Source organism: Esox lucius, chromosome 7 (assembly GCF_011004845.1).
Source record: "Esox lucius isolate fEsoLuc1 chromosome 7, fEsoLuc1.pri, whole genome shotgun sequence".
NCBI lineage: Eukaryota > Metazoa > Chordata > Actinopteri > Esociformes > Esocidae > Esox > Esox lucius.
In genome coordinates, this window is record NC_047575.1 from 23,948,897 (window position 1) to 24,205,816 (window position 256,920).

General features: G+C 42.5%; 4 protein-coding genes across 7 annotated transcripts; 1 reads left to right on the plus strand and 3 right to left on the minus strand.

Annotated features, from left to right (window-relative positions):
* Positions 1 to 60,507: 60,507 nt before the first annotated feature.
* ints2 (integrator complex subunit 2) lies at positions 60,508 to 81,902 on the minus strand. Its single transcript, XM_013134519.4, has 25 exons — positions 81,507 to 81,902; positions 79,870 to 80,193; positions 79,532 to 79,670; positions 79,237 to 79,339; positions 78,890 to 79,003; positions 75,589 to 75,719; positions 74,060 to 74,230; positions 73,715 to 73,935; positions 73,413 to 73,538; positions 73,037 to 73,108; positions 72,162 to 72,276; positions 71,585 to 71,653; positions 71,217 to 71,351; positions 70,344 to 70,520; positions 69,546 to 69,657; positions 69,277 to 69,381; positions 68,281 to 68,445; positions 65,844 to 66,045; positions 64,282 to 64,407; positions 63,593 to 63,800; positions 63,225 to 63,503; positions 62,681 to 62,788; positions 62,446 to 62,551; positions 61,343 to 61,519; positions 60,508 to 60,966 (listed from the first exon to the last, which is right to left on the minus strand). The coding sequence occupies exons 2-25, from the start codon at positions 80,160 to 80,162 to the stop codon at positions 60,785 to 60,787; spliced, it is 3,636 nt and encodes a 1,211-aa protein (XP_012989973.1). The 5' UTR covers positions 80,163 to 80,193; positions 81,507 to 81,902; the 3' UTR covers positions 60,508 to 60,784.
* Positions 81,903 to 88,166: 6,264 nt separating this feature from the next.
* Positions 88,167 to 182,603, minus strand: med13a (mediator complex subunit 13a). 3 transcript variants are annotated; one of them, XM_013134462.3, is made up of 30 exons: positions 182,009 to 182,603; positions 173,396 to 173,630; positions 146,989 to 147,157; positions 131,479 to 131,624; positions 127,421 to 127,630; positions 127,095 to 127,289; positions 126,782 to 126,941; positions 126,073 to 126,183; positions 123,062 to 123,808; positions 121,118 to 121,334; positions 118,260 to 118,290; positions 117,736 to 117,857; positions 117,083 to 117,173; positions 116,307 to 116,512; positions 115,879 to 116,087; positions 113,270 to 114,204; positions 111,864 to 112,031; positions 111,385 to 111,608; positions 111,038 to 111,227; positions 110,384 to 110,816; positions 109,555 to 109,765; positions 109,201 to 109,392; positions 105,971 to 106,194; positions 95,979 to 96,121; positions 95,718 to 95,876; positions 90,549 to 90,737; positions 90,190 to 90,341; positions 89,796 to 89,960; positions 89,454 to 89,557; positions 88,167 to 89,339 (listed from the first exon to the last, which is right to left on the minus strand). In XM_013134462.3, the coding sequence occupies exons 1-30, from the start codon at positions 182,072 to 182,074 to the stop codon at positions 89,207 to 89,209; spliced, it is 6,537 nt and encodes a 2,178-aa protein (XP_012989916.2). In that variant the 5' UTR covers positions 182,075 to 182,603; the 3' UTR covers positions 88,167 to 89,206. The 3 variants fall into 3 exon arrangements, 2 of the variants coding, with proteins under 2 accessions (XP_012989916.2, XP_010869019.2); XM_010870717.5 differs by having other exon boundaries at positions 126,782 to 126,944; XR_004575935.1 differs by lacking the exons at positions 88,167 to 89,339; positions 89,454 to 89,557; positions 89,796 to 89,960; ... (1 more) ...; positions 90,549 to 90,737; positions 95,718 to 95,876 and having other exon boundaries at positions 96,034 to 96,121; positions 105,846 to 106,194; positions 126,782 to 126,944.
* A 38,617-nt stretch (positions 182,604 to 221,220) lies between these two features.
* On the plus strand, positions 221,221 to 227,512 carry rnft1 (ring finger protein, transmembrane 1). Of its 2 annotated transcripts, none has more exons than XM_020047809.3 (9): positions 221,221 to 221,405; positions 221,926 to 222,392; positions 222,882 to 222,958; positions 223,037 to 223,137; positions 223,515 to 223,668; positions 224,256 to 224,414; positions 224,518 to 224,583; positions 224,715 to 224,858; positions 226,348 to 227,512. In XM_020047809.3, exons 1-9 carry the CDS (start codon positions 221,380 to 221,382, stop codon positions 226,480 to 226,482), a joined length of 1,329 nt encoding a protein of 442 aa, XP_019903368.1. In that variant the 5' UTR covers positions 221,221 to 221,379; the 3' UTR covers positions 226,483 to 227,512. The 2 variants fall into 2 exon arrangements, with proteins under 2 accessions (XP_019903368.1, XP_010869018.1); XM_010870716.5 differs by having other exon boundaries at positions 221,222 to 221,405; positions 224,757 to 224,858.
* Positions 227,513 to 228,291: 779 nt separating this feature from the next.
* On the minus strand, positions 228,292 to 244,296 carry rps6kb1a (ribosomal protein S6 kinase b, polypeptide 1a). The gene is made up of 14 exons (XM_010870714.5): positions 244,067 to 244,296; positions 242,168 to 242,211; positions 241,753 to 241,873; positions 241,584 to 241,652; positions 240,442 to 240,589; positions 239,522 to 239,579; positions 234,679 to 234,870; positions 233,528 to 233,618; positions 233,256 to 233,363; positions 233,046 to 233,108; positions 232,853 to 232,930; positions 232,623 to 232,730; positions 232,006 to 232,100; positions 228,292 to 231,807 (listed from the first exon to the last, which is right to left on the minus strand). The coding sequence occupies exons 1-14, from the start codon at positions 244,136 to 244,138 to the stop codon at positions 231,534 to 231,536; spliced, it is 1,521 nt and encodes a 506-aa protein (XP_010869016.1). The 5' UTR covers positions 244,139 to 244,296; the 3' UTR covers positions 228,292 to 231,533.
* Between the last annotated feature and the right edge of the window lie 12,624 nt (positions 244,297 to 256,920).

The window sequence follows — 256,920 nt, forward strand, 5'->3', positions numbered from 1 at the left end:
TTTCAACCCAGGTGTGGTGTGCACTTGTATATTTGTGCATATTCAATCACAGGTCGGGTGTAGTATAACAAAATTAAGTGTGAGAAGATCATCATCTGGTTCATCAAACCAGTGCAGTTATGTTTAGAACATCATAAACATAACGGAACCTTTTGCTTATGGGACTACTTGAAAAGAAAACGTACAAAATCAGCAGGAGATCAAATATTTTTTTTCCTCACTGTACTGAGAAGTGAATTCTATCAAGGCCTGATGAGTAAAATTCTGGTGGTTATAATTTTGAATATTACTGTACATAAATCTGAATATTTATGTACAGTATCTCACAAAAGTGAGTACACCCCTCACATTTTTGGAAATATTTGATTAAATCTTTTCATGTGACAACACTGAAGAAATGACACTTTGCTACAATGTAAAGTAGTGAGTGTACAGCTTGTATAACAGTGTACATTTGCTGTCCCCTCAAAATAACTCAACACACAGCCATTAATGTCTAAACCGCTGGCACCAAAAGTGAGTACACCCCTAAGTGAAAATGTCCAAATTGGGCCCAAAGTGTCAATATTTTGTGTGGCCACCATAATTTTCCAGCACTGCCTTAACCCTCTTAGGCATGGAGTTCACCAGAGCTTCACAGGTTGCCACTGGAGTCCTCTTCCACTCCTCCATGACGACATCACGGAGCTGGTGGAGGTTAGAGTTTTTGTGCTTCTTTTGAGGATGCCCTACAGATGCTCAATAGGGTTTAGGTCTGGAGACATGCTTAGTCTGCTTGTCTTCAGCAAACTGTTTGCAGGCTTTCTTGTGCATCATCTGTTATTTAACTGTTTATACATATGTCAAAATATATTTTCTCTTTAACATTATAGGGTATTCAACAGAATATAATAGGGTAAATCAATAGAATAAGGTTGTAACATAAAATGTGGAGAAAGGGAAGGGGTCTGAACACAGCAAATGCACTGTACACACACGAAATGTAAAGGCACATTTTTTATCAGAAACAATCAAAGTATGTATGTGCTTGACATCCCTGCATCAAATGTTGAGTTCATATCTAAATGATGGCATGGTCAGCCTTTTAGTTCATTTCCCATCATTGCATGTAGGCCTGGACCACGTGTATTATAACGCATGAATCATGACATCACGTACAGCTTGCTTTTGGTAGGCTGAATCAGAGGTTACGGTCCAGACATATTTATTAAACACCAGTCATGCAGTCAGATTTATACAGGTATACTTTTTGTTAATAATTCAGTCAAAAGACTGCACGTTGTCATCACTTTCTGTACCATCGTAGAGACTCTGACAGAGTTTAAACGCTACAATTAAAAGGCAGCTTTGCTAGAAACGCTCGATGACACTGATTTGACCTGTTTTACCACTGGGTTTGGAGACAAACACAAATGTCTTGGGAACAGCGAAGAAAGAACAAGGTCCGCAAACAACGCTTATTCACCACTGCATGTCCAACCTGCTATTCTTTCAGACAGAAGTGGTGGAAGCAGACATAAAGATGAGTCGATCGACTTCTCCTCAGAACACAACACCAAACATACTCCATTCTGCCCTCCCTCCCACCATGAAAAGCCATGGTGTAAAATGACATGCTGCCAAAGAAAGAATTAAAGGAAAGAGATCCTAATGGTAAACAAGATGGAACAAGAGCCTTAGGTCCTTTCTACTGGAGAAAAGCTGTAATCCTCTCTTCTTAGTCCCTGGAGGGGTACTAAGTCATTGGAACAGACTGGAGGGATGGAGGGCTGATGTGATGTGGGGGGGGGGGGGGGGGGTTGAGGAGGTGAGGAGGGTGAGGGGAACCTAAGCCCCAGGGTTATCTGATTGGGAGGCTTCAAGGTGGAAAAACACACTCCCCACACCTTGAGGTGGGAGGGACGGGGCTGGAGATGTCTTTAGTCTGCTGAAAACACTGGATCTTCTGAAATAATAGGCTTACAAAGACAGAGAGAAACAGAGAGAGACCAAGCAAATCACTGCATAGGAACAGGGGAGAAGCGAAACAGCTACATCGTAACATTTTACTGCTTGTTAACGTCGTGTTTCATTCAAGCACACAAGAATGCTGAAGGGATTGTGATTAAAAACAGACACAGTCCAGGACTCATTTGCATAGGCTCAATAAGAAGACCCAGATGCACACCTGCCCATAGTCACCGTTTCTGTGTGTATGTGTGTGTGTGTGTGTGTGTGTCAGTCCAACAGGATTGATGGCTCCATATCAACTGAGGAAAATGCAGTCATAGTAGCTCTTTTTTACATGAAGGTGTCTGTGGCTGGTAATCATAGGTTCTGGACTGCAGCACTATTGAACAATTGAACGGTTGTTATAGTGTTTTTACAAAGCAGATGGGCCAGTAATATTCTGCAGTTCAGGGTCAGCTGGTTTTTTCTTTCCTTGCTAATGGTTTAATTGAAGTGGATCTAGTGGCCAGGCATTAAGCGATCGAGTTGTGAAGAGGCAGAACTGTTCTCCACAGACATCATGGAATGGCTAAACGCGTTTACTGGAGCAAGTAGGGTAGTGGTGGATCAAGTAGTAGTTCAATAAAAAGCACATTTTTGGTCCAGACTTTGTGTTCCCCTAGATCAGAGGTCTCAAACCGGTTCCACGGAGGGCCGAGTGTCTGCAGGTTTTAGCTCTCACCTTGTACTTTATTGACTAATTAGGTCAATAATTGGTTCGTTTCTACTCTCACCTGGTTGTTTAGGTCTGAACTGGGAACCAATTTAAAGGAAAACCCAAAAACCTGCAGACACATGGCCCTGCGTGGAACCGGTTTGAGACCTCTGCTCTACATGATCAGGTCAATCTGGCTATTCATGGAGTGAACTCTTTTTGAAATATTTTTCAGTCCCAAGATGGCAACAGTCTACAAACACAACCCATACATCGGAATGCTTTGAGGATGTGAACGGTCAAATTCACTAATCTGTTTGAATAGATAAACACACTCATTCTGCTCAAAGATTACAGCAGAGGAAACTAAGACAAACCACAGTATATTGGGGAAAGGAAGATTGCCAATGAACCTTCATTGAACCAAGTATGTTTAATTGTCAGAGTTTAAAGAGAGGAAAAAAGCTGGGCGGTTGGATTACATGGCCTTTTGACCGGATAACAATCTCCATGTGTGTTTGTCTGCATGGGTTCTCCACATAGAGACTGCAGGAAATGGGATCCAGAAGTTACATTTCACCACAGGAATGTACTGTATCATCCCCAAGGAGAAGAATTAGAGGCTGGTGGGCCAGGAGACAAGAGGTGAGGAGGACCTGGGATGGGGCAACAACATGGTGACAGTTTGTCAACCACATCACTTCTGTCACACAGAACTTCTCATTCAGCTGTGTGTTTTTTCCTTTTGCCTCAAGGGCTCATACCGAAACAACACCTAAGGCAAACATAGTTAAACACACAAAAAAAACTACTTCTATGTGTATTTATGTGGTCATCAGTAATCAGATGAAATACATCCCCTAAGTGAGGCATTTTATCCTAATGTCTCCCTCTCTGTGAGACCAATTTGTTAAATACTACATAAAAACTATTTTATTTTTCAATCGCCAATGGAATTTTTTGGGTTTACTGCCGACATGCTGTAGATTGTGATGGCCTGTTCAGATTCAAATGACCAGATTTAAATGATATAAAACAACCACATTAGCTACACTTGCCATAGCTTTAGTAACACTAGCAAAGATACAAGCCATGGTAGACAGCATGAGAACACCTGCAGACAACGGCACACTGACACCACACATCCTCTGCATCAGGGCTTCTGATAACTGCTGTGTTCCCATGAACACCCCAAATCCTGGACATTTTACACTAGACAGTTTGGAGTAACGCTATAATAGCAGCTTGTCATCTAAGTCATTAGACAATTAAATTCAAGGAATACACCAATTCACAAGCATAATGTAGGCTTAATAGGGTTTATATTCCAATTTGCCAATAGAAATTACTAACATTTCTAAGCTGGCTAACATCATTATGGCAAGTCTCCTACCAAACTATATATAAAAATGATTAAATATAGCTCTTCAATACAGAAACGTGCATTAAAACGTTAAATATTGAATCTGTCTATCTCGGTGGTTTAAATAACTCAGCCGCATTTTCTTAAGGCCACGGCATCCATGCATCAGGTTATTGCTGTATTCTTTTGGTAAAAGATCAATAAATAATGGAGGAAGGCTTGCCAGTGACCTCCTAGCACATGGTGGAAAACTGTGGAAAATTGGCTTTTCGGTGAGACATGTTGTCCTGTTTAAATGAAAATAAATTCGGTCGGAATGAGAAATTGTGCCTCCATAAGCTAAGGCTGTTTCAAATTTCCTAGGAAATGTGTTTGTGAATTGATATCTGATCACGGTTTAGCCTCTGCTCATGCCAAGTTTGAAGCAGTGAAATGTCAGTTAAGAGGCCAAATGAGCTTGACTGATGCTATCTTAAGCACTTTGCTGCTGGTGGGGTCGTCTGTCTTAAAAACCGACAGAATACTTTCAAAGGAGCGTTTTGGTCCATGTTTCTCCTTTTGGGTATATCGAATAATATTTAGTCATGGATTCATGAATGTGCCACTGTGTTACATTTTCTTTAAAGTAAATCACTGTAAAACTGACTTGTGCCATGGACTATTTGCCTGAATAATTCAGATTGAAATAGAAATATGACAACATGTGTTGTTTACGAGGAATTTCACACCAATTGCAAATCGTTCCATTATATTTATTCCAGAACAGGTTAGATATCACCATATTATAACCAAGTCAGCCAGAGTCTACACTTGGTTACATATAGATTAAGACTATTTCCATAAGGGAATGGATGAGTGAAAGGTGAGCAGAGGAAGTTAAACTCTACCCTTCTCATGAAAAGGAGGGAGGGAGTCCATGTAGTTGATTAGGGAAGAGTGGGAGATTAGCGCACAGACTCTGTCATTCCACCACTGGGGTTGGGGGCCGTGTGGAGGCTCTGGGATCCTGTCATATTCACTGTGGCTGACTGTTACCGGAGGCAGCGTGTGGGCAGTGGTGGGGAGGAGGCTTCTCCGCTCTGCAGCAGGGTGGAAGAAGATCATGTCAGAGGAGGAGACGGCGGAGGGAGACAGAGGCAGAGGAGGGTGTTCAGCGTCAGGGTAACACTGCCCCCATGTGAAGAGGAGAGAGGAAGGGTAACACTGCCCCCACGTGAAGAGGAGAGAGGAAGGGTAACACTGCCCCCACGTGAAGAGGAGAGAGGAAGGGTAACACGGCCCCCATGTGAAGAGGAGAGAGGAAGGGTAACACTGCCCCCATGTGAAGAGGAGAGAGGAAGGGTAACACTGCCCCCATGTGAAGAGGAGAGAGGAAGGGTAACACTGCCCCCATGTGAAGAGGAGAGAGGAAGGGTAACACTGCCCCCATGTGAAGAGGAGAGAGGAAGGGTAACACTGCCCCCATGTGAAGAGGAGAGAGGAAGGGTAACACTGCCCCCATGTGAAGAGGAGAGAGGAGACATTGTTTTTCCCTTCCACCAACTCTCCCTTTTCCACCGAACTCATTATAGTTTCCATCTGTTGAAATATTTACAGTTTGGATGGAGGGAGATGGGGGGGGGGGGGTTTCTGTTTCAATGCAACAACTTAAGGAGAGAAGGGAAAGGTGAAGCAAGCGGAGCAAGGAGGCCGTGAGGAAGTGTTTTTCCATTCAGAGCCCTATGACCTTACCTTTGACACAAACTGCCTTTTTGAAAAGGCCAATGATGAACAGTGTGAGCGGGCATTTATACAGGCTAAAACCCAGACAGGAATAAACATGTAAGCAGTGTTTTGTCTATGTAAAGAGGTTAGCATCAGAGTGTTACAGGAGACCTGAGTGGTACACCGACAATGAACTTTCAGCAGCATCCTGCTGACACTGAGCAGGCTGGTAACTGAATAATCAGTTTAAGTTAAGAAAATTTGTCACGTGAGCAGGATTGTAGACGTAGTTGCATGTACAGTGAAAATCGTATGCCACGGCTCCAAATAATGAGATCAAAACGAAATACATTATTAAAGGTCATGGGAAGTGGGTTGGAGTTTATCTCTGTCCAGAAGTAACTCAGGGAAATAATCTTGAAGAAAAGGCATGTTTTATTAGAATGTATTACTATGAAAACTGAATACAGTATTAGAAAATTAGGAGAAAGGTAAAAAAAGGTTCCTTCGAAGAACCCTCTACATAAACCCCGTTGGAACCCTTTTCTAAATACAAGTGTATACATGGAACCCTTGCAAATGAAGTACAATGTTTTTTCCCCACACCTGGAACCAAAAACCTATGGGGGAAAAAACTATTCATTTTTTTCCTTTTCTAAAAGTGTTGGACAATGTCAATATCAGAATTCCTTTACAAAGACAACAACTACATTTTAGTTTGCAATCCATTTGTAACCATGGTGATATGCAAAACATAAAAAGTAGCCCACTCAAAACTCCTCAGGTCAGACTCAGGGAAATAGAGCTGAAGGGAAGAAAGAGAAACAGGAGAACAGGTGGACTGGTTAAGAAACAGGAAGACAGATATATACACAGGAGTGACAGTAGGACAGAAACAGAAAGGAGTGACAGGAGAACAGAAAAACAAACAGGAGAGTTATCAGGACAGATAAAAATAGGAGACAGGAGGACAGATAAATAAACACGATTGACAGGGGGACAGATAAACAAACAGGAAGACAGATAAACAGACAGGAGTGACAGGAGAAGAGAAACAAACAGGAGTGACATGAGAACAGATAAACAGACTAGAGTGACATGAGAACAGATAAACAGAAAGGAGAGACAGAAGGACAGATAAACAGAAAAGAGAGACAGGAGGACAGATAAACAAACAGGAAGACAGATAAATAGACAGAAGAGACATGAGAACAGATAAACAGACAGGAGTGACATGAGAACAGATAGACAGAAAGGAGAGACAGGACAGATAAACAGACAGGAGTGACAGGAGGACAGATAAACAGACAGGAGTGACAGGAGGACAGATAAACAGACAGGAGTGTCAGGAGGACAGATAAACAGACAAACAGACAGGAGTGACAGGAGAACAGACAAACAGACAGGAGTGACAGGAGGACAGATAAACAGACAGGAGTGACAGGAGAACAGATAAACAGAAAGGAGAGACAGGAGAACAGATAAACAAACAGGAGTGACAGGAGAACAGAAAAACAGACAGGAGTGACAGGAGAACAGATAAACAGACAGGAGTGACAGGAGGACAGATAAACAGACAGGAGTGACAGGAGGACAGATAAACAGACAGGAGAGACAGGAGGACAGATAAACAGACAGGAGTGACAGGAGGACAGATAAACAGACAGGAGTGACAGGAGGACAGATAAACAGACAGGAGTGACAGGAGGACAGATAAACAGACAAACAGACAGGAGTGACAGGAGAACAGACAAACAGACAGGAGTGACAGGAGGACAGATAAACAGACAGGAGTGACAGGAGAACAGATAAACAAACAGGAGTGACAGGAGAACAGAAAAACAGACAGGAGAAAGGGGCAGATAAACACATGCAAGGCAGGCAGGGAGAGAGGTGTCTAAGAAGAAACTATGCACCAATATTACATTTTAAAAGCCTGATTTAGTGCCCTTTAAATATTATTAATCAGATGTAATTTTATTTAAAAATAAAGACTTGAAAAACTTTAAATAAAGTGCAAAATATCTGCATTTCACCATGTCCCAATGCTTTTCTCAATTCTTGGAAGACCCAAACATGTCTTTCAAGATTACTGATTAATTTATTGTTATCCCAAATTCATAGGTCAATCATATTATGTGAACTGAACTTCCGCTGCAAGATGACTAAATTATTAATTACCTTTTACTTCAAAGAGATAGTTTGGCCCAGATTCATATTTGGGTAAAAGTCCACTTACCCGGAATTGTTCCTGAAGGAGTCATTTTTCTAAAAGTTTTTTCTCTGTCCCAGTCTGTAATTGGCATTATTAACATCGTCCAAATTCATGAATGGAAACGGTGCGTGTCGCTTTACAAAAGCTGCATTGCAAGCGGAAAACTACTCCAAAACACTTCAAACTACATTCAGTAACCTGTCACACTAGCATTGATTTTTATACTGTATACTGATGAAAAAGACGGCGGAATTTGGTGACTTCAAACTGGCTCTAGCAAACTATTTTCTGTAGCCACCACACACAGCTTGGAAGTTTCGCTAGCTGGCCCATTTTCATCAGCGGACATTTTTATCAGAGTAAAATGCCATGGTCATGTTTTGTTTGCAAAGATACAGGGGACATGGGAGAGATTTGAACTTTCACTCGTTATTATATTGTAATCAGATAACTGCCTGTCAGATTGGCTTTGTCCAGCAAAATAGCAATTTAGCTTGGTGCTTGAATCAAAGCAGAAATATTGCACTTTTTACAAAAAACAGATCGTCTCGTCACAAGACATTGGGTATAGACTCAATGTAAAAAAAACTTTAGTCGACATTTTAAAACTTCCTTTAATCAAATTAATTTGAACTAATAATAATGTGTTCAAATTAATAATAATAATCAAACAATATTACTGAATTGGAATTTATATGCCAGATTTTTTGTGAAGTACCTTAATACAATGTTTTTCCCCAAAGTGAAGTATAACATGCCACAGTAGACCCAAACGAAAATATAGTTTTCAACATATAAGTATATATGAGTTTATAAATATATAACATAGCCCATTTACATGAAGGATGTTTCTGTTGTTAAATGGGCAATAGGCTACACGTTCAACCCATCATTGTTTCATTAATACTTTCAGAGGTAAACAACGTTAGTAAATGATGAAGGACTTAAATATTTTGGATTGTCAAAAAAGTCAACAAGAGAAGGATCCTTTTTTATAAGGATTTTGACATATCTTTGACACTGTATATGAAAGCATAATTGATCAGCACCGGTGAGTCTCACCCAGGCCTTGTTTACGACTCCATAATGTGTAATATGTACACTCACCTAAAGGATTATTAGGAACACCTGTTCAATTTCTCATTAATGAAATTATCTAATCAACCAATCACATGGCAGTTGCTTCAATGCATTTAGGGGTGTGGTCCTGGTCAAGACAATCTTCTGAACTCCAAACTAAGTGTCAGAATGGGAAAGAAAGGTGATTTAAGCAATTTTGAGCGTGGCATGGTTGTTGGTGCCAGATGGGCCGGTCTGAGTATTTCACAATCTGCTCAGTTACTGGGATTTTCACGCACAACCATTTCTAGGGTTTACAAAGAATGGTGTGAAAAGGGAAAAACATCCAGTATGCGGCAGTCCTGTGGGCGAAAATGCCTTGTTGATGCTAGAGGTCAGAGGAGAATGGGCCGACTGATTCAAGCTGATAGAAGAGCAACTTTGACTGAAATAACCACTCGTTACAACCGAGGTATGCAGCAAAGCATTTGTGAAGCGACAACACGCACAACCTTGAGGCGGATGGGCTACAACAGCAGAAGACCCCAGCGGGTACCACTCATCTCCACTACAAATAGGAAAAAGAGGCTACAATTTGCACGTGCTCACCAAAATTGAACAGTTGAAGACTGGAAGAATGTTGCCTGGTCTGATGAGTCTCGATTTCTGTTGAGACATTCAGATGGTAGAGTCAGAATTTGGCGTAAACAGAATGAGAACATGGATCCATCATACTTCTTCCCAAAATAGTTCTTGCATAGTATGGAGCTATGCTTTGGGTCATTGTCCTATTGTAGGAGGAAATTGGCACCAATCAAGCATAGCCGATTGATATGATATGGCTTTGCAAAATGGAGTGATAGCCTTCCATCTTCAAAATCCCTTTTACCCTGTACAAAATCTCCCACTTTACCACCGCCAAAACACCTCCAGACCCTCACATTGCCTCCACCATGCTTGACAGATTGCGTCAAGCATTCCTTCAGCATCTTTTCATTTGGTCTGCATCTCACAAGTGTTTTTCTTCGTGATCCAAAAACCTCAAACTTAGATTAATCTGTCCATAACACTTTTTTCCAGTCTTCCTCGGTCCAGTGTCTGCATTATTTTGCCCATCTTAATCATTTTTATATTGGCCAGTCTGAGATATGGCTTTTTCTTTGCAACTCTGCCTAAAAGGCCAGCGTCCCGGAGTCACCTCTGCTGATGTTGAGACATTAGAGTGTATTTAATGAAGGTGCCAGTTGAGGACCTGTGAGGCATCCGTTTCTCAAACTAGACACTTCAATGTATTTCTACTCTTGCTCTGCTTTGCAACGGGGCCTCCCACTCCTCTTTCTATTCTGGTTAGAGGCAGTTTGCACTATTCTGTGAAGGGAGAACTACACATCGCCGTATGAGTTTCTTGGCAATGTCTCACATGGAATAGCCTTCATTTCTCAGTACAGGAATAGACTGAAGAGTTTCAGAAGAAAGTTACTAATTTCTGGCAATTTTGAGCCTGTATTCGAACCCACAAATGCTGATGCTGAAGATACCAAACTAGTCTGAAGAAGGCCATTTTTATTTCTTCTTTAATTAGCACAACAGTTTTCAGCATTGCTGGTGTAACCCCTACCTGCACCTGTCACTTGAAGACTTGTGCTAAATATCAAAAAGGAAAATGAGGGTTGACTTTAATTCTAGATTCAATGAGGAGACTGCTGAGCTTCACCTGCCTAATTGGTGATTTAGAACTGTGATATCTACCACAAATAACACACACAACAACAGACTGACAATTTTAAGGGAAGTCTGTAATCAGAAAATCATAAATCCTTCACAACGCAGTATCTCAACAAGGTAAGTAAACCAAAGTGATTTTAAAAAGCCTCTGAGATCTCAGGCATGCAATAAGAAATTTTCCCGAAAGTTCAAATGAATAAAATGAAATTTAAAAAAATAAAAGAGTGAGGGAAAATATGAGTGCGCTCAAAGTCCGACCACCCTCTTCCACAGTGAATGTCCAAGGTGAGTATTGCAATGGTAAAGATATGGAGATGTGGACGTGGATGATCCCTTTTCCGAATGTGAGTAGCAACCAGGATGGAGATGCAGATGGATGACAGCAGAAGATGGTGGAGGAACCAAGGACGGAGGACCCAATTGAAGGGCTCTAAAAAAACAGCCTAGACAGCCAGGCAAGATCATTATTAATGTAATCCACATAAGGTCCTTTTGGATATACATAAATGTACTGCTCTACATTGCCCATTTTACTTCGTTTTACATGAAATCTTAATAAGCATCATAACTCACAGTATACATAACATGAATTCACATAAACATTTCAAAAAAGTGTTTCCTTAATATACAGTTTATACTGTAACCTATTTACATCACCCAAAGAATTAAACACACTCATAAGTTTAGCTGCATGACATTTCTGCTGGCCTAACACTAGCTCAATACCTAATTAGCCTGCACCAAGCAGTTATCAAGCATTTCGCACACAGTAATAATAACAACACAAGATTCATAAAGCACATAAAAACAGGCTTCAGACAATAATGCTTATCCCGACTGGTTTTATTGAGAGTACTAGGCTTATCTTCACGTTTTAAACAGCGTGTAAAACTTTGCTAGCGAGTTAGCATGCTAATGTAGCATGGCGATCATTACTCACCGGGAAATCAATTGTTTATAACTCTAACCAGTTCTACGGCATCCTACTTGAAGTCGCAGCTCATCAATCGCCTCTTCTAAATCCGTGTTGAACTTATCTGTCAGTTTTCTGATTTCTGACTTACTTTTCTCATCTACACACACCACGCATCAGTTGAGGGGAATGTGCAGAGATTGGTACCCAGGTAAGATGAATACTACTATCGGTTTTTGCACACATATACAAGTTATAATTTAACTTAAGCTTTTGGTGCTTTTGGTACTTTTGGTGCTTTCTTCTCATGGAAAATATTAATACATTTTAAATTAGGGAGACATTTAGAACAAAAAACACATTATATGCAGCTAAATTCTTAGAACAAATTAGAAATAACCTGGGGTTTAACTAACCACGGTTACACTGGCATAATCGCAAAATTATTTTCAAATGATTCATTCATCTTTGGATTAGCAAACACTACATACCATTGGAACACAGGACAGATGGTTATTGATAATGGGCCTTTGTACTATATAGATATTCCATAAAAAATAGTCATATTGTAAAAAAGCTACAATAGTCATATACCACATTAACAATGTCTACACTGTATTCTTGATCAATTTGATGTTATTTTAATGGACAAAACATTTGCTTTTCTTTTGAAGACAAGAAAATTTCTAAGTGCCCCCAAACCTTTGAACAGTAATGAAGGCAGAAAGCATGGCATGTTGGGTTGACCTCTCCATTGTATTGTACATCTGTTCAAAGGGTCGATTATCTCAGTGATTCTCAAACCTCTTCTTGGGCCCTGCCAGCCGCTCCATTTGATCTCTTTTCAGAGCTAGCACACCTGATTCTACTTGAATAGTTGACATAGGTGAGCTAGTAAGAATATGTTAATAAATCTAGGGATCCCCAAAGAGAAGTTTGAGTTCTGGGATATGGACATTTCATTTCATCAACCTGTGGTTGAAAGATGGTGTTGCATCTTATTCAATCCTCATGGCTTCGGTGTGTTTTGAACATTTCACACTTTCAACAACAACTACGTGTCCTCTAGTCTGTCTCCTGAAGTCCATAATCAGCTTCTTTTTTAGAGATTTTTTTATTTCACCCTGTATTTTCTCCCCACAATTTTTTGATGTACAATTCCCGATTATGGCCTTGAGTTCACAGGCGCCCAACCTACACAAGGAGTCACAGGAGAGATATAAAACACTGTGAGAATGACTGATGAATTTAATGGGGCCTATAATTTGATAGTGAGGTATGCCAGGTCGGCAATGAGTTCCTGTACGTAATGTTATTCATCGCATGAATATACTATATACTGCCTTCCAGTATTATTGGACCCCTTAGTAAAGATCAGCAAAAAAGCCTATAAGAATTACACTGCTTGATCTTGATCTTACACACAATATATGAGCAAAATCAAACATTTATTTGAGGTACAATGAAAATAATATACACACGTGACACACTTGACATGAGAAGGTGAGGTGACATATGACTTAAGGTGAGGTTATACACATGACATGAGGAGTTATAGTGACACCAATGACATGAGAAGGTGAGGTGACACATAACATGAGGTGAGGTTATATACATGACATAAAGAGGTGAGGCGACACACATGACATGAGGTGGTAAAGTGACACACATGACATGAGGTGGTAAAGTGACACACATGACATGAGGTGGTAAAGCGACACACATGACATGAGGTGGTAAAGCGACACACATGACATGAGGTGGTAAAGCGACACACATGACATGAGGTGGTAAAGTGACACACATGACATGAGGTGGTAAAGTGACACACATGACATGAGGTGGTAAAGTGACACACATGACATGAGGTGGTAAAGTGACACACATGACATGAGGTGGTAAAGTGACACACATGACATGAGGTGGTAAAGCGACACACATGACATGAGGTGGTAAAGTGACACACATGACATGAGGTGGTAAAGTGACACACATGACATGAGGTGGTAAAGCGACACACATGACATGAGGTGGTAAAGCGACACACATGACATGAGATGGTAAAGTGACACACATGACATGACGAAGTGAGATGACACACATGACATGAGGACAGGACATTTTCTGCCATTCAAACCCTCGGGCTGGCCGCCTAAATGTTTTTCCGGCCTGCCCAAGAAAATAATTACAAAAATACATTGATATCCACCCATGGAACCCCTGGGACTGCTTTATACAATTCAAGTATGTTTTTACTTTTGGAAAATGAATTGTAAACTCATGAGCCAGTGACTGAAGGTGCTGGAGGAGCAGCAAGCTGAGGTACAGCCGACAGGAGTAGGAAGACAGAGTGGCCCAGAGAGTAGTGAGACATAGACTGAACCAACAGAGAGACAGAGTGACCCAGAGAGTAGTGAGACAGTGACTGAACCAACAGAGAGACAGAGTGACCCAGAGAGTAGTGAGACAGTGACTGAACCAACAGAGAGACAGAGGTGAACAGGGTTTTGATTTAGGGATCATAGGAATAAAATCCTGACCCAGGAGCATATAGATGATACATTCTTAATATAACACACATGACAAGAAGAGGTGAGATGACACATATGACATGAGAAGGTGAGGTGACACATATGACATGAGGAGGTGAGATGACAAACATGACATGAGGAGGTGAGGTGACACATATGACATGAGGAGGTGAGATGACACATATGACATGAGGAGGTGAGATGACAAACATGACATGAGAAGGTGAGGTGACACATATGACATGAGGAGGTGAGATGACAAACATGACATGAGGAGGTGAGGTGACACATATGACATGAGGAGGTGAGATGACACATATGACATGAGGAGGTGAGATGACAAACATGACATGAGGAAGGTCAAAGAAAAAACCAATGAAACATGACAAAAGGTTGTTTACTTCATAAAAGTCCATGGCAATAAACAAAAAAAGTAATCTCCACTATTGGCGCAATAATTAGGAAGTTTAAATCCTCTGAAGCATCTGAAGCTGGGAACGAGCCCACATCTATTTTACCCGAGGCTCAGTGATACAAGTGGTTTGAGCGGCAAAAGAAATCACCAAGGATCACAGTTGGAGATTTACATAAGTTGGTTGAATCTTAGTCTCGAAAACTACAATTAAGATAAGATGTCTGGATGTCTAGAAATGTTTCTGATCAAAGTTCAAATGACATTCAGAAAACTCCAGTAGCTGACCAATAATAGCCTGTTAATGAGGCATTGTTTTGGCAAGACTTCCACAGAGCTTGCTGACAAGGATGTGAGGTCTGATTGTAGTTTTGAAGTGTGTGTGTGTGTGTGTGTGTGTGTGTGTATAAATACAAATATATAATAGCACATTGGTCTATGGATTATCTTTACAGATTATCTTTAGATTATTTTAGACTAATAACACATTTAATGAATAAATGTATTAACACCAATGTATTAACACCAATCTACTGAGGAAGTCAAAAAGAAGAGCTAACATCTCATCCTTCACAAATAATCTTACTGTAGCTACAAATGTCAAACATGCATAAACACTCTCCAAAAGAACAATTCTATGTATAGAAATGTGTGACAATCCTCCAAAATCAAGATAATCTCTGGTCCTGATAACCACTGGAATAGTGAAGGACCTCCGTGTGCTTGAGGTGAATTTATCCTATGAGGTTTTTAATTCTACATTCTCCTGGGGGCTTACTCTGCAGAAACAGTTGCACAATAGCCTACTATTACAGCAATTTGAGAACAAAAGAGATTATGTGTCGTTGAGCAGGAGTAGACACTGGGGGTTCTATTTTCAGCTGGCATTAAAGATGTACAATGGAGTTTTTGTATCATTTCAACCTGTCTTTTTTTAAGTGGTAGTCATGAGCCAAAAGCAACCAGTTCTTTGTGTACCTGTGAGTACTGTCACCTGTTTTCTAGCTTTCTTTTTCTTCATATAATATGTTTCTTATTCTGAAAACAGTATACTACTTCTGTTCATCAACTAGCAGACAGGGTGATGCTGTGGATGAACACAAGCCTTATTTAGTGTAAAAGCAGAGAGCGCAGAAAAAAAATACAAGCAACACACATCTGGAGCGGTCAGTCAAGCTAGTCATGGCCAGCTAACACAGCGAACAGCAAGAAGGTGGCTACTATACAAATAAACAGCTGCCCTATTTTCAGGCTGGTTACTATAATATGACACGCAGATTACTAGTGGATGCATGTCTGTAAAAAAAATTGAAATGTTACTTTAAAACAACAGTCATCGCCACAGCTACTCAGCCAATCAGGAGCTGCCACTGTTGAACTGGTACTACTTGTGTAGTTAAGTAAACCTGTTGCAAACAATTTTGACTCCTACACAGCTTGCCTGCCTCTCAATGGGACTGAACCAGCTGCAGTGCCATGCATGTGATCGCCCTCCTTCACAGAGTACTAATCATCCGAGCTTTAGGTAACCAGTTCGATAGCCCCATTGGTGACTTCAAGCAAGGTGTGAGCTAACTGTAAATTTTCAACACTAAACATGTGAGTTTCTACACACACTCAATGCAGTATATCCAATCTGTCATGGAACACATCCTAAAGGCCATATGAATTCAAACCCCACTACTGCATAACCAACCTTATTTCACACTCAATAATGGTATAGAAAGAAACCAAAATGATTCTTTATCCTTGTTCAGCACGAACCAAGCTTTGTTCTTAAGAATAGTCGGGTATTTTGATTTAAATTCAGCCTGGAGGGTTGAAGAAATGAACCGAGATCAAAGGGGTCTCTTTAGACTCACTTTACTGCAGAGGAGAAGAGAGAAATAAAAGTCTCCTTGGATCACAGGAAGGGAATTGTACTCTGTACCACTTCTAGCAAATCTTATTAGAGAGAGACACCGTGGCACTGAACAAGAATCTGTAATGCACCCTTTAATGAGAGAGAAAATGTTTTCCTCTTGTGATTGAAGCCTCCTCTGCGTTCTAATTATACCAGAATCAGTTCACAGGTGCAGTCTTCACTGATGAAAAGTGGCTATGGGTTGCTTTCAATTAGCGTATTAGATTGACACAATTAGATCGTGTCACGGATTTCGAGGCTGCAGTGACACACTCATCAGTGACTTCGGAGCAAATGACTTAGAATCAGGCCTACCTAACATTAATTAATACTCTTTAGCTGTGTTGATCATGGATCATGGTCCTGCTTCTGCATATTCTAAGCAGCATACTAGACTAAGTCTCCAGCAGATAACCATCCATAAACACCTGTCTGGCAGGCTGACAGTTCCCCCCCTTGAGTAGACCTGAGCACTCCTCTGCTTAACACTAGCTCTAACATAATTATACCGCTTCTTCAAACAGCCTGATTTATGCTCTTCATCTGTTTGTCTTGTCCATTGTGTTCCATTTCAACATGCAAATTATGCTAATTCAGGCATATCTTGCAGAAAACAAACCCGCGCAAAGGACGGTACATTTGGAGGAGGAAAAGCCGGGGGAAAACGAAAGATGATCGTCGAGGCATGGAATGATTTCGCTGAGTAACGGAGCACAGGCTTATCACGGCGCTCAATTATCTAACTGAGGAACACTTATCAATCGTGTTTTCTGATAACTCAGCTAATGACACATAATGACATCAGCGATAGAATAAAGCGAGTGCCACACAGGTCACCTTAAATGGAGCCTTTTAAATGCCGTCTTTCATCATTGAATTACTGTACCTTGTGTGAGCAATCAGCCATTATGTCCAGATACCCATCCGTTTCCCTTCTGACCTCTGACATCAGCATTATCTACGGAGGGTCCCCCTGGCAACATCCTAACTGCAGCCATTAGGGGAGATAATGGGAAGCCCACCCAAAATCAGGTCTATAGGGCAACTAAACTAAAGGGAGTCCCATGGAGACCATCGGTTCTTCACACCGACCCAAGGCAGAACCAACCAAGCAACTGATTTACGTTATTAATCACCACAACGAGAAGCACATTCAACCCCCACTGTCAGCCATTCGAAGGCTTTAAATATTGATCCGGGCCTTTAATTGAATCTCCCCTTATACAGCCTAGCCTCAGGTGGCAGGTGAACCTTGCAATGCTAATAGGCTATGAAATCTGTTCCCTAAATCCCCCTGCCGCTTCACAAGATTAATGACAACTTATCAGCCAAATGTAAATAGAGATAAAAATCAATGCCACTCTCCCACGCCGTCTTTCCCTCTGTCTCACTCCCTCCCTGTCTTGCTGTCTCTTGCCTGTCTCTTTCCCTCTGTCTCACTCCCTCCCTGTCTTGCTGTCTCTTGCCTGTCTCTTTCCCTCTGTCTCACTCCCTCCCTGTCTTGCTGTCTCTTGCCTGTCTCTTTGTCCTCTGTCTCACTCCCTCCCTGCCTTGCTGTCTCTTGCCTGTCTCTTGCCGTCTGTCTCCCTTCATATTTCCTCTTGTTTCCACTGGAGACGTATGCAGACAAATGTGATGCAGGTTATGGGTATGTGGTCCCAGTCATTGGGACAAGAGTTCTGGTAAGGCTGTGAAGCAGGGGGAACATGTGTTGCACTATAATGTTGACTAGAAGCAGTTGTTCATATTAACCAAAGTCACTGTCAGAAGTTTACGTTGCTGCGTTTTAGATATATTTTTTTTATGTTGGGTAGGTAATCTGATTATTATAATGGGCAGGTTATCTGATTATTATAACGGGCAGGTTATCTGATTATTATTCATACTTGGTTGAAAATGTGACTGCCGAAACAGATGGAAAAAAACGACCCTTCATTTCATACTGAACCAAAGCCCGTCGTAATATGGACAGTCAAGATGAACTGACATTGAATCTTTGATTGCTCTACCAAAAGCAATCCAGTCAGCCGTTTCTTTCCATCCAGAAGAGCTGCGTAGGAGTGTGTGTGGTGGGTGAAAAGCTCCAGTTGGGCTGGTGAATAGGGCTCAGCTCAAGTCAAGTGTGGGAAACAGCTCCAAAGCTTCTTCAGACTGCAGTGTGTCTGAGGACGTGCTCACTGTTCATTCCCTTCATAGCTACACACCGTTGTGCTTCTTGGTCAAAGCTGCGGTGTGTGTCTGCCTGGGATGTGTCAGGGTGCCAGAGGTAAGATATGGGATGTGTCAGGGTGCCAGAGGTAAGATATGGGATGTGTCAGGGTGCCAGAGGTAAGATATGGGATGTGTCAGGGTGCCAGAGGTAAGATATGGGATGTGTCAGGGTGCCAGAGGTAAGATATGGGATGTGTCAGGGTGCCAGAGGTAAGATATGGGATGTGTCAGGGTGCCAGAGGTAAGATATGGGATGTGTCAGGGTGCCAGAGGTAAGATATGGGATGTGTCAGGGTGCCAGTGCCAGAGTTAAGATATGGGAGAGTAATGCACATGATTCCATCTGAGAAGTAATCACTAATTCAGCGTGCTGATATACTGTCTAGGATTAATTTGAACCATGAAATACTTATAACATTCCTTTCCAGGAATACGTATCATTTCTCCTGCCATTTCAGACATGCATTTTAAAAGATAATGTATGTTTTCCAATTGTATTTCTACCACCCTTTTCTAAGAACATTTTACATAGTTCCACATAAAATTAATAGAATGCACTCTTGCCTTGCTCTCACAATAGTCCATGGAGTCGAAGGGGGCAACCATTCTTGGGCAATAGGGCCTGAGCTGCTGGAAAAAACAGTGCTCAGTATGACATAAAATAACAATGTCTTTCATACAGCCTGGACAAATTTGCACATAAATGAATCTCATCATGCCACAGCTGTACCCATAACTATTAATAATATCCACTTTTCATGAAGCCACTGATTTCTCTTTTTATTTACGCTCAGATTTCAGCTCTGCTTGCTGGCTGCCAGGGACTAGCAGGGCCTGCATAATCATGGCTAATAAATTAAGCTCAATACAACTGTCACATCTCATTTGGACTCATTTGAGCGCATGATTGTGTTTGTTTATGTTCAATTTGGTTTAAGAAAAAGCTTTGAATGGCAAATCGGTTGAATTAATGAATTACTTTCCAGGTTCCAACCCCCCCCCCCCCCCCCCCGTAGTGAATGGGAAATCAAACAGGCTTCTCTCAGCTTCCTCTGACAGTGCAACGTGCTGGAATGTTCCGGGAGCCAAACGCAGCTGTCAGCCGTCAACAGCAGCGCTGTGTGTTACACGGGGCAGGCTCAGATCACTCAGCCTCTCTCATGCGTTATCAGGGCAGCACACGTCATGATGATAACAGCACGTCTGCAGCCAGAGGGAGATGATTAGCAACGTGGTACTGTAAGACACGTAGCGGAACGCCAACACTGCCGCAATCACTCGCAAGTCCCTGCCTCGCGTTTCTTTGTCATTAATGTCACACCAAAAACACAGCAGAACAACATTCCCCGAAAAATTCAACTTAGCCTACTTGTTTTTGGACAATTTCTTGAACAATTCCTGCAGTATAACAACACAGCTTTGAGGATCCAATTTGAAGCTCTTCCTGGCTCTCTGAAGGTGTTTCTAATTAAACAAAAGACAAACAGCATGACAATACAGCTACAATACTGAGAAGCATCAGGCGGCTGTAAATAAACAATGTAATGCTGTCGTGACACACTCACTAATCAACGCTTCTTTGATAGCTCACTCTGTCAACACCATCCTCTCGGCTGCCACACCCTACACACTCACTGCCTTGTGAAGCCCGGAGGGAGGGAGAGAAATGGAGGCAGGGAGGGAAGAAAAGAGGTAGAGAAATGGAGGCAGGGAGGTAAGAAAAGAGGTAGAGAAATGGAGGCATGGAGGGACGAAGAGAGGGTGGGAAATGGAGGCAGGGAAGGACGAAGAGAGGGTGGGAAATGGGGGGAAGGAGGGACTATGGGAAGGAAAGAAATAGAGGAAGGGAGGGAAAAGGGGAAGGATGAGAAATCGGGGTAGGGATGGCGAAAGGGAAGTAAAGACATGGGGTTAGAGATAGGAGATCCAGACAGTGGGGAGAGAAAATGTCTCCTGGAAGAGAAAGAAAACAATTATAAGCAGGACCAAAGACATTGTAATAAAAAAGGTCCAGTTATGAAGGTCTACATACCTCCTTTCCTACATATCTTTCTCTTTTCTTTTCCAGTGACTGAAGAAACGGCTTTTGGGCAAACCTGATGGGGCTCCAGCCTAGCCTGGGCATATGGAGGCCGAGTGTAGCCAGGCCTGCAGTCACATGGCTGGCCTATTGGCGCTGAAAAGCAGCGTCCCGCTGAGCTGGTTTTGCTGCTTAGCATCAGCCAGTACATTCCTACTCATTCAATCTCCCTGTCCAGGGAATTGATCTGGCTAGGATGATAGACAGTATGCAGAGGGCATCAGTAGATGGCTGATTCATGATTGTCAATCTCAGGCAGGCTACACAGCACTGCTATTGTTATCAGACCAATGTACAGTACGTCAATAGGAAAGACCCATGAGATGAATTGCCTGGACAAATAGTTAGATGAAGAAAGGGAGAGCCAGAGAGAATAATAAGACGGAGAGATTACAGTGTTCTCCAGGAACTGCTTGCAACATGTGTCTGATTGATGCCCTCATTGTACTAAAGTTGATGTGGTTGCTAACAAAGCATAGGTGGTTTTCTAAATGCTTTTTGCTCAGTACAGCAGTGTGAGAGGATAACAGAGCTATTTTGACTGGGTCCCTCCAATGGCTCTTTCTAAATCTGAATCTGACCAGACTCAGTTCTTTGCTCCACAAATCACTATACAAATATGTCTATTGGAGATACTAAATAGAAAGGACAAATAACAGGCTGTGAGACATATTAAAAAAATTTACTGACCAGTGCCACATGCTCAGTATGTGTGGTTGTGTGGTTTTCAAAGCGGTTCTCGATGAAAGCAGTTTGTAAGACAGGCTGATGTAGCCCATCTACTGTGAAATAAAGTAGTCCTCAGGACCAGTGAATGTGACTGCACTACCACTGCACAGGCTAAACAGAAAATGTGTCCAGACACTGTGATGAATAAAGATGTCTCCCTCCTCTCTCTTCCCCTCTAAAAACACTTATGCACTTACAGTGACTTTCATTGAACTTACATTTTCTGTACAGGTTTGTACAAAAATGTTGACACAATTCACAATTGTTTAATACAGTGACATTTTACAATGTCCATGTTAATATAGCATTTACTGGTACATATTAATTGCTAATTCGTGTACTGCAGTGAAGTGCAACTCAGATGAAAAAAACAACACTAATATCGGTTAAGTAGCTACGTCTCTGTTGGTTAACTATACTAGTTAAAATTCTCTCTGTTGTTAGAGGTGGTGACAGGAGGTTGAGAAAGTGCTTTGGCAAGCCCAAACCTGTCCCTAGTCCATCTGGCCTTGTCTCTGTTTTCTTTTCAGCTGCACCATGGGAAAAATCCACAGTGTTCATTGCCTGCCGGGAATTACGGTAAAAACACTTGCAAGAGCAAAGGTACAAATGTTAATGCTATACTATACCTACGATTTCAGATAAGTGAAGGACTGTTTTACTCGTCATAACACACAACGACCTGCCACAAATGGAAAAGCATGCCCGGGAAAAGCCAACCAAAGGATTTTGCAACATTGTTTGATAATGCTGGAGTGTGGGTTGTCTTTTTAAACACACACAAACGTCACAGAGAAATGGGTGCTCTATAAATGAATAAACAGTAATTATATAGAAACTCTAAAGTCTTATCCACCCTAGTGTCGATAAATAACTTTGACTTATTAGAGAGATTAAAATGGAGCTGAGTAGAAGCCCCATGAAGCCACTGTGATGGATGATAGCAAACTGAGAAACCCTGTGAAGCCACTGTGATGGATGATAGTAAACTGAGAAGCCCCATGAAGCCACTGTGATGGTTAGCATACTGAGAGTGGAGTAGAGGAACACAATGATGCTGATATGACTGAAGCTCATTCATTCAGCTGGATGTAATGTGGATTGGATGTGGATTTAGAGAGGCTTATCCACCTGTCTGTGTACATTCTGATTTCAGGCTGAGCAAGATTTAATGAGTTAGTGAAAGTTAAAGGAGAGTGTGTGCGAGACGAAGAAGTGGAATCAGTCAGACAAATGGGACAGGCATGGCAACTCTTAACTGCCGGTGTCCGGTTTGGAAACCTTTCTTGTCTTGACTCAATGAAATAACATGTTAAACCACCAAGAGAACTATGGAGGCAGAATGTTTGTAATGGTGGTGAATCTTATCTGCAGATGTGTGATCAAATGTGATCAGGTTCGCTTAATGAATAAAAAGTTCTCAAAAGATAGGTGGTAAGTGGCAAGCTAGTCACCAAGCTAGTAAGCTACCCATATATCTCTGACCGGCACCACAACCTTAGGACATACATACAAAAATAATTTGTTATGTTTGCTAGAATTACCAGCTAGGTGTTATGTAATTAGTTTGTAATGCTAAGCGATCTCAGTCCTGCCCACTAGCCTACGTCACGTATACAAAACACATTTGTTTTGCTTGGTTGTAGTTACAGCTACCACAGGCAGGATACACTATAAAAATGGGAATTCCAAGCTACACTTTTTTAGTTGAAAGATTTAAATGTTCTAAAGTTGTTTCCCTAGTAATTTTCCTAAGGCTACAGCAAAAAGAGAAGCTTTCATTGAAATACATTCATTTTAGTGCCGCTTTGCATTGCTTAACATATATTTTCATATATAGATGTATTCTATCTATAACTAAATAGATGCCTGACTTGAGATGTGCATGCAAATTAGTCCAGTTTTAAATAATACATACATTTTACCAAGGTAGTGCCACTAAACGCTCACTGATGTCCTGTTCACTACTGTCCAAAAAAGGCATGGAATTGGCTGCTGTGTACTACCATTCATAGCTAATATTGACAAAGCAAAATTACTTTTATTGATTGACATGGATAATTTAATAACACATTTATTTATCTTAAGGAAAGGCAAAATACTGCCACCAGCTTAAAATAAAAACAGTGATGAAAAAGGCATGAAAAAGACATTCCCACTGCATTTCAAAGAGCAAACAAACCAGTGATTTATTAGCAATAATCTGAACATGTTTCGGTCCAACCAGATTACACGGCTGAGAGTCTGTTACACGGCAGAGAGTCTGTTACACGGCAGAGAGTCTGTTACAAGGACGAGTTTGTTACTTAATTAAAGCAATTCACTCAAACTTTACGTTTTATTTTACTAAGTTATGAGAAATATATTTTGGCATTGACCATTTCTACTTGATCATAACCGTAACAGGAACGCCCAGCAGGCAGGCTGGCAGTGGTGACAGTGGTGTGCAGGCCGTGAGGGAATATTAATAGGCAAACAGCGCCTCCCGGTGCTTGGTCTTGGTTATTCCATAGACATGCACAGACCAGCTGCAACATTCAGATCAAAAATGCATCCTTATCCTAAGCCTCACTGCTCATCTTTTATTTAAAACCCACCTGCTCTGTTTTGGTGTTATACTCATGTCTGAGCTATTCCGACAAATCTTCAGTTGGGCCTGCAGTAAGTAAATCTAAATACTAAAATATTCACAACAACACAGCCAGAAATGAGCACAGATCAGACCAACTGTCACAAGAGGTAAACACATGATATCTGTCAGGGATAGGTCTCAACCTATATGTGTGTGAGTGTGTGTGTGTGTGTGTGTATTGAATAGCTTTTGAGCTCCAGGACATTTCTCCTAGGCCAGATCCCATATCCCAATGAGGTGTATACAACCTGGCATTATATAATACTGAAATTATATTAATCAACATTTAAGCTGTAAGCAAACCTCTGTAATATCGCAGTTCCTCTAAAGCTCATAGTTATTAATAAAGACTAACCATAAACAGCAGGCAGGCCACAGGGAGGACGTCTTCCCAACACATTGTGACAAATTCAAAGGTTGGCTTTTAGTCTGCGTTTGATGAGAAGGATTTACTGCAGTCTGTCTCTGCGGCAGTGGAGGGACAACACCGATCTCTTCACCTGAGGCCTATATTTCACGCTTTGATGCGCACAAACAAATTAAACACTCCATCTCTTCATTATGTCCTGCCCGTCTTTACCTGTCTTACACTCGTCACTATTAGAGCCCATTGACTCTAATGAGGTTCGAAATTGATAAGGTTAATAAAAAAATTCTGACAGCCTTTATTGATATGCCTGTGGAATGAAATGATTAACTGATCTCGTTAAAATTAATGACCTTGAAGTGCAATTACTTGTGAAATGAATTGACCTTCACGAATGGAATGATACACATTTTAACGGTCACCTAATTGTCGGCTGGAGTTAGGCTACGAGGTATGAAATGTTTCAATTTCATTGAAGATATACTGATTTACAAGACTTATTCTAGATCTATACACGCTAAAACTCATCTGAGGAATAGCTGACTACATACTGATATTGCTAAGTACTGAGCACTATGCAAGGACTACACTTATAGTTACAGGGCTTGCATGCTTTAAGCCAATCTATGTACACTATCAGAAAAATATAAAAAACATTTTGGTTCTTTGGTTAAAGAACACTACTACAATTAGTTACAAATATTTTTTTTCTTTGCCTCTAAATTCCAGCACTTTGGATTGTGCACACTGTCAGCTTTAAATGGAGAACATATCTGACAAAGCATTTTAAAATACCAAAATAAATTGGATATTATGATTGAAATTATCTATTACTATGTAATTAAACTTAGTTCATGACTGCCCATCCGTTGCATTCAAGGATGATGTCTGGGTGTCTTCCCTGGTGATGATCATGTCTTCACAGCAGCTATCTTCAGTTCTTGCTACTTTCTTGGCCTTAATGCCTTGAGTCTTGTCTTCAGCATATGAAAGCTATGTTCAGTTGGATTAAGATCAGCTGATTGACTTGGCCGTTTGGAAACCTTCCCTTTTGGCCCTGAAAGCTCCTTGGTAGCTATGGCAAGGTGATTGTCCAGCTGCATAATGAAGTGCCAACCCTTGGGTTTAGAGGCATTTAGGAGAAACACAAAACACTTTAGAATTCACCCTGATGCAGCCATCAGCAGTTACATAATTAATGAAGACATGTGAGCCAGTACCATTGGGAGCCATGTCCAAAACAAAACGTTTCAGTTGAGATGGTATGCCACTTCCTTTTTGTCCTGAAAACTTCCCTCTTGCCATCGATCTTTTGATCTTCTCTTATCTGTCTATATTACCTTTATCTAGAACTACAGGCCATTTAAGGTACATTTCTGGATCTGATTTTGAGTCTAACTAGTTGTTGCACCTTGCATTGCAGCCTCTGTAGTTTGGCTGGTATAGAGCTGAATGTAGTCTAGGCATCCAAGCCTAACTCTTGAAGAATGTTCCTGATCTGTCAAACATTTCTTTTTTCTTATTCATGATGGTTAGCATTGTGCAGTCATCTATTGTAGTGGTCTTTCTTGATCTATGAGATCATTTGCCTTTGATGTTCTCCCTAGTTCATTGATTCTAACTAATGCTCCAACAGTGGATTTAGCGGACCTAACATTTTGGCAACACTGCACATTTACAGCTCTCTTGTGCATGAAACTGCATAAGAAACACTGGTCTAATTCAAAGCAGATGTGATGCCGATTGTCCAAAAACCTCTCGCACCGTAAAATGGGGGACTATGTACAACAGGTGCTGTTTTCCTAATGGTTAATCTAGTATGGATGAAATTACTTTCCAATTAAACCAGCAAATCTCTGAACACAATGGAGACTGTCACCCACTAAGCAAACAACCACTTCAAGGTCTCAGAGCAAATTAAATAATCGATTGAAATGCTAAAAATGACCACCACAGAATTAACTGACTAGCCATTTCACACCCATTGCATTCACACCTTGTTTGACCCCATCCTCAGCAACCGGGCAGAGCCCAACTGAGTTACCTGGATCACGGCTAATTGGAGTGCCATCAGCGCTGACCATGGAGCTAACTTACTAGCCATTTCACAGCCGTTGCGCCTGCCCATCCTTCTTTTCTCCTAACCAGCGGTATAAGTCACACATATGGCAAAGCATAAGAGAACGATGCTGAAGTGTGAAATTGCGGTGTGTAAGATATGATGATGAGATTAACAAGAAGATTAGATAGCTGACTAGATCATATCTAGCAACGTTATTTTTGGTTTGGGGCCCCTCGGCTGCCACGGCCCCAGCTGCAACTCGTTGTCTGTGTGTGGGAAGCGGCGCCACTGCTAATGACGATCTGGCAGGCGTCGTTTAATGGCTATTGGAGACACACTATTAAAGAGGATTTAAAAGATGAGTCATGCTTCTGAGAGATCGTTCATCTGCCACCTTGAGTGGAATGTGCTCAACAACACTAATACATCCAGCTTGGGGATCTGAGGGATAAATTCAACCATTGATTTTTCTCTTTTCTTTTTTCTGCTGTTTAATCACAGGGCTGTGATGGCTGCTGGTGAATCTTTTCTAAGCCACCAGAAGCTTTGAGCAGAGAAGAGTGCCGAGTCTCATTTATCCACACACACAGACACTATTCTACATCGATACACCATATGTTAGAGATTATCTAAAACATCAGTCAATATTAGAGAACTGCAACAATATGAAATCAAAACGTGGAGCGCCTGTGGGGATAAAAAATATGTAATCCTGAATCTTTGAGAGAATTGGTTAGATGTTCTGGCTTGTGTAGAAGTAGACAAAATGTAGCCAATTTTGGGTTGTTAGAGCACAGCTTTTTTATGGCGGTGTTTAAAAAGGTAGCGCTTAATGAGGCGGATAACTACCACTTTGGCTTAATTGAAATAATATTTCAAGCTTTTGCCAGTTAGATTGAGGTAATGTGTTTGCCTATAAAAGGTGATGGCTACCCTGGGACTGGTTAATCACTTCTCCCTCCCTGGACCAGGTTGTGTGTGAACCAAGACTCTCTAGTCCTGTCCACAGCTGATGGCCCACAGGGCTGAGATCAGGCCCTTGCTGAGGGCTAAGGTCTCCTATGGTTGCCATAGACGTTTGGGTTGAAATTAGAGTTTCATTTCAGGTCCCTCTAGGCAAGTTGAAGCAGTACCTTCCCAAATCACTGCATTACAAACCATTGTTTTCCAACTAAGCATAAGCCTGATATCACACTTGCAGAGACACCATTCTACTCCAATGTTAAACAGTCCCCGGCCACAACCCCTTCAGGCCATTTGTCAAAATGATTTGTGATTAAAACCCCAGTCAGGCATTACGTTACACTACAGCTGACAAATGGAACTCCATTTATCTTATTCACCAACTTCACTACACCCCCCATGATAAAAATACATCCCCAAGACATCTATTAGGAACCTGTGTCAGTTGATAGAGACAGATAATGAATAGAGAGAGAGAGACAATTCATGTTGCAGTTGTGGACTTGTAAGTGGATGATGTGAGGTATGAATTGAATAATGATAGCTTTCAAATAGGCAACACATTAGCCCATTTCTAATCCCTCTGTTATGAAGTAATCTGAGTATCCATGATCTCTCCTAGGAATGACTGGAACCTGCAGTAAGTGACGAACTGTGACTTTTGAAAATGTTATGGCTTTCAAAGCACATCAACCTGAAGGACGACATGCACACACTCTTACACACCCACACAGCAAAACCCTGAAAAAGTCAGATGAAGGAAGACATGCACACACACACACACCTAAAGCCTCCAACTGTGGGATGAAGGTAGACACACACACACACACACACACAAACCAAAACCCTGAAACAGTAAGATGAAGGTAGACATGCACACACACAAACTCACTCACACACACACACACACACCAAAACCCTGACACAGTGAGATGAAGGAAGACACACACACACACACACCAAAACCCTGACACAGTAAGATGAAGGAAGACACACACACACACACACACCCACACCGAAACTTTCCAACAGTGGGATGAAGGAAGACACATACACACACACACACACACACACACCAAAAGTCTCCAACAGTGAGATGAAGGTAGACACACACACACACACACACACTTACACTTTCCAACAGTGGGATGAAGGAAGACACATACACACACACACACACACACACACACACCAAAAGTCTCCAACAGTGAGATGAAGGAAGACACACACACACACACACACACTGAAACTTTCCAACAGTGGGATGAAGGAAGACACATACACACACACACACACACACCAAAAGTCTCCAACAGTGGGATGAAGGAAGACACACACACACACTTACACTTACATATACACCAAAACCCTCCAACAGTGAGATGAAGACACACACACACACACATACACACACCAAAACCCTCCAACACTGAGATGAAGACACACACACACAGACACACACCAAAACTCTCCAACACTGAGATGAAGAAACACACACACAGACACACACCAAAACTCTCCAACACTGAGATGAAGAAACACACACACAGACACACACCAAAACTCTCCAACACTGAGAACCAGCTTCAGCAGCAGCCGGTAGACAGGCCCCCATCCCCGGTGTCAATTACCAGGAAAACAGACCCATGGTGTTGAGGTCTGGCCAGGTAGAAACAAACAGCCCTGGTCCTCCCAGCAGTGTGGCCAGGATGACATTTAGAAAGATGACAGCGCTGGCAGGGACTAACAGGCACACACAAACACACACCAGGCTGACGGAAGCTGACGGGCAAGGGAGGTTGGTGTGCTAATGAAGGGCTCTCTCCCCTCCTCCGGGCTATGTCCTGTCACTCTGTCCCCGTCGGATCTGCATCCCACGCTGGGTTACCCGCTCCACAGTCTCATACACAACACACGGCCCCTCAGGGAATTCCACTGATTGATGGATCCCTTCAAAAAAAGGATCTTTCAAGGTGAATTTGACAATGATCAGAACCTTGATTAAAGCGATAGGTGCATACATCACAGGGCCTCACCATGAACCAGATTAAGCATCACAGCATCTCAGATTAAACCAGGTTTTGCATCAGAGTCTCGGAGTAAAACTTATTTGACATTTTATGTCTCATGGTAAACCTGATTGTAAATTTTTTCAGCTTGGCCTGGACCATCAACATTTTACTGTCCCATTAATTCAGCCCATACTAGTTTTATGAGTTGATTTCTAATGTGTCATACCAGGCAAGGAAGTGATCGCTGCGTCCCAATTATACACAGTCAAGGAATGACAGATTTCCTGCATCCAGTGGAGAATGACACAGACTGACACAGTCACTCACAATGACAATAATGTCAGACTGGAAGGGTGAGAACAACAAGACAAGATTGGAATGCGTCAGAGCAGGAGATCAAAGTCACAACGACTAAACACATCTGTCTGTCCCCCCACATCACAGGACAGTCAAGACAGAAATAAATACCCTTGGAAAATCTGAATGAAATAGGATGATTTAAGCCTTCAGCAGAAGCACAACACACACACACAGACTTTTTTTATTCCATGAAAACCAGGCAATTGCCAAAAGAGCAGGGCCAATTTACTTGATCTGTGGCAACAGTAAAAGTATGCTCACACTAAATATCTCTCTCAATTTCTTTTGAATGTAAGCTGGCTTCCAGGTTAAGACAGCTGTCACCCTGATCTACAGCCCCGCGCTGGCTTCATAATGTCAGCCAAATTGTCTGAGTCGCTGGCAATGATGCAGTCATTGTGGAGGAAATTGGAAATCAATTCTTGTCATCACTGAACATAACTCTTTTATCAGAGCCAGGTTTTAGCAGACCCTCTGAAGGATACGGCAGCTCAACCACTGACAATCATAGGCTGCCAGAAAACAATAGGGATGAAGAGAGACAGAAAGGGAAAACGAAACGCTGAGGCAGAGAAGGGGAGTTGGTGAGAGAGAGAAGAGCCAGGGGAAGAAAGAGAGCGAGTGACAGAGAGTGTGGGGGACAGAGAATGAGTGTGAGAGTGTAGAGACAGGGAGGGGAGAGACAGCGTTAAAAGCAAGAGAGAGACAGGAGGATTTGAAATTAAAATGCAGAACCAATATTAATCATGTCTATCACATGCACATAACACACAAGCCCTAGAAATCTGTGATGAATGATGCTGCCATTCAACATAATTATCAACCTGATTTACCACAGAGGAAACACATTATAGAGCCCGTGGCTATGTTTGACCCCAGGAAAATTAATTTATAAATATAGAATCACACAAAAAAGATAATGATATCTTAATTTTGTCCTCGGGGTAGGTGCTTATTAATGAGTTTTCTTAACAGATTTATAAAGTACTCTCAGCTAGGATATGCTACGAGGACCTTCACTCTGTTTAGATACAAAAATGAATAATATATGTAAGATCACTAAACAGTTGAAGAGATGAGGGTCACAGCATCATTTTGCAAAATGGAACTCTGGAAGAAAATGTGTCAAGATAAATTAATATCATAGTTCCACAGTCTATATTAAGATCAAATGTGAGAAAAGACTTTAAGAGTTTTTACACTACAATCAGGAAAAAAAACATTATTTTGTTGTTGCAACTTTAGACATGGCACACTGGCACCTAAGAAATGATCCAATCACCAGCAACAGCAAAGAAATGATCCAATCACCACAACAGCAAAGAAATGATCCAATCACCAGCAACAGCACTTCACAATAGAGCACCACGTTAGTTACCAGCTGAGCATAATACCTTTACATGCCTTCCGGGTCAGCATGGTACTTGGTGATGGGGTCATGGTGGTGGTTATATCATGGTATTTGGTGATGGGGTCATGGTGGTGGTTATATCATGTTACTTGGTGATGGGGTCATGGTGGTGGTTATATCATGGTACTTGGTGATGGGGTCATGGTGGTGGTTATATCATGGTACTTGGTGATGGGCTCATGGTGGTGGTTATATCATGTTACTTGGTGATGGGGTCATGGTGGTGGTTATATCATGGTACTTGGTGATGGGCTCATGGTGGTGGTTATATCATGGTACTTGGTGATGGGCTCATGGTGGTGGTTATATCATGGTACTTGGTGATGGGGTCATGGTGGTGGTTATATCATGGTACTTGGTGATGGGGTCATGGTGGTGGTTATATCATGGTACTTGGTGATGGGCTCATGGTGGTGGTTATATCATGGTACTTGGTGATGGGCTCATGGTGGTGGTTATATCATGGTACTTGGTGATGGGCTCATGGTGGTGGTTATATCATGGTACTTGGTGATTGGGTCATGGTGGTGGTTATATCATGGTATTTGGTGATGGGGTCATGGTGGTGGTTATATCATGTTACTTGGTGATGGGGTCATGGTGGTGGTTATATCATGGTACTTGGTGATGGGGTCATGGTGGTGGTTATATCATGGTACTTGGTGATGGGCTCATGGTGGTGGTTATATCATGTTACTTGGTGATGGGGTCATGGTGGTGGTTATATCATGGTACTTGGTGATGGGCTCATGGTGGTGGTTATATCATGGTACTTGGTGATGGGCTCATGGTGGTGGTTATATCATGGTACTTGGTGATGGGGTCATGGTGGTGGTTATATCATGGTACTTGGTGATGGGGTCATGGTGGTGGTTATATCATGGTACTTGGTGATGGGCTCATGGTGGTGGTTATATCATGGTACTTGGTGATGGGCTCATGGTGGTGGTTATATCATGGTACTTGGTGATGGGCTCATGGTGGTGGTTATATCATGGTACTTGGTGATTGGGTCATGGTGGTGGTTATATCATGGTACTTGGCGATGGGGTCATGGTGGTGGTTATATCATGGTACTTGGCGATGGGGTCATGGTGGTGGTTATATCATGGTACTTGGCGATGGGGTCATGGTGGTGGTTATATCATGGTACTTGGTGATGGGGTCATGGTGGTGGTTATATCATGGTACTTGGCGATGGGGTCATGGTGGTGGTTATATCATGGTACTTGGTGATGGGCTCATGGTGGTGGTTATATCATGGTACTTGGCGATGGGGTCATGGTGGTGGTTATATCATGGTACTTGGCGATGGGCTCATGGTGGTGGTTATATCATGGTACTTGGTGATGGGCTCATGGTGGTGGTTATATCATGGTACTTGGCGATGGGGTCATGGTGGTGGTTATATCATGGTACTTGGTGATGGGCTCATGGTGGTGGTTATATCATGGTACTTGGCGATGGGGTCATGGTGGTGGTTATATCATGGTACTTGGTGATGGGCTCATGGTGGTGGTTATATCATGGTACTTGGTGATGGGGTCATGGTGGTGGTTATATCATGGTACTTGGCGATGGGGTCATGGTGGTGGTTATATCATGGTACTTGGCGATGGGGTCATGGTGGTGGTTATATCATGGTACTTGGCGATGGGCTCATGGTGGTGGTTATATCATGGTACTTGGTGATGGGGTCATGGTGGTGGTTATATCATGGTACTTGGTGATGGGCTCATGGTGGTGGTTATATCATGGTACTTGGTGATGGGCTCATGGTGGTGGTTATATCATGGTACTTGGCGATGGGGTCATGGTGGTGGTTATATCATGGTACTTGGCGATGGGCTCATGGTGGTGGTTATATCATGGTACTTGGCGATGGGGTCATGGTGGTGGTTATATCATGGTACTTGGCGATGGGCTCATGGTGGTGGTTATATCATGGTACTTGGTGATGGGGTCATGGTGGTGGTTATATCATGGTACTTGGCGATGGGCTCATGGTGGTGGTTATATCATGGTACTTGGTGATGGGCTCATGGTGGTGGTTATATCATGGTACTTGGCGATGGGGTCATGGTGGTGGTTATATCATGGTACTTGGTGATGGGGTCATGGTGGTGGTTATATCATGGTACTTGGTGATGGGGTCATGGTGGTGGTTATATCATGGTACTTGGTGATGGGCTCATGGTGGTGGTTATATCATGGTACTTGGTGATGGGCTCATGGTGGTGGTTATATCATGGTACTTGGCGATGGGGTCATGGTGGTGGTTATATCATGGTACTTGGCGATGGGGTCATGGTGGTGGTTATATCATGGTACTTGGTGATGGGGTCATGGTGGTGGTTATATCATGGTACTTGGTGATGGGGTCATGGTGGTGGTTATATCATGGTACTTGGCGATGGGGTCATGGTGGTGGTTATATCATGGTACTTGGTGATGGGGTCATGGTGGTGGTTATATCATGGTACTTGGCGATGGGGTCATGGTGGTGGTTATATCATGGTACTTGGTGATGGGGTCATGGTGGTGGTTATATCATGGTACTTGGCGATGGGGTCATGGTGGTGGTTATATCATGGTACTTGGTGATGGGGTCATGGTGGTGGTTATATCATGGTACTTGGTGATGGGGTCATGGTGGTGGTGATATCATGGTTCTTGGCGATGGGGTCATGGTTAGGCCCTGGGGGGTGGGGGCAGATGGGGCTTCTTGTCACTCCAGTCTAGTGGCAGCTGAGCTCAATAACAGGCAATCAGCAGCAACACTGGCATCGCCTTCTCTATCATCCTAAAAGACAATTTACAATCAGCAGTCAACCAGGAGATTTCAGCCCTGAATTCTCCCAGTTTTTTGTCAGTAGGTCTTTGTTTCTGTTTGTTTGTATTGTTATCCCAGTTGTAGATTCTTCCTCTCATGGGACGTTTGCCAAGGCACAAGTCATCCGTCATCCTAATTGACCTAATTTAAACAGCAGAGCTGAGACTGATAGAGATGTTTCCTGTTCCTTCTGGTCAAATCAGACAGTGTGTAGTGCCTCAGTGCCTTACACCAATGACGGATGGCTCTGTAAATGTAACCAGTCACAGATGTGATGATTATCCTGGTTGGTTTGTTTTTCCCAAGTTGGGAGTTGGTTTGTGTGTTCAAGTCTTATGATCTGGGATTCCTCGTCTTGATGTCTGCAGTGAACAGAAGGGTCTTTGTGGAAACTCAGCCTTTCTTTTGCATCTGGTTCTAATGGAAATAGCTGAGATGTTGTACATATGCTTCCATTTAATGACACAAAACCTGCCACTGGACTACATGTCATCTGACCCTAGCACTGCCTATAGTTTGATAAACAACTGACACAATGGTGAGCAAGCGGGGACCCAAATGCGGACACAGAGGTAGAGGAGGGCGTTCCAAAGTATTTATTGAACAACCAGGAAGTGGGCAGGCTCGCGGTGGGGGACAGGCAGTGTTCGTTGTCGGGCGGTCAGATGGTCGAAGGCACAAGGGAGGGCAGGCAGGCTCGCGGTGGGAGACAGGCAGTGTTCGTTGTCGGGTGGTCAGATGGTCGAAGGCACAAGGGAGGGCAGGCAGGCTCGTAATCCAGAAAACAGGCAAGGGACGCAACCGGGGAAGAGAATGACAGGTAGAGTGGATAATACAACACATAGAACGCTGGAAACGACTGTACAAGGCAAGACGATCTGGCAACTGCCAAACAGAGAACAGGGTCTAAGTACACAGGGCTAATAGGGAACCGGGAACACCTGGTGAGGGGCGGGGACAAGACAACAGGTGAAACACATCAGGGCGTGACAACAACACTGGAAGAGAACCTGGCTTTTGGTACAGAACCTGTGCGATGATATGGTGAGATGATATGATGATTGGTTTGATATTGTGCTTGACCTTAAAGCAAATGGCATGATGAACAACCAAGTACCAAGAACCTTTCGTCAAAAAACCTGGATTCCTCTGCCATGAGGCACACAATAACAACAAGCATTCATCAAAATCCACAAAGCTTTTGACCACCAAACAACAGTTTTGCAAAAGCCATACTTGAACCACATTGCAAACTTGTGATTTAATAAGAATAGGTCAACTCTTAAGAGCAAACTAAGGATATTAAGGATCTTAGACTATTTTAGGTATAATCTAAGATCACCCCTGTTAGATTCTGTATAAAGGTATAATCTAAGATCACCCCTGTTAGATTCTGTATAAAGGTATAATCTAAGATCACCCCTGTTAGATTCTGTATAAAGTTATAATCTAAGATCACCCCTGTTAGATTCTGTATAAAGGTATAATCTAAGATCACCCCTGTTAGATTCTGTATAAAGGTATAGTCTAAGATTCCACCTGTTAGATTCTGTATAAAGGTATAGTCTAAGATCACACCTGTTAGATTCTGTATAAAGGTATCGTCTAAGATCACACCCAACAAGTTCTCCAACAAAACAAATCTAAAATCAGAAAGACGCTCAATGCTATTACACTTAAAGTAATGATGCTTGGTTTTTGTCTAAAGGGGTGCCAATAATTTTGACACCTTTCTTTCAGATTATATCAATTCACTTACATGTACTTTTGTTGTCATCTCATCCACGCTGCCTCCTTATTAGACATTTGGCGTCGCAGGTCTACTGGCTACCACTGTCCATGCCCATAAACCATCACCAGGACATCACCAAACTACACACACCTGGATCCAGTCAGCAATCGTCATCTGTATATGGCCTCTGTTCCATCAGTCCTTGTCGTTTATTGTCTTATGTGTATGGTTTATTGTCTTATGTGTATGGTATATTGTCTTATGTGTATGGTTTATTGTCTTATGTCTAAGGTATATTGTCTTATGTGTATGGTCTATTGTCTTATGTGTATGGTTTATTGTCTAATTACACAATAAAGGTTAGGGTTAGGTTAGGGGTGTGTTCGAACACGTTGCATGACATGCTCCCTATTGCTTACATCTGGTTATCCTTGCAGTTTACGTACCGCTCATACTTTTTTTTGGTTTTGAGTTACAGAGTAAAATATTGTATTACTCACCTGCGACTGTGTCCAGGCTTGACACAGAGTGACTTACATTGTTGAGTGCAGACATTTTTAATACAGACCCGCTGTGGCAATCAAACCCACCACCAATTTGCCAGCAATATATCATTTCCAAATTATTATAAAACTCAGTATTTTTATGACTTACTAAACAGTATTTTTTCTCACCTTCATCAAGAGTGAGATTAATGCACATTTGAATGTACAGTTTGGCAACTGTTTGGAAACTATACATCAGCGTGGAAACGGAAAATCTTCATTCCAATGGCTGCTGCTTTCTGTAAAGAAGGGTGTGAATTGTGATAAAGGGACAATTACCAAAACAGCATATTTAAGCTTTCTAATGGAATTCTTTGCATGTGTTCTATTTTCACAATAACCACCCTGAGTAAAATAAAATAAGATTAGCTTATAATAGCATACTAACATGAAAACCCACCTGAGTGGAAACCTGAGTGGAAACCCATTCCTCTTTCTTCCACTTTCTTCTTTGGCAAAGCAGAGAGAAGACCCTGACCCAACAAACTGTAATGGCTGTAATCAAATCATGTTGATGAAAAAAGAGATCTTGTTACAGTCAGTGAAATAGGCCTCCACGAAAAGGTTTGGAGACTGAGGAGGCAGTTAATAAACAGAGAGAAAAACACCCAAGAAAACATGCAGCATTAATCACACAAATATAATTCCTCCTTTTCTTTGCCAGCTCACTGGAGTCTACAATAAAAAAGTTAAAGAAAGATAGAATATCCATCCGTTAACCCAACATTCTTTTGGGGGTAGATAATCTGCCCTAAACGCAGGTTTCACAGGTGAATGGAATAAAGACAGGGTCATGAAAAGAGTCATTCAATCCAAGAAAATTATATGGAAAAAGTATTTTCTCTGTCATCAGAATCAGAGTAGACACAGCTTTTGCAGATAAAAAGCATTTAAAAGAGCTGGAAAAACCCAAATTCCTTTCACAAATGTGTGTCCATTTCTTCTGGCAAATGGAGCATGACATACATTCCACTTTCATAACTCCACCCTGCCTGACTACCTGGGGCTCTGAACACCATTGGAAAAAACCAAGACAATACCACATCTTGATGGAAACACTGTTCCTAGAATAATATGAAAAATATTGGCCATCAAATATTCTTGACACTTTCCTAAACACATCTCACCCAGCAAACCAACAAAAACATAATTTGAAATCTCATTTGTACTACCAATAATACCTGTTCTCTCATAATAAAGTCCACGTTGTCAAGGACATCTTAATAAACAGCACTACCCTCTAGCAGTATTCAACAGCATTAGACTTAGAAACAAGAAATCAATCTCTGTCAACCTTCAGCAAACTCACAGTAGCATTCAGAGTATTCCTCCTTTGCCCACAATCCAATTCACATCTGGGTAATTTAGCGAAGTTATTTTAGTTTAGTGCCTCAGCTCAAGGGTACATTTTCATGTCATCAGCTCAGGAATTTGAACAATGGTTATTTTTTAGTTTGGTCATTCAGACTTCTCCTTATTACGTCTGAGCTGGACAACTCTATCATTCATAATCTGATGGAAGCAAATCGCTGCCCACTGTTTGACATCAAAAGCCTGTTTTTACTTTCATCCAGTCTTAATATTCCTTGTAACATGATGCTTTAGTCTTCGCTTTCGGAACTGTTTTCTACACGGATAGAATTCCGTCCACGGGGATCATCTACTGATAAACGTTCCACGGCGGTCCAGCTTTGCTTGGGTGGACTGGATGTTATGTAAGTAGGACCTGATTATAATGGAGGGATCGTTAAGCAGGACAACATCACCTTGGTCAAGCGGAAAGCAGATGTGAATATCAATGAGCAGTTATTCCAGCATAACAACTGGCCTGGAGAGAGAAGAGCACAGCACACCTCATTATAGTGTTACAGTTATGCTAAGCAGAACATCTGTCAAACCAGACCCTCGTCCATCCACGCAGCACAAAGCAGGTGTGTGTGAGTCTGTGAACCAGAGAAAAGAGAAGGAAAAAGAAACCGAAAGAAAGAGATGAGGGATTTTGAGTTGCATAGAACAACACTCAAAGCTCCCGCTACCCAGCCCTCTATACCCCACCTGCCACAGCCCCCCTACCCCCCCAGCCTGCTCTCCATCTGCCAGGCATCCTTCCCCTGTCTACTTCGAGGAGATCCGGCAGCATATGCCACTGTTTGGAGTAGGAGGCCAGCCTCCCCGGGTCAGGCTTTCATCTGGACAACTTTGATGGGCCTCTGCGGGCCACAGGGAGGGTGTGTGGGCTGCTTATAAGGTCACTGTGGGAAGGTGGGTTGAGGATTATTTTGACACAGTCTTTAAACCCAAGGGGATCTGCCGGGGCTTGTAGCATAGCATCCAGCAGGCTAAACAGGGTCAGTCCAGTTCACTCGCTGGGAGACTGGATGCTATCAATCAGCCGGTGAAATGGGTGCCCTGACTCTTCTTGATCAACTTTACTAAGGAGTCCAATCCTTTTGAGGGCACTGTACATGTAAATTAATATGGAGAATACCATTGTCTAAATTATTGAACTACAAGTGAATAAACAACTTCCCTGTCTGCTTTCACTGTGTTTCTGTTTTACTTTGTTCCCTGTCTGCTTTCACTGTGTTCCTTTTTAACTATCTTCCCTGTCGACTTTCACTGTGTTCCTGTTATACTATCTTCCCTGTCTGCTTTCACTGTGTTCCTGTTATACTATCTTCCCTGTCTGCTTTCACTGTGTTCCTGTTATACTATCTTCCCTGTCTGCTTTCACTGTGTTCCTGTTATACTATCTTCCCTGTCTGCTTTCACTGTGTTCCTGTTATACTATCTTCCCTGTCTGCTTTCACTGTGTTCCTGTTATACTATCTTCCCTGTCTGCTTTCACTGTGTTCCTGTTATACTATCTTCCCTGTCTGCTTTCACTGTGTTCCTGTTATACTATCTTCCCTGTCTGCTTTCACTGTGTTCCTTTTTTACTATCTTCCCTGTCTTGCTTTTTCTGTGTTCCTGTTTTACTTTGTTCCCTGTCTGCTTTCACTGTGTTCCTTTTTAACTATCTTCCCTGTCTTGCTTTTTTTGTGTTCCTGTTTTACTATGTTCCCTGTCAGCTTTAAATGTGTTCCATTTTCACCATATTCCTTGACTGCTTTCACTGTGTTCCTGTTTTACTATCTTAGTAAAACAAAGAAAATCATAAACTCTTAGATGTGTGTGTCTAAGCATATTTAAAAAGAAAGGCCAACAATAAGCAAAATCCAGTAATCGTTGTTTACTAGTATCATGGGTTGAATTATGATTAGTTCTTTCCTCTTAGTTGTTATTCACACCCCAATCGGCTTAAGGAAATGAACATTTGCAGAAAATTACTTTAAGTGCAGTCAAGGAGAAACTAGATTTTTTTAAAAGCTCACTGCAGTGAGGCCGGTTTTAAAATAGCAATTACACGCTGGCCTGATTCATGAAGACAAATGCAGAGTGTGATGATGCCGATTAACAGTTTCATTACATCAACGACCAGGAATTGAATTAGCTAGTCGACTTCCCTGGACCCTTATAAAGCCACTTAGCGATCTTACAATAGGTTTGGTTAGCTAACCACATCATATGCTACCTGTCAGACTACAACAAAGTTGATGACATGGCACACAGCCATTGGTTAGGAGGTTAGGATGTTCGCAAAAATGCATTCATGAGCCTGATGGAGTTCACCTGTGGGTTGGAGATCCTGGGTCATATTTCACAGTGTATGATTGTCAGTTATCCAAGTTGTTACGCTGCTATATTATTGTGCTGGGGGATATGAGGAATGCACTTTCTAACTTTTCTCAGTCTCCTCCAGTTTTACATTTTAGGAGGAGATGAGGTCCTGTTCCACACCTGCGGAGTACCTGGTTTGGTGGGCCCGTTGCTGTCCCTGTCCTTGTCCACCTGGTCATACTTTTGAACTAGTCTAAAATCAAATAGACTCTGGATTTAGCCCAGAGACATTTATAAATTATTCCAATTGGACTCTTAATATCTCACCCGGCACAGCCAGAAGAGGACTGGTCACCCCTCTGAGCCTGGGTCCTCTCTAGGTTTCATCCTAAAATTCGGCCTTCTTAACGCGTGCCATGATAAAAACGCGGGCCATGATTCATAGAAATGTACCTGACTCATTGAAAGGTGCCCTTAAACAAAACCACAGAAGACAGTGAAACTTTGATGAAAAACTGAAACTACTACAAGGCATCACTCAATATGTCTATAAGGTACTCCTGACACAGCTGCTCGCCTGTATTTTAACACAGACGTCCTGTAGATGCTGACATTGATTTGTGGCATTTAGACAGACATCGCATGAATGAGTTTTCTGCCTGAACTGGAACAGATGACTTCATGTGTTCATCCAAAGAGTTTGACACTTGTTTCTGGACTTTAGAGAGGATTGTCACATTATCACATAGTGTAAGTTTCACACTGCTCCAACATGTATGTTCAATCAATCAATCAAATTTATTTATAAAGCCCTTTTTACAACAGCAGTTGTCACAAAGTGCTTTTACTGAAACACCCGGCCTTAAACCCCATGGAGCAAACAACAGAAGTGTTGAATTTCAGTGGCTAGGAAAAACTCCTTAAGAAGGACGAATTTTAGGAAGAAACCTAGAGAGGACCCAGGCTCAGAGGAGTGACCAGTCCTCTTCTGGCTGTGCCGGGTGAAATATTAAGAGTCCAATTGGAATAATTAATAAATGCATGTGGGCTAAATCCAGAGTCTATTTAAATTTAGACTAGGTCAGAAGTATGACCAGATGGACAAGGACAGGACATGTTGCATCATATGTATATATATATATATTTTTTTTAACATTACCATACTTTATTTTACTATACGTTTTGAATACTGCGCTGATTGTTTCACATTTGGTGTGTATTTATGCTAATTATCTTGCCCCCTCGTCTTCTGGCTGGTTTACAATAGGGCTTGGTAATTATGATCCTATTTCGATTGGTGTTGTGATCATGTCCAGTGTCAGTCTAGAGAAATCCCTTTTTATAATAATAATAATTTTATTATAATAATCCCATTAATGCTAGCACAGCCTGTATCTGGAAGCAAATATTATGACCTTAAATTTATGACCTTAGACCAGTCTCTTTCCTGCCACCGATAACGAGAAACGTTTTGATTCCTGCTACTGATAGTGAGAAATGCCATTCTTTACCCCCTTTAACCTTGAGAATACCTTTGAATGATAGAGAGACCAGAGAGAAGTTGCATCTACTGATTAACTGAGGTAAACCTTCCCAGAAATATTTTTCAGATACATGTAGATTGATGACTGTTAGAGAACATCGCCCTACATGAGAAAATGCAACACAAAAGGTGCCTCACCTGTCATCAATGTGATGCATTTCAATCTGTCAACCACCCTCAACTGATGCAACCAAGGCCCAATGGAAGGGGGAATTAGGGGCTGAACTGTCTATAGCAGTTTGAGAGGATAACTTTGAATAGATATTTTCCTTCTTTTCTGTTTTGTATTTGCTTGTTTTTTCTTTTGGTCATGAATGTTTGTTACTTTCTCTTCTGTTAGTTTTTCCAACAATTCAAGAAATTCATTGTCCACAAAAGCAAATCAATACACAAATTGATCCATCCACACAACGTCCTTGAAGAAATACAAGTACATATCTCGCTTCTCGAGACATTGTATTTGATATGTACATTGGCTCTTGTCTGTGTGAAGCACAGGCTAAATCAATCACACTCAGGGTTGGCATAAAAACAGACTACCAGAAGAGTGCTGGTTATTTCCTCCTAGCAATCAACCAGTTGTTGAAATGTCTTTGCCAGTGTGACCCAGCCCATGGTCACCACAGACGGGGAATATTGGTGATGGACAGATCGCCTCCAGAGAGCAGTATGTTTTCAGAAATTCTCACAGCCTACTTATTGAAATGGTCTGGGCTAGAAGTTAAAGAAACAAAAGTGCTCTATGGAAGATGGAGTGGAGGCAACTGCCCTATAACTGATACCCCAAAATGTACTACAATGAAAGAAGTGCATACATCCAGAAATATTCAGCTATCCAGTACATTTGTTTAATGTTGCTAGCGAATGGGGATAACAAGTTAAGCAGTTAGGTTAGGATTTTTCAGCCAGGTTTAAGGCTAGGTTAGGATGACCATGGGCTTGGTCATGAAGCTAAAGGCTGTGATTCTACGTCTTTTTGCCAATTTGAGAATTCTGTCTTTTTAAAGTGAAAATAATTTCCTTTGATATTATATTTTTGAGGGGAAAATGGGGGGGGGGTGCGTATCCTGAATGTCATGGGGATTTCCACTACTACCAACTGCACTGGCCAAAAGTTGTCTGAATGTCATGGGGATTTCCACTACTACCAACTGCACTGGCCAAGAACCATTGTATTGTTTAAAATAAATAATATTAATTATGAAGTGTGTGTTCATATTCCCTTAACCAGGTGGGGGACGTTTCGTCAGTCCCCACAGGCAAAAATATTATTTAAATAAAATGTAGGGTTTAGGGTTAGAGGTGAGATTTAGGTTTCAGTTTAGGGGCAGGATTTATAATTAGGTTCAAGTTGTTGGGCTTGACATTAAGGGTTGGGGTAAGGTTCCAGTTAGAGTAAAGGAATATAGGATTTAGGGTTAAGTTAGGTGTCTGTATATGAGGATTTACTGTACAAAATGTTCCCGTGCTGTGGCTAAACCAGGAGCATTGAATAAATGTGGAGAGTGGGGCTTAAATTGAAAGTTTAGGGTAAAAGGTACAACTGGAGTTAGGTGTAAACACCATAATAAAGATGTTTTTTTCTTCCACATTGTGTAGCCTATGGAAGGCTGTAACTGTGTCATTTAAACGCTGCTATGAATAAAAATACTTTGGGGTGTCTGTCTGGGTGTCCTGACCTCGTCAGAATCAAAGCTGTTTGAAAATGTCAGGCTCTCTATCAGCAATTCAAAAAACATAAGAAGCAATTATGTCTTCTTCATGTCTCCCCTGTGCCCTGCCACATCAAAAGCTGACACTGCACCCAAACCTTAATATGAAGACATGGATTTAAACGTTTCAGAGCATATGAAATGGTAACTGCACCATATTAATGTGTCCCTTTCTGACCCCTCCGCTGCCGCCATCTTAGATACCATACCATGACCAAGTTGACATGCATATAGTATTGAAGGTAATAGCTCATCTTATTTTGGGAAATGCTGTATACGTGCATCTTTGATAGCTCATGACTATTCCCAAAACCTAGAGTGAGCATTAGTAAGCCTTTCACTGCTAGTCTACTACAACCTTCATTAATGAATGAGACCATACAATTTGATTCATTTGGCAAAAAAATGTAAGGAAATGTAAGGACCACAACGATTATTCAGAAGTGGACTGGGTCCGAAAGCCAAAACCCCCAAATATTCCATCTAAACATAAATTGAATCTCAATTGTGATACAGGAACAGCATGTTTCTGTCTGCTTGCTTCCTTAACACACAGGTGTTTGGAGGAGCACAGATAATTAGAACAGCTAATTAGTACAGGTGGTCGCCTCCCTCTTCCATCTGTCTACCATAAACAAGCGTAGTAACATAAAGAAACATTTCAAATTATTCCTTGGTTTCTAGCTGCAAAGATAAAAATATGGTAATAATTAGTGTAACTGACAAAAGGCACTCAGCTTTTAGCTGTGCAACAAAACATCAGTTTGTTGGCCAGGCATGACCATATAGGTTCCACCCCTGCACACACCCATTGTTACTATGGCAACAAGCATAGCCATGTCAGCTGTTAATGAAAGAATCATCTTATTTGGTTACTTTTAGCTAACTGTTAGGAAAGTTATAATGATGGCGAGGTGAGGCTTCGTGAAGCGATGAGGCATTCCAGCTTATTGTATTGCACATTGCTCGAGGCTTCATGCAACACAGTGCACACTAGTAACACCTGCTGGTAAAAATAATTTAGCGCACCCAACACCAAAAGTTATAGGTACCATTGGATCAGTGCGTTGATGTAATTATTTCCTAAGAAATAATACACCTATGTGGTCTAAAAATGTGGGAAACCAGGAAGATTTTAATAAAGAGATCCAAATCGGGAATATCTCTTCTCACTGTAACCTGAATAACTGTAGCCCGTCTTGAGAACTGATCTTTTCTCCCTGTCACCTAAATAACTGTAGCTCGGCTGAGAACGGATCTCTGCTCCCTGTCGCCTGTATAACTATAGCTCGGCATAAGGGGAAGATCTGAAGTGTATCATCACTCTCAGGTCCATAATATATTGTGTCAGTAATGTTGGTGTCGGAAGTAGAACAGTGGATTGTTATAGGGCCCTCTGGGATGTTGGTGGAGTGTTCTGTCTTGTCGCTATTGCTTGTCTCTCTGGCCCTGTTTACCTATTCTAGAAGCATCGCCCCTGGCCTCTCCCCATACAGCTGGCGAGGTGAGAACAGTAATCTGCTCTCGTAAATTGATTCTCTCTAAAGTATCCTTTTACGGTTTGATATGAAGAGATAAGACATTTGGAAAAAGAAAATCAATTGACACGTTTCATACTGATAGTAGACATTTTCCCAGTCTGACCATCATTAATCTGTCATGGTGATGTAACTATCCAGCTAAGTCAGAAACATTCACAGAACATAAGCTAATGTTGGTACACAAATAACTAAATGTGTCATGGTGCGGTGAGCAGCAGCGCCACCGTGCCATGTTTTCACAAGTTCCCATATCTCACGAACACATCCCGGACTGTCACATGTTTCCAATCTTCCACACCAGGTCCCTAGCTCGTTTGTATGTGTATATGTTTCCCCTCTGCTCCCCACATTGTGGCTCATTGTTCTTGTCATGTTTGGATGTCATGTGTGTTGCCGTTATTGTAAGTACTTGTGTCATTTCATATCGTCGTTTTTGCTGCTTTAGTCAGCCCTTTGCTTTGTGTGTTTTGTGCTCGGTGTTTTGTTTATTTCTTATAATTAAAGTATCAACACCGACTACCCCTGCCTGCACCTGGTTCCTTGTCCATGCAACACTGCACTACACCACCCTGTTTGTGACAGAATGAGCCACCTAATCTGGAACCCGCAGGCTATGACGGAGGAGGACCACCTATGGAATCGCCGCCTCCTCTCATGCATGCTCGGCAAGTTCCTCTACCGAGACATGGAGCGGGAAACTCCCTTTACGGTGGAGCGTGTCGAGCGTGTACTCGCGGAGGCGTGCAGACAACGGGCCATCACCAGCACGAAGGAGCTGCTGGCCCGGTACCCATTCCGTCTGCGGAGGGACATCTTCCCTTCGTCTGGGAAAGCACAGCCCAAAGCTCAGCCCGAGGTCCCCCCAGGAAAATTTTAGGGGGGGGCTGAGTGGGTGCCCGAGGGAAGCCCCGACGGCGCCCCCTCTATGTCCGGGGCCTCCTCGACCCCGTGCAGGCTGGCCAGGCTGTAGGCTGGCAATTAGGCGCACACCGCTTCCTGCTCCGCGGCCTTCCGCCGCCCCTGTCCCTGCGCCACGGCGCCGATTGCCCCCTGCTGCATTGGAGCAGCAGCCAGCGCCTCCTACCTGCCAGCAGCGGCAGTCAGCGCCCCCTGCTGCATTGGAGCAGCAGCCAGCGCCTCCTACCTGCCAGCAGCGGCAGTCAGCGCCCCCTGCTGCATTGGAGCAGCAGCCAGCGCCTCCTTCCTGCCAGTGGCAGCAGCCTGCACCGCCTGAGGCCGAGTGGCCTGCACCGCCTGAGGCCGAGGAGGAGTGGCCTGCACCGCCTGAGGCCGAGGAGGAGTGGCCTGCACCGCCTGAGGCCGAGGAGGAGTGGCCTGCACCGCCTGAGGCCGAGGAGGAGTGGCCTGCACCGCCTGAGGCCGAGGAGGAGTGGCCTGCACCGCCTGAGGCCGAGGAGGAGTGGCCTGCACCGCCTGAGCTTGCCGGGGTTTGGCTGCCACCGCCCCTTCCTGTCCCGGCCGCCCCGGCGCCCCTTCCTGTCCCGGCCGCCCCGGCGCCCTCTCCTGTCCCGGCAGCCCCGGCGCCCTCTCCTGTCCCGGCAGCCCCTTCCGGCTACCGACCCTCCGTCGGCTCTTCCGGCTACCGACCCTCCGTCGGCTCTTCCGGCTACCGACCCTCCGTCGGCTCTTCCGGCTACCGACCCTCCGTCGGCTCTTCCGGCTACCGACCCTCCGTCGGCTCTTCCGGCTACCGACCCTCCGTCGGCTCTTCCGGCTACCGACCCTCCGTCGGCTCTCCCGGCCTCTGACCCTCCGCCGGCTACCGACCCATCGTCGGCTCTCCCGGCCTCTGACCCTCCGCCGGCTACCGACCCTCCGTCGGCTCTCCCGGCCTCTGACCCTCCGCCGGCTACCGACCCTCCGTCGGCTCTCCCGGCCTCTGACCCTCCGCCGGCTACCGACCCTCCGTCGGCGCTCCCGGCCCCTGACCCTCTGCCGGCTCCTGAACTTCAGCCGGTTCTGCCTCCCCGGCCTGTCCCGACGGCTCCGCCACCCTGGTTAGTCGCGGCTGTTCCGCCCCCTCGGCGGGTTTGTGCCGATGGGGGTACTGCGCTGCCCCGCCCCCCCTCCCTTGGGCTGGGGTTTGTCTTGGCCCGTCCGGTGGCCGGGCCTTTGGGGGGGGGTACTGTCATGGTGCGGTGAGCAGCAGCGCCACCGTGCCATGTTTTCACAAGTTCCCATATCTCACGAACACATCCCGGACTGTCACATGTTTCCAATCTTCCACACCAGGTCCCAATCTAGCTCGTTTGTATGTGTATATATGTTTCCCCTCTGCTCCCCACATTGTGGCTCATTGTTCTTGTCATGTTTGGATGTCGTGTGTGTTGCCGTTATTGTAAGTACTTGTGTCATTTCATATCGTCGTTTTTGCTGCTTTAGTCAGCCCTTTGCTTTGTGTGTTTTGTGCTCGGTGTTTTGTTTATTTCTTATAATTAAAGTATCAACACCGACTACCCCTGCCTGCACCTGGTTCCTTGTCCATGCAACACTGCACTACACCACCCTGTTTGTGACAAAATGTTGAAACAACATTCTGTAACACCCACAACAGAACAGTTCTCATTAGGTTTATAGGTAACCTAATAATACATTATAACACTTAGAAAATAGTAACAAACAAACCTTGGGAGCAACATTCTGGAAACATTATTGCAACATTACAATTTTCTTGTACAACATTGTACACAGTAATCATTAGCAGAACTAGACAGTTTTTGAGTCGTGAGAACATTCCCTGCCACCAAACAAATGTCCTGGGAACTTTCACAGAACTCTTTTGGAATACATTCAGACTAGATATAATAGCTGGCCCACTGTTATGACAATATATGGAAAACCCCAAACCCACCTCACAATGTTCAGAAGCACACAACAACACTACTCTTCTCATATGTTCTCTTCATGTGCATTTCATTTGGTTTCAAGAAATAAACACTTGCTTTTGGGGGGAAAGCATAATGCTTATTTTTCTAATTTAATTCCAACTCTAATTTGATGAGCCTATAATTTCACTTACTTAATGTTAAGTGTAACAGAAAATGAAATCCTCTTTGCAGAAAAATACTCGCTTTCACTGTCATTTTAGATGTCTTAGCTATGGGCTATATAGGGACTGGAAAACATCTAGTGAATAAAACTAGAGAAAAACCTGTCTATCCTTGAAGGCATAACAAAATCTCATCAATATTGAATCACTAGAACACAAGCCTTCTGAAGCCAATGCCCACAGTTGTTTAGCCATAGATGAGGCTACACTATGCTGGCATGTCGTTGTTCACACTATACTGTTTATGAGCCAGAGTACTTCAGGCCAGACATACTGCCTATCTGTCCTACTGCCAGCAGGGTGTGAGCGATCTGCTGGCCTTCTGGGTAGATTACATAGAGAGAAAGATCTAGGACAAATGGCCTCCAGTACAAACATGATAGGCTCCACATTCATATCCACACACACACACATATATAGCCAGAAGGCATATAGTACTCTTATGATGTAAGAAAGAACACAATCATTTCATTACTGTTAATTAAAATGAATGGCTGGGTCAGTCAATTCACCCCATATGCTCAATGCTGCATAATTCTGCCTACTCAACACACACAATGACAGAACACATGCAAGATGAATCCCCATACATGGAAATGTCAATCTGTCTCCCATTGACTCTGTGTGTCAGATCAGTCACACCTTTGTGATGGGAGCTGCAGGGATGGAAACAGGGTGGGAGGAACTAGATTATTCAGCTGTGGAATGCAATAGCTTCGTCTCTCAGTGGGACATGCCATATATTTGACCGGGGTAGTGCCGTTTACCTCGCTGTCAGAGCAGAGTGGGATGGGGGAGGATGGGGGGTGAGGGGGAGCTAAAGGGAGGGAGGAATAGAGGGAGGTGGTGTAGAAAAGATACAATTTCACAGCTGAGGACGCCCGCCCGGTTTGACAGCGTTAGGAGGAGAGGATTTCACACCTGAGATAATAACCAACCACATCAAAGATGGGATCAGATTCCTACACACCGAGGAGCTGATTATCTTTATCAGGAAGTGGGCTTTGCCCCACAGCCAGGCTTTAAAACAACACCAAATCTAACACGGCAACAAAATGTCTTCCCTTCACTTACTTCTCATCCTGCACTCATCATTTTCTCCTCCTGTCCATGGATTTAGGGTGGCTGAAAGCTGCATTTCAACCATAATGCTGTTTTTGGGTCATTCTCTTTGTTTCCTGGAAAAGTGATATATAATATTGCAGGGACATAAAAGTGATAGCACTACCTTAGCACTTGTTTAATATGGAATTGCATTACTCAGGTTCAGCGAAGTTTTTAAGTTGGTCTTAACCTGGTTTTGATACCTTTGTTTTAGATTGACTGGATTGGAGCTTCAGAAAAGTGTGGCTGATTTATGTACCTGCGAATCCAAAGGTAGAGGTGGGTCTTGATCCAACACCACCATAGGGTCAGGCAGTGCAAGGGCCCTGGGGCTTAAAGCCAACATTTACATGAGACAGGACCCTGCATGATGGGCCCCCTAGATGAATGCAGGCAGGACCCTGCATGATGGGCCCCCTAGATGAATGCAGGCAGGACCCTGCATGATGGGCCCCCTAGATGAATGCAGGCAGGACCCTGCATGATGGGCTCCCTAGATGAATGCAGGCAGGACCCTGCATGATGGGCCCCCTAGATGAATGCAGGCAGGACCCTGCATGATGGGCCCCCTAGATGAATGCAGGCAGGACCCTGCATGATGGGCCCCCTAGATGAATGCAGGCAGAACTCTGCATGATGGGCCCCCTAGATGAATGCAGGCACGACCCTGCATGATGGGCCCCCTGGATGAATGCAGGCAGAGCCCTGCCTGATGGGCCCCGCAGATATTTGTAGACAGGTTCCTGCATGCTGGTGCTCACATGCACCCATCACCTCCATGTAGGACTCCAGCTCTATCTGTTATAACACTAAACATATTTGCCTATTTTTCCTAGGAGCCATTTGTCCTTGGAGCCATTTTCCCCTTTCAACGCTTCTACCCCCTAAAAATAATTATGCTAATACCATTTCCATTCATTAAGTGTCAATCCGTTCAGGAGAGCTAGTCAAAACACTGAGCGGCATCTTTACTGAAGAATAAGGAAATCAATCTGCCATTCTGATTTTCTAAAACCCCACCGGCAACAAAACACACACTATTACTGTGTGACTGACGATAACCAAAAGCCATAATTGCTTTTTAAATGACTGAGTTAATGACAAGATCTTGATGTAATGTATTGTAATCACGCTATTAATATGGATGTCTCTCCAGCACTGGGAGCCATCTGTCTGTTGGGCTAGGATAGGGAAACTAATGGGAAACAGTCCAAATGACGTGTTCATTTCAAGGACTGTGTTTTGGACGCTGTCCATGGTGAACATAATCAATGTGAATGCCACCGCAAACACTGTGGGTGTTGAGTCCCAAATGGAGCCATCAATCTCCTATTCATTCAATCAATATTTATTCAGCCGTGTCTCCGCTCCGTCTCTATCATTCAATTGTTGAGGTTCAAAAGATTATTTCTCCAGGTGATGGCAACAATTGGTGAATGGGTTCAAAGAGATTAACAGAACTTGCTCTGTACTTGAAAGAGGTAAGGGACTCTGAAACCTCTCTTGAACCCACTCATGAAACCTATGAGTGATGGAGTTACAGACTAAAATTCAATATACAATATTCATAACACACATTCATAATAATTAAAGAGGCACCGACATGCTTTCTTTACTTTATAAGTGATTGTAACTGTATTTGGTTACATCTGGTAACATCAACTTTACAAGTTTTTTTAAATAACTTCTTTAGTCCTCAACACAAAAATACAAGCAGAGAAAGAAGAATTCCCATAGGTACGGAAAAGTATTCCTTTTTATGTTCTCTTATCAAACTTTCTCTTTATTCTCCCAACTTTTCCACAGGCCATTCAAGTTGTTATTATTCCTAAACTTCAATCAGGCCCTTCTTCCTTTGCCTACTCTTATGACTAATGTATTTCCAGTACAAAGCAAGAGGCTACAGTTTCTTTTCAAAGTTTCACTACAGCAACTCCTAAGGCTGTATTTTAACCAACCTAAGTTGGTGCTAAATCTTGTCACTGTGGTAGCACTATGGCTGCAGGGGTGTGTCTGGAATACAGTATGTTTGCTATATTCACAGTAGTAACTATGGGCACAGTAGAAGGCAGTGGCATCTTGATTGACAGCTGGGTTTCTATTTCCTAATTACATGAACGTGCATGCAAGAGAAAGGAGCAATCCACTCCCGCAGCCGATCTGATGCAATTTTTACACACAGCGAACCATAATTTAATCAACAAAGACCCAGCTAAATGGAATGGCCACAACTCGGGTAAGAAACGTTAGCTATTTAAATGTATTGTGTTTCTTTAGAAAAATTCATGTTTTATGTAAATTGTTAGATTAGCCAGTTATACAACATAATGTAGCCGAGCCAACGTTAGCTTAGCGGCACTGGGAGCTACTTACAGTTGGCTATTTGAATACGAAGCCAAACAATCAGTAATTAACAATCAAATTTAGCATTTCTAGCAAGCCTAGCCTGCGTTACCTTAACGGCACTACTTTGAGTCTATTTACAGTTAGCTATTCAAATGAGAAGAAAAACAATTCATATTAGTATGTGTATATCATTGATCTGACAATAAATCAATATACCTGTCCAGAAGAAAAAGCTCTAAATCAGAGTCGAACCTCGTCCCTTTCAATGCCATTATTAGCTATTTCCACATTGGAAATGCAGCATGAGCTAATGTTTATTCTGGTTTTCGCCCTTGCTTTTGTCTCTCTTCGCTTCGCTGTTTTTGATACGGAGCAATTGGCATTTTGTTGTCATCTCTACCTGCCATTGTAGCTTCTGTCTGAAAAACTTTTCCTCGCTCCTAATGGCTAAAGATTGGCTGGAACAGGATTGGCTGCATAGTCGCTACCGGAGGCATATATTCAGATCGGGATTCCAGGGTCTGGGGTGCTAACCATCTCTCACAGGGCCTCATTTAACTGAGACAACAAGTTTAAATAGAGGAAGCATTTTATTTTCAATTAAAAAATCACACCTACTGAACTTTTAAGGTTTGACCTCTCAATGGCCATTTAGAACATGTGGCACACAGACCAGAAAAGAGGACAACCTAAGATGGGGAAGTAGAAGAAAAAAACAGTGGAAAACCAAACAATGCCCCCCATAATGAAGAAAAAAACAACAGTTAAACAGACCAGGTGTCTAAAGACTAACACACACAGAAATTCACAAGGTACACTACAAGATGCACATTAGTTAGCCTTAATTACACAACCGACAGATTAGTAAAAACAAATAAAATGAAAGAACCTGTGGAATTCTTATAGTCTAATGGACACATGAGGTGAAGGTGAACCTATACCAGAGTGGAGATAGTGAGGTTCAGGATCATGGAGAGAGCACACACCAAGAGAAAGTTTCAGACCAAGGGTGCTCGCACTTGGCGAACACAGAGTGGTACAGGAACTTTCCAGATGCAGCCAGGGGGCCGGACCCACCCCTCCACACCTGCCTCTTGTTCGGATCGATCGAATCAGTCATAGGAAGCCTAACCTCTTAAATCAGGTACTTAGGAAAGATAGGATAAGCTTGATCTTAAACACACCCACCAGCACTACCTTAAATGTTTGTGTTAAACGTTTTTCTGGACACACCTCAAATATTGCCATCAGTACCAACATTTCAGGTCTCATAGAAATAGTTTTAATTTGACGTATAGAGAGGCAACTCATTTGATGTTCACTGTGAGATTCAAACATTTCATTTAAGTTTACAGCACCACAGAAAAAAATATATTAACTAGTACTTTGCCTATGTGCTTGTTATGAAACATCTCTCATTTCATCCCTGGCAATTTAATTCTTAGGCCTTTCACTTGCTAAAATAGAGTAGCCCTGGATTTTTTGGAGGCTGTTGCTTTAAGCAGGTCTGAGTACACCCCCTCTGAGCAGCACTGGAGTGTTGAGGGAAGGGGGGGGAGGATGATGGGTGTACAACACGTTTCATCTCTCCACAGATATCTTAATCCGTTGTAATTAATCGCGTCTTTAAAAGAACAAAATGTAAATACACCGTTGACACATTGGCAATGCATTCTTGATAAGTTTGTTTTTCTCTTCAACTCAGGGGGTTTCAATTAAAAGTTTTGGAGGATGATATAAAAGCTATTTAATTGAGTCCCTTTGTTCCAGGCAACACGTTGTGAAAAATACATTGAAACTTCACAAAGTACTCACACTGCATGTTATCAATGCGCTAGCTTCTAGCAGCCAAGGTTCAAAAGACTGGTGTCTTCACAGGGGTCTGTAACAACATCTCCGTATATCTCAGTATTACCAGTGATATGATAACCAGGGAGGAAGAATCTTCCCCTTAGCCGTGACCATTGCAAGGGTTCCTCCTGACACAGACAGGCTATGACAATCCATCATTGGCAAACACGCTACTGCAGCCATGGAAATAATAAGTACCTGCCCACGTAGCTACAGGAAATACACAGATTTGTCTGTCACCTAATGGCCTACCTGCCACACGAGACGCCGTGTGACCTGTCTAAACATTGGCCAGTCCACACAGGCACATACTGAGACAGTGGCAGGCAGCGTATTACAACGACTAATGATGGAACTCATGACTGACACCTGTAGGACACTGGATTAATTCTGGTCCTTAAAGGTCAGGATAGCCTGCTATAGCGTTAACACAACTCACAATGAGTTATGTCATTTTTCTGATTAAAGTCTGGTGAAATATTTCAAGCGAAGAAGGAATTTTCATGAAACCAAGAAATGTTTTTAAATAAATGCAATTATATTAGTTTAAAAATGTTTTATAAATACCACATTATCACGTATTCTAAATATTTCTGGCAGATGATTTTTGCAGTATCTACCATGCCATGATGTATGCCTTGAATAAATATTTTGCAAGCAGTGAAAGAGGTGTGGTGAAAGAATGATTTGGACCACAATTACTCTTACAAACTAATCAGCTGTTTAGCCCTGCTTAGGGTGAAAAAAATTTCCCCTCTGTGTGAAGAGTTAATTGGACTTTAGGTATTGCGCTCGATAACTACTGTATCAAGTATACCTGCTGAAAGTAAGGTAACGAGCTCTTGCTTAGTGAGCACCACTTCAGCACATACCTAGCTTGAGCCGTGAGCCTCTACCTCACAAACACCAGACCGTCCTCCTTGAAGTACCTGCTGCTCATCACGCCTCTCAGAGGCGTTTTTAAATATGCATTCCGGGAGTTGTGGCGGCTGGTTATTGATGTTGATAGATGGTTGGGTTGCAACCCATAGATCGATAGATTACTGTATGCACAAAATCGTATTACACATCCAAATCAGAATGGGAGGATTTGACAACTAATTTGTTATTTGCAAGTTCCAGAATGCTAAATAAGGATGAGGGGTACATTTGCATGTGTTACATTTATTATAGCAAAAAAAAAAAGCCCATTGGGATTAAGACAGTGCTGGGGGGTCGGATTTCTTGTAGCATGTCAGGCAAGATCAATCGTGGTTATGGGCCAGAGAATTACTTCCCATTCAGGCTTAAAGTTGTTGGCACATATATTTTGGTTGGGCGAGCAGGAGAAGCAGAACAGCTTGAAGAAATGTGTGTCAGAGGACACGTCGGTTTGGAGTTCCTGCAATGAAATAAGGCCATATTCAAGAATTGAAAAAGTACTCTTTTGGGGAGCGGAAAAATACTTTGTAATTTGATACACTATCCACCTCCTGTACAGTTATAAAGCTTCTGTAAAACTCTCTGAATACAGCAATGTACAGTCATTTGAATTTTGTAACTATTGCCTCATAATAACATGCTCAATCTAAGATAATCAAGTCTGCAACATACGTTAGATTTTTTCTTAGCTAAAACTCAAAGGAAAAAGCAGTGCTGTGTAGAGCTGCAAGCTAACATTTCTCAAACCTACCTGAAGTTTGGATGTTATGCGGTGTGACTGGCTTTAAACTAACTGGGATCTAAATTACAACTAAAGTAGTATGTTATGATAATTGCTTTGTCAAAGTGCTGTAAATAGCTATGGTGCCGTGAGTTGAGCCAGTGGCTGCTTGATTTACCTAGCAGCTGGTTTTAATATGATACAAAATAAGGCGTAAAGCATGATCTCAAGCTGTGATCCTCTGTAAGTCAGAGCCTGCTTGTTCGAAAGTCATAAGGAGGCTTTTGTCAACATGAGACCAGAGGGCTTGATGTAATACTGTATGTCTGGCTAAGTCACAGACAGACTAAAGCTCTTTAGGGCTTTTGCCTGTTCTAACTAGCAGGCTTTTAGAGCCAGCTCTTTCAACAAGTCAGCTTGATCTAACACTACATAACAAAAACCCGGTCCTGCCTGCTGTCAAACGTCATATCTTGGCATCAACCATGCCGTGCCTCACATCAACCGATGGTTAAATGGTCCACGGCTATCAAATTCTCAACTGTAGAGCTTGATGCCAGTTCTACTCAGTTTTTTCATTGCAACTCTAAAATCAGGGACTTACTTACACCTAAGACACTAGTTGCTAGCGATCAGCGATGAGGCAGAACATAAAAAAAATCAGCATGCTGCAGATACCGTGGAGTAAAAGGCGAATACCCCATGGGGAATTCTCAGTGAATTTGTTGGAAAAGATCAATATCTAAAACAGGGCTCAACTCTAGTCCTGGAGGGAAACGTTTTTTGTTTTCTTTCTACTTGGTATTAAATTGCACTCACAGCAACAATTGTAAAATGGCAGAATATTACCATTAATGCTGCAATGCCAGGTAGCCTAGCACTTAGGGAGGATTGACACGTAGCTGGGAATAGATTGTACGATTGTGCAAGTCATTTAATCAACAATACACCCCAGTCGCCCAGTGTGGTACCTGTCCAGTTCCCACACCTCTTCATGTTTAAGAATATCTTTAGGAAAGTTTAAGTCAGTCTAGTTTGGGTTCGACAATAGCATCTGTTAGAAATAAGATTTCAGATATTCAAATATGTTTGTGTGCATGTGGATGTCATCAAAAGGCTGTTTCCTTGTAAACCAGGCGATTATTGTGGGGAACAGAGGAAGCAGCTGCACACTTCTGCATTAAAAGGTCATGGAGCTTTAGCTTGACATTTAGTGTTATTGAAGTATCCATTTCTAGTCACCTACTCAATCACTCATCAGGCACACATTTTACTGGCTAATTCAATCTGTCAGCACCATTACGACCAAATGATTTGCCCGAATACAGTATGGCACTGACAGACCAAATTGAGAGGTTGCTAATGTCTCAGGTTGAAGATGTCTCTTGTTGGTGGTTGTTCGTGGGGTAGAAAAGATTTGTTTGGTTTGAGTAAAAAGGTGTTGTCAGTGAAAACAAAACCACTCTGTCATTTCACCTTTGCTTAGCCTGAGGCATCTCCCTCAACATCAGTGAGTTACAACAACTAGAGATACCCTACCTTCTGTCGGTCTGCCGCACGAAAACGAACAACAGCCTCCACTACACACATGGCAAATAAGACTGCACATAGACTTTAGTTTCAAATTAAGATGGAGCTCAGTAATCCCTCCTTGGATTAAATAAAAGTTATTATTATTACATAACATCGCTGACATTGCTGTATGTTGGAATTAATAGGTATTCAGCCCTTATAATGTTACTGCATTATGAAATGGATTTGAAATGGATTTACCTAATGTTTTGCAATTTATTTACCCAAGAAATCGTGTCAAAGTGAAAATAAAAATGTAGATTTACAAATTCCCAAAATCTGTAACTGTAAAATATAGTAGAAATAAAAACTCTACACACCCCTGTGAAAATGCCAGGCTTTTGTGATGTAAAAGAATGAGACAAAGTTAAATAATGTCAGAACCTTTTCCACTTTTAATGTGACCTAGGAAAAACAAACTGAAATCTTCGTAGGGGAAAAATTTAAAATTAAAACAATAACAATAACCTGGTCGCATAAGTGTGCACACCCTCTTATAACTGGGGATGTGGCTGTGTTCAGAATTAATCCATCACATTCAAACTCATGTTAAATAGAAGTCATTACACACCTGCCATTATTTAAAGTGACTCTGATTAATCACAAATAAAGGTCAGCTTTTCTAGTAGGATTTTCCTGACATTCTCTTAGTTGCATCTCAGAGCAAAAGCCACGTTCCGCCAAGAGCTTCCAAAGCATCAGAGGGATCTCATTGTTGAAAGATATCAGTCAGGAGAAGGGTACAAAAGAATTTCCAAATTTCCAGCATATTCCATGGAACTCAGTGAAGACAGTCATCATCAAGTGGAGAAAATATATCACAACAGAGACATTGCCAAGAACTGGACGTCCCTCCAAAATTTATGAAAAGACGAGAAGAAAACAGGGAGTCAGGAAGTCAGGGAGGCTTCCAAGAGGCCTACAGCAGCATTAAAGGAACTGCAGGAATCTCTGGCAAGTACTGGCTGTGTGCTACATGTGGCTGAGATTGTAGCACACTGGCTGTGTGCTACAATCTCCCGTATTCTTCATATGAATGGGCTATGGGGTGGGCTGGCACGACGGAAGCCTTTTCTTACGAAGAAAAACATCCTAGCCCGGCTGAAGTTTGCAAAAACAAATATCATGTCAACTAAAGCACGTGGGAAAATGTGTTATGGTCTGATGAAACCAAGGTTGAACATTTTGGCCGTAACAGTTTGGCGCAAAAACACCCAAAGAACACCATACCCACAGTGAAGCATGGTGGTGGCAGCATCATGCTTTGGGCTATTTTACTTCAGCTGGAACCGGAACTGGAGCCTTAGTCAGGGTGGAGGGAATGAACAGTTCCAAATACCAGGCAAATTTGGCACAAAACCTTCAGGCGTCCATTAGAAAGCTGAAGATGAAGTTCACCTTTCAGCACGACAACGACCCAAAGCACACATCCAAATCCACAAAAGCATGGCTTCACCACAAGAAGATTAACGTTTTGGAATGGCCCAGCCCTGAATCCAATTGAACATCTGTGGGGTGATCTGAAGAGGGCTGTGCACAGGAGATGTCCTCGCAATCTGACATATTTGGAGCGCATTTGCAAAGAAGAGTGGGCAAATATTGCCACGTCAACATGTGCCATACTAATAGACTCTTACTCAAAAAGACTGAGTGCTGTAATAAAATCAAAAGGTGCTTCAACAAAGTATTAGTTTAAGGGTGTGCACACTTATGCAACCAGGTTATTGTGAGTTTAAAATGTTTCCCCCTTAAAGATTTCAGTTTGTTTTTCAATTTTTCAATCAATCTTTCACATTATAGGTCACATTTAAGGTGGAAAAAGTTCTGAAATGATTTATCTTTGTCTCATTCTTTTACATCACAAGAACCTAGCATTTTAACAGGGGTGTGTAGACTTTTTATATCCACTGTTGTAAGTAGTAGCCACATGTGGCTTAACAAGTTATATCTGATGTTACATGGATTATGTGAACAAAGTAATAAGGATTTACATTTTACATCTGTAAGGTCCCACTGTCAAGTACAGAATTTATAGCAGATACGACTGCAAAGACCTGGGCCCTTTTTTGAAAGCCTCATAAATAAAGGCAGTGTATTGTTCACAAATCTAAATCTAGAGTGGCCTTTTATTGCGGCCAATCTAAGGCACACCTTTGCAATAATCATGCTGTTTAATCAGCATCTTGATATGCCACACCTGTGATGTGGATGCATTATCTCGGCAAAGGAGAAGTGCTCATGATTTGTGAACAATGTTTGAGAGAAATAGGCCTTTTGTGTACATAGAGAAAGTCTTAGATCTTTGAGTTCAGCTCATGATAAATGGGGGCAAAAACCAGTGTTGCGTTTATGATTTTGTTCAGTGTATATGTAAAAATATTATTTTTTTTTAATTTATTGCTAAAAAAAATTATACCTGGAACAATTCAATTCATACAATTATCCTGAACTTGAGCATTATTGATAGCGTCGCCACATTACTGAAGTTGCCATCTGATTTTCTTTTGACATTTCACTCTGAGAAACATTGTTCTCTATTAATTTGAAAACCCAAGTACATTACGCCATTTGAATCTGAATTGGCTGAATGACAAGCACGCTTCTCAAAATTGGTTATTCCAGGGGAATAGATACAGCCATTTGGGATGTAGTCCTGGACTGACTCCAAATGAGTGTAGATCCTGCCTCTGAGGAACAGCCATGCGGTGGAGGATGCATCCTGCTTCTGGGTATCCGTCTGTCGTGTGGCAAGATTGCCCCCTGGTGAATCCTTGGAATACTAGGCCAATCAGCCAATGTATCTGACAGCTACTGACAATGGATTTCGGTTAAATACATTCAGATGAGTGAAAATATATTTTCATTAAGTACCCTCCTAATAAGTGTTTTTCAAAAAGTCAATTCTAAGTATTATTTTCTAGCAGCTCTAATGGAGTCCTTCACATTTTCGCAGAAAAAGATTAATCAGGAAGCACCACTCATTGTTTAAGACTAAGCGTTTAAGCACCTTGAGGAGATGGAGAACGCTGTTAATTTGCAGAAAAGGCAATCACTTAAATCTGGCAAGTGTCAACTGAAGAAAGCTTGATTAACATTGGTAAAGATGGAGAAGCCATTTAGCAGCAGCACTCGAGCCATTACAAGACATGGACAGCTGGGGTGCGTCTTGACACTCCATAAATAGCGAGTGTAACTGTTAACACTTGCTTCGATTTGACAGTCTAGCCAGTAGACAGCTCACTTGTGAGCTCCTGTGACCGGCCTTTGATAGCTGGCAAATACAGAGGTTAAACACGCAACCAATCATGCAGATCTGATCCTGCAGCACCGGAGGATTGGGGGTAGGTCTTTAAGCTCACAAACCAGCGTGATAGGCATCCCCGCGCTGTAAACCACTTAACAGTGGAGATCTTGGGGGAAATCCAGACAGAACAGTCTCTAGTTTAAAGGAGTTGTACCTAAAACTACTATATAACTTAACATCCACACAACCCTACATTTGACTGGAGCTACAGAAGACCATAAACAGAGGACTCCAACTGAAGAGCCTGATGTTGTACAGAGTGGACCCGTCAGAAAAGGTGAAGTGATAATAGGTCAGGTTAGTCTGTCTAATACACTTGTCCTGGTTGTGTATAATGGAACGCCTCAGGTTTTCAAAATCTATTTAAATCAGTCACTGGTTAAGACCTGGTACACTTGATGAGTGCAATTATCAACAAAATCACTACGGGATTCTAATGTCCCAGCGAAGAAAGAGTTAACGTTAACCAAAATAAACAGCCAAATGTAACAAAATAAATAACACTTGAAATCATGTAATTCTTGAGAAAAATTACAAAAAGAGTTAATGCACTGGTTTTGTGACATTGTCAATGTTTAATTTAAAAGTGAGGTTTGTGATCCCTAAAAACAGCGGTATAAGAAACTCCCCACAGCTAAACGTAACAGCCGTTTTGGCCCGGCAGCGTGCACAGATACGTGCACAAATACACCCTCTTGGTTTATTAAGCCGTCATATCTGTGTTTAATTCTGTTGCTGGCGACAAAGTCACATTGATGAGAGTTCATTTTTTTAATAAAACAAAGTATACAATGCAATACAAAATTAACATGTTATTAAGGTCACCCGATCAGTTGGAAATACCTTTTTGTATAGGGAAAGGTGAGACATTTCGCTTTGAAAAATGCTTACAGAGGTCAAGAAAACAGACCAGTAGCATATTGTATCTTTCATTACTTACAAAACACTGACACAGCATACAACACTGGAAAAGACATGGTTAACAGTCAGACTGAAAAGCCCAGAGCTCCCTCTTCCGTACATCTTTCGGGGTCTATAGTCCATAGAGGCTGGTGCCAATGATGTCCATGAAGGTGGCTTCTATCTGGTAGCACAGCTGGACATCTGGGTCAGCACCACCCAGTTCTTCTGCTGCCCTCTGGGCAAGGCTCAGCTTTGACTGGCCCCCTCCTGATACCAACACCTCCTTGGGCTTTTGCTTGAGATGCTGCAACCCTGAATGACAGGTCAGAGGGCAGGAGGGGATGAAGTGAGGAAGGGTGAGAGATGGTACTATAGAAACACAGGTTTAGGTCAGGAGTCTGCACACCAAGCAAAAGTCTGATACACCCGAATGAGCTACGGTAGATGGTTATTGTAGACTAAAAAAATGCATTGAATTTGACTACAGTCTTAAATACAACTATAAAAATGACTATATATGAATGGCTGTTTGAGTCAACTAATTGGATCCCTGGAAATAAAGTAATACATCGATGCAAGCATTCCAAAATATCAATTCAAGTCACAGTTTTAGTTCCAATACCAGCAACTAGAATGAGCTGTACAGTACATTATAAGCAAACACACACAAAAATTAAATCTCACGTACTGGCAATGAGCGGGTCGATATCCCTGGTCTTGGTGACCACGTCAGAGGCACAGACCTGTCCAACCTGCACGAGCAAGGCCGCCACGTCATCGTAGAGGGGAGGGAAGGCCTGGCAGAATGCCACCAGGCATGGCAGGGTGGGCATGAAGAAGGCAAAACGCTTGGTACGGGTCAGCACTGAGGGAGACAGAGAAACTTGATGAACTGCGACAGCTACAAGCCGTACCTAAACCTGTCAGAGGGACAGCTGGGATGAGAGATTACAAAGCAGCATTTACACAGACCCACCACATGGGGGCAGTGACATATCAATATACACGAGGAGGGCTCACACTGGCCCAGGGCTAGCTTAGCCTGTGTTCACACAAGAGTTTGTTAACCCTGGGCTAAAGTTTAACCCAAGGCTAATATTCCTAAGCCCTGGGCTAACAGACAATTCTGACAAGACTATTTCACTTTCTAAATCTGACAAGCTACAAATGTTACGTTCTCCCCTGCATGCAAATAATGTTACATGAACATCACTGACATGAGACCGATGTTACACTCCCTTGATTCAATGAACGGCTTTCTGACATCGGTTGATCAAGATGTCAACCCGCTCGGTATTGCGTTAAAACTACTCAAAGATAGAGAACATTTTCAGGGATGTGATTAGAATGTGATTAGTTTGACCTTTTGTCTTTCGACATGTTTCCTAGATTTACTTGGCATCTACTTTGCTCAGATAAAGCTGAGTGAAAGGACTGAAACAACAACACAGTGCAGCTGTTAGTGATGGCGTGTCTCCACCGTAAGTAGATTAAGTGAAAGTGCAGGTTTTGCGATTGGACAATGAACGTTCCGCGGTTTTGTCCTTGACCCCATTTCACACTGAAAAGTCAGCGCTCAACCTGCTACAAGCCCACTTCAAAATGTGCACATGAACACCCGCCTAGCCCTGGGGTTAAAATGCCCTTAGCCCAGGGCTAGGGAGGCTCGTAGCCCGGGCTAAGGGGTCGAGTGAACACACCAAGAGGCTGACGATTCAAGAGGGAAGGGAGGAGACCGATGGAGAACCATGACAGGGGAGAAAGAGAGGGATGTACAGAGGGAGAGCTGACCTGTAAGCAAGGTGGCCATGACACTGACCGCCAGGCGGGCCACGCCCAGAGACTTGGGCAGGGCGTACTGAGTACACAGATGGGACAGCAACTGGATGGCAAAGATCTACAGGAGAGGACAACAGGAAATCAGGCCATTAAAAATGCAGCACTAATGTACTTATGGACTGGAAGCTAATCTCTGCATGACAATGCCTGAGGCGCAGGACTAATGAACAGGCAGAGGATTTCTCACCTGTTTCTCCAGCTGGGGCTGGGCCAGCAGCTCTGGGATGAAGTCCAGGCAGATATGGATGGAGGGGATGCCCGCCACGGTCAGCGGGAGAAGAGCTCGGGGGTAACCCTGACACAGACGGAGGGAGAAGAAAGAAGACAGGACATAGGGGGGGGGGGGGGGGGGGGGGCAGAGAGTAAAGTGATAGATTTGAGCGTCTGTGGTGTGAAGTCAACACACATGGCTGGATCAGCAGGGCCCAGGCTACCAGGGTTACTGACAGAAGCACAATGCTGTTGATTAAAGTGAAACATATGGCAGCTTCCTACGACTGGGACTGTTGATGCTGCTACAGGAAACCCGTTCCACCCAGACCACTGATCACTGACAACAGCAACTCTGTGGCACACTTGTGGACCTTGTGGCAGACAGGACTAAGACCGTCTCAGCCTCTAAATCCCATGCTGCCACGATCTACATGATCGTTTCAGACAAGAATTATCGAGCGATCAAGGCAGACTGGAATTTGGCTAGACGACCTCTTTCATGTGGGGCCCCAGTTTACCTGGAAGTGCACCAGTTTGGCGATGTTGGGGTCGGCGATGAACATCTGGTGCAGCAGGCAGCAGATGAGACACTGTACCTCTCGGAGGTCACTCAGGAGCCCCCCCTCCGGCTGACCTTCCACCTCTGCCCTCCTAGCTCCATCCTCCTGTTTGATGGACGGTAGGGGGCCCCTCATGTTCCTCAGCAGACTCTCAGCACTGCCCCCAGCCTCCACAAGGCCCTGCTCCTCTGAGGTGGGAAGACACACCTCCAGGAGGATCTGGACTGCAGCACTGTCCTTGAGGCAGACAGAAGACCGTCATAAGGAGCCCAGCCCTGTGTTAAATGACTGACTTGCTATACTGTGTGTGTGTGTGTGTGTGTTACCTGTGCGGCCAGCAGTGCGTTCTTTAGCTCTTCTCTGGTGACCTCTGGTGTGTCTGGCTGTCCAGCTTGTCCCAAACCGAGGTTAGAGATGGTCTGGCTCTGCCGGTCAAAGTCTGCCGTCTCCTTCAGGTGGGAGTTGAGGTAGGCCTTGGAGGCCAGAAGGTAGCCGCTGAGCATGTGGAGGACTACGTCCATCAGTGGGGGGCACCTGGGACAGACCGTTCAGTCAACTGACATAATGTGCTCACATATTAAGTATACACATGACCCAAAATAATGTTATTTCTGCATTCTTTATAATGTTTTAATATAAAAAATATAGTAGCCAAAATATAACTTTTTTCTTATTGAAATAACACAAAACAAAATGATTAAGCTCTTATTATTGTATTGCTCGAGAACATACCTTTCATATTGTGCAAATGACTTCATTCACCTTTAACATTCAGCGTAATTATTTGTTTCAAATGGGCTTTATACAAGTAGGCAATAGCATTGTAAAGATATGTATACTATTTGCAGATTATTGAACAACTTAACTAATGTGTTAATATACTGGGTTTATTCCCACCAATTGACCCCTAGGTGTGCACAGCTCCTATGCCCCTTCTATGATTAGAACAGCTGATTACATGGTCTATGGAAGATGTTTGGCCACTCGTACGGTGTGTTAGTCCAGCCTTAACTACCTGTAGACTCTGTGGTCACAGCGCAGCACGATGAGGGGGTCCACCATCAGGTCATTCTGAGTGTACATCTGCTGCCTCAGAATCTTCACGGAGGGCTGCAGAGCATTCACAGTCATCACCCACAGCCTGGGGGAACAGGGACAGAGCATTCACAGTCATCACCCACAGCCTGGGGGAAGAGGGATAGAGCATTCACAGTCACCACCCACAGCCTGGGGGAAGAGGGACAGAGCATTCACAGTCACCACCCACAGCCTGGGGGAAGAGGGACAGAGCATTCACAGTCACCACCCACAGCCTGGGGGAAGAGGGACAGAGCATTCACAGTCACCACCCACAGCCTGGGGGAAGAGGGACAGAGCATTCACAGTCACCACCCACAGCCTGGGGGAAGAGGGACAGAGCATTCACAGTCACCACCCACAGCCTGGGGGAAGAGGGATAGAGCATTCACAGTCACCACCCACAGCCTGGGGGAAGAGGGATAGAGCATTCACAGTCACCACCCACAGCCTGGGGGAAGAGGGACAGAGCATTCACAGTCACCACCCACAGCCTGGGGGAAGAGGGACAGAGCATTCAGTCACCACCCACAGCCTGGGGGAACAGGGACAGAGCATTCACAGTCACCACCCACAGCCTGGGGGAAGAGGGACAGAGCATTCACAGTCACCACCCACAGCCTGGGGGAAGAGGGACAGAGCATTCACAGTCACCACCCACAGCCTGGGGGAAGAGGGACAGAGCATTCACAGTCACCACCCACAGCCTGGGGGAACAGGGACAGAGCATTCACAGTCACCACCCACAGCCTGGGGGAAGAGGGACAGAGCATTCACAGTCACCACCCACAGCCTGGGGGAAGAGGGACAGAGCATTCACAGTCACCACCCACAGCCTGGGGGAAGAGGGACAGAGCATTCACAGTCACCACCCACAGCCTGGGGGAAGAGGGACAGAGCATTCACAGTCAAACCTTCCACTCCATCACCACACTCACACAGGCACCAACAGGACCAGAAGAGAAGGAATCACTAGGCTGTTGCCTTTCTGGATCTAGCTAATATCTCTGAGAATACCTTCAATGCATCTTCTGCCATCATTTATTCTCTACCAGACATGTTGCGTATCACATCCATTAAACTGATAGCAATATCCCTTAACGTCCAAGCGAACGGGGAGCAAGGACTTGGCGGAGAGGGACTGATGCTACAGCCGCTTGTCTCAAAGGACCGTGTTCCCTACTGAGCAAGAGCTGACAGAGATAAATAGTTCCAGTGAGAGGCCAACACCAGCACTACTTCCATGTGACCCATGTGACCCCACCCCTGATCAGCACACAGCGGGGCGAGTGGGGAAACAATCCATCACGCTCTGAGCAGTCCCGTCCTATTCACAAAGCACAGAGCAGTTGTCACACACGCAGGGACAGATTGGGATCCCTCGTTACCCCTAGTGCATGCACAGGCCCGGGCCAGAAGACCAGACCTAGCACGAGCAGCGGCAGCCGTAAACCACTGATTTACCAGGACCACTGCACACACAGACCGGGGAGTGCTGACCTGCGGGGCATGACGGTGTTCAGGACCATCCAGAGCTTGTTGACGGTCTGGGGGATGCGACGGGGGACCCCAGGGCCCAGTAAGAGCCCCATGCTACCAGTCAGAGCCTCTGCATAGGGGATCAAGTCTCCTGCTGACAGCAGAGTTAAGTGGTCCAGTATCCTAATCAGCCTGGGACAGCTGGACGGCACCTTCTGGAAGGCTGTTGAGAGAGACAGAGGAGTCGGAACTGTATTCTTGGAGGCTGTTTACCCGACACAAATCAACCCTTTAACAGAAAGCAACGTGAGTGTAGCATTTAGAAATATATTTTGCAGTCCTAGACTAAGCTGTCTCTGGGTTATGGAAAATCTCAGACAGTATTATAGTCCTGATATAATCTAGTCCCCTTTCAATCCACAATTATAGATAATAGAGGCTAATGGAGAACAATGGTGAAGCTTGCTTTCATTTGTCCAGTTAATACAAAACAACATGGATGGAGGGAGAAGATGGGATGATTATAAAGGAAAGCACCGATGAAACCGAGACACAGAGAGAGGATGGAACTCAAATCCTCTCTTCTGACGTTTTGCAAAGGTCAATCACCCCAACAACAGAGGCAGTTTAAATCACCAGGACATAAAAGCCCTGCTTGCATCTCAGCCACCACTGAGCAGCAGTAAGCCTCTCTTCCCTTGCAGTGTAGGAGCTTTCCTCTCCTGTTCTCTCCCGACTCACTTTCCCGACTCACCCTTCCAAAAGGAGACGTCTTTTTGATAATCTAGTGAAATTACGTACATAGCCATTAAGTTCAGAATTTATGATTCAACTCATTTTACAAATAAACTTTTTGGTTCCAAAATATTTGACATTTGATACTGTTTTCAACCGTAGTGAGGTTAATTCCCTAACAAGAGAAACTGTTTAGTCAGTGGGTTCACGTATCAAATGGGACTATACACTATGGAATTAATAGGAGGGTCAAGGATTCAGATCCCCATTAGCTACTGCTAAAAGCTGTAGGTACTCTCCCTGGGGTCCACACCAACCAGAAAACATGAATTAAGAAAGAATATCAACAGATGAATACAATGCAAAGACTACATATCATGAAAATGACAAACAATCAGACAGCATATGTTTTAAAACACAATAAATGAATAGACAAGTTCAGAGCAGGTTTCCACATTTAAAGCTACTAAAACAATCCCATGCTCTACTTAGAATACACAGTTACCACTGATTTTGTAGACTAGTGTTTACACAGGGCTCCAAGGTGCCGATCAAGAAGAAACTGATGAATGGAGAGAACACGGTACCAGGTAAACCCTTTCCCCCCACAGTTTTACAGTCGGCAGCAGACCCATTGGCTGAGTGAACCAGTTTGGGTGCCTCACCATTCTTAGGTGGTGGAATATCCTCGGCTTACTTCCATGTTTCTAACAAACACTCAATCCCAAATTATAGAAGCACACTACATAGGGAGTAGGCTGCCATTTGGGATGCATCCTCAAAGATCTATCAGGGAGCTCCATCTCTCCATTAGTCTAACAGCAGCAGGGTAATCCTCCAGACACTGAGCCCTTATGGCTGGATTACAATACATCGTTCCTAAAGCTGTGTGAACCTCCTGTTTATAGAATGACCCTTGGTTTAACAGCAAAGCCTCACTCTGCACAATATTCACGCAGTGTAGTAAGAATAAATCAATGAATTATATTTGCAACCCCATTTCCAAAAAAGGCTGGGAGGCTGTGTAAAATGTAAAAAAAAACAGAATGCAATGATGTGCAAATCATTTAAACCCAACGTCTTTGGAAACCGGGTTGTATAATAAAACAAGAACAAAACCTCTGAGCCAGATTCAAAGCTCCATTCTTAAGCACCAATCCATCATTCTTGTATCGCATTTACAAGTCAGTAAATATTGGTCAACTGCATTAATGCTGCAGTTACTCAAACTATAAGCACATTAGCATTTTAGGATATTTGCAAATGAGGAAAACACTGGATATCACCATACAAAACATCAACTGACATCAAAATCAAGCAATTTAGCTCAGTACACAGGATTTTTCTTAACTGGAGAATATTCTGGAGGAACAGATTGTAATAGAATGGCATGTAAACTCCCCAAACTTAAAGTCTATTCTTTTCCCACTCACCCAACAGACTCTTAAACCCTCCACCCCATGGCCACCCTCCCACAGTACCCCTCCACCCCACCCCATGGCCACCCTCCCACAGTACCCCTCCACCCCATGGCCACCCTCCCACAGTACCCCTCCAACCCACCCCATGGCCACCCTCCCACAGTACCCCTCCACCCCATGGCCACCCTCCCACAGTACCCCTCCACCCCACCCCATGGCCACCCTCCCACAGTACCCCTCCACCCCATGGCCACCCTCTCACAGTACCCCTCCACCCCTTGGCCACCCTCCCCCACCCTCACCATGGTGGAGTTGCATCTGGGAGTATCTCCAGGTGTTTGATGTGAGCAGCATCCTCCGGAGCAGGGGCAGTGTCCCCGTCACCTCCTCCTCACATAACCAGTCCTCCACCATACACAGGTGCGGGTAGTTAGTGGCCAGGAGACGCAGCAGGGCTGAGTGGAGGCCTAGGAGGGCCCAAGGAGACATAACATACATTAAAAAAGGACCAGGGAATTGGGAGTTGGTAGGGAACAATGGCTACCTGACAGGGGTACCTAAAGAGAGAATGTGGTGAGGTTAGGTTAATTAGTAGAATGATTAGCTGCCTTCATAACAATTATCAATTCCAAAATATAATATATTCTTTATAAAAAAGTTGACTCTATAAATTATATAGGTCATTAATATTCATCTGGCAGTTTAGATCTGGCACCTTAATGCATTTATAACCGCCTTCAGAACATCAAAATAATCTGATGTTTAGTGCCAACATGCCTTCTTGTTGAATACTTCCCAATAGTTGTTTTTCATTGCAGTCCTGCACATTAAGTGCTGTCAGTCAACATCCTTCAATATACAAGAGAAAGTCAGCCAGAGTCGATGAAAGAGACAGGTCTGTTCTCCTGCCTATTAGCTCTTACACCACAGTTGAGATTCATTGCATTCAATGCAGTGATGCAGTCAGATAAGGCCATCACACACCGTATTCAATGGCTTTCTAGTCAGCTGAAAGTCTGCTGAGCAGCATGGTCTTTCATAAAACCATGTTCGGTGAATAGGGAAATGCACACAAAGTCATCGCATCAATAAACGCGGCGTGACCTTGGACAACGTTTTACATATTACAACCTGTCCCTAGTAAGAACATAGTGGACCAGCCCTGCTCTGTAGACCACTGGGTTTACACTGGAACTATGCTGATGAGCTGAATGGGGCTGTCAACGTGATAGACTGACATCTTAGTTAATTCCATGACCCCCCTCCCAACCCCTAGCTAACATACAGGATGCACTTACCCCCCAGCTCCTGCTGCAGACCCTGGGCTTGGGTGATGAGGTATTTGATGGGGATTTGGTCCATCAGCGCAGCGGAGTACGACTTAGGCTTCCTCTGCATTAGAGCTGAGAGGAATGGGGAGGTTAACACGGCCCTGATGTCTACTCAAACAACCCTTGATGGGAACCCCCACCCCGCTGACGGGCCTCCTTGAGCCTGGAGGGACCTTAAGAGGACTGAAAGGGTGGAACGCACCACGGAACACAGGCGGGGGGATGGTGGGACATACCCAGTTGTTTAGTGTTGGCCAGGAGCGCCTCCTCGTAGGACAGAATGTAGTAGAGGATGAGGAGCTGTGTGGTGATGCTGTACCTTGAGCGCACCCCTCCATTACCACCTCCCTGTCAGAGATGAAAAACACAAGGAAAGGTCAGGGGCTGGTCACCACTGTGTTCTACATTGCAGTGCCAGCAGGCGACTAGCAACAAATGGCTCTCGCCTTGAAGGGGCGACCATGGCGGAGTAAATAATGAAGTGGATGACAGGACGTCAATGCTGCTTGGCTGATGTATGACATCATTGAATATCTTAACAGTCAGCGGGCTGCAGACAGCCCAACAGACTGGGCTGTAATGACATAATGATACTAAAGACCATTGACTCCCAGTGGCCCCAAAACATACATGGATAGACTCATGGAAATGGACCAACTATCATTTGATGCAACGATTCCATTAACTTGGCATTTTCTCCACCAATATTTGAGTAGGCCCAATATCCCATACCAAAGCCCAGTCAGAGGTCAAGTTACACCCGTGTCGGCTAGCTGGGATGACTAAAGTTCCTTAAACATTGTTGTCATTGTTATCAAACCCTCCAAGCAGCAAGACACAACTAGATTAAAGCAGTCCACAACAGCGTTAATTTCTACAACATCAAATGTTTTCAGTGAGGTTGAGTGTTGTGGATGTGTGCAGCGACAGGTGGTTGTGCAAACGGTTCTGTGTGGTGCGGACCTGAGTAAAAGAAAACAGGCTAACACGTGGTCATGTCGTTGTACACGTCTGTGCACACAAACATCACTCACCCCAGCAGAGCCCTGGTAGATGTTGAGGATCTCCTGCTCGGTGATTGGTTGGTTTGTGGCCTCTGGGTTGGCCTTGGAGGCCGGGGTGAGGATGGAGTTGATGTAGACGTCGATGAGGGGCAGCAGCTGGGTGTGGAGCGGGGTGGATGTTTCACACAACTGCCTGTAGATCCAGTCCTATGGGGAAAACCTGGAATTAAAGCTGGAACGCTTCATTGCAGTAATGTTCACTGCCAAGGCGTTACAGCAAACAATAAACACAGTTTTTTTCTATATTGGACATGATCGCACACGTGACAGAAAAGCAGTATTATTTTGAACCCTCACTACAACTGTGGGGTGATGTGGTGTTTTCATCCTAAATGGGGTTCAGCAGACCACAAAAAAACACAATCACAATATAAATTAGGTGCACAGCAGCAAGTGCGTGTGGGGGGGTGTACTGCTTTGTCTTTCAATGGGCTGGAATAAGTTGTCCCTTATTTCAGCTTCTAAACCAATGAGGGACTTTTCAGACGGATGATCACATGACTCGTCTCCCTTTAATGTGTAACGACATGTTCTTGAAAAATAACATAATAAGAGTTCGCAGAAACAAGAACTCAGTGATCATAAAATCAGCAGCGATCATAGAGAATGATATAAAATTCCCATTGTGATATCCATCAACACACAGGGCGGTTACACTGAGGCCAATCTAAACTAGACAACCTTCTTCTACGAGAAGACCCAGAAGGACATGAATAACATGGTAATAAAGCCCAAACTGCATTTGGGGTCATTTCGCAGATGCTCTTATTCTCAGGGACTTAGCCACAACGGGCCATCACTCTCTATGGGTGAGAGTGCTCTAACCAATGTCCTCCACCCTACCTTGATGGAAACCTTGTGCTTGGTAAAGGCCCTGCTGCGGAGCAGCTGGTAGATACAGTGGATGGGCAGGAAACCAGTGATGTTGGCACTCAGGTTGTTGGTGACTGCCACCCGCACAGCATGGGCAGTGACCACCTGTAACGGGAAATACACGTCAACACACGCAACCGATCAACTCAGCCAATAAAACAATACGAATCTCAAGCAAACACTGAAATGGACTGATCATTAAACGATGAAACAGCACGGCCCGGAAGAGGTAACATGAAATACTGTGTGCCATTCTATAAGATGTATGTAAAAAAATACATATATTCTAGAGTTCCCGAAGCCAAGACGGGGTGTATGCGGTTGTGTGGATGATATACCTGCTCAGTGAAAATCTCCTGGGTAAAGATAGTCTTCATTTTGCTCAGAGAGCTGGGCTTTATGGCAATCTGCAGTGGAGATGGATAGCATTTACCAGGACTTTCATTTATACTAGTATAATATACAGACCTGTAGCATTAACAGAGATCGGTTGGACTGAAATCACTCAGACAGAGATCTGCTGACATAAGTAAGGCACTTTCACCACAGGCTCAGCTTTTCCTGCTGACAGTAGCTAATGAAAATATCTTGAGGGAAATAAATTAATCTGGCATTTAATAATCTCTCTCTTGCTCCATTTTACATGATAAAGGCAAAAACGATACAGCATTAGTAGCCTAGGGTGAGTATAAAATTCAATACAATCAAATTACATAGCACCCTCTGAGAAATGAAGTGACAGCAAAAATAAGTGAACACAGTGTGAGTGTATTGGCAGGCAGCTGTTTACGTTGGTATGTTTCCTGTCTGCCGTGGAGGAGGTACTATAACTGGCAGCTCTCTCCTTCTCTGACTGGACTATTGATTCCTGCACCTCGCTCCATTTCATCATCCCGCCCTCCACCTCCACCTTACCTTCATGCCCAAAGTAGAGCAGACCAGCTCGATGATAGCGCTGAGCTGGTTGCTATGGAAATACATGGCAACCAGTAGCAACATCTCTCCGAAAGAAGCGGCGACACCTGCAGCACTGAACACACAGGGTGGGGGTGGGGGTGGGGGGGGGGTCAGAGAGATTTAAAACAGCAGCTTACAATGTGTTTCAGAGGATGGCACTATAATAAAATGATTACGCCTGGCTAGATCAGCACCACCCGCCTCCTCCAGCACAGCATCCCCTCCATGGTCCCTGACAACACTCATTTACCACTGGAGGGAGAGCTGGGCTGTTGCTGTGATCACTCACGCTTCCAGGAAGGGCCTACTGGCTTGGCCCCTCCCTTCCAGCCCAAGCCCCACCCCCAACCATCCTGACCCACATCCCTCCACTGTGTAGGACCTGCCTGCCAGAGAACAAAACGGAACGGACCGCAACCGAGGCGGGAAAAATCAAGACTTTGATAAACACTAAGGATGTACTGATTCACTGACATGGATCGGTTCTCAATTCCTCAAACATTTTTGAGATTCGAGTTCAGTGACCCACGCATTAAACCAACCCTAGTGTACCACGTATTGCTGAGAAAATCTAATCAGTCTAATAATTTAGTTGCCATTCATTCAGTTAATAGCATTTGTTTTTAAAGGTAACTGATGTTAACTAGAGGGAGGTGACGACCTAAGAGTCAGATGTCCAGTCTACATGACCCCTAATCTAATAGTGGGGAGGCTGATGCCCAGTCGCCCTTGGCTCAGCTCAGACGCGCACACAGACGACACCTGCTGAAGCTTGTGACAAAACTGATCTTCCATGAAGTTCATCATCCCAATAAGACCAGGCATCTCCTCACCTCTCAAAGTACTCCTCCTCTTTGATCATCCAGCTGAGCCACATCACCATCAGCTGCTCCTGCTCCGGGGTGCTACAGGAGGAGGACCAAACACCACACTGAGTACAATGAGGACACCTGCTGAACCCAGGACAATGTGTCTGCTATCTGCTTGGTAGGTTCCCACGTCGGGCATGGTAGCAGACACAGTGACTCCAGGTAGCCTTCTAATGTCAGGTTAACACGTTGGGTCAGAGCACAGAAGGACTTGGGTGTTCACGGACTTGTCTTCTGAATTAGCGTTGACCTCCCCGACCTATTAACGGGTCGAAGGTTTCGGTGCCATTCTGTCTTAATGTGATTGGAAAAGTGGAAACATTTCCTGGCGTGGTCCTACCTGACTAGTGTGGGGAACGCCAGTAGTTTACAGAAGGACAGAGAGACAAAGCGAACCCCGGCTGGGGTGGCTGGAGGCCGGCTGGTCATCAGCTGAAGGAGCTGCTCCGCCTCTTCATCAGTGGGCCTGGCCAGGGTGGAGACAGCACCAGCACCACACCACCACATTAACGATAGTTCAAAAGTCACACGGTCAAATAACCAACTGAAACTCGGCACCTCTACAACTTGAAAATAAGTCACGCTACTTGAACAGAGCGCCAAACCGAATGATGTGCGTCTCCTCTAGGGTGTTTTGAGTACCTGAGTCCAGCGATACCCATCAGGGCACAGTAGAGGCGGAGCAGGGCGGAGGCCTTCACCACGTGCTCCTCCCTCAGACCGGAGTACCCGGAGCTGCTCTCTGCATCCTGCACGCTGTCGTTGGGCTCGTGCGTGCTGCGGGACCGCGGCAAGATGGCCACCAGCTCCAGCAGTAGCTGCCTGCGCATCTGCCACAGCACTGAGCTGCTCTCACGCTTCCTCTGGAGGAAGGAGGCACAGACAGTGTTGTGTGCGTGTTTAAGAGTGAAACGGTGTGTCTGGAGTTAATGTTTCTGTACTGCGGTAAGCATCCCAGCAGCAGGCAGCGACGTGTGTGTTCCCCACCTGTTGTCCGTTGCGTATGAACATGCTGAACCAGGTGCGGACCTTCCCGTTGGTGCCCAGCAGAAGACCACTGACGTAAGACACGAGGGGGCTGACCGCGTCGTCCGCCGTGTCAGGCTTGTAGTCCAGGGTCAGGGCCACACCCAGACCGGGGAGATGACACTCCTCCACCTAGGGAGACACACCCAGGGCCCAGAACACAGCTCCAGTCCAGCACATAACAGGCAAACAGTACACCAGGGTCAAACAGTACTGGTTTCTGTCAAACAGAGGTAATACTGCCTTTATAACCAGTGTCAAACAGTACTGGTTTCTGTCAAACAGAGGTAATACTGCCTTTACAACAGGGTCAAACAGTACTGGTTTCTGTCAAACAGAGGTAATACTGCCTTTACATCAGTGTCAAACAGTACTGGTTTCTGTCAAACAGAGGTAATACTGCCTTTACAACAGGGTCAAACAGTACTGGTTTCTGTCAAACAGAGGTAATACTGCCTTTACACCAGTGTCAAACAGTACTGGTTTCTGTCAAACAGAGGTAATACTGCCTTTACACCAGTGTCAAACAGTACTGGTTTCTGTCAAACAGAGGTAATACTGCCTTTACAACAGGGTCAAACAGTACTGGTTTCTGTCAAACAGAGGTAATACTGCCTTTACACCAGTGTCAAACAGTACTGGTTTCTGTCAAACAGAGGTAATACTGCCTTTACACCAGTGTCAAACAGTACTGGTTTCTGTCAAACAGAGGTAATACTGCCTTTACAACAGGGTCAAACAGTACTGGTTTCTGTCAAACAGAGGTAATACTGCCTTTACAACAGGGTCAAACAGTACTGGTTTCTGTCAAACAGAGGTAATACTGCCTTTACACCAGTGTCAAACAGTACTGGTTTCTGTCAAACAGAGGTAATACTGCCTTTACAACAGGGTCAAACAGTACTGGTTTCTGTCAAACAGAGGTAATACTGCCTTTACACCAGTGTCAAACAGTACTGGTTTCTGTCAAACAGAGGTAATACTGCCTTTACACCAGTGTCAAACAGTACTGGTTTCTGTCAAACAGAGGTAATACTGCCTTTACAACAGGGTCAAACAGTACTGGTTTCTGTCAAACAGAGGTAATACTGCCTTTACAACAGGGTCAAACAGTACTGGTTTCTGTCAAACAGAGGTAATACTGCCTTTACAACAGGGTCAAACAGTACTGGTTTCTGTCAAACAGAGGTAATACTGCCTTTACACCAGTGTCAAACAGTACTGGTTTCTGTCAAACAGAGGTAATACTGCCTTTACACCAGTGTCAAACAGTACTGGTTTCTGTCAAACAGAGGTAATACTGCCTTTACAACAGTGTCAAACAGTACTGGTTTCTGTCAAACAGAGGTAATACTGCCTTTACAACAGGGTCAAACAGTACTGGTTTCTGTCAAACAGAGGTAATACTGCCTTTACACCAGTGTCAAACAGTACTGGTTTCTGTCAAACAGGTAGCCGATGTGTATCTCAGGCCTCCCAGGGGGACTCACCACCATGGCTCTGATGTTGAGGGCCTGAGAGGGGTTCATCTGACAAAGCTGTCGCAGGGCCTCTGTCCGGCGTCTACCTCCCATGCTCTCCTCATCCTGACGCTCCCCGTTCTTTATCAGGCCCCTGCACACTGGACACACACCGCGGAGACCACTTACAACATGGAATAATGGCTAGTTTCTGATGACGAGACATCTAATCAACTTGCAGACAAGATATTATAATTATTGCATGATTTTCTGAAGTTAATCGCAATATATCCCAATTCTTGAATTTGTCAATAATTACTTATCATTGAAACGTCTTTTTACTGTGTCTGTCAGGCAAATGAATCCTATTTAAACCATACAATATATTGCAAGAATGCCGTGTTATGCAGAGTTTTGAAAGAAACAAAAATTACCCAACCTTCAGTGCTACAAATTAGTATGTTACACCATCTGAAAAGAAAAAGCCTGGGGAAGCCTGGTGACTAACTGCGAAAGAAACATTCAAATTAGTTCTGTCAGCGCCAGCTGTCTTCTAAATCAGGTTGTCATGAAAACCAATGACACAACCTAACAGCTGGAGCTAAATAAAAGATTTAATAGCTCTCGCAAGCCAATGCACTTTAACAGGCCTTCACTCTTTGGCCTACTCCTCACTTAGGCTGACAGTTTAAAAGGTTAAATGTTTATGGTCAACTGAGACTGTGACATGCACTGAAACAATATTAGCATCCATCTCTGCTACGTATAGAGAACTCCATATGCCATAAAATACTCAGGGCAACTAAAGGAGTTAGAGCTTCATGTTATTGGCTGGCTACACGATGCCTTGCGCTTGATGCCTTGCGACAGGGCCCATTTGTCGCCTGTTTCACCCCCTTAAATTGATTCATTTCCACACACTCCAATAAAATATGCCAATTCCAATAACAAGCCATGAGGATTCCCTAATGTTCAGCACTAAGTAATGTAACTGCCTGCGGACGGACTTGCCTCCTCTATGCTCGCCTTGGTAACAGAAACTACTGGCTCAGACATGACCCCCAGGGTGATAAGGAGGCACTAGAGGGGCAGCTAGCGGAGCTACAAATGAGTAGGTAAAACACAAAATAGCCCCCCTGTGTCAGTACATGGAGGCAATGTGGTCCATACAGTCTGGCTATAAAGAGAATGACAGGTCGCCGCCGCACCATTAGGTTAGCTAGAGTGTTTAGCCACGTAACAACCGGTTTATCAAGCTAGTAGGACGTAAAAACTAAATGTGTCTGATCTATGAAGTCAGATCATTTTAGCAAGTTGGCAAAATGTAGAGTAGAATGGCATAGGGTTTCTACCAAAAGAGTTATATGTCTCAGCCCTACAGATGTGTGTGTATAGGCTATGAATAACTGCTTATTAAGGTCATATAGATTTTCATCGTCAGTGATTTGGAGTCAATTGCTGATTTCTGACAATGTAAGGATCAAATAACTATCCACTCAGGTCAAACTGCCAATTATGAGGAAGTTGAACTAAACTGATCAGATTTAACCGGTTGGCCTAAAGAAGCTAAAGGACCTAGACAACCTGGTAGAATTTTGGAAAAAGATGTGGACAGGTGAGAAAAATGATTAACATACACTCACCTAAAGGATTATTAGGAACACCATACTAATACTGTGTTTGACCCCCTTTCGCCTTCAGAACTGCCTTAATTCTATGTGGCATTGATTCAACAAGGTGCTGAAAGCATTCTTTAGAAATGCTGGCCCATATTGATAGGATAGCATCTTGCAGTTGATGGAGATTTGTGAGATGCAAATCCAGGGCACGAAGCTCCCGTTCCACCACATCCCAAATATGCTCTATTGGGTTGAGATCTGGTGACTGTGGGGGCCATTTCAGTACAGTGAACTCATTGTCATGTTCAAGAAACCAATTTGAAATGATTCGAGCTTTGTGACATGGTGCATTATCTTGCTGGAAGTAGCCATCAGAGGATGGGTACATGGTGGTCATAAAGGGATGGACATGGTCAGAAACAATGCTCAGGTAGGCATTTAAACTATGCCCAATTGGCACTAAGAGGCCTAAAGTGTGCCAAGAAAACATCCCCCACACCATTACACCACCACCACCAGCCTGCACAGTGGTAACATGGCATGATGGATCCATGTTCTCATTCTGTTTACGCCAAATTCTGACTCTACCATCTGAATGTCTCAACAGGAATTGAGACTCATCAGAACAGGCAACATTCTTCCAGTCTTCAACTGTCCAATTTTGGTGAGCTTGTGCAAATTGTAGCCTCTTTTTCCTATTTGTAGTGGAGAGTGGTACCCGGTGGGGTCTTCTGCTGTTGTAGCCCATCCGCCTCAAGGTTGTGCGTGTTGTGGCTTCACAAATGCTTTGCTGCATACCTCGGTTGTAACAAGTGGTTATTTCAGTCAAAGTTGATCTTCTATCAGCTTGAATCAGTCGGCCCATTCTCCTCTGACCTCTAGCATCAACAATACATTTTCGCCCACAGGACTGCCGCATACTGGATGTTTTTCCCTTTTCACACCATTCTTTGTAAACCCTAGAAATGGTTGTGCGTGAAAATCCCAGTAACTGAGCAGATTATGAAATACTCAGACCGGCCTGTCTGGCACCAACAACCATGCCACGCTCAAAATTGCTTAAATCACCTTTCTTTCCCATTCTGACATTCAGTTTGGAGTTCAGGAGACTGTCTTGACCAGGACCACACCCCTAAATGCATTGAAGCAACTGCCATGTGATTGGTTGATTAGATAATTGCATTAATGAGAAATTGAACAGGTGTTCCTAATAATCCTTTAGGTGAGTGTACATGTACCATAGTGAATCAAGTGAATTCTTGTGAAAAATAGGAATTGACATGCTACCTCACCTGCAAAAATATGGTGGAGGAGATTGTATGTTTTGTACATGTATGAGGAATGGGGGACAGGTTTGAACACATCACAGATATTTCTGAAAACATAGTCCAGACTATTTTTCCTCCTAGTAGGCCGTAAACTTGTTGGATAATTCTGAACAACTTTCTAGCAGACAGACTCATTTTTGTATGACTGGCTACTCCATGTACTTAGGGATATACTGTACACTCCCTCTAAGATCTGCATGCCAAGCATATGTAGGATTCAGGGCTAAAAAAACCAAGTAGTCCACTAATCCTATGGTATCATTAGTATTCCTGGCTCCCGAAAGTAAAGCAATTTGGGCAGATTATATTAAAAACCCAAGCATGCAGAATGAAGTAGGATAATTACTTTCAATTTATCATTTAGATTTAGATATTTCAACTTACCTTCATTGAAGCTATCAGGGACATTGGCAACCAGCAGGCAGAGGAACCAGTCACCATTCCTCACATGCAGCAAAGCCTCAGCCACATCAATGATGGGAAGCAGAGAGGGCAACTCTGAGATAGATGGGAGACAAGAGGCTTAGCTAGGGGTCTGAAGACGTCAGAAGACGTCTTCTGACAGTGTTCTCATGAGTAAGATCTGACAGTGTTGTCATAGGGAAATCCTATAAATCATAAAGCAGGACATGTCTTTAGCACTGAATCGCCCAAACAGTCACAAAATAGAATTTTCAGATAAGACTCCAGCAACGGGTCAGATGTTACATTTTTGTCAGAGATGCATGTACCTGCTTGTAGTATACAGAGGACATCTGCAACTTCCTCCAGGTAAACAGGGCTCTCAAAGAGCTCAGAGGACTTCAGGAACCACTCCCCATTGGAATCAGCCACCTGGATGACAAAATATTGACTACAACATTAGCATGATGCTTACATACTGATGATGGATGAGATGTGTTTCCACTATTCTATGTAAAGTGCTTTAAGTGTCTGGAAAGGCACCATCCAATAAATCCAGCTGTTTCCGACATTCACTCATTGTCACAACAGCCAGGGAATAAGGGAAGCAGCGAGGTGAGTTACCTTGTTCATGATGGCCAACAGTTCACTAAGAGCCAGCCTGAGTCTCCTGAGGGGGTCACTGTGCTCAAACTCCAAGGTGAGGCCATGCTGCAGTTGAGACACCAGGATGCTCTCTCCATTCGCACCACCAGCCTTGTGCCTGTCAGGGAACACAGCCACGCCACAACTGTCAGCCTATCTACCACAGATACAAGATGGAAACTCACTGCTCTGCCAAATAAAACACACACGTTTCACTTCAGTCTAAGAATACATTTAACCAAGTATAGTTAACATTAATGTTGCTATGAGTTCAGCATCTCTGAGAATTATGTTAGCAGGTCATTCAAAAGTTTTACCTGAGTTGCTGCTCCTTCCTGGCATCCTGCTCCAGAGCATGAAAATCCACAGACAAAAGGGCCACAATGGAGTTGACAGCTTCCACTCCAGAGAGTAAACGCAGGATAAGCTTTTTATCCTGGGCCCAGGCCTGACTCTGGTCTGCTGGGGCACACAGAGCCATCCGAACCAAGCATGGCAGCAGCAGCCTGAGCTCTGGGTCACTCAAGGCAGCCAGCCGTACAACGTCCACCTTCTGCATGGCTTCAAAGGCATACGGGCTGACAAACTGCAGCCCCGCGCTTTCTGACATCTCTGCTTGTTGTTTGCGACTGGGTCCCCACCTGAGAAATAAGAGGATGTTTGGATTCTAGCTGACGCTGTCATGATGCTCATGCTCAACTTGAAGTTTAATTGCTGCTGCTATGATAACCCAGGCAGGCAGAGTTTATTGTCAGTGTTTTCCATGAAGTGACAGTACCACGCAAAAGTCTTTGGCCAGCTTAGAAAATTGTTGAAAGACATTCATGTGATTTTCTTTTAATTTGATTAAAAAAACACTGCATAACATTTTAGTATAGACAAGAAATGAAAAGCCACAAAAACATTTTGTTTTTAAAACAAGTCAATATCTTGGGTCGTATTCTTTACAAAGTTAACTAAAGCAATTGTCTGACTATCTCAATTCATAGTTAAATAAACAAGATCTGTGGTAAATTCTTCAAAGCATCTTGTAAGATTTGCCACAACTCTTCAATTGACTTAGGCTGCTTTTTCTTTTCCCTGCCCTAGTGATGCCACACCGCAACAATTATGTTGAGTTTGGGACACTGAGGTGGCCAACCTATTACTACCAGTGTTCCATCTGCAGACTGCTGTTTCAAGTAGGTCTTGGTCGTCATTGCAGAGTGTATGGGATGATTATCCTGCTAAAACATTATTTGCCAATAAGAAGCCGACCTTTAAGTAGTGTTTATCAGATTAATTCAGCTTTTTGAGTTGTTTTAGCGATCTCACCATATATCAATAACCTTTTGGACAACACTAGACATTCGTTGCATTATTGCTTTTGTATTTATTGTAATGTTATATACTGTTATTTACCAGCAAATAAACAATGCCTACATTCATAGCTTTAAACAATTTTCTCTGGGTACCTGCGACTTTTGAACTAGACTGTGTGTTGACTAGAAAGAGTTTATCTTTCTAGTTCATGCTTAGTTTATCAACGAGTTACTTGCTGTCTCCAGAAAGTTGAGGATATTATTATTGACCAACTGACTGGACATAAAGGCATTTCTAGGAATTATACTACTGTCGATGGCTAATTAGTTGGCGAGTGTAACTAGTTTAGCTTACTTCGCTGACTTCTAACACATATAGCAAGAAATACTTCCTGAAGAATGTGGTCCCATGTAGTGTAGGAGCACCTAGTTAGTTAAACTAGCAACATAAATATTCTCTAACATTACAACAATGAGATACTACTGCTGGGCGGATGTTTGCTACCTACTTGCTAATTAATGTTAGCTTGGTCTGCTACAACTGGTTAAGACGCTAACGCGGATAAACCTACCTAGCCTATTGTGTCATTAAAATATACATGTTATCAATCGATAATAAAACCTACGTAAAACGGAGTGAAAAATACCCTTACCTGGCTTTTAATGTTATTTCAAATGAACACTAGGTGCTAGGCCTTCAAACCTCGGTCTCGCGTAGATAAACAACACAGCAACTCCAATGCATTTGCAGTTTGTGCTCCTCCTGCTGCAGCTAACCGTAGAGAACGGTTGCTTGCTAACTGATTTAGCTAACTCGCAAGCTCTGACAGCCCATTCTTACAAATGTGTGTATCCATGTCTAGAAATTAATTAAACTTGTCTGATCAATATTTACAACGTAATCACAACTAAATGGTGTATATGATTGATTACGTCTACATTAAAATCAGACTAGTGTTGTAGTACAAGATGCACGAAACTTTGGTCACAGCTAAATTCGGGCGCTCCTGCTGTTCATCACAGGCATTTTGGTGTAACCGCTGCACTGCCGCTATGACAGGGTAACAAAGGCGTGTGGTAATTAATGCGAATAGATAATGTAACAATATAAATACGTTTTTATTCAGCAACACAGTGTTTCTCTCACTATGATTACATGGTGTGCATTATTTTTTATTTTGTTGATGGCAAGGCACACACTGTTGAATCAGGTGTTACTTAAGGCTATCCATATTTAAAACCCCCCAGGACCGGGATTGATTCAGTACGGTTATCATAATCATCATCCTCCATAGAGAATGTGAACTGTGGCCCTAAAATGGGTAAAAGTAAATAAATAAAATAAATGTATTGGTATATGCATAATTGTTCACATATACATTAGAGCAGTAAAACGTTATGTGATACCTGTGGTATACAGTTTCGTATACCACGACAATTAGAAAGCAATGTTTGGAATTAACAAAAAGGCCATGATTTAAAAGTGATTAATAAATTCAAAAAATTGGTCTGAATTAATTTCAAATACAAAACTGAAAAAAATTGCGGGAACCCATTTTATTACGTTATTCTACGCGATATTCCAGGTTTTTCAATACAAATGAATTCTACAACAAAACAACTTGTGGAGAAAGTGAAGGTTCTGAATACTTCCCGAAAGCGCAGTTGGTATACGTGTGCCCTCCAGAATTATTGGCAACCTAGATAAATATGAGGCAACCAACAAAAATTATTGTTGTTTTTCAGATGGATCTTACACTCAGAATATCATATAAATGTAAACTTTGCGTGAAGATTGTTCAGTGAAAATCATTAGGAAATAATTATTTTAGTCACAATTATTGGCACCCCTGCATTTACTATTTTGTGAACCCTCCTTTTGACTCATCTTCTATAATGATAACACAGGAGGGGATTTGAGACCATTCTCCTTACAGAAACTCTCCAGATACTTCAGTTGTTGTTCCTCACTTGTGGGCTTTTTGGCTTACCCCATATGTTTTCAATGGGATTTAAGTCAGGGGACTGTGATGGCCTTTGGTCAGTGAACAGGTTTTATGTGGATTTGAAAGTAAGTTTTGGAACATTGCCTAGCTGGAAAGCCAGCATCCTGGAAAAGCCTTTTTGCGGGATCCCAACAGATGCCGGATCCCACTTTTGACATTGAGACTGATGTTTTGCGGTTACTATTTAATGAAGCTGCCTGTTGAGGACATGTTAGGGGTCTGTTTCTCAAACTAGACACTCTAATGTATGTCTTTGTCCTCTTGGTCAGGTTTGCCCTGGGGCTTCCCGCTGCTCTTCTATTCCCTTCACAGAGCCAGTTTGTGCTGTTCTGTGAAGGGAACAGTACACATTGTTGTACAACATTTTCAGTTTCTTGGCAATTTCGTGCATGGAATAGCCTTAATTTCTCTGAACAAGAATTGACAGATAATTTCAGAAGAATGTTTTTTGTTTCTGGCCATTTTGAGCCTGTAATCGAACACACAAATGCTGATGCTGAACAAGCCTAAAGAAGGCCAGTTTTATTGCTTCTTTAATCAGCACAACAATTTTCAGCAGTGCTAAGAAAATCGCAGAAGGGTTTTCTAATATTAAATTTATATTTTAAAATGATAAACTTAAGATAGCAAATACAACGTGTCATTGGAACACAGAGATGGTTGCTGATAATGGGCCTCTGTACGCCTATGTAGATATTCCATTGAAAATCAGCTGGTTCCAGCAACAATAATCATTCACAACAATAACAATGTCTACACTGTATTTCTGATCATTTTGATATTATTTTCATGGACAACATTTTTTATTTTCTTTCAAAAACGAGGACATTTCTAAGCGACCCCAATGCATTTGAACGGTGGGATACACAGGATATACACTGATGAGCCAAAACATTATGACCACTCACAGGTGAAGCGAATAATATTGATCATCTCCTCCATAAGGGCACATGTCAAGGTCTGGTTAAATTAGATGGTAAGCGAACAATCAGTTCTTGTAGTCAACTTGTTGGATGCAGGAGAAATGGGCAGGAGTAAAGACCTAAACGACTTTGGGCCAAATTGTTATGGCCAGACAACTGGGTCAGAGCATCTCTGAAATGACAAGGCTTGTGGGTTGCTCCTGGTCAGTAATTGTGAGTACTGATAGTGGTCTGATCAGGGACAAACCACAAACCATCGACAGGGTGTTGGGCAGCCAAGGGTCTTCAATGCAACGAAGGGCAACAACATTCAGCTGGGTAATGCACCTTGCCACACTGCACACATTGTTCAGGAATGGTTTGAGGAACATGATGAATTGTTCAAGGTGTTGCCCTGGCCTCCAAATTCCCCAGATCTCAATCCGATTGAGCATCTGGGGGATGTGTGGATGTGTCCGATCCACGGCGGCTCCACCTCCACCAAATTATAGGACTTGAAGGATCTGCTGCTAATATCTTGGTGCCAGATACCACAGGACACCTTCAGGGGTCCTGTTGAGTCCATGCCTCTGCGGATCGGCTCTGTTTTGGCGGCATGCAGAGGACCAGCATATTAGGCAGGTTGTCAAAATATTTTGACTCACCAGTATATAAGTAAACACATGGTGAATACTTGGTGGAACCACTTTTTGCTTGAATTTCTGCCATGAATCTCCTTGAATATTTTTCTAATTTTCTACAAACTTTTGTGGTTGCAGGGGATTTCAACCATTCAAATCTGAAAACAGTTTTTCCCAAATTACAACATAATGTCTCCTGCCCCACCAGAGGAGACACTAAACCATGTGTACACAAACATTCTTAAGGCTTACAAAGCCATTCCCCTCCCCCACATGGGACAGCCTGATCATACTACTCCCAAAGTATTTACCCCTCATTAAACGTGTGAAACCATCAGTGAGGACAGGCGAAGTGTGGCCAGGGCGGTCAAACTCACTTCTACAGCACCAGTTTCAACACACAGACCGGAGTTTCTTTGCCCCTCAAGTCACCCTTGACTCCCATACAGACTTTGAAACCTATGCTTCCTCCATTCTGGATTACATCAACATCTGCATCAACAATGTCACCACCCATAAAATAATAAAGACCTTCTCCAACCAGAAGCCATGGATGAACAGAGAGATCTGACAACTGTTAAAGGCACACAACGCTGCTTTCTGATCTGGCGATGCGGAGGCCTACAGCTCATCCAGGGCCAACCTGAAAAGGGGCATGGAGATGAAAATGTACACAAACTACGGATTGAGGAGCACTTCAAAAACTCCAAACCTGCATGTGGCAGGGCATCAAAGCCATCACAGGCTACCGGCCAAAGAACCCTACTCCTTCACCGACGAGTTAAACAGGTTCTACACACGCTTCAACAAGGGCAACAAACAGCCAGTCATTAAAACTGAACTCCCTCAGACTATCCACCACAGACGTGTCGTCTACACTGAGCAGGGTGAAGGCACACAAGGCTGCTGGTCCTGATGGCGTCTCCGGGTGTCTACACTGAGCAGGGTGAAGGCACGCAAGGCTGCTGGTCCTGATGGCGTCTCCGGGTGTCTGCACTGAGCAGGGTGAAGGCACGCAAGGCTGCTGGTCCTGATGGCGTCTCCGGGTGTCTGCACTGAGCAGGGTGAAGGCACGCAAGGCTGCTGGTCCTGATGGCGTCTCCGGGTGTGTGCTCAGAGCATGACCAGAAGGCCCTGAAACGAGCGGTGAAAACCGCCCAGCACATTACTAGTGCCCAGCTCCCAGCCATCATAGATCTCCAGCAGAATCTGTGTTTGCGCAGGGCGTCATCAGGGACCCAACACATCCATGCCACAAACTCTTTTTCCCTCCTACAATCAGGCAGGTGGTACAGGTCTCTTCGTTCCTGCACCAGCAGGCTCAGGAACAGTTTCTTCCCATCTACTGTAACCCTGCTGAACTCCGCCCCCCCCCCCCCCCCCGGCCTGATCTATGCAAGGTGTGGGTAGTGCCATACACCTTCCACTCCTTAATAATTGTCTTACCTCTGCTCTGAGGAATTGACAAAGCCCTTGAATTGTTTTTTATATCCATCCTCTGACTAGATCTTCCCTACTAAACAGTGGAGTCTTCTATGACCAACTGATTTTGTTCTGAACTAGTCAGTCACAAGTGCAGTTGTTTAGAGACAGAAACCAATTAGCTTGCTTTATGATCTGGAAGGTACTTGGTTATAGCCTTGAAATTATAATGGGGGGTGTTTACATATACCAATAGGGTATTTCACTTTTTTTTTTACTGTGTAGAAAGTCTTATTTCATGTTTTCATTTTAGGCTGTAAGGCAAAGAAAGTGTAAGCATTTGAAAATGGTGGTGAATTTCTATACCCACAGTATACACTCACCTAAAGGATTATTAGGAACACCTGTTCAATTTCTCATTAATGCAATTATCTAATCAACCAATCACATGGCAGTTGCTTCAATGCATTTAGGAGTGTGGTCCTGGTCAAGACAGTCTCCTGAACTCCAAACTGAATGTCAGAATGGGAAAGAAAGGTGATTTAAGCAATTTTGAGCGTGGCATGGTTGTTGGTGCCAGACAGGCCGGTCTGAGTATTTCACAATCTGCTCAGTTACTGGGATTTTCACGCACAACCATTTCTAGGGTTTACAAAGAATGGTGTGAAAAGGGAAAAACATCCAGTATGCAGCAGTCCTGTGGGTCGAAAATGCCTTGTTGATGCTAGAGGTCAGAGGAGAATGGGACGACTGATTCAAGCTGATAGAAGAGCAACTTTGACTGAAATAACCACTTGTTACAACCGAGGTATGCAGCAAAGCATTTGTGAAGCGACAACACGCACAACCTGGAGGCGGATGGGCTACAACAGCAGAAGACCACACCGGGTACCACTCATCTCCACTACAAATAGGAAAAAGAGGCTACAATTTGCACGAGCTCACCAAAATTGGACAGTTGAAGCCTGGAAGAATGTTGCCTGGTCTGATGTGTCTCGATTTCTGTTGAGACATTCAGATAGTAGAGTCAGAATTTGGCATAAACAGAATGAGAACATGGATCCATCATGCCTTGTTACCACTGTGCAGGCTGGTGGTGGTGGTGTAATGGTGTGGGGGATGTTTTCTTGGCACACTTTAGGCCCCTTAGTGCCAATTGGGCATTGTTTAAATGCCACGGCCTACCTGAGCATTGTTTCTGACCATGTCCATCCCTTTATGACCACCATGTACCCATCCTCTGATGGCTACTTCCAGCAGGATAATGCACCATGTCACAAAGCTCGAATCATTTCAAATTGGTTTCTTGAACATGACAATGAGTTCACTGTACTGAAATGGCCCCCAGTCACCAGATCTCAACCCAATAGAGCATCTTTGGGATGTGGTGGAACGGGAGCTTCGTGCCCTGGATGTGCATCCCACAAATTTCCATCAACTGCAAGATGCTATCCTATCAATATGGGCCAACATTTCTAAGGAATGCTTTCAGCACCTTGTTGAATCAATGCCACGTAGAATTAAGGCAGTTCTGAAGGCGAAAGGGGGTCAAACACAGTATTAGTATGGTGTTCCTAATAATCCTTTAGGTGAGTGTATACAGTGATGGAAAAAATTAAGAGACCACTGCACCTTTTTCTTTCCTTTCCAAAAAGTTGAAAAGGAACATTTTCAGTGAGGAGCAGAAGCATTCAATTCGCAGTAGGCTCTTAATTTTAGACCTTCTGTTCCTCACTCAAAACCTTCCTTTTCGACTCTTTTAGAAAGTAAAGAAAAAGGTGCAGTGGTCTCTCAATTTTTTCCGAGCAGTATATCCTGCCATGCGGTGTCAGAACTAGTATGCGAGAAGTATGTAAGAGATGAGAAATAGCATTAGATTTGACTTAAAAGTACAGTTTTATTCTGAACAGGTGAAGATACAAGATCTAGATCTTCCTCTGTGCACAAACACTGCATATTCAATGGGCATCCATCCAATTCCAGTTAAAGTTGATTTACACCACACATTTACGAAGTAGTAAAATGTTACTGGTCAAAAAGGCTTCCATAACTACTTAATTGGTGCCAAAAACCCAGACCTCGAGCTAATGTGCATGAGAAGAGGTCGAGAAGGATGTGCTAAAAAGGACACTGCATATCTGAAAGGCCAGGGTAACAACTTTCCTTACGGTTCTTTTGTCTTTCTCCATAAAAATCTCATCAGACAAGTCAAACTTGAGGTAGGCCACATCCAAGAGAAGCAAATAGATTTCTTCCACTCCAATGTTGGTGTCCTTGTAAAATAACTGCACATCACAATCACCCCCCCCACAATAAGAACCACAACACAATCACAGGCAAAATTGAGTTGACGCACTTTATTCCTAAAACAGAAGCCGTACCACCCAACGCTGGCACGGCATTCATATTATTATATATATATATATATATATATATATGTATATATATATATATTGCCGTTTGGTTTTTGTGTCTAAATGTGTGGTATAAAATACTATATACGACAATGTACCTCTTTATTTAAACACAGTGAACTTCATTGCTGTACAAGTCCTCTGCTGCTACAGCTTAGCTGTAAATCCTGCACTCACAAAGGCATGGACATAATTATCCTTTCTACTTCTGTACATCGTGACAATACAAATACTCTGTCCCCAATACAAAAAATAATACTCTAAAAGCAACCTAATGCAACTTAATATCCTTTTTCTGGGTTTTCTGTTTTTTAATTAAGACAATTACATATCTTAGACAAGTTGCTTGAAAGCAGGAAGGCGATATAAACCTTCAAGATTTTTTAATATATAAAAGGTTAAGAAATAAGACAAATCATTCATTTAAAAACTGACAATAAATAAGATGGATGCAGGCATTTCATTTAGATAAAATTGTATCCCCCCAAAAAAAGGGCGTTTTTTGGGTCTTAAAACAAAGGATCCATTCTCGAGTTTGCAATCACTGAGATGTCCCTTTCTTCCAAAACATTACAGACATTTCCCACATGGACTGGCCAATTACCATGCTGCCAGAGTTACCACGGGATTTCCACATAAAATACCATGGCAACTCTGGATCTCTCTTTTTCTAGTTCCGGTTATTACCAATCAATGTTCCAGAAACCTCTCACTTTGTCCTCCTTGAGCTTCTCATTTGTGTGAGTGGCAGGAGCAAACTGAGCCGTTTCCATCACTTGATTCTTTGGGCCGTCGCTACGTCTGAGCCCCATCCGGCAGCCCTCCGTGATTTCCTCCAAGTCAGATCCAGATCCACACAACGCGTAATGAAGTCCAGCACCTCAGTCCAGAATCAGCCTGTCGGGTTGGAATTTCCTTCGGAGTGCCCCGTCCTCTTTTCCCTCTCACCACCCCTTTCAGGCCATTTGTTATAACATGTTCATAATGAAATTGTACATCTGGTTGAGCACCACAAAGTGGATGGGCAGACAGGAGCGCCGGTCCTGCGTTGCAGGGTCACACGTCAGCCAGGAGAGGGCGTTGTACTGCTCCAGCACAAATCTGACGGCAGGATGAGAAAGGGTTGGTGAGAGGGGGATACAAAACGCGCCTTACGCGAAATGAAGACATCTCTGTGAGACCAAGCATTTGTCCGTTGCATGTTTTTGTGTTTACCTGAGCACATCTGAGGTCTGATTGGAGTCAAGGGGGTGGGAGTGTTTGCTGTGCAACAGTTGATCATCTGATTGCACTGAAGACACGTGGAGGTGCAAAGAGGCCTGAGCAAAGAAAATACACACAGGAATTCAGTCATTCACACCGTAATAGTGCAAACACGTCTGGCAATCACTGACATCCAGAGCAAATGATTATGAATGTGGGACAAAATATTTCAATGGATTTTGATTGATATTCTAACTGCAAGCTTTAGTCAGTCTACTCCAGTCAATCAGTCCAAAAAAGAATAATCCTTTCAATAATTTACAATTGACAAGTACTTCAAGCTAGCTAATGTACCTTGAGGAAAAGAGGACACTGGTTCTGAGCTTGAGGGCAGGCTGACCAGAACCAGTCAGGCAGTGGGCCAGCTTTGGCGGTGGACACAAAGTAGCCCAGGGCCAGGGGCTGCTGCAGGATGTTAGGAGCCTCATCATGGGACTCCATACGGTCTGTACTCTGGCCCTGGAAGAGGTCAGGGAGGGGTTACTATCTGTCTCCAAATAATATACAGTGAACAAGGCCGGTGCACGCATTACAATCAACTAGCATTATCGATCCAGACATTAAGTTAGTTTTCTCCATGTTAATTAACCTCAGGGTATTTATTGGCTTCTATAAAGTCTGCACAAGGATCCCTCCGATACGGTCTAATCTAGCAGAAGTAACATGTGGTTTGATGTGGTGGGCCTACCTTGCTACCATCTCCCCCCTGATGGTAGTGGCCCCCAGGGGAGTGGACAGGCGAGGTGGTGGGCGAGGCCGGCAGGATGCTGATAATGTCAGGGTCCACCAGGTCATTCTCCTGGTCCAGCAGGTCAAAGATCCCGATGGCGTCTGACCCATCTGGACAGAAGAGGGGAGGATAACCTTTCCATGTTCCAAATACAAAAGGCAGAGACCCAACGCAAAGCAAACCTTTCTTTCCATAAAGACAAAACCCAGATGCAGTGGAATGGTACAGCTAGTGATGAACTGAACATAAGAAGGTGAATCTGGTGGAAGGTCAGAGTTGAAAGGTTAGGCGCAGGTCGGGTTGACCGGGTGACTTACCGGGAATAGGGTTGAAGGCGATGTCTATGTTGGTGTCAGTAGTGTAATTGGAGCTGGCCACCTGGACAAACGCTGAGGTGGGGAACACTAGGATGTGGGTACACGAGGTGTCCTGAGGTGTGCTCAGCTGGGACGTCTGCATGTTTAGAGTGGTGCTGCGGCCAAACACTGAGCCTGTCGACACTGAGTCTGGAGGGAGACGGGGGAGATCTTTATAATACACTCATTTTCATCAAATGTACATAGGGAAAACATACAATAGACCCAGCCAACAGAAACTGTTGACAGCTGCTATGGCTTTAACCCATTAATCTGGATGATTGTAATAGTAGCTGCTTCCTTGGCAACCGCTAATGAGGATCCTAATAAAATACTCATTCATCTGTGAGTTCATTAACTACACCATTCAATTGATGCAGCGAAAATAAAAACGGTGCCAAGTGAAGTGGTGCCAATAACAGCAACCCCACTCTTTCGATTGGCCACCATCATTTAGTGCAGCGCTCTATTCACAGATTATAGGTATTATCTGATCTGTTGAGTAGACCCACAATGCCTGGGTCAAAGCCAAGTCCCGGGTGAGGAGATAGCCATCTCATGTAATCCTTTACACTCATGGGAATTGGCCTGCATCAACTGGGTTAAATGCAAAGGTTTCTTACAAATGAAATAACGTAGCAATAGGGGCTAACACTGTCGTTGGTAGAGTACTGAAAAAGGTTGGGAACCACTGACCAGACAGAGTAACAGTTTTTTTAGCTTGTTTGAAAATGTGTTGGGCAATCAGAGTTCAGTAAAAACAAAATAACAAAAAAAAAAAAGAGACACCATACTGAGACAACATAAATACAAACCAGAAAAAAAAACAGTATTATCTACTGCAGTAAGAGTCATTTAATAAAAAGTGCAAGTAGCAAGTGCAAAATAAGCATTATTTCATGTCATGTGCAAGATTAAAAAGTTTATAACCGGTAGTACAGTTCCTATGTGGGTTAGTCTGAAAAGGCCACCTGAGGGAAGGATCTCCAAACGGGCAAGGATGGGGTCAGAACAAACGAGGATTCTACCAATGCTGCCCTTCTGAATGTCTCAGAGCTGTTTGATCCACCCCTCCTTATATCCTCTATGACCCTCTAACCTGTTTTTGTCGGCAACATGCAAATAGCCAAACCCAGGTCACCATCAAAATCAATAAAAGTTCCGTATAACAATATCATCAAGGGATTGCAGACCTTTCTTAGAAAGACATGTTGCTGCTTTCCAATTGTACAGATGACGCCTGTATCTCTGTGACGTGCTCTCTCTTCTAGGAGAAGAGAGAGCATGCAGACTTGTGGGGATCAATGAACTGCAGTCAGGTCAAGACACTGGTGAGGACGATGAGCATGTAGAAAAAGGTCTCTTGGAAGGTTTCTGACGATTTGTGCAGATATTCTTCTGCTGTGCAAAGCCCTAGTTTCATCAGTTGTTTAGGTAGCTGGTCTCAGATGCAGGTGCAAGAGCTGGATGTGGTGGTCCTACTTGGCTGGTGTGGTTATGTGTGGTTTGCGGCCGTGAGGCCGGTTGGACGTACTGCCAAATTCTCTGAACAATGTTTGAAGCGGCTTATGTTAGAGAAATAAACATGAAATTCTCTGGCAACAGCCACGGTGGACATTCCTGAGAAAACGTAAGACATCTGAAACATTGTGTTTTCAGAGGAAATGCTCACTTACAATATTTTAAAGGGAAATAAGGTGTTGTGCATATTTCTAGGATCTTTTATTTCAGCACATGAAAAAAGGGCCACTATATTTTGTGTTAACATTTTAGTTTCATTGCATTTGCTAAAGAGAAGCATGCTTTTCATTAATGATACAGAATAGATAATTTTATTGTGAAAGGATAACCTCCACCACTTACACAAATATTGGAATTATAATAAATGTTTATTTCTACAGAGTGCATGTTAAAAAAAAACGCTTTTAAAAGTAGTTAAGTGTTTCCGCTCCAATCATTTCAATGTGGCGCTGCCCCACAGCAAAATCATTGTTGCCATGGCAAAAGTATTAGATCACAGCAAATGTTTAGTTTTTTTATTTTGTTTATAAACAAATTCTCCAGTCCACTTAGGTTAGACTTGCTTTGAGACAGGGTTGGGCACTTTCACAGCTGGTTTTTGCTATGGCCATCAAGCCTCTCACTCAAGCAATAAAATCTGAGGTAGAAACAGAATTATATTCCCAAAGAATAAAATGTATCTTTATGCACATGACTTTCTCTGCCAGATAACTTGATCCAGAACTTCAGTCATTTGGGAACCCTTTTGATATCCTTAATGGGAAGAGTTATTTCTAACAAAATTACCTAAATAAACCCATCTAAACTTAAGTCCTTTTATAAGCAACTAGCCTCTATCAACCCATTCATCAAGGATTGTGAAATACAAAAAAAAAAGCACCTCTGTAAACAACGGGGGGGAACTGGCTCTCCAAAATGTTATATTATTCTATTAGGCTTGTAACATCTGAGCTATCGTGCTTCGGTATGGCTACGCTCTAGCAACATCCAGTTAGCTTATATTGGAGTGTGAGGCTTGCCACCCATGTTTTATTGCCCCTGTGAACATGTCCCTTGTCAGCCTGGAGAAAAATCTTTATAACCCCATTATACAGTGGATATAAAAAGTCTACAGACCCCTGTTAAAATGCCAGGTTCTTGTGATGTAAAAGAATGAGACAAAAATTAGTCATGTCAGAATGTTTTCCACCTATAATGTGACCTATAACGTGAACAATTCAATTGAAAAAACAAACTGAAATCTTTGAGGGGGAAAAATTTAAAATAAAAACCTTACAATAACCTGGATGCATAAGTGTGCACACCCTTGAACTAATACTTGGTTGAAGCACCTTTTGATTTTGTTACAGCACTCAGTCTTTTTGGGTAGGAGTCTATTAGCATGGCACACCTTGACGTGGCAATATTTGCCCACTCTTCTTTCCAAAAGAGTTCCAAATCTGTCAGATTGAGAGGACATCTCCTGTGCACAGCCCTCTTCAGATCACCCCAGAGATGTTCCATTGGATTCAGGTCTGGGCTCTGGATGGGCCATTCCAAAATGTTAATCTTCTTCTGGTGAAGCCATGCTTTTGTGGATTTAGATGTGTGCTATGGGTCGTTGTCGTGCTGAAAGGTGAACTTCATCTTCAGCTTTCTAACGGACGCATGAAGGTTTTGTTCCACATTTGCCTGGTTTTTGGAACTGTTCATAATTCCCTCCACCCTGACTAAGGCCACGGTTCCAGCTGAAGAAAAACAGCCCCAAAGCATGATGCTGCCACCACCATGCTTCACTGTGGGTATGGTGTTCTTTGGTTGATGTGCAATGTTGTTTTTGTGCTAAACATACCTTTTGGAATTATGGCCAAAAAGTTCAACCTTGGTTTCAACAGACCATAACACATTTTCCCACATGCTTTTGGGAACTTGATGTTTGTTTTTGCAAACTTCAGCCGGGCTTGGATGTTTTTCTTGGTAAGAAAAGGCTTCCGTCTTGCCACCCTACCCCATAGCCCATTCATGTGAAAAATACGGGAGATTGTTGTCACATGTAACACACAGCCAGTACTTGCCAAAAAATCCTGCAGTTCCTCTAGTGTTGCTGTAGGCCTCTTGGAAGTCTCCCTGACCAGTTTTCTTCTTGTCTTTTCATTAATTTTGGAGGGACGTACTTGATAATGTCTCTGTTGTGCCATATTTTCTCCACTTGATGATGACTGTCTTCACTGTGTTCCATGGTATATCAAATTTTTTGGAAATTCTTTTGTACCCTTCTCCTGAATGATATCTTTCAACAATGAGAGCCCTCTGATGCCTTGGAAGCTCTCTGCAGACTATGGCTTTTGCTCTTAAATGCAACTAAGAAAATGTCAGGAAAATCCTACAAGAATAGCTGAACTTGATTTGTGATTAATCAGAGTCACTTTAAATGACGGCAGGTGTTTAATGAATTCTATTTAACATGAGTTTGAATGTGATTGGTTAATTATGAACACAGCCACATCCCCAGTTATACAAGGGTGTGCACACTTATGCAACCAGGTTTATTCTTAATTTTTTCCTTAATCTTTCCCCCTCGAAGATTTCAGTTTGTTTTTCAATTGAATTGTTCACATTATAGATCACATTAAAAGTGGAAAAAGCTCTAACATGATTTATCTTTCACAAAAACCTGGCATTTTAACAAAAACCTGGGTGTGTAGACTTTTTATATCCACTGTACATAGTATCTGGACCAACATTAAGAGCAATTTGACCTTAGACCTTCACACTGAACCTTGATAGTACCTTTGGACTGGCAACCCCTCAGAGTCTGATTTTGTCCTAAGTTCCTACCTTGCTAGGGCGTTTTTCCTAGCCACTGTTCATCAACTGTTGTTGCTTGGTCTTTGGGTTTTTAAGTCACTTTGTGACAACTGCTAATGTAAAAAGGGCTTTATAGAATACATTTGATTGAGAAGGTTTTTTTCGATTGTTTTTGATTTTGTTCAAGAATCTGGACTGCTTTCTCCAGTCTTTGTTTACATTTTTTTTACTACCCATTAAATTTTTGACAAATGTCCTGCTTTGTTTTTTGCTTACTGTTGAAAAAAAAAAATTACATTATATAATGTACATTATGTTTAAAAAATAGTAAACTTCAATTGAATCTCTCCGCATATTAAACTTTGGCATGTGAAATGGAGAACCAGGATAGGCTTAGAAACTGGTAACCAAACTTAATGTATTAATGTGCAGCCATGGCATTACAATTCAGATGCATATCACTGTCCAAATCTGCCATTTCCCACCTGTTTACAGGTACTAGTGTGAAGTGTTAACCAAAACACTGATCTGGATTGACTGGCCCAGCCTCTTTCATATACAGCAGTACTTATTCTTTACAATGAAAGCATCAACGGTCTATGCCAGTTACTCTCCAAAATAAACCCACTGATCTAGCACTCCATCACATCAAAGAAATACATTTTTGTCAGTTATGTGTGAGAGAAGCAGTGTCCTCAGAGAAATCAATCAGATAACGACAAGAAGACCCATGTATTATGATAGGCTGCCGCAATCCATCCACCCAAAGCCCCCCAATCCATCCCTGCCACAACCACACACACACACACACACACACATTACCTGGCATGATGACAAAGGAGCCCTGAGGCTCCATTGCAACCAGGCAGGCGCTAAGGATGCTGGGAGTGTCTGAGGCGGAGATGCCACACATGCGACACATCTCCTTGAGACGGCGACTGAGAGACTGTAGGTTCCTCCTGCTCAGCAAAATACTCCAGTCTGGAGACGAGGGAGGACAGAGATGAGGAGAGACAGACAAGTGAATTAACAAGATGAGATAAACAGTAAAATAATAGTCCTGTTTACTGTTGTACTCCTCACCTCTCAACTCGCCATGTCCCATTCTGCCCAGTCGACCAATAACCACCCTCCATGGCACTGACGTCATCTGCACCAGACCCAAGCACCAATCCCACAGCTTCTGTAGGCCCAACCTACGGGCAGAGCCTTTTTTCCTACGCGCTCTGTTTCAGAACAAAAATAAAGGGAAACCTACTTTCACACACAGTAAAACATTACAGCCGAACATTACACTAACTGTTATGAATGGTTACACATTTTATAGGAAAGTCATAGACTGATGAACTTGCAATATCAGACCTGCCAACCTTGAATAGATTTTAGACAGTACTTCGCTATGGCGGCTCCTCCGGCTTGGACCCCAAAATGAAGTACGCGCCAAACTCACACACTGCTCAAATTATAGACAAAGGCCTTTTTCATCCTAACGATTATCTAATCGTCTAAATGGGAATTGTAGGCTGAAGAATGTTACAAGCAATTTATTCAATGCTCTTCAATAATTTGAAAACAAGGTTCTCTTTAGGGCCTAAGGTTTCCTGACCAGGTTCTGCTGTTCTAAACCTAAGGTTGGATAGGGGGAGATCCAGATGTCAAAGCCTCCTAAATTCTTGTCCTACATTTTACCAGACTGCCATTATAACTAACTAATCTTGTTAATCTAATGGGTGGTGAAATACATTTTGAGGTGGATTTAACAACCCTCCAGATTCATCTAAAATCTTTCTAAGGTTAATGATTGTAGGTGTCCAATGTGGAAGGCATACAGAAAATGTTAAGAATATACAGCTCCAGAAAGAATTTTGAGACCACTGCACCTTTTTCTTTCCTTTCCAAAAAAATTGCAGAGGACCAAAAGTGTTCAATTTGCAGTGGTCTCTCAATTTTAACCCTTCTGTTCTTCACTCAAAACCTTCCTTTTCAACGTTTTTGGAAAGGAAAGAAAAAGGTGCAGTGGTCTCTAAATTCTTTCCGGAGCTGTATATTTTTACCTAACAAAAATTGTTACACTTGCAATTGGAAATTAGTAAGATTAATGCAATGGATTGTATTTGGAAAATTAAACAACTGATAAAAGCCTACATGAGCTTGTTTCCATCCCTAAAATATTCCATTGTTCTTCTATATGAGCGTGTTTCAATCTCTAAAATAACCCATCATTCCTCTATATGAGCTTGTTTCCATCTGAACAATAATCCATCATTCTTCCATATGAGCTTGTTTCCATCTGTAAAATAATCCATCATTATTGTATATTAACTTGCATCCATCTATAAAATAATCTGTTATTCATCTGTAATTGTTTTTCATCTGCTGGAAAATTGTAATAACCTAACCAGGTGAACTATTGTGTAATGTAATTCATCTGTTGTAAAAACACATTAAACTGACCAGGTAAATCTTGTAAAGCATAATAGTATGACATGTTGCAATTTCTTTTAATATGGGTTATTAAGGAACCAGCTTTTTTCTAATAAAGTTTCTTGGCCTTGGGGTGGATTAAAACCGATCAAACTACACAAATCATACATGTTCATAGATAATACGTTCTAAAGACAAGTATACAGGCTAAGAGAGGGGTTACCTATACACAGACATTGAGAACGCAACATGTCTGATCAATAAAACGCACTGGGCCGAGCATGCCTAATGTAGGTTTGCGTTGTGTAGTCTTGCCATACGCAAGTCTTTCTATTTCAAATCTTCTCACAACCTGTCAGCTATTGTGTTTATTGATTTATTCAAGTTAGTCATTTTGTATTTAATAAGTCATGGTCGAGAAGATTGAATATAAGCCAATATTTACACAAACAAATAGTCTATAAATGTGCACTGCCACTTTATTTATGCTGGACAGAGAGGCACATATTAGACCACATACACTCACCTAAAGGATTATTAGGAACACCATACTAATACTGTGTTTGACCCCCTTTCGCCTTCAGAACTGCCTTAATTCTACGTGGCATTGATTCAACAAGGTGCTGAAAGCATTCTTTAGAAATGTTGGCCCATATTGATAGGATAGCATCTTGCAGTTGATGGAGATTTGTGGGATACACATCCAGGGCACGAAGCTCCCGTTCCACCACATCCCAAAGATGCTCTATTGGGTTGAGATCTGGTGACTGTGGGGGCCATTTCAGTACAGTGAACTTCCAGTCTTCAACTGTCCAATTTTGGTGAGCTCGTGCAAATTGTAGCCTCTTTTTCCTATTTGTAGTGGAGATGAGTGGTACCCAGTGGGGTCTTCTGCTGTTGTAGCCCATCCGCCTCAAGGTTGTGCGTGTTGTGGCTTCACAAATGCTTTGCTGCATACCTCGGTTGTATGTGGTATTTCAGGCAAAGTTGCTCTTCTATCAGCTTGAATCAGTCGGCCCATTCTCCTCTGACCTCTAGCATCAACAAGGCATTTTCGCCCACAGAACTGCCGCATACTGGATGTTTTTCCCTTTTCACACCATTCTTTGTAAACCCTAGAAATGGTTGTGCGTGAAAATCCCAGTAACTGAGCAGATTGTGAAATACTCAGACCGGCCCGTCTGGCATCAACAACCATGCCTCGCTCAAAATTGCTTAAATCACCTTTCTTTCCCATTCTGACATTCAGTTTGGAGTTCAGGAGATTGTCTTGACCAGGACCACACCCCTAAATGCATTGAAGCAACTGCCATGTGATTGGTTGATTAGATAATTGAATTAATGAGAAATTGAACAGGTGTTCCTAATAATCCTTTAGGTGAGTGTACAGCTACTGATGTTAATTTCAGACTGAAATACTGACTTGCTTCCATGCAATACAGTGAGTCAGATCATTAAAAAGGTTTACGTGGCTACAACATTTATTTGGTGTGGCTTGTGTTTGGCGGGAGTGATGTATTATCACACTTGCTAAATAAATACCAGAGAAGTGCACCTTGAGCTTTATGCCTGGCCATCAAAACAAAAGTGGAGAATCTAATTGATCAAAACAAGCACAGAGTCTGAAGCCGCAGCGCTAAGTTGAGAGAAACTGTGAGTAGAGTTGGTGGTGCAGCTATTTTACAGTAAACAAGACCCAAGGAATCTTGTATATATAAAGAAAAAGGAGCCAATACAACCAAGGCGGCAGCCTTCTAAAAATATTTTATACGCATAGCCCCATTCAAAGGTTTTGGCACAACGACTCATTTAAGAGTATTTCTTAATTTTTACTATTTTCCACATTGTATCATTAAAGTGAAGAGATCAAAACTATTAAACACACATGGAATCATATCCCAAAAAGTGTTAGACAGATAAAAACACATTCCATTTTTTAGATATTTCTAAGTAGCCACCCTAGGCATTGACGCCAACGTTGCATATTCTTGCCATTCTCTCAACCAATTTCATGGGGTAGTCACCTGGAATGTTTTTCAACAGTCTTGAAGCAGTTCCCACATATGCTGAGCACTTGTTGGCTGCTTTTCCTTCACTTGCAGTCCAACTCATCCCAAACTATCTCAATTAAGGTGAGGTCAGGTGATTGTGGAGGCCAGGTCATCTGATGCAGCACCATCACTCTCCCTCTTGGTCAAATAGCCCTTACACAGCCTGGAGGTGTGATTTGGGTCATTGTCCTGTTGAAAAACAAATGATAATCCCACTAAGCGCAAACCAGATGGGATGGCGTATTCACTGCGGAATGCTGCGGTAGCCATGCTGGTTGAGTGAGTCTTGAATTCTAAATAAAACACAGACAATGTCACTAGCAAAGTACCCCCACACCATCACACCTCCTCCAAGCTTCAAGGTGGGAACCACACATCCGGAGATCTGTTCACCCACTCAGCATCTCTCGGCGGTTGGAACCAGAAATCTCTGATTTGGACTCATCAGACCAAAGGACAGAATTCCACCTCATCGGATTTAGATTTCGCATCTTTCTTGGCCCAAGCAAGTGACTTCTTATTATTGGTGTCCTTCAGTAGTGGTTTCTTAGCAGGAATTTGACCATAAAGGCCTGATTGACACAGTCTTCTCTGAACAGTTAATTGTCGATTTCTGAGGCTGGTAACTCTAACTTCTCCTCTGCAGCAGAGTTAAATCTAGGTCTTCCAGTCCTGTGGGGGTCCTCATGTGAACCAGTTTCATCATAGCATGTGACGGTTTTTGTGACTGCACTTGAAGAATCTTTCAGTTATTAAAAGTTTCCAGATTGACTCACTTCATGTCTCGAGAAAATATGGACAATATGGACATTTGTGCTGCTCTTGACAAGTGGACAACTACAGAACAGACAATGGCCTTCTGCATACCAACCCTACCTTGTCACCCACTCCTATGTAATAAGAAAAATTCCACAAATTAATATTCTAACAAGAAACACCAGTTCATTTAAATGAATCCCAGGTGACAACCCCATGAAGCTGGCTGAGAGAATGCAAAGTGTGCGCAAAGCTGTAATCAAGGCAAAGGGTGGCTACTTTGAATAATCTAAAATGTAAATCATTTTGATGTGTTTAACAATTTTTTTGTCTCCACATTATTCCATGTGGGTTATTTCATAGTTTTGATGTCTTCACCGTTATTCTAGAATGTGGAAAATAGTAAAAATGAATACCCTTCAATGAGTAGTAAAAGTAAACTTTGACTGTACATACCACGTATACCTAGCTTGATATATTGTACCAACTACTGCACATGCATAATAAGGTTTCCTATTTAGGCCTGGATATTTCTGTGTTGGTCTCTCTAGTCATGACTAACAAATTTGCCAGAAGAACATATAAAGTCCAGTAAGATCGATTTCTTTTTTTAAACTTTAAAAATGATTGCCTCCTAAACCTTAAAGCCAATTTACATTATATTTTATATGTAATGCAGGTCCATGATACACCTTTAACTAGTTTGATCAAAGTTAAGCAATGCAGAAAAAATTTAAGAAATGCATAAGTTACATTTTTAAATTACAAACGAGTGCAATGTTGTACTAAAACATCTTGAACCCAATAAAGATTTGTTATATACAATATGATTAGGGACAATGTCAAATTTCATGATGGTGTTTTTAAAATATAGTGACACTAAATTTGCTTGACATTTGAACAGGCACATTTATGATTCCCCATAGAGAAGTAATCAATAAAATAATAATCAATGTAGGTTGTTGTTGTGAGGAAATCAAACAAATTCATGCTGTAGCCTCTGTGTGGCTGGTTATTAGGAGATTAGTGTTAGTCAATGTAAGACGGAATTAAAAATGATTTTAAAATGAGAAGGACAGGCTGAAACACCAAACAAGAAAGCCTGTTGTTAATAGTGCCCTCCACTAAGCAAAAAGGGCTGTGGAAAAAAAAACTAACTTGTTTATCCTCTTAATCGTTAATTCAAAATATTAACCTAAATTGAACCTATAATTAAAGCACAAATAAATGAAAGAAAAATGTATTATCATAAAACAAATATTTTCCCTCAAATGTGTGTGCCCTTCATTTAATACATTGTGCAACCTCCCTTTGCCAAATTTAAAGCTTTGAGTCTAATCACATAATGTGTAATGAGGTTGGAGAACACATGCCAATAGAGCTGAGACCATTCCTACATACAGAATCATTCCAGATCCTTTGGATACCGAGATCCAAAGGACTCTCCTCTACAGCTCATCACTCAGGACTTCTAGAATGACCTCTGGAATGGCCATGGCAAAATGTTGATTCAGTGTTCAGTGAATCATTATTGTGTATTATTATTTGTCACACGAACTGTCATTGAGCCAATGTTACATGAGAACAACACCCTGTCCTTCGCGCGTTATGTACAGTGGGGAGAACAAGTATTTGATACACTGCCGATTTTGCAGGTTTTCCCACTTTAATTTATATCATAGGTACTCTTCAACTGTGAGAGACGGAATCTAAAACAAAAATCCAGAAAATCAAATAATATGATTTTTAAGTAATTAATTATTTGATACATCAGAAAAGTCTAATTTAATATTTTGTACAGAAACCTTTGTTTGCAATTACAGAGGTCATACGTTTCCTGTAGTTCTTGACCAGGTTTGCACTAGGGCTGTCAAAATTCCTCAAAAATGACGTTTGAATATTCCCTCTAAAAAAACACATAATATTCGAACTATTCGAACATCTGGTTGCGTATGCACATTTTGTCAATGACGCGCATTATGTCAATAACAGGACAAATTAATACAAAGAGACATAAATAGACTACCTATACAAGTAGTTAAGTTTAAACATATTTGACAACGTATTACCTACACAAAAACAAGTAAATCAAGTTAATGATGACCAAGACCAAATATTAACATTAATTGAAGTTTCACAGTTGTAGAGTATCCAGTAGAAGTAGATGAATATCTTTCAAACTAACCTTTGTTGAGCTGAAATGAAGACAGATTCAGCAACTGCATGGCCTATATCTCGCTTAAAATGTTTTCAGAAACACGTTTCAATAAACTATTTAAAAAAAATATGAGATCGTATTCTCAACGAGCTGCCACTGTTGAAATTCTCGAGTAGCCAGACCCACATAAAGCGTTCATCCAATCAGCTGCAGGTCAGGGGAGTGGAGCATCAACCATGGCTGTATGACGTCGCGACACCACGCTTCAGTTGTGTCGGACATATGGATCTGTACCGTCAGGGACGCTAGCGCGCCCACTCGCAAAGCAGACAGCCAGACAACCTCTGCTACCGCTAATGTTTTTTTCCACATTTAAAAAAAATAATTATAATATTAATATTCACCTTCGAATTTTTTTTTTTTTTAAACTATTCGAATATATATTCAAATTTTTAATATTCGTTGACAGCCCTAGTTTGCACACACTGCAACAGGGATTTTGGCCCACTCCTCCATACAGACCTTCTCCAGATCCTTCAGGTTTCAGGGCTGTCGCTGGCCAATACAGATTTTCAGCTCCCTCCAAAGATTTTCTATTAGGTTCAGGCCTGGAGACTGGTTAGGCCACTCCAGGACCTTGAGATGCTTCTTACGGAGCCACTCCTTAGTTGACCTGGCTGTGTGTTTCGGGTCGTTGTCATGCTGTAAGACCCAGCCACGACCCATCTTCAATGCTCTTACTGAGGGAAGGAGGTTGTTGGCCAAGATCTCGCGATACATGGCCCCATCCATCCTCCCCTCAATACGGTGCAGCCGTCCTGTCCCCTTTGCAGAAAAGCATCCCCAAAGAATGATGTTTTCACCTCCATCCTTCACGGTTGGGATGGTGTTCTTGGGGTTGTAATCATCCTTCTTCTTCCTCCAAACACGGCGAGTGGAGTTTAGACCAAAAAGCTCTATTTTTGTCTCATCAGACCACATGACCGTCTCCCATTCTTCCTCTGGATCATCCAGATGGTCATTGGCTGGCTTGAGCAGGGGGACCTTGCGTGCACTGCAGGATTTTAATCCATTACGGCATAGTGTATTACTAATGGTTTTCTTTGAGACTGTGGTCCCAGCTCTCTTCAGTTCATTGACCAGGTCCTGCCGTGTAGTTCTGGGCTGATCCCTCACCTTCCTCATGATCATTGATGCCCCACGAGGTGAGATCTTGCATGGAGCCCCAGACCGAGGGAGATTGACCGTCATCTTGAACTTCTTCCATTTTCTAATAATTGCGCCAACAGTTGTTGCGTTCTCACCAAGCTGCTTGCCTATTGTCTTGTAGCCCATACCAGCCTTGTGCAGGTCTACAATTTAATCCCTGACACAGCTTACACAGCTCTCTGGTCTTGGCCATTGTGGAGAGGTTGGAGTCTGTTTGATTGAGTGTGTGGACGGGTGTCTTTTATACAGGTAACGAGTTCAAACAGGTGCAGTTAATACAGGTAATGAGTGAAGAACAGGAGGGCTTCTTAAAGAACAACTAACCGGTCTGTGAGAGACAGAATTATTACTGGTTGGTAGGTGATCAAATACTTGTCATGTCATGCAATAAAATGCTAATTAATTTTAAAAAAAATCATACAATGTGAATTTCAGGATTTTATTTTCAGATTACGTCTCTCACAGTTGAAGTGTACCTACGATAAAAATGACAGACCTCTACATGCTTTGTAAGTACGAAAACCTGCAGAATCAGCTGTGTATCAAATACTTGTTCTCCCCACGGTAGTAGCGTTCATGTGGTATCGGCAGTTTTTAAAAACATATTTTGTTTAACCGAATACTATTAGAATAACAACACACTATTCGGATAAAGTAAAATATGGTCCAATGGACATCCCTACTTTGGGAGGGTAGAAACTGTACAGATATAAGATTTTATAACATTATACAATAGTTGGTGAGTACTGTATTGTTTTTAACATTTTGTGAAGAAAAAGACTAATAATTTAATAATAATTTGTCTTAATGCTAAGGCTGTCAGTTGTTTAAACAATTAACCTTCTAAACAATTAACCTTACCAGGTTAGAATGTTTTCTAATGTTAATTAAATGTCTCTACTTGAATCGATTGTCCTATTGACCCAGGATTTTATATCTAAAGTCTTTGGTGACCACATATAACAAAGGGCAAGTTCTATGATTGGCTATTAGTGGATGAGGCCGCACATGTTGGAAACTGGTTCATCATTGCACTGCAGCAGTGCTTTGAGCTCAAATTGTGTTCACGCATACGTATATGTTGGCAGGTCTGCTATACACTCACCTAAAGGGTTATTAGGAACACCATACTAATACTGTGTTTGACCCCCTGTCGCCTTCAGAACTGCCTTAATTCTACGTGGCATTGATTCAACAAGGTTCTGAAAGCATTCTTTAGAAATGTTGGCCCATATTGATAGGATAGCATCTTGCAGTTGATGGAGATTTGTGGGATGCACATCCAGGGCACGAAGCTCCCGTTCCACCACATCCCAAAGATGCAATATTGGGTTGAGATCTGGTGACTGTGGGGGCCATTTCAGTACAGTGAACTCATTGTCATGTTCAAGAAACCAATTTGAAATGATTCGAGCTTTGTGACATGGTGCATTATCTTGCTGGAAGTAGCCATCAGAGGATGGGTACATGGTGGTCATAAAGGGATGGACATGGTCAGAAACAGAAACACAAGCATTTAAACGATGCCCAATTGGCACTAAGGGGCCTAAAGTGTGCCAAGAAAACATCCCCCACACATCACACCACCACCACCACCACCAGCCTGCACAGTGGTAACAAGGCATGATGGATCCATGTTCTCATTCTGTTTACACCAGAGTCATTCAGATGACTCTACCACCTGAATGTCTCAACAGAAATTTTGGTGAGCTCGTGCAAATTGTAGCCTCTTTTTCCTATTTGTAGTGGAGATGAGTGGTACCCGGTGGGGTCTTCTGCTGTTGTAGCCCATCTGCCTCAAGGATGTGCGTGTTGTAGCTTCACAAATGCTTTGCTGCATACCTCGGTTGTAACGAGTGGTTATTTCAGTCAAAGTTGATCTTCTATCAGCTTGAATCTGTCGGCCCATTCTCCTCTGACCTCTAGCATCAACAAGGCATTTTCGCCCACAGGACTGCTGCATAATGGATGTTTTTCCCTTTTCACACCATTCTTTGTAAACCCTAGAAATGGTTGTGTGTGAAAATCCCAGTAACTGAGCAGATTGTGAAATACTCAGACCGGCCTGTCTGGCATCAACAACCATGCCACGCTCAAAACTGCTTAAATCACCTTTCTTTCCCAATCTGACATTCAGTTTGGAGTTCAGGAAATTGTCTTGACCAGGACCACCCCCCTAAATGCATTGAAGCAACTGCCATGTGATTGGTTGATTAGATAATTGCATTAATGAGAAATTGAACAGGTGTTCCTAATAATCCTTTAGGTGAGTGTACTTACTAATACACTTCATTATTACACTGTGCTCATCATGCCCTGGCAAAACGTAAAAAAAATGTAAACTCAACTTACAACAAACATTGTGTTGCTAGAAGAAAAAAAAGTGTGCTATTTGCAAAGCTCTGCTTGAGGTTTGCTGACTCTAGACGGTTTTGAGGATGAGGATGATGATGGTGTGTGCTGCCAGTTGGTCCCACCTGTTGGGCACGTCGATGCTGATGATGCAGGTCTCTAACAGCTCTCCATACAGATCGGTGCAGGTGGCCAGGAGCCAGCGCTGGTCGTGGGATAGGCAGTAGCCCACAAACAGCACGTTGTACTTCTGAGAGGCCTCTCCAAACGTCTCCCCCAGCTCTGTCTGCTTGTCCTTAGTGGGTGCCAAAATAAAGGGAGGGGTATAGAGCCGCAAACAATCTGGTCTCTGTTGGGGGGAGAGAGAGGGTTTGAAGATTACGGGTCAGACAGTAGTTGGTTTATACTTTATAGGTAAGAGAATCGCTGTCAGGGCCTGCACAAGTCTTCTGGCAGCCCTAGGCAAGATTGGATTATCTGAAGATTGGGTAATCCAAAGAGGAAACTTTACAGTTTAAAATCCATAAGCTTTCCAAAATATTCCTTTGGGTTAATAATTGAATTCTTAAATGTTATGCTTGAGTGCTGCAGTTCTACTAATTTAACAATAGGGCAGAAAGAATGTGAAATGTCCACACATTTTGCTATGGGGGCATAGAAAAATGTATAACACTGTGAGGGACTTTTATTTTTGTCTCAGGCTTAAGAGAATTTCCTTTCTTTTAATATGATTTATGACATACTAAAATGACATGAATGAAAATAACAGACAAAGCCTCGGCGTGGGCCGCCCTATTGGTTAGGGCCCTGTGCACCTCCCCTGGTCAACATTGGTAATTCATTACTGTTAGTTTATACAACTGGTTAGATTAGCTACTAATCTGTATATTGTTTGCCGAAACTACTAATTAAATCTAACTGTCAGTGACAGACAAAGAGAAATGTCTGATGCACAATACAATTTTGAAATTGCACCACCCTACAACACAGTCAACAATGGGCCTGGCAGATGTTTGCCAATTTATTTTGTTTGTTTGGGGGCCCCATTAAAGGGACAGTTTGTCCTAGATCCATAATTGAAATAACACTAATCTTGAGTGGTTCTTGAAGGTCCATGGAGTCATTTTTCACGACAAGCCATTTCTCACCTCTGTCCCAGCCTGGAATTAGCATTATAAGCATCTTCTTAATTCATGTATTGAAACTGTGTGTCCGGAGCAACAAAAGCTACACTGCAAGGGGAAATAAACTCAAAAACAGTGAGAACTAAATTATGTAACTGGTTGCCCTAGCATTGGACTGCATACTGATTAAACAGCTGGCAAATTTGGTGATTTCAAATTGGTACTATGCAAACTATGTTCTGTAGCCACCACACACAGCCTCTGATATTTGGCAATAATGGAATCAGTAGCTAGCAAATGCCAAATGGCAGTTCCGGGTTGTTAACGGTTGTTCCCATAGATTACCTATGGTAACCATGTCAAAACCTGAAAAAAAAGCTGATTGATAACATTGCGAACTGATCTGTAAACATAGGAAGTATCAGTTCAGTTTAAAATTAGATTTATATAGCAACAATGAAAACAGGTTATTTGAGGTAAACAACACAACTAGTCTTAGTTAGAAGTGTTTTGGAGAGGGTTTCTGCTTGCAATGCAGCTTTTGTTGCTCGGGATGCACAGTTCCAATTCATGAATTTAGACTATGCTAATAATGCCAAATACTGGCTGGGACAGAGGTGAATAATGGCTTGTCCAAAAAATTACTTAATGTGGCTTCAGGAACAACTCAAGGTTAGTATTATTTTACCCAATAATGAATCTGAAACGAACTTAAGGCCCTGGTCACTTGGTTGGTAAGTAGATAGCGTTCCACTAATGTCCTTTAATCCCGCTAGCTGTGTCTAGTCCCCACTCCTGCCCACTGTGTACTGAAATGTGAAATGTGATACCTTGGACGGTCTAGGGCTGGATCCTATTAGAGGCCTCAGAAACCTAACCAAGCAGATAATGGGGAAAACTGGAGAAAAGGAACAGCGTTACAAGTTCCCCTGGTCTTTTTCCAGGACTAAGGGGGTTAGTGTAACATTTTCCATCTCAGTGATGCCCCCCACTACACTCCCAACCTCCTCCCTCTTTGGGAAGTTTGAATACTACAATATAAAACATCCGTACCATTTCCTGTGAAAATGCACACAGAAGATTCGGAAATGGGACATTTGCAGGAAATGCATGCTTTAGGACGTCACTGCATTTACCGCTTGTGGCCGTAGGGAAAACAATTGGAAAAACAAACTGTCTTGATGCTAGCAGGATGGATGTCTTTGATTCGGATCTAAATAACGTTAGCTTGCTATTGAACTTGCCATGAAACAAATATATATTAACGTGAGGATTCAAGTTCGGATTCCTTGTCTTCCAGAAGATCTGTTTATAAAGCAGTCCTACAAAAACTTCCTAATTATCTTTCCTAAAACATTTATTGGAGAATTAACTTCTATCACACTCTCAAGAGTGGCTACTTTGAGATACCCTGGGCTCAGTCTAGGTTCAACGTCCGTGCCCCACACACTGGAATGTTCTAGGATCACCTTAGTTTGAAGGACTGTGTGTCCATTATTGTTAAATATGTTTTATATTTAAATACATGTTTTATGCTTGTTATACATGTTTTAAAAAATATATTTTATTTGTATTTGAGGTTTTATTGTTTATTATTGTAATACAGGGCATCACTCTAAATTAGATCATGGTCTCAGTTGGTTTTCCCTGTGTAAACAAAATAAATACAAACAAAATGTATGCATTCAACACTAAGTCATCAGACCCTCCTCTTGACCCTCTCAGGGCTAGGCATCACAAGCTCTGCACACTCTTGGAATACATTCTGTCTGGCAAGCAGCTTCTACCACGTGACATAGCAAGGATTTAAAATGTACATTTTAGTCATGTAGCAGACACTCTTATCCAGAGCTTCTGCCCCACAGTCTCTTCCTCCGGGGAAAGGCCAGTCCACCCCAAGACATCGCTAGGTGTTCTCCACCCAGAGAGCTGAAAACCTTGGTGTGATCCTAGAAAACACCCTTACATTCTCCTCTAACATCATTGCAGCAACTCGCTCCTACAAATGAATGCTCTGCAGCATTTATAGAGTGCAACTTCCTCTATACCGCAACAGTGCAACTTCCTCAGACTGCAAGCAGAGCAGGTACAATTCCGGGCACTGATTTCACATCTGGTCTACTGCAACTATCTTTAGGGCTTATTGCTTGTGCCACCAAACATCTGCAATTAACCTGCTGGGATAACAACAAACAGACACGTATTATGATAAGCTCCATCCTTTTGTGTACCTCCGGGCTCTTCAGTGCGGTGTCGATGGCCAGTCCAGGCCCGAAGCCAGTCAGTGACTTGACATTGGTGGATCCAGGGAGGGGCCGTCTGCACTGGGAAAACACTGAGAAGGCCAGGGACTTGAGATGTTGAGCATAGATATGGCGCTCCTCGCTCCTGACTGGCTGGAGCAGGTACTGGCACGGGATTATCTGAGAGGGGAGAGGTGGATACCAACATGTCAACATACTCTCAAGGACAACACAATGCCCTGCTCACCTCCCATGTACCAATTGGTGTGTTTGGGGAATATAGGACTAATGTGAGTGAAAAGGGTATATTCTAAAGCCGCACACACACGGTGTGGACGTTACCTGTACAGAGACAGAGTTGCGGATGTGTGGAGGGAGGAACTGGAGCATCTCCAGGTAGCAGCGCAGCAGACCAAGGGTCCAGACATTAGACCCTGCCTCAGGCTCCTCATAGGTGAAAGGGTCCACCATGTACACTATGATGGCTGGGGGGTATGTGAGGGCATGAGACTCTCCGTCCGTCGGCACACCCACCTTCTCTCTCTCCATGGTGCTGGGCAGGGAGACGAGAGGCATTGGGATAAGTAAGGGGGTGGGGGGGTTCCCTCAGTGCATTGTATATTTGTCTGACAGCAAATAGGACACTGATGTTACTCAAGAACACTCCTTGTAACTGTCGTTGTAAATGCAGTAAAGGAGAGATGTGTCGAACAGTTTCCGTATCCATCAGCATCAGTTCTCCTAGCAGCCGGAGATAGCTTGTCGGTACAACCACTGATTGACTGAGCATTGACTGATTACAATAAGTCTCTGCATATTATTATGATTAATGTACTTGTGGAAATACAATCACCTCAGCCCTATATGGGCTTTATATCTGAAAACACAACGTGATCTTAACTTCATTTGATGAGGTAGCCAGAGCCTCCCTCCTGACTGACTGCTGCTGTGGCAGACCGCTGAGCGGTTGGGGAGGCTTTTGTCAGTCGTGTATCTGGACACGGCTTTCAGACTGCAAGTGTACATTTGATAAAACCTGACGCTACTGAGGTGTTGTTCCAAGGGCAGCCTTGAGTGTGAATGCACATACAATCATTGTAACATCTTTATCCTATCTGAATGCACATCAGATTTATTTTGGATTTAAAGTAAGGCCCTGGGGTACAGCTACCTCTCTAGGGGTTCGGTGGGTATCTGGGCCTGGCTGTCCGATTCCCCTCCGGGGAGACCTGTGTTCTGGGCTCCAGCCTGCTGGCCCAACTGCCCTCCTTGGGAAGCACCACCCTGGCCCTGGTTCTGCACACCCATGGCCCCAAAGGGTGGAAAGGAGCCGGGCTTGGTGGACTGCATCCCACTGCTAGTCTGGCTCCCCGATGACGCCGTGTTGTTGGCACTGTTGGCTAAACCCGTGTTGTTGCTAGGTGCGCTGCTGCAGCTGTTATTAGGGAGGGACGGGCCTCCCGGGGCGGCTGAGATTTGGGGTCCAGCCGAGGTGGCGGATGACGAGCCGGTGGACTGGGCTGATGAAGACTGGCTCGAGGCAGGAGGGGCCATGGGCTGTGTGAGGAGGGAGCTGTCCAAAGGCTGCGCTGCGAGGTATGGAGCTAAGGGGACACAGGGAAGCAGGGGGCACAGGTTCAGCAGAAACCTCAATTATAAGCTCTACGAGTGACCTCGCACTTAGGCTGTAAAAAAATATATCTACGTTTGGACACCCAAGATACTTTTTCGAAAACAAACGTTTGATCCAAATAGAAACCAAGTGGGAGGGTACCAACAGGCCCGGCACTGATTGATCCCCATCAGCGGCATCACTGGAACCTACCGAGGTCGTGGCGGCAGACTTGTGCGTAGAGCTTAAGTTTGGCGAAAGCGTCACTGTTGCCGCTGGCAGCCTTGAGGAACCAGTCGCTGACAGGCTGCTCCGAAAGTTTCTTGGCGGCGGCTCCACCCACTCTCACGATGCCATCCGGGTGGCATTTAGAGATGGGCCGGTGTTGGCCAAGACGACACGACTGCAGGGCACATTTACATTTTAGTCATTTAGCAACAAGCTCTTATCCAGTCCCACTAAGAGGAGCAATTAGGGTTGTCTTGCTCACAACCATTTCTTGATTCTGCTGACCAACACCCTGTCATGGTAAATGGACTGTTAAGGTTCTCCAGACTTACTTCGTAGACAGCGGTGAGGTCCCTAAAAAAGCTCTTGGCCCCCTGGAGCAGGGCTTCATTGTCGGGACAGACCACCAGATAGCCCACGTCCCTGTGAGAGCCAAACGGGTCCAGCAGCAGCTTCTCCCAGTACGGCAGGCCGAAGGGCGAGAGCACCACAAAGTCATACTCATAGCCCACCAGGAAGGTCGGGATGGGCAGGGGCTCTGGGGACTCATCTGTGCCTGATGGACAGTAGGGTGGGGCAGGAAAAAGGATACAGAGAGGGAAGGTGGTTAGTAAGGTCTTAAAGAAGCCAGCACTGCCACCAGTCACCTCTGAGAGAAGGCTGGAGAGCCTCAAGTCAACATGTCATAGCAGCTCCCCCAACGATCTGACACGTGGACCACAAAGGGAAGAGTGAGAAGACTTCTGGACAGCTTGCAAACGGGCAGCGCCGCATCTCCACGCAGGAGGCTTCAGAACCCCTGGTTGCTTACCGTAGGAGCCCCGTCCAGCCATCTTGTGGAACTGCTGCCAGGTGAGGGGCCCCTGAACGCCCCAGGAGCGCACGGTTCTCTTCTTCTGGATGGCATCCTGGAGTACAGGCTGGAGGGACAGCAGCACCCGCAACACATCCTGAGAGCACAGAGTACTGACGTCCACCGCTGAGGAAAGAAGGGAAGTTAGACAGCACAAATAGGGACACTAGAAATAACAATAAATTGGCAGGAAACATGACAGGTTTATATTCAATAGTTAGGCTTGCCAACTAAACTCTACAGGGCCAAATGGAAAGAATAATGTATTATTAGAAACACATTTCAATGTAGGGTTAGAACAACCACATATAGGGCCCTATGAATTCCGCGATGCGGAAAATGGATAGAATCACAGAATTAGGTAATACAATTTAATCACCTGTTAAAACGCAGAATATTGCAGAATTTTCCATAATTGGCTGAAATTGATTTCAGCCAAAAGTAGGCCTAATTATTGTAGTCTGCTAAATGATTTAATAACTGTAAAAGTACAGATGAGTAGGCCTAGAGAAATAACACAGTTTTCGATTGGGGCGTTTGGAAATGGAGGGGGTCATGGCTATCACTTTGAGAAGTGTTGACAAGGCCATCTGAGACGGCCAAGTAGTCCAAAAAAATAAATATAATTTGACTAAATTCTGAGCCGAGCCAAACCCAAAGGTGTATTAGGAGTTAGGCGATAAGCTGGTTTGCAAATTCTGTCAATGTACAATTGTGCGGACCTGTAAAAATACGTGATGACCACTAAGTATAAAGCCCATGTGAAGAAAAAGGAAATGCACCATGTTAGTCACAGTGTGCCTCTTCAAATGACTGTTACTAGTGCAGGCGCATCAGCAGATTCAGGACGAGAATTGATTCAGGACTTTGTGGCTGTGTTTGTCGATTCTGACATCCCCTTAGGAAAGCTAAGAAAGCTACGGACGTTTTTTGTAAAGCAATGCATACAGGGAGAAGCGTAGCCCGAAAATGAGAGCACTCACCCTAACCCTAACTCACCTACCCTGTGTGTTCGAAACAACATATAAACAGCCTATTCATATACCATTGCAACAGCCCACATTTACATTCAGCAATGTGAATTACTATCCCTGTATCTACATTGTGTTAATACTTGAAATGTAAATATCTTGCCTAGATAAAAAAATTTAAAATGTTATGTTGCATTATTACAAATGTAATGTTAATAAAGTTTTATAAAAGTTTTATTCATTGCCATTATTAGACACTCCTTCTGATGATAAAATTAGCACAAATTATAAATCACAGAATTCCAAAAATATTTAACGGGAAAAAAACTGAATTTGGGGGAAAAAAATCAAACAGATTTCATAGGGCCCTAAACACAAACAGCCTTTTCTTACCATTATGTTTGGACCAGTGGTGTAGACAAGTGTTCTTGACCAGAGCCTCGTCCACCTTGCCTCCTGACATGTTGTCCATGAACTGGCGGCCGTGCTCCAGGGCCATGTAGCAGTCGCTGTGGTAGTCCCTCTCCTCCACCCTCACGCAGGCTGGGACCGGACAAGCCCCCGCCCCCCGCGCTGCCAGGCTGTCGGGCTCCACCCCCGCCATGGGCGAGAAGGGATTAGTGCACTGGTCCTGGAGCAGTAAAATCAGCTCATCGGGAACCCGCTCCCCCCTCCCCTGTCCTCCTTCCCCCGTCCTCTCCAGGGAGTGTTGCCGCAGCACCTCGAACCGCTTCTCCGCCTCCCGGCTGACGTCCGAGCCGCGTCCGATGATGTCCAGCTCGTCCTCCAGGAAGAGGCCGGAGCCGTTGCCGTAGCGGCGGTTGACCACGGCGCTGAAACCGCAGGTGCAGGGATACTGGGCCTCCCCCGTGGGGTCACTCAGGTACACCCCCACGTCGGCGCCCTTGATGTTCATGTTACACACGCAGATGCAGCAGCTGTCGAAGTTGCAGTCCTTGAAGAGGTTCATGACGGACTCCGACAGGATGAGGGTGACGTACAGGCTGTGCGCCTCGGGGACGGAGGGCACCGTGGCGGGTTCCACCGAATTGAGTGGCCGGCAGGTGGAAGGGGTGGAGGCGGGGGAGTAGAGGTCCGAGTTCTCGTACTTGAGCGATCCCTGGACGCTGGCGGGTCCTCGGGGCGTGCGTGGGGTGCGGGGCGTGCGTGGGGTGGGGGCTGAGAAGCGCGGGGTGGCTGGGGAGGGTAGGATGCCCATGCCCCCGTTGCTGGGAGGGGCACTGGTGGACAGGAAGGGCGTATGGGTCTGGGGGGTGTAGCTCTGGCTGTAGTCCTGGTCCATGGCACTGCCCACACTGGGGACGTTACTGAGGGAGAGAGGAGAGGAGTCACTCACACAAACACAGCCTAGAGCTCCAGTCAGAACAGCGAAGCACAGCTCAGTATACTGTAACAGAAACCAACAATACATTTCAGTACCAACTGAAGCTCCATTACAAGGTAGAGATAAACAACAACAGTCAGAAGCGGGAACCATAAACAAAGAATTGGAGACGACTGGCTGCCTGGCTGCGTCTGCCAGTGACACCGCGGAAGGTGTTGCCACTTCAAACAACCCCTCCGAGAGGGAAAATTATTCTATTTTTGGGGACAGGCGAGGGAAGAGCAGATGTAAGCATAGCCTGTCCTTACACACACTACATAGTGGGAAGCCTTGGTGGAGAACTATATGGGCTCATCTAGATGGGGAACGAGGCCCACTGCAGAGTAGAAGGGCAGATGCGGGGCAGACTCAATGACGTTGGCATTACCATCACTGCAGAGATGAGCAAGATGCATGGCTTTACTTGTTGTTGCTGAATCATGTTCCTCTTAGGAAACACCTACTCTGTGAAGTGGGAGTGTAACAATCTCACTGCACATCATCTTTTACAACAGTTTCTATACAACTGTAGCAAAACTTGACTTCAGGAAATTATGTAAAAAACGGAAATGTGTTAAACTGTAGTCACAGCATCAATGCATGTGTACAGGTTCGCTTCACCTGGTATAAATCTGGTAGACAGAGCATCAAAATGGAAGTGATGAGTGCAGTTTAGCAATCTTAGTGACCTTTAAATACTCAACGTCCTGACATGCTTGTTAAGGGCTTCCCCATGACTCATTAAAAACCTGGCTCTTATGGCCGTGCTTACTACTCCGCATGCACCCTGCTGGGAACAGAGGCCCTCTTTACGTCCCACTTAGAAGAATGTCCCGTCAGAAGACAGACAGCCTTTTCAAGAACTTCTCTGCTTCACAGAGTCAGGAAAATATCCTTTGTTGACCTGACTGGACACCACACAAAATCTGTCAGGGAAGATCAGAGTCAGTTTCTAGAACCTGGCATCCCTCAGCATTATGAATGGAGATTTATGGGTAAAAAAGCTCAGAATAGATGCAACAGTGGAGCTACAGGAAATGTCAACGTCTGGCAGCTATTACCTGTATTTCAGTTTTTGGGGTCTGTAGAAAATGGTTGTACTTATTTTCATGACATAAACAGTGAAGTGATTTTTGCGTGGAGCTGCGTCAAAGTGATGGCGTACTGACAAAGGGCCAGCTCCAGCAAGCGGGCCTCGGAAAACCCTCCCATACGCCACACTCCTCTCTTCTGCGTCAGTAATTCATAAAGAAATGAACAGTCTCTTCAGGGGTCGAGGGATACATGCTGTGTGTGTGTGTGCACATGCAAGGCAACTAGTGTGTCTGGAACCTGTGAGTCTAAATGACTGCGGTTTCAGTGACCCTCAGCTCAGATAAGCGTTACAAATTGTCAAGAATCCTAGGAGCTGCTGGGAAAATGTCCATTGGTTCCACGGGCCTCAGAGGGTCCAGACAGACAGACCACGCGTCGGTTGCAATGGCTAACAGAAAGGCAGTATCCCTCATCGTAATAGAGATGAAATCAGTACACTGGAAATACACACGCTGCATGCCAACCCAATGGCAGGAGAGGAGGAGGGGTTTCAGGACGGAGGACCTGAAGGCATCATGCTCACCTGTCTTTGTTGAGGTAAGCCATGGCTGGCACGTGAGGGTGGTTGAGGATCTCCAGTTTGCCCACGGTGGTCCAGCCGGGCCTGTAGAGGCACTCCTCGGGCAGCTTAACGGGGGGAAGACACTGGCTGGGCAGGGTTTTGAGTGGGGCAAACATGGAGCAGCCCACGAAGGCCTGGCACAGCTCCGGCTTGTAGACAAATGAGAAGTCCTGATGGGGAGGGACAGGAAGGGAGGGGGACATAGCGTTGAGGCTGTTACAGTGGTAGGACATGGACTGACACAAACACATACTTACACTCAGCCACTTCAAGGAATCAGGGTTAACTGTCATGCTCAAAAACAGAACTATAGATTCGGTCACACGGTCTAGCCCCCCCCCCCATTCCATTTTTATTTGACATTTAAATCAAACTCTCCCCCCACCAACCTTGATTTCCTGTGGTTTGGGGCTGCAGAAGCTCTCTTCCACCTCCATCTTGAAGTGTCCGCCAAGGGTCCCGTCCAGGCTGGTCATGCCATGTCCAGACTCCATGCCGCCGTACTCCTTGCTGCCCGTGTTCATGGGGGAGTAGCCCATGATGTGCTGCTCTAGGCTGGGGGGAGTGGGGAACATCTGGTGCAGGTCCGCGGAGCCTGGAGGGGACAGCCGGTGGAGGGGAAGACAAAGAGAGGGGGAGGAACAGGAGAGGTTGATAGAGAGAGAGAGACGCAGTTAGAGACCGGGGGTGAGTCCATGTCCCCACAGAGTGGATCTCATGCCCCCCCTCCCCCACCCCAAGGCTCAACAGGTAACAGCAACAGTTTGACTGTCTAACTGCCGGCCATCAAGCACCTTGTTAGTAGCAGTAGGCTGGTCACAGAGGCAGATAATGAGACCGCTGCTCCTGCTCTGTGGCTCAGAGCTGTCTGTTAGGAGATGAGCAGGGGACACGGAGACTGCCAGCCACCTCTGTGGGGAGCGCTTGCCACAAGGGGGCGAAATGCAGTGAATAACATTTCTGGGGACGGACGCCTGAGGCATCGGAGTGCAGACCAAGGATCAGTCGTGCAATCCTTGGGATTATGTATAGGTGTTTAAGTGAATAGTACTCTTAAATTTACACGGGACTGGGGATGTTACAGTAGAGCTTTCCCTTGAGAACTGAGCTAGGAGCTGTAGGAGCAGGACAGCGTTGATCTAGGAGCAGTGAAAAGCAGACTTACTGATGCAGGAGACTGGGTCCAGAGTTGCTGGCTTTGGTTCCTTGTTGCCAAAGATATCATCGGCTCCATTCAGGGCTCGCCTGGAACCAGGCTGTTAAATGTAGACGTACACGGCAAAACAATTGATTTATCCTCAACGAGACTAACTTGTATAGTTTCAGTTACATAACATGAATCAATACGACCTTTAAGCTAATTATTCATTTCAGCAAGACAAAACACCAACGCCCCCTGCGGCAGACGGGTGGGGAACCCTGACATCGGGCTTTCATTCAGAGATGGCATTGCTCTCCTCGGTATGTTGCTGTAGTGTAGGAGTTAGACTTTTTTAACCCAGCGACCCAGTCACCAGAGTCTCTGGGGAACTCTTCTGTTCTCTGGAGGCTAGAGAAAAGAGCTCATCTGAAGCCTTTTGGAATCTAAGCCACTCTTAAAGTGTCAGGTGCTGTAGGATGACACCAAGTCACTGACGTACAGCATGTATGCAACGTTCTGGCTTGTGGGCACATACACTCTTGCCAGGCGGCGGTCTGTTTAACGGGAAGTAAATCATTGTTCAATGCAAGCGGGCAGTCCGTAATGCTGGCAGGACACACTGGCCGCAAGATCTTCCCTGTTACATGCAAGCGCTTACAGCTGCAGGCTGTACTGACCGTGAGTTCGTCCTCGTCTGAGTTGAAAAGGTTGTCCAGGTCGTTGATGGACACGGCCAAGTCGGTCTCGTGGATCAAGCTGGTGGAGGCGGTGCGTGCGTGTGCGGCTGCCCGCGCTGCTTCTGGAGGAGCACACAGCAATACAATGCAGACAATAACCCCATAAACCATCAGTAACTCGGCCCATCTTTAACACTTCACAAATGCCTCATTGTCGGGGGCTGTCAAAATGTCAAATGAAGGCCCGTTCTTGAGAGTGAACTCAATAGCTAGCGCTCAGTGTGAGAATCCACTAACGCCATTCACTTTTGATATGAGAATTTCTATGAGACTTTTGTGTTGGGTACAGAGCAGTGTGATGGCGGACTGTCTAAACAGCATTTCCCCTGCTGATGAGAGGAGCCCGAACCAAATGGGCGTGGTAACGACCGTAAGGTTTCACAATCCACTGCTGTCTTTCAGGTAACGACAGCGCCGTCCCTTTCACCTAACAGAGCTAGACTGGAGATGGACAGCATCCTTACCATCTGATTGGCCTGTTAATCCATCATCCCCCTGAGAGGACCAGATAGAAATAGATGAGAGAGAATGATGTAGAGAAAGACAAAGAGAGAAATAAAAAAAGACAGAGTTTAATATTGTGCAGAAAACAAATGCAGAAATCAAAACAAATAGGATTTAGCTGATCACACCAATCAAAAGATATTGATAAACACAAAAGGCAATAGCAGAACAAGTACTTAAAAAAAAAATCTATACAATAAACAGACTTTAAGCAACATTAATTTTCTTTAGATATAATTTCCGGGCATTTATGCATCAATAACAGAGACAGTGGGTAAACATTATTTTAGCTGAAAGAGCTCTGGGCTGCATTTTAATCCATGCTGCAGCAGTAAATGTACCTAGAGTACAGGGCCTACACTACCGGACCACCACAGGACTACTGCCAGGCCACCACCGGACCACCGCCGGGCCACAAGACCACTACCGGGCCACCACTGTAACATCACTGGACCAACAGTGTAACATCACCGGACCACTGGGCCACCACTGTAACAACATCAGGCCACCACTAACATCACTAACACCAACGGACCATCACTGGACCACCACTGGACCACCACCGGGCAACCACTGTAACACCACCGGAAAACACCACTGTAACACCACTGTAACAACACTGGACCACCACTGTAACAACACTGGACCACCACTGTAACACCACTGGACCACCACTGTAACACCACTGGACCACCACTGTAACAACACTGGACCACCACTGTAACAACACTGGACCACCACTGTAACAACACTGGACCACCACTGTAACACCAACAGACCATCACTGTAACACCAACGGACCACCCCAGGTCACTGAGGAAATCTCATGAAAGCAGTGTTTTCCCAGTGTCCTTGGAGAAAAGGTTTATTATTGGAAGCCTTCAAAAAAAAAAAATAGAGACGTAAGGGAGGAACAAACGTCTCTGTGCTGACTGTACTAATGAGGTTTCCAGACAGGTTTCCTGGTGAACTGACGGCACCAGTGTACGAGAGAAATACCACAGACGTCTGGGCGGAGGCTGTGGAGAGGGAGAGCACCAACGCCACCACACCACGTCAATAACTCCCAGACATGGCGCTGTGGGCTCTTATGATGTGTACATGGCAGGCCGGCAGAAATATGCACACACCCACACAAAGACATACATAAGAGGGGTTGGGACTGACGGAATGGTAAGTTCCAGTAGCCATTGATTTCATTATGCTCCAGGGCCTTCGGCTCTCTCTCTCACTCTGGCTCTCTCTCTCACTCTGGCTCTCTCTCTCACAAAGGCCTTTAATCTGTTTCCTTTGAAGGCCTGCTGCATGCCAGCAAAAACAAAACAAGCCACAAACCTAAAAGCTAAAATCCAATAATTAGACGAGCTAGGTCCTTATCAATAACTGGTCCTTAGCTGAAACACTAGAGCTGTGAACGCACGTGTCATGTTGAGGGCTCATTCCAGCCTTGTGACACAGCCCTTATTATTCCAAGGTTGTCTACATGAAACAGCCCTCTATATCTCTCCCACTTCTCCTTCTCTGACCATTTCATCCAGGGGGCCAGGCACTTATTCAAAAGGTCCTGGCTTTCAAATGCTACCATTTCACTCTGCGATGCCAACGAATGCTGATGGTGCTTTATTGTACAGCCGAGGACTGGGGCCTACAGCACTAAACACCAAGACTTTAGAGGTTCGTAAAGACCAGCCAGTCAGTGTGGGGTTCTTATTGTGCCCCACAGCGCACTAAAACCCTCCGACCTTTCCTGCTTTATATTTTGTGACTGCGGGCACTGGCCCCCAGCTAAGTGGGTTTACTGTATTATTACATCCATGGGTTTGCAGTGGTAAAACTAGAGCTGTATTACATCGACAGGGTTTGTATTGATAGAACTAGAGCTGCACTACATAGACAGGGTTTGTAATGATAGAACTAGAGCTGTACTACATAGACAGGGTTTGTAATGATCGAACAAGAGCTATATTACATAGACTGGGTTTGTAATGGTAAAAGTAGAGCTGTACTACATAGACAGGGTTTATAGTCGTTCAACTGCAGCACTGCTCCGCAGCTGTTTTTTTTGTTTTTTTTTAAGGGGAGCTACTCTCCGTCAGGCAGACAAACAGGGAGACAAACAGGCAGTCTCACAGGCAGAGACTAGTAGCCCGGGAGGCTGACTGCCAAGCAGCTCACGCCCACACACTCCCTCCATGCACCCCCCCTTCTCTTCTCTACTGCTGGGGCATTTCAACAACTAACAGGTGGTCCAGGTTTGAAAACATACAGAGCCAATATTTAGACAACAGCATGAGCCCAAAGGGCAGGGGGGCGGGAGGGAGCGAGAGAAAAGTAGATAGAAAACATAATACTAAACTAAATGAGAGGGAGGAAATTAAAGGAGGAATCAAACTATTTTGGCAGCGCTCTGCTGAGAAAACAATGGGAGCTGGCTTCCTGAGCAGTAGATTTGGGACCGACACATTTACAGTGCTGGATCGCTGACAGCTTGGCTGTAGTTCAACTTGTGTTCTATCTAGAGCGTACAGCAACTCTAGTAGCCAACTGTTATTTATCCTGAGCAATTCCAAACCTAAGAATGAAAAATGTCCAGTTAGGACATTTTCTGGAGTGTATTTGGGAGGTCTGGAGAACAGAGCATGCAGTATAATGTCTCAGGTATTTCTTTCAAAGTTTCCATTACAATTGTTGCACTACTACTAAAGAATGGTCTTTCAGCGATGAACTGCACACAGCCTAATCTGGTTGGCCACAAATCAAACGTTTCCAAGTGAATGGAAAGGTGTTGCCCCGCTGCTTGTTCCAATGTATCCCATACCTTGTGTTTCTTCCCAGGCTGGCGCTCGCAGCCCGTCCTGTCCTTCTTGTCGGAGAAAGAGAACTTGACGTCACCGTCCTCAAAGGCGTAGGGGTCCTCCTCAGGCTCGTGGTCGTCGTCGGTGATGGCGGCTGACAAGTACTGATTCTTTCGCTGGACGTACATCTGGACGCGCTCCTCTGACACCTTCAAAGGCCTTTTACATGTTGCCATCAACCTGGGGACCGGAACAGAGGGGTGTAGAATCATTAGGACAGAGGGGTGTAGAATCATTAGGACAGAGGGGTGTAGAATCATTAGGACAGAGGGGTGTAGAATCATTAGGACAGGGGGGTGTAGAATCATTAGGACGGAGGGGTGTAGAATCATTAGGACGGGGGGGTGTTGAATCATTAGGACAGGGGGGTGTTGAATCATTAGGACAGGGGGGTGTTGAATCATTAGGACAGGGGGGTGTTGAATCATTAGGACAGAGGGGTGTAGAATCATTAGGACAGAGGGGTGTTGAATCATTAGGACAGGGGGGTGTAGAATCATTAGGACAGAGGGGTGTTGAATCATTAGGACAGAGGGGTGTTCAATCATTAGGACAGAGGGGTGTTCAATCATTAGGACAGAGGGGTGTTCAATCATTAGGACAGAGGGGTGTTCAATCATTAGGACAGAGGGGTGTTCAATCATTAGGACAGAGGGGTGTTCAATCATTAGGACAGGGGGGTGTTCAATCATTAGGACAGGGGGGTGTTCAATCATTAGGACAGGGGGGTGTTCAATCATTAGGACAGTGTCTTTACAACTGACTGGACAGTCATTAGGCCAGACAAGGACAGTCATTAGGCCAGACAAGGACAGTCCTTAGGACAGACAAGGACAGTCCTTAGGACAGACAAGGACAGTCATTAGGACAGACAAGGACAGTCATTAGGACAGACAAGGACAGTCATTAGGACAGACAGGACAGGACTGAGTGGGATACAGTTTATATCAGATGTTGCATGGCTGTGCAGCTAATGTGCCAATAGCACGCCAAGTATAACTTCCAATGTACCTTATTTATGTAATCTATGAATGTTTTCCATTGAATATGGATTCATGTTCTAATTGTTCTTCAGGTTTTACTAAAGTGAGCCTGACAACGCTGAACCTCCCTCTCTCCTTCTCTCCTGTTATGTGAGGTGACAGTGTGCAGTGGTCCAGGCCAAGGATTAGCTGCCATTTAGAGCCGCTTTCCAGGCGCCAGGATTACACCCTCCCACCAGAATAGATCTGCCCAAATCACTGTCCAGCCGTCTTCCCTGGAATTGTACAACACCTCCCGTAACTTCTTAAGAGCGGCACAGCTCCGCCTGAACGGTCGGCCTGCCTGCCCGTCTCTCTCATCCCTCTCTCGCCACTCCCTCTTTCAGCCAAGCGACACCAATGACGTCGAGGCTTTGAGGACGACCCCCTCCTTAATGTGTTTGAGTGGGAGTGGGAGGAAGTTGAGAGTCTGGTAATAGAAGGGGTGTGGAAACGTGAATCCCTCTCTCTAACCCTTTCCCTCTGTCCCTCCAGCTCTGGGGCTGTGTGCACATCAGCCAAGTATGATTTGAAAAGGGCACATGACGGGAGATTAACATGCCGTGCGCTTTTCACTGCCACCACAGAACATGCTGAGGCAGGAGGAGAGGAGGAGCCCGGTTCTGCATCACTGCTCTTTCAAAACACTTTCTATTCTTGAATACCGGAGGTCCTGAAAACGGGGCCCATCTGTGTGTCCCAGAGGGGATGATGGGAAGTGTACGGGGAGTGGGTTGGAGGGTCGGATGCATAACCAGTGAGTCAGTAAATAGCTGGGGGCCTCTGGCACCTTCTAAAGCCTATAGTAGTTGTTAAAGAGTGACGACAAAGGGGAGGATGAGCACGACTGAATGACAACATGAATAAACAAGAAGAGCCACTCACTCCGTGACAGACACCACTTCCTGTCCTCCCGAGGCCTCATCCCTCTCCCTCAGCTTATCCCCGGGAAGCAAAAGTGTGGGCATCTCGACCTCTTTCCTCCTGGGCAGGTTGAAGAACCTCCATGGTGCCGGGGAACTGTCCTCCTCCAGGCTGATGGCGGAGCCCACATACACCGTGGGCTCCAGGGGCTCGGGAGGGTAGGCTGAGTGGGGGTTGTGGAAGTGCTGGGTCAGGGCGTCCAGGCCCCGGGGGTCCCCCTCGCCACCCTTCTGACCTGGCGGGCAAGGCTCCGAGGGGGGCTGGTAGAAGTGTTGGCTGTGCGGGGTGGAGGGGTTCTTGATGGAGCCGTCGCCGGTCTCCTCTCCCCGGTCTCGTTCACAGGGGTGGGGGCTGAGAGGAGGAGGCTGCGGGGAGCCCATCGTCTCCGAGGAGCCCGCGGTGTGCAGCTGGGTGGGCTTGGTGACGCCGTCGGCATGGCGGAGGCCCTGAAACTGCCCCCCCTCCTGCTGGGCCCTCATGGCTAGCCGCTGGCCAGCCGCCGCCGCCGCCTCGGTCTCCATGGTTACATGGTCACAGGTAGGGCTGCGGTGGTGAAAGGGCGTCTGTGGCCTCTTGGTCTGCTTGTCGGCCTTCTCGGGCTTGTCGCCCCCCGTCTTGTGCTTGGTGGGGGGCTGGCTGTGGGCTGGCTGACCCGCTGACTGCAGCTGGCCGGCCATGCCACCACCGCGCTGCTTCACGGCTTTATGCCTAACGGGACACAAAAAAGGAAAAAGACGCATGTCAATCAATCAAATATATTTATAAAGCCCTTTTTACATTGGCAGTTGTCACAAAGTGCGTTTACAAAACACCCAGCCCGAAATCCCAAGGAGCAAGCAAAAACAGTGTTGAAGCACAGCAGGTAGGAAAAACTCCCTAAAAGGGGCAGATATTTAGGAAGAAACCTAGAGAGGAACCAGGTTCAGGGGGGTGGACCAATCCTCTTCTGGCTGTGCCGGGTGAACGCATGTTATTTATATGCACATATAAAAACAATAGAAATATGAATAAACAAGTAATAGGGATAACTCATGGGTGCATTACTTTAGAACAGTGTTAATTAAATAAACCTGAATACGTGAGAGCAGAGAAGCTATTGACAATAACGAATCTAATGTAATAAACTCCTCAAGCCAAGCTGATCCAGCCCACAACCAAAACCATGCATGTGTTCTGGCTCAAGCACAGTAGCTTGACACCCCCCAGGGCTGTGTTCACTGGGAAGGAAGAGATGGAAACGCAGAGCACGCCCCATGCCCAACGTGACCCAGGTGGAAAGGAGCACCATTTCGGTTGGGGTTTGAAAGTCCTGAACCCGGGATCCTTCCGGCCCGTTAGGCTGTCATGTCAGACACCCGGCCTGGCCTCTCAGTGGTCAGCGCGTTTGTGGCGCTCCTCTTCCCTCCGGGGTATGCCAGAACCGCCTGTTGACAGTCCGACAGCCCTGGGCCGGGCCAGGAGAGACAGCCGCCACGTTAGCACCTGCGCCGTTCAGCTCTCACGTTTCACAGTAACGAGACAGGCTAGCGGCTGTGCGGGAGGAGAAGGGTCACGTCGAACGGAGGGGACAGGGAGTTGTAATCTGGCCGTTAGGTCTGTCGGCACGGTAACCACAAGCTGCTCGTGGTCATGGAGGAGGACCCATATTGAAGGGTAGCTCTCCTTCTATAAAGGAGGTAGGGTTTCCTTCCCACTACTTGGAATAATTAGACTGAAACTCAGCAGCTTATCCATCGGGCCGGAAAAAACTGTCAGCGCACAGACCTGGACACCCTTTCCAACATGCTGTACGGTACTCTAATCTGGTTGCTTTTGGTTCAACGTGCCATGTGTCAATTTGTCACATTCAAATGGCTACTTAAGAAAATGGCTGGAATCTCGATTTTGCATTTAGGTGGAAAAACTCCAGAGGAGAGTTTTTTTTTTTTGCTTCTCCCATTGACTTGTAGAAGTTAAACACCATTCTGGTCTGTGGATTCTGCTTCATAGCCGCCCCCTTCACAGTGGCGCCTCAGACAGACCACCTGATCTTGAAACCTGATGTTTCAACTGGCCATTTCCACTCTCCGTGATTTAGCCCATCTTGGTTGAATTTTTCGTGACTAACCAATGAACAGCTCCAGCCAGACCTCCCTGAACAGGCTGCCTGCCTCCCTTCACAGTGGGGAGCAACAGGCTCCCCGGTCTACAGTAGAAGTGCTCTATGAGCAGAAACAAACTCCCATAGAAAGCAAAAAGGTGCTGAGTGCCAAGCACTTACATCTGCGTGAGATGCAGTGTGACCTGATTCTGCTTGTGTGTGTGTGTGTGTTTCTACACACGCCTATGCCAGGTGACAGCAGTGGGACATGCTGACTTCAGCCTCTACCCTAAAGAAAACACACACAGACGCACACTGCTGCCAAATTGTCTGTGTGTGTGCGTGTCTAAAAAACAACAGAAACAGCCAGGCCACAGTCAAGCACTCAGCCACACATTAAGCCACTCTAGTCGCAGTAGCTCATTTGTCAACATTAGGCTTTACAGACACGGGGGCCCCTTTTAGAGCAGCCGTCTCCTCTACAAAGGTCTACAGGTCACTGGCCATTGGGTCGGTCTGTGCCCTTAATGGCCACTATTCCCCACCAATGCACTCCTTTGGACCAGGACTTACAGCTCCAGGAAACAGAGTACCGTTTAGGCCACACCCCAGCTCTACTGAACTACCATACACCCGGGAAGGGAACACACCGTCTGAGCCGCCATAGCAACACACAAACCACCACAGGAACCCTGACGGAGTTGTCAGAGAAACGCACAAACGGAGATGAATGCAGTACGGACGGCGGTGAAAAAAAACGTGTCACGTTTTAGACTGAAGCGCCCAACGTTGTTTTACTGAGTGAACTTCACTTTAACACACCCAATCATTCCTTACCAGCACTACCTAGACCAGAGGGGAAACAAAGAAAAACCATTTCTACATGATTTACCTGGAGCAGTTGCAGTGGGATCTCTGTGTTGACTCTACAAAGTCCCAGGCTCCTACTTTCTCCATCAACTCCTCGTCAAGGGAACCGTTGGCTGTCGCTGAGAATTTACGCCTGGACAACACACAGCCATTCAGGAAACACATGAAACATTTATTTATTCTTTTTCTTAACTATTACAGGCTACCTTCTCTGAAGCACAACATGGGTAGACATTAAAGCGTTATGTATGTAATGTCGGTGGCGTGAACACGGTATTTGACACACATATTTGTCACCATTGTGCGTCTCCATTGTGGCAGATACTGACTACCCTCCAGGCGACATGTGTTGTGCAGATCAGTAGAAATCTTACTTGTTTTACGGCTTTAGTGAGTGTGATCTACAACCATTTTATACATGTGGGGACCAGATGTCCACACAAAGACAGTAAAACATGAACAAAAAATTGGCAGGCCTCCACTATAGGAAATGCAATTTCGGCGTAGGGGGGAAAAACCATGCAATTGGACATAATGTTCTAACTAGGGCTACTTTTAGGTTTAGGCATTTATGGTAAAGCTTTAGGTCTAAGGTCAGGTTAGGCGTATTGAGTTTATGGTTGCGGTAACAGTTAGGTTTAGGGTTAAGATATAGGGAACATGGATTTCCGGGTTTAGGTCTGAGGACCACAGATGGACAGAAAGCCAAACGGTGTGGGTGGCAGACATACTTGTTCTGTGCTCTGTTGATATTGCACTCCTGCCAGACTCTCTCCACCACTTGGCTGGCTAGCCGGAGTGGGACCTTGCCCCCATGGTTACTAGTGCTGTCCGCACAGAAGTCGTCCACTGCTGGTGACATCTTCACCCACTTCTGAGCTGACTGGGAGTCTACTGCGGGAGGATGGAGAGGCGAGGGGGTGAGGTTAGAAACTGGATGACTACATTACTGACCGATGTCTTCTCTTCACCAACTCACAACGGTATACACCTGGATCGGAGTCTATAATACACAGACTGAGATAGGTGACATCTTCGTTGTACCTGTGTGGGTCTCCTCGGGTGAAGTAGGAGGTGTGAGGGTGACAGAGGAGATGGCAGGCTCTCGTTGGGAGGCAGGCACTTGGTAGCCACCCGAGTAGACGGCAGTACAGTGGGAGGACCCCTGAGGAGCCGTGGCAGGGATGTCAGACTGGGGCACCAGCACAAGGCATGCTGGGTATACCATCCTTACACCACCTAGACGGACAGACAAAGGGGCAAACAAAGAGACAGAAAGACAGTTAGCCATATATGAATCCTGCGATAACTGAACCAAAACCATTTCTTCACTGTGACATGCAGCAGACTTTTAGGGTAGAGTATCTCACCGACAAGGACCTCCACAGCGGCCAGTGAGTCATCCTCCCAGTCAATGTCCTCCATTTTGTCTTCAGATGGCGAGCAGTCTTTGTCATTAGAAGGGGGACTAATTGGATAGAACTGGTTCCATTCCTCAATAAGCTTCTGGGTTGGAGGGTCGGACACCTTGAATGACTGACCCGTCAGAGTCCCATTGAGACCAAACGGGCTGAGGATGACTGGAGGGGGAAAGACATTCAATCTCAGTACAGAAGCTTTAACTTTATGCCGCATTTCCACTAGTGCTCTACCCCGGTACCAGGGCTACACTGGGGGGGGACGGGGGGGTGGGGTGGGGGGACGTCCACTATCAGCGAGATTTGGTTTTCCGGATACAAAAAAATAAAAGGCAATGTTTTTCGGCCATAAAAATAAACAATAACGCCATGCTCAGTTTGGATAGAATACGGCATTTGGACTTCAGTAATTAAATGTATTTATTCCTCAAACTCGTGCGACCGGCTCCTTCACCACCTACACTCGTGAGACTGCAACTGTAAGCCAGTGTATTAATTATTTAGTTTAAGCAGTTTGTCAAAACTATCTACCTTTAACACAAGGATTCAAGGGGATTCTGAGGTAATTTGTGTTGTTATGGGTTCTGTAGGCTACATCTCTGTCTCTTTCTATTGAGTCAAAGGCATCGTACCATCTTCTATTGAGTCAAAGGCATCGTACCATCATCTATAGAGTCAAAGGCATCGTACCATCTTCTATTGAGTCAAAGGCATCGTACCATCTTCTATTGAGTCAAAGGCATCGTACCATCTTCGGTCATTCCAACTCTTTCCGATGTGAGTCTTCACATCCCTGTACTGTTACTTTATTTATCAGGGATCTGTTTGTTAGATCGGATGAAAACCATTTTGAGAAGTCCTAAAGTCCGGGGCTTGGCACCAAGTGAGAACCGGGCTACACGGCCATGGCCTAGTGGCCGAATGGAGCTGGCCAATGCCAATGGAAACAGAAACATTTACTTTAGGGTAAAAGACCAGTGTTTGGCACCAGTGGAGACAAGTATTTAGATGAAATCCACATTCACAACACACTGCATCCCTCACCCACCACACGCTTAACCCCCGCCCCCGGCCCTGGTTTAGCCATTATTCATAGTGTGACCTTTCCCCAACACAATTCTCTTTAGCCTGTGAGCCGGCACCACATCAGGCTGGCCAAACACATCCAGAGCTATACAGCACTTAGGCCTAGGCCTCGGAGCCTCCAAAACAGGGCTGTATAAAAGAGTCCTTCACCACACACATCCCAAAATGGATCGGGCAGGAAGTGGCTAAGGCCTACAGTCTTATAGGATACACAGCATTCACAGAGGTGATAGTGTGTTATCGACCATTTGGTTTTTTGAAGTGAGGGGTAAAGTTATTTGATATTCTAGTCGAGGTAGTGTGTAAAGAACAATATAAGACAGTCTGGAGTGATACATTTGTATAACAAAACAGAACACTGGTCCAGAAGTGACATTCAGTATGTTCCAGATATGTAGAATAGACATGCATTAAAATATATAAAATGTTCATTCTAATAATAAAGATATACAATGGAGTTTCATTTGAATAATATACATCTATCAAAATGCTTAAAATGGACATTTAGCAACATTTGGTTTCTATAAAAGGGTTCTGTGAGAGTATTATTTTGTTTACGGATGGTTGTGTTGTGGCGGTTGCAGCTGGAGAAATCCAATACAGATTTTGTTTTAGAGGAGCCAACATTAGAAGAGTAGGAATCCCCTCCCTCTTCTATCCAGAAGTGGTCCTAACAGTAGTGTGCAGCCCTGGGAGAAATTAGCTGGGCTGGGGCTGGGAGACAACACTACAATTACATCATGATCTTATTGAAGAAGAAAATATTGCCAAGATCTTATCTAGTCCAAGGGCTCGTTGTTTGGACTCGTTGACGCTTACAGCAGAGGAGTAAAGAGGGAGGGAAAAGGGGGGAGAGTCTGTGACAGAGAACTGAACCAACATACGAAGGCAGTGAGAGTGGAAACACAATTGTAAAGATAACCAATATGTCTGTTTAATGTCTCTTGCCAATCATGCACAGCATGGCGATTTGAAAACCAAAAATGGACTCAAACTATTTTGAGTCCATAAGTCAGTGTTAAACAGGATCATACAGGGAAAAAAGGGATTGAGGGGGACATGAATTTAAAAACAGGAAATATTTCTAATTAAGTTGAGTCAACTCACTTGGCCTTTCTAGTGTGAAGGAGAATGCTAGTAAATCTATAGGGCTACTCCAACCACACTGAAATTCAATACTACAGATAAAATCCAACACGATGTTTATGTTCTTCCTCCATGCTCTCCCACCCGTCTCCCTGAAGACATGAAAACGTTCAGATCAGTTAAATGGGCTGAAAGTTCATTACATTCATTCTGAGCTTTTTTATGAGGTCATATCCTAGAGAGGCTGGAGCACTCTGTCACATACTAAAACACACCAGTCAGAAGTGTGTTTGTGCGCATACATGCGTGTGGGAGGGGAGTGCCAGTAGACATCAGCCCATCTATGCTACTACGCTTGGTCTGCTAAGAACATCCACCTGGGGAATTCATCCTTCAGTCTGCACTAGTGGAAAATACACAAGAACTACAAATTACCCTCACATACAGTACTGGTCACATCACACAGATATAATATGTTTCTTAAATCAATCTTTGTGTATAACAACTACCCAATTCAACATACAGGAAATATCTTTGTACTCCATTTCCGAGCCTTCTTTGGTCTTTAGCCTGTCTGTGTGGGTGGGTGTTAAAAAAACAATTCCAAACATGTTCAGCCCACAGACCTTATAGGACAGCGTATAGCCCATCCTCTACCCAGCAAAAACGTAACTGGTCTATTATAATCCATTCAGCTTTGTGATTTCAGGTAGCCAAGCAGTCAGAGCATCTGCTCAGTAATTGAGAAGTTTCTAGGTGAACAACAAGGTGAACAATCTTTAGATCTGTGATTGAGCAAGACAGTTAAACCTAACTGCTGCAGGGTCATCTACTACTTATTTTTTGAATTGTGTTTTTAAGAGGTGACATGTAAATTGACTGCTTCTATCTCCTTGGCCAAGTCCCTGATGAAAAATAGTTAATGTTTTCTCAATGTTTTTCAGTGGATAAAGCTGGGGATCGGAAGAGAGCTCTTTTTAGCTAAAGCCAGGTAAGTCTATGGGCCAAATGCACCCTCTGAAATCCAAAAGGAGACAACACCTGTGAAATCGTAACTTGTCCAAAGCACCAGAACTCAAGGCTCCCAGTGGCGGGAGGCTTGATCCGGCTGTATCTGTAATGTTTAGGTAGACTGTCCTTATTATTCAATCTATAGAGAAGCAGGCTTTACAGTTCCCATTCGGTACATGCCACTAGGAGGAGGGAATAACTCCTCCTTGTACTCCCTGTGCTGCAGACAGATCACAGAATGGACCAAGTGATCACCATTATCAGGCTTCCCATGAGAAGCGGGGGTGGAGGGAAGGGACCAGCCTAACAGTCAGGACATATGAGGAAGAGGACCTCTTTTGGAATTTTGTTGGCCAAAGCCCCAGTGTCTAACGTAATAATGTCACTGCTCCTTCGACCTTCCCTCCTCATTCTCCTCCCCTAGTGAGGGAGCCCGGCTCTCGTTTTCTTTCTTTCATTGCGGTGCCTCCGTGTCGTACATGGCGCTCCTGAAGCTGCAGCCTCTGGGCCCTGCTAATTGTACAGACGTCTCCAGCCGCAGCACTCATCTAGAGGGGTCCAGAGACAGCGCTCAGAGCGCGGGAGGACACGGGGAAAGTGTGCGAGAGCCGCGGGAGGACACGGGGGAGGTGTGCGAGAGCCGCCTGTGACACATTGCTGGCAGGCCGTCTGACGCGGCGAGAAACACACAGCAGTCTAATCTCACAGCACTGATCGCTGCTCCGCCTCTTTACTCCCCTCTGGGTTCCTCGTGTGCTCACAGGAAATGATACATGTTCAATTAAGCTACAACACACTGTGTGTGTGTGTGTGTGTGTTCCACCCACCTTGGAAGGGGCTGGAGGCCTGCTGTGCCAGGCTGAGGTGCTCGTCACTCAGGTGGTAGACTGGCTGGTGCTGGTTGATCTCCACACTGGTGCACACGTTACTCTCCCCATGGAGGAAGAACGTGAACGAGCATGATAGGTGTTCACTGTGGGAGGGGGGAGAGAAAGCACAATGAGTCATATCAGCTTGGACCTTTCTGGAAGCAGAAGTGCGCGCACTGTGGAATGACACAATGGAAGAAGAACGAGGGGACAAATTCCCCAAAAAAATTCATTTTCCTGTTAATGGACGGAGAATGGAATAGAGGGGGAAAAATAACAAACAGGAGGAAGATGAAATAGGAATTGTCTCTTTTACATTAGATTACATTGATGTCTTTAGGCCACAAAAACCTCCAACTTGACAGGTCTCCTAGCGGGATAACATTAAAAGAAGCAATAAGGGAATTGGGCCACTGATTTACTGCAGACATAATCTAGGGCTAACTAACAACTACTTAATCTGTTCATTACAGTTTCACTTAATCATTTAATCATATAAAATAGCCAGCCATTAAATGCAAGTGTGTCAACATTTCTGGGGGGGATTCCAATTTCTGTTCAACGATTTTTTTCAAAACAACATGGCCATCATATTTACCATGTTGGAATTCAACTGCAAATAAAAAGTGTTATGGCCATCACATTTAACACGCTGGAATTCAACTACAATTACAAGGCGTGAGGGCCATCACATTTACCATGCTGTATGCTCAATAACTGTGCAAAAGTTGGAGACAAATGGCGCAACACCACAAATTATCATAAACCACTTCAAAATATAACTCGTCATTTTTTATAAACTTTATCATACCAATAAAATAATGAACAGCGGGAGTTGTAAGTATGGGTTGTAAGCACTTGTTTGGCCCATTTATTCTGTTACAAAGAGTCTACATGTCTTCTTTGCAACGGGCTTTGATGCTCCAGCAGCATTAAGACTTGCAGGAGGGCGATGGGTGGAGTAGCCATGGAAATCTTTAAAGCAGGTCATCCGAGTTCATTGCTTGCTTGGATTTATATCGGCCTAAATAAATAGGTCTTCTTTATAGACTCACCTCTGACTATTCATAAATAATTCAACCGTAATTTACATTGTTAAAGGAATAATTTGCTAATCTTGTGTCAAATAGACAGCTCCATTAAACCCACCAACCTGGCATAGTAACTTGATTTAATCAACTCCAATCAATATGCTATTGACAATCTGTGTGTATTTCTTTTTTAATAGTTATTAATTGCATATTCATTGGCTTCCCATTCATACTTTCTGTGTTGAGTCATTATCTTATAATGAGAGCTGATGGGAGGCCTTGGTTAAAAAAAGATCCATATTTCTAAGGAATGGATAAATACTGGATATTGAAGCTGACTTGGCTTTGATTAACTAATTAACTTTTTAGGGCACTGTGTGTGTGTGTGTGTGTGTTTGCCTAATCAGAAAGTTTCCTACAGTAGCTTCCATGTCTGGACGCAATAATAACCAAAGGATGTGCCCTAATTTAATCATATTGCAATAACCTATTCTCAGCTGTTTAGCCTAGATCATCTCTCAGTATTGCATCTGCTTTATGAACATAATTGCCACAGCTTACTTCTTAAAGTAAGAATGGCCACAGGAGTGATAGCATTTCACAAACAGACAAGACCGTTTGGAAAGGGACTTTCAGCTTCATGTTGTCAAATTCATGCTTCCTGCCAGAACAGGTGTGCTGCACTCACGAAACAAGCGTTAGCTATGTAGAAATGTATTTGAAATGCTAATTTCACAATTTGTTATAGCCCATAAGCTTCCAACCAGTGACACCTTACCTTCTGAGCATCCTACATTGGTCATGTACAAAATGTTCATGCTTTTACTTTAGATTTAAAGGCATTTTTGCAACATTTGAGGCATTATTGAAAAAGGCTGGTAGGCAATACTACCTGAATATTTTACTAAACTCTGGAAAACCCATTGGACGTGGTATATGAGTTTCCTGCTGGGATGACAATGTAATTGTGTTCTACATATAACTCACTAAACCTTTCTATCAAAACAGCCCAGTACCCCACGAGTATGTGGAAGGCAGTGGGCTACATCAAAAATGAAATTGATAATGACACTGTAATGACTCGTTCCAAATGCTTTATTAGAAACTGCATTATATATTAACAGGTGAGGCGTTGCAGAGTTGCAATTTAAAGGAGTGGATCAAAGGGGGGTGCCTCCATAGAGGAGCAGATCTTCCTCTCCTTCTACCCCTGGCAGGACTGCTGCAGAGGATTCAAGAAATGGGGAATAAAAAAGGAGCAAAAAAGCAACGGTATCAGATTATATTTCTATACAATTATACTCCCTTTTTTGCTTTTAAACAACTTTATATAAGTAGTGGATCTTTTTAAATTGCCAAATAAAATAATAGAGTAGAATAGAAAAAGGTTATTATTAGGTTTGCCCAAAATGGAGAAAAAAAGGTGCCTTTCCAATTTAAGACATAAAAATAAGTATTTCTGTATTAGTTTGCTATACTTATTGAGAATAATAACTGCAGTGGAAATGAATACCAAGAGCTTTTGTCTTCATATCAGCTGTGATGCTTAAAAAATTTGTCCTGAGCTGTTTTGTTCATAAAAATCAATAAAAGCATGGAATAGCAACGTAAGGGCGAAAACATTATCTGAATGGTTAATGACTATACAGACAACAGCTTTGAGGGCATGTTAACCAAGCTGCCCTATAATCTCTCCAATGTCTCTGAACATTTCCAAGACAGAAAAAAACCTCACTGTCCACAGACACAACGGTAAAGTCTTCACCAGGAACACAGCAGTAGTCTTCACCACAGACACAGAAGTAAAGTCGCCACCACAGACACAGAGGTTAAGTCACCACCACAGACACAGAGGTTAAGTCACCACCACAGACACAGAGGTTAAGTCACCACCACAGACACAGAAGTAAAGTCGCCACCACAGACACAGAGGTTAAGTCACCACCACAGACACAGAGGTTAAGTCACCACCACAGACACAGAGGTTAAGTCACCACCACAGACACAGAGGTTAAGTCACCACCACAGACACAGAAGTAAAGTCGCCACCACAACCCTCACACTGCACATTTGCATTTCATAACTTTGCCTTTGGTATTTGTAATTAATTTGGACATTTTGTACATTAGATTTTACTTTGACATTACAGACTTTTTGTGATGATCAGTGGCAAAAACTGTTCGTGTTGTAATACAATAAAATGTGAAAAGAATACTTTGGAGGGCTACTGCAGATTGGAGTCAGCTGTTTTCAAAGAGCCATGAGAATGACTGCTAGATCAGAGTCAGCTAATATAAAAGAGCTGGGAGGTCAAAACACAGGTGTAATAAATTTGTCCTCCTGCTGGTTATGAGGAGAAACCAGGCTCGGTTAGTGAGGTGTGTCAGACAGGACCGCCCAGAAGCAGAGCACTGAGGTGTTTTGTTTGGGTGCGTTTGTGTGTTGATGGGGGGGGGGGGGGGTCAGCAATTCTGAGAGTGGAGGAAGGCTCACACCTCATTTATTTTCTAGGATGGCAGATATTACAAACACATTCAGTAGCACGCACACACAGGACAAGCCTCCACAGCTGTGACAGCTCAACCAATCAGCTTTGGGGGTGTGACAGAGACAGAGTAAGGGGTGGGGCATGTGCTCTGTCCCCTCTGTTACCATGGCACTGCGGAGGCACAATGGAGAGAGCAGGTCTAGACTACCATCAGTGGAGCGGGGGGGGAGGAAGGAGGGAGGCCAGTGTGTATCTGTCTGGCACTCTAAGTCTGTTGGTGTAGATCAGTCTGTGAGGCGGTGTACATCGGTCATAAGTGAGGACAAATGACTCCAGTGCTTTTACAAACACTAATGCAGGGTTGGATCCAAACCCCAGAAAGCGGAGGTGGCTAAAAAGTACACCACAAACCCCCTGGCCTCGGCTGCGCCGACATGCCTGCAGTGGCCTCGGCTGCGCCGACATGCCTGCAGTGGCCTCGGCTGCGCCGACATGCCTGCAGTGGCCTCGGCTGCGCCGACATGCCTGCAGTGGCCTCGGCTGCGCCGACATGCCTGCAGTGGCCTCGGCTGAGTGCTGCGCCACCATGAGCCCATTGGAACTGTCACGACCAGGACATTCACGCTGACAGTGCCAAACAAACTCCATTAGCCCAAAATTCTCTCCTACAGGAGAGAAAGCTGTTGGAACCCAGCCTGAGAGAGCAAGCAGTCTAAAGTCTAATATCTCCTACTCTACAGTGCAGCTGACTCGATTCCTAAGGGAACCCAAACAGTTGCTCTCTCAGATTTCTGATGGAACCAAAACACAGTTGGCGATTTTTGACGGAACACAAACAGTCTCTCTCTTTCTGTGGTCTTCCTGCTCTCGGCCTCTGTAAATCCTGATTGGCCATTAGCTCAAGAGGACATGACACAATAAGATAATCCACTGAGGGGCGGGGCCTGATCCGTGGTGCACCTTAAACACCAGGTGGTCAATTGAATTTACCTTGTTTAGGTTGGCAGAGGAAAGTCATGGATATGATATGGCAAATGTCTGCCTTGAGGTGCCGAGACTAGGTGCAGAGACCACAGGGCAGAGACCAGGGGCAATACCTGGTATTACGGTCATCAGACCAGTACACATCACATACCTAGATCCCTCTGCCCAACATGGTGGGAAAAAAGTGCATCATTAGACAATTCCATTCCATGTTTATTTCAGTAATCAGGTATGGACCAATGGGTTTCTTAGAGTAGCTTTGGTTTGAAAACCTTGAGAGAGAGTGGTCACATTCCTCAGGTGTTTGGCTCGCAGTGCTAAAACCGGGCTGCCGGTTGGCTGTTGCACACTTCCTGACATTTAGCGGCTTGTGTGGACACACATCAGCAGGACACTTACCATGCACAGCGTGTCGCATACCAGTAGATCCGCAGAAACACTGGTAGTAGTGATTATGTCGGTTCAATGCAGTTACATGTACACGATGCAGTTACATATACATGATAGTCTACATCTTTTTTAGGAGGACAGTTGGCTGTAGCAGCACCAGAACATAACACTCTTTGGTATTTAAAGTATTTACTTCACAGTGCTTTCCAACCTTTACGTAGCATAGGACCAACACTGTTTTGTCACCGCTTTCTTGTCAACACAACTGGACTAAAATCACAAGGACAGAAATATAAAAGACAGGGATGTCTTTAACCACTAAGTAACTGCTTAGAATGAGCACCAAACCATATCCAGACCCCTGGCTCGACTAAGGAATGTTTGGCGGTAAAATACACAGACACACACGCACGTCCTCCGAGGGGAGCGCAACGCCACCAGAGCCCCAGGTCACATGGGAGCAGCAGAGAAAACAACAGCGCTGGAACGGGAGGAACGCCTGGTAAGGAGGAGTGGGTGCGGAGAGAAAACACGACTGGTGTAACCTCCCTTTGGCCCTGCACACATGTCCACTTCACAACCCTAACAGGCTCTGGCACAGGCCAATATGCGTTTTAATGTGCTTCTAAAGGGCTCTGGGTAGAATCGGGACGTGTGCTGCGCGGTAGCGGAGGACCTATCAGGCGTCTGTGTGTAGCTGCGCGTTCTCCGCGGGCCAGATGGTGTTAGTATTAGAGACAGTGAAGGGGCTGCTAATACCGCGGTGAGGACGCTGCCACTGGTAATCTCACTTTCCTGTGGAAGAGCCATATTTATCTGCTCTGCAGGATCTCCAACCCCCTCCCTCCCTCTGTTCAGTAGGGATGCAACCTGATGGATCCACAGAGCTGCCTGCCTGGTCACATGGCCAAACACTGGTGGTCTCTCAGGAATTTGTGTTGCTAGAGAGAACACTTGGGGGGCGCGCACGGGATGGGTTGATGACTGCACGTGCTTGTGTGTGTGTGTATATAAAACTCATAATTGCTACCTAGTTCGTGCCAACACAGAGGTGGGACTTCCACTTCATAATAGTTTTAGTTACGGATTCTAGAGACTGATGGGCAGTGACATTTCCGCACTATTTTGTGTCTGGTGTATGTTTGTGTATCTACGTGTGGACAGTGTTTGCCTACCGCTGTTAAAAGGTTGCTAGCACTCCAGAACATAAGGTGCATTTAAGTTGTTTCTTTCTGTATGGACAGCAATGCTATCATAGTTAGCTATGGCTCATGGAATTCAGATCCAAACTGCTCGCTGAGATATCAGAAGGGTATTCATTAATCATGAGTTTACCTAGCAAGTAGAAGAAAACAGAATGACCATTGAGTTTCACTGCTCCCTACAGTACAGTGATGAGGAATTTTCTAATGGTGTCAACAAAATATAAGACATTAGAATAATAGTAAATGTGTAGAATAGTTCACAAACATGCAAATCAGGGGGACATTGTATTTTTCTTTGTGAACCTATTTTGAATACATCGTTAATAAACATCACATATCCATAAAGATGTATGTTTGGAGAGTCCACGGACTCATGATGTCATTCTATTACAAGATTTAAATCCACACCACTTCCTGTAGTTCAATAACAAAGAGACGTTTTCCTACTCAATGTGTTCTATTCTTTCATAGCAGACACCCCATTGTGTGTTTTACTAGGGTTTCTGTCTAAAAGAGGTATGTTTTTCTAGGGTCCCATGAACATGTGGGTCCCATGAACACACAGGTTAGACAAGCTGTCAGACAAGCTGATAACAACCAGCCCATTCAATAAAAAAGAACCTGATTTATGTAATGTTACATCCATCTGCTGGAAATGTAACAGAAGCTAGATTAAGCTGAACGTCAACACCATCTGTTGTTTAGTACATTTATTGAACACATGTTCAAAAGTGGAAAGGCAGAGCTATCAGGCAAAATATGTCAGCATAATAATAGAAATTGCTTGTTATGCATAAGTTAACTGATCCTTTAGCATTTGAAAGCTTTTGGGAAATGTGACCAATAAGAGTTCAGATCAGGTCATAAACAAGTCTGTTTGAAGCTGACCAATTGAGGACAGTCATCCTCCCTCCCATTGGAAACGCACAGTCCCCATCCCAGGGTGCATCTCCCTGCTGCCATGACAACATGGAGGTTCGCTCCACCCTCCCTGCCTGCCTAGAAAGACAACACAGCAGGGCATTCTCTATAACACACACACGCACACTTCAAAAGCAGAAGAATTCAGACAGGTGCCTGAGGGCAATCAAGGCCGGGCTCACACGCCAAAACCGGACCTGGGACACGTTCTCCTTCTCATGCCTCGTGTCTGGAACTGACAGCACAGATCACAACACAAAGCAAAACCAAAGCTGCAGGAATCTACAGCATACCCACTTCAAATGGGAGGTCACCTAAAACCACCCCTTAATAGAAAGAAGGAGAGAGAAGAGGGGAAGTGAAGAACAAACACAGACGGGTGGAGAAAGAGACAGAAGAGGGGATGGAGAGAGGAGAGGGGAGGGGAGGATGTAGAGCAACAGAACACTTCATTAGTCTGTGTGTGTGTGTGTGTGTGTGTGTGTGTGTGCGCGGGCACGTTTGTGTGTGTGAGGGAGAGAAGTGATGTAAGAATTTCAAAAACTCAGACAGGTGGCAACACAGGTGCCCAATGGTAGTCCTAGGTGACGCCATTCAGAACGCCACAGGAGGAAAGGTGGAACTGGCCAAACAGAGAACACGGCAGATGGAAGGACATCTGAAGCTGAAAGTCTGATATCAGTAAGTATCCGACAGAATTAGCCAACACAACACACTTCAACACACACACCCATTAAGGGAGCAGTGTTGGTCTGACAGACTGAAACAACTGTGATCAACACCTGTCCTCGACTTCCAGGACCACGGCACGGCCACACTGGGTGTGTTTGTATGTGCTAAAAAAATGATCATGATCTGTCACATTTAGCAAGAAGTATCTAATCAAACAGTGAGGGCAAAAAAAGTCCCACCTCTCCATAGACCCAATACCATGAAAGGATGAGTTGGGATTTAAAGTCTGTAGTGCAGCTGACAGGGTTTTGGGTTTCATTCTTTTGGTCCAGTACCAAAACATATGAAAATGTATGCACTTACTAATGTATGTCACTCTGGATAAGGGGATCTCTTAAATGAACGACATGTTACTGTCAGGGACTGAATAACCACCTCTGAGTCAACAAAAAGCCCAGAGAGAGCCTCAGTCTATGGCTACTCCATGCAATATACAAACCGTTCAAAAGTTCGGGGTCACTTAGAAATGTGCATCAATTAGACCTTGGCATGTTAGCTGTCAACATGCTTTCTGAAGCACCTCCCACAAGTTGGACTGGCTTGAGATCGGGTAACTGTGCTGGCCATACCATTGTAGACAGAATTCCAGCTGCCCGCTTCTTTCCTCAATAGTTGTTGCATAGTTTGGTGCTGTACTTTGGGTCATTGTCCTGTTGTAAGAGAAAACTGGCTCCAATCAAGTGCTGTCCACAGGGTATGGCATGTTGTTGCAAAATGGAGTGATAGCGTTCCTTCTTCAAGTTACCTTTTACCCTGTACAAATCTCCCACTTTACCACTACCCAGACAATCACATAGCCTCCACCATGCTTTACAGAGGGCATCAAGCACTCCTCCAGCATCTTTCCATTTGATCTGTGTTTCACAAGTGTTCTTTGTGATCTGAACACCTCAGACTTGTTGTTCCATAACACTGTTTTCGAAAACATTCCTCTGTCCAGTTTCTGTGTTCTTTTGTCTATCTTAATCTTTTCTTTTTATTAGCCAGTCTGAGATATGGCTTTTTCTTTGCAACTCTGTCTAGAAGGCCAGCATCCCAGAGTCGCCTCTTCAATGTTGATGTTGAGACTGGTGTTTTGCGGGTACTATTTAGTGAAGCTGCTAGGTGAGGACCTGTGAGGCGTCTGTTTCTCAAACTAGACACTCAAATGTTTTTGTCCTCTTACTCAGTTGTGCAGCAGGGCCTCCCACTCCTCTTTCTATTCTAGTTAGAGCCAGTATGCACAGTTGTATGAAATGTTCAGCTTCTTGGCAATTTCTTGCATGGAATAGCCTTAATTTCTCATAACAAGAAGACTCAGATTCAGAAGAATGTTCTTTGTTTCTGGCCATTTTGAGCATGTAATCAAACCCACAATTGCTGGTGCTCCAGATACTCAAGTAGTCTAAAGAAGGTTTTATTGCTCCTTTAATCAACACAACAGTTTTCTGCTGTGCTAACATAATTGCAAAATGGTTTTGTAATGTTCAATTAGCTTTTAAAAATTATAAAGTTGGATTAGCAAACACGTGCCATTGGAACACAGGAGATATACAATAGGCCTACGTTGATATTCCATTAAAAAAAATAATCTGCCGTTACCAGCTACAACATTACAGCTACAGTCATGTACAACATTAACAATGTCTAAACTGTATTTATGATCAATATGATGCTATTTTAATGGCCAGTGAGGGTAAACCTTTGAACAATAGAGTATACAATAGTGTGACTATTTTTGTGAGACTGAACTTACTGAGTAAAGTATTTATTCTGTGATTCAAAAATCCAAATACTGCAAAGAGTGGCATTAAATCAAGTAGTATTTCTGGTGTTTGATCATAAAAGAACCACACCCCCAACTATGATTACATCTAGCCTGAGCCAGCCACTTTATAATATAAAAGAGAAGCAACCCAGCTAAGACCCTACAACACAAGTTCTAAAGAAGCAAGAACTACAATGCCTAGTGTCAGTGCAGTATTTATCAATGTTACAATTTGGTGATTGGTGCTTGGCTGCACAAGACACGTGGGTGAGGTGTTGTGGGAGATCATAGATTGGTAGACTTAGTCCATTAAACCAATGCCTATCGCACCGGGAATTTCTCACAACTTTCTTATTGGCTACTGAAGGCCAGGGCTGAAGGATGGTTGGGGAAGAAGGGTCTGGAAACGAAGTTAAGGGCAGAGCAAACAACACTCAAACTGCCTTGTTTACAATCCTGGCACTGATCTAGGATCAGTTTATGTCCACAACTGTCGTGTGGGCACACCGTTAGGCGCACAATACCAATGTTCCTGGACGAGTAGTTAGGCAAAGCGATCTCATCTATAGGATTCCCAGGGGCATTGGAAAGTGACAGCATGCCCGAGGAAGGTGTGTGTGGAAAGAACAAAGCTATAGCCGCTTGGGTGGATTGAGGTTGGTGGGGAAAAATGCCTTGGCGGTGCGTTTACGGTGGCTCTCCTGGGAGAAATGTAAACACATCCATGGTGAGAAACATACCCAGGTGGGAGTCTCCAGCTGGCCACTGGGGAAGCAAAGCAAACTCTTTCACAATTCTACTGGCTGAATTTCTTCTCACCTCAAAACGGCGTGCTTAACAGACTAACAGCTCAAACAACCCTCTGAGGAAATATATAAAAAGAAAAATAAGCAACTCTGCCACTTGAAAGTTGGTGGTTAAAAGACCCTCCTGCCGGGGCTCCACACGGCGCACTGGTCTAAGTCACCGCTTGGCAGTGCAACTGCTTTTCCGGGGCCCAGGGTTTGTATCCTCTTCGCGCCATACTGACAATGCCCAGGGGTTCAGCCCGGTGGTTCATCCCCGGGGTAGGGAGAAGGACGGGAGTGCCTTGTCACATTGCACTCTAGCCACTCCATCTGTTATGGTAAGACGCCTATAAATTGTCAATGGATAGTTGGGGAACGCACTACCTCAGAGTGTAGGAGCTAGAGACAACCAGGTTGATTGAGCAGTGTGATGTAAATCAGACCGGCTTGGGAGGATATGGTCTGAGGAACTATGTTCTGCTCAGTGGCCGTTCCACACCTGTTGTGGAGTAACGGCAAAGTGACAAGGCCATAATTGGGAATTGGACAACAAGAAATCGAGAGGGGGAGAAAAATGGGGTTTAAAAAAAAAAAAAGCTACATCAATTGTTGCGACCAGGCATAACATTAAAACATAGGCCCTGCGTTGGGAACGTTTACAGTCAAGCCTTTCACTGCTTAGTCTGGCCTCCGGGGCTAAGTGGCTGAAACAGGAACAAACTGCTGAGTGCACAACAACAACAACATCCTAAGGAGAACCTGGCTGGTCTCTTTCTGGGTGGGTGCAGAACTATTTATATCCTCTCCCCTTGACTACAGAGAGTGGAGACTGGAGAGAGGACCTCGCTCTGCTGGCTAAGGATTCCCAGGCTGAAGAAATTCTATTGTCCTTTTTCCTCGACTGGGGCCTGACTAAACTCAGCAGGAGGATGGGACTTAGAGAGACAAGAAAGAAGAGAAAGAAAGAAGTGCTATTCATTGATAAAAATCAAGCCAACGCATTCTCATAAGGGCAATGAAATCCCTCAGCTTTTCAATATCAAAATTAACATACAGTGGATATAAAAAGTATACCCACCCCTGTTAAAATGCCAGTTTCTTGTGATGTAAAATGAGACAAAGATAAATCCTGTCAGAACATTTTCCACATTTAATGTGACCTATAATTCAATTGAAAAACAAACTGAAATCTTTGAGGGGGAAAAATAAAAAATGAAATACTCACAATAACCTGGCTGCATAAGTGTGCACACCATAAAACGAATACTTTGATGAAACACCTTTGGATTTTATGACAGCACGGCAATATTTGCCTCCAAATCTGTCAGATTTCGAGGACATCTCCTGTGCACAGCCCTCTTCAGATCACCCCACAGATGTTCCATTGGATTCAGGTCTGGGCTCAGGATGGGCCATTCCAAAATGTTAATCTTCTTCTGGTGAAGCCATGCTATTGTGGATTTGGATGTGTGTTTTGGGTCGTTATCGTGCTGAAAGGTGAACTTCATCTTCAGCTTTCTAACGGACACCTGAAGGTTTGGTGCCAGAATTGCCTGGTATTTGGAACTGTTTGTAATCCCCTCCACCCTGACTAAGGCCCCGGTTCCAGCTGAAGAAAAACAGCCCCAAAGCATGATACTACCACAACCATGCTTCACTGTGGGTATGGTTTTCGTTGGGTGTTGTTTTTGTGCCAAACATACCTTTTGGAATTATGGCCAAAAAGTTCAACCTTGGTTTCATCAGACCATAACGCATTTTCCCACATGCTTTTGGGGAAATTTGGGGGGCTTCCGTCTTGTCACCCTACCCCATAGCCCATTCATATGAAGGATATGGGAGATTGTTGTCACATGTAGCACACAGCCAGTACTTGCCAGAAATTCCTGCAGTTCCTTTAATGTTGCTGTAGGCCTCTTGGAAGCCTCCCTGACCACTCATCTTGTCTTTCCATCAATTTTGGAGGGACGTCCAGTTCTTGGTAATGTCTTTGTTGTGCCATATTTTCTCCCCTTGATGATGACTGTCTTCACTTTGATCCATGGTATATCTAACGCTTTGGAAATTATTTTGTACCCTTCTCTTGACTGATATCTTTCAACAATGAGATCCCTCTGATGCTTTGGAAGCTCTCTGCGGACCATGGCTTTTGCTCTGAGATGCAACTTATAAAATGTCAGAAAAATCAACAGCTGAACTTTATTTGTGATTAATCAGAGTCACTTTAAATAATGGCAGGGGTGTAATTACTTCTATTTAACATTAGTTTGAATGTGATTGGTTAATTCTGAACACAGCCACATCCCCAGTTATAAGAGGGTTTTGCACACTTATGCAATCAGGTTATGGTAAGGTTTTTAATTTTAATTTTTCCCCCTCAAAGAATTCAGGTTGTTTTCAATTGAATTGTTGACATTATAGGTCACATTAAAAGAGGAAAAGGTTCTGACATGATTTATCTTTGTCTCATTCTTTTACATCACAAAAACCTGGCATTTTAACAGGGGTGTGTAGACTTTATATCCATTGCAGTTCAGTGGACAGAAGCTGGACCTGACTGTATATGATATGGTCATTAAACAGCCTTCAGACTCAAATCAAACAGCCAAAAGATTTACAGGGCTGGACATTAACGATGGCCCCGGGAAAGCAACAAGTCGAGTCGGACTAATAAAAAAGAAGAAAAAGAAAAGAGATTGAAATAAGTTACGCATTATAAACTTGATATCCTCCAGTTGCTTCGTAATCTGGCACACGCACAAATTACCACTTTGCAACTCCTTTCACGTGCTGTTGGCCAGTCGAGTGTTAAGTAGTGATGTGACGCTTTGCTGCCTGGTAGACATTTAAAAACTTGCGCAAGTCACTCAAATGAAGAAGGCAGCGAAGGAATTCTACGAGCTACAATGAAAGCCAACTAACTTTACCTCAGTGCAAAACAATTTACCGGTTTCGACTTTGCAGAAACGCAGATGCACTGTGTCATCTGTCGTCCCCGGCTAGAGCGGACAAATGTGGGTGTTTTTAAAAAGGCACTGACAACTTTCGCAAACAGTCCCTGACCAGCCATGCCGATAGCAAACTGCACCTGGTCTGCATGACTGCCAAGCGCTTGGCTGACAATCTGTCTTCAGGGCCCTTGACCATACTGGTCAGGAATTTAAATGCCCTCTGGGTGATTGCACGACTTATAACAACCGCATGCCTAGTAAATAAGACGGACAAGCTGGTCACCTTGTTCCCCAGGGATTTGTTGACTTATCTTTTTATTCATTTTTATATTTAGAAATGTGATGAAAGAAACAAAAATATCTTATGTTTTACATATGCAGAACCCATTTCATAAATAATTAAAAATGTTAATAACAAATGTTTTTGGTTATATGTTGTAACAATGATAAATTACAAATGTTTGGGGCCAGTAAGTTTCAAACCCACTGGCCCCAGCGGGCCAGTGGCAGAAAACATTAACATTGAGTCCTGGATTGCAACCTACTGCTTTTATCACAGTGAAACTGACTAGGTGTGAAACAACTAACCGTATAAACAACAACCAAAACCCAGTCAACGGCACTCAGTTTGTCAGTTACAACACAATTCTACCTGACTGCTGGTCTGCCCGTCACGCGGCTGCATTACCAGCGGGCAAGGCACACGATTCCCCCTAGTCTTCCCCCTTTTATTGTGTTTGCCTATCAGTCCGTTTTGCACTGCTGTTTACCACAAACCACGGACGGACGGTTCTCCTATTAGACGTCTATTTAATCTGCAGAAGCTCCAAGTCGGTAATACATTGGCTATATGCCTATTCACACTGAAACGGAAAGGGACGGGGTCTAAATAAACAGAGCTCAGAGCCTCCAACCATGCTTCGAAATAGCAACAAAGACACACCCCTGGGGGGGTGGGGATGTGGGGGGGGGGGGGGCAGCATAAAGTCATGGAAGCTATGCAAGCCAGAGGCGGGCTGCACTGACTGTCACCGCCGTAGTTGTTTTTTCCTCAGCAGCTGTGCGCCTCCGTCTCTTATCAAAGAGCCCAGACGCTGACAGACAGAAACCCTGCCCACTAGATATACGATAGAGGGGACAGCTCAGTCACTGCCGGGGCTAGGCAACACACTTCCAGGAAGTACAGCCGACAGGGTATAGAAAACAGGCCAGACTCTGTCTGTAGCCCTGCTCTCTAGTTCAAAACCTGCATTACCAGGCAGCACGCATCTCCTATGGAGCTGACAGTGGCTCAGGACTAAATCTACTTGGAAAAGGAATGAGAGGAGGGCTTGCATAAAACTAGACCATGGTTTCTTAAACCAGGGGTCCAGGACCCAATGTGCCTAGACACGTTGGAAGTGGTTTGGACGTTATAAGAATATATCTATAATCACACAGGAGGGCAGGAACGTTTTCATGCGGGCCTCAAGCTGAACAAGTTTAAGAATCCCTGAAATAGACCGAACCCTGATAGAGCAGAGCTGCATGTCCTGACAGAGATCACGGTCGGTGGTTGTCATGCTGCAGGCGGCAAAAGGCTGTCACACAGACCTCTTAGATTTAAACATTTTCTTCTGCCAGATCATTTTAAAAAAGTGGCTTTTCTGCTTTATACGTGTTTGCCTAACGCTACCTATATTTAAATCCTCTTTGTCGCATTATTCCGACAGCTTCAGCATTCACTGCCTCACCCCTGCTGGATTCGACCCAGTCCTACCTAAAAGGTTAAACACAGCTCTCTCAACTCTGATCTCTTCAAACTATGTTCAGTAATGCAGACAGACTAATATAATAGGATAGGTAACGGTATCAGGTAAAATTCAACCCACGTGTGCACATTATGATATTTTCACTGAAAGCGGGCAGCAATCTGACAGAAAGCCAGCTGGTTTGGTAAAAAAATAATAAAAATAAACACTGCATGTCAGAGAAGGAGACAACTAAAACATCAGATCCACAGACCACAAAACTTAAATAAAATACAATTTGTATGTATTTTTGTTATGTGCACATTAGAAGACCGTTACAGTCAGAAGCAGCGTAGCAAGTAGAACTTGCAAAGAGCTACCATCAGTAGACAACCTACAGTACAAAGATTTGAAAGAACCACCCCTATTGCTTAAAGTAGTGGGCGTGTTTACACTGGGGAACTGGCAGCGTAGAAAAAGGGGTCAGTAGGAACAACTTACCTCTTATTGATGGGCTTCTCGTCCTTCTCGTAGGGCTTGACAAACCACCGGCCAATGCGGACAAAGCTGCGGTTCATGAGACAGCGCTCCAGCAGGTTGTGGATGGCTTTGAACAGCAAGGTCCTGCACTCATAGGACAGACCACTCTCCCACACGCCATCCTCTTCAGCTACAGAGATGAAGAAAGAGAGATAACGTTTTTTTTAAGGAACTCATTTTAAATCTGTATTTCATTAATGCCTTTTTGCGTTGTTGATAACATTAAACAGACTTTGAACTAAGTTAATTAGTCAAGAATTCAGTTGGAAAATAAACTACAGCAGACATAACCTCCAAACTGACCCAGCTCTGCAGGCACAACCCACCCAGCACAGCAGGCACAACCGACCCAGCACAGCAGGCACATACATCACTTCTATTGGCTACATTGTCACTGGTACTTTCTTCAGTGTCTCCTGGCTGTTTACAAAAATATCAAACTGCTTCATATTAACTTCCACACAAAACAAAATGTAAGTGATTTGAGTTGACATACTACAACGCACATTATTTGAACACAAATACCAAATGCTATTTAGAAGTCCTCATGACAATTCCACACCAGTTTCCATTAATGGGTAATTGTGGCTAAAAGTGAAAGCATTGCTGCAGGCCTGTTGATAATACAGCTCCGGAAAAAATTAAGATACCACTGCACCTTTTCCTTTCCTTACCAGAAAAGTAGAAAAGGAGGGTTTTGAGTGAGGAACAGAAGGTTTAAAATTAAGAGACCACTGTTCCTCACTTAAAACTTTCCTTTTCAATGTTTTTGGAAAGGAAAGAAAAAGTGGTCTGTACAGAGTTTTAGATAGTTGTAGTGCACCTGGTCCTAAAGTTCTGGAAAGGGCCTTGTGGACAGACGAGACAAATAAGGGCTGCAACGATTATTTGACTAAGTCAACTTTTTTGATTAGTAAAATACATAGATTTCCGTTTTGGTCAACATACATGCGACAACGATCTCACGCACTTTCATTTAAACATTTCTTAACCTGTTGGTAGCAGCGAGCCCACATAGCATGACACACAATGCCAACAAAAATGTAATGGGCACACTACGCAAAATGGAAAGCGATTTTGGTCTCTGCATGTCTAAATATATATTCCTAAAATGAAACAATACAATTACAATTCAAATGCTCTTATTGGGCAACCACAGCAGAAATATTACTGCATTTACTTAGTAATTGAATGGGTACATGTCTTTTAACGTATTAGGAGTGAGCTCTGTTGGTGATACCCTGCCCTCTTTCAGGGTGTTTGCAGTTGGTTGTTGTCCCTTTTGGTCTGATACTTGACAAAATGGGTGGAGTTACTTCCTGCCTGTTGGGCCCGGTCCGGGGGGTGATCTTCAGATAAGGCCTCAGGGACTCTGGACCCCCGGTCTCAGGCCCTTGTTTTAAGCTGCTATATCATTGTCCTGGGGGACTAGGGTCAGTCTGTCTTGCCTTAAGACCTACTTGTTAACGTTTCATTCGTTTGTGACGGAGGACAAGGGTCACGCTGAAAAGTACATGCTTGGGTACACTTTTGAATCCAAGGTATGCCCTCCTGAATTTTCCTGGGGTCCTGTTTAACCTTAGGGGGACGTGGACTTTGGACCGCACCTCGGGACTGCCTGACTCGAATGACTTGTGGCTTTCCCTGTCCGGAGTCTTCCTGGTTGTGTTGCAGATCAAGTTGCTGCCTGATGATTCCTGCTGCCATGGCCCACCCCCCACCTGACTGTGCCTGTCCTTGTCTAACTGGTTATGCAGCTGACTTGGATTCTGTTTAAAGGCTCTGGACACATTTATTTATTGACCTGATTTTGACCTCATTTTTAACATGCAAAAACATTGAAATGTACTCTTGTAAATATGAAACCAGCACAGGCATGAAAAGGACTGGCAACTTTTCAGTCTGGTTCCTCTCTAGGTTTCTTCCTCAGTTTCAACCCTACTGGGGAGATTTTCCTAGCCACTGACACAACCTATAACCTAGTTTGCATGCATCATTTGCTTTGCTGTCAAGATCTTGACCCAGGACAGTATTCCTTAACTCAAAGCTGCAGCTTTTAGCTGACAATGGCCTCTAAATGTTGAGCCCTAGAAAGACCACAAACAATTTACATTTTGACTGGGGAACAGGAGCGGAGATTTATTTCCTTCAGAATGTTGGAAGAGAATGTTGTGTGGTTAGGGACTGTTGATATAGGGGACATCACTGTCGGCTTCATAAAAGATGATGTCTTCGCCATAACCAATGTCAAGTGGCTATAGGTACAGTAGATCGCAACTAAAAGCATTAATTCTATTAATTTATTACAGTAGTCTAGAATGCAAAGATTAAGTGGTATTCTACTGTCTCTGCCACAATATGCAAATTATTATACTACAGCAGTTAAGTTAAATGAAGAAGACAAGGCTACTAAAAAATTACAATAGCAACATTTTCAGTTGGTGCCATGATGGCATTAGTGTAGTTGAGTTAGTTGCATAATTTTACATCAAAGATGTTTGGTGAGACATTTATTAAGTGAGCAAATGCAGGTCAATAGCACCACGACCACTAGGGGTGTAGACTTCACTAAATAAATGTGGTCCTGCCTCATAAATAATATTTGTGTCCAAACAGCTGCGGTTAAAAGAAAGCATACTTATCTGTAGATAAGGGCTCTTGCCTGCTCCTGTAGAGAAAAATGCACAAAACCAGTTTCCCTATCATGGTGTCAGATCTGTTTGGGCTATCTTTACAATGACCATAAGATCTGGCAAGACGGAGCAAAGAAGTTCAGGGAGGCCAGCAGTGTTGGTATTACCTGACTAATAATAGTGGGGTTTGTTTCTGGATCCTGTTCAGCTGTGGCCTGGATGCTCTGCTAATCTCATTAACAGCCACTCCGAGACATCTTAGAAAACCTAAGCTCCTTTCAAACATGTCTTCAGCAAACAGCTTTCTCCCTGTGTGCAGCCCAGCATAGCACAGAGAACATAAACACCAGACATGACCACAAAACATGATCCCACCAGTGCTAAGCCATAAACAGATGTCTGTATTTAAACAATTAATGAACTAGCATTGGTTCAATTATTTGAAGTAGACTTACTACCTGAAGTAGATTATTTGAATTAGAGGGGGCGCAGCAATCTAAGTCGCTCTTTCGTAGCACTAAGCTGACCACCGTAGTTTAGGCTGGAGCCTTTACAGTGCCATAGCTAATGGTTGGTTGATAGATGGCTGGGAAAACCCATGGGGATGCATATTGTCCAGAATAGCCTGAGCAGGAGCAGGAAGGCACTGTTAGCAGGGATTTCCTGGTCTCGCTGCGCTCTAGCGGCTACCTTGGGTGGCTCAAATGCCTGCTAAGCCAACAGAGGTCATTTAGTGAGTGAGCGTGTCTGTACGTGCTGGCCCATGTGAATTCCAGGTTAGAACAGCAGTGTGGAAGACAGCAAAATGGTTTGCCATAGAGGACTTGAAGAGTGGGCAACCTTTCCACACAGCCACGAATCAATTGGGAGTTGTGGTTTTGAGACACAATGGCTCAGTACGCACAAATCAGACAAAAGAATAGTGTGCAATTAAGTTAGGGAGTTTCCAACAAGCCAATATTATTCATTGTTTATAACATAAAATGTGGAATTAACTACAATGACCATAATCCAATTTACAGTATGCGGTAAGTATGCAGGGAGTGGAGAGGTTGCTGAAAGACACAGTAAGTTCTAGACTAGGGGTCAGCAACCTCAGACATTCATGCAAAGGGCCTGCATTAAAGAAAATATAATTACAACATATCATGACGCCTTTAGGTTTTTGTCAGTGAAAAAAGAAATGCAGAATCAGTCAGCTGACAGGTCTCTGGTGGTCTCTTCAGCACTAGGGGACCGGGCAGGAGAGATGCGGACAGACGAAAATGTGATCCTGGCAGAGAATAGCATACGTGATCGGTGTTGTATCTGTTTATGAAAATGTTGGTTTAGGGATTTCCCGCAATTTACAGAGGGGCCATCTTCTTTTCTAGAAATACTGAATCAAAAAAAGGAATGCAAATTGGCAAAATTGGCTACTACCTTAAGCCCCTTGCTGTTGATTTGATATTTGGTCGCACCCTCCTGTTCTGGCGTTCTCAAACCACAGGTGTTTCCATACACGCAAATCAAGCAATTGTTTGGGGCCCCATGGGTAGGGGGCCCCTTGCTGCCTGGTTGCCGGTATTACAAGCTGAATAGCAAGTTGACGCAATTTTTGGTGCAGCGAATATGAATAATATGTTTCGGCATGCCTTCTTACTGGCATGGCTGACACTGTGATTTATTTAAACTGCAAATGGACAGGTCAATGATACTAGTGGTAACTCCTCTGATTTAAATTATCGAGGACCAGGTTTGTGTTCTGAACACAAACTGAATCGCAGCAGCATACACGATTTATCAGGCGAAAATCTTTTGGTACATCTGGGGGTTGAGACTGCCGCGCCACCTCTTTTTGTTCCATTTAGAATTAGACTCACCTCACAAAAGTGCTAAATCTTTCTACCTCATCCACACTACCTTTATATTACAGCGCTAGCCACATACCACATAAAAAAAGCCATCATTCAGCGTTACCGGTCCTATTATATCTAACGCAAGTATGTAGTCCGGTCGCAATAATGACAATTTACCTATGGTTATGTCTGATATGGTTCATCACAAACATGACATAAAACCCCATCGAAATCTGTGGATGTATTTAGCGATTTTGCTGCCATCTTCTCTTTGCTAGCTACTGTTGCACTGAAGGCATTATTCTCGAGAGCACCTGTATAAGCCCCTCCCAAGCGATGCATTTGATTAGGTTTACATGTTTTGAGACGTTACTGTTATCTTTGCAACAAACATCCAATAGGCATTCCCCAGGCCTAGTGACATTTAATCAACAACTCTGTCAATCACTGTTGCAGTTTACCTAAACGCCAACATGATGCTAAACTAGAGATTTAAATGAAGCTAGAGGACTTTATAATGTTGTTTGATCAGTAGCCTACCATATTAGCCTGCTCACTGTGTTTGCCTGAGAAAGGACAGCTATTTTGTTTAAGTTTTAAAAACCTTAATTAATGTGGAAAGACAGCAAGGGAGAAAGAGAGCTGCAAGCTAGCTATCACAGGACAGGAAATGTTTGAATGGATGTCTCTGTACGGCCAGGCAGCTGCCAAAACAAGAGCCAGGGAAGTTGCAAACTATCCCCACTGACTGACACTGACATGGAAGGAGTGGTACTGTTATACACTGAAGTTCCCACAGTCCTTACAACAGCCGATAAAGATCCATTCTTCCCTGACACAGGAGGGACAAAAGATCGCCTGTCTCCTTTTCTTTGCAGTAAGCAACAAATATCTACATGTTAAATGGCAACCACTTACAGCATTCCTCTTGATGTGGAAAGTGGAAACTCTTATCTTTCAATTATCTTCCTATTAGAAATTCTGACAAATTTAATAATGACCCCCCCCCCCCCCAGTGCAATGTTACGAGTTGGCATGTGGTTTGACAGTGAAAGAGAGCAAAGTAAGACAGAGGCCCAGGGGAAAAGACCGCAACAGAAAAGAGAAAGATAGCGAGAAAGAGAGAGTACACGAGGGAGAACACGAGCACTGAGAGACACCTGTGGAATGTTTCAGATTTGTGGGCTCAGCTGATGCATGAGACACTTGCATGCCTGCCTCCCTCCCTCCCTCCCTCCCTCCCTCCCCCCATGTGACAGAGGCCCAGATGAGCTGACGTTTACCAGGCCTTTAGAAAGGACCACACAGCAAAGCCTAGTCAAATTACGCTTCCAAATATCACACACACACGCACGCACGCACGCACGACCCCCAGGGGTACTTGTGTGAAATCTCTCCAAGAGCCTGATAAGCAAATACTGCAGAAACACTGCTTTGCACAGGCCATGTTTACACACACAAATCATCTTTTCCCCCCTAACACTAAACCTTAAAATAACCCTGAAGTTCAACGGAAGCAGTAGCGGGGTCACTCATTAAACAAAGTGTCTTGAGATCTTCAGGCCTCCAGGGGATGTTTCCCTTCATGAAAGGCATTTGACTCTTTTTCCTGCACATCCCTCCTTCACCCATTCATCTTCCTCTTCCTAACGGTTTCATACCAGGAACAGATAGACCAAGTCTCCAAAACTGAATTTTAACTGAGCAGAACATGGGACTGTTTGCCCAGCACCCAAGCCCCCCAGGTGTTGTTCACATAGCCACATTACTCCTTATCCTCATTAACACAGCAGGAGTGGGGTCACATTCAGAAGATTAGCCTTGGTAAAAGGATGTCAAGGCGCAAAAGGCATACTTCCCACTTAGCTTGCATATCTCTGAAAAGCCAACTACAAGCTTGTTGAGGATATCAGTTTATTAGTTGCCTAAGCATTTCATGGCTGACATAGAAAATGGACTCAAACCAAAGCACAATACATATTTCCGGTGATTAGGGCATTGCTCACTAATCATCATAGCTGCAAGATAAAAGCACTGCCAGTACACTGCTGCTGCAACAAACCACCAAACCCAACAGCAATTTAAACAACTAAACCAAACTGCAATTAAAAGAGCCAAACCCAATGGTAATTCAAACATCCACAACCAACAGTAATTTATAGTGGAAGTGCAATTAATCACGTAGACACTTAATAACCCAATGCAATCACCAAGCATTTCCAAACACCTTATTGAAAAAAACAAATATGCAGGGGGAAAAGAATGATGTAAACTTTCTTACTGGCCGATAAGTCTGTGCCATCTTAAAATCGTCTGGTCGGTAATAACGTCATGTGCATGGTTACTTCTTACTGACAGCTGGAAGTGTAAATTTGGTGACATCTCACTGACAGACTGTTTAGATCGCAGCTTGCTCACCAAAGAACCAGCTGGAAAGAAAAGGGGGGTCTTATTGTATAGCCCCCGGCTGTCCTCATGAATGTTACAGAACAAAAGCAGTCTACCACCACGCTACCACTCAATCTACTGCCAGAGGTGCTGCAGTGGGTTGTGGCTCTGAAGCGCCAAAGCCCATCTGTTGCTCCCGGATTCCGTGTTTGTAGTGCACACTTCAAAGATGAAGATTGTGTTTACAAAAAAAAGTTAAAAGCCTCTGGGATGCTAATAGAGGTACCCTCCTACTTCAATGTTCCAAGCGACAGCATTGGAAAACACAGACAGAGTGGCGGACAGTATAACTAGCAACAACTTTGCTCCGTGCAAAACGAGAGCACAAACACAGCGCAGACACAACTAATGCAGAGAAAGAGGCACGATGGGTTCTAACAAAGCTACAGTAGATTGTACGAGGCATCAAAGTAATTCCATGGAAGGCTGAGTGTCTGCGGGTTTACTCTCTTACCTTGTGTTCGACATTCATTATCTTCAGCAATTAGTTAGGAACGACTCTCACCTGGATTTCTAGGATTAAGCAGGACACCAATTGATAGGAAAACCTCAAACCAGTAGCCACTACAAGTCACCCCAGCCTTTATCTCCCCTCTACCATACAATATTTTAATGACCCACAAATATATATATTCAGGCTGCATTCCCTCTATAAAATCACAGTATGCATGCAACCAATCAACTACAATGATAGGATAGTAAATAATGGATGCAGGGAAACGACAATCCAAGAAGAGCTGAGGGAACAGAGGGAGGACCGAGTCAAAGAGTTACTGTGTCATGAACACTAAGGGGTTGCCCTGCTAGCGTACAAGATACCTCCAACTTCATCCCAGATTTCAAGAGAAAAGAAAATCCATCTTTGTCTCTTCATCTTCCTTTTAGATATATTTGACATATTTTTAGACTTTTTTGACATAAATTGACAACAAAACACATGAATGGCAAGTAAAATGGTAGTAATTGAATATTCTAAGCTAATGCAAAAGCAATATTAAATTAGCCATGACCAGCTAACGTAACGCTAACAGATAGCTAGTAAGTTAGCTTTCCAAATATACAAGCTAGCAAGAGCGTAGGAGGTGGGGGACAAGGGACAGAAGGGACATTTCCTCCCCAATATTGGTAATGGGTTAAAGTGTCCCCCTCATTAATATTATATTGTTTTGCATAACACTTACTTAGAAAAACATTACGCTTTGGATTCCGTCGCAACTGAATCCAACATTCTCATTCATTGTTTCATGACGAGCAGTATGTGAAGGGTAGCTAAGTGGATTACTGTAGCTATACGTTTTGTGTTCAAAGTAAGTACAACCTGCAGAAACATCAATATATTTTCATAGTTATAGAATGAAAAAACCTTATAAAATAAGGCAAAAAAAATCATCTTTATTTTCAAGTTTAATACAACAAACGTTGGAGTCGCTTACTTGCTAGATAACAATGAGTAGTTCCTTTGGCTGTGTGAAAAAGTGATAGTGATTGATTTGAAAAGAAGAACTGCTGCCTGCTAAAATGATCTGCACAATCTTTGTCTTAGACTTCACCATAGGGTCTGCTTGTAGCTAGCTAAGTAACAGACGAGCCACCACCTGTCACGAATGGAGAAAAGTAGCTAAGGTTCTTGGAAACAATCGCCACACAACAGCTGGCAATTCTTTTTTCCACAGTTCAGATGTTTTGGATCATCTAGATATAGTTAAAGTGTGTTCAATATTTTAAGAATTTGGTTAATGCTATGTAGGATTCACCAGTAAAATTCACCTTCTCAGAAGCGTGACTTCAGTGTCCACACGACAAAATAATTAGTGCACTTAAAGAGAAGAAAAAAAATACCAATTTTAAAATGAATTATTTTAGCCATCTCCAATACAGTGGTTCCCAACCAGGGATACCAGGACCCCAGGGGTACTTGGCCTCTCAACAGGGGGTATTTGAAAACACTCATGACACCATAGGCTTACTAATGAAAATAACATGAGGGGGTACAGGAACTGAAAAAGTTTAGAAACCACTGCAATACATAAGCTTTTCTCTTGCAAACCCATAATACTAAATCTTGGGTTCAAGTTGGTAACCACGGGAGATTAATGATCTTTTTAGCTCAAATATTTTTCTTCAGGATTCAGGTGGTTGACTTTGGATCTAGAGCTCTACGAATATATTTGACAATACGCCTACCCGTTGACATGCACAAGGCTGCCACTTTGCTGCTGTTAAATTGACTGTGTGTAGGCCTAATGTTGGAAAAAGGGCCATACACTTATCACTGCTGGCATACACTGAAATAATGGTCTCATCCTATTAGTGCAACATTTTAGTAAGATACCATTTCATAAAATGTGCAAAAGTGAAAAAGAGACTGGCAGCAGCAGATGTGATAATTCCCTGTGTGATGTTTATGAGTAGCAAGAATGAGGCATATTTGTGCTTGTGGGGGGCTGTACTCTATGTCTGTATAGGTGAAACTCTTACTGTGTAATCTGCACAGTCAAAGGGGACCAAAGTAACTTATTTACTTATTACTTATGCATTTAATTTTTTTTAAATAAAATTCAGTAAGACCCTAATGTATTTGAGGGAACATATGGATGAAGGTGGAGGATGAAAGAAAAAGTATGAAAAGATTTTGCTCTGGAAGAGTGTCTGCTAAATCACTAAAACATTAACTCATTAAACACAAGATTGTAATGAGTTCAGAGCTTGGTATGTGCAGCTTGTCTATTGTGCAATATTCAACACAATTGATTACTTGAACCCACTTCTCCATTAGGACACAGTGGGTGGAGGAAATCCCACTGTGGTGGAACAAGCGCCGACACTCTTCTCAAACTTAAAATGGCAACTAACCTGACACAGACTCAACATTAGAGAATCGCTTTACATTATAGATTCCAAAGAATACAGACCACTTGAAATGCATTGAATTTTCAGGATATACAGTATCTCACAAAAGTGAGTACACCCCTCACATTTTTGTAAATATTTGATTATATCATTTCATGTGACAACACTGAAGAAATGACACTTTGCTACAATGTAAAGTAGTGAGTGTACAGCTTGTATAAGAGTGTACATTTTCTGTCCCCTCAAAATAACACAACACACAGCCATTGAAGGCTAAACCGCTGGCAACAAAAGTGAGTACACACCCCTAAGTGAAAAAATCAAATTTGTGCCAAATTAGCAATTTTCCCTTAGAACAGGCTTCGCCATGGTCGACAAAAGAAGTTGAGTGCACATGCTCAGCATCATATCCAGAGGTTGTCTTTGGGAAATGGACTTGTGCTCTCAGCATTGCTGAGGGGGTTGAAGGGGTGGGGGGGGTCAGCCTCTCAATACTCAGGCCATATGCCGCACACTGCATCAAACTGGTCTGCATGGCTGTTGTCCCAGAAGGAAGCCTCTTCTAAAGATGATGCACAAGAAAGCCCGCAAACAGTTTGCTGAAGACAAGCAGACTAAGGACATGGATTACTGAAACCATGTCCTGTGGTCTGATGAGACCAAGATAAAGGTATTTGGTTCAGATGGTGTCAAGCGTGTGGCGGCAATCAGGTGAGAAGTACAAAGACAAGTGTCTTGCCTACATTTAAGCATGGTGGTGGGAGTGTCATGGTCTGGGGCTGCATGAGTGCCGCCGGCACAGGGGAGCTACAGTTAATTGAGGGAACCATGAATGCCAAAATGTACTGTGACATACTGAAGTAGAGCATGATTCCCTCCCTTCGGAGACTGGGCCGCAGGGCAGAATTCCAACATCATAACGACCCCAAACACACTTCCAAGACGACCACTGCCTTGCTAAAGACGCTGAGGGTAAAGGTGATGGACTGGCCAAGCATGTCTACAGACCTAAACCCTTATTGAGCATAGGCTCCTGGGAGTGAGCATCCAATGAAAGCACAATCTTAACAGTAGATATTGACATACGTTATTTTAGTTTTTTGTTTTTTTTAGTATGATCAAGCTGTTGGGCAGCAAGTTGTGACTTGATTGCAACAAGAAAACTGTTTGAACTGTAAGAACTGAGATATATAAGGGGCCATTTATTGTAGGTCTAATGCTTGAGAATCTAATGACTGTGGTATCTTTATCCAGGTAGATAGAGTTATATGTTGAGATCTGGGTTTGTTCTGTTTGATGGGAATATGTGAGTCCATGAATTTTGTTGATAGCTTCACCCCAATGGAATATACATTCCTTCCATTTGTGCAGATGAGCTTCTCTTAAAAAATCCAGTTCCAACTGTGTATTACGTGTGGGATTTATAATTGCAAGTAAAGTCTGTGTGCAGGAGTCTTTTGAAATTTGGATCCAAGCACTGTAAAAATAAACAGTAATTACACATTCAGATCAAACTTTTCTTTAAGGGGCTACTGTTGAGTCCTTGTAGTTCAAAGCATTAATACGCTGTTTAGTGCATCTTAACATACAGTTTGCCTGCAATGAAAATCATACTTGCATCTTTGCAAGTGGTCCTTAAGTTCAAATGACCTCACCATAAAAATACATTCTGGTCATGTGTAGTTCTCATTCTTGGTAGATCTGCTTCCTTTGACAATGAACTGACCACTTTGTGAATAGTGGTTTGACTGAAAAAGGATCTCTCAGAGAACAACTTATTTTTTTAGTGAGCTCAAAGAGACACAACTCAAGATGTCTTGGAGCAGTAGATCAAGGCATCAATATATTCCTCTAACTGCATTGTGACATAGGCAAAACATTGGGGTATATCTACTGAATCGACCTCATGGGGAGCTCATGTTGCTTTTGCTTGCATATGGCTAAGATTTTGGTAAATACAAGTGTAACCTGACCTTACTTTGAAGCAGTTATGGTAGTGAGAGTAAATTATGGTAACAGAATGTGTCTGATTATGAACTATGTTAACTCACTAACTGCCAAAGTCCCAGTAATTCTAGATGTTAAAAATCATCCTGAAAGCGTAAAATCCAACATTATGCACCTTTTCCAGATTTAAAACTGCTTTATTTGTTCACGATAACTACCAGGGGTTAGAAAAGGCTATTCCCTCTCCATCTGGCCATATGCCCAGAGATTAGTCAAAATCAGCAGTGTATCATGTTTACAATATATGTCAATTAATAACTTTTGGGAAAGGTAATAAGATAGGGGGAAAAAAACTGAAAGTAACATTTTATAATGTAATTCATATTACATACATATTGAGGAACTAAGCACATAATTTACATAGTGACAAAAACAGAATAGTGAAAAAGATTCATATTTATAGTTTCTGTTCAAAAAGAGGCTTATTACATGCAGATATGTGGCATTTCAAAACTCTCAAAGATTGCCTTAATTATTTAGTGTGCACACGGAGAGTGGATTCTCTCCAAATAAAGACAGACTCAACATCCTGCCTTCAGGAGGAAAAGGTAAACAGGCTAATCGCTAGCTGCATGAAGAAGTTGGGCAGGTTCGATTTCCCAAGAGCAGCAACTCACTTCAAATCAGGCCAAGATCCGCCGCAGATGCGGACATGCTTCACTGATGTGCCAAACAAGTGTGTGCCGTGAAACCGAAGCACTCTTTCTCTCCCACTGCGCACGTTTCAGAACACCAGCTGCATTGATCGTCAGCTCGCAAAACACTCAAAGCTAACCAAAAAAACATCCCAATAACCGAAAGGCGAGTCTAGTGCAGCATCTGCTTTTGAGGCAAATGCTGGGTTGATTTTCAACTGTGTAAAGTAGTCACTGCACGTGATCACTGCACTGTGATTGTCCTCACTAAACCCTTGCTTGCCTGTCACATTCTGCTGCCTCGTTACAAGCTCCTTGCTTCTTGTCCAGCCAATCTCTTCACTGTTCATGTTTAGTTCATCAATCTACCCCTCTTGACACTTCCTTCAGCTCATCATTATCAAACCCCAAAAATTCCTTGATCACAATCTCAATTTAAGGAATGTCTTTTTGTTCCATGTGAATTGCACCAGTAGGGTAGCAACATGAAAAAAACAAAACATGCTACAGGCGTTTTGGCCTTTCCATTTAAGATAAGCACTTTTTTCCTTGTGTGGGGGTTATTTTGAAACATTTTAAACAGACAGATTAGGAAGCCAAATGATCCGGCTCTTTCAGGTGAACGAAGCCAGAAGAGCATTACAATCAATTATGACACAACTGGCAAATGTTTTATGGGATATTTAACCTGGCAACAATACTTGAATCAGCAAAAATATTTGACCAAAATTAAGTGGCATCATTCATGCAATTTTTTTGGTTATATATTGTTGCTCTTGGCCCTCTAGATAGATTGACAATTCGGGCTACTTTATTCACTGTTGGGACTAAATGAGTCAACATTTTAGAATTAATATCATCATACATTCAAGCAATACCTAATAGCAAAGGAAACCTGATTAAATAATATCTCAAATGTATTTTGTGTTCAGACAAAGTTATGCAACACCCGATGGGCCTGAGTGGAAAAGCAAATTAATGATGACACCCGATAACAGCATGGTTGCAGAAAGTAGAACTTAACTATGAGCATGGTTCATGAGTCCTTTTGGTCATGGGCCAATACGGAGACACAAAGAGACTCACATCTCCTTCCACCGTCACACAGCTCCACATTTTCAGCAATTACACTTTAGGAAAAGTTCAGGGACCTCAGACTTTGACATCCAACAGTTCTTTGACAAGGAGATGAGGCGAAAGAACACAGAGTATGATGATAATCTTCTCTGGAGGCATGGTTGTTTACGAAGGCTTACTTCATCACATGCATTCAGGGTAATTATCCTCATCAGATTATTGTAAGTTTCCAGACGGAGCTGAAAAAGAATATCCTTTTTGAATGCATATTTGAGTTGTGCATTAACGTAACAGTCCATGTAGCACTACTAAAACAGTTGGGCAACTATATAGTTTACTATGGTTTACCCTTGAACTTGCTAACTTTGCATTGCCCAGTCAAACCGATTTATAAAAACTTTTCTGCCAAACATTGCCATTCAACCTTAATTTATTGAATTACATGGATGCTCTCTGTATACTTTAGGCTATCCTTCAGCCATTTTTAAAGCGGCCTGGCATAAGATTCCTTATTCTTCTTTACTGCAATTCTGGGTGAATTCCAACATGTTAAAGCATGCAAGTGGAATTTTATATAGCTGGGCACAGTTAATCAAAAAGTTTACTTTGTTAACCGTTAATTCGTCAACCAAAAAGTTTTCTTCAATAACCGTTTTTTAGTAATATAGTTATAAATGTAGCGGAAGTTTGCGTTGAGCGTTTATGTACATTTTTATTTTTATTATAAAAAAACTGTTTTTACTCAACTGTATGAACTAGATGCTTGTTTTTTTTTTTGCAATGCAGGTAGCATTGAATTTGTCCCTTTTTGTCAAGGCGAGGCAAGGGACGTTAAAGTGACTAAATATTTGGAAGGTCTCACCCCAACATAAAGAATAGCCAATCCATTTCCCAAATACACAGAGACATTCTTTGTTGGCCAATCACAGATGATGTTTACAACACACAAATAGCTGCTAGGACGTAATACGTTCCCAAGTGTTTTTTTCACTCTTGACCTTCATACGGAAGCCTTTAGACTAGGGCGCAAACTTACTGCAGAGAAATACATTTTGGACCTGGAAAATAACATCTAGATATTCAGTACAGCAAGCACTGGATTTGGTCTCGTTTCCCACTCCTGACAAAAGCAAAAATTGGCTTAGACTTTAAAGGGACTTAAGAGTATATTTATGAAGATAGGGTTAGCGGGCTTGAGTTAACGGAAGTTAAATGTAACGGAAGTTAATTAGACCGATAATGATTTTCACAGTTGACTTAAACATTAAATTGTTAACAAAAATGTTAACTTTACTAATTAACGATCATTGGTCTGGTGCCCAGGTTTGGTATTTTAGCATACTATTTAGCTTTTTATTTTTATCAAAGCAGTTAAGAATACCACCTCGAAAACTTTGAGTACAACGTCTTTGTAAAAAACATCTGTTTCTATATGCATTTCATTAAACCCTTTTTTTTGCACAGTTGATGTATTATTACTGCAATCATGCTGTTTTAAAAAGAACATTGTGCAAGATGAGGACAAACAACCATCTAACATATAATTAATTAATCAATTATTAAAATGTTAGTAGCTGGCCTATGTGCATAATATAACAACTTTCAGGGTCCAGTTTTGACAAAAGATCCTGGATTACATCTTTAATCATGTTGTATTTTATCCCTCTGGTCATTACTTATGAACACATCTCCTGGATATTAACTGACATTCAGGGGAGAAAAGGGCACATTTCCGTCTTGTAGTTATTATTATACAATTATAAAGTTGTGTGTGTGTGTGTTTCTGAAAACGAGGCTTCCTGTAAAGCAATCTCACCCGCAAATCAAATCACTTCAACCGAGAACTTCTTCATTTTTCAAAAACAGAAAAATCTAATCAAAAACACCCAAAGTAAACTCCATCTGTAGACTATAAATTGTTTGAAATCTAAAACCTGAAGATACTGGCACAATCAAGATGTGCTCCGTGTGATATTTCATATTTGGTAGAACAGCTGACAAAAACAACACTCTGCATTCTATCTTTTTCTCGTCCCCACAGATCAGAGAGGGATGCCTTTTCAGTTGACGGCACATTTTATCAGACAGGCAGTCATCTTTTCAAGGGTCAGGGCAAGGAAGAGAAAATTTAGAATTCTTCTGTCCATCCTGGGATTGTGCCATTTAGAGCTTGGAAATGCCCTCAAAGGTGCATACCAGAGCTTTCTCAGTAGTAAAGAATGGGCAGGACTGGAAACGTTCAAAGAGTTTGGCAGAGCCAACCCGAAAGTAACAAGGGTAGAGCCAGACAAACAGGCATCAACACTAAAATAACATTTTCCAGAAAGAAGCTAAATGAAGCATATCTCCTTCCCCGAAGTTCCTACAAACAATGTGTTTTACGTCTGTAAACGACCACTGCAAGTGCACTACCCTGCCCTTATCCTTCCGTCCCTACTGCTACCTCCAGAGATCTGACCTGACATGCGGTAATGAATGAATGGGTGTGCTACTCAGTTGTGTAGCCCCAGGTAGCTTAGAGGAGATGGCTTGTGCACTGTGGATTGTGGGATTGTTGACGTGCTGTACGCTGCTGGTTGTAACCTACCTGGCTACATGCCAAACATGTTTCAAATTTACTCTATATAAACTAACTGGTTAAATTCTACTTCACCAGCGCGATATTTTTATCTGTTGACCTTTTACCCAACTTTTCTACACCGGGACTCTATTTGGACATAATTAACGGAACTACTCACCCCTGATCACCTGAAGCTAAGTACCATTACTATGCCTTATCACTGTAATTGTAGTAGCTACAACACAGAGGAGAACTATCGTCTTCAGGTAAAGATGCAGATGTCAGGCAAGGATTATGTTAGTGTAGAAATGGAAAAAACTGTGTCTGTGCTACCAGGAAGAAACAACAGTGTTGTTAGCCCCCCGGCAAAGCTCCTGCAGCTGAGCAAGAACTTTCTCTTGGTTACTGGAAGAAATGCCGTTGACCAGTTAAACCTGTGTCGCTGCTAGAGCCGACTGAGATTTTCCAACAGGTTTTCCCCACTGGAGTCGGAGTCAAGGCCCGAGCCATCTTTGGATGGGAATGATCAGCAGGCATTTTCTACCGGCAGCCAGAAAAAAAGGAAAACTTTAGTCATCGGCGATTCCATTACCCGCAGTATTAGACTAAAATAAATCTTACACTGTCGTACACTGTTTACCGGGGGGCAGAGCCACCGACGTAGCCAAAAATCTGGGGTTGGTGCTAACGAAGTCTAAAACTGGCAAGTATAAAGAGTACAGAGATATTGTTATTCACATTGGCACCAACAACGTTAGGATGAAACAGGCCGAGGTTACGAAGCAGAACATAGCATCAGCGTGTAAACTAGCTAGAAAGATGTGTCAGCATTCTAGCTAGGGGTGGTGACGAGCTCTACAGCAGACTTGCGCAACTCAATCGCTGGCAGAAAACTGAGTTCTGCTCGTTGCTGAAGGTAGAGTTTGTAGATAACTGGCTCTCTTTTTGGGACTCTCCCAGAAATAGAGCCAGGCCTGATATGCTGAACAGCGATGGACTCCATCCTAGCTAGAGTGGTGCTCTTCTATTATCTAGGAACATTGAAAGGAGTTTCACTCCTATAGCCTCACCATGAGATAGGGTGCAGGTCAGGCCGCAGGCTGTTAGCCAGCCTGCTAGCATAGTGGAGTCTGTCGATAGCATAGCCAGAGTAGTTAGTAGTTTTACCTATTGCCACTGTGACTCGTTCCAGGCTGATAAAAGTTAAACAAGGTAGTGCTAACAATAGCAACCTTATTAAGATAAAGCCTTCCTCCACCTCGGTCACAAATAAAAATGACTTTATCACCTCGCATCTCAAAATGGGACTCCTAAATGTTAGATCCCTTACTCCAAATGCAGTTGCAGTAAATTAATTAATCTCTGATCATAAACTAGATGTTATTGGCTTGTGTGAAACGTGGCTAAAGCCTGATGAATTCACTGCCCTAAATGAGGCCTCTCCTCCTGGCTATACTAGTGATCACATCCCCTGTGCATCCCGAAAAGGAGGGGGTGTTGCTAATATTTATGACAGTAAATATAAATTTACTCTCAAACACATCACTGGTTTTCATTCTTTTGAAGTTTTACTCATGAAAGTTAACCAGCCTGATAAATCGTTTTACATAGCTACTATTTACAGGCCCCCCCGGGCCATACACAATGTTCCTCAATGAGTTTCCAGAATTCTTGTCTAACCTTGCAGTCATGGCAGATAGCATTCAAATCTTTGGCAATTTCAATATTCTTATGGAAAATACCAATGATCCTCTTCAAAAAGCCTTTAAGCCATAATTTCCTCAATGGGTTTTATCCAACATGTCTCAGGTCCAACACACTGCCAAAATCATACCTTAAATTTAGTCCTGTCACGAGAAATACATACTGTAGATCTAATAATTTCCCCAATAATCTTGGAATATCGGATCCCTGTCTTAATACATTTACTGTTAAAACAAGAAATCCACTTGCTCCGCAAACAATGAGTTTCAAAAGCTGTACTATAAATCCTCTGACTACAAATAGATTTCTTGATATTCTTAGAAGCTCGCTCATCAACGACAGAGTAAATAAATCCGCAAACGATCAAAGCGAGGATCTAAACTCAACACTGCAAAATACTTTGGATATAGTTGCACCACTAAAAACAAAAGAAATACGCAACAAGAAACTTGCTCCCTGGTACACAGACAATACTAGAGCACTCAAGCAAGCCTCCAGAAAATTGGAGTGAAAGTGGCGCTCCACCAAGTTGGAAGTATTCAGACTAGCCTGGATAGATAGTACACTACAATACGGAAAAGCACTCATCTGCTCGATCAGCTTATTTCAACAACCTGACTGAGGTGAACAAAAAAATTCCAACAGTTCTCTTCGATACAGTTGCAATGTTAACATAAAAGCAACGTGGGTCTTCACTTTAGCTGTAATGAATACAACTTTGATTAAAAGATCACCACCATTAGAAAACAAATAACTGACTCCTTCTTAAATAGTTACGGTCCCCAAAATCTCAGTTGTCCGGTGAATGTCCTGAACCTCCCTGACCAGGTGTCAATGGGGTCACCTGAATTCTTTGATCCCGTATCGCTCAACACATTCACTAAATTTGTAATGAGTTCTAAACCCACAAATTGTTAGCTAGACCCAATTCCAACAAAATTACTTAAGTAGCTTTTTCCTGTGCTGGATCAGCTGATGATAAATTGCCCCCTTTCCTCCGGATCTGTACCAAACTCACTACAAATATCGAAAATTACGGCTCTTCTACAAACTAACTAATATGGATCCTAACATTTTTAACAATTATAGGCCAATATCTAACCTCCCGTTCCTCTAAAAAAATGTGTTTCCCAACAACTGAATGCCTTCCTGAAGACAAATAACATTTATGAAATGCTCCAATCTGGTTTCAGACTCAATCATAGCACTGAGACTGCACTCGTCAAGATCTCACTGCGAACCTCGATGGTTGCATGGTCGTATCCTAAAAAACTGTAAGAAACCTTGGCGTTACCTTTGACCATGACCTCTCCTTTGATGAACAAAAAAAAGTCTCAAGAGTTCGTTATTTTCATCTATCATCATGCTTTTGTTACTTCTAGATTAAATTACTGCAATGCTCTTCTTTCTGGTTACACTGACAAATCAATAAATACATTTCAATTAGTGCTGCACACGGATGCTAGAATCCTAACTAGAACAGAAAAACTCCCCCGTGATGTCCCTGTCCATCTGGCCATGCTTCCGACCTGGACTAAGTTTAAATAGACTCTGGATTTATTAATTATTACAATTTGTAATCTTAATATGTTCCCCTGGCACAGCCAGAAGAGGACTGGTCACCCCTCTGAGCCTGGGTTCTCTCTAGGTTTCTTCCTAATTTTCAGCCTTTTTAGGGAGTTTTTCCTAGCCACTGAAACTCAACACTACTGTTGTTTGCTCCTTGGGGGGTCTAAGGCCAGGTGTTTTATAAAAGCACTTTGTGACAACTGCAGATGTAAAAAGGGCTAATTAGCCAATCAATCAATCTTTTCCATTCCCCTTTAACCTCCACATTGCAATCTAATATTAGTCCATGTCGGGGCCTCTGGAAGAGAATGTGTCTTTGAAACTGGATAATGTGAATGGTTCCATGATAGCCACAATATTAAAGACTTGAAAAGGTTGAATAACACTAATACTAAACCAGGTGTTCAGGGATTTCCTGATCTTTTGTTTCCAGGTTTCATATGCTTGAGAAGCTTTTCAATTTCATAGTGACTGGCTGGGAGACATAATTGGAAAGTGAAACCTGCGGCTGCAGCCTGCAGCCACCTGTGGCCGTGTGGAGGCTGAAGCAGAGAGGGAACAGGCAGAAGAGCTTGTAATGATCAGGGAGGGGGTACGAGAAAGAAGACCGCCTACTTGAACACAGCAATACTCAACCGAGAACAGTCCAAAAATAAATCCAATACCTGCTAGAAAATATCCTAGCACATCATTCCTTGCAATAGGGAAGGCATAAACTTCGCAGTAGAAAGCCTGAATAGTACATTTGACCCATCAGCCAACATATCACATTTCAAAACATTCAAGTCCAACCAAATTAACAACAGTGATAAATAGGCAGACCTGCCTGAAACAAAGTGGAAACAGAGCTGCATATCCTAATCTCCTGCCAAATGTATGACAACATTAGAGACCTATTTCCACAGATCACAATGACCCATTAGAAAACAAATCAAATGATTATGAATTGATTATCTCCAATTTATGTTAAGAGAAAGTGCAACCACAGGAGCAACATTTGTAACCAGTACAGCAACAAACATTGTAAACACTCAGGATTTATCCGTTTATAAACTTTGCCATTCATACTTTTTGCACCAAGTTAAAACAATGTACATAGCTTTCCATATATAACATTTAAGAAACATGCAAAGTATTCACTTGATTACAATCTGTTCATGTATTTATTTCCACTTGCTTTGGCAATGTAGAAAGAAAATCCATGCCAAAAACTCAGAGTAATATTCCTGTCAGATAAAAATAATTTGGTAATGTATTTTTGCTCCCCATTTAAGGGGGCAACGATCAACCCCATTCTTAGCAACATATGCATTTCATATACAGTACCCACCATAATTATTGACTAGAGTTCTCTCATTTTGAAGCTAAGATGTTCCCAAGAATCTAAGATGTTGATAAACAACAATTAGGCCTACTTTTTTTTTCCTCCCGAAGACAGACAATACCTCTGGGGAGCACAGTAACTGTCACTATAAAATAGGGGTGTGAAGATTTTACTAGTCTGTTCAAAGATGTAACCCAGCATTATGGAGCCATCTTTAGGACCATTAATGAAAGATTTTAGCCTGTGTTAATGTCCACCTTTGATTCTTTGATGAGCAAGTCTTGGTCATGCCATTTTACATCTAGTTATGGTGCTTTGTGCAATAATGGTGAGTATTTCTTTAAATCTGACAATATCATGAACAGCCATTTATAACTGCTTCATATGAAACTCAAATGATTCTGTTGTTGCCATGCCACCTGCAGACTCCTGTGTAAGCTGCTGCGGTGCACAGCTGATAAAAAGTAGCATTGTGGTGAAAAAGTCTACTATGGACTGATTTCCAAAGCAGTTGCTTTCACGGGCAAAAATATGAAAACATTTCATAAATCTCTTTGAATCATTGTTGAACTGTCTGTCCAAGTATGCAGCTGTCTCACAGGGAACCGCTTTTGAGCGAGCACAAGAGCTACGTCACAGGGTTACATTGGGTTATATTTCCTCATCTTGGCAGAGATGTCAGAAAATGAAAGAACATGTGACTGAAATGTATCACAAAGTGATATCTATTTTGGGCTTCCCAAGTGTGTTTTTACTGTGAGAGAAAATGTATCGTCTAAAGGCTCCACAAAGTTCTACATAGCACTACAGTACAGATGGGGGGCAATGTGAAGCAGTGATTTATCGCTCACACTAGCTCAACCCTGTCCTCCTTGAGTGAGACAGGTTTACAATTGACAAAAATTTCAATGATGACTCAGAGATTTATGAACCTTGACACATTATCCACATCTGTTGTTATACCCTTTTAATTTAGGGGCAGCATGTTTACAATGTTAAGCTTAATGAAACAAACTAAGCAATATGTATGTCAGCAGGTGTAGAGTTAGCTAGCTAACATAAGCATGAAGAATAAAAGTTAGTCACCAAGCTGTGCCGCCGCAATGGCAACTCAGCTACTAGCTACAGTCGTATTAGCTATCTACTGACAAAAATGTGTTGCTTTGCTAATAGCATTTATAACTACACCATTTGGTGTAAACAAATAACTTAATTAGATGCACACGAGGAACATTAAAGGGTATGTACCCGCACAAAAAAATTGTTGGCTTGTAGAATAGCAAATGTTTCTATCTAGCCACTGCTTGCTAAAAACACATTAGCTGGCGTGCTAATAGCTAAGTGTAGTAATTCTGTGGTAAAAGTGTAGAAAGTTGGCGATTTGGATATTGCACTTATCAATATCGCAACTTCTATTATATTTGGATTAATTGTGTACCCCTAGTAGTAAGAGCATAGTGCTTTAAAAAGTAGCCTCAGCATTATGTTAACTTGCATACTAAAGTTGGAGGCCGAACTTTACCAAAATCATGACTACGCCAGTTGACAAAAAAAAAGGTTTGGCTTAGATGCAGACAGGTCTTTTGGATTGCTGTATTCTGCAAATACGTCACAGCATAGTAAAATTGCCAGAATTTAGACTTGGTATAAATGGTATGGGATATGTAGAAAGAGGGGGAGGGAGAACGACGGCCAGCAGAGACAGCCCCACTGGAGACAGGCAAATCAGGCGTAAGGAGGAATGAATGTGATAAAGAGGGAGGGCTGGAAGGGCATCGGAGTAGCAGGCCCAGCAACCAGGGAGAAACTAACCACCAAACAATTACCCTTCCAGACAGATAGACTTTCGCTCCTAATTTCTATGCAAAAAAGATCAGTCATTCTTCGAGGGCGGGAAAAACCCTTACTGCCATTTATCTGGGGCTCTATGGAGGATGCCTCTGGATAGGAGAGATTTCACCACCAGCTTCTAAATAGGAGGAGGGGAGAAGCAGAGAGGTGCATTTGCATAACACCCTATGGTGTCTAACGGGGGTTGAGGCGGTTACATCAATTTAATTTAGCAATCACAGCCATTCGCATGCTTGGAATCATTTCTGTGCATGACCATGGGAACATTGTAGTTGGTTATCAAATGTTCTGTTACAGGGTAACTCGTAGAATAGGCCAAGTCCATGCTAACAGTCAGTTCCCCTAACAACCGCATCTCCTCACCTACCCACCCTCCCCCACCCTACACCCCCACAGTTCCTCAAATAACCTCCTTAGGTAAAGGTCAGTTCAATTGGGCCCCCTCCGTCATATGGGGAGAGGAGTGAGGGAGACCTGAAATTGTGGCAGCAGAGACCATAAATATGAATATGAACTAAGCCGTATCCCTCTTCCTTCCCCTCACTCTCTCATGACATTAAAGACACTTTTACCACCAACGATACAATGAAGGGGTACAGCAAGTTGTGACGGGGAAGCAACAATGGGAAGTGCATATTGGTCTAGTTGGGTGGGGTAAAAACCTGCAAAAGCATTCCTTAGCGCATCACACTTTAGCGACTCCCTCAGGGATGTTGGGCACCTGAAAACAAATAAACGGCATTAGCCGAAGGAGCGCTGTCCTCCAAGCATTCTGGATCCTAGGAGAGAAAGCAGTGTGGAAAGAATCAGAACAGCGTGGCATATCTGAAAATCTAACTGGAAATCACAAAATTAGGGTAAAAAATAACTATTAAACCTAAGAGCAAGGCAGTAATTATACCAAATAATTTGCGATGGATCAGTCTGAGCACCGCAACCAAAACGCACATTGTTGCTAGTTTCTGTGTGTCACCTTCATGCCCAGAATAGGCTCCAACGCACCAGCCTCAAAATCGTCACAAGTGAGCCTATTTTAGACCATCCCATCACTGTCCACGCAAACACACAGTAGGATGGGCACACTCCAGGCTCTGAGAGAAGCAAGTCAGTGGGATCCACAACAAAACACTGGTTCACACTTCACACTAGTGAGTCTAAGGGGCTCACAGCCTAGCACACTGTTTTACAGCACCAATGTAGTGTGTGTGGGCAGGGTTGTCAGTCTTCCAGGGGACTATCAAAACAGGAACCACAAAGATTATGCCATTCCACCACACAGCTGATAGCAATTCTCACCCGGACAAGAGGCTTGACATACATTTGAGGAGTATGACAAAGTCAAAGCATCATGGATATCTTCGAATTAAAATCAAGTAGTCTAGTGCAGTGTTTCTCAAACAGCAAATTTGGGTCACGGGTGGTTTTCAAAGGGTCGAGTATGAGTTAAATGTTTTATAACAAGCAACTTTTATTCTGAAAGCAAGCAGCTTTTATTATTTTGGAAAAACTGAATATGGTTGGAATAACCAAACTTTGAACCAATACAAAATATTCTATAATAAACATCTTAATCATGACATTTTACAACTAGTTAAGGTATTTTGTGCACCAGTGATCAGTATTTAGAAAGTTTGACAATGTCATAAAAGCAAGCATGATTTGTTCAGTACCGTTAGCTAAGCCTACAATGAAACTAGGCATTGCCATTACATATGAAAAGGGGTTGAGCTAACCACTGCAGAAAATAAAGGGGTTGTAAGAATTTTTCTGTACTACAAGCATAAATTACCAGCATCTGAGATAACATTCTCGCCGGTCCATCTATCAGTTTGCATTGACGTGTAGTCTCCTCATACTCGCTTTAGACACTTGCATTACTATCCACCAACACAACACTAAAGAGGTGGCTTTCAGCAGTGATGTATTGCTTATTTTGATTAATTAGCATTGTGGTCTACATACCCAGTTACAGTAACTGTAGTTATTAAATGTTACTGACCAAACTAAGCAAGCTAATCTGTATCGCTAAGGCTCATTGTTAATGAGCTTTTTGAAACACAAAACTAAAAAGATAAAACAAGAATTCCGCTAATATTAAATATCTATATGGCCCAACACAATGGATCATTATTTTACGGATCGGCTCGTTAGTAGCCTATTTTTATGAACATTTTTCACTTTTCACATTTCAGAAGGCTGTAGTATTACAGTTTATTATGTTACTCATTTTGAAACAAATTGAAGATATTTCTGTTTGTTAATATGGTGTAAGTTTGGTTTATGCAGATATTCTACCAACATTGTTCAATGTAAAAAAAAAAACAAAAAAAAATGTTGTTTACATACATTTTTGCCATGGTATTTTTGGAAATTTCATATTCTGACACTAAACCTGGTATCAGTATGAAAATCATAATTCGCAAACAATATTCTATACAAACTCAAGATACAGCAAGAAATGCAGATAATGCTAGTACAGAGCCACAAGCTCCTTGCGTGTGTCACAGCTCAGACTCTAGAGTTCAATCTCCCGCCAGAGAGCATGAATAAAGAGCCTCCATCCATCCTCCACTGATGCTGCAGAGCAGAAAAAGAACACTGGAGGAATGGAGGAAAAGAAAAAAGCAAGAGCGTGCCAGACCTCCGTGACGCGTTAAGCTCATTCCTGCATGGATGCTTTGGCGTATTCCATTTCCACAGAATTCATTGGAGGAAGAGAATGCTCTATTTCTCTTCATTTCTCTCTTGCTTTTTAAACTGTTACAAGTGACGGGCCATCGTCCCCAGGCTCAACGACACGAAGGGCAGGACACAGCTTTATCATGTGCTGGAGGGCGGGAGGCATTTAGATGCTGTGAAACAGTGAGCACGGTAATGCACAACAAATACTGGTGGGAGGAAGTATTATTTCTTAACAGCGAGTTGACCCGCAGGTGTAGGTGTGTTCTCTGCAGGGCTGGCTAGATTTTCCTTTCAGGGATAAGAAAGAAACTAAAGAGCTATCTGGTTACTTTAACTCCAACACCACCATAGCACAAATACACAGGAATGGAAATACCCAAAACTAACATTGCACAGCCTGACAACCAACCCCTGTCCTAAACCATCTTACTCACATATTATTTTTTTAAAAGTGCTAATCTGTTCATTACTTCGATAAGCACCTACATGTCATGATAATCCTGTAAAGAGGTCCCAGACAATTCTACCTGTAATAAAACCATACAAGCAGCACATTATAATCATTATCACCATTACATTGATTTCCTATTAAGTTCAATACAATTCTGAATATCCTGTCTGTGCCTCTGTACAGCCTGTTTGGACAGAGGCAGCATAAAACAAACACAACAATGCAGATGCAGAAGCGAAGGACACAGTAGCCAGGAGAGCACTGGGTTTAGGCCAGTTTGCTCTAAGATATGTCAACGTCTCTCCCTTCACATAGGAGGAGAGCTGCAGGCTAAGTGCATATCTTGACCAATCCGATTCACGGAAATCACAAGTCATGAATGCCTGGCACAACGCACACAGCTCAAGGCTTGCTCTTTCCGCCGGTAGCCTGACAACACATCGCTCCTGACAGACAGGAAACTCTTATATAAATGTAGCAGCCTACACATAAAAACATGCTGGTATTTTGTGAAAAATGTTCCGTCTGATCAACAGCCACCAATAACAACAGCTGCACAGTCAGCCTGCTAAGCATCCTTCCCCTCTGGCCAGGGTTAACCAGGCGGTTACACTTATTGTTGTGGGTAAATATGGATCTGAGCACCTGCCCACCCAGTGTCACATCAGGACGCAATGTAAAGCCATGCTACTGCTACACCCATCTAAATGGGTGCGTCTACGTGCTCCCACCGTCTCACCTGTCAGCTCGTGATGAATCAGCTCGGCGAAGTTGGGATCGTCTCCCCACCAGTAGAGCCATATCTCCCTGCGCCCGGGTCTCTGGCTCCGCCGCCACACACTCAGCACGTCGGCCTTGAGGCAGCGGCTGAAACTGCACAGGATGGGATCCTCCTCGGTCACCGGGAAGAGAATAGGCGCCGAGGTGGGGCCCTGCCACACGAAGCGCTTCCATTTGATGCCCGTCAGGTCCGCCTGCCAGGTCGAAAGAGAGAGTCAGCTACTGAGACAACGGTGAGCACTCAGCAGTCGGGAGACCTGTGGGAAAACCTCTACCGAACAGCTTTTCAAGAGCAAGCATTAAATTCTCCTCTGCCTCATCAAGAGGTATAATCATGACGTGGAGACACAGGAAGAGCAAAAAAGAAAGACAGAGACAGAGACAGACAGAGAGACAGAAAGCCAGGAAGAGGGAGTCTGTAAGACTAAAATAATGATTTTCCAAAACTGGTCCAGATGCCAGGACCACAAACATAAATTATACTTAGACACCGTAGCCTTTGAGCAAACGGCCTACACCTTCCCAACACTGCAGCTCCACTACAGAAGTCACCTTGCTTTGCCATCAGCATTCTACCTGCTACACCAGAAACCCACTGAAATCAACTGTCTTTCAGGATTTCCATGTACAACTCAGAATGATCCCATGCATCACATCAATAATTATACCACTGTGATTCTGAAGGCAATCACATAATCAACCAAAAAAAGTGCTACTTCAAACTAAAGAGAACCTAAAGAATATGGCAGAATACCTGACCACTGTGATGGGCCTAAAATCACGGAAAACCTTATATATATATATGTAGTGAGAATGCAATGAGTCCGGCTCCAGAAGACATACTGCCCACAAAATGAGGTGAAAACCGAGCTGCACTTCCTAATCTCCTGGCAGATGTATGACCACATTAAAGACATTTCCTAACAAGGATCATAAATATCCACAAATATATTTTCATTAAATAAAACATTGCTAGACTCCAAATCCTGCAAAGTGCAAGATTTGTGACCAGATGGCATGAGAAAATGGCAACCAATGGAACACAAACATTGTAAACAACCAATACTGATATTTTCTCTGATCTTTCACACTCATAACTACTACTACAATGTGGGATTGTTTTTTATCAGCTTTTCTTATTATTTTCATATTTTCCACTTGCTTGGCAATGTAAACAAATGTGTTCCATGCCAGTTGAATGGAGAAGGCAGAAACACAGAGATAAAGGAGAGAGACAGGCAGAAAGAGAGAAAGAGACTTGGCATAGGGAAGAGAGATGGATGGATGAGAAGAGGAAAGAAGAGAAAGATATAGAAAGGGAGGAAAAAGAGTGAGGGAGAGAGATAAAGGAAGATGTCAAGAGGATTGTGACTGAAGATCGGTAGCTATCTTCCAGACAAGCTACAACAAATATGGCTAGAGAGAAACAACTGTACAAAATCATTTTTCCAACCTGCCATTTTTAGACTTTTCTTTACATCTAAACATTATCTGAAAGGTATTATCAGCAACATAGCCTGAACTTTTATTTTCTCAAAACAACCAAAAGTCATGATTGTGGTAAGGTGTTTAAGTCCAGCTAATGAAAAAAACTAAAATTAAAAATTAATAAAATAAAGTTCAGTTTCATCTTTCCATCTTTTGGCCTTCTTGAATCATGAAAATAATTCTGTTTTGTCCAACATCAAACTTGTCCTTGTCAACCACAAAGCTTCATGGAAATGTTTGAATGCATTTATTCTTTCCATTTATGTAGTTCTGTCCTTGAACTTTTTTTGCCTTTTGTAACAGGAAGGCTTTGGCATTCAGCCTGGCTACACAAACACTGTCACTGTATATTTTTTCTTCCTTTGGACAAGATTTAAAGTCCCTTATATGTAGCTAATAAATGATGCATTCATTTTTTTTTTTTTAACTACAAATCCCTAGTAGGCTATCTGTCCTCAGCCAAAATAAGTAGAATAAAAAAAAAGTGTGTAGAGTGGTGTGTAAAAAATATACTTTTTTATATGACAGGGAATTATTCCAAGACACACATGTGTAATTAAATGACCCCAAAGTAGGAGACATACTATACTTCCTTTATGACCATCATACCAGCATACATCTGGAGTGTATTCAATCTATCAAACTAATCATTTTCATTACCAAAAGCAAAAAAAAGCCTGGAGAACATAACACAAAGGCGGCACACCGATTTCTCCAATTAAAAACAGGTTTAGCAAATACAAAACATTGTTAGGCTAAACGAAACACTGAAGGAGGCTGTGACAGGGCTGATACTATAGGCCAATACAGTGTCCTAAACAAGTTCACGTCTCAATTTCACATGTTTATGTAAGATACTTTCGTTACATGCTTTACTGACAGAGGTGAGAAAGCGGTGCATGAATCAAACCCTTGCTTGCACTATATGCAAGGAGTTAACTGGCAGTAATATAAAAGACTGAAATATGTTATCATCCACCAGTTGTACAAAGGCTTACTTTATTACCCCAGGCCATAAGGCATCTCAACCAGCAACACTGATCAGTGATCATAAGGATCACATGAACATTCCAAATGCTCTGACGACTTTCTATGTACATTTGCATACATTAAATGTACCATTCATAGCCATATTACACTAATTGATATTTATTATATTTAATAGTTCTATCCATATTCCACATTCTACACTCTTTGGAATTGCTGCTAGTTTACACTGTTAGGTATATATTAGCTTTATATATTTCCTAATGCTTACGGCGTAGACGACGTGTGCCATGTCACAGGAATTTCATCGTTCAGAATGACGCTATGTTATTCGGCACATTTGATAAATTAAAGACTTAGACTTAGAAGCCAGTGTTTAAGCATTTTATTGTGTTATGACAGGATTAACACTGTTCTGCTTCTTTTTAAATTCTTAGTCAGGCCTACTGCCCTAACAGCGGTAAGTGGGCTCGCCAACCCTGTTCTTGCAGATCGACATTCTCTAACCTGATTTAGGACTTTATTGCCCAACAAGCTAACTCCATCCCATTCAGACTAAACCTGAACACCGTGAATTTGAGGAATGGGGGCAACCATGCAGATACAGTTATTTACGGCAACAGGCCTAGTGGTTATCGCCATAAAGTCTTGGTTCCGGGTCTATTATGAATGGAGTAGTGTGAACCAATTACAAAGTTTCACAGATATTACTTACATTTGCCTAGCTTTTGGCATTCCAACTTCAATATAAACTGGGAAGTAATTTGCCGTAACCAGGAAGTGCTAAGAGAACATTTCGAGTCCCAAATATCGCTTTACCCCCATGGATTCACAGACCTTGCGAACTCTACCACAATGTCTGTAAAAACAGCGCACAAACTTATTTTCAGAAAGCATACTGCAACAATCCTACAATTCCTACCTTAGAATCAGGTGAGCTAGATTTGGAAGAGAAAAAAAACTACAAAACGGAACAGGGTTGGGCAGTCCTGTGGTAAGTGGTATATTAAGGTTTTCTGTATTTATCTTTTTGTACCCACTGCCTAAGTTTTTTAGATCAACAACCATTTGTATGCTTGCCTTTTTTCCACAGTGGTCGATTTTTCATGCATTACCTAATTTTAGGTACCTAACCAAAATGTGTTGTTTATTTTATATTGACTTTATTGCTCATGTTCATCAAGGGAGCCAAAAATCTGGAGGTGACTTAATATTTACTTCTGGGATTTCATTTTTCCATTAATCAGAAATTCAACCAAGCCACAACCGCAAAACAGCAACACGTACAGAACCGAAAGAAAAATCTGTGTCCTCTGAAGCACATCGCACCCAATAACATCTGCTTCAAATAACATTCATAACTGATGTTTGTGTCTAAACAGGGTGAATAATGTGGCTAAATGGTAGATTAAATTATAACAAGGAGAATTTTACAACAGGCTTCTTTCATAAGCAGAGATTCTGTCTTTCCGGACTGCACTTTACACTTTTCGGTAGGAGCATTTATTTTCAACAGAGCATGTATTTCCCAGATTATTTCCCAGATGGATTAAACTAAATCATTTTTAACATGCATTCTGTTTTCAGGTTACCATATACACGGTTACAGCAACAGGGTCAAAGTTGTATGCCCCTAACTCTTTCCCGGCAAAACATGATTATATAAAAAGGTGAATGCTAACAAGAAAGAGGGGGGTGATGTTTTAAAGTTACTTTCAATTGTTTTAACAAGAAACTTACCACAAATCATTTCTGAAAGCAGTATTTATTTTATTTAAATAGTGTGCATTACAGCTTGAGGTGCTTCGAATCTCAAAACTAACAACATGCTCACTGCCTGAGAAAACAAACACGTAATGCTTGTAAATGGGTGCTGACCACCTTAATCCTTTTTAATGAAGAGTGCTGTGGGGAGTGCGCTCTGTATTAACCAACACTGGCTTTTATAGGGAGGGAATACAAAGCAGAGAAAGTCATATGTCCTAAGTCACTAGCAGCAGACACACAGGGCACTACTACTAGGTTCATGAAGTGTTCGAGCAGGAACATTACGCTCCAACTGCTGCCTGTCTAACCCTGGAGGCTCGCTGACGCTCAGATAGGAGGCCCCATGTACGGAAATCCAGCCATGCAGTGATCCCCGTGCTCATGTCCTACACTGACACACCACTGAAACCCACACTACACCACAACCTCTGAATACATCACGCCTTCCCGTGTTCGAGGCCCATCTCATACACTGACAATGCAAAAGCCAACACCATCACCACAGCCTATTCCACTATACGGTCTTCCTGTTTTCTAACGGAGTTAGCTCTCTGATCTTTCATTGGTTGGCTGGTTTTGCTGCAAGGCAATATGTTTGAGTCAACGTATAGTTACTTTGTTAGAGGTAAATTAATTGTAATGGATAAATTAAGGGTGAAATTTAATCAATGAAAACACTTTAAAACAGTATGCTACAATGACGGACACAGCTCATAGTGCCACTGAACTCAAGAGCCTATCTATAAAAAAATGACACAACAACAAATGTATTCCACACATGGCCAAAACTCTACTCAACATTACTCTTTCCCATGTGTACCAACCACCAGCCTCTGAAATAACTGCCATGTTAACACACATTATCAATTAATCAAACAACACTAGGAAATCTCACACATCAAGAATATTGCTGAAGGGCATTCAAACATGGTTTTAGACAAGGCACTACTCACAGGCCTTTCTGTAAGCCTTAAAGCCGGTCAGTATAGCAGGTATGAACTACTGTAATACCACCATTACGTTACTGCTACTGTACTAGTTTCATCCCTCCACCAGTATCTTATTGCTACTGTACTAGTTTCATCCCTCCACCAGTATCTTATTGCTACTGTACTAGTTTCATCCCTCCACCAGTATCTTATTGCTACTGTACTAGTTTCATCCCTCCACCAGTATCTTATTGCTACTGTACTAGTTTCATCCCTCCACCAGTATATTACATCTACTGCACTAGTTTCATCCCTGCACCAGTATATTACTGCTACTATACTAGTTTCATCCCTCCACCAGTATATTACTGCTACTGCTGAAGAGGATGTTGGATTAAATTCCTCCAGCCAGTCCTCTCTCATGATAGCAAACAGAGTGGTGGGAAGAACTACCTGACACCTGCATCTTGCAGAGAAACACAAAGGGACGGAAAAAAACTTAAGTGTGAAACCAAATCGTCCGCACTAAAAGAAGTTAAATGTTACTGAAACTGGGCTGTGCTTGAGCTCAAAGTCTATATAACTCAGTTATTTAGAAATGTATTTTCATCACACAATGTAGTCTTATGAGAGCTACAATGTCAGTGTTTTTCTCTGACAATGGATTCAATTAACTTAATCATCAATTGAACACAAGTAGTTCCAACCAAAAATTTACTTCTGCTGTTAACCCAACCCCTTCTAATTGTAAAAGGGCAGAGGGCTACCATAGGGAACAATTATGGTTAATGGTCTCGCTCAAGAACAGACTGACAGATTCTTCATGTTGCTGGCCCGGGTATTCAATTTAGCTACCTTCCGAATATAAGTCAGACACTATAACAGCTAGGCTAATGCACTATAACGTGAAAATATTAAAAGCCTTGGATTGGCTGTTCTCTGTCAAATATCAAGTTGAAACTTTAAAAAATATAGTCTTTACAAATGCTGTGTTGCAGTCTTTGAGAGGTCAATCAATTTGTTTAAACGATAGTACAGCTGAGTTTTTATCTCCATTCAGGAGTGAGTGTCAGGCAAAACCTGTTTCCTTAGAATTAACTATTGACACAGATAACGGAGTATTTACAATGCTTGGGTGTAAGCCACTATAAAGCATCCTCCTACCAAAAGGGCAAGGACTGGTGTTTAGTTAAGCTTCCCTTTTCAGATGGCAAGGTCATCAGGCCAAACCCCCACAGCGCCAATAGGGGAATCTGAGGGCAAGGCCATTTGATGGACTCAGGAAGTTGACGTTAAATCTGTCTGGGATTTACGGGTTACGACCCCACCTTTCGTCAGCTGCTCAGCTCCACTCACCTTCCCTCCTGCAACCCAGAACTCTAGGTCCCATTGTGAAACACGCTAAGTGCTAACAGCTGCCTTCCCTGGCTTTCCCTTCCTGCCATTCTCCAGACTCCCTGCCCGAGACAGGCAACAGGTGAAGTTGCTCAAATCATGCCCAAGCTGACAAATAGACACACTAGTACTACTTCTAGCTCTCTGTAACAGTCTGACCCTCCCGCTACAACAGACTGAAGCACATGAAGCTAGTTAACGTGTCGATTTCCATCTTGAACCACTGCATGGAAATTTTAATCCACATGGTCTACTCTCTGATGTTGTACAGCCTATCCATCTGCACAGCATTTTTCTGAGCTGCAGTGTTGTTTTTTTATTTTAATCTTGTTTCATAAGCCCTACCATTACTATTTCTTAGACACTGTGGAGAACTTAGACTGCAAAGAGCTATTAGTCCAACAAGGCAGTCTTGATGTGACTATTGATTCATGAAAAGTATGCGTTATACACATAATAATGAATAGACTGACAAACGTTACCACCCAGACATTTGCAAGTAAAAGCCAATTAACTTCAAAGACAAATGAAAATAAGCCTAAACATAAAGAATGACTAAATAATTGTAGTACTCCAGAGAACTGTTTTAAGTTAAGGAAAAAGTACTGTATACAATGCATTTCTTCAGCATAAAACCACAAAGAGAGTGAGTCATTCAGGGCAGTGAACAGCAGCCTGGCTGTCATGCTTAGTCTCAATATACAGTAAAATGTCTCCCTGCTCTCTCAATACATTAACCAGTCATTCATTATTACCCTGTACTGTCCATTAGGTTCTACTTTCAAAGTAAGATTAATGTCTATCAACACCCAACTCGTTGATGCTTAGGAAATTGGAATGAAATTTGAATTATTCAAAACTGTTATAACGTCCATATTGCATAGAAAACATTCAATGCACAAATGCAAACCCATAGTTCATGTAAATTGAGAAATTCAGATTATTCTAGCTAGTAGCATTAGTGCTGCCAGAGAGAAAGAGAGGATGTTAGCTTTTCCCTTTAGTGGCAACAGTAGGCTGCAACCAGAAAATAATAGGTTACTCTGGCTCATATGTTTCTAACAGCTATATAATTTATTATTTAACGACTGACTTGCAACAGTACTAATCAGCACGATTGACAGGTAAATAAAAAAAATTAAAAATGTGTTAAGAAACTCTGTCATGAACAAGATATTCAATTCGACAACCAGTTGCAAAACGTATTAAATTCTAAAAAGACGCAAGAACTATAGCTAACAGTACCTTCTTGTTTATTATTATTTCAGCGCGGAGCCCGTCCCTCCTTTAGCTCTGCACAAGCCAAGTGTAAACAACAAATGATAGCAAGCCAACTTGAAAACTATAAAAGGAAAGTACGTAAGCTCGCAAATAGACAACTACACCGTCCCGCTTAGAACATTATGACAGAATATATTGTTGAAATTAAAAGCCATGTTCACCAGCTTTTACACTGCATTCCGTGATTGAATACAAGGGTTATTATTTGAGTAGAATAACGTAATCTGTAGTTATCTTTGTAGCTAACTGCTTCTTGGGTTTGTTTTAGGTCACGTAAACATGCTGCAAAATGCATACCATAGAAAGCACAGTGTTATTTAAACAAGTAAAAAAACAGACGAACAAAAAACAATGCATGGAACTGAATGTTGCTAAAAAGCTATAAATAACAGAGCTAAGATGTTCATCAGCAGACGTTTGCATTAGTTGCACTTTTGCTGCTTAAAACTCTCACGGCTGGAATGCAGTTAATATAATCAAACTGATAGTTCCCTATGATGGCAAACTGCGTGCTTGAATGCATGCAGCTGCAAGTGACAGATAACCCTATTCTTAATCTTGCACAACTTCGCAGAATGCAAATAAACATCGCTTTGGTGAATGGTGTTTGAATTGCAGTGCGCGACAGGCCCTAAGCCTGCTTTCCCACTGCTGTGGCTAACGTTAGCTTGCTCTTTTCAGCTAGTTAAAAATGGCTGCTTTTCCTTTAGTTTTAAATCTCTTACCAGACAGAATAGATTGGAATGGCAATCCTCCAAGCTGGCCCCGTTTGGTACAAAACAAGAACTCATCCTTTCACAGCGAGATCGAACATTCCATCGTTTCAGTTCCGGGGAAAATACAGACCGATTTTAAAATGTATTTGCAAGATGTACAAGCTAATCAACGATAATTATTTTTAAACAATCGTCTGGAGAATGTAACTAATTCAACAACCCTGCAAATGCTATTGTCCGCACAAAAAATAAAACCAGTTAAAGTCTTGTCTTCACGACCTCTCTAACGACTTTTCGAATACACATGAAGTAAAATATTTAAAGGGAGCGAAAATGCTCTTAAAACAAAAAGAAAAAGGAGAGCAAAGAATCAACTATCCCCCTCCCCCTTAGCTTAAAACGGTCTTTGCTAAAAACGTCCCTCTACTCCTCCATCACCATCAAAATCGATATAAAAACGAATAACATCCTTAAAAACCAATCGAAAATTGGCATATGCCTATATTTTTACGGTAATTTTAACCATTATTTCGGGCTCTGTTCCTGCTGGTTTCCATTTGAATTCATGGATTCCTTTCTTTAATGGCGGCCACAGGGAGAACTCTGCCTCCCAAAGCCTATTGGCCCATTCGTGGTCATGAGGGGTGTAATAACACTGTAACTGATGGGTATTGCCGCTAGGCGAGAGCAAGTGGCGCTACTGAGCAACCAGATTTTGTTACTAATGATCAAACCTTTCAACTTGTCGACTTTCACAGTGCACCACCTAGTGCACACACAAGGAAATGTATCCATGCCTTCGATCAACATTTACATAATTCAACGATGTGTGCCTTTGCAATCACGCCAAAGCCCTCACATTCAAGCACAAAAAAGTTTACTCTTAATTAACATGGGAAACCTTATCGAATTTTCCGCACGATGTCTCGCACAGTATGCACAACAATGTCGTTCTGGATGCAACCCAGTTATTACACTTTTCACAGAAAATTATTGATGACCCAAAAATTGTGGTACAATTAATAGAGCGCTTTTTCGTTATCATATAAACAAAAAAGGTGTGTTAGGGTAATAATTTAATCATACTGATAATAGTGAAGAGTTATTAGCCCGATCGTTCCACGCATTCAAAACAATTCACCAGTGTAAATCAGGCAACATAACTGTAATGTCATACATGTAGCCTACTATATAGCCTACGGTCCTGTTCATCGCTCTTCCTAGGGCCCGTCATTATTGCCCTCACGAGATATTTAAAAAATGAGGAACAATAGTATTTTCAGTGATTTCAAATTGTAATTGATCTTGTTAAATCTGTACGGACGCAATGTCAAACCTCAAGAACAACGGTGAAAATGAAAGTATGACGAATCGTTAGGCACCATTGCAGTAAACCCACTGCTAATGTGACATATGTGGTACGACTGTTACGTTTTTAGTTATTGAATGTCCAGATAGAAATGTTTTATGTAGAAAACACCCCTCTCGACACAGAAAGGAATCACATCTTCAATTAACGGAATATCTCATCTTAAATTAATCTAAAGTTGGTGCTGACATTCATCACAATGTGAGATTTTCTGTCAAACACATTGACCATAAGAAGCTTGGCTTTGTCTTCATGCTTGGTGCTTTGATAATGTACAAGTCAGCATTGTACCTGTATATATTTCCTTAGGTTATTCTGTTCGGATACTTCTGTCAGGTGCAAAAGCTCCCATCGCTACATGTAGCCTACTATATAGCCTACGGTCCTGTTCATCGCTCTTCCTAGGGCCCGTCATTATTGCCCTCACGAGATATTTAAAAAATGAGGAAAAATAGTATTTTCAGTAATTTCAAATTGTAATTGATCTTGTTAAATCTGTACGGACGCCATGTCAAACCTAAAAAACAACGGTGAAAATGAAAGTATGACGAACAGTTAGGCACCTTTGAAGTAAACCCACTACTAATGTGACATATGTGGTACGACCGTTACGTTTTTAGTTATCGAATGTCCAGATAGAAATGTTTTATGTAGGCTAGAAAACACCCCTCACGACTCTGAAGAACTGAAGTTCATCTAAAGTTGGTGCTCATATACCGCCTGTTTGACGAAAGTAACTGAGTGCGGCATTTGTCAAAAAGTCTACTGTTCTGTGACAAAATCCTGTGGATACAAAGTATAGAAGAATACATTTGAGGTTTTGCCTGTGAGGCTAAGACTTGCATTTAATGAAAACATGTGGTCGGATAAGACAGTAGAACAGACTCAAGAGCAACAGGATATTGGACCAATCACCACTGTGCAACTAAGCTGTTTAGAGTGGATGGAATGCCAGATATGCCAGAAGTCTGTGAATAGTTTGAGTGCATTATAATAATGGGAATATTTTACATGCATTGAGATCAAAGCAACTGACAATCAATCTTCATTATTATTCAATTGATATTGATTTGAAATCTTATTCAAATAGGCATTATAGGTTATGTCATGGGAATTATGTCAATGTCTTATGAAGTGTTTTTGTAATGGGAGCCAGATAATTTGGTATTTGTTTTTTATTTCAGCTTTATCATTTTTGTGACCTTTTTCACCCCAATTTGGTGTTATCCAACTCATGATTAAGGCCCTTCATTGCAAGGACTCCCAGTGGACTGTGGACGGTGATGTTCAGATATGTCTTACAAAACACATCCCATAACATCCTGGTTCGTATCATGCTGCTCACTCAACCAGGCAGTCCACACTGGAGTTCTTACACGCTGGAAGAAATGCACTCTCCAGCTTTCCACCTCAATTGAGCTCACAGGCAGCCAAGCCGCAACAAGGAGTCGCTAGAGCAACCATATTGAATTACAAACCCCTTAAACCTGTCCACAAGTACCATCCTCCTCATGACCCCTGGGATAATCTGGAAGCAGAATTCAAACACTGGTCTCAAGATTACTGTGTTTACCAGAATTTTTTCTAAATCCAAGCAGGGAAACAATCCAGCCTCTTGACTCAAAAGTGTGACCTTCACCTTAGACAGAATGAACCTTGCTGTTATTGAAGACTCACATGACAAATTCAAAAAGCTTTCTGTAAATCAATAAAATTGACTACTGGAGAAAGTGTTCTCTCCCCTCTGTCAGACAGCTGTTATTAAAGCCAAGAAGTCAGCACAGTGTGTGTATATGTGAGTGCATGAATATGTGCATACATGTCGTTATGTGTGTATGGACAGGACTGTACGGTCTATAGTTCAACAGCACAGCTGTTGTTTACAGAGGCTAAATGGTAATATCCTGGACTTAATTTCTACACTGGAAGAAGGGCTTTAGTAATCAAAAGGTTAAACTGGGTCAACACTACCAGATAAAGTAGCACACATCAAGTCCCAACCCCCCATCCAGACACACACATAGACACAAAGACACATGGACATACAGTCGGGAGAACAAGTATTTGATACACTTTTATCCTTGATGTCCTTACACAGCTCTCTGGCCTTGGTCATTGTGGAGAGGTTGGAGTCTGTTTGATTGAGTGTGTGGACAGGTGTCTTTTATACAGGTAACAAGTTCAAACAAGTGCAGTTAATACAGGTAATGAGTGGAGAACAGGAGGGCTTCTTAAAGAAAAACTAACAGGTCTGTGAGAGCCGGAATTCTTACTGGTTGGTTGGTGATCAAATACTTATGTCATGCAGTAAAATGCAAATAAATTATAAAAAAATCATACAATGTGGTTTTCTGGATTTTTGTTTTAGATTCTGTCTCTCACAGACCTCTACATGCTTTGTAAGTAGGAAAACTTGCAACATTGGCAGTGTATGAAATACTTGTTCTCCCCACTGTACATGCCCACAAACACAAACATGAACCCACACAACTCATTCAGCTTTTGACTAAGCACAAATGGTTCACAAAGCCAATATAGTATGATGGATTATGAAGAGCAATGAGAACAAGAAATTATCCCATCCATTTGCCTACATAATGATACTTGGACTTGACTGCAAAGTTATTAAAATATAAAAAGCCTTGGTTAGAGCCAAGCCTGGGCTTTTTGTATTTAGGAAATTGTGTTTGAAAATGCACATGGCTGAATAATGAAAGCTCACAGGACTCAAGTCTTAATTTGTTTTTGTTTTTTATTCTTCAATCGTTTTTAATTCAGCCCTCGAGGGATTAATGTTCAGACCATGTAGGTTTATTTTGTATTTTCTCTTCATATCAGGATCCATATTCAGAACATGTTGGTTTATGTTGTATCTATTGATATGTTTCAGTGACCTGCTATCCACATGCTTCGTTCCCCCTGATCTAAATATGCGTTCCTTTAATTTTAGCTAGTAGTTGGGAAAGTGGTCCTCATGAGCCAAAATGAATCCACAGACGTTATAGTGCTTCAACAACCCACTGTGTAATATATCAAATAATTTTGTGTGATACCAATCTTACCAATAAATATAAAATTTTAGTTACATATCATATTAATTTGATTTTGGAATGCATCTACCATAATTATCGGCATACTAAAACCACATGCACATTTTCATTAAAGTAGTATCAAGCGGTACAAATGTATTCAACAATATCAGGCTCGTTTTGTTGTAAAAATAAAACAATAAAGATTACAAAAGTACCAAAAACGGCACATATCTTGTAGACAGGCTATGTTCTGACACAGCTTTTGTGTAAGGGCAGCCAAATGGTGGAATGAAGGTATGTTGCTGATTGAGGGGTTAATTACAGCCTCTCCACCCATAAGTGCTCCAGTCAGCCTAATGTCCAGTTAACAAACGCCAATCAAGGGAACTCAGTGAAAACCATCCTTCTGGAGAGAGAAGCAGTATGGCTTTCCTTTCTGGGAGTAATGCAGGCCTTTCATGTGGTGTGTCCTTGCAGGGGTCGGGGGGGGGGGGGGGGGGTTGGGCAGTATGTATTGCGGAGCTGTACCGAGCCTCGCCACATCCAACATGACAGTGCTGCTTTGTAAAGGGCCTGTGAGGCACAGACGGAGCCAGAAACTGACAGAGTCAGCCTCTTAGAAATACGTCCGATAGACACTCAAAGGCAGTTGGGCAGAGGGCAATGCTCTGCTCTTTGGGTTGAGTCAAAACCGCAGCTGCCAGGGTCTTTGTAGTTGGAGAGAATGAAGTGGCCTGACAGCATCACTTGTTTTAAGACACATTGTGAAGCCTCTGTGTTCCAGTGGCAAGCCACTCCGCCGGCAGCACAGGCAACAGGCCACTTGCATTGGCCCTGGTACACACAGAGTGGGTGCAGGAACATTCCAGAGGCACAAATAAAACCACGGCTGTCCCTTTGTTGTGCTGCTGACTAGACAAGAGCCTTTCAACAAGGCTGCCGCCCGGAGAAAAGACGACGTCGCGCATCCCTGCTGTTAAATGATCTGACACACTTTTTCCCGCTGCAGTCTTTTCACGGGCCCTGGTGTGAGCCCCCGTTCTGTCTCCCTCTTTCTCGATCTCTTTTATTCACACGCACGTTGTGAGCAGATGGGGGGAAAGGTGTCTGTGTCAATACGTTTTTCTTTCCTCCCTCTCCTTAAGCAGCCAGGAGAAGCCAGCTTGGGATTAATAAATTCAATATGAATTGTGAGCTAATGAAGTGAGCTCCCCCACCTCTTTCTCTGCTGCTGCAGCTGGAAAGGAAGAGAGCATAGGCTCCTTTCCCAAAACCAACAGGCAGGAATGAGATCACTGTTTGAAATTAGACCGTCAAACAAGTCAAGCCAGGGAAAAGCATTAACTAGACTTCTGTCAAACACAAGATCCTAACTGTGTGAAGGGATGAGTTCAATCACGCCTGACATTCCATTGTGACAATGTGCACAACCTCCCTCAGTCCTCTTTCAAAATGGCTTATTTCAATGAATCATAAAAAATACAATTTCAGTGTGATATTCCTCTACATTTGCAGAAGTTTTAAATTATTTGGGGAAAATGTTTAATTCGTTTATGAGCTGCTGATTGTTGCGTAACAGAGGACGTTCAACCTGGAACAAACCTCCTGACATTTGAGCCGTAGCCTGTTTGGGAAGGTGGGGTTGCAGAATACAGTCCACCATTCCCAAACTGATGCCTAGTTTCTCCTCTATGCATGAAAAAAACGCATCGACAGCCATGTGTGTCACAGGCTCCACCTCTTAATTGCTTAATTCTCTCAATCTTTGAGATGGAAAAGAACAAATGTGTTCCAGATGTGTTCCAGATGTGTCTCCTGCTGGACTTCCCTGCTGATTGATAGGCAGGCAGTCATTTCCCCAGACAGCACAGCTCATACAGCTCCTGTAGAGCTCCAGGCTGGAAGTGAATTGCTTTAATACCCTTGAGCTTCCTGCATTGAAGCTCATTACATTATAACGTCGTACACTGTTGAAGAAATGCAGCACTTGCAGAAAACGCATGGATTATCGTTGTTGTAGTACAGTGTGATTGACCTGTCTCCAAGTTTAAGACAAATAAGGATTAAATAATGGTTTGATGGATGTTTGGATAGAAAATGAACCAGTGAAATGCTGAGGGAAACATAATCAGTTGTGATACAGGGGTGGTCCTTATGACACAGCCCTGCTGGTGCTTTCCTGAACTGGGGGCACGGTTATAGTCAGCGAGGGCAGGGAAACGTTGGTGAGGCCAGGGTTGTAGTCTTCAGGGGAAAATGTTGGTAAGGCCAGGGTTGTAGTTTTCAGGGGAAAATGTTGGTGAGGCCAGGGTTGTAGTCTTCAGGGGAAAATGTTGGTGAGGCCAGGGTTGTAGTCTTCAGGGGAAAATGTTGGTGAGGCCAGGGTTGTAGTCTTCAGGGGAAAATGTTGGTGAGGCCAGGGTTGTAGTCTTCAGGGGAAAATGTTTTGCAACAACACAGGAAAAAGTGTGCCTTTTGTTGGAAAGATTTAAGGCTCCTCACAGTTACAGGTTCTTTACATCCGTTTAGTGCCAAATGAATATGACGCAGCAGGCAGCAGGGAGCATGACTTGTCCTGCCACCCCATACGTGCCATGCCCTGGGGCACACACCTGGGCCAGTGCTGGGAAGCCCTGGACCTCCATGGAACATAAACCCAGAGTTAATACCTAGTGCCTCTGAGGGCATCATTGCAACTGTGAAGGAACAGAAGAAAAACACACTGCCAAGAGTTCCTCAGTTATTATTATTGAGCACCTTCATGTTAATTATGAAAGGTTACGTGAAGGTGAACATATTTATAGGTTATAGATCAAAATGTAGTGTCTGCAGTGGTCTGTGTAAGAAAACATATTAAGTATTTTGTGGTGTTCGTATGATAGATGAGTCTTGAACACCACTGAAATTGCAAGTATTCCACCTAATGTGCATGAAGGCTATTAAAATGGATTTATCAACAATGTGCATGCAATATGCTATACCTTGTTAAGGCCACGATCTGCTGTGGAACCATCAGAAACAAGCGGAGGATAAAGGTGTTCCTGTTCCATGGAATTAGCCATTGTGTAATACAGCATTAACCGTCTCAACAGGCACCCTGGCAAGGCATTTCACACACTTGGTCAGTGCTTATGAATAATGTACTGTTTGCATCTGAGTTTTTCCGGAACGAAGCGGTGGAGTGTCCTTTTCTGGGTAATGCAATGTTATGGTTGAATAATTTATGGTTGAAGACAAGACTTCACAACCTACTCCTGTAAATAACATTACACTCTAATCAGAGAAGCAGTGGGAGGTTCACTTTAATGCGTTGGGTTTCAGTGTGCTTAGGGATTCTTTATGTCCTCTGTCTGTCTGTCTTCTCCCCTTCTCTGCCCCTCTCCTAGTTCCTCTCCTTCAGTGCACTTTTTCCTACTGTCTGATTCTTGTCGCTGTGGTGTTGATGATGAGTCACTCTGTCTAGAAAGCCAATAGGCTCTCAGAGGAATACAAGTCCACAGGGAAGCTGGCTGGACTCCCGCCCCTCTGTCACACTATGGCCTTTACAACTACCCACTACTAAACATGTCACACTCTACAAAACACGCCACGACATACACACAGTTCCCACTGGAACCAGTCCTGACCTCACCACTCCGTGAAACAGCAGTGTAAATACAGAGGGGAGGGAGGGGGGAGTGAGACAACTGATCCCAGAGAGCATGTGAATGGAATTTCCATGTTCTTCGTCCAGTTCTCTCCCAGTCGGGAAGCTGGTAAGTGAGAGCTCGACTAACTGATTTCTCTCAGGAAACCCTCTATCTATCTATCTATCTATCTATCTATCTATCTATATATAGATAGATAGATATATATACCTCTCTGGAAAAAATTATGAGACCACTGTACCTTTTTCTTTCCTTTCCAAAAAGGTCAAAAAGGAAGGTTTTGAGTGAGTAACAGAAGCGTTCAATTTGCAGTGGTCTCTTAAATATAACTTATTTTTTGGAAAGGAAATCAAAAATGTTCCCAGAGCTGTATATAAATATATATATATACATATATATATATATATACACACTCACCTAAAGGATTATTAGGAACACCATACTAATACTGTGTTTGACCCCCTTTCGCCTTCAGAACTGCCTTAATTCTACGTGGCATTGATTCAACAAGGTGCTGAAAGCATTCTTTAGAATTGTTGGCCCATATTGATAGGATAGCGTCTTGCAGTTGATGGAGATTTGTGGGATGCACATCCAGGGCACGAAGCTCCCGTTCCACCACATCCCAAAAATTATCCTGCTGGAAGTAGCCATCAGAGGATGGGTACATGGTGGTCATAAAGGGATGGACATGGTCAGGAACAATGCTCAGGTAGGCCGTGAAATACTCAGACCGGCCCGTCTGGCAGCAACAACCATGCCACGCTCAAAATTGCTTAAATAACCTTTCTTTCCCATTCTGACATTCAGTTTGGAGTTCAGGAGATTGTCTTGACCAGGACCACACCCCTAAATGCATTGAAGCAACTGCCATGTGATTGATTAGATAATTGCATTAATGAGAAATTGAACAGGTGTTCCTAATAATCCTTTAGGTGAGTGTATATATATATATATATATATATATATATATATATATATATATATATATATATATATATATATATATTACTTTTGAAAGGAAAATGCATTTCCATTCTTGCTTGGTATAGAGTATATATAGAGTGCAGTTCAATGTCTCCTTTGTTGTATTTTTCGTTAGAACAAGAAGGTCTAGACGGCAGGCAGGCCAGTTCAGCACCCAGACTCTTTTACTATGGAGTCATGCTGTTGTAATTCCTGCAGAATTAATGATATGCTGTACTGTAGATGATGAGATCCACAAACACTTTGCATTTTTATGTTGAGAAACGTTATTCTTAAATTGTTGCTCTATTTGCCTGCACAAAGAGTAGTGAAGACCTCCTCATCCTCACTTCTGACAGACACATCCTCTGTGGAATGATCTATTAATACCCAATCATGTTACTGACCTGTTGACAATTTACGTAATTAGTTGTGTGATATTCCACCAGGTTTAGGTTTTTAGTGTAACACAACTTTCCAGTCTTTTGATGCCTCTGTCCCAATGTTTTTGTAATGTGTTGCTGGGATCAAATTGAAAGTGGCCATGTATTTTTCAGTAAACAAGAAAACAAGAAAAACCCAAAACATTTGGGTTTGAAACTGGCATAGGGTTTAAATGATTTGCATTCTCTTTTTATTTACATTTTACACAGCATCCCAACATGGAATCAGGGTTATATATATCTGCACAGTAACAGAAAAGATTGTTGGTCTCTGAGTTAAAACCTCACAGCTTAGCATTGTCCACACAATGGAGCATACCTTAATGTGGAGCCAAATGTGTCACTCTCATTGACAGTTTCCTTTTTGTTGTGTGGAGAATACATCACACACATACAAAAAATTATACTGAAGAAAATGCTGACAGAATTGAGCATTCATTTTCTAGGAGTAAATAGTGAGTGAGCAGATGTATAAGGGAAACTATTGCTACAGTGAAAGACAGACCCATATGGAGTACATTGTAACAGGAAAACAGAGACAAACACAGAAACAGACAGACAGAGAAACAGACAGACAGGGAGACAGAGAGTCAGTGAGACAAATTGATGGATCACCTGCATCTCCTTTGCTCCTACATACTAGCCCAGTAAAACCCTGACTGGATCTGGCTGAGCCGTGACTGCTTTGCCTTTAGGTGCATGGCAAGTCTTAAGGACAGTGGAGGACCTCCTATGTCTGGCCAGGTGATGCAATGTTCTAGGGCCACCGGGGTTATCTCAGAGCCACCTGATCTGCTCCAGCCATCAATTTAATGCCAGCCCCAACCCTCAGGTCACAGTACCAACATCACACCTGACGGCTAATTAATGCCTGTGACAGTCAGAAACCAGAGGAAGCGGTCTGGTGTGAAGCTGAGAGAGAGATGGCCCATAGCGACTCTCAAGCACCTCGGATTCTAAAAGGCAAGTTAACATTTCCTGGAATTATCTGGAAGAATATGAACATAAAGTGAAAGCACTGAGACTGAAAATAACCCATTCTTAATTTTTTATGTATTACTGAAATGTATGTGGTCATAAATAGCATAGACGTTTCTAATTATCTATTCAATTATACTAAAGAAATGGTCACCTTTAATTATACATTTAGTTTCTTACACCTGTCAAACGTAGAGGATTATTGTCTTTTTGGTGGCAAAATCGTTCTCTACCATTATATGTACTCTAACATGAATAATGGAATGAAGTCATCACAGGCATGTGTTTCTGTTAACTATTCCTGCATTCATATTTCAGACAGACCTATGCTGTGACTGAATATTTATCATTCTGTTGTGTGACCCGGGCTGTTTCACTAGGATTGTCACTAACCTTTTTCTCTCTTCACTTTGCTTCTCATCATCTACTGTATGATCTCTTTCTCTCCCTCTTCCCCCACCCCATCTCTCATTCTTTCTCTCTCTCCCCTGAGCTCAGAAGTAACCAGTTTACTGCTAGTTACGGTAGTTTCTATTATAGAAATACATCATTACTGGCGAATCTACAAAGGTTCAGAAGAGACTCGGTACTTTCAAAATACCACCCTCTACCCTTCATTTCCTGTCTACTTCTCATGTCTACGGAGATCACACCCCCTACCCTTACCCCTCATTCCCTTTCCTTCTCCCCTCCCTCTTGCCCTAACTCCCTCCTTCCCACCCTCCATAATAAGACAATGGAAAAGATTTCTGCACTCTTGTGTTTCACAGTCAGGACATTTTCCCATCCCAGAAGGTCCATCCAGGTCCAGTATATATTAGATTGCTGTGCAGCGCTTGTTTACATATTTGTTTACTTTCCAACCACTGATTAGTCTCATACGGCCTGGATGGTTTCATGCTAGATTTAGCATTTCCATTCGACACACTTCCAGCTCTATGTTTTATCTGGTATTTGAGTTTCTTGCCTCTTCAGGGAATAACATCTGCCCACTTAGTTGCTTGGAGTAAGGAGGGAGGGAGCAAGAGTATTCTGTAGGCAAACATGAGGGGGAAAATCTCACTCACTAAGATGAAAAATGACAAACAATGATAGTGATGTGGGGGAAAGAACTACTAGTGAAGAGACGGCCCCAGAACAGTATTACCACAGAGAGGCTGTACAACAAACAACAGCATACCCCTTTCCCCAAGTCTGATCTATTCACAGCATCAAAGCCAACAAGATGAAGGTCTTCATCCCCAATACAGTACACAGAGGAACACCAACCATGTTTTCCTTCGCAGTTTTTGCATAAAGTTGTATGAAAAACACCACAGCAGGTGTGATTGAAGTAGGAAGTGTCTGTAAAATATAACATTGACAGACAATTTGTTTATTCAACATGGTGGGATCTTTTGTGTGGGTAAAATAAATGTTAATAGAAAATGGCAGTGGAAATGCCCTCATGCGCAAATATAGGCAGGAATACTTTCATATTAATGTCAACAATTATTTCTTACTTTCTTTTTTTTTTGGTTACTGAAGCTAGTGACAAGAGTCCATCATATAGGGCTATCCACTGTGGTATTGTTGGGCTTATTTAGGCTATTGATATAAATAAATAAGGATGATGGTTTGTAAATACACCAGGATGAGCTTTATGTCCTTATGAAACATTAAGCATGAGTGTGTTATGCTTGTGATATGATGACTGATGCATGGCTGTTCTTGCACCTTGGAGTTTCATTTACTCAAACATGTCTTGGAAGCAGATCATAAACTCTCAACTCTGCATGTCCACAATAATGTGGTCATATAAGTTAGTGTACTGTAATGACATTATTTTGCTTAGTGTACTGGTCTACTATTTTTGCAAGCTGTTGGCTAGAGTGTCAGACCCAAAGTGACAAAACAACTGGAAGTGTTTAAAATAACAGAAACAATTCCAGCTTAAGATTTGTATTTGGTATATGTGAAAAAGAGTGAAAAGGAGTTCTTTATGTGCAGTACGTTAACACACACTATTTTTATCATCAAAAAATACATGTTTGATGGAAATATGCACATACAATGGATATAAAAAGTCTACACATCCCTGTGAAAATACCAGGTTTTTGTGATGTAAAAGAATGAGACAAAGATAAATCATGTTACAGCTTTTTCCACTTTTAATGTGACCTATAATGTGAAAAACAACCTGAATTCTTCGAGGGAGAAAAATGAAGAATAAAACCTTACAATGACCTGGTTGCATAAGTTACAATGACCTCTTATAACTGGGGATGTGGCTGTGTTCAGAATTAACCAATCACATTCAAACTCATGTTAAATAGAAGTCATTAAACACCTGTCATCATTTAAAGTGACTCTGATTAATCACAAATAAAGTTCAGCTGTTCTAGTAGGAATTTCCTGACATTCTCTTAGTTGCATCTCAGAGCAAAAGCCATGGTCCGCCAAGAGCTTCCAAAGCATCAGAGGGATCTCATTGTTAAAAGATATCAGTCAGGAGAAGGGTACAAAAGAATTTCCAAAACATTAGATATACCATGGAACACAGTGAAGACAGTCATCATCAAGTGGAGAAAATATGGCACAACAAAGACATTACCAAGAACTGGACGTCCCTCCAAAATTGATGAAAAGACGAGAAGAAATCTGGTCAGGGAGGCTTCCAAGAGGCCTACAGCAACATTAAAGGAACTGCAGGAATTTCTGGCATGTACTGGCTGTGTGCTACATGTGACAACAATCTCCCGCATTCTTACAAAGAAAAACATCCAAGCCCGGCTGAAGTTTGCAAAAACAAACATCAAGTCCCCCAAAAGCATGTGGGAAAATGTGTTATGGTCTGATGAAACCAAGGTTGAAAATTTTGGCCATAATTCCAAAAGGTATGTTTGGCGCAAAAACAACACTGCACATCACCCAAAGAACACCATACCCACAGTGAAGCATGGTGGTGGCAGCATTATGCTTTGGGGCTGTTTTTCTTCAGCTGGAACCGTGGCCTTAGTCAGGGTGGAGGGAATTCTGAACAGTTCCAAATACAAGGCTATTTTGGCACAAACCCTTCAGGCGTCCGTTAGAAAGCTGAAGATGAAGAGGAAGTTCACCTTTCAGCATGGCAACAACCCAAAGCACACATCCAAATACACAAAAGCATGGCTTCACCAGAAGAAGATTTATGTTTTGGAATGGCCCAGCGAGAGCCCAGACCTGAATCCAATTGAACATCTGTGGGGTGATCTTAAGAGATCTTAAAAATTTCCTCGCAATCTGACAGATTTGGAGAGCTTTTGTAAAGACGAGTGGGCAAATATTGCCATGCTAAGATTTGCCATGCTAATAGACTCCTACCCAAAAAGACTGATTGCTGTAATAAAACCAAAAGGCGCTTCAACAAAGTATTAGTTTAAGGGTGTGCACACTATGCAACCAGGTTATTGTGAGTTTTTTATTATCCCCCCTCAAAGATTTCAGTTTGTTTTTCAATTGAATTGTTCACGTTATAGGTCACATTAAAGGTGGAAAAAGTTCTGACATGATTACCTAGATACTGACTGTTTTTCATGGACTGGAATAAACTAGAAAATTACAGAAACAAATAAAAGACCTAAAAAAACAGCATATTGATGATAATTTACAAATGGTCTCAAAGCTTTGTTGCAGTTTTTGGAATGTTCGCAAATCCAGGCCGAGTACAGACAGGGGTATACTATACAGAAGGATATTGGATTACCCACTAACCTAGAACAAACCGAGAGGGCATCATTACTGCTAGGAGGCTGAATGGTAAAGGCTGTGATGTAACGAGGCAGGGCCGGGCTCGAGGGGAGAGGCACCTATAAGCCCTCTATGACAGTCTGCAGACACCTGTGCCACTACCTCAGCATTCAAACTAAGTCAACCATATAACTGTAGCTTGAAGGAAAGGCTTTGGAGGCGACAAAATAACAAGACTCATGTCATCAGTTGCATCAAGTAATAGTAAATGCATGTACATGCATATTACCCTGTATCGCACACCTAGACCTCTCCATCATGGTTGATAACTCCATTGTGTCCCCCTTCCAGAGTGCAAAGATCCTAAGTGTGACCTTGGAGAATACTAACGTACCACGCCAACATAAAAGCTATGACTCGCTTGTGCAGGTTCATGCTCAACAACATTCAGATGTTGATAGGAAGAGGATAGGAAGGGGCACAGGAATTCAGGTACTTATCTCCTACTTGGACAACTGCAACCCTCTGTTGCCTGGGCTGGGCTCCCAGCTTTTGAAATCAAGCTCCTAGTTCAGGGGAAAAATGACACCATCTCCTGCCATTCTGGGGTTTCCCAAAGACAGGGTGTTTGCAGGGATACCTGTTTTGAAACCTGTTTTGATTTTGAGTGAAACAGAAAAGGTTTAACATATTTTGAATGCTTTTAAAATTGAATATACACATACATGTGCACATATGGCAGGTGAAAAGAGACTTCAATAGGCTATTTAGGCTATTTATTTTTAACGTGCATACCACCGCGTATGCGACCGTGTATACATTTATACGCGTATGCAACCGTGTGTACATGTATACGTGTATGCACCCATGTATACGTGTTCCTATACCTTTATACACGACGTGTCAGTCTACACGCTCAGTCGACTGTCATAGACTATGGGGGGTGGAGTCTGCCAAATACACGGAGATGCTAGCTACTCATATGCACAACCAAGCTAGTGAACGTCAACCTAACGTCTGTTTCTCTATGCAATTTTACATAGGTTTTTTGATGTCATGTAGGCAGCGGTGAACATGTGAAGACTTGCTCTCTGCGCTGTCATGGCGGTGTAGCAACGGCTATGAGGGGTGATTTATGCATTTAATAGGCCTAGGGAAGCTACTGATATGACTCACCAAGTCACTTAACGTCTGAACAGCGCCTTAAAATGACATCTTAAATTAACACAGTCCATTAATGGAGACGCGTTTTTCTTACAGACGACACATCCACAACACCCACACGAAACGAACACGACACGCCAACGCTAAGACAACACGTAAATGGCCTACAGATGCCACGAACGCGTCACATGTCAGAAAACCATAACATGAACGCATCTCTACAATGTGTCTCTACGATGAGTCTTTATAACGAGTTACGTGTCGTCCAAACAACATAGGTATTGTGCAGCTGTTGAATAAATTAATTGATGCACCTGCTATTGACTGTGCTGCACAATAGTAATAAAAATCTTTAGCTCGATTGCTCTATTTTCTGTTATAAAACCTACTAGGAAAGACATGCTCTCATAAGACTGAGCAGGACGTTTTTCCGTTCGGAATTTACAAATGGAAAAAGTTGCGGAATCTTTTCTTTTTGTGTGTTTAATTCGCAATATTTCTATTGACAAATTATCGGTATCAGTTGTTACACTGTGAAATGATCTTGACGGCTTTATTTGTGTTGGAACTTGAATTGAGTTGATAGGCAACTGCTGTAATCATTTCGACATCCATAGGTGAATGATCATTAACACAACAGTGCTTTCTGCTGTTGAGCGCAGATATTAGAGACCTATTCACCAATCACCTAAAAAACAGTGAGGGTTGCGGGTCACAGGTAGATCACCTAAAGATTATCGAAGGTTAAAGTGTTAAAGTCTTCCTTGGATTTTGGCACCTGTAAAGAAATAGCTGCTATTACAAATATATTGATATATGTGTGAAATGTATTTTTTATTGCCTTGTATATTAGAACCCTGACATTCAGACCTCTATACGTACTATAGACATTCAGATGTATTAAACTAATTTAAACTGTCTGAAGTTCACATTCCAAGCAGTATCACACAAACAAAAAAGATGCACAATATGCTCTTTAAACAGCAAACCTCATAATAAATCTGTAGGTTATTTATAGTCTATTAAAATCGTGTGCTATACTGTACTGGATGCATAATTGTTTTTAGCCTCAATAAAGTCATAATACCTTTCTTAACAGAACTAAGTAAATTATTTTGTTTGCACAATCATTTTAAATTACTTAATTCTGGTCTAACTGAAGTATTAACAGTAGCATTTCCATCCTTAGTAATGCCAAGATGTGAAGTCTTCCATGCCAGATTCTGTCTTTTCTCTACTTCTCTACTATCAGATATAAAACAATGCTAGAGCTAACAACCAAGATGCGATTTATCACTTGCTAGCAAAGCATAGACGAGAAGTTAACACAACACGTTATTCAGACGTTCCATTATACACGACCATAGATGCGGAGACAGCTTCCCTAGGCCTATTAAATGCACAAATCACCCCTCATACTTTTCACCTGCCATATGTGCACGGACACGCATACATGTGCACGGACACGCATACATGTGCACGGACACGCATACATGTGCACGGACACGCATACATGTGCACGGACACGCATACATGTGCACGGACACGCATACATGTGCACGGACACGCATACATGTGCACGGACATGCATACTGTGTATTTTATCCAGACAGATGCTGAATGCCTCAAATCTTCTGTCTACAGATTTAGGGTCTTTATTGCTTTGATCCTATTCCCATCAGATCCCCCCTTTAGTCCTCCCTGGTCTCACTGTTTTTTTTCCTCTATTATTGGGCACTTGAATTAGATGGATTCTTCCAGCCGGGCTGTTGGTTTGCCAGGGAGCTTGGCACAGGAATAATTACCTGTCTCTATGATCAATTACCTGATTAGTCACCAGAAACACACAGGATGTCTGAGAAGCGCTGGGCTGGGGGGAAGCCAGAACTGAAGGATTTAACTGCGCACACACACACACACACGCACATACGTACAGACACGGATGGATGACACAAATGGACTGACACACACTCACGGACGAACACACAAGCACACACATGCTGATAGTCTGGCACAAATACAAGCAAGCACACACGCATGCACACACGCATGCACACACACACACACACACACACACATACACACACATAGTTGTTTTGCTATACATGCAAAAACCTTTATAGGACCAAATATATTTCCATACAAAAATTATCTAACCCCAAACCGTAACCCTGACCTTAACCTTAAAAAAGAAAATCTGAACTTTACCCTATCTTTACCCTAAACCTAACCCTAATCTCATTAGAACCCTAAACGTAACCTTAACCCCTGGCCAAAACAGACATTTATAGAAGTGAGAAAAATGGCCCCAAAAGTCATGATCTACCATGGGTTCACTTGTAAGACATTTTTTAGGTAATACATCCACACACACGTACACGCGCAAACACACGCGCACACACAAGTACACACATGCACACACACACACACACACGCACACACACCCATGATCCCATTCTCCATGGATTCTCAGACAACTCAGTGATACGAGGCCAACAGCACTCTGCCTGTCTATCAGCCCTTTCAGGAAAATACATCCAGAATAGTCCTGACAGATCTTATTTCATGGGACACATTGTGCCTGGAATCCTTTACAATCCACAACCAAAACCATTTCTATGTTTGATTTCGTTTTTCCTGTGCAGATAGGTGGACACACTAACACACACATCGACAGACACCAACAGTCAATGACACTCAGTCTGCAAGTCAGTCTGCATGACAGATACAGTGGATATAAAACGTCTACACGCCCCTGTTAAAATACCAGGTTCTTTTGATGTAAAAAAATTAGACAAAGATAAATAATGTCAGAACTTTTTCCACCTTTCCAAAAACTACAACAAAGCTTTGGGACCATTTGTAAATGATCATCAATATGCTGTTTTTGAGGTCTTTTGTTTGTTACTGCAATTCTCTAGTTTATTCCAGTCCATTGAAAACAGTCAGTATCTAGTTTTCCACCCAACCGGCAAGATATATTCATGGAACTATACTTAACTTTACATAAAGAACATGCAGTGGATATAAAAAGTCTACACACCCGTATTACAATACCAGGTTCTTGTGATGTAAAAGAATGAAACAAAGAGGAATCATGTCAGAACTTTTTCCACCTTTAATGTGACCTATAACATGAACAATTCAATTGAAAAACAAACTGAAATCTTTGAGGGGGAAAAATAAAAAATGAAATACTCACAATAACCTGGTTGTATAAGTGTGCACACCCTTAAACTAATAATTTGTTGAAGCAGCTTTTGATTTTATTACAGCACTCAGTCTTTTTGGGTAGGAGTCTATTAGCTTGGCATTATCTTGACGTGGCAATATTTGCCCTCTCATCTTTTCAAAAGCGCTCCAAATCTGTCAGATTGCGAGGACATCTCCTGTACACAGCCCTCTTCAGATCACCCCACAGATGTTCAATTGGATTCAGGTCTGGGCTCTCGCTGGGCCATTATAAAACATAAATCTTCTTCTGGTGAAGCCATGATTTTGTGGATTTGGATGTGCTTTGGGTCGTTGTCGTGCTGAAAGGTGAACTTCCTCTTTATCTTCAGCTTTCTAATGAATGCCAGAAGGTTTTGTGCCAAAATAGCCTTGTATTTGGAACTGTTCATAATTACCTCCACCCTGACTAAGTCCCCGGTTCCAGTGTTGTTTTTGCGCCAAACATACCTTTTGGAATTATGGCCAAAAAGTTCAACCTTGGTTTCATCAGACCATAACACATTTTCCCACGTACTTTTGGGGGACTTGATGTTTGTTTTTGCAAACTTCAGCTGGGCTAGAATTTTTTTCTTTGTTAGAAAAGACTTCCGTTTGTACCCTTCTCCTGACTGATGTCTTTCTGATGCTTTGGAGGCTCTCTGCGAACCATGGCTTTTGCTCAGAGATGCAACAGGAAAATCCTACAACAACTGCTGAATTTTATTCATGATTAATCAGAGTCACCTTAAATTATGGCAGGTGTGTAATGACTTCTATTTCACATGAGTTTGAATGTGATTGGTTAATTCTGAACACAGCCACATCCACAGTTATATGAGGGTTTGCACACTTATGCAACCAGGTTATTGTAAAGTTTTTATTTTTCATTTTTCCCCCTCAAAGATTTTTATTGAATTGTTCACTTTATAGGTCACAACAAGTGGAAAAAGTTCTGACATGTTTTTTCTTTCTCTCATTCTCATCACATAAACCTGGCAACAGGGGGGTGTACACTTTTTATATCCACTGTATGACATCATGGCACACATTGGGCCTATTGCAACAAAGATTGTCCACTAGATTAATGCCAGCTGATCTCTCGGTAAGCCACAAATCCACTAAATCCGCCTACATAGCTAATCTCAACTGCCACCATCATTAGCCACCTCTCAACCGCTCCCTAATATGGAGGTCAGGGTTAAGTCTTAATTGTGACGGAAAAAGAGGAGCTGAAGAATAAGCAGAAGCTGGAGAAAAAAATGCTTCCCCTCTCCGCTGATTTGCCCCGTGCCATAGGAGACATAAGTGGAGGAGACAGAAAGGAGCTGGAGGGAACAGAGGCCGGCCATGTTTTGACGGCCTGCACCCTTAACTCCAGAACTGCCACAATGAGGCCAACCCCAGACAACCCCACCTCACTAAGCCTCTCTTTGCCTTTCATTTGAGAGTCAACTGTGCAAGACACATGAAGGTGATCTGCTACAGTATGTAACAAAACTTTCACATTCAACAAAACATTATCCAACACAATTGACTGAGAAAAAACATCCATAATTTCTATCCAGTAATTAAAGTGTGATCAGTGAAGACATTTGCAATCTTTGATGGAAAAACACTGATTACAATTTTATTGCGACATATGTTTTCTCTTTAATCAAATGCAAAACGTATTGTAAGACTTTATACTGTAATATCATGAAAGAAATGTTTAGCGCACACAAAACACACATTTCTGCAAAATTCTGTCTTCAGCATTTGTCTCTAGACATAATTTACTGCAAAAGTGCAACATTTATAGCAGGGGATTGTGAAACACATTATGGTTATTGATTTATTAAAACCTTTTACTAATATTTTTTTTATAGTTCTCAACAGTATGCAGTGTGTATTCAGTAGTATTTGATGTTTTGGTGTGACCTTTTCATTTATACTCCAGATAATATGGTTTTGAGTATATTATTGTAGTGAACACCAGGACCAGAGTAGTGTGGGTCCAATTGCAGAAGTGCAATTGTAGATTTATTGTACGTCGCACAAGGGAGTAGGCTAGCACACAAACGATAAAGACAGGCAGAGAGTCGGTAACCAGAATATCAGTCCTTGAAGGCGAAGGCACAGGCAGGGATGAGCAGGGACGCGAAACCGAGAAGCAGGCAAGCAGGTCAGGAAGCCGGGTGATCAATCCGTGGAGGCTACAGCACAGGCTGGGAGAGACAGTAAGGATATCCAGGGGCAGGCAGGGAGGTCGGTGTTCCGGGAAGGCAGTCCGTACAGGTAACAACACAGGCAGGGTTAGGCAGGGAGAGACACGACGGGGCAGACGAACAGGTCAAGACGCAGGGTTCTGTAAACGAGGAGAGAGGACGGGACAGGAGGGTAGAGAACACAACAGGCTGGGAATCAACAAAGTACTGAGAGAGCGCGATAGAAGTCTTGGCAGGTCCACTGAGAACAATACCTCACACTGGAGGGGAGGTAGAGCACGGGCTAAATAGAGGGGTTAACAGGGCACAGGTGTTCAGTATTCCGGTGATTGGGACCTGGAGTGTTGGGTGCATTCATGCGTGTTGGGAAGTGAGACGGTGGCAGGTGCGGAGCGTGGCGGGGAGGAGTTGGACCGGGAGTGACGAGAAAACCTCACAATTATAATATTTTGTGTTAGAACTGTAGGTTTTGTCAATATGGTGTGAATTTTGTGAGGCGTGTTCATAGTTTAGTTGAAAGTTTACAAACCAAATACAACAGCATCCTAATTTGTTTTGAAAGTAAGACCCGCTGTGGAACAAGTATAATCCGTTTGGAAGTTTGTATAAAGTTTTGAGAAAATCACAAAATACTTTCCAAAAGCATTTCCAAAGCAAGTAAAAAACTGTAACTATTTTGAAAAATGTATTCTAGTGGGATACTAGTGTATTTTCTGACACAGATCAGGGACTAACAGAGCATCCCATTCAAGGTAGTCATTTGTATTAGCTGTAACCAAATGTCAGAACTTAGTTTGACACGATTTATTCAACTGAGTTGTATGTCTTTTGCAGAGAGTTGTGTTTACTCTTGTGCAGAAAGGATTTCACACAAAATCTTTTATATTTTGTGTGAAAGCAAGGAGAAAATTGATTAGCTGTTTTGAAAAAAGAATACTGCTGAGATCATTAGGTTATAATGAAATTGAAAGCCAATTTTCTACATTAAACAGAAATTGAAACACAACATTCTTTTGAGAAAAAGGCTTTTAAAAACATTTCTGGGAGCTTTTACTTTCTCTTATTTTTGTTCAGTGTAGATTGCAGTGTCTTTGCCCTTGTTTCCTCACCAAAGGCTGAGTGTATTATAGTTCCTAATCAGGTAACCATAACCAATCCATTCTCAGCCAAAAAGCTGTCCTGTCCAAACACCTGTGAAGTGGGGTATTTACATAGACTGCTACATAATAATTTTAGCAGTCTGATTACTTTGTTTATAAAGCACTGAGGATTTCTTGTTTTTTATCATATAGAACATTGCTGGTAACACCCTCTCTTTTTCATAAAAATGTTTCTACACTGCTAATGTTTTTCAAGATTCTCTTTCAAGCAAAGGCATTACAATTTATTAAATCTTAACAGCTTTCCCTGTGTTTGTTCAATGAATTATCTTTCTAAAGCCTCTCTAAAAAGCCCACAGGAATGTGTTTGATAATTACCTGGGTGGGCTGGTATTATTACCAGGGCTCCTCTATCTGAGACAGATCTGTGTGAATCATGCTGCTCCTGAAGGCTGTTGATTAATTATGCAAAGACAGGGGAGGGGAATGGATGTCACAGTCACCACAGTCATACCATATGCAGACACACACACACAAACATGCACCGACACACGTGCACGCACACGCGCACCCACGCGCACGCACGCACACGCGCATGCACGCACACACACACCACAGTGCACAGTTCCTTTGGACTTCGTCTGCTTTGATTCCTGGTATGGTGAGTTTGAGACCCCGCCATCATGAGAGAGAGGAGGGAGGGAGGTAAAGGAAAGGCAGCAAGGAGAGAGCGGGAAAGGGCTAGAGAAAGAAACAACCACCTACTACTGTGACTCAAAGTGCTCATTTATAGCTGAGCCAGTATCTATGTTCAGTAATTAACCCCTAACCCTAACCCCTAACCCTAACCCATCCTCAACACCAATACCCACATCCACCACCCACCATCACCACTCTAACTACATCCACCACCACCACAATCACCGACATCACCACCATCACAATCCTCCTCACCTCCACCACCACCATAATTACCAATATCACCACCATCATTATCCTCCTCCCCTCCACAACCATCACAAATACCGACATCACCACCATCACAATCCTCCTCACCACCATTACCATCACAATAACTGACATCACCACCATCACAATCCTCCTCACCACCACCACAATTACCGACATCACCACCATCACAATCCTCACTTTCACCACCATTACCATCATCACCACCATTACAATCATCACCACCACCATCATATTCATCACCCACCATCACCCCTCTAACTACAGCCACCAACAACACCTGATTTTTCAATCCAGCGACAGAGGACAGGCACTTGGATGGGCAGATTTCCCCGTCCTCCTGTCCCCATTGGTTCTGGCTGATTATTCAACAGGAGAATCTGGAAATGGATGACACGCTTTCAGAGCTTTGTGCACTGTGCACTCAATTATGTATGGGAAAAGTGTCACTGTGACAGCTGTACCTCTCAGAAGAGAGAGGGAGGAGAGGTAGACACTCAGACACACACACACACTCAGACAAACACACAGACACACACATATACACACTCCCCCTGCTTCCTAAATTAAATATACCTTCAAATGATGGAGGAGAAAATTATTCACAATTCTTGCTTCAGATTATCCCCCATAACTGCCTACCTAGCCTCCCAGTCTGAGGAACAGCTACTGGACCAATCAATTTTCAGACTTTAGGGCCCAGTGTGCTACATACAAGTGTCCTTACACACACACACACACACACAGGAATGTGCACACAGTGTAGTATATATTTTTGAGCATACCTATCACCTAAGAACAGAGAAACGAGTGGTGTGGTGCTAAATCTATACATTTCAATGTGACTGGATGTGAGTGTATTTGGATATGCTGCCTCCCAAGATCAGCCAAAGGAGCAGGGCTCACAGCAGGCCTGCTAATGAAATACATATTAATTAGAGAGGGAGGGGAGAGGTGGTGTGCCATTACAGCCGATCTTTCTTACGCTTCCTCCATCCTTCTCATTCAGTTGACTCCTTCATTGGAGAAGAGCGATGGGTTGATTTAACTCCATGAGGATGGGTTTTTCTTATCCAGAAGGACTATGATAACACACACTGACTGTTTTACCGCTGTTTGATCAAACGCCTTTTACTTGAGTTTCCATCCGTGGTGGCAAAGCTTGTTGGTGGTAACTTGGTGATGCTTTCTCCAACCAAGAAGTGTCCTAGAAGGAGTGGTGTGTGTTTCCATTACTGTAGTGAGCGAATGTGATCGGTCTTGAGTTGATGACTGCCACTGTGACTGCCTTTTACATTTACTATGAGTAGTGTCCCCTTACTCATGGAATAGAAACGTTTTTAAAGACCTCACCATTCCTTCCCACATTCCTCCCACCAGGGATTCTCCTAGATATTTAAAACAAAAGAGTTTCAGATACAAAAATTATTTGTTAATTTCACTGTACAACAAATTCATTTTGTTGAATATCTTTGTCTCTGTATGTCACAACACAAATGTTTGAAGATTTCAGATTTTATATATATCTAAGTTATTGCTCTTGTAATTGTGCATTTAAACAATGCAATATAGAATTTCTTTGTGTGTTGTCATACATGTTTTATAATACTAAGGACCTGTGTAATCTACCCATGCCTATTCAAAGGGCAGTGCTTTTCATTGCTTTTCTGAGCAGCAAAGCTGAAATCTAATTATGACAGATGGTTTTGGGCAAACTTCATCCAGCATTGTTCTGTCTCTCCTGTGGATAATGCTCCATTAGAATTATTTTGAAAGCAACAAAAGACATTACTTTCCAAAGAAATCAGTATGTTTCATGAGTTTTGATTGAGAAAGTAGGCAGTTTTATTTCTACAGGTGAGGTTTTCCAAGGCTCGGCCATATTTCTTTCAGTGTGTCTAAGAGCAGGAGGAGGTGGTAGGAGGGAGATAATAACCAGCTGCTGTTTCATGGGGACATCTCAGTCTTCAGACTAAAACACTAACACAGGGAGACCCCACAATAGGACTTGGTACACAAAGGAGACAGTCCTTTCAGCGTTAGCTACATTTATTAGAGGTAGAAAACAGTTCTCATTGAGCTCCAGCAAAAAAAGCCTTAATATATGTGTTGAAGGGATTTAAATGTTTAAGTCTTTGGGATTATAAATGGGTTTTAATTCCTTTATGAATGTCCTGCTTATCATAATGTTTCTATCATCATCACAAAACAATTACATCAGACTCACTACCAATAAAATAGGTTTTGGGATAGTTTTTGATTAAAAAAGATTTTCTGTTAGCATTCCAGCTAACAATTACTGCAAACAAAATTGTTTATTTGTAAAGACAACAACCAAATATAAGCTAAACAATAGAAGAAAAAAAAGTGTTTTAACTAATAATTCTGTAAAAGTAGGACTTTTGAAATGGTGTCAGATAGTCTTCAGGTCATATATTGGTGCATGATATCATTGTGTCATGTACTGGAAAAACCTACATTAGTAGATATTGACAGGCATTGCTATTACTACCATGATGTGAAGAGAGAAAATATGATACTGTATATGTCTGGGGTAGATCTCTAGAACCTAGCATTTGACTACAGTGGGAATGTTAATGTATTCAACAAAATGTCTATTTAATATGTAGTTCTGTGTTTTTCCACTTCTAGAATCCACGTTTAGTTCGAATCTTTTTCCATGACTATGTTAGATATTGACACACTGATTAGAAAAGGGGTTAGCACTATTGACCAATGAAGTGTGCATAACCATAACCCTAACTCTAATCCCTCTTAACCTGGCCATAACCATAACCCTACCTCTAATCCCTCTTAACCTGGCCATAACCCTACCTCTAATCCCTCTTAACCTGGCCATAACCATAACCTTACCTATAATCCTTCTAAACCTGGCCATAAACATAACCTTACCTATAATCCTTCTAAACCTGGCCATAAACATAACCCTACCTCAAATTCTTCTAAACCTGTCCATAAACATAACCCTACCCCTAATTCTTCTAAACCTGGCCATAAACATAACCCTACCTCAAATGTTTCTAAACTTGACCATAACCAAAATCCTAACCCAAATCCAATTCTAAAAAAGGGGGAAATTGGAATTATATATATATATATATATAATTATATATATGTTCTTGAGGGCGATGCCAGAGGGGAACATTTAGGAGCTGAGGAAGAAACATTTCAGAGTAACCCTTGTTTAATGTAAACATGCCGATAACCTCTTGAGCTAGCAAAAAGTCTATTCAGCAATCCTATTGGCATATTACCATCAATCATCATGAATATAGGTCTTGAAGGGCTACACTGCATGATATGTAGATGTAGTCAGTGCCGACTCTAGCCTTTTGGGGGCCCAACGCAAAATTTTATTTGGGGTCCCCTCTCCCCTATCGGTTGAGGACTCCCTTAGCAGTCAGAGGCCCCCTAGTGCTCGAGGGCCCTAAGTGATGTCTCTTATGCTTGGAGTCGGCCCTGGATATCATTTCTTGCAACACACCCAAGTGTAAAAACATTTCTTTCTACAGTATTTTGTGATATTACTGTGTAATGATTTACTGCATCATACTCTATCGGTACACTGTGGGACATGTTTTTTGGAGATGGAAATAACTGTTGTTTTTCCAACTCTATTGTAATTCCATGCTATAGAAAACAGTACTGTACCTTGTATTTGGAGTACCAGAAAACCTTTGACTGCTAGTGTGTCCACCTTCTCAGTTGCTATATTAGTAAGAGTGCTGTATTAATTGAACTTGTATGTGGTAATAGGGCACCATTAATCTACAATTAAAACTTGAAGCAGGTTTATTGGTAGAATTTGTCCTTTTGGTCTGTTTTATACCATTATCTGTTGCCAATGTGGATGGAGTTGTCTATATAGAGGTATGTAAGTAAGCATGCAAGTAAAGGATGGCTCGGATATCTGAAAAGAGAACATAAAAGGAAACACATTCCTGAACGTGGAAGGTAATTAGATCCTATAACAGTACAACAGAACTCAGGTCACAAGCTTCCTGTTTTGGAAATTGTAATGAGCTTTGTTAATCAATGTGCATGAAGAGAAAAAACATTCGGAGATTGATTCTACTAGACACAAACGCTAACACACACACACACACATTGGTTGAACTATCAAAGTAATTACTGGCAATTTGGTAACATAAAACAAAAGCAATTTTCCTTAACCCCTAACTGAACCCAAACCAACCCTAACCTTAACCTCAACAACCTAACCTTAACTTCAACAACCTAACCTTAACCTCAACAACCTAACCTTAACCTCAACAACCTACCTCAACAACCTAACAAAACCCAATAGTGAAAACTGACAAAAAACAACTTGGGGAGTCTCAAAAAATTTAAAAACTCTCACCAACTTCTACAGATGCACCATTGAAAGCATCCTTTCAGGCAGCATTACTGCCTAGTGTGGCAGCGGCTCTGCTGCAAACCACAAGTCCCTCCATGCAAGGCATCTACCATATACGATGCCTTAGGGAAGCACGGAACATCTTCAAAGATCACAGCCACCCAGGCTATGGCCTGTTCCCACTGCTGCTGTCTGGTAGACGCAACTGGAGAATCGGGGCACAAACTTCCAGACTCACAAAATTTTTTTCCCTCAGGCCATAAGGCTCCTCAACAAGCAACACTGATCCATGATCACACACTTTCCAGATGATCTGATGTCCTTTCAGGTACTTTTAATGGACATTAGAATATTCCTTTGCATGTACCATTCACAAGCATATTACACTCATATCTATAATATTCAATACTTCTACCATACTGTTCATACTCCCCATCCCAGTCTTTCAAATATTGATGCTAGTTTACATTGTTATGTATATTACTGCCATGCTTGCCATATCTATAATATTCAATACTACCACCAATATTACTGCCAGTTTACAGTACTCTTTTTAACTGCTGCTATGTACAGTGTTATGTATATTATAGCTTTATCCTCTCAATTTATTTCTGCTGTGTATGCATTTTTCTTATTAAATTCTCACTATGTAGTTGTCGTGTGCTATGCCACCCTTCATAAGCATATTATACTCTATAATATTCAATAATGTTGTTATCTATATTACTGCCATACGTGCCATATCTAAATGTTCTATAATACTACCCAGATTGCAGCTAGTTTACAGTACAAGTTTTTTTGAAACTGCTGCTAGTTTACAATGTAATGTATATTGTTGCTTTATTTTATTATTATTTTTGTCTGGCTATAGTTTTGCTAATATATTCTTAACTGTTACTATGTAGTTGTTGGGTGCCATGTCACAAGAATTTCATTGTGCAGGATGACGCTGTGTTGTTTGGTGCATTTGACAGATTAACCTTGAAACTTGAAACTTACTTAAACATAACTAACCCCTGAATTTAACCCTTAGTGCCTAAACTTAATCACAGTTCTAAGCCAAATTCAAACCTTAAACTTAAATCCAAATCAGATAATTTTGTCAAAGTGATTTGGCTAGCATGATATTCCTTGTTTTAATATAATTTTGAGTGCTATCTGTCTTAACTAAGATTGTAAACAGGAACACACATGCACAAAAACACAAACACTTAATTGTGAGCAGAGAAATTACATCATTACAATTTAAACTTTGATGTAAAGCAATAAAATAATAAAGCAGTTTCTGCTGTGTCAACAATAAATGTATAGTTAATTTAACAATACACTACATACAATACACAATCACATAGCTCACTGAATGCAAATTACTTATTGTCCCAGGAAGGATACCGTTGTCATGGTATTAGGTAAACAATCTTTTTTGGCACAGCTACTGGAAGGGACACACATGCAACTCAGTTGGGAATATTTTTGTTTCTCACATGGGAGTTAACAATGACTGTCATCAAAACCGCTTGTCAATATGCAACTCTACAAGCCTTTACAGTATGTTTTCAATTTGGCGAGGCTTTAATCAAACACAAAACACTGCAGTTTTCCTGTGTACGATTGGCACTTTGATACATGATAACGTTACCAGAGCTGATTAAAATCCAGCCGGGGGGATTATCCGCACTACCATGGGGACTCAGAGAGAAACACTGAACAGCCTGTTTATCTCATCTGCATCCAGTCTAATCCCACAACGTGTCTGTTTATGTGTGTGTTCCCTCCAGGGATCTGGGGAGCTGGTATTCTTGACCAGAAAGGGAGGACGACAAAATCTGATGAGTATGTTTTCATTAAAGAGAGAGAAAAGATGAGATGGAGGGAGAAAATCAAGTGGGAGAGAGAGGGGTGAAGATATGTTTGGGTGTTTTACACTGGCTGGTGTTTATATAAGGACATGAAAGGTCTCCTGTTTTACACTGGCTAGTGTATATATTAGGACATGAAACATCTCTTGTTTTACGTTGGTTAGTGTTTATGTTAGGACATGAAATGTCTCTTGTTTTGGTCTTCTTCTCAGTTACCACTACACCTCCCAACACAATCCTGCACTGTAAATCCATACCAACACAGTCACTTAGAAGAGGTTGTGCTGTAGATAACAACTTGTAACGACACAGGAGGACATATTCCTCCACAGCACTCACCACTTGGGGAGGCACTGTGTGCATTCAGGGTGTCTTGAGATCCAGAAATATTCTTCGCCAGTCACTATTTGACAATGTTATGTAAGTGAATAAGAGGGTTAGGTATATGATTTATTTAATGTTAATATTGTGGCTTTATTAAACACATATAAGTATGCTCTGTAGCAAACTAAATGATAATGTTTATTTAAAAAATTTAAGGAAACATTTTCTGAAAAGCCATTCAAGTTTCTCGTTGTTTCTATTTCAGAACAGTTTGGGATTTTGCATTTAAAAAAACACAATACTGTCACCTCACCTGCCTGTCTCTGTGTCCTCTCCTTTACACAGACATGGGTAGGGGTATAATGTAGTCTGTCTCTGTGTCCTCTCCTTTACACAGACATGGGTAGGGGTATAATGTAGTCTGTCTCTGTGTCCTCTCCTTTACACAGACATGGGTAGAGGTATAATGTAGTCTGTCTCTGTGTCCTCTCCTTTACACAGACATGGGTAGAGGTATAATGTAGTTTGTCTCTGTGTCCTCTCCTTTACACAGACATGGGTAGGGGTATAATGTAGTTTGTCTCTGTGTCCTCTCCTTTACACAGACATGGGTAGAGGTATAATGTAGTTTGTCTCTGTGTCCTCTCCTTTACACAGACCCAGGTAGGGGCATAGTATAGTTTGTCTCTGTGTCCTCTCCTTTACACAGACATGGGTAGGGGTGTAATGTAGTCTGTCTCTGTGTCCTCTCCTTTACACAGACATGGGTAGGGGTAAAAATGTAGTTTGACTCTGTCCTCTCCTTTACACAGACATGGGTAGGGGTATAATGTAGTTTGACTCTGTGTCCTCTACTTTACACAGACATGGGTAGGGGTATGATGTAGTTTGACTCTGTGTCCTCTCCTTTACACAGACCCAGGTAGGGGCATAGTATAGTTTGTCTCTGTGTCCTCTCCTTTACACAGACCCAGGTAGGGACATATTGTGGGGTGAACTGCTCAGCATCAACTGACTGTATGATCCTTCCACTCCTCTGGGTCCCTGCAGGGCCAAACAGCACTAATCTGCTGTAGTAAGAACACAGAGCATCACACAAACACAAACACACAAAACTTTGCTCTTTCTTACACACACACACACATTAATCACAAGAGGTTACTGGCGCATTACAGGCCAAATTAAAGCAATCACTTGATGCGAGTAACCAGAAACAGGAGAGGCCATTTCCTCAATTCCAATCCAAACCACTGGTCTGCTGTGTGCATGTCACGTCAGTGTAAAACCACACCAGAGTTATTACTATTGACCCAGCTTTATCTATCGATCACTCCGTATGATATCAACATTCTATTACTATTGACCCAGCTTTATCTATCGATCACTACGTATGATATCAACATTCTATTACTATTGACCCAGCTCCATCTATCGATCACTCTGTATGATATCAACATTCTATTACTATTGACCCAGCTCCATCTATCAATCACTCCGTATGATATCAACATTCTATTACTATTGACCCAGCTCCATCTATCGATCACTCCGTATGATATCAACATTCTATTACTATTGACCCAGCTCCATCTATCAATCACTCCGTATGATATCAACATTCTATTACTATTGACCCAGCTCCATCTATCGATCACTCCGTATGATATCAACATTCTATTACTATTGACCCAGCTCCATCTATCAATCACTCCGTATGATATCAACATTCTATTACTATTGACCCAGCTCCATCTATCAATCACTCCGTATGATATCAACATTCTATTACTATTGACCCAGCTCCATCTATTGATCACTCCGTATGATATCAACATTCTATTACTATTGACCCAGCTCCATCTATCGATCACTCCGTATGATATCAACATTCTATTACTATTGACCCAGCTCCATCTATCAATCACTCCGTATGATATCAACATTCCCAAAACCTGGCCCACAAATACACATTTGTACAGAACCCAACCCATCAAACCTTACAAGATGAATTATGTTAATCGCTTGGCAGACAAATGGCAACAGGACTCAAATGGGGAAATTGTGCACTTCTGAAAAGCATTTTCGAATTCAGTAGGTCCTCTCTCACAAACCAAATACACAAAGTCATAGCACATCATGGGGAAAAAACACTGTGGCAGGTAACATGACAGAATTAGTGTTGAGCTATTAGCCCAACGTCTACCCAAAACCAGCACCTTCCAAAATCAGCTTCTAACTCAGTGGTTTCCTACAGACCTGCTTTGGAGAGCTGGACGATGGAAGCAGAGGATCAATCCAATTCCAACATTCCCAGCATTTTACAAACACATCACAGTACTGTCAGCGGGGAGCTCTCCTCTTGCCATCCCCCAACAGTCCTTACCAACCTGCCGCCCCCCATCTCTGATTTAGGCAGCTTAAGAGAATTGCTAGTTATTCTGATATGTTTGTGTGTATGTGTGTGTGTTTGTGTGAGAGAGAGAGAGCGTGTGTATGTGGAATGTGGGTCTTCTGACCAGAATTCATTTGCACAGTTTTCCGAAGCCCTGAGCCCGTATTCACAAAGACACTCAGAGTACAAATGTAGCTGATTTAGGATCAGTTTGGCTTTTTAAATTATAATGAATAAGAACTATATTAACATTGGGGACCAGAACTGAGGTAAGCATGCTGAGATGGGTTTTGGACCCAGGATGTGAGAGAGAAGTGGAATAGAAGAAAGACATATGCTGTGATATACACACATCAAATAGGGGGCAGCAAACTGGATAACAATACCATTCACAGTTGACTGCTGTATTGGGGCATCCATTCTAGTGTGGATTGCTTTCCAAAGCCTTCTTGTTTACAGTGTGGTTCATGCTTAATGACTGTGGGAGGCACCTTGACTAAGCTGTTGCAAGACACATATTGATATTGCTCTACTGGTGAGAAAAACAACAAGGAATGCAAATTAAGGTTAATTAATAATGGACATTGAGTATTCATAGGAATGCTGGTAAGAATCCAAATACACCATGTTGTTGTTGTTTTACAGTTGTCCCCAGTCTCCTCTACCCTGTGTCGAGAGCAACAACACTGTAATTACATCATCACACCGGTTAGGACATGAGTGGAAGATTGGTAGTTGTATTCATTTGGGCAAACCTAACACCCCTGTACCCACCCAGCCCTAACATCCCTGTACCCACCCAACCCTAACACCCCTGTACCCACCCAGCCCTAACACTTCTGTACCCACCCAGCCCTAACACCTCTGTACCCACCCAGCCCTAACACCCCTGTACCCACCCAGCCCTAACACCTCTGAACCCACCCAGCCCTAACACCTTTGTACCCACCCAGCCCTAACACCTCTGTACCCACCCAGCCCTAACACCTCTGTACCCACTCAGCCCTGACACCTCTGTACCCACCCAGCCCTAACACCTCTGTACCCATCCAACCCTAACACCTCTGTACCCATCCAACCCTAACACCTCTGTACCCACTCAGCCCTGACACCTCTGTACCCATCCAACCCTAACACCTCTGTACCCACCCAACCCTAACACCTCTGTACCCACCCAACCCTAACACCTCTGTACCCACCCAGCCCTAACACCTCTGTACCCACTCAGCCCTAACACCTCTGTACCCACCCAGCCCTAACACCTTGGTACCCACTCAGCCCTAACACCTCTGTACCCACCCAACCCTAACAGCTCTGTACCCACTCAGTCCTGACACCTCTGTTCCCACCCAACCCTAACAGCTCTGTACCCACCCACCCTAACACCTCTGTACCCACTCAGCCCTAACACCTCTGTACCCACCCAGCCCTAACACCTCTGTACCCACCCAGCCCTAACACCTCTGTACCCACTCAGCCCTGACACCTCTGTACCCACCCAGCCCTAACACCTCTGTACCCATCCAACCCTAACACCTCTGTACCCATCCAACCCTAACACCTCTGTACCCACCCAGCCCTAACACCTCTGTACCCACTCAGCCCTAACACCTCTGTACCCACCCAGCCCTAACAGCTCTGTACCCACTCAGTCCTGACACCTCTGTTCCCACCCAACCTTAACAGCTCTGTACCCACCCAACCCTAACACCTCTGTACCCACCCACCCCCTAAAAGCTATGTTCCCACCCAAGCCATACAGCTGAGGGCCAGCAAGAAATGTAGTATTTTTTATTCAATTCCACAAGGCTGATTTGGTATCTATTGTAGCACTTCGGAAAAAACCCTGCAACCTTAGAAATTAGCTTACGTGGAATCCCACACCATCACAAAGTAGTTAGGTAAAGCGTTTCTGTAACAATTATTGATTATATATAGATCTAGGGGAGTACTGAAGATTGATATTCCTTGCCAGTTGAGGTATGGTGTGTGTAGATTACACTACTGAGGGAAAGATCTGCTGTACTTCCATTGCATAACCATCAGTGTATTATGTGCTCCTGGCTCTCATCTCTTTACATCAGGCACCCTCTACTGGACGTTGTGAGTAACATCCACTACATACAGTAAGAACTCCTGTAAAGAGAACTTGAAGAGCTGTGTATTGATAACAGCCACACATGTATTGATGCCACATTTACGAATCCTCAATTCTGTGTACACATTCCTCACTGTATTTGGCACTCACCAGTTATTCCATCTCATTCCTTTCTGTCGGGAAAACGCATTAAAATGTGAACTTTGTATAACATTTAGACTGAAGAATGTAAATAATAGCCCTTCTGTTTTCATCATCATATCATCTCACACTCATTAAACAATTCTTGAGAGTTAAAAGAAGTCATGAAATGAATCATGTGGGGAAGGAAAACTAATGTTTGGTGTGTATATACACACTGTAATCATCTCGTTCCTGCACACTTCCGCCAAAATTCGACCATGGTCACATGGAACAATTTGTAAAACTTACCCTTCATTGAGCTATAAAAAGTGAGAAATTATCAATGCAATAATAATTTGCATAACGGGCTTAGTCCAGCAACAAATCGTCTTTCACAAAACATTCCCACTAAGTATATTGCAATGTTGTTGGACAAAGGAGCACACAGCGCTTTCGGAGCTTTCTCGCTAGATACAGCACTGGATCAAAAGTAAGGGATAAGTGTTCCTTTGCACAATCACACTTCAGAAATATTGTTCCATCAGGTGTCTTGCCTTGCTGTAATTTGATTAGCTAAAATCAAAAGACAACAAATGCATTTCTATGTAAGGTCACTCCCATACAATTAAATCAATCAATCAAATGTATTTATAAAGCCCTTTTTACAACAGCAGTTGTCACAAAGTGCTTTACAGAGACACCCGGCCTTAAATTAAACAGTTACTCGCACTACGGCTGAGGAGAGCTGCCCAGGCAATGTGTTTTAGCATGGAGGGGGCTGGCCTCCATCCCAGACAGCAGACTCCTCTGGGGAGACGCAGCAGTAAATCAGGGTAGCGGCGGAGGAAGATAAGGCACACACTTACAGGCAGCCCAGACATTCCTCCTCCAGAACAACACAAACAGGCCTGGAGAGAGGACAGCAGAAATAGCACAGACCATGACAGCCAGGGGGATCCAGTTTCTACAGAACCCAGGCCACTGGAAATCAAGCCCTACAGGTCACTGGGTCAGCAGCAGTGTTCACTTATTAAAAAGCAGCGGCGAATGCGTGTGCATGGCCCTGGATTACATTTGAAAGCAGGTGAAAGGCATTGTTGCTTCTGAAGTCAATGCTCCTGTTTTTGCAGAAATCCTGTCCAGAGTAAGTGCTGCATAATCGTTAATTCCTTTTTCTGCATCGGGCCATACCTTGGTGTCCTTTGTACAAGGCTCCAAACCAATACCCTGCTCCTTCATTTACCCCTGAGGTCACGTCAGTCAATACATAATGTTCCAAAGAATGCCTCCCTATCTCACCCCAATGGTTCTGATCTGCCCTGTCCAGCACCATTCTGATTTGATGCTTATGCACCCAATGCCTAGCCAACTGAAGAGTCTCAGACTGCTGGGAGAGGAACAGAGAGTCCGTTCAAAGCAATGTCAGGACACTGATCCCTGCATCCGTTCTCTGGCGAGCACCATTCATCTTCCTCCTGGCAGTCAGACACCAGTTTGTATGTCAAGTTAACCTCCAGAGGCACTGCCGCACGATGCTTAGATGTCTTCACCGGGGCCCCAGGGGTCTTCTGAATGTAATGACCTAATTGCAGGGTGGTGAGGAGGCAGGCGGAGTAGTGGCAGGGGAGTAGTGCACAGACACACAGCATTAACCTCCTTTCAGGATGATGACACCCGGACCACAATACACTGCAGCCTGTATCAGCCCCTCCTGCACCCACAGCAGCAACTCCAAACACCTAGATTAAAGTACCTCTCAGAGAAGTCAGGGACAGTTTACAGAGAGGAAAGAAGAACTGCCTATTTCGTCACAGACATGCTGCATTTGTGGAGGCTCTTCAGTGGAGGATTCTTTATGTGAAAGTGGTCCAGTTATAATTTTTATATAAGAATATACACTCACCTAAAGGATTATTAGGAACATCTGTTCAATTTCTCATTAATGCAATTATCTAATCAACCAATCACATGGCAGTTGCTTCAATGCATTTAGGGGTGTGGTCCTGGTCAAGACAATATCCTGAACTTGAAACTGAATGTCAGAATGGGAAAGAAAGGTACTGGGATTTTCACGCACAACCATTTCTAGGGTTTACAAAGAATGGTGTGAAAAGGGAAAAACATCCAGTATGCGGCAGTCCTGTGGGCGAAAATGCCTTGTTGATGCTAGAGGTCAGAGGAGAATGGGCCGACTGATTCAAGCTGATAGAAGAGCAACTTTGACTGAAATAACCACTCGTTACAACCGAGGTATGCAGCAAAGCATTTGTGAAGCTACAACACGCACATCCTTGAGGCGGATGGGCTACAACAGCAGAAGACCCCACCGGGTACCACTCATCTCCACTACAAATAGGAAAAAGAGGCTACAATTTGCACTAGCTCACCAAAATTGGACAGTTGAAGACTGGAAGAATGTTGCCTGGTCTGATGAGTCTCGATTTCTGTTGAGACATTCAGATGGTAGAGTCAGAATTTGGCATAAACAGAATGAGAACATAGATCCATCATGCCTTGTTACCACTGTGCAGGCTGGTGGTGGTGGTGTATTGGTGTGGGGGATGTTTTCTTGGCACACTTTAGGCCCCTTAGTGCCAATTGGGCATTGTTTAAATGCCACGGCCTACCTGAGCATTGTTTCTGACCATGCCCATCCCTTTATGACCACCATGTACCCATCCTCTGATGGCTACTTCCAGCAGGATAATGCACCATGTCACAAAGCTCGAATCATTTCAAATTGGTTTCTTGAACATGACAATGAGTTCACTGTACTGAAATGGCCCCCACAGTCACCAGATCTCAACCCAATAGAGCATCTTTGGGATATGGTGGAACGGGAGCTTCGTGCCCTGGATGTGCATCCCACAAATCTCCATCAACTGCAAGATGCTATCCTATCAATATGGGCCAACATTTCTAAAGAATGCTTTCAGCACCTTGTTGAATCAATGCCATGTAGAATTAAGGCAGTTCTGAAGGCGAAAGGGGGTCAAACACAGTATTAGTATGGTGTTTCTAATAATCCTTTAGGTGAGTGTATTTGCAGGAAAACTTGCAAATTATTTTCCCAGAGATTGTATCTCTTTCTGGCTGGCCACTTGTATATATTGGAGAGGAATAATTTATTCAGTCATAGAAATGTCCTTTTGTATGTATACGGCATGTGTGACTATGAACACAACATGCAGCTAATACATGATCATGCAGTATTGCTTCTATTTTTTTAAATAACCACATGGTGTTTTGGACATGAGCTCACATTGTTCAGTCAATTTTCTGTAGGGTCACTAAAGAGTCATGAGGGAATGCACATCTCTTAATACATCTAAGAACCGCTAGGGCTTCTGGACTTTCTTCCAGTGGGAAAATATTTACACAATGGAAAGTCATCTGACTCCTGCCTTAGTCCAACCTGGAGTCCAGCCTGGGCCCTGGGCCCAAAATAGATCACTGAGATGTGGCATGGTCAGCACTAAGCTGTGGACACATGCCTGTTCATGCTCAGACAGAATGGGCTTGTTTGCTGCCCATTGCAGATGCATGGAGCGAAAAAACAGTACTGCATAAGAAGGAAATTATAATATGTGGTACATGTAATTTACTCACATATGAAGTTTGTTCATAGCAGGCCATCAGTGACTGTGAGATTTTTAACTGTGAACAGCTATTACAAATATTAAGTGGTGTTCAAAGCAACCCAAGCACCCCCTAAATGTGTCTTTATAAAGTCCTCCTTTTCATTATGCCTTTAGACAGGATTAGACCATTAAAAGACACATATTAATCTGATTGTGATGAGATATTAAGCCGCATTCATATCTGCCTCAATCATGCATCCTTTGTCCTGACATTGTCTGTCTACACTTAAGAGATATGATCACCATCAGATTTAAATCCATCCTTTGATCGTCTGCACCTGTCTAACTATATTGGCACAGTCAGAAAACTGACAAGGATCAGGAAAAACAATGCCTGTAAGAACCAGGTTCAAACAGTGCTTTAGAAGGCCCTGTCATTAAGTTGTCATTAGAATGCATTATATGTCCTGAGCTTGATCAGTGTTGTCTGTAGACACTTATAATATCTGATAACCACCAGATCACAAAGCGCCTTTTAACCTGCAGTCCACATAAAATTGGGAGCACAGTGAAAATGTGGATAAGATCAGGACAATGTTGGAATAATGTGTAAATAAGGCTTTAGTGTAATTTGACAAGATTAGGACTAGATGAACCAGGCATAAAAAGTCTAGAAAAAGTGAGGAAGTATGACGGTCCGGAAACAAATTAAGAGACCACTGCACCTTTTTCTTTCCTTTCCAAAAAAGTCGAAAAGGAAGGTTTTGAGTGAGAAACAGAAGGGTTAAAATTAAGAGACCACGGCAAATTGAACACTTCTGTTCCTCACTCAAAACCTTCCTTTTCGACTTTTTTGGAAAGAAAAGGAAAAGGTGCAATTTTTTTCCGGAGCTATATGCCCAGCTCAGCTAAAGAAACACAGAATGAGTCACCAGCACCTATCATAATATCGCCGGTTGACCTTGACAACATTGGTCGCTTTAATAGTCTATGAGAAATCCTTGGCTATGTGAACACACACTGCTGGGAAGCCCCAATGTTAATAGTCAGGGAGGAGAAAGTGTTTTTGGAATTCCTCACAGAGTTCTACCTGTCAGAAAGTACAGCATTCAATTGAACAGACTGCTGTCAAAACCCAATACCTAGAGCTATGGAGACCTGTTCAGAGGGAACAATAGTGTTGAATACTAATCATTCTCACATAGACGTTCCTCTTCTCCAGGTGTGGTGAGGTCGTATGAATAGTGAGAAATTGTGTCCTCTGTTGAGCTGTTTTGGTGGTAGGCAAATTAGAGTGGGTTTTTTGATCCTGTAAATGCCTTTTTCACAACAAAATCAGTGTATATGAGAAAATAAACATGGAAATGGTTCTGAACATATTTTAAGAGAGATTATTAGGTTGAATTAACATGATTAGTGTTTATTTTTTTACTGATTATAGTTGTCTTCGAAAATAAAATGATGGTTTCCTTAATATTAAGAATAAGTCTCCTAAGTTCCTTCATTTACAGTCAGACCACTGCTTCCCCGTTAATTAAGTATTATGATAATTCAAAGGTAATTACTTAATTCAGGTGATTTAAGCCTATATCCAAATTAAATAATCATAGTTCTGACAAGTTCGTTCCTTCTTAAGTTATGGAGTTCTATTCAACAGTTGACCAATTTTACGTCAGTTCGCGACGTTGACGCTGCCGTATACATAATGTCTCCGAAAGGCTTATTATGGCTTAGGTTGTGAGTTGGTAGTTTCTGTTAGATTTTATTTTATTTTTGCTTTCTGTTCATTTTATGTTTTGGACAGATTAATAGATGGAGAACTGTGGCTTATCATGAAACTCCGGACTCAGTATGACAGGTATTTTATGCTATTTTGGTTTCATTTCTAATGAGATGACATATCGTCTGCCTAACGTTAGCTGCTAACATTAGTTAGCTAGCTAGTTATTTAGCATATTATCAACCAAATGCAATCACTCGAATGCCATCAGTGGCAAAAAAAGGCTCAAAGACAGCCTAATTGATCTAGTAATATTTGACAATGAACGGTCACTTTGGCACCGTTTGTCACTATACTCCGGCGTATTTTGCTCTGCTAAACAGTTGAAGACAGTACAGTTATATCGTCTGGTAACGATAGCTGTCATTTCCTATGAAACAAGAGAACTAGATATACACTTTTATTGGTATGTTGGTGTTAACACATTTTATGAATCAATTGACTCATGTACCGAGATCAAATAATATGAGCTATACTACATTTATTTTCAGCTATCAACACCCTGTAACGTCGAACGTTAAGCTTAGCTAACTTAAATTGCTAGCTAACATCTGCACACGATAAGCAGGTTAATCTAATGTATAATTTGTTGTTGAAGGACTGATTCCAGAAGTGTATTGAGGAATCCCCTAACTGTGATGCAGCCTAACTCCAACGAGCTGGGTGCCCATCAGGCAGGAAATGGCTTGTCCCTGACTCTACAGCCGGAGCTACTGACCAGGACACCGGCAGGCGCTGCTGGGGGCTCTGCCATCCCAGAGATTAGTGGCGAGGTCCGGGTACCTATCCTCTCTGGTGGGCCCGGGGACCCATGTGGAGGGGCATCATCCCGTAGGTCTAGAGCCAGTTCCAGAACCAGTTCCCACGGCCACTCTCATTCACATGGTGGGGGAAACCAGCACTCTCACAGTGATGCCAGTGAGTCAGACCAGGTTGATCCTGACCTGGAGTCAGGGGAGCCCAGCACCTCGTTCTCTGAGCTGCGTTACATTTTCCGCTGGGTTCAGAAGAGTCTTCCTTTCATAATCATCCTGTGTGCTAAACTGGTCATCCAGCATGCCCTAGGTAAGTCAGATAACATATATGGAAAGCGTTAGTGTATCAACCTAAAGTAGAGGGGTATCAGTGTTCATACCGAATCATGTTACGGGACAGCTTGGTTTGGTCAGTACTGAATAAATACAAATAAAATCAATTACATGTAAAAACATTACAAGAATGATTTGGTAGGTTTTTAGTCTGTTGTCTGCTTGAGTAACTTTACAAATGTCCCTTTCTCACCTGTTCAGCAAACGTCTAGTGATCATTATGAGATTCACAGAAGCACATCTAGGGTCTATTCATTTTCCCAAACAAGTGTTTGTGTCAAACCTTTTCAAAGAACAGGGGAAAAAAATCAAGGAGAGAACTATGGGTAATATTTGCCAGCTATATTTTTCTGTATTTGTGTTCAGAGTGCAGACTGAGCTACCCTGTACCATGGTTTAGTACAAATACTTGTACTGTTACTAACTTAACATACAGTCAGGAACAAATTTCATGACTTTATTGCAGGTCTAGCAGTTGGAGTTGGCTTGTTTACAACTTTTCTTCATGCGAATAAGAACATTCAAACCCAAGTCTTTCTTCAGGTAAATCACGAACAGTAAAATCTGTCTCTTGAACACTTTGTCTAGTCTGCATCTGATTCTGCAAGTTTTTCTTCTCAGGATCGTCGGTCAAAGATGGAGTGCGTATGGCTGCTCCTCTTCCTGGCATCTTCCACACTCCTGCTTTATTACACTTTTCTCACTGAGACACTTTACTACTGGTAAGCTTGACATTTCAATTTCCCCCGAATTCACAGTCGACCAGAAATCGCAACAGAATACAATAGACTGGGACAACCTTATTTGATATACAATGTGGACATTTAAAGTTAACATTATGATGCCTGAATTGTGCCACTGTAATCTGAGCTCAGTTTGGAGGGTCATGGCAAAGGGTCTGAATACATATGTACATGAGGGATTTTAGTTTTACACTTTTAATTCGGTCAACAATTATTATTCGGTCACATAAAATCTGGAGAAAGCGAGGGTCTGAATACTTTTTGAAGCCATTGTCACTCTGGATAAGTGCATCTGCTAAATGATTTCATGGTAATACAACATGTAATCCCTATCCATCTTTCCCTCTCCTCCTAAGCCTCATCTTCCTGAGCCCAGCTGTTCAGCCGTTGGGTTTCTGGGAAGTCTTATGGGCAGTGGGCGTCACCAACTTCATACTCAAGTTCCTCGTCATGGGGTTCAAGTGCCTTATCCTACTGCTGCCGTCTAACCTGGTGACCTACAGAGCCCAGGTAATATCATTGATTTGTTCATATCATTTACCTGCTTATGCAGTTTGTGATCAGAACACAAACCCTGATCCTCAACAACAATTATCATTGATTTGTTCAATACATCATGGACTGACAGTCTTGCTTGGGAAAGTTAACTTTTATCATAGCCTTTATGTAGTGATGCCTAATTGTCCTTTTTCCTTTTTCTCTTCAGTAAAGTGTTAAAGTAAAGGAGTTGTAATGTCTTCATTAACTAACATTTGTATATAGAGTGCACTGTTTCCAAAGCTTGTTTTCTGAAATCCTGCAAACTAACATGTATAGAACAACTCTTAAATGCTTCCTGTTCAGTAAGGAAAAGGCAGTGAAAACAAACCCATGCCTATAGGCATTTGTGGGGAGGTTTCCTGAAGGTTTGCCTTCACTCCATTCAAACCATTTTTGAAATACACATGTAGCCGGAGATGCAAGAATGCATGATGAGATTTGCAGTTACTGCCTCGCGACAACGAAGATGCAGAAATCACAGCAGCTATCTGTAGACATGGGTTCCCCGTTCCCTAAGGTTTAAAGGAAAACATACATCCAGGCATGTTTGTCCCCAGGGGCGGTGGTTCATGCTGGTTGAAGAGGTGGGCCAGGTGTACCAGTCCTTGGCTCCCAGCCCTCTGTGGTTCCGCTACCTGGTAACCTACCAAGAGGTGGACGGCAATGCTGGCCTGACCCTGGGAGTGCTGCTGGCTCTGATCTACTTCATACTCAAGGTGACTGAAAATATATTTTGAAAGTAAAAAAACAACAACTTAATCTTAATTTCATTCTTTACACATTTGAAAATATACTAAAATGTAACTTTTTTTAATGTAGCTTTTAGGATTGTATGGACAGTGGGGTCCTTTACAGAAAACTGTGAGGATTTTTCTCAGTGGCGAGGTACAGTATTTTAAACTTCTGTGAAATAGTGGTGGTATGTGTGTGGGCTGACTAGATTGTCTAGGACACGCTGTTCAGCTTGGTCATGGGTAGTCTGTGCATTGCGTGAGTATAACATGGGCCATTCTAAGGCATTTGGATCCGTGTTGACTGCGCGTGGCGGTGTTACTCAGCACACAGGGGCAGCAGCCACCAGGAGCCAGTGTGTTGAGGCTGGGGGCATCTGTCCTATCTGTCAGGCGGAGTACAGGGACCCTCGAGCCCTCCTGTGCCAGGTGAGAGACACCGCCCACCCCACTGACAGAAATACTTATTACTGACATTTTGCTCTCATACTGAATCAAATGTATTTTATAAAGCCTTATTTACATCAGACGTCACAAATTGCTTTTATAGATACCCAGCATCAAACCAAGAGCAAGCAACAACTGAGTTGATGCTCAGTGGCTAGAGGATAGATGTATTTAACATGGTTGAGAACACAGGGCTGGTTTCACAGACAGATTTAGTCTAGCCCTGGATGAAAAAAGATGCGGACCTGTGAATTATAGGTCCAGAGTTCGTATCTCCTCGCAAGCGAAGTGAAGTATGGATTATTCCGTACAGACAAACTTCGCTGGCTAAAACCTCCATTGAATACATTATAGTAAGCCGGAAATAAAACCGTTTACGGTTATATTGTGACTGTTTCTGGTGGATTTTCGAAGTACGCATCTGTGCATGCGTTTTGGGTCAGGATAGACAAATACATTTGCTGGCTTAACATACAGTAGTTACGTTAAAGTGAGCCTTAAATAAAACTGTATACGGTTATATTGCGACTTTCTGGCATGGAAATCATCTTCAGTCTCGCTAGTAATTGCTCAATACTTATGATTATTCCTAAGAAGTTAGTAGATACTAGTAAGCCTATTACTGACTAATAAGCTGTTAAAACGGCCAGTGGCAAAAGCAATACAGTTCATAGATGCTATGGTGGAGGTAAACTTAGTAAGAAACGTAAGTCCGTTTAACACAATGTTCAATGGTGTTTAGCGACTAGTGAAATGCGTAATTTTGTGTCGTAGTGGTTAAAGACAGTGCCTCTCACGTGGAAGGTTCAAGTTCAAATCTATTGTGAACGACTGATTTATTCTTTTCATTTCCACGATTCTCTCGTCATTTCACTTGAAATGTGATAACTTTTTCATCTTGATAGTTATCGTATCCATGTCATTCACGAATGAAAGAAAGAAGTATGTTGTTATGACATGAAATAAAAAAATACGTTCATATGCCATGAAATTGAATAGCTTTGGCTGACTCGCTAGCAATTGCTCAATTCCTATGACTATTCCAGTAAGTTAGTAGATACCGGTAAAGCCTATTACTGGCTAATAAGCTGTTCAAACGGCCAGTGGCAAAAGCGAACAGTTCATAGATGCTATTTCTGGTGGAGGTAAACTTAGTAAGAAACGTTAGTCAGTTTAACTGTGTCAATATAATTCACGAATGGCCCATTTAGTTGTTAAAACTGCCAGTTGCAAAAGAGGGTTTGTTCTTAGACCCAAGAGGCCATACTGACACCCGCTGAACGTAGAGCTCTGTGGTGTAGTGGTAACGACACAGCCTTTCATTTGGGCAACCTGGGTTCTCAAGAGGGCAATACTTTCTATTGCGGGCCGGCTGAACTTGGCTTGCCTGGTTTCTTGTTTTGTTAGGGGCTAGCCTTAATATGTTTCTGTGAAACCAGCTCAAGACGTTCCCTTTCTCTTTCAAATACAGCACATTTTCTGTTCTGAGTGCATCGCTCTGTGGTTCAACCGGGAGAAGACATGTCCACTTTGCCGCACAGCCATCACAGACAAGGTCCACAAGTGGAGGGATGGGGCCACATCGCCGTACCTCCAAATCTACTGAGAAGAGGCAGTGGATGAAACGAGGTGGAGAAACTCTTTATTGAACACTGCTTTAGATGTGAATGAAAGTACTATTGATTACGCCTCATTGGCTTGTGAAGCAGGGGACCACACTGTTCCTCAATTCACAAAGGGCTGTTCCCACCACTGGCTGATGTCACTCAGTAAGGGCACATACTATTAACAGTGGGACTGGGACTCATTCAGCACTGTGGCATGTTACTGCTGCTACTGTACCCCCTCTGCCACAGTTACTTAAACACAACGGGTTGACTGAAGAGGTTTCTCTCTACATGCCCTCTACAGATGGTTTTAGTTTCTATCCTTTCCTTTTCTCCGTTTCTTTTCTCATGACGTGGAATATTTAAATGTTTTCATGACCAGCTGAGAACAGAACAGATTGTCTTTATTAGCACTGTCAGGGAATAGCTTGGTACCGTAGCAGTTTCTGCCATTGATTATAAGCCAGCACACATGTATCTGGGAAACGCTAGTCCGGGAATACTGGGAACTACCGGGAACTACCTGCAAGTAGGGGTGGTTTCTTGAGAGGAATGTTAAAATATATACTGTAGTAGTATTTCAATCAGACTTTTAATATCACTTCCTCTAAGTTAGAACAAATGTAGACCACAAACACATTGTTTGGTAAATTCCAGTCCTCCCAAACCTTTGTTTGGAGTTGCAAAGCAATGCAGTTTTGTATCTGATAAAGGCACACTGTTAGTAGTGGGGTAAAGAACTAAATATGCTCAACATGTTGAATCAGTTAAAGACAATGGTTAAGTTCTTTTGGTTTTCATTTGTTTCTGATGAAGTCTCATCTTTGAGATTTTTTTCTCAGATAAAATATGCAACCTGAGTTAGATTTGATCCATTTAAAAAAAAAGCTATGATGCAATTACATCCTTTTCAAAAACCAAAGAGTGGGAGAATGCATCTATTTTATTACCATATTTCATTGTTGTGAAATCAGTGTTTTTCTTGCATAAAGTATTTCAAATCAATAAAATAACATTTTTTCTTTTCAATTATAGCCTACTTGTATTCTGATTAAAGCGGACTGTTATCTTAACCTGGTTTCTCTGTAGTGAGGGAACGTAGGCTTATAAGTAATTTAACAATGCATCTTTAATAGCCAAATATGTATCTGACACCCAACAGCCCAGGCAGAGGGAGTGTTTGCCAAGTATGTTCTTTGACTGTGCTGATACTAATAGGGAAGAAAGGCTGTGCTGCTCTCATCAGTGTTATTCATTAAAATCTTCCCTAAACATTTTTAAATTACAATGGATCATCAAAAAGTGTTTCTCAACCCTGCTCCTGGGCACCCCCCTGCCCTGTATGTTTTAGATCTCACCCTGCTCTGTCACACCTGATTCAAATGATCAGCTCATTATCAAGTCCTTAATGAGCTACATCAGGTATGTTAGAGCAGGGAGAGATCTAAAACATGCAGGGCAGGGGGGTGCCCAGGGGGTTGAGAAACACTGTTCTAAAATGTATATTCTCCTAAAGCTGAACATAAAGCTGTAGAAACTATAACCATAATAATCTAAATGTGGCACACTGCACTCTTGCCAGAATAGAGGGGAATGACAGACACAGCCTACACTAAGCAAAGTGGAACTCAATTGTATGATCATTGAATGCATGAAACATGACATCTTATCCAGAGCTAATCGGATTTGACAGATACTCAATCAAAAGACCACTTATTAAGATCGGAAACCTGTGTAAAGGCAGCCATGATGACTGATTGTTTGCTGTGTTCTTCTAATGAGTTGATCAATCATATGTTCCCAAAGGCTCACTCTTTTTTTTTTATTTCAGTTGAACACTGAACAGCATACAAAAGGTCCTCAAGCTCCAGAACCACTTGAGATAAATCACACTTTGATCATTTGAATATGGTTCACAGCACTTCACTACCAACTTAAAGGAGCAAAGGTTAGAGGAGCAAAGAAAAACCACATCATCATTCAGAGATTCTGCACCACTAGAGAGAAACATGGTTGAACCATCATCCTCTGTATCAATAGCATTCAATACCATACATACACATCTGCAAATAGAAACACATTTCAATTTCTTCAAGGCACCCCCCCCTCCCCCCACCCAATGTTGGTTTTTGCATCAGTGTGGTTTTTCTCCACACTCAAGCGTCTTACATTTCAAGTTTAGATTTAAAGAAGCAGGTACAAGTTGATCAAAAGGTTCATTACTGAAATTGTCCGGAGTACAACAGAATTGTATTTCGCACCATTTTGTAGTCTAAGACATTTCGAACGTTGATCGTAGTTTGAAAGAATAAAACGCTGCATGAGGTTTCAAGAGTGACTGTAAATAACCATATACACATACGTATACCTTGAAAGAAACACGTTTAACTAGTGCTCAACTGGGGGACAATTTCACCAATACAAAGTTCTACCACCTTTTACTCAGAGATCTTGTTCCTCATATAGAAGACCTGATCAAAAGTATTGTGGATCTCCTAAATATTAACATTCCTAGCACCTATTTCAAGCACTGTTTTTAACAAAGTAAAGCCAAGTAATTTACAAAGCTCCATGTGTGCCTGACTTAAAAGTAAATATACAATAAATACATTTGCATAGTGTGACTGGCGCAATGGAAACATCTCAAATTACCATACAAGTTGTGTTAAAAATATATTAAAAGGTAAGCCATGAAGCACACATACATCATCCAAAGGAACTTCAAGCCAAAGCACTTTCCTTCACTGATGAACAGACACCGGGTGATAACGTCTATTTTAATCAACCTCAGCAGTCTGAGAACAGGAAATCCTTAGTCAGGAGTGGGATGCATATTCACCCAGAGAGTGTATAAACACAACCCTTTTTTACTGGACCATGATTTAGGGTCGAAGAGGAGACAGCACTCGGTCATGGAGTACGACAAAACATCTAGAGAAGCCCAAATAAACTGCCTGGTTTAAAAAATAAAAAGGCAGCAGAATAATACAATTGTTTGCTTATTATATGAGGCATTTGTTTCTAGAAGTGAAATGTTAACATGTTCATCAGGTAGCACACAGACATTTGGTTAAATGTGAACGTTTTCTTATTTGAGAGTCTGATAATAGCAGATCAATGGTGGGCGTGGTTGTAAACTCGTTCAACTCACTGAAGAAAGTATATGGTTTCATCTACAGGCAGAAATGTAATGCCTCTGCACCAATAAATAACTGAACATTAAGGTCTCAGGCAGCATGCTACCTCCCGCTAGATGGAACCGTACTGATGGATTATCATTGTGTTGCATTTGTTTCAGGGAAGAGGAGAGTCAAATGGCTTTTCTCCAGAGGCTCAGACAGTAAAAGACAACATACATAAAACAGCTTCAAGTCCACACTACAACTGTCAACAATCGCTAGTCAAAATAGAACCAGAGAAAAGTTGCGAGCCCTACTGATATCACCAAGGGTGCATAAAGACTGAGGGAAGCGTCTGTGAAGCAACTAGCCAGGTACATTTCTAGACAGATGGAACCTGGACATGAGCTAAACACCAATAGGCAGTGAAGACAAGAACTTGGACTCCATGTTTTGCTTCTTTCAATTCAGAAGACAAGCATTCAGTTGGTCTCTGAGATTGAATAAGAATGGTCTGATGTCCAGAGAAAGAATAGGTCCATAATATTACAGTAAACCTGCATGCATGATAATCGAAGACATAATTCAAACGGGTTATCTGAGTACTTGAACAAGCGTTTAGTCAGTTTACATTCAATGCAAACAATTACTACATACAGAGACAGACACAAGTGTTCTCCATCTACCGAGAGAGATCCAGTCAGACTGGTCTGGCCATGTCAGCATTTGGTATTGAAGAGTAGATGGTGCAGGAGGTGGTGCGTTTAGCTGAAACAGCCAGCACGGTGTTTCCCGGTCTATTTGAACGCTCCCTCCTGCGTCATTGATGTTACACCCAGGACACGTTCTGGTGGGCTCACAGAAATCTGTTCTCAATTACTTTCACTCAGTATCAAAACATTTCAACTGAACATGACCCAGACATTATACAAGATATATCCTGACTGGATGCTTTCAGTCAAAGCAGAAAAAAGGCATTGTGGATTCCAGCTTTTTTTTTTTTTATGAAGCAGCATAATAAACTACAGCAGAGGAACTGACTAAACAAAGTGTTCTGTGTTCATTGTGATTATTTCCATCTATTGTTGTTCTCTATCGATACTGTATCCTGCAAGTCCTTGTTGGCAGGTTGTAAAAAGAAGCAGAGGCATTGAAGTGGGAATCATCTTCACCCACACAGCCTTCAATGTCTGTTATACAGGTGAAGAGAACAATATCTTACTCCTGATAAGGAAAACCAATACTTCAACAGGGACCAGTTTCATAGACACACATTGATTCTAGCCCTGGACAAAAAACAACAAATCAAGTTCAATGGAGATGTTCTAAGACTAGGCTAAATCGGTGAAACCCACCACAAGAGTAACGGTCCCTACTCAGGACCCCGTGCAAAGCACCAATAAACATGTAAAGCAAGGCCAGGGCCTGCAGTGTCAGGCAGCACCATCAGCACTGCATTCTTCAGCCCCACTCTACAGGGCATAAGGAAGTCAAAGACCTCGCACTGCCTAACTGGAGCTCCTTGTCTAACAGCTTGTCCTGAATTTAATTCTGTTGTACTATTGACTGCTACATATTTTAAGACTGAATCTATCAATTTAGAAGTTGTTTGTGTGATGTTAAAAGGAGAGGTTTTGTACAAAATGGGTTTCTGTGATTAATCAAAACTAATTTCAGAAGTTTCATGTGGATTTGTAGACAGGCAAGGTGTTTGGTGCTTCCTAACAGATGCTGCTACAGTTAGTTCTTGGCTCTGTTGGACTCTGCCCAACCAGACAGCATTGGGGAAGGAGTCAAAGAGGGAGAACCAAAAGGTGCAACTGCAGGAGCTGGTGATCAGGCCATCAGTCATTTCTTTCATTTCTACAAGTCTTTTAAAATAAAAAATAAAGTAGGGGTTAGAAAATCCAAGTTCTACATGGAGCTAAAGGTCATAGATTCATCCGGAGGTGCTCTGGCCGTTTCGAGGTTGGGTAGGGGTAGGCCTGCTTCTTGAAGGGGCCACCTGAGGTGGTGTTGCCAGAGGGCTGTCTGATGGGCAGAGGAGCAGACACCTCGGCTGCATTGGAGCTCACGTCCATCTGCTCCACACCAACCTCCATGGACTGGTCCCCAGTCCCAGAGCCCCCAGGAGAAAGCAAGGACGACGCTTCGATTTGCATCGGGGCCTGGGGCCAGGAGTCCCCCCCAGCAAACTTCACTGGGCTGGGGGGACAGGAGCAGAGTACAGAGGCCAGTTAGAATAGTCAGGGCATTAGAGTACTGGCAGCGAGACTGCAGACTGATTAGGGACATTTCAACAGAAACAGAATTATCCTGGATTCAACCCCTGGTCGGCAGGAAAACTTAATTGTAGTTGTTGGAAAACCTAGAGGAACTTACGACAATAGAAATGCCACATACCTCACTGGTGTTCTCGGACTTCCCAGAAATCTCCTTGGTGAGCGGAATTTGTCCTTCACATTTTCAAGCACAGAAGGGGCTACATAAGTAAAACCCTGTGGGAAGGATGTCACAGGGAGGATTACAGCTAGTCTCATCAAGATTCATTATAGCAAAAACAACACACAACAACACAGCTGGAATTAGCAATGACAGTCTAACTATATCATGCAATGGAGCCGAACACTCAACTGTTTCCAGTAAAACAGAAATAAAAAGAACAGATGCAATGCATTAACCATTTCTCGTAAGAACAATCTGTCATTTAAAAAAAGACCAAAAACAGTCTACCTTCTGCCTAGTTGTGTGTGTGCAGCCACAGTTAAACAAATACACAGAAGACCAGATGGACAGTGTCCAGTTAAACACAAGACCAGATGGACAGTGTCCAGTTAAACACAAGACCAGATGGACAGTGTCCAGTTAAACACAAGACCAGATGGACAGTGTCCAGTTAAACACAAGACCAGATGGACAGTGTCCAGTTAAACACAAGACCAGATGGACAGTGTCCAGTTAAACACAAGACCAGATGGACAGTGTCCAGTTAAACACAAGACCAGATGGACAGTGCCTACCAGGAAGACTTGATTGGCACTTTCGCTGAGTGTGGAATCATCAGGGCTGTCCACGGGAGGCTCGTCTGTGAACTTTGAGTCAAACTGGCTCACGTCGTCAGCTGATTGCTGCAATGGAAGGAAAGGTGGGAAACTGTGAGCTCTAATAAGTCTCTGTAGGACAGTAAGGACATGGGAGATACAGGTGCTCTTCTCCTTGGAAATACTATGAACATGGAATGATTGCTCACCAGAAAAGGCTTGAATGGAGGTTCCACCTTGCGTGCCAGAAGATCATCCCAGTTAATATGCCTGAAGAATGGGTGGCTCTGGAGAACAGAACAACATTACTTTCCCTAGAGAGGAAGCCAGAGTCCGTAGGAAAAAGGTTCTCTTTTCACATCCACTAGCAATGACTGAACAAACCTGGACCCTGTCTTTTACCTGGATTTCTGAAGCGTCTCCTGGGCCTGCCCCCAGGCGCAATGAGGAGTTGCGTTTCAGCAGCTGGAACAGAGGGAATGATAGGCATTTTATAGATACATAGCCTGCTTATTGGATCAGATTTTAAACAATGAGGTGGCAGTTTACCTGAAATTGCACAGAATGGTCTCCATTATTAACACAGGGCCAGCTACCACAGTGAAATCCTACCTTTTTGAGAAGATCCCTAGCTTCTTGTGTGAGGTAAGGTGGCAGGTTCAGTTTGCACTTAAGAATTTTGTCAATGGTCTTCTTCCGGTTTTCCCCAGTGAATGGTGGCTGTGGAGTAACAAGGTATTTACAACTATAACACTTGACACAATTTCCCCCTTAAAATAAATACGAAGCCATCAAAACACTGATAAACGATATGCAGCGGTTGTGCACCGAGTAAACATTTCACTAACAAAAACCCATGTCTCTGTTGACGGAGTTGTACTCACTGCTCCTGTCAGCATGTCATACATGAGAGCTCCCAGGCTCCACCAGTCAACAGCTCGGTTGTGTCCACTCCTCATCAGGATCTCTGGGGCCCTGAAGAGGCAACATTGAGGGGAGTGTGTGAGGATGACAGTCCTGTAGGCCTATACGGGGCACAACCAAACTCGCACATTTTTCCAAGCAGAAGTATATGTATCACTACGTATCACATTACATGTAATTGTAAAAACTGTTAATGTGATTATAATGACCACATTGTGTTAATAGCTTTTCGGGTAATTTAAGTTTAGTTTTTCTTCTTTTTTTAGCATTTTATAACAAATTCTAAATTCTGGGCCCTATTTGCACTCTAGCCACTCCTTATGGGGGTTTGGTTGCCTGTGAGCTCAATCGAGGTGGAAGACCAGAGTGTTTCTCCCAGCATATAAGGATTCTAGTTAGACTTTCTGTTTAAGCAAGCAGTGTGATAACAACTAGAATTGCATCAGAAGACAGATACAGGCTGTCAACATTGACTTTTCATACTCCACTGAGTTTCTGCGAAGCAGGAAAAACTGGATATCACAATTATTTTCAGAAAAAGCTAAATTCTAGGAAAGAAATTGACTTTATTGAAAAGTGTTGTGTGGACCAAAAAGCAAATGTCTTAAATTTGACTGCATGCTACCTAAAGATGTAACTTAGTCAACCAGTTAAACTTATATATGAAACAAAAGGAATAGTGTCAGTGATGCTGCTCACCTGTGCAGCCCACGTAACATGTGCTTATGTTCCACCAAAACCCAGGTAACTAAACCCAGCTAACCTAGGTTAGCTAAAATCTATTTAAAATAAAACATGCTGATGGGAAAGGCAGACATATTTGATGATTCTGAGGCGGATGTTTATAACTTCATGTCGTTTGCACGGCAGACAATGTTTAGTTGGGGTCATTGTATACAAAATGTGACGTAATTTTAACCGCATAATCATTGCATCATTTAAAATCAAAATACACAATAAAACAAAGTATCCATCTGTGTCCAAATACTTCACTGTAGTCACTGTTTATCATTATTGAATCAAAATAAAATTCCATATTTATGGTTTTATTGCTCTGCATTGACGGGCGGTTTAAACAGACTAAGATGTTAACTGTAGTATGGAGACTTACATGTATTCTATGGTGCCACAGAAGGTGTGAGTAACCGTGCCGTCGTGGATTGATTCTTTACACAAGCCGAAGTCTGTGAGCTTGACATGACCGTTGTTGTTGAGCATGATGTTTTCTGGTTTTAGATCCCTGTAAATGATGCCTTTCTGGTGTAAGTGTCCAAGAGCCATGGAAATCTCTGCCAGATAAAAGCTGAAGAACAAAAAACTTACTTTTACATTGATCCAATCATAGTATGCTGTATCTTTGCCTCAGAAAATATGACATCTATATAGTTACAGGGAGGAAGTATGACAAAACATTCATAAAAAATCAATAGCGGGTATTAAGCGAAACTGCCTGTGAATCAAAATGCCTTAGTTTTGATTCACTTTAAGCTGCCCTCTATTGCCCAGAACATTCAAAACCGTGTCTTGCGCTTTAAAAGACCATCCCAGCAAAATCACGTAATGTTGTAAGAATGTTTTCAGATCATCTGTGAGAGACAGACAGGAAAGTGTGCTGGAATAAAAGTAAAACAGAACAGTAAGACAAAACTGAACCAATGATGTAACTGTAGCCACAGGACCAAACCAGTAGAGGAACAGAGCATCACGCATCAAAACGGTCCTAGTTGTTGTAAGAAAGAGAGCATCACGCATCAAAACGGTCCTAGTTGTTGTAAGAAAGAGAGCATCACGCATCACAACGGTCCTAGTTGTTGTAGAAACAGAGCATCACAACGGTCCTAGTTGTTGTAGAAACAGAGCATCACAACGGTCCTAGTTGTTGTAGAAACAGAGCATCACAACGGTCCTAGTTGTTGTAGAAACAGAGCATCACAACAGTCCTAGTTGTTGTAGAAACAGAGCATCACAACGGTCCTAGTTGTTGTAGAAACAGAGCATCACAACGGTCCTAGTTGTTGCAGAAACAGAGCATCACGCATCACAACGGTCCTAGTTGTTGTAGAAACAGAGCATCATGCATCACAACGGTCCTAGTTGTTGCAGAAACAGAGCATCACAACGGTCCTAGTTGTTGCAGAAACTGACACTCACTCATTTTCAGCACCTACATTTATTTTGCAAAACCTTTGCAAAAAAATTAAAACATTCACAAGAACATTCCCAGAACACATTTTTATTTGTTAGGTATCCTTAACACTTATTAAAGATACATAAAAAGTTTGGGAAAAAATACAGCAGATTTAACCACCAAGCACTGTCGATGCCTTCGGTGAAAAAATTGACCTAAACTGTCCAATGTTCTTGAGTATTCTGAGGTCCAAGACAAGGAAAAATATATGTGTAAAATTTGAAGATCTTTGGAATATTATGTTACACCTAAAACATTCTTCAAACACTTAAAACGTAATTTTCTCCTGGAAATTGTGGAACAATGTGTGATTGAAATATTCTTGCATAATTAAATGTTCTGGGGGAATTTACAGGACATATCAAGATGTTTACAACATTATGGTAATGTTAAACATTGTGTGAATGTCATCACAATGAACACAACTTGTTTTTTGTTTGTTTTAAGAAACTCTCGTATCCACCCTATCCCCACACCCAAATTAAATGTTCTGGGAAAATGTTAAGAACTCAAAGATTTTTCTAACAATCTTCTTTTGTGGTTTGGAAACCTTTGACGTCCTCAGCAATGTCTCCTCAGGAAAAATGTGTTGCCATGGGGTGGGGGGTGAATCACAGATGAGGGTGTTTCCTTGCTTTGGGGATAGTTTCTATGTATGAATAAAAACACTAAATTCTGGCCTGGTGATTGAGAGGCCGTTGTGGGAAGGAAAACATATGTTCCGAAGCTAACCACAGCATCTGCTTGCCTCCCCCGCTGACCATTTCCAGTCCCATAGATACATGGCTGGAAATCCAAATGGTTGCCTACTAAATTATGTCATATTGTCAGACTATAACATAATTCTGTGAGGGATACCAGCTGGTAATGTGTCTGTAATACTCAGCACCTGATTTTGGTGAAAACAATATGTGCAGTAACAAAGACGTAAACCCAACAGGCAAAGTCCACTACATTGAACCTGCTTCACCAGGCCAAAGACACCACTGAATGTAACAAAGTAGACTGTATATTCTGAACCTATAGGTTGTCTAAAGTAAAATGATTGGCATGTGTAAATGTACTTTCCAAATAGGAAACCTAGACTCGGGCTGTATCCAAACACTTTTCAGATGGCACAATATTCCTACTCTTCCAAAGAGACAGTTAACTTTTTTTGTTTGGTGCAGCAAAAGATCAGTCCCTGAACTAGGACCAGATCCAGTCTTGACACTGCACCTACCTGAAGACAAATTGGCCCATATTGCTCAGTGAAAAAGAAGACATCAGCAGGGATTTCCTGCTCATTGCGCTCTAGCAACTCCCTCAAATTGCTCAGGTGTCCAAAGCCAAAGGAGGTTGTCAGGTGAGTGAGCCTTTTACACGCGTTGATCCACATGACTTTCTGCTTGGAAGAGCCGTGTAACAACAAGTAGAATGGATTTGGGCATTTTTATACACAGTCCCAGTATTTCATGGGCTCAAATGTAATTGGACAAATTAACACAATCATGAATAAAATCATTTTTAGTACTTTGTCAAGAAACCTTTGCAGTCAATGACTGCTTGAAGTCTGGAACACATGGGCATCAACAAACGTTGAGTTTCCTCCTTTGTGATTATTTGCCAGGCCTTTAATGTACCTGTCTTCAGTTGTTCTGTGTTCGTGGGTCTTTCTGCCTTAAGTTTGGTCTTCAGCAAGTGATATGCATGCTCGATCAGATGAAGATCAGGTGATTGACTCGGACATTGTAGAAAATTCCACTTCTTCGTCTTAAAAACTCCTGGGTTGCTTTTGCAGTATGTTTTGGGTCATTGTCCATCTGTAAAGTGAAGCTGTCAAATCAACTTAGCTGAATCTCCAATATATGCCAACACACTTCAAACTTCATCCGGATCATGAGCCGTTCCATTCCTTCTCCATATTTTTTCTTCCCATCATTCTGGTTAGGGGTTGATCTTAGTGTCATCTGTCCAAAGAATGCTGTTCCAGAACTGGGCTGGGTTTTTTAGAGGTTTTTTGGCTAAATCTAATCTGGCCTTTCTATTCTGGAGGCTTATGAATGGTTTGCACCTTGTGTTGAACTCTCTGTATTTGCTCTCGTGAAGTCTTCATTTTATGGTTCACTTGGATAATGATAATCATACCTTCTGGAGAGTGTTCTTCACATGGCTGGTTGTTGTGAAGGGGTTTTTCTTTACCATGGAAAGGATCCTACGATCATCCACCATTTTTGTCTTCCATGGACATCCAGGCCTTTTTATGTCGCAGAGCTCACCAGTGTTTTTTTTTTCTTCCAGAATGTACCAAACTGTTGATTTGGCCACTCCTAATGTTCCTGCTATCTCTCTGATGGATTTGTTTTTTTTTGCAGCCTAGGGATGGCCTGTTTTACTTGCATTGAGAGCACCTTTGACCGCATGTTGTGGGTTCACAGCAACAGCTTCCAAATGGGAATGCCACACCTGGAATCAACTCAAGACCTTTTACTTGCTTAATTGATGAATAACAAAAAGAATAGCCCACACCTGTCCATGAAACAGCTTTTGAGTCAATAGTCCAATTACTTTTGGTCCCTTGAAAAAGAAGGGGCTACATATTAGAATTGTAATTCCTAAACCCTCCTTCCACTTTGGATGTGGAAGTGAATACCCTCAAATTAAAGCCATATTCATTATTTAACTAACTTAAAACTGTATCAGTGTCCAATTCTATCTGGACCGAACTGTAGGTAAAAATACATATTTGATTGGACAATGTATATTTATTAGCGTATGCATGGTTATGTAAGCTAATGATGATAGTGGCTAAGAATTAATACGCTAATGCATAGTCTCCGCATTTACCCTATTAGGTTAATTGTATCAATGAAAGAGTTTGAAGAGATTCAAAAACAGTCCCACCATTCTTATTTGAAACATTCTGAACCTTTAGTTAAAGAACAGGCATTATGTGTTCTGTGAGCATTCTTAAAACATTGGGCAAATGTTTCTTAAAAACACTGGATAATCTTTACCACAACTGGGCAATGTTTAGTTGAGAACCTTTGCTGCAACCAAAGAAATGTAATGCAAACTTTCAATGAACCAATTGGAGTTTGCTGGGATGAACAATGCAGAGGGCAACAGACTGCAACAATATGCCCTTAGCAACCTTATGCTATGTGATCATTACATAAAGACAGGAGACCAATTAAAGGAAATTCTGGAATGAGTGAAGAAAAATAAATGCTGATGCTTCCGTACAGGTGTACTTCATGACACAATGAAGCAATTAACATGTATAAAAATGCTGAGCTGGCCCAGTAGACCTCCACTTTAAATCAAGTCAGCATGAGGAAAGGCCCTAAGTGACTTGGAAAGAGGGTTCATTACTGGAGCACGGATGGCACTGAATGGCTTGAGGAATATGGTGCGAATCATGCTATGGCCGTTGCAGTCCACAGATTTCAACCCAACTGAACCACTACGAGAGATTTTGACCAAAGTGTTAGACAGCACTCACCACCACTATAGTTAAAAAAATATTAAAATGAGGTAATATCTTTTGGAAGGATGGTGTTGCATCCCCCCAGTAGAAATTTAGTGACTCATAATCCATGCCAAGGTGCATTGAAGCTGTTCTGGCGGCTTGTAGTGAAAACACTTCATGTTGGTTTTTCCTTTAATTTTTCACCCGTCTGTACATTTCCTTTCTCTTGACACAAAATGTGAGGACTGCAGGTTCTAGACTGTTGTATCTATTCCTTACACAACAGACACATCCCCGACATGTGGGGTCACTTACCACGCTGTGTCCTCCATAAAGATCCCCTCCCTCTCCAGTTGCATAAACAGCTCCCCACCTGCAAATCAAAATTACAGGACTTAACAGGGCCATTGTATGTGAACATTGTGTGTGTACTATCAGTGTGAACCTTGAAATATTTCAACTAAACTGTTAAAGTAAACATCCATTAATCTGTCAGTCCACTTCACAAGATAATAGAAGTACAGTTCACGCAAAACCCTTTGCCTTGTTATGACCTGGCTAGGCGCTAACTTGGTAAAGGTCTGGTGAAAGAGTAATGTAAATAAACCAGAGGAAAGAGGTACATTCTAGGGTGGTTTTGGCAAAGACATTGTGCAATACAGATGATCCCCTCCCCTTACTCCATTGTGCTGGCACACCTGCTCACCAGTTGGTGTTCAGTCTTTGGTCTGTTGAGTGTGGAATATCCTAGTCTATTAATTGATGATGGGCACCGATTTATTGCTTTAATTAAGTGGTAAGACATGCAAGCCAAGGCACTGCTAGACACAACATTCCATTGCCTGGCAGTTTTTGATTACCGATAGACAGGCCTAGTGGACAACGCTGATTCAGTCTCCTGGCGGACCGTCCGTTTGTGCTGTTTCACCCCCCATGATACTGTACAAGTGTTATGTCCTAGGATGACTGGCAACACATCAATATCCACCATTTGGCAAGACCAGTCAAAGGCGAGATGTTTTTATTATGTGCTACTAGTTTGCCCCTTGTGCAAGTAACCCCACCGGAATTGGTGCACAGAGGTGCCGAAAACAAGCACATGGGCTATTAAAATATCCGTTGGCCATGCTTTTTTTGTGTGTGTTTAAAACAAGATTACACAGCATTTGAAACATTAAGAGAAGAGAAGAGTGGTGTGTTGTGTGGTCCGCCCACAACAGGCCCCAGCCACTCACCGCTGAGGTACTCCAAGATCAGGTACAGCTTGCCGCCTGTCTGGAAGGCGTAGATGAGGTCCACTATGAATGGGTGCTTCACCTCCTCCAGGATGTTCCTCTCTGCCTTGGTGTGAGCCGTGTCCTTGGCATTACGAACTATCATGGCCTGGGGAGATCCAACGAGGAAAGGATCGTCAAGCCCCGTCAGTGGCAGGAAAGAGAAGCATGTCATGTAGGGGTAACGATCAAGTAATAGTATGGGAGTCCAACTATACATTAACACACAGGAAGTGAGGTGCGATGTGTATTTTAGAAGGTAACGCTACACTTGATCAGATGGTCTGTCAAGCTGGACACAACACGGTAGGTAGGTAACTGACATAACAGGAACTTGGTGGAAATGTTCATACGGCATCTGGCTTAGATTATTATTCCCGAACCTTCTTTTCTAACCAGCCCAGTGAAGGTAATGCCGTTATTGACGCCCTTGGGTCCTGAACACGTGCAAATCTTGTTTAGGTATGGGAATCCAGAACATTCTAACTATTTCAGCCATTGGAAACAATACTAGTGCTGTTTGAGTTCAGTTAAGCCTGGGCCCAGTGGCAGAGCATGAGAGCAGAACACAAGCAGTAGCCCAGGGCTCTGCTGACCGCCACTTCACACAGTACTGGGTTCTGACATGGCAGGTTACAACCAGTCAACCATGTTTACCTCAAGATGAGGAGGAGTGGTGGGACCCTTAGATTTCAAGGTAATGATGATGGCTGCTGGCTGGCAAAACGCATTAATCCTAAGTAACAGAGGCACATCGGGAACCTGGGATCCTAGCTCCGGCATGGTTGCCACAGTAAATATAGACTATAAAAACTACACACAGAACCATTATTACCAAAACCTCAAAAGGGTTCTGGGAAACAGAGGTGGGTTCTAGGGGCAAGATGAAAACCAGGCAGGCAATCATCAACTACACAAAGGCAGAGTTGACATTAAGACCATAGGGAGAACAATTATGGGTAAGACAGCCTTATTTCTAACTGCATGCCTGAATGCACCGAGCCCTGTTTACTGCTGCAACAAGTGAGTCAATGTCCAATCAGGGCAACATAAACAATAAACCTAAGAGAAATTAAGAAAGCCGTTACTTAGGGGTAGCCCACCTTCTTCAAGACCTTCATGGCGAATATTTTTCCTGAAGCGGCACCCGAAACCTTACGAACTTGAAAAACCTTAAAAGTGATATGGGGAAAGGTAAAACAGGAATTCCACTTTATTGAAGTGATCTATTTTAGGACAAAGCATGGGAATACATAACGAGGGATAGCTTACCTTTCCATAGCCTCCTTTCCCTAAAACCCGAAGCAATGCAAAGCATTCTGGACGAATCTGCTCTGTTCCTTTGTTTACGCTGTTTTCAGAGATTTCGAATTTTTCACAGCCGTCCATGTTACTTTAAAAGAAAATGAAAACAAACCATGGTAAATACTGTCCTAGTGTATATGAAACACAGTTGACTGTAGTCAGTCAATACTGAATTAACCTGAATTACAAAACCAGAAAATACATGTGGTCAAATGGGTTTCATAAAGTTAACAAATATTAGACAAAGTTATTAATCTCAGCAAGGAAATCTGATCACTTTTGCCAAAAAACACATACATTTAAAAAATGAATTTCAAAACATGACTAAGAAGCACTACTTTTAAAGAACTTGACAGGCTTAACCAATGATGTCAATACTCACAATTCAATAGCGCTGCATTGCTCCATGTATTCGCTCATTTGGGTCTGGCAAAAATAAACTGTATTAAGATCTCTCTCCATGTAAGGACATACATGATAATATAACTGCTGAAATCAGCAGCAAAATGAATTATGAAGTGTATAGAATCATTGCCTGTACAAGAAAACAGCTTCATACTGATTGCAATGTCCTAAAGAAAATGAGGCCAAACAGTCATGTGAAGTATGGAGTTTGTCAGGACCAAAACGTGAAAAGATCTTGACTGGCCAATGAAAGGCAATAATCTTACAGCCTTTCATTTGCTGCAGATGAGGATCAAGCCAAAGAGATCTCAAGACAAAGTACAACTGAATATGGCTGCAGCAAGCCTTCCCGAAAATCATTCCCAGTCATTTTTTGCTTTTGGACCATACTGGTCTTCTAAGTGAGTGGAACATTGTAATTCACTAATACATTTTCGATTCATTATTTAGTATTGCTTAATGAATTTTAAAGAATGTAAATTGCAACTAAAAAAACTGATTCAAAGAGGAGAATTTAAGATGATAACTACTTATTTCTAGGAGTTTCTAATGGGCTGTTACTTTGGTATGATATTAGGTCAAATTTCACAAATACAATAAACAATAAAAATGTAATGAACAGATAGAGGTCTTTAAATATAAATAAAGTTATAAGATTTGGTATTTTAATATTAATTCAATGAACTGCTACTGCATAGAACAATGAAATTTACAGTACTAGTCTTCCAATAAAACGAATTGACAGTATGTTTCCTGACACAATCAATTTCAGATACTTCTGTACAATTTGGATATGATGCACAAAAAATCCTAATACAGGTCTCTGGGCACGGATTTGATTTGTGCCACAAATGCCAAAATTCGAGCATTTGGAAACAGTGCCGGGAAAATAATACCAAAAATATTGATTCCTGATAAGCCTTGTCTATAGACATGCTTACAGGGTAAAGAGACCAAAATGCCATTTTGTTATTTGAGTGAACTAGCCCGCTGAAAATTTGAACTTTCAGACATTTAAGTGGCACTACCTGGGGAACATTCTATTTTCAACAAGTGTGTAGATTTGTAGGGATACATTCAATTCCACGAATGATAAGTAGTCCATAGAGATGGCACACGCCACTGTTTTTGCAAAGCCCAGACCATGTATTTACGAATGATGCGCAACTGCCGATGTCGATAAGTAAATCCGATCGCTAATATGGACACAATTCCTTGCTTGCTTAGTTACTACTAATAAAATGAGTGAATATGGTAATAGCAGTTTAACTGTTAACCTTTTTCGATTAGTTCTGAAATAAGCTGTCATAAACAGTAATTTATATCATCATGAAGTATTCTGTTCCTAAAAAACTACGGAATACAAAGTATAACAGAAGCACCAACGTTTAATTTTGACCATAACATCGTCCCTATTTACACATGACAATGACCTGGGTAAATATGGGCTACTATTTGAGCGCTGAGATATAGTAACTGATTTAAAACTCCATCGTGTGACGTTGGATGTGCTTTCCGCCCACACCAATCGCTCCACTGGAGTTGCGTGTATCTAGTACTAGGTAGGGTTCCGCTAGCTAATAGCTACTTTCTTAGCCGCTGCTCGCCAACATAATCTAGCTAATTTACTGTTACCGCTCTTGTGGGTCTTGAGCTTTGGGCTTGTCGTGTGCTGGGAGGTTAAAATGTAATAATGAATAAATACACACATTAGCTAATTGGCATTATGTCCGTGGTTGCAGACAAGTAGAGTTTGGCTTCCCTTCATGGCTAGCTAGCAAGCAGACACATATTAGCTAAACAGTTAGCTACATGATGTAGTTATGTTTTGCTGGGTAACCTTCGCTAGTTAGCTGGCTAACGTTACTGCACTTACCCCATCCTCGAGTTCGTCGTCAGACACATTTTCATCCGGTTGATCCAAATCAATGTCGAATACTCCCGCCATGGCCTTCTCTTGGTCCTTTTCTCACTCAGTCCGAAAGAAAAGCTGTTCCTCCCTGCCTCATAGAAACACATACATCGGCGCCATAACCGGCTACAGTAGAAGCCATGCGCCGCTTGCAGCCGAACCAACAAAATTCCTAGGGGATACCAAAAAAAAAGTGTTGAGCACGCGCACTGCTGAAATTAGTATGTAGTCTAATGTTTATGAAGACTATAGGTTACTGGTGTATTAAATACTTAATGTACTTTTTAATACTTCAGATTACATTATAATAGAATCACGCATGAAAAAAATATTTTTCTCTCATAAAATGGTCTCAAATTGAAATAATGATTTGTTTCCATTGTTTCATACAACAACGCGACAAACGGTACCTGTACAAATAACAATCAATGTTTTTTTCTATTTTGAATCATACATCTCTTTATTTTCTTTATTCATTCACATTACAGTAGTAAATGTTGTTTACTCATGTTGTTTTACTCATTAATACTACATTATTATTGTAGATAAGTCAATCAGTCATAATCTAACATTGATACTAAGCTATTTTGATCCACTCCAACACCAAACACCTTTGTATCAATAATTTGGTGAAAATCTAGTACCCATGATACATTTATGGTAGGAGCTACGAAACATAGCCAAAATACCAAGGCTCAGTGCCATTTGTAGGAACTTAACCCGGTTACCAACGCAATTAGAGCTGTAAATTAATGTTGTAGTGTACTGTCTCCAATAAACAGTGTTGGGGAATAGCAGATGACAAAAAAACGTAACTGTAATCCGGTACATTACCAGTTAAAATATTGTAATCGGATTGGCTGTAACATGGCGCTTCCTTCAAGATAAAACATTAGGCCTTTATGTTATTTATCACGATGTTTGAGGAAGAAAGGTGTGTCGGGAAGCACTTGGCCAAATTATGATTATTTGCTTTTCATGCAGCCACCTTAACTCCGTACAGGTATAGCTAGGCCATGTGCTTGCTCTGGGTCTCAGAAAAATGCAATAATTTGTTAGAATTGGCTGCTGTCGACATTGACTTTAAGGAGTACAGGTGTAAATCTGAAATGTTTATTTCTGTAATTTGCGTTGCGAAAATACATCGCTGGTGGCCCCAAGCAAATTAAATTCGCGCGGGTAAAATCTGAGTGCGGGTGTTCACGATTACGAAAGGGCATTCGCATGCCTGGGGTTTGTGCTTCGTTTTGATAATGTTGGTGGTTGTAAAGCAAAACATCAGACTACACGAAAACATCAGACACTAAAAGCTACGGATATATATTGATTTTAATATAGCCTACAATATTGTCAATGCCCTTTTCGATAAATTGCCATTTATTTCTGAACAATGTTTTGAAGCAATAAAAACAAGAAACCAGGCAAGCCAAGTTCAGCTAGACCGCAATGGAAGTATTGCCCTCTTGTATTGCTAGCGAGACTGAAGATGAACTTCTCCATGCCAGAAAAAGTTGCAATTTAACCAGATACTTTTTATTGTTCCTTGAAAAATATATGCCCACTTTGAATTTGATTGTCAGCGACATGTTTCAAAAAAGCTGGGACAGACCTGAAAAGTTGTGTAGTACAAAAAAATTATCTGGTGAAACTTTTCACAACTAATTAGATTAATTGGCAACAGGTCAGTAACATGATAGGTATAAAAAAGAGCATCCCAGAGAGAAAAGGTCTTTCAGAAGTAATGATGGGGAGGGATTCACCACTCCGTGTAAGACTGCATGAGCAAATAGTGCAATAATTTAAGAATAACGTTTCTCATTATAAAAGAGTTTGGGGATCTCATGATCTATGGTACATAATATCATTAAAAGATTCAGAGAATCCAGAGAAATCTCTCTACGCAAGGAACAAGGCCAAAAAACAATATTTGATGGCTGTGATCTTTGGGCCCTCAGCACTGCATTAAAAACAGACACGATTCTGTAGTGGAAATCACTGCTTGGGCTCAGGAACACTTCTGAAAAACCATTGTCTGTGAACACAGTTTGTCACTGCATCCACAAATGCAAGTTAAAACTCTACCATGCAAAAAAAGAAACCAGATATAAACAAGAACCAGAAAAGCTGTCACTTTCCCTGGGCCCAAGCTCATTTAAGATGGACTGAGGCGAAGTGGAATACTGTCATGTGGTCTGACAAATAAAAATAATGAAATTGAAATAATGTTTGTGATTAATGCACACTACATCCTCCGGGCTAAAAAAACCCCATCCGTGATGGTATGGGGGTGCATTAGTGCACATGGCATGGGTGACTTGCACATCTGTGAAGGCATCATTAATGCTAAACAATATGTACAGGTTCTGCCATCCAGACAATGTCTTTTTCAGGGAAGGCCTTGCTTATTTCAGCAGGACAATGCCAAACCACATTCTGCGCGTATTACAACAGCATGGCTCCTTAGTAAAAGAGTCCGGGTGCTAAACTGGCCTGCCTACAGTCCAGAACGGTCACCCATTGAAAACATTTGGAGCATTGTGAAAAAAAAAAAATGACAAAGGAGACCCCGAACAGTTGAGCAGCTGAAACCCAATATCATGCAAGAATAGGAACATATTTCACTTTCAAAGCTACAACAATTGGTCTCCTCAGTTCTCAAACACTTACAGAGTTTTGTTAAAAGTAGAAATGCAACCCTTATAAACATGCCTCAGTCACAACTTGTGAAACGTGTTGCTGGCAACCGCAGCCCAGCCAGCCCAGCCAATATTTTTCCAAAATCAATAACAGTTCTCTGGTTCAACATCGGCCGTTACACGAGGAGAGCTGGACAGGGCCGTAGAACGACATCAAACTAGAAGCAGGACCAGTATCTGCTCACTTGTGCAAGGAGGAACAGGAGGATCACTGCCAGAGCCCTACATAATTTACTCCAACAGGCTATTGGTGTGCATGGTTCTGACCAAACTGTCAGAAACCAACTCCATGAGGGTGGTATTAGGGCCTGACCTCCTCTAGTGGGACCTGTGCTCACAGCCCAGCACCTTGCAGGTTGATTGGAATTCGCCAGAGAACACTAGAATTGGCAGGTCCACCATTGTCGCCCCGTTCTCTTCACAGATGAGAGCAAGTTCACACTGAGCACATGTGACAGACATGAAAGAGTCTGGAGACGCCATGGTAAACGTTGTGCTGCCTGCAACATCATCCAGCATGACAGGTTTGGTGGTGGGTCAGTGATGGTCTGAGGAGGCATATCCTTGGAGAATCACACAGATCTCCACATGCTAGCCAACGGTACCCTGACTGCTGTTAGGTACCTGGATGAAATCTTCAGGCCCATCGTCAGACCTTACGCTGGTGCAGTGGGCCCTGGGTTCCTCCTGGTGCAGGACAATCCCTGGCCTCATGTGGCCAGAGGTTTTAGGCAGTTCCTGGATGATGAACATTCTCCTGACTATCCAATTAAGAACCTCTGGGGCGTTATTTATTGATGCATCCAATGCCGCCAAGTAGCGCCACTGACTGTCCAAGAGCTCACTGATGCCTTGATCCATGTCTGGGAGGAGATGCCCCAGGACACCATCGCCATCTCATCAGGAACATGCCCAGACATTGTCGGGAGTGCATACATGCACGTGGGGGCCATACACACTACTGAGTCACATTATGAGTTGCCGTGATGAAATTGCCTAGCCATTTTCAGACACAACCCAGCAATGTATTTACCAATGACTATGGTAAGAAGAACCATACAGAGTGGGGGCATGTCATGTGACTATGGTTAAGAAGAACCACACATAATGTGAATTAATTAAAGCCATCATTGAATCTACTCTTTTGTTAAAAAAAAAAAAAGATCTAGTTCGTTTTGATTTTAGTGAAGCAAGGCGTGTTTATAATCTAACCTGTAACCAGAATAACTGTGTGATTGGTCCTTGTTGGCTGTAGATGGCAGTGAGAAACTGGGTGTTGATGAAATAATTTTCATACCAATTTAGCCTTGCAGTTATATTATAGTGCCAATAAAGGGCGCTTATGAGATGTTACCAAGGAGTGTTTTATAATAGAGCCAATAACCTGGACAATTATTCCTTAATTTGATGCTTTACTTATAGATTAATCTTAATTAATTTTGTCTCTCACATACTGTAGCTTAATCCTAATTCACTGAGCTTCATCTAAATTAATGGTATGTTTTATGTGCTTCATCATTATATCTTCGATGTTTTACATATAGCTTCATCTTAATTAATTTGATTTTTAAACATACATGTTAATCTTAATTTATTCAGTGTTTTACATTTAGCTTCATATTAATTCATTAGATTTTTTACATTTATATTAATATTATTTGATTTGTTTTATATAAATTCCTCTTAGTTCATCCCTGTGAGCATTTGTTCATAACACACACACAATATTTTCTGTCCTTGTGAGGCTAACACTACACCTAACCCCTAAAACTAATCACCATTCATATCTCCAACTATCAGTTTTACCCTAAACCTAACCCAGATTTTATTTTTTCCTTGTTGGGACATTGGGTCCCTCCATGTACAATAAAATCAGGAGCTCTCTCTCTCTCTCTCTCTCTCTCTCTCTCTCACAAACACATGCACACACACATGCCCAGAGTCTATACATAACTTCTACTCAGTGCCTGGGGACAGAAAGGCTTTTCAGCCAGGAGGGAAAGAGGACAATAGCCTATTCCCTGCTTAGACTCTGTGTCACAATAGGCCGGGTTCCATTAACACGGGTTAATTCGACAAAAGCAATGTTGCAAGAGAATTAAGTTATGGCAATATATGTCAATGAAATGGTGGAAATCTAAATATCAATTATTATTACATAGGGGTAAGTGCCAACCTACAGGGGCCCCGTTACGATGATCATTATGATTTGTAGTGGCAGGTAGGCATGCCCGCAACCCAAAAATATACTTAAGGGCCCAAAGGATACAGCCATCACTGCTCAAGTAGCATAATGCGCCCCAAAAATTGTTTTAAAACGGCAACATGTGTTTAACAGCAGGATTGCCATTAGCGTGGCATTCAGCAACCTAATTTGTAGCTTGTGAAATATATGTTTCTGGTAGGGGGCCCTGGTACAGGTACCCCTGTTTAGGGCTCACTATCAGCAAATGAGCCAGAAAAAGAGGCGTCGCTAGGCCTGGGCATCCGGGGCTATAGGTATTTTATGAATAGCCCTAGATCTCAAATTGACCAAAATAAATAATAATAAAAAATTGACCCTGATCTATTAGTTTATAATTCTGATCATGCATTATGACAATGTAGACGTGTAGGCCGCTAGCATGTACATCATATTTTCCTCCAGCATGTACATTCAAAACACTGAACTTTCTGTCCCGGGGGGTGTGAGGGTGGCTAAGCCCCGAATGTATTGTGATCCTAGCAACGTCTCTGGCCAGAAGTATGGCCTACATGCTGAATCCATATCAAATGAACAACAAAAAGGACCACAATTTTCATGACTTTTAATAATTATGTAATGGTGTTATAATTATTATGATTATGATTATTATTGTAAAGAAATCTAACCTTATTTTATCAAGGAAGTTCACTAAGAATATTTTCAATTACTTATTCAATTCCTTCACATTACGGAAAGGTTTTATTCAACGTTACATGATTTTGTCAAAAATATGTAATAACATTGAACTGTTTTAATCGGCACAACACAAGCTATTTTCCTATCAAAACGAAAATGTCAAAAAAATCCATGGACAGGTTATTATTGGGAAAACTAAAACACCATTGTGGTGTGACTAAAACACCAGTGTATTGTGACTAAAACACCAGTGTGGTGAGACAAATACACCAGTGTATTGTGACTAAAACACCAGTGTGGTGTGACAAATACACCAGTGTATAGTGACTAAAACACCAGTGTGGTGTGACTAAAACACTGTGTGTTGTGACTTCAACACCTGTGTCGTGACTAAAACATCTGTGGGTTGTGACTAAAACACCAGTGTGTCATGACTAAAACACCTGTGTGGTGTGATTAAAACACCTGTGTGGTGTGATTAAAACACCTGTGTGGTGTGATTAAAACACCTGTGTGTCATGACTAAAACACCTGTGTGGTGTGATTAAAACACCTGTGTGGTGTGACTAAAATACCTGTGTGGCGTGACTAAAACACGTATGGTGTGACTAAATCACCTGTGTGGTGGCCATTCCTTGGCCTGGATGTTGGTGAGGGAAAGGGAGAAAGGAGAGAATGAGAGGGAGGAAATAAGACATTAATAGGCAGGCAAATATTGACAAATCATCAGGCAATCTTGATGTTTATTCATGGCCATATCGAGACTTTTGGGAGGTATGTGGCTAGGTTACTGTAAATGATGGCAGACAGAAACAATGCTTTATCTGCCTATTCCCTCCATTTTTACTTTCTCAAAGTATGTAACGAGCAATAGAGGAGAAATCACTTAACACACGACTTCCAATATGAGGGATGGCAAATGGTGAGGTGAATACTGGTGAATACTCTTACAAATGGTGAGGTGAATACTGGTGAATACTCTTACAAATGGTGAGGTGAATACTCTTACATGTTTAGCTCAGGGAATTTAGAAAATTAGGAACATTTCATATTTCATATATTTGTTGAAATGAACAAAATATGAAATAGATATTCTTAACCACAACAGTGTACGTGTAAAGAAAGAACATTCCAATATTTCTATTTATTCATGGAACTGGATATCTGCAAAGTCAGACACCATAAAATGAATTTCATTTTTTTTGTCCTTGAAAGTTTTTTAAAGCCACTGATTGTTTGATTCTAACATTTAATAATTTCAATATGTAAAACAAGTCTCCCAAAACATTGTTTGATTTTCTTTTCAAAACTAGATAAGATTATAAGGATTTTTCTTAATGATTAACACAATATATAACTAATATAAAATATATATATTTTTGACATACCAAACTGTCACACCATTTAAAAAATAAACATCCTTTGAATATTTTATTCATAAATTAAAAGGAACGAACTCGAGTAATGTCAACTCCATCAGACATTGCCAGTGCTCTTTTCAGCATGATTGAAGTTGTTCTAGATTAACAGCATTAACCAACTTTAATAAAGTAAACATTATCACTTTGGTGTAGAACAGCAAAATAGTTTCTTTTTAAGAACATTTTGCAGAACACTGAATATTTACAAAAAAAATCTTACAGACCAGTAGTGAACAGAATAGATCCCACTGAGGTCTGTAGTTCAAATACACTGGTAGATATTCATGTACATATAGTTGTAATCTGAAAAGTGGAAACAACTATTATTGGTAAATAACAGTACAAGCGCCAACCTGCACAAGAATGTATATTTATATATATATTTTTACTTCAATCTTTATTTAAACATGTAAGCTGATTGAAACCATTTCTCATTACAGTATGACTTGTCCAGAGACAAAACGATCCCAAGACACCTCTTAGTTACATATGAATAAGAAAGAAACAATGAACAACACTGTAAAAAACAAAATGTTCAATGGATTCAGTCAGAGATCAGTAAGTTGGATAGATGGATAAGGTGCACATTTGCAGATGGTTAGCCTTAATTAGTAACCACCAAAACAGGTTACAATCATAAAAACAGATTAACATGAAAATGTACAGTGCCTTGCAAAACAAATTCTCTCAAATTAGTTCAGTTTCAGTTTGATGTTTTATTTGAAAACACGTACACTCAAAATACTTTATTGTAAGGTGTCATTGGTTTTAGGTTGGGAAATATTTGCCAGGAAAAAAAAAAAGAAATGTGTGTCTTGCATACTCTGGAAGGTTCCAGTTCACAGGGAAGGAAAATAAATGCCCTAATGAGGACACAGTCACCTTAGCATTGGCCTCCACCTGTGAACCATTCAGTTTGCTGTACCATTTTCTGGATTAAAAACTCACAGCTGAAAGACTATTGGTCAGGCTGTGAATCTGCAGGAAAATTAAGACCAAAGAGCATTCCACAGAAGTTAGAGCTAAAGTAACACAAATGCATATGGAAGGGTAAAAAATTAGGAAGGGTAAAAAATAATATCTGAGTGTTTGGATATCCCAGTGAGCATAACTGGATCAATAATCAGGAAGCGGATGCTGCATCACACCTCACAGGCACTGCCAATAAAAGGTTGTCCCTCAAAATTAAAAATATGCTCAAACAACAATTACAAAAGAGGCAAATAATCACATAAATTGGAGCTAGAGGGATAAGTGGCTGGGATTGGAGTAATAGCACACCAGCCAACAATATCAACAATTCCTAACACTGACCTGTGCACAACACTGACCTGTGCAAAGCATTGACCTGTCTATAACATTGACCAGTGCATAACACTGACCTGTGCATAACACTGGCCTGTGCATAACACTGGCCTGTGCATAACACTGACCTGTGCATAACACTGACCTGTGCAAAGCATCGACCTGTCTATAACATTGACCAGTGCATAACACTGACCTGTGCATAACACTGATCAGTGCAAAACATTGACCTGTCTATAACACTGACCAGTGCATAACACTGACCTGTGCAAAGCATCGACCTGTCTATAACATTGACCAGTGCATAACACTGACCTGTGCATAACACTGATCAGTGCAAAACATTGACCTGTCTATAACACTGACCAGTGCATAACACTGACCTGTGCATAACACTGATCAGTGCAAAACATTGACCTGTCTATAACACTGACCAGTGCATAACACTGACCTGTGCAAAACACTGACCTGTCCACAACAATGACCTGTGCAAAACACTGACCTGCCTATAACACTGATCTGTGCATAACACTGACCTGTGCATAACACTGACCTGTCTATAACACTGACCTGTGCATAACACTGACCTGTCTATAACACTGACCTGTGCATTACACTGACCTGTCTATAACACTGACCTGTGCAAAACATTGACCTGCATGGGAGAGTAGCAAGAAAGAAGCCTTTACTCAAAATGTGTAATTAGAAAGCATGAGAGTGACCCAGGCTGCTAAGTAGGAAAAGGTTTTGTGGACAGATGAGATCAATATAGAGCTTTTTGGCCAAAACTCAAAGCACTATTTGTAGTGGCCACACAACTGAAGAAAGAATGGATGGAGCCAAATACAGGGAAATACTGCAAGAGAACCTGCTTTTGGTTTAAAAAAGAAAAGGTTGGGAGAAAATTCAAGAACAAAAAGTTCAATGTTCAACAGTTTGCACCAAGTTAAATCTCAATCCCATTGAAAAGTAAAGCTGTTATTAAAGACAATATATTTACAAGCTGGAAACACCATACAGATCCAACCTCAAGATCACTGACATTTTATCATGATTTGACCTAGTTCTTTTACTAGTTCTCTATTTGTTACCCAAACTTTTACCTTGATAACCAAAAGATAAAGAAAAATCAAATCAGTATACAATAGATTGTGTAGGTAGTCTGAACATTAGCAATGATAGCAAACTTATTAAGCTAGTAAAAATATTTTTTTACTTTAACACAGTTCATATAAGTTTTCCCATTTGGCAGTTTTTATTTCTTAGACAGATGTAGTGCTAACCCATGCTGCCCAGTTAGCCAAAACTATCTAATTTTAAGAGTTAGAGTTAAAATGACATTAGTAAACAATCAATTTCTGCAACATATTTTTTTCTGGTTCTGTTGATTGAGACAGGTGATACATTTTTGTAAGACTTCATGGAATCCAGTTTTTCTAAATAAAAATAATGTTTTATTGCAAATTCCAAGTTAGTGGAACAATCTCTTGCTGTGTTTTAAACTACCCTAAATGTAAGTACTTCACATTGTTATGCTGATAGTACCTCAGTATCTGAGCAGTAGAGGGCAAGAATGTATGACATTTTCATCTTTATTACTCAAAAAGCTGCAATTCTTATTTATTAGTCAGCTTTATGTTTGGCACTTACCAAATAAGACATGTTTCTGTGCAACAACGAGATGTTCTGCTGCAGTGAATATAATACAAACATTTTAAATACAAATGTACAAGCAAAACCTTTCATGCGTGAAAAGATTATACATTTTATATTTATTGCTTCCCCCCTCACCATTTTCTTCTCAAAAACTACTTGAGGCAGGACCTACATCTTTCTCCTGTGATGGGTTTTGTGGTCATAAGGAGAGGAGGAAAGAATTATGACCATAAAACTTCAAACTAGTCAGTCTTATTTTATAGAATTATGTCATTATATAATCTAGCAGTGGTCAGTTTATTGTTTCCTGCTTTATGTATTCAGTGACACAACAATAACTGCCAAAAATTTAATGCTTAGAGTTTGTTATGCAATTTGTGAATGGAATGTGATGTAATGAAGAGTAGATTTAAACAGCAAGACAGAGCAGGACAGGTTATGCCAGCCGTGTGATTACACGGGTGTGTCTGCTTTCAGCTTTCTGCTCAGAATTCATGCATACCCACACAGACACAAACATTGTACTCAGCAAAATGTGGACATCAAATTGATAGCCCTAATCCAGGGTCTACTAATCACCCTAACTTTTAGCCTAACCTGACAGTAACCCCAAAAACCTAACCTGACAGTAACCCCAAAAACCTAACCTCACAGTAACCTCAAAAACCTAACCTGACAGTAATCTCAAAAACCTAAACTGACAGTAACCCCCAAAAACCTAACCTGACAGTAACCTCAAAAACTTAACCTGACAGTAACCCCAAAAACCTAACCTGACAGTAACCTCAAACCTTGACTCTAACCCCAATTGTAAATTTTACCTAAATCTAACATTTAATATGTATTTTTCAAAATGGGGACAGGAAAAATGTCCCAATTAATTACATTTTACAGGTTCAACCAGTTAGTAAAACTTGTTCATATACAGACCTCAAGAATCTCTATCATTGAGAGGACACAAAAAGTAATTCCCATTGAAAATCCTATTTTCTAAATCCTAGGCCTAACACAAACCTAAAACCTAACCCCAAATACTAACCCTAAGCACAACTGTAACCTTTTAGCTAAACTTATCATCTAAGCGGGAAATGTGTGAATTCATTGTTTTCTCTGACCTGCAAAGACACTTAGTAAGAGAGTTTACTGGCTTTCAATCAAAACAGTTTCTTTAATTCAGCTACAGTTGTTCTGAAACAGCACTGTTCAATATGGGCGTCTCTGACTACGCACTCAGATGGGCAGAGTTAAAATAACATGACAACATACAGTTTGAAGCAGTTAATGAATTCAATCTATGTGGGCTATAACACCACCATAAAGGAAACAATTCATACCATAGCAGTGTCTGTAATTTGGTCCATTCAGAAGGGATGATTGTGTGTGAGCCTGTGTGCATGTTGATTTTAGAGAGTGGGAAGACTCTGAAACGGCACAATGGTCACAATGGAAGTGGTGTGTGTTTCCCTGGAACCAGTTTGGAGCAGATGATGCAACGTGCAGTATATCATCAGTAGAAAAACAAAGACTGAACGTCAATGCATGCAGTTTACAGAATGGATTTTCATCCCTTGCACGATTCATTTAACAGTTGATAATAACTTGGCAAATAAGCCACACTTGTCAGTAATATGGGCTTGCCGTTCAAGTGGTGGCAAAATGTTGATTGTCGACCCTAGATTGAATTGCTTCAAACGAGTGCCGGAAACAAACCCGTGCCGACAAATCCCCCCAATATGTATTCCTCTGACATATAAAGCTGAAATAAGAGGCTCCCTTAGATCTGTCTTCCTCTTCACCAGTGACGTTCATCATCGTCTCATGGTCTACAGCGGTCATTCTGTGCTCTGGTGTCCTTGTACTTCAGCCCACCGCAAAAGGCAATGGTTCCGTTTAATAATTGTTTAGTAATGACATTTATAAAAGAAAATAAAAAAAAGTGTCTTCCTCTTCTGTGTTTTAGGAAGTGACTAACAAAGGTTGGTGACAGATACTGAATGAGGCCCTACTGTTAGTAACTGATTAAGTTCCATTCTCCTGTAATCTCTGAGGTGTCCTCAGATGTGATATGGCCCCGTGTTGTAGTAAATCCAGACCAGATAAAAATGAAATCAAATGGTTAGGGTCACAGACACATATTAACAGATGTACCAACAGGTGCACAGAAATGCTTCAGTTTCTACCTTCAGAATAACTAACAAATACTACAATATGCAAATTCAGTGAACCCCCAGTGTAAAACGAAATTGTGTGTACCACAGTAGGGTCGAGAATATAATACATAGACATCATACACAATAGGTAAAACAACGTATCAAATGTATATAAAAGGACCAGTGCTCAAAATCTCTATGTGGTATCTCGGGCCCCAGTCTATAAGGTGCAGGGCAGAGTACCAGGCATTAAGCTGGCTGGTGATAGCTGTTCAATACCGTTTGAATGGCTCACTCCACATTCCAAATCTGTCTTTTGGAGTAGACTACTAGGAAGACCAACTTGGAACCAGAATATCCTAGTGAGCTAGATACACTCCCTATCCACAACAACAGAACAAATTCAACTCCAACAGTATTTGGGTGTGGGGTTCAGTAGGCCGCCAAGTGGGCCTGATTAGGTAGGAAGAATGAAAATGACGTTTGTGATATTCCTTTGTGGTAAATGTCAACAGGGAACAGGGAGGGGGGAGCTGTTTTGGTGTGTGACTGAGGCAATCATTTAAGCACAAACCTCCAGCATGGTCACAGATGCTCAACACATGGGTAGATAGATGAGCTGGTACTGGGAGTGAGGCCTGCTCATTCCAATACCACTAACCAAGCCTGTTGGGACAGGCTAGCTACAATATGTGCATATTGGTTGGTT

What these genes read in the sequence shown, in the direction of transcription:
- ints2 (XM_013134519.4), bottom strand. Translation starts at nt 80,162, where the DNA reads ATGTCAGAAAGCGCGGGGCTGCAGTTTGTCAGCCCGTATGCCTTTGAA. An exon ending in GAGGAGGAGTACTTTGAGAG is followed by an intron (nt 72,277 to 73,036) that starts GTGAGGAGATGC and finishes CTGTGTGTTCAG; the next exon opens with TGCTGCAGGTGTCGCCGCTT. An exon ending in CCAGATGCAACTCCACCATG is followed by an intron (nt 66,046 to 68,280) that starts GTGAGGGTGGGG and finishes CTCTCTCAACAG; the next exon opens with CCTTCCAGAAGGTGCCGTCC.
- med13a (XM_010870717.5), bottom strand. Translation starts at nt 182,074, where the DNA reads ATGAGTTCTTGTTTTGTACCAAACGGGGCCAGCTTGGAGGATTGCCAT. An exon ending in GCTTACCTCAACAAAGACAG is followed by an intron (nt 114,205 to 115,878) that starts GTGAGCATGATG and finishes TCTCTCCCTCAG; the next exon opens with TAACGTCCCCAGTGTGGGCA. An exon ending in AGTGTCCTCTTTTCCTCAAG is followed by an intron (nt 89,558 to 89,795) that starts GTACATTAGCTA and finishes TTCTTTGCTCAG; the next exon opens with GCCTCTTTGCACCTCCACGT.
- rps6kb1a (XM_010870714.5), bottom strand. Translation starts at nt 244,138, where the DNA reads ATGGCGGGAGTATTCGACATTGATTTGGATCAACCGGATGAAAATGTG. An exon ending in ACGACGAACTCGAGGATGGG is followed by an intron (nt 242,212 to 244,066) that starts GTAAGTGCAGTA and finishes TATTTTTGCCAG; the next exon opens with ACCCAAATGAGCGAATACAT. An exon ending in CTAGGGATCTTCTCAAAAAG is followed by an intron (nt 233,109 to 233,255) that starts GTAGGATTTCAC and finishes CCTCTGTTCCAG; the next exon opens with CTGCTGAAACGCAACTCCTC.
- rnft1 (XM_020047809.3), top strand. Translation starts at nt 221,380, where the DNA reads ATGAAACTCCGGACTCAGTATGACAG. An exon ending in CTCCGGACTCAGTATGACAG is followed by an intron (nt 221,406 to 221,925) that starts GTATTTTATGCT and finishes TTGTTGTTGAAG; the next exon opens with GACTGATTCCAGAAGTGTAT. An exon ending in ACTGAGACACTTTACTACTG is followed by an intron (nt 223,138 to 223,514) that starts GTAAGCTTGACA and finishes TCTCCTCCTAAG; the next exon opens with CCTCATCTTCCTGAGCCCAG.